Source organism: Podarcis melisellensis (genome assembly GCF_964234715.1).
Source record: "Podarcis melisellensis genome assembly, chromosome: 3".
In the NCBI taxonomy this organism is placed as follows: Eukaryota; Metazoa; Chordata; class Lepidosauria; order Squamata; family Lacertidae; genus Podarcis; species Podarcis melisellensis.
In genome coordinates, this window is record NC_138530.1 from 97,707,892 (window position 1) to 97,946,649 (window position 238,758).

The 238,758-nt window shown below is 43.1% G+C and overlaps 4 protein-coding genes and 1 long non-coding RNA gene across 11 annotated transcripts in view; all 5 read left to right on the forward strand.

The window, feature by feature from the left end:
• The first annotated feature begins 2,485 nt into the window (after positions 1–2,485).
• On the forward strand, positions 2,486–16,779 carry CLN8 (CLN8 transmembrane ER and ERGIC protein). The gene is made up of 3 exons (XM_081906552.1): positions 2,486–2,679; positions 5,488–6,172; positions 11,369–16,779. Exons 2-3 carry the CDS (start codon positions 5,630–5,632, stop codon positions 11,690–11,692), a joined length of 867 nt encoding a protein of 288 aa, XP_081762678.1. The 5' UTR covers positions 2,486–2,679; positions 5,488–5,629; the 3' UTR covers positions 11,693–16,779.
• Positions 16,780–23,369: 6,590 nt separating this feature from the next.
• On the forward strand, positions 23,370–123,287 carry ARHGEF10 (Rho guanine nucleotide exchange factor 10). 6 transcript variants are annotated; one of them, XM_081905965.1, is made up of 29 exons: positions 23,370–23,572; positions 34,349–34,443; positions 45,198–45,377; positions 46,578–46,868; positions 49,761–49,824; positions 52,218–52,297; positions 54,078–54,134; positions 56,549–56,712; positions 57,632–57,748; positions 58,986–59,100; positions 60,720–60,826; positions 62,945–63,022; positions 63,202–63,381; positions 68,246–68,362; positions 69,704–69,796; positions 71,469–71,639; positions 73,444–73,589; positions 77,078–77,250; positions 88,433–88,548; positions 89,595–89,722; positions 90,233–90,333; positions 91,545–91,666; positions 92,751–92,837; positions 94,416–94,639; positions 95,057–95,214; positions 98,973–99,115; positions 106,735–106,909; positions 118,503–118,625; positions 122,280–123,287. In XM_081905965.1, the coding sequence occupies exons 2-29, from the start codon at positions 34,404–34,406 to the stop codon at positions 122,798–122,800; spliced, it is 4,071 nt and encodes a 1,356-aa protein (XP_081762091.1). In that variant the 5' UTR covers positions 23,370–23,572; positions 34,349–34,403; the 3' UTR covers positions 122,801–123,287. The 6 variants fall into 6 exon arrangements, with proteins under 6 accessions (XP_081762091.1, XP_081762090.1, XP_081762094.1 ...); XM_081905964.1 differs by having other exon boundaries at positions 23,370–23,493; XM_081905966.1 differs by lacking the exon at positions 23,370–23,572 and adding an exon at positions 23,623–23,740.
• Positions 123,288–147,302: 24,015 nt separating this feature from the next.
• KBTBD11 (kelch repeat and BTB domain containing 11) lies at positions 147,303–156,858 on the forward strand. Of its 2 annotated transcripts, none has more exons than XM_081906229.1 (2): positions 147,303–147,745; positions 152,802–156,858. In XM_081906229.1, the coding sequence occupies exons 1-2, from the start codon at positions 147,721–147,723 to the stop codon at positions 154,832–154,834; spliced, it is 2,058 nt and encodes a 685-aa protein (XP_081762355.1). In that variant the 5' UTR covers positions 147,303–147,720; the 3' UTR covers positions 154,835–156,858. The 2 variants fall into 2 exon arrangements, with proteins under 2 accessions (XP_081762355.1, XP_081762356.1); XM_081906230.1 differs by having other exon boundaries at positions 147,304–147,574.
• Positions 156,859–157,151: 293 nt separating this feature from the next.
• On the forward strand, positions 157,152–158,601 carry LOC309366412. The gene is made up of 2 exons (XR_014166700.1): positions 157,152–157,278; positions 157,760–158,601. It is a non-coding gene; the product is annotated as an uncharacterized lncRNA (long non-coding RNA).
• Positions 158,602–200,223: 41,622 nt separating this feature from the next.
• Positions 200,224–238,758, forward strand: part of MYOM2 (myomesin 2) — an 81,973-nt gene continuing 43,438 nt past the window's right edge. Inside the window, exons 1-12 of the mRNA XM_081906699.1 lie at positions 200,224–200,351; positions 211,572–211,705; positions 213,492–213,635; positions 218,713–218,854; positions 218,988–219,145; positions 221,261–221,353; positions 228,943–229,031; positions 229,121–229,171; positions 230,813–230,977; positions 233,243–233,404; positions 236,838–236,979; positions 237,703–237,906. Of these exons, the coding sequence (XP_081762825.1) occupies positions 211,599–211,705; positions 213,492–213,635; positions 218,713–218,854; positions 218,988–219,145; positions 221,261–221,353; positions 228,943–229,031; positions 229,121–229,171; positions 230,813–230,977; positions 233,243–233,404; positions 236,838–236,979; positions 237,703–237,906 (1,457 nt within the window). The 5' untranslated portion in view covers positions 200,224–200,351; positions 211,572–211,598. The remainder of the gene's footprint in view (positions 200,352–211,571; positions 211,706–213,491; positions 213,636–218,712; positions 218,855–218,987; positions 219,146–221,260; positions 221,354–228,942; positions 229,032–229,120; positions 229,172–230,812; positions 230,978–233,242; positions 233,405–236,837; positions 236,980–237,702; positions 237,907–238,758) is intronic.

The window sequence follows — 238,758 nt, forward strand, 5'->3', positions numbered from 1 at the left end:
CAAGCAATTCTATTCGGTTTACTGTTTGATAATAGTAGTGGCTACTGTTTTCCATACCTTTGACAGCTTATCAGTTTTGTATGCTGCTTGTACAATAATAAAAGCATCCTTAATTTAAAAAACAAAACAAAAAGCATTGAAAGTACTCAATTATCTGAGGTTCTGTCGCCCAGTAGTAGCCTGCCTCCCACAATGTTCTATTTAGAAAAACTGGATTTCCTTTTTTAAAAAAAGCTCCGCAACTTTGGCTGTCCGCTCAACAGAAATCCTGGCCATACCCATGCCCAAGGGAGACCATTCCACTGTCAAACTGCTCTTACTGTCAGAAAGTGCTTCCTGATGTTTAGTGGGAATCTCATTTAACTTGAAGCCATTGGTTCATATCCCACCTCTGGAGCAAGAAAAACCACACTTGCGCTATCTTCCATGCGACAGCCCTTTAGCTATCTGAAGACGGCTATCGTATCTCCTCTCAGTCTCCTCTTTTCTAGGCTAAACATACAGTGGTACCTCTGGTTACGTACTTAATTCGTTCTGGAGGTCCGTTCTTAACCTGAAACTGTTCTTAACCTGAGGTACCACTTTAGCTAATGGGGCCTCCTGCTGCTGCTGCATGATTTCTCTTCTCATCCTGAAGCAAAGTTCTTAACCCGAGGTACTATTTCTGGGTTAGCGGGGTCTGTAACATAAGGTGTGTGTAACCCGAGGTACCACTGTACTCAGCTCCTTCAACCCTTCCTCATAAGGCTTGGTTTCCAGACCCCTGGTGATAATCTTGGTTGCCCTCTCATCTTAATGGTCCATTGATTTCCCACCACTGAATCTCCATAGTGGGAAAAGGCTAACCCTGTTGTTGTTGCTGAGATAGGAGCCTCTTAAGAAACCAAAAGGGACAGCGCCACAACTACCTATTCTTAACTACAAGGATCAGAAAATAAGAACAGATGTAGCGTGGCCACCCTGAGCACCCCACAGAACAAAGCAGGCAGGAGGACCATTTTTACTTCCCCACAATAATTATATGGTGAAAAATGAGTTACACAAAACACGTTGGCTGTTGTGCAATTGGCACACCCGTCTCAAGATTTCAGCTAGCAGAACTGCCGCAGACACATAACATGCCATAATTTTTTTAGCATCTCTGAGGCGCAGTTACTTTCCTCTTCAAGTGGCATTTTAAACTGTATTATTCCCGTGCTGGTTATTAGAAATAATGTACTAATTGTCAATTTGTTTTTGATTGCCTGTTTTTCACTGTCACTGCAACGTCAACGTTGTTAATGGAGTAGTTAATACTTGGGGTTTTCCCCCTGGTATGCGTGTTTGGATTGTAGGGCAAGCGCTGCTCAACCTCTGCATGAGTAATTCAGTAGGGCTTACTCGCATGTAAGAGGCATGCTTGTAAATAAAACCACACTAAACACAGCAGAGCTTCACTCTAAAACAGGCAGTGAATTGCAGCTGGTACTTACTACCCTAACAACCGGACTCCCAAGTAAATGTACTCGGGCTGCTGTCCAATCCTGTGCTCGCTTTCTGTGGAGTAAGTCCCATGAAACGTAAGTGATATTTATTTCCTGGGATAGCTCAGCAGGTAGAGCATGAGACCCTTAAACTCAGAATTGTTAGAGGCCCATGTTAAGCAAAAGACTAGATAACCCTTGTGATCCATTCGAACTCTGTGATTCTATGACATATATGGCCCGGCAGCCATCCTACACATGCTTCCCAAAAATAAAAACAAATGGCCTTTATTTCCAAGTACCTACACACAAGATTACAGATATTTGCAGGGGCTCCCCGTTTGTGGAACAAGTTTGCCTGGTGCCTTCATTATACATTTTAGGAGCCCAGCAAAAAGGTTCCTCTGTAGCCAATGCCCTCTTATAATGTGCTGGGGAGAGGGGTTTATTGGGTTATTTTCGTTTTACCGCCCTGTGATTTCTGTAACCGCCCTGAGACCTGCGGCTACAGGGCAGTCTAATCATCATCATCATCATTATCATTATTATAGCCGTGCTGAATCTGATCCTGCAACTATTTACTTGGAAGTGAATTCTGCTGCATCCACACCAAGCGCTCATTCTAGCACTTTTTCAAAAAGGCTTATTTGCCTCGTGAAACTCGTCACGTGAGTGGGAGTCAGGCGCCGCTTGCGAAGCGATCTCTTTATTTAGCGGCTAACATCACAAGGGGGGACCTTTTTGCTTGGTTCAACAAACGGCGTCTCCTCCGATTTTGCAACGCGGCCTCTCCCTGCAAGCTCGTCTAAAATGCTTTTCCTACGCTTTGCGGCCGAGGAGGCCAGGATCCCTCCCACCCAAGGGCGGAGAGGCTGGTTGCTCCTGCTCGGTGCGCTCCTCCTCCTCCTCGATCCTCTCCACCCCCTGTCGGTGGAACAAAATGGTTTGCTCCAAATTTCAGGGCTCCACCCCCCACCCCAAGAAAAAAACACGCACACACAGACACACACACAGAAAGAGGACCGGGGGAAGCAGTTGCGTGCTTGTTTATGTGTCTCCTTTGCGTGCGCCTCGTTTCCTCCTTGCGCTTCCTGGCGCACCGGGGTTTCGCCGTTCGCCGAGAGGCGCATGACGGGAAGCCCGGGGTAGGGCAGTTGCGAGGAGCAGCAACAAGATCAAGTGACTGGAGGCCTCTGTCCCTGCAACATCGGATCCAGTAAGTAGCACAACATGCGTTTTATTTTACTTTATTTCCACGGAGGCCAAAATCGGGGGGTTGGAACGGCGAAGTTTCCAGAGCTACCCGGCGCTTCTTGGGGTGCGTTTCATCGTCTGGGCTGTTGTGTCAGTTGCGGTGAACTTCAGCGATCCGGTGGGGCTGACATAGGTGCCACATCTCCCTGGGGCCCTGGGTGCCTGAGCACCCACAAAATCCCCCACGGAGGAGCTGGGCACCCACAAAGTTCGGTGCCAGAGCCATGCGCTCTGCATGGCGCCCACTTCCCCGGGCGCGCACGGTCGCGGAGCCAAGCTGGCATTCCGGGGGGCTGGTTGGTAGGTGGGGGCGGAGAGGGAGAGGAGGTTGTTATTGGGGTCCCCCCCTATTCCTTGCTGTTTTATAATATCTTCCTCCTAAGGGTGAATTTGGATCAGTAGGTTTGGAAGCCAGGATGCGATTAACCGTTATTGGCCGGCCCTGCTCTGGAAAGCAGATCTCATGGAGAACTTTGTTCTGTTTGCTTTCTCCCCGAAGGACGGTTTGGGAGGGTGAGAGGCGATTTAAACCACAGCACCTCGCATGACCTCTCAGATCGATGAGCTAGCGTGTTTTAGAAAGAGTAGTGGAACAACCAGAAACTGCGGTAATGTTGTCTTTAGCTGATCATTCTTTCCTTTATAATTGTTCATTTGCATGACAAAATAACATGGCCTGGTCTAATTTTGGCTTGTTAGACAGGCGGTTCTCATGTATTAACAGGAACCTGATGAAAAGTAAACTGCTCTTAGTTTATCATGTGCGTGTTACAGCCTGAAATGCAGCTGATCCTTTTTCTCAATTCAATGCTCAATGCTTGTTGGGGGGGGGGGTATATCAAAAACACAATAGAAATGACAGGCTAGACACAGCATGAAGATGGATTGTGATTAGTGTTGTCCGCTGTGTGTGGTTAAAACTTTCTGAAGTTATCTCCTCTTCCTTAACTTGCTCTCTCTTCTCTTCCCTTCTCTGAAATCAATAAGGGTCCCTAAACTCAACAAGGCTTCCTTATGAGTAAAGTGCTCAATAGTTAAGGGACTACAGTGGTACCTCTAGTTATGAACTTAATTTGTTCCAGAGGTCCGTTCTTAACTTGAAACTGTTCTTAACTAGAGGCGTGCTTTCGCTAATGAGGCCTCTTGCTGCTGCTGCGCTGCCGGCACATAATTTTTGTTCTCATCCTGGGACAAAGTTCTCAACTCGAGGTAACTCTTCCAGGTTAGCGGAGTTTGTAAGCTGAGGCATTTGTAACTCGAAGTACCACTGTAATTGAGCTGAAAGTGTAGAACATGAAAGCAAGACACTTAGGTAGAGTATTTCAATATACGTCTCCTGAAATAAGTAAGGCTGGAACCATTTTTTTTAAAAAAACCAAATAAACTGCCAGCTCAACAAAACAAAACAAAACCATGTCAAAGCAATCTAAGGGCAAATGCATCATCATGAAACCGTAAAATCATGGTCGTAAAACACTAAAATGCTGAACAAGTGACCATTTGTTGGCATGGGATTCTTTGCCCATGATTCAGAGGCATGCAGTAGTTACATGGGGCCTGAGGAGGGTGGAGTATTTGTTGACAGGATTGTGCGCTTTTGTCATATTATATTATAGGAAATGGGTCACTGCTCAGTGACCCACTTGCATGTAGACATCCCCACCTTTGATCCCTGGGATCTCCAGGTTAAAAGGAACAGGTAGCAGCTGATGTGTGGAACTTCTGCCACTCAGAGGAGATGTTTCTGGGCTGAGTGGACAAATAGTCTGAAACTTTGTGGTGTGTGTGTGTGTGTGTGGTGGAGAGGGACTTTTCAGCCGAACTGTTCAAGATATTTCCTGCTTGGTTGTATTCATAGCTGCTCTTGCTTGTTCATCAGATAACTACTTTGTTTTGTTTCTGCCAGACTTGGTAACTATTGTTTTCTATATGGTAGTTAAACAAACACAGTAAAAGTTGTTTACAAATGCAGAAATCACAATTGAAAGCACGACAACTGGTTAAAAAGAATTCCCCAGAATGGTTACAAACAGCGCTTAGAGCTTTTATACAGATGCGTTTTAAGCTATATTCAATTAAGACCATAATCTGAATCACGCTTGTGTGGATGTATGTAATAGCTTGCTAAATGAGGCCCTACACACCAAGGACTGGTAAAAAGCCCTTGCGGAAGAACACTTTAGTGCCCTTTACCTGTCAGTGACAAGTAATAATAATAATAATTTTATTTTTTTATATGCCACCCATCTGACTGGGTTGCCAGCAAAATACAAAAAACACAATAAAACATTTGGGGCCATGTGGGTGGGGCCTGATGATGGGTGACAAGGAACCCCATCACCGGCCCTGCCCTCAATGGATCAGATGTTACCTGGAAGGAAGTGGGCAGAGAACGTGGGAAAGCAGTTAATTGTGCTGCTATTGCTAATGTGTGGATCATCACTTGATTGCATGTTGTTAGAGCTACTAGTGGGGCATGAGTGTGCCCACATGCCTTGGCACACAAACATGCATATAGCTTTCTACAGTGGTACCTCTGGTTACGAACTTAATTCGTTCTGGAGGTCCGTTCTTAACCTGAAACCATTCTTAACCTGAGGTACCACTTTAGTCAATGGGGCCTCCCGCTGCCACCACACAATTTCTGTTCTCATCCTGAGGTAAAGTTCTTAACCCAAGGTACTACTTCCGGGTTAGCAGAGTCTGTAACCCGAAGTGTTTGTAACCTGAGGTACCACTGTATAGCTTTCCTCTTTGTTTTCCTCTGCAGATGGCAGCGTGTATTGGGCCACAGCTAAATATAACCGCAGAAGTTCGAGATCCTTAAGCAGGCCCGGCACGTGGGCGAGGACTTCCTGCGTGTGGGGAAACACACTCTCACAAGTTCAGCTTTTGCAGCGTGAACTGAAGAAATGAATCTTGAAACTGCTGGGCCGACATCCTCGTCCCTGTTTTCGTGGAATTACGTTCTGTGGGAAGTCCGTCTGAAGCTAGTGGCGGCCGGCTTCTTCCTTTACTTGGGAGTGTTCTGCCTCTCACACTGCCTGTCTTCGTGGCTGGTAGCCACTTACCGCTCGTTGCCGGCGAAGGAGAAAGTCTTCTGGAACCTGGCTGCTACGCGAGGCGTGTTTGGCATCCAGAGTTGTGTCGCCGGCTTGTGGGCCTTGCTTTTCGATCCGGTTTTTCAAGCCAACAAGGTGTACTCCCAGCAGGAGTGGAGCTGGTTCAACTGCCTCATAGCCTCTGGCTTCTTCCTGCTCGAAAATGTAGCTGTTCACGTTTCCAACGTTGTCTTCAGGACATTTGACTTGTTCTTAGTCGTTCACCATTTCCTTGCCTTCGGTGGCTTTTTCGGTCTGGTCACCAACATAAAGTCCGGGCACTACATCCCCTTGATGGGAATGTTGCTGGAGATGAGTACGCCTTTCACTTGCATATCGTGGATGCTTTTAAAGGTGAGATGTTGGGTGAGCAAAGGTCTAAAACATGGGTAGGCAAACTAAGGCCCGGGGGCCGGATTCGGCCCAGTCGCCTTCTAAATCCAATCCACGGACGGTCCAGGAATCAGCGTATTTTTACATGAGTAGAATGTGTCCTTTTATTTAAAATGCATTTCTGCGTTATTTGTGGGGCATATGAATTTGTTCTTTCCCCCGCCCCCTTCAAAATATATTCCGGCCCCCAACAAGGTCTGAGGGACATTGGACCGGCCCCCTGCTGAAAAAGTTTGCCAACCCCTGGTCTAAAACCACTGTCCTATTAATACCACCATCACAAACTGTGTTGCCCTGTCTTCTGAGTGGAAGCCTTTGGGGCAAGGCAGGCCAGAGCTGTGGTGCCTCAAAAGAGTTCCGTCTGAGAAGCTTGGTCTGCCAATGCCTGGAGGGGACAAATGAGGCCTTTAATACCTTGCTCAGATGAACACTGTCAGGTTTGCATCTTTTCTGGAGTGTGGTGATCTTCAAAGGTCCAGTCTCCTGGCCATGGGTATTTAGACAACCAACCTTTGTATTATAAAGGTCTAGTATGGCGCCCAAGCTTCTAACTTAAAGCTTATGGCCTTCCTAGAAGTCTTCCCAGAAAGTGTATTTTTTATAAAACAGCAACAAAAACCTAGATTTTTGAATTTGTAATGGTGATCTGTTGGTTGCTCATCTCTTGACTCTCAGGAGTTTCTTTATATATAATTTGTTCTCAGGCTTTTCAAAACATTTGCACAATAACCTTCCAGTCAAAATAATTGCATTGTTTCATAAGCTGACATCCCACCCTCACCTCCACAGCGTTTTTACTCAAACGTTTTCTACTGCATTATATCATTATCGATTACAGAAAGTTTCTCTGTTACTATTATTTTTTGTCATTTTTCGTCCGCTGCTTTTATCTCGAATCCTGCCCACGATTTCATTTGACTGCAATATATTTTTTAAATAGTCCATGAAAGGCGTCCAGTACTCTATATAAAGTTTAGCATTTTTATCTCTTTAATTTCGCTGTCAGCTTTGCCATATCTGCATAGTCCATTACTTTCAAAAGCTCTTCCTCCTTTGTCTAAAACTTCTCTTCCTTCCAGTTCTGTGCAAATAATATTCTAGCTGTTATTGCCAAATACAACAGCCGGGAGTTTCTTGCCTTCCTTTTCCAAAGACCGTAGCCTTGGTTTCTGAGTAATTCATCTCTAGATATTCCATATTTACAATATTCACCAAGCTCCCACTGTTATGTTTTTAGACCTACACATGCAGGAGAACCCCATCGGCTGCACATAAAAGAACAGAAACCACCCTTGATAAAGTTGATGTTAGACTTTTCAGGCATCCGTTCTGGATGGAATTAGCTATAAACAGTGGAAAGTGACCATCGTTCAAAACCAATATGTGTTGTTGTTGTTAGTGTAGTGCCCTCGGCTTACGAAGATAGCAAATTCAAACTCTATTCTCGACTTCGCTTGCGAAAATTCTGAACATTCTCACAAACTGAACAGCTGTTGGGAGAGAGCCAGTGTGGTGTAGTGGTTAAGAGCGGTAGTCTCGTAATCTGGGGAACCGGGTTCGCGTCTCCGCTCCTCCACATGCAGCTGCTGGGTGACCTTGGGCCAGTCACACTTCTCTGAAGTCTGTCAGCCCCACTCACCTCACAGAGTGTTTGTTGTGGGGGAGGAAGGGAAAGGAGAATGTTAGCCACTTTGAGACTCCTTAGGGTAGTGATAAAGCAGGATATCAAAATCCAAACTACTACTACTACTACTACTACTACTACTACTACTACTATTCTTCTTCTTCTTCTTCTTCTTCTTCTTCTTCTTCTTCTTCTTCTTCTTCTTCTTCTTCTTCTGTGTTTCATTGGGATTAATTCCATTTGGGGCATTAATCTTGAGGGAAAGGCACTCTGCACCTGCTCAGGAGTACTCTCACCTATTAATCTTGTATTCCTTGCTCTACTTTTCAACTAGCACTTCTGATATTGGGTAGCTTGAGCATACTCGGGAATTAGAGGTTTGTGTCTCTTTTGCAGGAAATGCATGAGGTCTTTTGATAAAGGGTGGTGTACAATTTGAATAAACAATAATAATAATACTGTTTTGTGTGTTACCACCCATCAAAAATTAGAGGGAATGGCATGCTGATCACAGGGTGCTATTTACAAACAAAGAAACCACGCCAGCATTCGAGTCAAAGGAACAATTAAACATTTATCTTTCTCTTGCATACTCTTTAAAGTGGTCAGGTTGTCCCCTGCTTAGAAACTGTGGCATGATCTTCTTACCATATAAAGAGGATGTTTGTACTAACAACCTATTTTGCTTTGTTGGAAATAGACATAGTCTGCAGTTTTGAAACCTGCAGCCCTGTGGAATCCAGTTTTAGCCAGGATTTATCTAGCGATCCTAAGATAAGTTAGCTTTAGGCCAGACATAGGCAAACTCGGCCCTCCAGATGTTTTGGGACTACAACTCCCATCATCCCTAGCTAACAGGACCAGTGGTCAAGGATGATGGGAATTGTAGTCCCAAAACATCTGGAGGGCCGAGTTTGCCTATGCCTGCTTTAGGCAGTTCATGGAAGGCAAGTTTTCCTTCCTTCTCTCTTCCATCCACCTGCAGCCTCTGAAAAGGCATTTTGGATAGTGTTTTCATTTAGTTTTTTTAGGGGGCCTTAATGATGGGAGAGCATTCTTTTCTGGTCCTGGAAAGAAAGGCTAGATGCAATTTGAGTCAAACAATCCAACATGCATCTTGGACAACAGCCTGTTAACAAGATAGAAAGATGCTGAGTCAAAATACAAAATGCACGTGAGGACTTTGGATACATTTCCCCAAAGACGTTGGTTCAAAATATTTCCCCCCAAGGACTTTCGATAATTGTGACACATTTTGAAAAAGGCTTATTGGTTGAAATTGATTTGTAACTTGATTGTTTCCTTTTTGTGCGTTTCTCAGATACATCACTGCTTGTGAGTCTTTCTGCTGGTTGTGTTTTGATGTAGAGAGATTGCCATCCGTGACAGAGAACAAGAAACCTTCCTTCTGTAAAGTTCTAGAGATAAACTTGTCTTCAGTTTCAAGCCTTTTTTTTTGGGACTTGGTTTAATGGAACCTGCTTATTCCATATTCAGGGAATTCCATAGCCAGGGACAATCTGGTAGCAGCTTTTTCTTTAACTCACATTAAAGAGTTTAATTAAGGCAGACTCGCCCAAATGCTGACTCTGTGTTTTTGAGTAAACATTAAATTAACAGGCCCTGCTGTTCACTATAAGCACTCAAACTTCACTGCTGTGTTAGGTCTTCATGCAAAGATTTCTCCTGTGTTCTTTTCTAATACTATGGGTTATCCTTAAGATCTGTAATGTAATGAGAATGGCTTCTAATTTAATGAGAATACTTTTTCTGTGCAGCCTGAGCAGGAGCAGTGAACAGTGTGAATCGCTGCAGCTTGTTTTCACTTACCTCACAGTTGTGAAGAGTATTCTCAGGTGATGAGACAATTGAGAAAAAGAGGAAGGAACAGGACACATACATATATTAGAAGAAGAAGAAGATGATATTATTTATACCCTGCCCATCTGGCTGAGTTTCCCCAGCCACTCTGGGCGACTCGCAATCAAATGTTAAAAACAGTACAGCATTAAATATTAAAAACTTCCCTAAACAGGGCTGCCTTCAGATGTCTTTTAAAGATAGGATAGCTGCTTATTTCCTTCACATCTGAAGAGAGGGTGTTCCACAGGGCGGGCACCACCACCGAGAAGGCCCTCTGTCTTGTTCCCTGTAACCTCACTTCTCGCAATGAGGGAACCGCCAGAAGGCCCTCAGCGCTGGACCTCAGTGTTTGTGTGTGTGTGTATGTGTGTGTGTGTATATATATATATATATGGACAGTCCCTGGATCAAGTGTCTTTTCTTCTTTAAGTTCTCAAAGCTCTTAACTTGAGCTCAAGGTTGTCATCTGAACTGGCCAGACGTTTAACTGAGAATCCATTACAGTCCATCCTTTGAAAAATAAGATTTTAGAGCCGGCTTTCCCCCAAATGGGCAACTAGACATTCCATTCTGGCTACTGTATCCTTGGCTTAAGGAGCCATTTGGCTCCTAGCTTATAGATCAGAGTTTCTAAGACGCTGAGGAGGAACTCTTGTTGGTCCTCAGAAGCACCACACCCCCTGATTGAGAAAGGTGCATGTCTTAGTATCAGCTCTTGGGAATGACCAGTATTGCTGTTCTGAGATGCCTGTCATCTTCACATTCCAGTCATCAGTCATTGCCCAAACTTATTGCTTTCAATGCCAGCGTGTTTCTTCCTCTTGGAAGATGGCTGTTTAAAAGCCTCCTGGCATTTTAAAACAATTGACTTCCAGAAAGTTTGGTGTGTAAATATCTATACAGTAGTACCTTGGTTCTCAAACTTTTAATCCGTTCTGGAATTCCACTCCGAAACCAAAGCGTTCCAAAACCGAGGCGTGCTTTCCCATGGAAAGTAATGCCATTCCAGACTCTTAAAAACAACCCCTAAAACAGCAAATTAATTTGAATTTTACTATCTAACGAGACCATTGATCCATAAAATGAAAGCAATAATCAATGTACTGTATAATAAAATATTGTATAATAAAGTTGAAAAAAAACCTATAAAATAAATAAGACAGTATTTGTAGATGATAAAACTTTAAATTAGGGGGTTTTTTTCTTACCTGCACTGATGATAGTCATTGTTTGGATGGGGGGCTTTTATCCATTTCCGCAGTCACACAATCAGTCAATCAGTAGCTGAACTGGGTTCCACACAGTCACAAAAATAAATTAACCAAAATAAGCCTCGAAAACAAAAAAACACAAAATAAATAGCAAAAACAAAAGCGCCAAACTTAATCCATTCCCGAAGTCCGTTCGACTTCCAAAATGTTCAAAAACCAAGGCACAGCTTCTGATTGGTGCAGGTGCCTTGGAAACAATAGCCAACAGCCTCATCGGCTGTTCAGCTTCCGAAAACACTTCCGGTTTTTTGGTGTTTGGGAACCAAGGCACCACTGTACTGGAAACTTTGCACGTGTTCTTGGTGGTGTTATTTGAGGTGAAATGTGTTCTGAATATAACTCCCATGGAAAATATGCATTCTATATAGAGTCTTAACTTTTGAATATCTTCTCTTCCAGGTCGGCTTGGCAAACACTTCCTTTTGGAAGGCAAACCAGTGGCTGATGATCCACATGTTCCATTGCCGCATGATTCTTACCTACCACATGTGGTGGGTGTGTATTTCTAACTGGAATGCTGTTGTGGAGAACCTGGGCCTCCTGCATTTTGCTGTCGTCTTCACAGGGATGAGCGCCGTCACCGTAATACTTAACCCCTACTGGACATACAAAAAGACTCAGCAGCTCCTCTGCCCCGTGGACTGGAACTTTGCCAATAGAGCAATGGAAAACGGCTCGTCCCCAAAACCCAACGGGGACGTGTTGCAGAAGAAAGGGTTGTGACGGCGACATTATTAGGCCTCTTCGGGAACCGATATTAAAAAAAAAAGGCCAGGTGGAGGTAGCTCGGGTAGGCAGGATCGCGAAGCTTCAGTTTTTTTGAGTTAAGGGATCTGAAACATATTTATTACTAGCCCGCAGTTTTCTTATCAGTATTCTTAATCAAATAACTGTGACGTTGCAAATTTGGTTTAAATATCTGTGTTGCACATCTGCATACTTTAAGAAATGTAGAAGAGAGAACTGAATACGAGAAAAAGCAGGAGATGAGTTGGCTGTGATCTAGTTTTGGGTACCAGCCTTCCATTTCTTAGAGCTGCCGCAAACACATTCACCAGATCACTGTCCAGAATACTATTCTGGTTGTCTCCAGAATGTCACCAGGGACAGATGGTGTTTCCAGATGGACCCCCATCTTTCTAGACTCACTCTCAGTTTTACAGACATGCTGAGCTCTTCATTAGTCGGTGCTCATAGCCTTAAACCTCCGCTTGCAAATAGTGTTGAACGTTAACCTAGTGTATTTTTTAAAAAAATTATAATAGAGGTGTAGAGCAGGTGGAGCAATGTGATTTGCACGCAGTCGACACCAGAAAAGTACAAGAGGCAACACTAGTGCAAAGAGCACTGCTGGGCAACTCTAGAATAGCCAGATCATCAAAACAGAGGTAGTTTGATGATTCAGAATGCCAGGGTTGGTCTTACAGGTTTCGTTCCTTATGGCACCGTACATGCACAAACATGCCCCTTTTGCCTCTTGCAGGCTGTGAGTTTAATTTCCTCTGAGATGCACAATCACCTTTATGTAGCATGAGCCAGCCTCCCCCCCCCCCCAACCTGGAGATTTCCAGGTCTTTTGGGTTCCCAGCTCCGAAAGGATGGTGAGAGTTTTAGTCTAAAATATCTGAGGATAGGCGGCTGCAAGCCTTTGGCACCTCTTTCATAACAGTCCTGACCCCTGTTTTACACTGCACTTTGGGGGCGGTATGTGTGTATCCGGAGTGGAGACCCCTCTGCGCTCAGGCCACAAGGCTGCTGGCACCCCTGCCCGTGGAAAGCCCCCCTACTGGAACAGGGCTGAGCCAGTCCTTCTGAGCTGGTCTTGCTGCCATTTGGACAACCGCGTCACACCCAATCTGTGTCCTTGCTGCTGTCCCAGCCTGGAGCTGATGCAGGGATTGGCCTGATCTTTGTGCCTCTGCTTCTGTTGCTGCCATGACCAGCTGGGCTCAGAGGGATCAGTAGCTCCAGTGCACCCCAGAGAGGTTTTAGATTTCATCTTTTAAAACTTGTGTCGCATTTAACAGACAGGGGCATAGAGCAGATTTTGGATCTCTTGAGCAGTTTCCAGTAGCTCCCCAACTGGTTGCTAGGAATTTAGCAATGAATACTATAGTGCAGGCATCCCCAGACTCGGCCCTCCAGATGTTTTGGGACTACAGTTCCCATCATCCCTGACCACTGGTTCTGTTAGCTAGGGATGATGGGAGTTGTAGTCCCCAAAACATCTGGAGGGCCGAGTTTGGGGGTGCGTGCTCTAGTGGGCAGGGCTCACTTAATTAGTACTGCCTTAACTGCTAAAAGACCCTGAGTGTTTGCCCTTTGCTTCGTAAATTTAAACTATAGTTAAAAGACTCTATATTTTAAAAATCCTATTTATAACATCAGACCTCTATCCTTCTCAGCCCTATCCCCTTCAAGTGTCAGGTATTAAGGTGCTTCTGAAAAGGTACCAACGGTTTTTGAAAGGTCCTAGAGGAAAGTCGTCCTTTCCCAGTGTAAATGTTGTAAATCGTTTTTTAAAGAAGTTGCAGGAAACTTGTTCAAAAAAATCCATATTCCAGCAGAAAGTTGTGGAACGCTGACACCTGGTGGCCATTGCGATGTATAGTTCGCTTGTTTTGACAAGCAGAATATATGCAATCAGCAAAGGATATTATTGCATGGAGGCAGTTTACCTAAGCTTGCCTGTGAGTTACGTCTGACTGAACTCAGTGGGACTTACGTCTGAGTAGACAGGATTGCACTGAAGGCATGATTGTTCGTTTGTTTTTATTTATTTTGAGTGCATAATTCTTCCTGCTGTGTAGCTCTGCATTCCAACCTGTGGCGCAGAGGTGCAAGGGAAACGAGGTTTTTCCATTCACTAATGCATACTGATGGAACTGCTGGTGGAAAATTAGCATGATGAAGGACATGTTAAATACAGGGTTTTTTCCTCCCTCTCCTCTGCTCCCTCTGCCCTTGGTAAATAGACATTAATGTACAGTTGTGAAGGTCCAGTACAGAGGAAGGACACCCAGGGTAATGTGCATTTCTCCTGGCATGGACTTGGGTGGAGTAATAGCAGTGAGGGAGCACATTTTGGTAGCATAAATGCAACTATAGAAAATTAGCATTGGAAACTCAAAGCATGGTGATTAATAGCAATATTCTATCCATTGATAGATGGGAATATCTGTTCACAGAAGTCTTCCCAGGGTTGAAAAGGTCCTTTCGTGATCAGAGCAGAAGCTTTGGATCCAATGCACAATATATTGTTCTTGTTTAAAGGTACCTGTTACCTTCTACTGTTTCAGTGTAACAGCAAGATATGAAACCCCAGGACGTATGCCGATGGAACTGAATAATTTTGTCGGTGGTTCTCTTTGAGCTCTGTGAGGCAAAGCGAACATAAGTCAAAATTGTTCTGTTTGTAGGCCGCCTTTCCGTAGTTAAAACCGTACTCAAGGTGGCTTACAAAACTGGGAGAGGTTTACATAACTGTATGACGAAAACAGGCATAAATAATAAATGAAACACATTCAAAAGTACACAACCAAATGGAACAATTTCCCCATGAACCGTAGCACAGTGAAACCTTGGTTCTCAAACGCCTTGGTACTCGAACATTTCGGCTCGCGAACGCTGAAAACCCAGAAGTATTGTAACTCCTTCGAAATATTCTGATGCAAACAGATGAGGATCGGTGTGTCCTTTGTGTAACCTTGTTTTTATTTGTGTGTGAAAGGTTATACAAAAGGGCTGTTCCAGTGGAGAGGGAGGTTGGTCTAAGTCAATGTGACCCACTTCTGAAACCTTGTGGGGATGAACATTCCTCCCTCCCCCTTCATTCAGTGGTCTAGTGCTGAGGTTTTCAACCTTTTTGAGTCCACAGTTCCCTTGACCAACTACATTTTTTCTCTGGCACCCCTGTGGGGGCCCAGTTGTGTCACCCCTTGCAGGGCTGGCAACCCCTCAACCCTCTTTGAACACCCTCCCTTGTGGAGTGTTTCCTCGGCCTCCTCTCCTCTCACCTCTCCTTGGGAGTCCTCCGGGCAGCCACAGCTACTGCCCCCGGTCTCTGAGCTGCCCCCCACCACCTCACAACGGTCCCACAGGGGTCTGGGATTTGTTTGTCCATTCCCAACAGCAAGGGCTGGCAGACCGGCTGGTTGGGCTCCCTCACCCACTTGCTTGCTTACTCTGAGGCCGCCTCAACTCCTGGCGACCAGCACCCCTTGGCCAGCACCAGGGACGCCATTCGCCTGGGGAAGTTGTAGCCAGGGCTGCTGCAACAAACAGCTGCACGTGCCTTTGGAAGGCAGAGACTCCAGAGGGCCTCAAGAGGAAGGGAGGGAAGGACAGAGGCCAGTGTTGCCCGCAGCACCCCTGACCATCATTCAAGGCACCCCAGGGTGCCACAGCACACTGAAAACCACTGGTCTGGTGAACTAAGAAGTATATTTTGTCACAGAACCCTGGCCTAATTGTTTTTCTTAGAACTCCCAAGGTGGTTTTCAGCTGCAGCATTACACACACACACACACACACACACACACACACACACAGTCCGGAAGATGTGTAATGTTACATTTTGGAATATAATCCCCTTGCAGCTTTTGAAAATGAGTTAACAAGTTCGCTTTGCTAGTCTGCTTCTGATCAGAAGTTCGGTTTCTTGTTTCCCCCAGAGATCATCTTCTCTGCGTCTAAAAAGGGGAAGTAGGTGAAATACACCTGAAAGGGCTTATCTTCAGTATGAGCTTACCTCAGACAAGAGCTGATCTGAATTCAACTTGGCCCACAGCCTGTTTACACAGAGCTGGGCAGCTGGTGGGAAATCTGGGAAAAGGACGCTTCCATGGTTCAAGCTGTGCAGAATCAAAAGTCGGCAAAAGTTTTCATGGTGCAAAATACGTAGCAGCAGAAATCTTGAGTTTAACCCTGTACCTCTACCTGTACCTGTTGGCTGAGGTGGCTGCATTCACACGTCCTCATTCCCTCAATCCGTTCTGCCTGCTGCCGAAATGTTACCTTCAGCCCAAGCTGAGCCCATTTACTCTCTAGTTTAATAGCATTTTCCCTTGGTGCAGTTTTGCAAACTTGCAACAGCCGTCTCTGCAGAACTCTGCATTTTTTTCCTCAAAGGTCTTAAATTACTGAAAAGTGAGTGTGGGGAGAAAAAAACACAGTCTGAGGCCAGAGATCCTTCTGGAAGCTAGCTGCCTATTGTGCATATACAGGTTTCAATTCTGATTCTCGTTTTAGCAGAACCAGGTTCCGCGTGGCTTCGTGCTTTAAGGGGAGCAAATCCTTTCTTTTCCTCCATGCGTGTTCTTTTCAGTAAATGTTCCCTGGCAGTTCCGAATAGTTTTTTTCTCCCTGCAGGAGGGGGCTGCAAAATGGGAAGGCCATTTGTTACAGAGGACAAAATTGCTGTAAGAAGGCATTTGGCAGGAGGAAATAGGGCGGTTCAGGAGAGGCTAAGTGCCACCCATCTGTTCAATTCTTCCTAGGATTTCTGTTCTGTTAGCAGGTTTGTTTCTCAGTATAATGTCAGTGCTGCAGAGATGGGACCAAGACATGTAAGCCAACACCATGCCTACTTGCACTTTTGTAGTTTAACATGAGTCTTGAATTTGGGAGGAGGCGGTAGGACTGAATAGAGGCAACTGTTCTGTCTTATGTCCTCGAACTGTAATAAAGAGGGGGGCTTAGTCTCTGTTCCCCAGCCCCATCAGTTACTATCTGCCACATGCAACTGGTGTGTGATCCCTATTTTAAAAAATTGTTTCTAATTGTATAATAAAGAGTGTTTTATATACTAAGCTGTGTGATTCCTCCTTCCCCCACCCCCCTCTCTGCACTAGTGGTGTATTTGGGGGCTTTTGGAAACATTATTCTTCCTTCCTTTAAATCACAGCGGCTTCGCAAGCCTTGCAATACATTGTTTGCTGCTGAAATGCTTTGCATATCCATGTTGTCATGCTAAGCTCCCTTTTAGTGCACTAATGAAAAAGGGGTTCTCCCCTCTGGGCTTGCCAGTTAGATCGCTTTCTTCTTAATGAAGTTGATATTAAAATGTTGTGCTTTGAAAGCAGTAGATTTGCCGGTCCGTCTAGCATCCTGCTTTCCACAGTGGCTAGATAACTTCCAGGAAGCCCAGATGCAGGATATGATGAGAAAATAGACCTCCCCTCACAACCGGTGTTCAGTGACGTGTGACCTCAGACTGGAAATTCTGTTTCATTTATTTACATATGTACTTCTCCTGCCTTTCCTCCCAAAGGAAGCCGGGCCAGCAAATGACAAAATATAAAGATAATACAACTGACAAAGCAGCCTCTTTTTGAAGAGGCTGAAAAAGAGAGGTACCGTATTTTTTGCTCTATAAGACTCACTTTTTCCCTCCTAAAAAGTAAGGGGAAATGTGTGTGCGTCTTATGGAGCGAATGCAGGCTGCGCAGCTATCCCAGAAGCCAGAACAGCAAGAGGGATCGCTGCTTTCACTGCGCAGTGATCCCTCTTGATGTTCTGGCTTCTGAGATTCAGAATATTTTTTTTCTTGTTTTCCTCTTCCAAAAACTAGGTGTGTCTTGTGGTCTGGTGCGTCTTATGGAGCGAAAAATATGGTACTTGGTGCAGATGGGGCATGTTGGTCTGGAAAGGGAGCATGTCTAGGATAATGAAAACTATTATTCTAAATCTCCGCTACCTTGTGGGAGAAGAAAATGCTGAGGATTAAACCCTACACAAATTCAGAGACAGTAGGATGGTGTCTTGAATGCCTCCTTCCAGCAACTCCTGCAGCCAAGCCGGTGCCAAACGCTTTGGACCACATAGGCTGAGAGGGGGGTCTTATTGTCCGGACAGCCCAGGACCTCCATATATACACTGCCCAGCCTTCCACCCCAGGAATGTCACAGCAGTTTGACTTCACTCCCAGAGGTGCACTCCATTGTCTCTCGAGGCAGATGGCTGCCACCAATGGACTGGTGGCACATGGTCCCATCAGATTGCCCCACCTGCCAATCTTAGGCACAGCTGCATTCTGCACTAGTGGCAGCTTTTGGAGTGTCTTCAAGGGCAGGTCTGTGCAGAGCGCCTTGTAGCAGTCAAGCAAGGAGGTCACTAGAGCAACGCAACTAAAGCCAGGCTAGCAGGACTGGTGGTCAGGGATGATGGGAGTTTTAGTCCAACAACAGCCGGAGACCTAGATTTGAGAAACCAACCAATATTTCAAATGAAGTATGCTTTTAAATATGTATAATATGTGGGGATGAGGGTTAATTATCAGGTATAATAGGGCATATTATATGTAATTTACTGAAAAGTGGCCTGATGGTGGGGATCTTCCTTCCCGTTGTCAACCAGTTGGTTTAGATTTGTACTTGGCTATGTCCAATTACGGGATGCGGGTGGCACTGTGGGTTAAACCGCAGAGCCTAGGGCTTGCTGATCAGAAGATCGGTGGTTTGAATCCCTGTGATGGGGTGAGCTCCCGTTGCTCAGTCCCTGCTGCTGCCAACCTAGCAGTTCGAAAGCACATCAAAGTGCAAGTAGATAAATAGGTACTGCTCTGGTGGGAAGGTAAACGGCGTTTCTGTGCACTGCTCTGGTTTGTCAGAAACGGCTTAGTCATGCTGGCCACATGACCCAGAAGCTGTACGCCGGCTCCCTCGGCCAGTAAAGCGAGATGAGCACTGCAACCCCAGAGTCGGCCACGGCTGGAACTAATGGTCAGGGGTCCCTTTACCTTTGCCTTTATGTCCAATTACGTTGCATCTCCCCAAACTCTTCCTATGGTGCAAACAGAAAAAGTCCCTACATTTTGGAATGCACACACACGTATCTCAATGCCAGAGGGGTGGGAAAATGGTGAACTGATTCTGCTAACAGTGATTTTAGAATGGCCCATTCTGGAGGTGGAGGGGAGGAGAAATCCCATCTTAATGGATAAAAAGCTGAGAAAGAAATATTAAGGAATGAATCAATACTGCAGGCTCTGAAATTGTTCTGTTCCTACTGGGGAAGGGGGATCCCTGGAACGGAGCCTAATATTGATTGAGAAGCCATGTATAATTTATAGAATTTTATATAAATAGAGTGTATCTGAAGGTCGCCTGCAATCTGACTCTCTCCGGTTGAATGAAAGTTATTCCTCTGGTACACACACACACACACACACACACACACACACACACACTCATTTTAGCTACAGTTTTGCATGTGTCTTGGGTAAATTTGTAGGGTGACAAAACAACTTTAAAGAATTCAGACCCTCCCAGTGTCCCTATTTTCCAGGGACAGTCCTGGATTTACAGAAGACATCCCTGTTCCTGATTTCATCGTAGAATGTCCCACTTTTTCTTAGGATGTCCCTATTTTTATCAGAGAAATGTTGAGTGGTATGGAGTTATGCAACCCCCGAGCCAAGGAGATAAGTAACTATGCAACCTTTAGAAGACATCTGAAGGCAGCCCTGTAAAGGGACATTTTTAAATGTTTCATGTTTTATTACCTATTTATATATGTTGGACTCCACCCAGAGTGGCTGGAGCAACACAGTCAAATGATGAGGATGAGGATGATGATGATGATGATGATGATGATGATGATGATTTATGGAATAGGATGTCCCTCCTTTAGTCAGAGAAATGTTGGAGGGTATAAGAGTTACCTGTCCTATGAGAGTTTTATGGGGCGGTTAGAACATATTTTTAGGAATGTGGGAGCCTAAAAAAGGGACATGATGGGAGCACAATTCTGAAAGTGCCCTAATTGGTGCTTCTAAGCCATGCTTACTCCTAAACCTGAATTGGTTCCCTATGGGGCACCAAATGCTTCCCATAAGTTCTGATTGCCCTGTCAATAAAAAATGAATGGGACTATGGCTTCACTGAAATGCCTTAAGTGGGGGAACGACTTACTATTTGAACCAGTGGTAGGTCTGAAGTATTGTCAGCTTCAGTTAATCTTCCCCACTGACCGTTAAGTCCAGTTGTGGCCGACTCTGGGGTTGCGGCGCTCATCTCGCTTTATTGGCCGAGGGAGCCGGCGTACAGCTTCTGGGTCATGTGGCCAGCATGACTAAGCCGCTTCTGGCAAACCAGAGCAGCGCACGGAAACACCGTTTATCTTCCCACCAGAGTGGTACCTATTTATCTACTTGCACTTTGACGTGCTTTTGAACTGCTAGGTTCTCCACTTACCAGCAAACAAGGACAGAGAACACGGAGCAAGACCTTGTTCTATAAAATGACTAAGGAAAAGTCACTACTTCATGAGTTTGCCTCTGGATTCAGAGCTTTGCGTTTCCCTCCACCATTCCTAAGATTTTTGCTAAGGATCTCATGTGGACTTCAGAGCATGGAATTAACAAAAGGAATTCCACATCAAAGCTTCATGAACTGTGTGTAACCTAGTAGCAGTTCCCTTGCTTCTAGTCTTGTGCAACCTCCATTGTACTCAACTAGTGTGGAGGAAAGATGCTGATCACCAAAGGATTTTGAGGGGATTTATTGATGACTTCTAGTACTATGGAGATGTCTTGTTAGCACTGTGAATTGGTGCCTGAAAGTAATATCGGGCTACATGATGGCTAAAAAAGTACATCTTAATTCATAGATGAGCTCCTGGTCCAGAAGGAGATTTACCACTGATTCAATCTGTTTTGAATGGGGGATGTATTTTCCTTGAAGAATTGGGGTGCCCCTGGATTTGACTTTATACCTGGATAAACAGGTGATGGCCAGGAGTGCCTTTGGCCAGTTAAGCCTGATGCAGTAGCCGTTCCTGAGAAGGTTGGATCTGACCAATGGACCCAGGGAGGATTATGGCAAAGCATTCTACCGGGGGGATTATATTTGAAGAGTCTTGAGGAGTTTATAGGAGCTGCAGTCTGGACCAAAATGGATGAATGCTTGCCTTTGGGGTGATGTTGCAGCGATCCGGCAACAGCCGCACTGGTTACCAGTTTGCTTGGGGCACAATTCAAAGTGTTGGTGATTTACCTTTTCAACTAAAGCTTTCAATAGCTTGGGCCCAGAATCAGAGGGAGTCCTGTCGTAGGGTGGAGGCACAGCCTCTGGGTGGGACAAGAGAGGCCTCAGCAGCTGTGCCCATATAATAGAAGTACTGTTGGCACTCTTACCCCGTTTTTGGACAGAGGCTCTGTGCCCTTAACAGCTGTGGCATGCAAAAATTCAGCAGACACAGCTTTTCTAGCATGGAGGTGTATAACAATAGGAAAAGCACTGCTGCACCTGCCAGGTATTTATTGTGTGTCTGAAAGGCAGAGAACCTGCCAACATAATGGAGGGTGGGAGAGAGATATGTCAATCTGTTATTATTTTAATATCACACAGCACCCCAAAACAGCATAGGAAGCAGTCTTCAATTTCCCTTTGGGCTTTTAGGATTTGGCACAGCAATTATTTTTAACCTAGTTAGCTTCTGCAGCTTTACCACAAGTAAAACATGATTATTTCTGTGCCATCTTTAAAGAGCCAGTGTAGAAACTTTTTTTTTTTAAGTCCAAAACATGTTGCTTCTGAGGCAAACTGATGGAATGTGTAGATGACGTGAGGCATTTTCAGAAGGAGCAGCCCCAAGGAGCCACAATTTAAGAAGGATGTTGACAAGCTGGATCATGTGCAGAGGAGGGCAACCAAGAAGATCAAGGGTCTGGAAAGCCATCCTTACAAGGAGCCCTTGAAGGAGCTGGGTATGTTTAGCCTGGAAAAGCGGAGATATGATAACCATCTTCAATAACCTCAGTGGCATATGAAAGAGGGAACTAGCTTGTTTTCTCCTGCTCCAGAGGGTAGGGCTCAAACCAATGGTTTCAAGTTATAAGAAAGGGGATTCCAACTAAACATACAGAAAAACCTTCTGGCAGTAAGAGCTGTTTGACAGTGGAACAGTCTCCCTTGGGAGGCTGTGGATTCTCCTTCCTTGGGAGGTTTTTACACAGAGGCTGGATGCCCATCTGTGTCCTGGATGCTTTAGCTGAGGTTCCTGCATTGCAGGGGGTTGGACTAGATGACCCTTGGTGTCCCTTTCAATGCTAAGATTCTGGAAAATGCAGCTGTCCCATATGGAGATTGAGCCTGCATCCTCAGCGTGATCAGCATCAGTCAGGGCCAGATTTAGGTTTGATGAGGCCCTAAGCTACTGAAGGTAATGGGGCCCTTTATATGTCCGGCTGTCCTTTGTCAACAACAAATTGTCACTGTTTTTTGTGTTGAATATATGCTATACGGTAATTTATGGACCTAATAGGTATCTAAAGCCATTTGCATGTAACAAAATACAGTGGCACCTCAGTTTACAAACTTAATCTGTTCCGGAAGTCCGTTCTTAAATTGAAACCATTCTTAAACCGGGGCACGCTTTCCCTAATGAGGCCTCCCACCGCCAGTGCCCTTCCACCATTTAGATTCTGTTCTTAGGCCGAGGTAAAGTTTGCAAACCGGGGCACTACTTCTGGTTTTGCAGAGTTCATAAACTGAATCGTTCGTAAACAGGACTGTTCTTAAACCGAGGTACCACTGTATGTATTTTATCAAAGTAATTGTTGAACTGAAATACAATTAAGAAGTATAATATTAATAGTGAAATACAATTAAGTAGTAGTATATTGGGGGGGGGCAAGAGAGTGGGGCCCTAAGCTATAGCTCAGGCATAGGCAAACTCTGACCCTTCAGATGTTTTGGAACTACAATTCCCATCATCCCTAGCTAACAGGACCAGTGGTCAGGGATGATGGGAATTGTAGTCTCAAAACATCTGGAGGGCCAGAGTTTGCCTATGCCTGAGCTATAGCTTGTTTAGCTTTTATACATAAATCCGGCACTGTCTCTAACCAACTGAGCCAAAGCTTCTCTGCTTAAATTTACCATCTTGTTTTTTAAAAAGTGCAACTCCACCTGCTAATAGGGGCTCCCCTAACTTTCCGCCCCACCCGTTGGAGAGGAAACTTGCTAGGAAGAAAACAGACCAGGGATGCTGCGGGGAGGGTTTCCACGCCTAAAATGGAGGCTTTTTAGTTTGTTTGTTTTTTGCTCCATCTGCCTTGCAGGAACAGCGGCCGAGTTGGCCGCGCAAGTGCGTGCGCGCGCCTGGCCTGTTCTCCTCCCCAGCTCCGTCTCTGGGCGACTCTTGACAGCTTCCCGACCCCGCACAGCTGTACAAAAGAGAGCAATTATAGGCGCGTCACGTGGGCAATGTAAGGAATGCGATGGGAGGGAGCGGAGGGCGGCTCTTCCCAACTCTCTCCCTGCGCGTTTGTGGCGCTTTCCCTCGCCAGCGACAAGGGAGGGTGGGGGGGGAAGGACAAAAAAGAAAGACTGGCAGCCGTGGGAGCCAACGGGAGAGCCGCGACTGCTGCCTGCTCCCTCCAATCACGGGGAAGCTGGGGCTCCCAGCTTTGAAGGCTGGGTATCCTGTGTGTGGATGGATGAGCTGGGAAATGCTGTATCCATATTCCGGGCGCGCGCGCCTCTGCGAAGGGGCGTCCGAGTTGGCACCCGCTAAGTGAGGTAAGGAGAAGGAGGCGGCAGGCAGCGCTTGGCTCCTTCTCTCCCCCCGGCCTGAGGCGCAGAAAGAAACGCTGGAAAGGTGAAAAAAAATTAAAAGGGGGTGTTTTTTTGTCGTCGAAGCAAAGCAGGAGTCGAAGGGGCAGGGCTTTGGGAGCTTTGCCTGAGTGGCTCTTTGTGTGCGCCTTTGGCATCTTGGCGGAGAGGGCTTCTTCGCGCGCCCTGGCGAGGAAGAAGAGAAAGGGCTCGTGTAAGCGCAGTGACGGGTCCGGACTCCGAAGCGCTGCTGCGGTGCAACTGCTGCCTCCTTGGCAGGCAGGTGCCCCCATGCCCCATCCCTCCAAAAACAGAACCCTGCATCTTGCTGCTGATTCCTTGCCAGCGAGAAAAGTTGGAAGGCTTGTTTTGTATTGGAGGAGAAGCCTCTCCACCCTGCTCCCTTTCCCTCCCTTTCCCTCCCTCCCTCCCTCTCTCTCTCACCCCACCCCTCTTTGGGATCCCCCCACGGAGAGTAGTGATTCATAAGCTGCGAGTGGGTGTGGAGCTTTCTTCTGGATTCAGAAACCGGTGGTGTCATGGCCAAAAAAAAAAAATCCCTCTTTGCGCACTGCACAGATGCAAAGCGCTTCGTGGCTTTTTTGTTGGCTCAGCAGGTCGGCGAAGAAATGGACTTGGAGGAGAGAGACGCTGTTCGCTAACTGTTGGGATTTTATTTATTTATTTTTAAGTATAAATGTTGGTTTGATGTTATGAAGCCTTAAATAAATGGAAGGGAATCGTGCAATATACTGAGAAAGAGCTTGGAATAATTTGGACTGGAATAGACTGTGCATAAGGAGCTTTTAGTAAATTAGGATGGTATTCAGTTACTCAGAGTAGACCCATTGAAATTAATGAACATGACTAAGCTAGGCCCATTAATTTCAGTGGGTCTACTCTGATCGAAACTTGAATACCACCCATAGGATTTTGTCATTTTTCTACGAGTACGCAGAATTGAATATTAATCTATGCCTAATACGTTAAAGTATATGAAAAAGATATGTGACTATTTCATATTTATAAGTATCTGGATTGCCTATATTACTCAGACAGGGAAGTTTTACAAGGCATGCATTAGAAATTTTAAAAGAGTTTTCTGAGGTTTGATACATGATAGATGACTTACAATGCTGTAAGATGTTTATGTAAACTGACACAAACAAAATAACTTATAAGTCAGGGAGAAAACAATTAATTCTGTTGAATTAAATCTCTGGATTTTAGTTTCATGCACACTTCTCTCTGGCTGCAATCCAGTCGAGAGTTAGGTGTACTGAAGTCCATTGAAATAAGTCAGTTTAAGCGTATTCAACTATGCCATATTGTGGCCCAAGTCTTACTAAACTCAAGACATGCATATAGCTTGTAGAATGTTTATATATAAGCAAGTCCCACTTAACAAAGTGTATCAGCATTGAGTAAACCTGCCTAAGATAGGATTGATGCACACCTAACTGGAATGCCTAGCAGTACCAACATAAGGTGCAAGAACTAAATCAAGACACTCTGTGTTTCTGTCAGTTGTGCAGCTTTAACCAGTTTGTTTCTGCAGAGATGATTAAAGATTGCTTTGTAGTCTGCAAAAAAAAGCTGCTGGCTATAGCATCCTGAAACATGAACTACAGGCATCACCTTAATGGTTGAATAACTTGGTACATGTTGAATTTTAATTTTTTTTTTATGATGGAAGCTGATTTAGAGAGTACTTCCTCTTAAAAGGCATCCTACAAATGCTATAAAATTAATTTATTTATTTCCGCTGGTCACTCACCTGTGTCTAGTATAAACTGCCGAGTCTGCATGAGAAAATCCTCACTTTGATTGCACAGAGAAAATGGGTCACCTCATTCATTCATTGGGCCTGTTTCATTAACTTACTATGTCTCCCTGAACTGTAAGGTAAAGGTAAAGGGACCCCTGACCATTAGGTCCAGTTGTGGCCGACTCTGGGGTTGCAGCGCTCATCTCGCTTTATTGGCTGAGGGAGTACAGCTTCCGGCGTACAGCTTCCAGGTCATGTGGCCAGCATGAATAAGTCGCTTCTGGCGAACCAGAGCAGCGCTCAGAAACGCCGTATATCTTCCTGCCGGAGCAGTACCTATTTATCTACTTGCACTTTGACGTGCTTTCGAACTGCTAGGTTGGCAGGAGCAGGGACCGAGCAACGGGAGCTCACCCCATTGTGGGGATTCGAACTTCCAACCTTCTGATCGGCAGGTCCTAGGCTCTGGCAGGAAGGTAAACAGCTCCCTCGGCCAATAAAGCGAGATGAGCGCCACAACCCCAGAGTTGGCCACGACTGGACCTAATGGTCAGGGGTCCCTTTACCTTTACCTTTACACTACAGTCAAAGTAAATATATTCATTAGCCTTGCTATGTTCCCCCCACTAAGACCTCCTTCTAACAGCCATAAATGACGTGTTCTTTACTGAATTGAGGCTAAGAGCACCAGGACTCTTATTTGCCCAGTGTACATTCTTTAACCTTTCGTGAAGCTAGCAGCTCGATCCTAGGTGTGCTTATTCAGTTGAGTTTGATATGTTGGCAGCTGACTTGCACTTAAAATACTCATGTGGGCAATTTATTCACATGAGCAGTAATGCCAGAGTTGCAGAAGTTGTGATTTTTCCTTTCACGGGAGCAAATAGAGTTACGATATGTGACATTGATGTTGCATTGCTCTCTACTTCTCTTTAACTGCTGGTATAGGATAAGAACCAACTTGCAGAAGTAATGTCTCTGATTTTAATGAATTTACTATGAAGTGTGTGCCGTACTATAGCCATAGCTGACGGGAGCCAGTTGCATCACCTTTGAGTACGATCAGAAAAAAGATGCTTGAAAAGGTGACAAAGTGACAACTGATGAATAATCTGTTCGGCGACATTCCCCCCCCCCCTAATATTTACCCATCACTTGGCACACTAAGCAGTAACTGATGACCCTGAGACATAAAGATTTATATTCAGGGTGGGGAAGTCTGCTAGCCCTAACTATAGAGAAATGTGTTTTGATTACTTAGCCATTCCATTTGAAATCTTGATGCAAATAACTTTAGGAAATGAATGCATGCAAGGTCAATTTGAGAAGAACTACAAAAAACCACTCAGGCTTTTCTCCAGAATACAGTGGTACCTCGGGTTAAGTACTTAATTTGTTCCGGAGGCCCATTCTTAACCTGAAACTGTTCTTAACCTGAAGCACCACTTTAGCTAATGGGGCCTCCTGCTGCCGCCGCGCCGCCAAACCACAATTTCTGTTCTCATCCTGAAGCAAAGTTCTTAACCCGAAGTACTATTTCTGGGTTAGCGGAGTCTGTAACCTGAAGTGTATGTAACCTGAAGCATATGTAACCCGAGGTACCACTGTATAGCTGATCTAGTTGTTTCTTTCAAACTAATATGACCTACATTGCCTTAAAAAGAAGGTGCTGTACTGTCAACAGATACTATTAATAGGTACCTTGCCATATATTGTAATAATAATGCAACTGTAAAACACTGCTACAAATACATTGGCTGCATTAAGACTTCATGCTGAACCATAATTAAGCATTATGTGAATGAGTCTTTGGCATCCAAGCTACACACATGTGTGTGTGTGCGCGCACACACACACACACACCTGTGCTATGGTACAAGTGCAAGGAAGAGATCAGGAGCTTCAGCCTCTATTTTCAGTTTGTTGTGATTTGTAATGTGTAAATGTGAAGAGACTGTAGTTAATATTACCTGTGGTTTAGAGATTGCCCCCCCCCAACCTGGTGTCTTCCAGATCTTTTGGACAACAACTCCAGTCATCCCTAACCATTTTGTGTGTGTGTGTGTGTTGGCCAGATGGGACACATGGGAGTTGGGAGAGCACCAAACCTCCATCTAGAGAACACCAAGCTGGCTCTGTTCTGCTTCAGATAAATAAAATATTTCAGGAAGTCCCAATATGCTAATCCCATTTGCTTCCATAGTTCCTTTGGGGAACGGGATGTACCTGTCAGCGTCCATAATCTTTCCTACATAATTGCCTGTTATAATTTAGGAAAACCAGTCGTTTGTTTTGAGATAAAAAATTACAAACCTTGGATTTCATTATCTCAGTGAAATCCAAGGTTTGTAATACAAGCTGAGCTGAGTTAAAATGATGTATTCAGCATTCCCCTGTAAGCAGCAGAGAGAACCTTCCATCTGGGTCACTTGTCCCTCTGTTTAACTGCTTGGCTGAGTATACTGCCAATGGCATGTTGTGGGTAAAGCGTAGAGACTTGATATATATTTTTGGAGGCTAGATTTACCCGGATGGAGTAAATTAGTTGTGCACCATCCAACATGTTTGCTCAGTGTGATTTGGTCAGTGGCGTAGCGTGGGGGGTGCAGGGGGGGCGGCTGCATCGGGCGCAACATCTGGGGGTTAGGTTAGGGGGTGCAAATCCACGGGTTAGGGGGCGCAAATCCACGGGTTAGGGGGCGCAAATTACTTGCCTTGCCCCGGGTGCTGACAACCCACGCTACGCCACTGGATTTAGTAGAAGCCTGTAGACCTAGTGGTTTTGGAAAGGCAGCCAAGGTTGCTTAGAGGGCCATGAGGAGTTTGATAGAAGTGTAACTGAATCCCCTGGGCTCTTTGGGAAGCTACAGAAAGGCATATTCCAGTGTGTACAAGGAAGGTACAGAGTCTGAGGCAGCTGCAGGGCAGAGCCTGGGTTCGAGAACTTCCATGGCTCTTGAGAACTGTGGAAAGGGTTGCAGCTCAACAAGTGGCAATTTGTAAGTGGGCGGTGGGTGCTTTCAGACATGGGGAGGTTTTGGTGGGGAGTAATGTAAATGACTTGCAGGCTGAGATCTTTCGAGAGGCATTGCTAGAGTTACAGAGATGTTCGTGGCTAAACCTTAGACATGGCAACCGTGAATGATGATATCTACAGTATGGCTCTTGTGCCATAGAATATGTGAGGAGCTGAATTATATGGGCCCGAAGTCTGAGTTTGTGGGTTTGGGATATGTGCTAGATAATGGGTAGGCAAACTAAGGCCCGGGGGCCGGATCTGGCCCAGTCGCCTTCTCAATCCAGCCCACGGATGGTCTGGGAATCAGCATGTTTTTACATGACTAGAATGTGTCCTTTTATTTAAAATGCACGTCTGGGTTATTTGTGGGGCATAGGAATTCGTTCATCCCCTCCCCAAAAAATAATATAGTCCGGCCCCCACAAGGTCTGAGGGACAGTGGACCGGCCCCCTGCTGAAAAGGTTTGCTGACCCCTGTCTAGATCTATGCGACTACATGAATCTTAAGATGTATGTATGGGGGGGGGGGGGAAGCAGGTGGGAGGAACTTCCTTGTGCTGTAAGAATTTTTTTTTTAAAAAAAATTAATTATTGCACTGGGCTCACTGAAGTCCCTTTGTTGGGGCTCACAGTTTCCCTTATAACACACACTCTCTCCTGAATATTTTCACATAAGGGTCCCTTACAGTGCGCTATCTCTTGCCTGAATATTTCTACAATTTAAACAAAAGGCATATTGATTTTGAAAGGGATTAGTCATGTTACCAGAAAATGCTTTGCAGGGTTGGGCTGGAATAGTTGGGAATAAATGTCACAGCATACAGTTTCTGTGTGAAGACAGAGGGGTGATAACCATGGAAGCCAATGATCTTAATATCTTGTAAAGTTTAAAAAGAAATGGAGGTGGGAGGTGAAGGCCATATCACTGATAGTAGAAATACTGAAGTTCAAAGTACTTTGTGTAGGTTATTGATAACCCTTGATAGTACTCTGCAGTACCATCCACCCAGTGTGAGAAGAATAGAAATTTTCAAATAAGTAAACAGTAACCTTGTGTTTATGTGGTGGGGATGTTGCGACTGAACTGGGGATTTCACAGTCTATGCTGTGCCCATTAACAAGGATGCTTGATCAGTTCACACCGGATCAATATAAGAGCAGTGTTTGAGTAGCAAGAAACAGATTGAAGCATAGAGTTGGATTTTGTTGACCTGCTTTGCTAACAGCAGCTACCAAAATAACTCATGCTAGTGCAATGAGATAGTCCCCTCTCTTCTCCCCCCCCCATGTACCCCCCCACTTCACCTAAATCTGCTCTAGGAGGTTGGGAGAACCCCCAGAATAACACATGGGGGGTTGCTAATTTGACCGTTCCACCATCCTGCCTGGCAAGCAGGAATGTTTGCACTGATGGAACGGTCAAATCAGCACAACAAAATAATACTGGAGAGTATTAAATTGAATGACTATGTCAACCACTGCAGGTTTCCCCATTTTATTATTTTTTTAAAAAAATATGAGCTTATTTAAAACAAAGCTGACTTAAACCATGTGTGGGCTTGTAGCATGCCTTCCAGTGCATGTCATCTTGAAAACAATTCCTATTGACTTCAGCAGGATTTATTCTCATGTTGGCCCTGTATAGGACAACAGCCTTATTCAACGTATTCTTGGGGATTTGTAAGAAATACTTGCCTTTATAGAATGAACAAATGTGAATAATGCAAAGTTGAAGTACGCAGCCACAGAAATGTCTGTATATTAGCATAATGCTTTATCCTTTGTAGCATCGATAAAGGCTTTGGGAAGCAGTGAGTAGTTTCAACATAGTGGTTCAAACCTAGGGTGACTGCACAAGCAACACTGTCTTCCATAGAACAGAGGTTCTATGTTTAGAGAAAAATGTTGCAGTTATTTGGTGTATTGTACAAAGCCTTTGCTTCTTGAGGCAAACATCTGGGTATTATGGTAACGTTCAAGGTTATGTTCTGCTTTCTGTTTCTTACTTATGGTAGGAAAAAAGAGGCTTTGAACTATTTTCTAGAGTGATAAAGATTTTTCATGAGCAATTTGTAATAAATAGAAAAACCTTAGCAGAAATATAGCAATGTCCATTATAATTGGCATACGCTGAAGTTCAGGTGGTAACAGATATAAGATTCAAGTCTAATGTAGTATGAACTATGAAATGGCTGAGTTCATATCATTTACTTGCCATATTATGGATGGGATATTTAGGATATTTTTCATAACAGGAACTCCTTCAATTGCTGTATTTTTAAAAGTGGATTTGAAGTGCCCAGATCCATCTGAAGCAGTCATGCAATTTGTGTAAAATAGATATATATTCACAGGTTTGTCTTAAAATTGCACTAGACATTGTATAATCATTAAAATGCAGCAGTTCTGTTTCTAGCATGTAACTATTGAAATAATTGTGCTGCCATCTTTATTTGAACAGCTTGGTGCTTTTCCATGGTAAACCGTGCTCAAAACAGTTCACAACATCAAAAAAGTTTATGTAAGTTTGCAACAGAATTTAAATAGATCAATAGGGTAATGCAAGCATCTCATATTAATTACTTTATAATAAAATTAAACAGCCCACTGATAAGTCATTACATGATCTAACAATAAAAATGCAAGAACGTAATCAAGATAACAGCAAAAAGTTATGGATTTTCAAAACTAGACATTGACATTAGCACCAACCCGTAAACAATGCCCCATCTTGTTGGCTATAGGTACCTTAAAGAGCAGAAGCAGCCTCTGTAAAATAGGGTAAGGAGATGGAACTGAAGAAACTTGAAGCAATTGAAAATGGTGCATGTGCTGCGCCATAGGACTTTGACAGCTGGAAAGCTGTGACTGGTAGGATAAAAAGATGCCACAGAAATTTCAATCGGCAAGGCACACAATGGAAAGCAAGGAGGAAAAAGGATGTGTGCAGTTTTATATACAGTGGTACCTCGGGTTAAGTACTTAATTCGTTCCGGAGGTCCGTTCTTAACCTGAATCTGTTCTTAACCTGAAGCACCACTTTAGCTAATGGGGCCTCCTGCTGCTGCCACACCGCTGGAGCACGATTTCTGTTCTCATCCCTTAAGAAGCTAAGTTCTTAACCTGAGGTAATATTTCTGGGTTAGCAGAGTCTGTAACCTGAAGTGTATGTAACCTGAAGTGTATGTAACCCGAGGTAGCACTCTAGATTGCTTTAGATCCCTTTTTAAATTAAATTTTAAATTTTAAATTAAAGTGATTTTTTTAAAAAAAGATTGCTTAAATGAAATAAATATTATTAAACCCTTAACGCATCTCATTGTATGTTAAGTGGAACTTATTCCCAGGTAAGTATGTACAGTGGTGCCTCTGGTTAGGAACTTAATTCGTTCCGGAGGTCCGTTCTTAAGCTGAAACCGTTCTTATCCTGAGGCGCGCTTTCGCTAATGGCGCCTCTGGCACGCGACTTCCGCTCACATCCTGGGGCAAAGTGCGCAACCAGGAGAAACTACTTCCGGATTAGCGGAGCTCGTTATCCGAAGCGTGCGTAACCGGAAGTGTGCGTAACCAGAGATACCACTGGATAAGATTGCAGCATTAATAAAGGATCATGGCATGATATGTGGGAAAGGGGGGGGGGAGGGACAACCCAATGAATTCTCACAGTAGCAGCCAGCCAGATAGACAGAATGTAGACAAGCAAGTGACCGAGATTTGAGGATTAGCAAGTGGAATAGAATCTGAAGAATTTAACATCATGATCTTAAGCATATTTACAGTGCTATACAGGTAGGTGGGGCTTTGTCCCCAGTAAATACGTTTCCTACGGAGTAGCATTCACACACGCTACCTCCTTCCTGATTTTGTTGCATCTGTAGGATGCTTGTACAGTGGTACCTCAGGTTACAGATGCTTCAGGTTACAGATGCTTCAGGTTACAGACTCCGCTAACCCAGAAATAGTACCTTGGGTTAAGAACTTTGCTGCAGGATGAGAACAGAAATCACGTGGTGGCAGCACGGCGGCAGCGGGAGGCCCCATTAGCTAAAGTGGTGCTTCAGGTTAAGAACAGTTTCAGGTTAAGAACGGACCTCTGGAAAGAATTAAGTTCTTAACCCGAGGTACCACTGTAATGTGTATTGCCGGTGAAGTATCAAACCACACGAGCCACTGTGCCATTTTATGTGACTTTAAAAAAACAACTGGCGTCTGAGCATTTTTCTCTCCAGATTTGTAAGAGTGTTGCAAAAATTAGTGCGGTTGGATGGAACTTATTGTCTGCCTTTGCAGAGAGGCATCTGAACACCCTTGCAATATGGAACAAGTGGTTCTTTATTTTCAATGTATTCAACTTTGAAGATGTTTAATAAAAAAACCCCTCCGCTGTGAACTTCAGCTGTGCATATCCTATTAGAAAGAAATAATAGTCAAAAGGAAAACATTCAATATGAGCCATCTGTGGTGCAAATGCAAAAGTAAAACAGAGTTGCTCATTAGATCTTAATAATAATAATTAATAATGATTTTAATATTTATACCCCGCCCATCTGGCTGGGTTTCCCCAGCCACTCTGGGTGGCTTACAGCATATCTATAAATATAATAAGAACATCAAGCGTTAAAAGCCTCCTGATACAGGGTTGCCTTCAGTTGTTTTCTAAAGACATCAACACTTCAGTGAAGTTGCATTGTTGCATAAGAATTATGTATACATAATACTTCCCTCCACAAGATGGTCACTGCTGAGTAGGGTAATCTGTGTACACATAGGCCTGGTTTTCATGTAACATTAAATCATGGTTTAAATAAACCCTTAGTTAATAATAAATCAAGATTTAGTGTTGCATGTGAATCCAGGCCAGTGACTTAACCATGGTTTATTAACTATGGTTTTAGCAAAAATAAGCCATGGTTTGTTGTTGGCTTACTTGCCTTAACTATGGTTTAACATTGCTTGTGTTAATGTGCGAAGATCACACACATGAATTTGAAATGCCATCTGTTCTTGTAAGCAGGAAGCTGTAGAAAGCCATTATGGCTTTCTGACGTGAACATAAATACACCAAAACAGACTTCACAGTGCATACTTTTTCCTACATGAAAATAGTATGTGGTTTTAATGTGGCATCATGCTGTATGACTTGCTTTGAAAGGGAGGTTCTTTTTCTTACGTCCTATTCACATATGTGATTCTTAGCACACACAGTCAGAAAGAGCTTTTTTGGTAAAGTAATGAAAGAAGCGTTGACGCTACTCTGAAGGGTTCTTGTATGCTCTGGTCTTCTCCCTACAAGAAACTTGGAGAGAAATAATTGAAGACTTGCCCAGTCGTCTTGTTTATCATTGAAAACGGTCTGGTAGCAAGCTACACCACTAAAAGGATTTTACTACGAAAAGAACATGCAAATACAGAGCAAGCGAGCTATAGACTTATGGTAGACGTGTGGTACTTGTGAGTCCCCTCTTTTTTTAGAGAGAGAGAAAGAGGTGTATTTGCTAAAATGTGCAGATCACATTCTCTTAATTGCATATAAGCCCTAGCCATTCTTTGCACATGGAGGGTTAAGGGGAGGGTTCAGTGCTGATGGTGAGTGGTTGCCAATGAGCTGAGGTGGTATTGGGCACTACCATGCTGCATTGTGCAGAGGCCTCTAGTAAGTGGCGCCATGCAGTAACATCTATGCCAGCATAAACAACTGGAGGTCTCCCAGCAACTGCAGCCAACTTGTACCTGCACTATGAAAGCTTACTATCCAGTAGTATTGAGGCAGGAGAGCTGGAATCCCTTGCTCAACTTCAGCCGCTTAGAGTACAGATCTTTGTGTTAGCTTAGTGTTTCTCAACCTGTGCGTCCCCAGCTGTTTTTGGACTACAAGTCCCATCATTCCTAGCCAGTGGTCAGGGATGATGGGAGTTGTAGTCCAACAACATCCGGGGACCCACAGGTTGAGAACTGCTGTGTTGCATCTGACAAACAGGAAATTTCAATAATATTAATACCTGTTTGTTTGTTCTTTTAAAAATGTTTTTCTGCAGGATCATTTAGTGTGTGTTTTCAGAAGGAACCACAATAGAGAGAGTACACAAGAGCATGGACACAGAAGGATTCCCTCCGCCGCCACCACCCGAAGGTAAAAAGAAAGAGAGAAAATCACAATGTTTGCATTGTATTTTAAAAGCCATCTGCTTGTCCTGATTGCGTGCCTGCCTGTTCTTTTCACATTTTCACCTGCACTTACTTTCTGCTGCACAATCCCCTCAATGAATGCATAGGCATAAGGGCCTGCTCATAGCATGTGTTTTGAATATGATGAGATTCCACCAAGCGACTTCCTTCACTGACGCCAGCCTTTAGAGTTGAAGCACTTCTTCTAAAATGGTTTCCCCATTTGTTATGAATTATGCTGTGCTTGGAATTCAGTTCCTGTTATGGAATGTAACAGGGGATTGGGTGTGTGTGTGCGCGCTAAATGCCGAAAGGTTACATATATGAATGTGCAGTTTTGTGATGACAAGAATGCAGCCAACCTATTTTCTGAAATGGAGTTGATATCTTGCAAACACACCCATTCATACTGATTACTTAAGGTATTGCGGTTCAAACATATGTGCTGAGAGGGAATCAGAGAAAGGAATACATGTGTGATAGATGCAGAATTAAGTGAAACATTTTTTTTAAAAAAAAAAATCAGAATATTTGTAAACAGTCAACTCATTTAAAAATATTGAGGTAGTGCACAATTAGTGGCGCTGTGGGTTAAAGCACAGAGCTAGAGATCAGAAGGTCGGCGGTTCAAATCCCCACGATGGGGTGAGCTCCTGTTGCTCGGTCCCTGCTCCTTCCCAGCTAGCAGTTCAAAAGCACGTAAAAGTGCAAGTAGATAAATAGGTACCGCTCCTGCAGGAAGGTAAACGGTGTTTCCATGCGCTGCTCTGGTTCGCCAGAAGTGGCTTAGTCATGCTGGCCACATGACCCGGAAGCTGTACGCCGGCTCCCTCGGCCAATAAAGCGAGATGAGCACCGCAACCCCAGAGTCAGCCACGACTGGACCTAATGGTCAGGGGTCCCTTTACCTTTACCTTTATAACACCGTGTTAATTGGATGTTTCATTCTTGTTTCATTCCAATCCATTGTCTTGAAGTTGCTAGCCACTTCAAGGGCTTAGGAATGAAGCATACTAGATTACCTACCTCCCAGAATAATTGTGAAGATATGCACCTCCCTGACTCCATTGGAGAGAAGCAGGAAACGGGATGCAATAAAATTCTGAGACTCCTAGCTTCCAGTTTCCTAAAAGTGAAAGAGAGAGAGGCACTGACTTTCTTGTTTGTGCAAAGTGTAATCAAAACACCAGTGCTCAGAAGCAAGAAGACAAAGGGCACGATTGAAAAGAAACGATATTGTGTGCACCAAGAAGAACCATATGTGCAAGCCAGAGAACAGTTTCCAGGGCCGTACTGATAAGTCACTGCCCCCCCTTTTTTTTACAAAGCAGCTTTGATTCTCCAGTGATAGCAACTGTTGCTACTGCAACATCCAATAAAGGTACAGCTGCAGTCATGGCTCTTTAAAGTATAATGCATAGCGCTGCGCTGGATTGTAGTTTTAGGGCAAACAGCACAGGAAACCTGAAAAGTTACACTGGCGTTTTTTTCAAAGGGGTGGTATTGGGTTGGAGAGATGGAGGGAGAGATGTTCTGTATAAATGTGTTAGTTACGGTTTAATTAAACATAATTTTAAGAAAGATACACAAAGACCTATTTAACGTTTTTTTCCCCACAGCACATTAATTTACCATGTATCTGTGGAATGTGCCTTGTTCTTATTGTAATGTATGGTCTGTTTTTATGTTCTGCCTTGGCTCTTAATATTTGTAAGTTGCTTAGACTTTTGCCTTTTGGATTAAGTGATTAACAAGTGAAATAAATATAATAATAATAATAGAATCTGTATATCAGAAGGTGACTGCACTTGCAAATTTTCGTTTGTGTCATCTAGGAGCAGAGGTTTGCGTGACTAGCTGTGTTTTGAAAGTTGTAAGAATATTGCCTAAAGTGAGCAGACACAATAAAATGCGTTGTCTGTGCTGCATTTGTTTTGTGAGAAATGCCTGTTTGAGCATAGAGACAGGATGGTTACAAAGGATGATAAAAATGGAGCCAAGGTTTGAGATAAATGAGAACAGCATCTGAATTGTAATTATCAATAGTCTCTTGTTTGGGAAGCTGTTAATAGCTTGTTTGGTGTCTGAAATAGAGCGATGCCTTTCAGAAGAGAAAGTGAGGCAGATCCTGTGGCTTTCCTTTTGGAAAAGCAACAACCAGGGAAAAAAAATCTGTTGAAAGTAAATAATCAATACTGTATTTAAAATTTATAACAGAGAAGGAGAATGGAAAACTTTTTTTTCCTTCGTAGATAATTGCATTGCAATTTGTTCATAAAACTACATGTCTCCAAACTGCGCATTACATTAAATGCCCTTTCACATTTGTGTTTGAGCGTGCACATTTTAAAAAGTCTGCCTTGTGGTTTAGGGTGGAAGGGAATTTTGATCCCTACTCTGTGTCATAAGTCTGACAAAAGTTTCTTCACTAGAATCTATTTGCCCTTAAAACAAGGACAAGGCTTGTACTAGACCTTGACTTCTTCTCCAGGTTATTTCTACAATCTGGATGTAATCCATTCATAACAATATTGACTCGTGTAATTCCCCTTTTATCAGGCAGCCGTGATTATAAAAGATAACAAGCTACTGACAAGTGACAGCTTCAAGCTTAACCACATTGGGAAGGAAACCAAAGAAAACATAAGCATGGCCCAGACAGAGAAAAAGACAGAGAAAATGGATAAAACAAGCAGGGCAGTGAATATTGTTTGGATTAAGCGTGAAACACTGTCCAAGCTCGCACCCAAAGGAGGTCACTTCATTGCTGCTAATGTAGTAGTTTGACTTTACCCACAGAGGTGCACTCCATTGTCTTTTGGAACAGACAGATTCCAACAGTAGCAGGCATGAAGGATGTAAACTGGCCTGGTAAAATTAAGGACAGATTTCACATAAAGTTGCACTACTCCAAAAGTTTTCATTGAGTTGGCACAAAATTTGCAGTTGCTACTTGTGCTTTGTAAAAGCTGCTTTGGTGCAACAAAGCTTCATCTTTATAAATGAGGTCACGCACAAAATTACGCATGAACGATAAATGTGATAAGGGGGAGAGACGACAATGAGATTTCTGTAAACTTTGTTTCTGTGGCTGTGAGGAAAAATAATGGCCGCACTGCTTTCATGGTCTGAGGCTGCTTGACTGCCTTTCTGAATGTAATGCTTCTGAGAAATCCTTATAAAGCCCTAGGATTTAGTCCAAAGTATTGCAGAGCCAATGGGATGTGTTCAGCAAGAGAAAGAGTGAGCGACTTTCCTTCTGTGCGACAGAGCACTTCACTCTTGCTGCCTTCTTAATGCTCCAATTTCTCCTTTGCTGCATGACATTGTGGCCAGAGAAGGAGAATAGCTGAAGATTCACAATGCCAAATATGCTGACTGGTTATGAGATTAGGGTGTATTCTGTCTCTTCATTTATTAATTTTTTAAAAAAGACTAACTGTACAGTGGCAAGTACTCAGGATCACTAGTTTGAGAACACCATTTTGGGACCACTGTGTGGCGATCACACAGGGTCCCCGAACATTTAACGGTCTCTTGATCCCTGTGCCACCACTGTGCTCACTTCCCTGCTGCCACCAACCCGTTACTCTCTGGTAAAACACTGAGTCCAGACAGTTGCTAAAAGTGAACAAAAAAAGGAAGAAGTTTATTTTACAAACATTAACAAGTTTACGGTTTCTCAGATAATATTCCTGTCAGCATCTTAACTTTAGTTTCTTTACCAGCCTAGACCTTCCTAATACCTTCTGACTGATTATCTCAACTTGTTGACTGACTCCTCTTAACAAATTCTCTCCCTCTCTCACACCAGACTAGCCCAACCCACAGACTTATCTTCTCTTTCTCTTCTAATTCCAGACTATCTTCTCAACCACCCTAACTCTAACTCCTCCAAAAAACCTCTGTGCTTAACTTTATACACAGTTAACTTTGCCCCTTGGGTTCCCATTGGTTAGTCATTTTACAATTAGTTAACCCTTTCCTTATGGGCCCAGTATGATGTCACACACCTAGGAGGGCGAACGCCACACTTCTTTCTCAATTGCTCTGTGTGCTTGTTGCCATTTCTGAAGATAACTGCTAGTTCAACACTTTCTCCAGTGGTCTGACTTTGAGTGAGCTTTCTTCAGAAAGGGGCTTGGTATTACTCTCTCTGTTGTGGAAACAGAGCTGGCATCAAGGGTCTGCATAGTGGACATTTGCTGCAGGGAAATGGTGAAGAGCAGTGGCGGTGATTATCTTAATACATAGTGAAAAGGTGGACTCATAGGGGGAGGGGGCCCCTTTCCCCCGGGCCCTTGAAAACAAGGAACCAGTACCACAAGACATACCTTGTTACTGCATTACTCAATTGTGCCTGCATTCAGAAATTTGAGCCAATGGTATAATGGGCAGGGCCTTCAACCATTGCTGAAGAATTTTGAATTAGCTTGCATGTTAATACATGAATAGATGGGTAAACCTCCCACAGAAAAGCTGTCAAAGAGTTGCATGAGTGTTGAAATCCCCAGTATCTGCCTTAGCTTATTTCACAGGATTAGACTTTTGCAGGTTTGTTCCTGAGATAATGGAGCAGGTTTTTGTCTCTGCTGGGATATAAATGGACCTTAAGTTGAATTAAGATGGTTGATGGAACCTTTCAAAACTGCACTGATTTTCTTTCTTTCTTAGAATTCCCAAGCAGTGCCGGGTGTGAGGCTGTCAGTGTAAGGTATTTTGGGAAGAGTGAACAAAGATAACCTATCTTGTGCAAGCAGCAGAGAATTTCTATATTTGCTTGAGTGCTTGTAACACTTCTCCTTGGCAGTCTCTTGATGCTGATTTGCTCAGCTCTGTTACAGCGTATGAGCATTCTGTCAACAGCAAGTTTTGCTTTTGAGCTGTTTTGCTGTGGTTGTCGCCTCAACCCCTTAGGATGTGAATGATAGGATATTTAGCTTTGTGTTCAGAGACAAGTGAAAGAAGGAGCTTTTAAATGGTGCACACTTTAAAAAATCCCTGGAAGTCGAAGGCAAAAGGGCAGAAATTTATAGAGATATTCCTAAATATTTGTTGGACCTTAGAGCCACATACACAGACTTGGCCAAATTGTTAAGATACAACGCAATCCCTTATAGGTGGGAATTTCCTCAAGGTCTGTCATTCACCTATAAAGGAAAGAAGGTAAGAATTAAAACACCAGAAGACCACCAGAAGTTCCTACACGACAACGAGGAGGACCTCCAAAAGAGAGCCGTAGATTCTTGGCCTCCACCACCGGGATTACCACCAGGATCCATACCATCTGGAGGCGGCCCGGCACCACAGCTTCCGGAAAAGGACGATAAACTAGATACCCAACTGTGATACCCAAGAAGTAAACCGGGATGTCTCTACAGCTTCTTAGTTGGAATATAAATGGCGGGAATTCTCCAGAAAAACGCAGAAAAGTATTTCATATTTTGAAAAAAGAACAATTGGACATTATTTGCCTGCAAGAAACACATGTGACAAGACTCCATAGAAAAGTGCTAATCAACAAAAGGTTAGGCCAAGAATTTATTTCATCGGATAAAGTTAAGAAAAGAGGAGTGGTGATTTATGCAAAGGAGAGCTTGTCCCCAAAATTTGTATTTAAAGACGAACAGGGCAGAATTTTGGCAATTGAAATCCAGACACAAGGTGAAAAGTTTTTAATTCTAGGAATCTACGCCCCAAATGATGGAAAATCGGAATTTTTTAAGAAGCTGCACGAGACTATGCTGGACTATTTGGACTATAACAACATTATCATGTTGGGAGATATGAACGGTGTCGCCTCAGTGAATATGGATAAGTCACAAAGTGCTAATATAACGAAAGATGGCAGGCTTCCAAAAACCTTTTTTGAAATGACTGACAATTTGGATTTGATCGACATATGGAGGATCAAGAACCCTCTAGGGAAAGAAGGAACTTTCTTTTCTGAGGCCCATATGACATGGACGCGAATCGACCAAATATGGATAACTAGAGGGCTGGCACCTAAGACCAGAAAAGTGGAAATCTGCCCAAAAACCTGCTCCGACCACAACGCCTTGAGAACGGAATTGAGACTAAATACAACCGGATCGTTCAGATGGAGAATGAACGACGCCTTGTTAAGGGATCAGGAGATTGTTAAGAAGGCCCAAAAAGTTTTAAAGGACTATTTCGAAATAAACTTAAAGACAAATGTGGAAAAAAGAATAATTTGGGACGCAAGCAAAGCAGTGATAAGAGGGTTTCTAATACAACAGAACACGATTAAAAAAAGACTCTGGAATGAAAAGAAGGAGAAGATCTTGGAGAAAATAAGAGAAGGAGAGAGAAAACTGAGATCCAGGCCTAAATCAAAGGAAGTATTGAGAGAAGTGAAGTTTTTCCAGGCACAATACTCGAAACTGATAAATCAAGAGGTGGAATGGAAAATTAAACAAATGAAACAAAGATCCTTCGAATCTGCAAACAAATGTGGAAAATTGTTAGCCTGGCAGTTGAAAAAGAGACAAAAACTTAACACAGTCACAAATCTAGAGATTGAAGGGAGAATGGTTCAGAAACCCGATGAAATTAGAAGGTCCTTTCAGAGATATTTCAAAGAACTCTACTCTCAAAGGCCACAAAAAAGCTTAGAGGTGGACCAATTTGTTATAACTAATGGATTACAAAAAATACCCCAGGAAATGAGAGCAACCCTGAACTGTAATATTACAACCCAAGAAATTGAATGCGCCATTCAGAACCTCCAACTGGGCAAATCTCCGGGACCTGATGGGCTTACTTCCAAATATTATAAGGTACTGAAGGACTCATTGACACAACCATTGCTGGAAGTTTGTAACCAGATTATGGAGGGGAGGAAGGCACCGGAAACGTGGAAAGAAGCTTTCATCACGTTGATTCCAAAACTAGAATCTGAAAAAACTCAACTTAAAAACTACCGTCCTATCTCACTCCTAAATGTGGATTACAAAATTTTTGCAGACATTTTGGCAAGTAGGTTTAAGAAAGTCTTAAATGAAGTGATTCATAAGGACCAAGCAGGCTTTCTCCCTGGTAGGCATTTATTTGACAACACAAGAAACATCATTGACATTTTGGAGTTTTTACAGATTAATTCAAACACAAGAGCGGTGTTGATTTTTATTGATGCGGAGAAGGCCTTTGACAACATTTCTTGGCTGTTTATGAAGAAAAATTTGGAAAGGATGGGAGTAGGGCGGGGGTTTGAAAATGGAATAGAAGCAATTTATTCAGAACAAAAAGCCAAATTGATAGTAAACAACGTGGTGACAGAGGAGTTTAAAATTGAAAAAGGGACACGACAGGGGTGCCCTCTATCTCCTCTGTTGTTTATTTCAGTCCTGGAGGTGCTACTGAACATGATTAGAAATGACCGGTTGACACAGGGAATTGTGGTCGGAGAGAAACAATATAAACTGAAAGCTTTTGCAGACGACTTGGTATTAACATTACAGGAGCCAGCCTCTAGCACTAAAAGAGCGTTAGAATTAATTTCTGATTTTGGTCGGGTGGCGGGATTCAAGCTGAATAAACAAAAAACTAAAGTTCTAGCAAAAAACTTGACAACTACTGAAATAGAGGAGTTCAGAAAAGAAACAGAACTAAATGTGGTTAAAAAAGTAAAGTACCTAGGGGTGCACTTGACCTCCAAAAATTTGAATTTATTTAAGGATAACTATGAGAAATGTTGGTCAGAGATAAAAAGAGATCTGGAAACATGGTCAAGATTAAAACTTTCCTTGCTGGGCAGAATAGCTGCTATAAAGATGAATGTATTGCCGAAAATGCTATTTTTGTTTCAGTCCCTTCAGGTCGTGGATAAGGTGGAATGTTTTGGAAAATGGCAGAGGGATTTATCTAAATTTGTCTGGCAGGGCAAAAAGCCCCGAATAAAGTTTAAAATACTAACAGATGCGAAAGAAAGAGGGGGGTTTGTCCTGCCGGACTTGAGGTTATATTATGAAGCTGCAGCCCTCTGCTGGTTGAAGGATTGGATTCTATTGGAGAACACCGACGTCCTTGACCTGGAGGGATTTGATAATGCTTTTGGGTGGCATGCATATTTGTGGTATGACAAGGTTAAAGTTCATAAATTGTTCAAAAACCATATTGTCAGAAGGGCAATTTTCATGGTCTGGTCAAAATATAAAGACTTATTGGAGAGTAAAACTCCGAGGTGGCTCTCACCGATGGAGGCCAAAGCACGTAAAAGACTCAATATGGAGGCCCACTGGCCTAAATATTGGGAAATAATTGAAAAAATTGGAGATAAATGGAGGTTACAGAGTATGGAAAAGTTAAAAAACAAGGTGCGAGATTGGTTGCATTATGCTCAAATCCAGGAAGTTTTTAAAGCAGACAAAAAAGTGGGTTTCCAGGAGGAAAAATCGAAACTAGAAACAGAGTTGCTTGAGCCAAAATCTAAGCTAATTTCGAGAATGTATAACTTGCTGCTTAAATGGAACACACAGGATGAGATTGTCAAATCCTCTATGATAAAGTGGGCACAGGATTTGGGGCATAACATTATGTTTGAAGACTGGGAAAGGTTATGGAACACCGGAATGAAATTCACGGCATGTACTGCCTTGAAGGAAAACATTATGAAAATGATATACCGGTGGTACATGACCCCAGTCAAGCTTGCAAAGATATATCACCTGTCCGATAATAAATGTTGGAAATGTAAGGAAGAGGAAGGGACATTTTTACACCTCTGGTGGACCTGCCCGAAAGTGAAGGCCTTCTGGGAAATGATACATAATGAACTAAAAAAGGTGCTGAGATTCACCTTACCTAAGAAACCGGAGGCCTTCCTTCTGGGCATGGTAGACCAGAGGATGGTCAAGAAAGATAGAACTTTCTTTATGTACGCTACTACAGCAGCGAGGATTCTGTTGGCAAAGCACTGGAAGACACAAAATCTACCCACATTGGAAGAATGGCAGACGCAGCTGATGGACTATATGGAACTGGCTGAAATGACTGGCAGAATTCGAGACTCGGGAGAAGAAGAAACGGAGGAAGTTTGGGAAAAATTTAAGGACTATTTGAAAAAGCATTATAAGTTGTATGAATGTTAAAAAATGCTCCTCTCTAGGAAGGTATAGCTTCAGTATCGGCAAATTTCTGAATTGATAAATAAGACACTATAAGACAGAAGTGAGGTAACGAAATATTTTTATTGTGTGGAAATTAAAAATTAATGCAATTGTATTGAAATGTTCACATCAGATAACACGATAAAATGGAAGATATATTGTTATGTATAAAACAAGTTAACAAATTGCTGAGGTTTTGGTTACACAGGGAATGCAGTGCCCGGGAGATGGGGGGAGTCCATTGGATTCATGGAAGTATGTATTTGAAAGTGGAAATTTGTTTATTAAAAACCTAATAAAATATTTATTAAAAAAAAAAAAATGGTGCACATGAAAACTTAGCCATTTAACATGTCACACCAGCTAGATAATGAAAATTATTTTAGTATTTAAGTGGAAAAATAATGACCTTCCTTTCTTACAGTGTGTTAGAGGTGTCACTAACAGGCATGCTGAGTCAACGTGGTTCAGGAAACAGAATATATAGCAAGAAAGCTTATTGCTTTGACAGTCTGAACAGTTGAATAGTGTGAATTTTTGTACAGGAATTTTTCAGAGCGTGTCCAAGCTGGTAGAGTGTCTGAGAAAATCTTACATAATAATTAGATTTTCTAAGATTTATGTGGGTTTCCCTTGACCTCTTCTTACCTTCAAGTTAAATAATCTTGTTTCTAAATATATGCCTGGTTTCCTCCACTTCCCAAAGGAAAATATTTACATGGAAGTTTTTGAAGGAAAGAAAATAGATTTTTTTTGTCAAGGTTCAGAAGAAGAGAGAGCTGAAAGGATTGCTTTTGACAAACTTAAGAAACAGTTTGAAACACTTGAAGACAACACTAGCATTGATGAATCACAGAACCCAAAGTTTTGATAGTATGTTTATCTTCTGTTCTTCTCCTAAGATGTTGGGCTTTGGTGAAGTACAAAGCAGTCCTATGAGATGTGTATTTGTGTGGAACTTGGTAGCAGAGCTACCACCACTCCCAGCTGAGATGTTAAAAAATTCTTTGTTTAGTCCACATGTATGATCAAATACAATGGTTTCCAAACTTTCCCCACCATGGACCACTTGAAACAACAACACAAAACTAGGGTAATAATTCAAGTATTATTCAGAGCAGACCCACTACTCATTGATCTCACTTACTCCCGTTACTAATTCATTTCAGTGGGTCTACTAGGGGGAAAACTTAGATGAATACCACACTAATGATAATATCTATATACAATCATATTCAAAAGCTTTGCTAAAATACTGTTAAAAATTGTATAGTCATAATCATTGTCAAAAAGTGAAATTGATCTTCATCATGATAGTGACATTGGATCTTTTCCTCCTTTGGGCATTATGGCAATTAAAACATCTCTGTACGCTTCCTGTAATTTATTTCCAGACAATGTTTCACTGTTAGCTAGAAGTTCAGCAGTATATTTATAGAAGGATGAAGTTATCTCATCCATGTCCCAGAGTTGTATTGTCTTTTAATAATTATTTGTCCAATATTTCTTGTATTGACTCTGCAGCTAGAGCTGTCTAGTCTACCTAAATTAGCGGTGGTCATTGTTTTGTTTAAAAAGTCTGTTTTTTAAGTTTTAGAAAACGAACTAACAACCGGCACAGCTGCTGATGATGAAGAGGAGGAGGAGGAAGGAGAACAGTTCGACTTTGATAGCGGAGATGAAATTCCAGAAGCAGACAGGCAAAGTGCTTTGCCATCGAATTTAGAGTCTAAGAAGAATAACACAGAACAGGAAGAAGTGAATTCTACGGGTACGTGTGACCATGCCTAATAAAGCCATGAGAGCATTGCTGATACTTTATTTATTTACTTAGTGCATGTGAGATCTCTTTCAACATAATAATGAACTGCAAACGTTCATTCAAAACAGAAATAAGTACATGGAAAGAACATTGGGATAGTTTCTATGGGCAACTCTCCATGAGCTCATAGCTTCAAGGTGTCATTTACATAAGAGGCAACATGCAATAAGTGTGCTTGAAGAGCGCACAGATTGCGCACAGGCTTTCTAAGAACTAGATTCAGCTAATGGGTCCCACTAGTGGAAGCCCATGCAAGAACTGCTAATTCAACGGGACATTTTCCCCCTTACTTCCCCCTCCCGAAATTAGGTTTTTTTGGGGGGGAGGGACAGGAGAATCCTCAGAACAGCAAATGGTAGGAGGAGGAAGATTGTGCTGTTGTTCTTCTGAAATGCTTGCACAGGTGGAACGATCTCCTTAGCACTACATTCTACGCAGTCCCTATGGGTGTAGAGTCCTGTTTACATGAGGGTGGTGATGGGACCTGAGCCAGCGAGTGCAGTCTCAAGTCATTTCTATGCAGAATGAACACTTGTGCAGGCCGGCCTAAGGTGATATCAAAATATAAAGATATGCTGCTTAGGAAATAAAAAGAAGAAATTGCTTCATCTTCTTCCACTCCTCTTTGACATGTTTGCTTGATGTAACATATGCAAGATAATAGCTATATCATTTACTGCACAAGCTGGTTGAGTTTCTCTGTCAGCAGAGGCACTGGGTTGCAGCCAAAGTACCAATAATCTTACAGAAGGAGGAGCACAAATAAGGTCAAGTCCCCTCTCATGGTTTCCACCAAAGTCTCTCAGGTTGGGCATGGCAGGCTGCTGTAGGAAGACGGTCATTGGCTGAATATGGCTTTACAGGGGCCAGAACTGTCAAACTGAATCAAAACCCCCATGCCAAACCATAGTTTGTGCTCACTATAATTTATAACCCAAACCAAAGTTTGATCTTCCATCTGGCAGGCTGCAGTTTAGAGTTGCTCTCTTCCATTCTTCGTCTGCTCAGCACACTTGCCTCTGGAGGTTGCTACAGAATTATCTCCTTAAGAAGGGTTTTGAGGATTCATCCGAAGGGCAAGAGCATTGCAACAGGGTTCCTGCAAGGGAATTTGCGTTTTGACAACAACTTGTGTGGTTTTCATTCAAGGGAATGAAAATGTGGATGCGGCCGAGAAAATGGCGGGTGCTGAAGGCACAGCAGAGGTGGTCCCACCAAGAGTAAACCCATACTCTGTCATAACAATTTCACCAATGCAAGAAAAGGAACCATCATTGTCACCAGAGCCAAGCCCACAGGATGGAAGTATAAGCCCTACCCTCCCAAGTGGATATTCTGTTCCTGTGCCCTGCGGTTATGCTGTACCATCCAACTTACCATTGCTGTTGCCAGCATACTCCAGTCCTGTCATAATACGAACTGTGTCTGTGGATGAAGAAGGTAATGTAACTTTAGGAGGCACCGTTTATGAAGCAATAGCATAGTTCTGATACTTTACATACATACATACATACATACATACATACATATATACATACATAATTTTATTTGCATGCCTCCTTTCCATAGTTTAAAACCATGCTCAAGGAGGCTTATGACATGCAAAAAGTTATCTAATTACAAGCATAAGTAGTCCTAAGCAATAAATAAAACATCAAAGCACACAAATTGAACAATTTCAACATAAATCACAATAAGATCTAAAATAAAATACAAAAAAAAATCAATAACAGCAACAACACACACACTCAACAACCCCCACTGAAGTTACTGCAGCCCAAGAGTCTGTTCAGCTGCCTCAGCTTTTGTAGCTGGAGTCAGTCAGGGTCCTGCCTTCCCAGGCCAGGTGAGAAAAGGCCTGCAAGACAGGGAGCAAGTCCCCCAGAACTCACAGCCAAGATGATACTTTATGGGCGACTGCACCCAATAAGAGGGAAGGAACTTGCAGCCTTCTATCACTGTTCTTCTCTTTGCCTCTGTATGGTTATTTCACAATGGGTTATTTAGTGAATTGTTTGTTCCTCTCCGTAATCCAAGATGCAATTTGTCTGGATCGGTTCCATTGACAGGGAAGGGCTGTAGCTCAGTGATACATAGGGAATGGGTGAATCCACCAGTTTCTGTTTCAGTTTTTCCTTTTCCCAACCTTGTGTTCTCTACATTCTCACATTAGTTTACATTTTTTTTAAAAGTTCTCTTGCAAACTCATCAGCATCATAGTACGAATTTCTCCTAATGTGCACATTTTTGTAGGTGATTTTGCCCAATATACCCATTTTTGCAAAGCAATTTCCCCTATTAAAATGCATTTTTGAACGGTGTTTTTATTGAAATATGCACTTTTATATATACAGTGGTACCTCGGTTTATGAACTTAATCCATTCCGGAAGTCCGTTCTTAAACTGAAACTGTTCTTAAACCGTGGCGTGCTTTCCCTAATGAGGCCTCCCCCCATTGATGCCCTTCCACCGTTCAGATTCTGTTCTTAGACCGAGGTAAAGTTCACAAACCGGGACACTACTTCCGGTTTTGCAGAGTTTGTAAACCAAGTCATTTGTAAACAGGACTGTTGTGATTCAAGGTCCCACCACCCGCTTGGGGATAAGAAAGACACATGGACACAGTATATTAGGTTAAGGGGCTAGAAAAGGCCACAACTTTATTGATTACAGCATGTGAGAGGTATTGGCTTAGGCATTGGATAAAACAACAGAGCGTCACTCCACCCCCTCAGGGAGGGGTGAGTCTAACAAGGATTAACCACCAGTGGGAGGAGCCTGTTGATGCAAATACAACTGAAAGCTCTCCCTGATGTCACCAGGGGTCATGCCATGGCCCTAGCCACCAGCAAGGGCGTCGGACAGGATCCACGACCGCCGGATTCCTTTACCGGAATACCCATAAAGTGGAGGGGTAGGCGATGGCCACACCCTGCCCTCCAATACACAAACATATTCCAATGCCTAACCGCCAATACCTAAACGGCTCCTGCTCACAACTCCTCCTCTCTGTAAGGAGGAGAGTCTTTCTTAAAACGAGGTACCACTGTATATAAAAACTTCGTCCCAGTACATGCACTTCAGTACACATTACTTGGCTGGAGACCTGCAATGCAAAACACAGAGAAGTGCTGTGTTTTGGTTTGCATGCTGTTTTGGAAAAATGTGAATTGGGTAGGTTTGCCTTTAAATGTGAACTGAAATGAATTTCACCTGCATCTTTAGTGGCAGAGCATCAGTTTTGCATGCAAAAGGTCCTAGGTTTAAGCCCCTGCATCTCCAGGGAGAGAACCTTGTATGAAATCCTGGACAGCCACTGTCAACTTCTTTAGACGGTCCTGAGCAAGGTAGACCCATTGTTCTGGCTCAGTAGAAAGCAGGTTCCTATGTTCCTACAAGGATTATTTTGAACATTGAGAGTAATCTACAATAGCAGCAGGTAATTTGTAAATCTTTGACATGTATAACTGCTAATGCTCTGAAGAGTATTGGCTTTCATTCTAAAAACAACATTAAATCCTTATATTTCTAGTTTAAATATGTTGCCACAAACCTATCTGCCAGCCAGTGTATTTCTGAATGTGTTACCTATCCCTAGCCTGAAGTCAGATGACTTTCGTGTTTGTTCAAATATTTTGTTAACAAGAGGAGTAAAGTGAAAAGGTGAGAAAACTTATGCAAGGAAGATATAATATATAGGGTCTGGTTTGCAGCTCTACAGGTTTGTCTTTTCTATTTTTTTTATTTTCCTACCTTTTACTCCAAGCCAAGGTAGAGAATGCTGGTTGCGTTTAAGAGGACTAATTTTTATTTTGAAAAGTGCTGCATTTTTCACTCTATAAGACTCACTTTTCCCCTCCTAAAAAGAAAGGAGAAATGTGTGTGCGTCTTATGAAGCGAATGCAGGTTGCACAGCTATCCCTAAAGCCAGGAGAGCAAGAGGGATCGGTGCGCACCAATCTCTCATGCTCTCCTGGCTTCAGGGATAGCCACCTGAAGCCTCCTGAGCACAGCACTTGCTCTCCTGGCTTCGCTTCGCTGGAAAGGCGGTGCACAGCTTTCCCTCTCTGCACAGCGCCCCTTCAGCAAAGCGGCAGGAGAAGCAGAGCCCCTTCCGTTTCTCCTCCTGCTTTGCTGGAGAGGCGCTGAGCAGAGAGGGAGAGAATATTTTTTTTCTTGTTCTCCTCCTCCAAAACTAGCTGCGTCTTATGGTCGGGTGCGTCTTATAGCGCGAAAAATACGGTGATGTGAGTGTTTCAATCACAACTATTGTATTTTTTTTAACATGGCTGTTACTGAGAGAGATTCTATTACTACTTCTGTTTCCTTTAGCAAATGTTCATATAGTTGCTGAAGATTGCCATAATTCTCAGAGTTCAGAGGATCCCCAGAACGGGTAAGAAGAAAATACTGGAGTTTATTTTTTTTTTAAAAAAAAATATTCTGTAAAGAGTAAAGTGCATGTGTTGGATGCAAGAGCTGGTATCCATGCCCCTTGCTTTGTCTTGAGTTTGAGGGTCAAAATGTTTGTTTCATAACAGCCTCCTTCAGTAAGAACAGTTGATGAGGCAGATGCGATATTGAGTGGATTCCTTTGCTGCTCCTTCTCCTTGTTTTAGACACCTTTCCACATTCCTCCGTTTTGCAGGTTGTCTACTTCTCCAGCAGGGGTGGGAGTCCTTATCTTCCTCCCCTCCCCCACTGGCCAAGTTTGACTTTCCCACCTGTCAATCATGTGATGCCACAATGATGCCAGGTGGCCTCCTTTGTGGGTAGAGCAACAGCCTGGTGTGCAATGCTTCACCCAACAAGGCATGCTGAGGCCAGTTCATTGGCAAGGATCTGGGCTCGATAACCTTTGAGGTCCCTTCCAAGCCTGTAGTTCTGCAATCAGGTTGGCCGCTGTAAGAAATGGGATACTGCATGAGTGGACATTTGGGTCAGATCCACCAGAACTCTTACATTCTCTCTGTATGGTTTCTGTTGCAGTTCCTCTGCCTTCAACAACAGCTGTCTCTGTCAAGCCAGTTCCCTATGCTTCTGCAAACTTTCTCTGCTCTGCAGAGCCTTAACTCCCCTGCAGCTTTGCTTCTACTTGCCCGTCCCTGTGACTCATTTATTAAGTCATCCTTGGGCCATCTCCCTTTATGACATGTTTTTCTTCCTCGGCATGCAAGCATTCTGGGCGGTGGCTGTCCTGTCAGAGCCTCAGACAGTGATTTTCAAACCAAAGTATTTATTTTGGATAAATTAAGGGATAGCATTTCTTGAGCAACGCTGTCATTGCCAGATTGCTAAGTTTAGGCTTGTAGTGGAAACAAACTGCAGTGATCCATATAGCCATATTTGAACAAAGGGCAACTCAGTCCCTTGATATCTCTGATGCAATAGCTGCTTTGCCCAAGTGCGTGCGCACACACACACACGTCTAGCTACTGCCTAGGTAGAATGTTTCTTTCTCAGTTTCTGCCCTGAAGCACTGCAAACCATCTTCTTGCTACTCCATTGTGAGCAAACAGCACTGGTGGAACTGTACACAGACCCATCACCACCTGAAGCCCATTATATGGGAAAGCACCCATATCATAGGTGATGGCCATATCAAACTGCATCTCAATGGTGGGAAGAGAGAAACACTTACGGATATGGGAGGGTGCTGGGATAGGCAAGCTGTGAAATAGCTTCCTGGCCCCAGCAGACATTGTGATCAAGTACATGTGGTTTGCTAGAACCATTGGACCACTGCTGCATTGCTGCTCTGCCTCTGCTACGTAGCTGGATGCAGTTAACACCCTTCTCCTGCAAGAAGCATTGTACAATCTCTTCCACCTTCAGTGACTGTGTTTAACAGCATCTAGTTTGCTGGCATGTGTGCAGAGCCTCCCTGAGCACACTTGGAAAGGTAGATTTGTGGGGATTTTAGCACCAGTTGTATTTAGTAGGAGTAGTGCAGAAACTACAGCACAGGCTGGCATTATCCGCTATCTGTGCACGCAGATTAGGATCATGACAGGAGCCAATATTTGGTACATTTTGGGTTTGTTTGTTTTTTAACATCTCCTAGTTCTGTGTTGGTTTCCTCCCCTGCATTTTGTAATTAAAACCTCAAGCAAAGCCAGGCTCGCTTTCCAGTTCTCATTCTGCAGCAAACTGAAAGAATGTTAAGGAAGAGAACTACTTTATGGGTAGGGACGCAGGTGGCACTGTGGTCTAAACCACTGAGCCTCTTGGGTTTGCCAATCAGAAGGTCGACGGTTCGAATCCCCGCAAGGGGGTGAGCTCCTGTTGCTCTGTCCCAGCTCCTACCAACCTGGCAGTTCGAAAGCATGCCAGTGCAAGTAGATAAATAGGTACCGCTCCGGCGGGAAGGTAAATGTCATTTCTGTGCGCTCTGGTTTCTGTCACGGTGTTCCGTTGTGCCAGAAGCGGTTTAGTCATGATGGCCACATGACTCGGAAAGCGGAAAGCTGTCTGTGGACAAATGCTGGCTCCCTCAGCCTGAAAGCAAAATGAGCACCGCATCCCCATAGTCGCCTTTGACTGGACCTAACCATCCAGGGGGCCTTTAACTTTTACCTTTACTTTATGGGTGGTGGTGGGGAATGTGTTGGAAGCTTAAACTGCGTTCCAAGTCCCTGAATGTCAGGCATTACAGCTTCTATACACCCTTACTTATGAATAAGCTTCACAGAACTTCATTGAGATTACAAAGCAAACATACATAGTATTGCACTGTGAATAACTGAAATATTTATTATAATTAATAACTTGTACGTGCTTATTTTAAAGTGAAGATAATCGGGGGAATAAAGATGAGAATGCCTTGGCCAAATGGGCTGCTGATCCTGCAAACACAGACTGGATGGAGAGTAAGTACTGGTGATTATGGTTACTCTAGAAATCAAGGAATGGGAAACTGTGGTCCACCAATATTGTTGGATTACGACTCCCATTGGCGATGGTGGCTGGGGCTGATGGGTCTTTGGAGGACCACTGGGTTGAACTTCTCTGCTCTGTATAATGAGTTGGTGTGTTTCAGTTTATCGCTCAAATAGCTGTTTATATTGGAATGTTTTATTTAAGTCTGGAATGAATCCCTCCTTGTTTCTGGATACCTGGTCCGATTTCATTATTCAGGAATTCCACATACAATTACTCCTCTTCTAGGGATGTTGCTGGCTAGATTCCTCTGATACAATTGCTCTACAAGTATCCTAAACACTGCTTATGTCTGATTCGATCTCGTTTTATTTCCCTCATTATCAGCGACTGGGTATGCAAGCTCGCGCACATCTTGGCCAGGCAAAAAGAAAAAGATGGAATGAGCAGGATAAATCTATTCTGTAAACTCGGGGGAATTGAGCAAAATTGCAGCTTCTTTGACTTGCTTTTCTGGTGCAAGTCTGAAGAAGCCCCCTATATATGCTTGACGAATTCAATCTCTAATATCAACACACCTTATGTGCACTTCATGGAGTAATGAGTATAGTCGTACCTTGATTCTCGAATGTAATGTGTTCTGGAAGTCTGTTCGACTTCCGAAAACATTCAAAAACCAAGGCGCACCTTCCAATTGGCTGCAGGAGCTTCCTGTACTCAGTTTGAAGCCGTGTCACACGTTCAGCTTCCAAAAACGCTTGCAAACCGGAACACTTACTTCCGGGTTTGCGGCGTTCGGGTGCCAAAACGTACGAGTACCAAGGCGTTCGAGAACCAAGGTGCGATAGTACTTTAGTTGATCCCTCTGTATCTCCAGCAAGTCTCCTTCATCTTCTTGCTCATGCCTCTTCTCTTTCCTATATGATGTCGTCTGATGCTTCTTTTCTTTGGCCTTCAGCATGTCTGCAGAACAAGAGATTGTGAAGGGCAGAGATCGCCCAGTCTTCCACCATCTTGGGGAGTAGGCAGCGAGCCGCAAAATGCATGGACACCCTTGTTGAATTTATTTATTTATATTTATATACCACCTTTCCTCCCAGAACTGGGGCTCAAGGCAGCTAGAAACACCACTGGACTGTTAAAAGAACTACATGTGGGTCCTGGGACCTAGTTAGGCAACAGCTGGATTACATAATGGCTAATATTGCCACCCTGGGATCCTTTGGGAGAAAGGTTGGCAAATAAATAAATAAATAAATATGCAGTCCGTGCTGAAAATATAAAAGCATGTTGCAGATGATGATGATACTGTTATTATTTGTACCCCTGCCATCTATTATTTTTTCTTAACCTTTATAATAATAATATAATAATTATTTATTATTTATACCCCGCCCATCTGGCTGAGTTTCCCCAGCCACTCTGGGCGGCTTCCAATCGAGTGTTAAAAACAATACAGCATTAAATATTAAAAACTTCCCTAAACAGGGCTGCCTTCAGATGTCTTTTAAAGATAGGATAGCTGCTTATTTCCTTGACATCTGATGGGAGGGTGTTCCACAGGGTGGGCGCCACTACTGAGAAGGCCCTCTGTCTGGTTCCCTGTAACCTCACTTCTCACAATGAGGGAACTGCCAGAAGGCCCTCGGCGCTGGATCTCAGTGTCCGGGCTGAACAATGGGGGTTTTGCAAATATTTTAGTGTGTGTCTTGCTAAATGTCTACAGTGTTTGTCTAATATTGTGGTTTTCCCATCTTTTTTTGCTTTCAGATCCAGATGAGGTAATATATGACGATGTGCCAAGAGAAAATTCAGACTCGGAACCAGGTATGATTTTGAATTCAAAACCTAGGCTTAGACTTAGTGATTTTTCCCTGTACCATTTATCAGTAATTCTTTCTGAAGTTCCAATGGGAGCTGATGATCAATCCTTTCCCGTCCTGCCCTCCTCCCCAGCAAATCCTCCCTTGTTTGTTGTTTAGTCGTTTAGTCGTGTCTGACTCTTTGTGACCCCATGGACAAGAGCACGCCAGGCACTCCTATCTTCCACTGCCTCCCGCAGTTTGGTCAGACTCAGGTTTGTAGCTTCGAGAACACTGTCCAACCATCTTGTCCTCTGTCGTCCCCTTCTCCTTGTGCGCTCAATCTTTCCCAACATCAGGGTCTTTTCCAGGGAGTCTTCTCTTCTCATGAGGTGGCCAAAGTATTGGAGCCTCAGCTTCACGATCTGTCCTTCAAATCCTCCCTTACTTGCCTTGAACCTCACAGGGTTAGAATAGAATAGAATATTGCAGTGGAGGGCACAAGATTTAGCCTTATGGAAGGGAAATCCCATCAGCCTCCATGAAGAAACTCACTTGACTTACTCTGAAAAAGGGCTTCCATTTACAGATTTAAAGATCATCCTTATGAAGGGTGGAAAAGCCAGTTGGGGAAGTGAATTGGTACACAAAGAAGCGATTAAGAACTCCACTCATGCTTTACCATCCCCAATTGCCCCTTCTGGAAATGACATTTGTATGTAAAATATATGAGATGTTCCTGTTTTGTCAGTGCCATTTTAGGCTATGTGTGTAATAGGGTTGATGTAGAGCTCACATGTGAATTTATTCGGAGCAGGGGTGATATTCATGGAGGCAGCAGGGAATGTTCTACAAGAAAACCCATGAACCACCCCCTTTCCATTTATCTTCATGACGCTTTTTCGGCTCTCCTGAAATGCTGTATATAAGTACTGTGTCTTTGTTGTTATGTAATCCCAGCCAGTCGGGGATTATATAGTGAACATAATGACCTCCTAACCCTATGATTGCCCCAATGTAATCAGGAAGCTTTGCCTTCCATTTGAAGTGGATATATCTGCCTCCTGAGATATCACATAACCAAATATAGCTGGCTAAGTAATACAATGATGGAATGAGAATATATTTTCATCTCCCTTGATTCCCCCCCCCCCCAAAAAAAAAATTGCTGAAAGAGGGCTTATATGTGAAGTGTTTCTAGAAAATGACTCCCATTTTGTCTCAGCCTATTTTTCTGTGTGCCTCTGTATTCATGTACCATTTCTTGTTTTCCATGATTGTTTTCCAGAAATGTTATTGTGGATCTCACCTTCCTTCTATATCTCTTTATATCTATGAGCAGCACATTACATTTGTTCTGGGTCACTTTTAGTCAGGAAGTTTAGCCTGCTTTTTAGAGTACTTGCAATCCAAATGTTGTTGCATATCATGATATTAAAGGTGGCTGCTTCTAAAATTGCGTAATGCTTCTTATGTGATTTTATTTATTTATATATTTTTACTTTGGTTGTAACTTGCTTGAGAACCTTTTTAGTGCAAAGCTATAAATTTAATAAACCTATAATGTTATAAACCTTGCCAACCTCCCTGTGATCTTCGGATGAAGGGTGGTATATTATTATTATAATTATTATTATTATTATTATTATTATTATTATTATTATTATTATTATTATTATCAACAATAACAAAAACAGGAGGCCTAGGAAAAGGAGGTGCATATGCCAGTGAATAATTCCTTGGCACACTATGCAATGCCATAACTTGATTTTTGCATTTAAGCAAGGCTACGTTTCCCCCACTGAAGTCACAAATTATATGCATGGCCAAACGTATGACACCTGTACTTGCTAACTGTGGGAAAGGCACACTATTAAGTGTATTCAGCAATTGGACCAAAGTCAGCGGCTTTCTCACAATGATTATCTGGGCACCTCCAACCTTTACCATCTGATCTATCAAAGAAAGATGTAGACTTTCCTTTAGATAAGGAATTATTCGCTTAAAGTAATAGAAGTTAATTGTAAAGCCAGACTTTGCACAAGGAATTAAGTGTGTAAATAGGACAAGACAACATAAATTTATTCATTCCTGGGATATAGTTTAAATAAAGGGTATGAGCTTCCAGAACATGGAGTAATAGAATAATGTATCTCCTTTATGCCCAACACTATAGGACCTGAGGTCTCCCTTTGCTGCTCTAGAACCTATATTGTGAAAGATATTCCAAGACAGGATGCAAACTCTCTACCTTTTGTGGCGTGATAACAGACGTGTTGATTTCTTAACCTTTTACTAATTCCTTACTCCTGTACTGAAAAGTGCATTCTCTGAAATGCTTTACCTCTTCAACGTATTTAGCAGGCTCATAGAACTTGTAATGAATTTGAACTTCCCCATAGCTTAACAAAATTATATTTTGCGTATTAATGCATGCAGAGGAGATGATTTACGATGATGTTGAAAATGGAGATGAAGGTGGAAATAGCTCTCTAGAATATGGGTGGAGTTCGAGTGAGTTTGAAAGCTATGAAGAGCAAAGCGATTCAGAGTGTAAGAATGGAATGCCCAGTTCTTTCCTGCGTGGCAACCACAGAAGACAAGTATGTAACTTTCTTTGGCAGCATTTTTTCTAGCGCATTGTTGACATGCTTCCAAACACCGTAGTTCCCCCAAGCTTTATGATGTCCATTTTTTCTCATGCATTCGATTTCAAACCACATACGTAGTAATTTAAAAATGAGAGGTGAGAAATATCCCGGCATAGTAAGACAAGAAAGGAAGTTAATAAATGCATACAAATGGAATTTGTCTTTTATAGATACAAAGAACTCTACTAGCATTCATTAAGCAGTGTTGTTTAAGAGATGTGGCTTGTATTCCTAAGACATGTAAGGTGCACATGTTTCTTTCCACCCTACCATTGTAAAAATCTAAAACTAAGTTTTCTTGCCAAGCATATAGTAAGGGGAAACCTCACTTTATAAATGGTAGTTTCCAGGCCTAGACATGGAAGACTGGGGATTTCTTAAAAGTAAGGGTGATTTCCTAAAGCTTCACTTAAAATCATGAGACCTGCTTGGGTGTGCTTTTAAGTGCAAAACGTTTAAAAGAAGTGTGCATGCACACAAAAGCTTATACCCAGAACAAACTTGGTCTCTAAGGTGCTACTGGACAATTTTTAATTTTTTTAAAAAACCAATGATATTTATAGTCATCCTTTAAAATTACGGTATTCACAATAATGTACAAAGGACTGCTGTCGTTCTTTAACCTAGTGTCATTGTATTGGTTCAGATGATCTGACGATTCTGTGTTCTACCCAGTCAGAAAAGTTGTCTTGACAAACTTGGAAACAAACCCATTGCTGAGTTGTTGTTTTTAGTACGTACTGCTGAAAACAAAAGATAGATTTCCCTTCTACTGGTTGCAAATCCTTTTCTTATCTGGCCGCCAGCATGCATGCTACAGCTCAAGCGCTTTAGAGTAAAGTTTAAGATTGTATCTTTTTGTATGCTATAGCTTTCTCATGACCTAACCCGTTTAAAGGAGCACTATGAGAAAAAGATGAAAGATTTGATGGCAAACACGGTGGGAGCTGTAGAGATTCAACAACTAAAGCAAAAACATGAGCTGAAGGTAGCGTAGTTGATTTTCGTAACAAGCTAAAATGTTAAAATTATTGTTCTTCCAAACACAATGAACATGTGTTTTAATAAACAAAAGCTGATGGGGAAAACTGGACAGTATGTGTTCAGACTGTGCTGTCTGCATTGCCCACTGGCCTTAAAAGAACCTTGTCAAGGACTTTTATGCCAGCTAACTTGCCTTTGCCCTACTGCTTATAACACTTAAAAAGTGAAATGCAAAAGTTATTGCCCATATTGATTTTTGTTTAGCTTCTGCTGTTGCAGCCTGATCCATATGGATGTATTATTGTGTCTATAAAGACAGCTGTAGTGGTTGTTGCTTCCAACGAGATCATATAGGTCTTAGCCCTTTTGGATTTTTGAAGATGAAATAAATGGGATTGCTTGCTCTACCTTTTTTAGGTTACAATAATGTAACTGCTTATGTCAGCACTGCTACTATACAACATTATTTTATCCTTTTTATTGTGGGCAGGAAGAAAATAGTTTGCTACAAAGGGTGGGAAACCAGGTTGTATTCAGCTAACTTTTACTCAGAGTATGCCGGCTGCAATTAACAGCCATGACTAATATAGATCTTTTAATTTCAATGGGTCTGTTTTGAGAAAGTTAGATTGATACTGTGTGTAAATGCAACCAAGAAGGGAATTATCCACGCTCCCTCCCTTAATTCTCTGGAAATGGATCATATTAATTTATGCTTGCTTGTTCATCATGATGCCCTGCCTTTCCCCCTGACAGTATGGAGTTAATCATTAAAAGCATTTTAGGAACACAGTCTTACAATTCCGCAATACATTTATTTTGAGTGTGTCTTTCAATTTATGTTGGTAGATTTCGTGTCTTGATACCGAGGGAGCTGAGTGCTCAGAAAAAGGCATCACATTTTTAACTTATTAGATACTGTTTGGATTTACATATAAAATTTGGATGGAATTTGTTCAGGTTCTATTAAGTGATAAGCACCATACATATATTGTATGGATGAATATATGTATGCTTCCACAGCAAATCCATAAAGTATAGATTATCTGGGTTGTGCATTTTTTTATAAAAACAACAACACCACACATCTGGAAAGGGCTTTGGCCTCCACAACTTGACAGTGTTCTTTTTAAGAGCAACTATTTGCATGCCCTAGTACCTGCTGCAAATGTTAACAAGCCATTGAATTCCACACTTACTCTTCACTGAACTTGTAGAATGTGTTTAATACTGTCTTGCAGATGCAAAAGCTAATGAGGGCAGCTAGGGAAGGAACCAAAGATGGACTAGAAAAAACTAAAGCTGCTGTGAAGAAAGGCCGGTCGTTTATTAGAACAAAGTCATTTATTAGTCATGGTGCGTATTGACTCTTTCGTCTTTTTTTTTTTTTAAAGGTGTATGATCATCCTTTCTCATCCTGAGGGTTGCAGTTCATTGTGGGACCACTTCGTGCCACTGGTGGGCAGGGCAAGGGTTAAAGGGAACAAGCACAGAGTGAAGAGATGGGACAGACACATACAATATTCAGAAGTTCACACACACGAAGCCTAACTAGCTTTCTATTCTCCATCCAGACAAGCAAAAGGCATTATCAGAATACCACATTCCAGCCAAGCAAAAGTAGTCCAGGAGGACCAGGGTTGCAGGTCTGAGGTTCCCCATCCACATCTGTGCAAATAAATTGGATTCACTTGTAAGCCAAGTAATGTAGATATTGATCTGGTGTCACCTAAATAGCCCTATTGACTTTGAAGCCACGCTGCTTATATAACTTGCTACATCTTCTTACGCAGTTGTTCTTGTGTATTGAGAAAGAAGAAAGTACGAAACAAAGAGAGGTTACATATGAATAGTCAAGGAAAATGTTCTGCCTCCTTTTGTTGTTATTAGCGCTCCTCTTTTAGTAAAGGTAAAGGGACCCCTGACCATTAGGTCCAGTCGTGACCGACTCTGGGGTGGTGGAGTTCATCTCGCTTTACTGGCCGAGGGAGCCGGCGTACAGCTTCTGGGTCATGTGGCCAGCATGACTAAGCCGCTTCTGGCAAACCAGAGCAGCGCACAGAAACGCGTTTACCTTCCTGCCGGAGCAGTACCTATTTATCTACTTGCACTTTTTGGCGTGCTTTCGAACTGCTAGGTTGGCAGGAGCAGAGAACGAGCAACAGGAGCTCACCCCGTTGTGGGGATTCAAACTGCCGACCTTCTAATTGGCAAGTCCTAGGCTCTGTGGTTTAACCCACAGTGCTGGTAAGCGTTAAATCAGGGGACATGGGTGGCACTGTGGTCTAAACCACTGAGCCACTTGGGCTTGCCGATCAGAAGGCTGGCAGTTTGAATCCCCATGACGGAGTGAGCTCCAGTTGCTCGGTCCCAGCTCCTGCCAACCTAGCAATTCAAAAGCACGCCAAAAAGTGCAAGTAGATAAATAGGTGCCGCTCCGGTGGGAAGGTAAATGGTGTTTCCGTGTGCTGCTCTTGTTTCTCCAGAAGCAGCTTAGTCATGCTGGCCGCATGACCCGGAAAAACTGTCTGCGGACAAATGCCGGCTCCCTCGGCCTGTAAAGCGGGATGAGTGCCACAACCCCAGAGTTGTTTGCGACTGTACTTAACTATTAGCGGTCCTTTACCTTTACCTTTTTTAACATTCCTCTTTTAGGTAAGTGTTAAATCAGTCTCGAGTCCAGCTTGGTGCAAGGACCAGGATGTTACTTAACGACACTTACTGTGTAGTCGTGGGCGAATGGTTCTTCTGAATTCACACTGTGATGGACTTTCATCCTGGACATCCAGTGTCTTTTTGAGCTACAGGTCTTTCATTATGGATGGTTATTCAGAAGACATGTTCATTGCATGAAATAATACTAAAGCAAATGCAGAGATGTCACAGTTAATCTCATCCAAAGAATACATGTTTTTATTGCATGCATCTGTAATATATATGTGAAGGAAATCTAGCATATTAAAATATTTCTATAGACCATAGATCAACCTGCCTAGAAGAGGAGGAACTGTTTATTGATGTAGACTGTATGCATACAGAGGCAATCATGACACCGATGCCCGATGGATTATCGCAACAACAGGTTTGTGTGATGGCTGTTGAAACTGAACCCTCTTTCTGTGTCCTTTGTAGAATAAGTTGTGCAGTATTTGCTCATTATAAAACTTAGGGTGAAAACCAAGTTGGTTCAAATGCAAGGATGTTAGGGTTTTTTGGAGGAGAAAATGAAAAATGTACCTTCATTGCATAAATCATTACGATTGATCCTATTCAGTTATTTGCAGGCAGCATGTTAATATTCTGTATGCTGATTTCCTGTGATAGCACACTGCAAAACTGTGTTCAAAAAACAGGAAAGCCAAAATTGGTTTCATAAGTAACTCCCTAAACATCTCCCTATAAAGCTTTTGAGGCTCCACATATTGTAGAATTATTTGCCAAAACAACAAATCTTCGCTAGCCACCTTGCTTACCTACTCATATCTGTGTTAGGCATTTCTGGCTTAAAAAACTTTTGTGAAGCTTCAGTTGATTCAATGTATACTTACTATAGGTGAGCAAGGTAGTTGTGTATAAGCTTTTACTTTGGATGTGGCTAACCTTTGGTCTTCCAGATGATGCACCTCAATTCCCATCATCTCTGACTGTTTTCCATGCTGCCTGGGGCTGGTGGGAGTCTTGCAACATCTTTGGGGAACCAGATTTCCCATGATTGCTCTTCTGCTTGGTAGCAATTTGGGGGGGGGGGATGTATTTAAACCTGCACATGCTGCTGCTTGCCACAGGGTGGCATAATAGGATTCCTGTTTCCTTTTTTAACCACCAGTCTTTGCACTTTGCGGATTACCAAGGCTATAAATGCTAGATCACTTAATCATTTTGGTTCTTATCGTTTTTAGTCATCCTTTAATGAACCAATACTAGTTTTTTTGAACTTAAAAATAATGTGAGATGCCTTACTTGTTTCCCGTTAGTATTGGTCATGGTACATAGTAAAAGTATAATATTGGTCATGGTACGTAGTAAAAGTATAATCATAGTGACCTCAAAATATTGTACCCAGCTTAAGTCACTCTTGGAGAACACTCATTGAAATAAATGGAATTGAGGTAGTCATGTGTATTGATTTCAGAGTATGATTTAGTTGGTTAAAAAACTGATCAAGCAGCTCGGGCATTTGCCCCGGTTGTACTCTACAACCAAGGCAATAAGGGTTGCCATATTTTGAAGAGCAAAAAAGAGAACACATCTGCTGAGTTCAACTATGGGTCACTATGACGACTCTACCCATGAAAAAGAGGACATGTCCTGGAAAAAAAGAGGACATTTAGCAGCCTAAAGAATCCACAAAAACATTGCGGCAATGTTGGTTGCTGCTTCTCTTAAATAAAAATAAACAAAATAATTCAAGGAGCTTGAATAAAGAAATAAAGGATGCAGCCTGTTTCTGCAACTTTGGCACCCATTGCCTGTAAGTCAGGGAGGGGAACCTTTTAGCTCAGATATACGCCTGTTCTTCTGTCTATTGGAAAATGGACACAAATTTAGTAATAAACTCGGTTTCGATCTTCTGTACATTTAAACAGTTAAGAATATTTGGTCATGGTGATACAATTATACTTATGAGTGGAGTGTGTGTGTATTTTCTTTTCTTGATTTAGTTTTTGTACACAGAATATGAGGTTTGTTTTTGTTTTTGTTACCAGTCAGGTAAAGTGAGGTTTGTGCTCATATAACAGATCTGTACTTGGGGATACCTCATATACATCATTGTGTATACACAAGGAACCCATCCTTATGTATTCAAAAAGGAAATTAAAATAGGTACCGCCACCTGTTCTGAATCTTTGACGCCGCCATCTGCCCTCCTCCATGCAGAGAGAACAAGCTGTGATTCAGCAAAGGAGCAGATCTAGTTAGCTATGTTTGTGGGACTGCAGCAGTAGATTGCTTTTGGTTAAGGCTGCCATCAGGCGATTCTGACTGCAAGCAAGAAGGGAGCGGAAGATTGCGTGAAATATAGTGTTGTATCCAACTAAGTCATTGCACAGGTTCATCAACTTGTGCATGTGCAATGGACCTACTTCTCCTGAACTCCTCCAAATCTGGCCCCCCCAACCTTCCAGAGCAGATTTGAAAGTATTCCTTAACCCCACTTCTCAGTGTGTGATTCCTTGCGTGTGTGTTTTTTGTTGTGCAGGTGGTGAGAAGATATATTTTAGGAGCCGTGGTTGACAGTGAGAAAAATTACGTGGATGCTCTCAAAAGGATTCTAGAGGTATCTCAATGCCTTTTGCCCTTTTGTAACTTTGAAAGCAAATGGATGATCCGTTTGCTAGAAAAAAGTTGTCGCAAATGTGTAATTGACTGCTGCTGATGTGTTTACCTATAATGAAAAACCTTTATTTGAATTATGGCTGTAACTACTTTATCCTTTTTTAAAAAATAAAAAATCAGCAGTACGAGAAGCCTCTTTCAGAAATGGAACCCAAATTATTGAGCGAGAGGAAACTGAAGATGGTGTTTTACCGAATTAAGGAGATTCTTCAATGCCATTCCATGTTTCAAATAGCACTGGCCAGTCGTGTCTCTGAGTGGGATTCTGTTGAGATGATTGGAGATGTCTTCGTTGCATCGGTACGTAAACCATCACAGTTATATAAGTGGCCCTGCTGCTGCTGCCTGTTTGATTTAAGACTGAGCTTGGCAACAAAATTAGAAAACAGCTCTGGTTGTGCCAAGCTCAGTGCAGATCCCCATCGCCCCCGTAATAACCAGAGCATAAGAAGGTCAAAACATGTTGCCCACTAGCCCCTGCCTGTGTCCCCACATCGCCTTGCCTGTCACCTGCTTCTCAGTTGCTTAGCTGTGGCAACAGATGGAAAGTCCTTGCCTCGAACCTTCTGGTATGTAGCTGCAGTATGTCAGAGACACTAGGGCAGGGATATCCAATCTGGTGTCCTATTATTGGACTCCAGCTCCCATCAGCCCCTGCTAGCATAGCCAGTAGGAAGGGATGATGGGATTTGTAGACCAACAACTTCTAGAGTCTGACTACTGCAATGCGCTCTACGTGGGGCTACCTTTGAAGGTGACCCAGAAACTCAAATCTCCAGGACCAGATGGACTGACCTCCAAGTATTATAAGACAATGAGTGATTACTTGATCCAACCTTTGATGGAGGTCAGCAACGAAATTTTGGAGGGAAAGAAGGCGCCGGAATCGTGGAAGGAAGCTTTTATCACGTTGATACCAAAATCAGAAACTGAAAAAACACAACTTAAGAACTACCGCCCCATCTCCCTTTTAAATGTGGATTACAAAATATTTGCTGATGTTTTAGCATCCAGACTTAAAAGAGTTTTAAATGAAGTAATTCATAAAGACCAGGCCGGCTTTCTCCCGGGCAGACACATGTTTGCAAACACAAGGAACATTATTGACATTTTGGAACTTTTGCAAACAGACATAAACACTAAAGCAGTACTGATATTTATAGACGCGGAGAAGGCCTTTGACAACATCTCTTGGAAATTTATGAAGGGAAATCTAAAAGAAATGGGAGTGGGGCGGGGTTTTGAAAATGGGATTGAGGCAATATATTCAGAACAAAAAGCTAAATTGATAGTTAACAATGTGGTAACAGAAGAATTTAAAATTGAAAAAGGAACACGACAAGGCTGCCCGATTTCCCCTCTGTTATTTATCTCAGTTCTGGAGGTGCTCTTGAATTTGATTAGAGGAGACCGGCTGGTGCAGGGGATCCAGGTCGGAGCGAAACAATATAAACTAAAAGCCTTCGCAGATGACCTAGTATTGACATTGCAGGAGCCAGAATCTAGTACGAAAAGAGTATTACAATTGATAAATGATTTTGGTCAGGTGGCAGGATTTAAGTTAAATAAACAAAAAACGAAGGTGCTAGGGAAAAATATGACAGACACAGAGTCAGAACGGTTTCAGAGAGAAACAGAATTATCACTAGTGAAAAGGGTAAAGTACCTAGGGGTAAATATAACAGCTAAAAATCTGAGTCTATTTAAAGACAATTATGAAAAATGTTGGTCGGAAATTAAGAGAGACTTGGAAAGTTGGGCAAAGTTGAAGCTTTCTTTACTAGGCCGAATTGCTGCAATTAAGATGAATGTGCTGCCAAAGATGTTGTTTTTGTTTCAAACGTTGCAAATTGTGGACAAAGCAGAGTGTTTCCGGAGGTGGCAGAGAGATATTTCCAAATTTGTCTGGCAGGGCAAAAAGCCCAGAATTAAGTTCAAGATATTAACAGATGCAAAGGAAAGAGGGGGCTTTGCCCTGCCAGACCTAAGGTTGTACTATGAAGCCGCAGCCTTCTGCTGGCTAAAGGATTGGCTACTTCTTGAGGACACTGATGTGTTAGATCTTGAAGGTTACAACAATGCTTTTGGTTGGCATGCATATTTGTGGTATGATAAAGTTAAGATCAATAAGGCCTTTAAGAACCATATTGTCAGAAAAGCAGTGTTTAATGTCTGGACTAAATATAAAGACTTACTGGAAAATAAAACACCAAGGTGGCTTTCACCTTTGGAAGCTAAGGCCCGAAAAGGAACCAATATGGAGGCCTACTGGCCAAAATATTGGGAACTGCTAGAAAAAGACGGAGATAATTGGAAATTGCAGAGTATGGAGAAAATGAAGGACAAAGTGCGAGACTGGTTACACTACGCTCAGATTAAGGAAACTTTCAAAAGTGATAAAAAGTTAGGATTCCAAGTGGAGAAATCGAAGTTGGAAACAGAACTGTTAGAACCTAAGACTAAGGTACTATCAAGAATGTATAACTTGCTGTTGAAATGGAATACACAAGACGAAATGGTTAAATCGGCTATGATAAAATGGGCACAGGATATTGGGCATAATATTATGTTTGAGGATTGGGAAAGGTTGTGGACCACTGGGTTGAACTTTACTGCATGTAATGCTTTGAAAGAAAATGTAATGAAAATGATATACAGATGGTACATGACCCCAGTTAAACTTGCTAAAATATACCATTCGTCAGACAATAAATGCTGGAAATGTAAGGAAAATGAAGGAACATTCTACCACCTCTGGTGGACTTGCCCTAAGGTGAAGGCCTTCTGGGAAATGATATATAATGAGTTGAAAAAGGTGTTTAAGTATACCTTTACCAAGAAACCAGAGGCCTTTCTTCTGGGCATTGTCGACCAGAAGGTGTTAAAGAAAGATAGAACATTTTTCATGTATGCGACAACAGCAGCAAGGATACTACTCGCCAAGAATTGGAAAACTCAAGATCTACCCACACTGGAAGAATGGTAGACGCAACTGATGGACTATATGCAACTGGCGGAGATGACTGGCAGAATCCGAGACCTGGGAGAAGAGAGGATGGAAGAAGACTGGAAGAAATTCAAGATTTATTTACAAAAATATTATGATTTATCGGAATGTTTAAAAAGATGCTTAGTTATAAATAATTGGCCATCACTAAAATAGATCAGGAACTGATGAGAAGAGAGATTAAGAAAAACAAATTAGTAGGAGAATAATTTTATTGTAATTAAGCGGTTTTAAAATTTGGAAATAAGATGATAATTTGCTGGACAAAATTTTTTAATGATGTAAATGGGAGTGGGAGGCGTGAGGAAGTTCAAAGAGGATATGAAATTTTGTTAAACAAAGTAATATTGTATACTGTTATTGGATGTTTTCTTTTTTTTCTGTAAAAACCCTAATAAATATTTAAAAAAAAAAAAATGAAGGTGACCCAGAAACTGCAATTAATCCAGAATGCAGCAGCTAGACCACATAACACCGGTCCTGAGATATCTGCATTGGCTCCCAGTACGTTTCCAAGCACAATTCAAAGTGTTGGTGCTGACCTTTAAAGCCCTAAATGGCCTCGGTCCTGTATCCTGAAGGAGCGTCTCCACCCCCATCGTTCAGCCCGGACACTGAGATCCAGTGCAGAGGGCCTTCTGGCGGTTCCCTCATTGCGAGAAGTGAGGTTACAGGAAACCAGACAGAGGGCCTTCTCGGTAGTGGCGCCTGCCCTGTGGAATGCCCTCCCAGCAGATGTCAAGGCAATAAACAACTATTTTACTTTTAAAAGACAACTGAAGGCAGCCCTCTTTAGGGAAGTTTTTAATATTTAATGCTGTACTGTTTTTAACACTTGATTGGGAGCCGCCCAGAGTGGCTGGGGAAACACAGCCAGATGGGCGGGGTATAAATAATAAATTATTATAATATATATATTATATAGAGGGCATCATGCTAGCTATCCCTGCCCTAAGAAACACAGCTTTCCTGCATGTCCATACAAAGGACTCAGATACCTTAGAGGGGAGGGAAACAGATTAACCCAGCTCCATTATATTTGGGGTGCTGCTTTAGTAGTTATACCAGCAGGTGCCAGTTTAGTGGCTTGGGAAATCTCCAGAAAGATATAATTGCTGTCACAACTGCTGCTGTTGCCGCCAGTTAGGTAAGTGGGAAGTGAGTTATTCTTGGCATGGACTGAAATGTGATACGAAGAACCCACAGGGACATAAAGCTTACCTCCTTTTTCTGGCAAGGGGTGCACCCAGAAGTACCATGTATTCATGGCGTAGGTTTCTGCCTTTTGAAAGAACAATGTGACATGATGCTGGCTTGGTTATGTGCACAGAATGGAAGATGGCAGGATCTCCAAGGATGTGCTCTCCAGGGAGCTAGCTTCAGGCACCGGACCAATTGGCAGGCCAACTCTATATTACAAAGATGTCTGCAAACATATGACATGAAGACTGGCAACATGGACCCCACTGTGTGGGAATCTCTTGCAGATGACTGCAGTGCCTGGAGACAGACAGACAGGTTGTGCATCCATAGCAGTGATCAGAGGAGGAATGACCGCTGGGAGGAGCGCAGAAAGAGGATATGTCATGATACACCTACATGAGCCCACCTGGATGCTTTAATCTGCGCCAGCTGCAACAAAACATGTCTCCCCCATATCAGTCTCTACAGCCACAGCAGGCGCTGTAACCTTCCAACAGATTGACTTCATCCCCAAAGGCACACTCCTCCCATGGTCTCCTGAGACAAATGCCAACAGTATTTACATTTTCATCCCACTTTTTGTCATGGAACTCAAAAGTCATGTGCATAGTGGTCCCAGGCAGTTTCCCCTCCAGGCACTGTCCAGACCTCTTAGGCTTTTCAACACATTTGTTAGTTTTTGAGTTGCTGAAGATGGGTGGAATTTAGGAATGTTTGGACTGAGATCAAACTACTTCCTCCCCCCTCCCCAAAACTATGTTCTTGAATTGTCAAAGTCCTTAAGTACAGTATAATCTGGATTTAACTGCCATATAACTTCTGTGAGTCTTAAGTGTTGAATTAAGAGGGTGGTTGCTGAACTATGGCGAAGCGATTAAAGCTTGGTGCTCTGACGTAGATAATGCAAAGGAGCTAAGAGATTTCCGACTTTACTCTCTTTTTTATGTATTTCAGTTTTCTAAATCTATGGTGCTGGATGCTTACAGCGAGTATGTAAATAATTTTAGCACTGCTGTGGGGATTCTAAAGAAAACGTGTGCCACTAAACCTGCCTTCCTTGAATTTTTAAAGGTGAGTGTATTGGGCTTTTTAAATTCTGAAGTAGGTGGGGCAAATAGGAGATCACAAACTGAGGGAAGGATCTGACTCTGTGGCTTCGTTTTTAGTAGTTTGGTTTCATGGGTTGTCAAGGCAATTATGAATAACCAGTGTTCAGATTTTGGACTCAATTAATTTAATTCTATGGATACACGACCTTCTGGTCATAAATAATGGTAAAATATTTACAGCCATCTATGCAGTATCAGTGAACTATTATCCTTTCTATGTCTAAAGCTCAGACTGTAAGTACCATTGTTTGTGTAGCCAAAATTGTACTTTTCACATGCAAGAGGGAGTATGCCCAGGGGTGTTCCAAAGTTCGCAGAAAAACATAAAACTCCTTAAGAAAAGGCTTTCAGGGGGAACCTTCCAAACAGCCATGCAAGGCCTGAGCACACTCATAGGGTACAAATTGCTTGCTAACAGTGTGAGGCGAAACCATGGAGGGGGAATGGAATGGAATAGCTAGACTCTTGAACTTGAGAACTCCATGCTGCAACATTTTGTCGCGGGTCTCGACCTGTAAAAATCTACTTTTTGGCGAAGCACAATGTAAAAATGGGCACACAGTGGCCATATTAGCACATAATGCTGACCAAAAAAACATAGTTGGCTACATTGGACAGAGTATGGGTTGCATGCTAGTGCAGTCACTTTGAGCAGTCCTCCCCACCCCCCACCCCCGAGTTGAGAAACAAACCAGGGAATGGTTGGTTTAGCACTGCCTCCAAACAAACCACAATCAGAAGCTTTGCTTCCCAATCATGATTCGCTTGTGAGAAACAAATGGCAAGTGACACAAAATCACCCACTCCTTTATTTATTTCCCTACTCTAGGAAGAGAAGAGCAAAAGCTGTACATAGCTTATGCACTGGCTAATTTGCCTAATTGAGCCGCTTGGGCTTGCCGATCAGAAGGTTGGCGATTTGAATCCCCGCGACGGGGTGAGTTCCCATTGCTCCGTCGCAGCTGCTGCCAACCTAGCAGTTTGAAAGCACACCAGTACAAGTAGATAAATAGGTACTGCTGCGGTGGGAAGGCGAATGCCCTGTTTTCCGCCACAATGTTCCGCTGTGCCAGAAGTGATTTAGCTATGCTGGCCACATGACCTGGAAAAGCTGTCTGTGGACAAACACCAGGTCCCTCGGCCTGAAAGCAAGATGCGCACCGCAACCCCATAGTCGCCTTTGACTAGACTTAACCATCCAGAGGTCCTTTATCTTTATGTTATATGTGAATACAACTTTTACCTCTGTTATTAAAAAAAATGTGGTTGATACAAAGAAAGACTTGACCCTTTCTCATTACAGCAATGCCAAGAATCTAGTCCTGATAGAATTACACTCTATGGCTTAATGATGAAACCCATACAACGCTTTCCTCAGTTCATCCTACTGCTACAGGCAAGTGCAGTCTGATCATTCAAAGTACTTGCATGCACTGTTCATTGGTTACAGTTCAATGTTATTTGGCTAATTCTAAGTAAAAATTAAATGCACCATGTAATGTACTATGCAGTTGTATTTTTGAAGCCAGTGAGACTGTGTATGTTTTCATCAAGAAATGGTACAAGTATTACCCAATTTCATATACAAATAAGTGCAAATGGTTTTCATGAGCAGTTTGAATTTTCCATCTGCTTTGTTTTGTATGCTGTTCCATATCCAGTTGCGAGCTCGAGAAGCAATTATGCAATGTACCTATTCATAAGAATAATATTGCAATCTGACATGCAATATATCACCAGTGCCAAATGGATTCTTCAGGAAATTTGGAGGGAGCAGGGCAAGATGGGATGGAAGTCAAATGGCTGAACACCTCCTCAGTGCAACATACTGCTGCAGATCCTACTTGTAGTATATAGTTTCATAAGCTTGTCTTCCTCAGTCCTCCCCCGCTTCCAGTGCTGGCATTAATAGCCTCCTGATAGCCTCCTAAATGGGACGTGGGTGGTTCTGTGGGTTAAACCACAGAGCCTAGGACTTGCCGATCACAAGGTTGGTGGTTCAAATCCCTGCAACGGGGTGAGTGCCCGTTGCTCGGTCCCTGCTCCTGCCCACCTAGCAGTTCGAAAGCATGTCAAAGTGCTAGTAGATAAATAGGTACTGCTCCAGCGGGAAGGTAAACGGCGTTTCCGTGCATTGCTCTGGTTCGCCAGAAGCGGCTTAGTCATGCTGGCCACATGACCCGGAAGGTGTACGCCGGCTGCCTCAGCCAATAAAGCGAGATGAGCACTGCAACCTCAGAGTCGTCCACGACTGGACCTAATGGTCAGGGGTCCCTTTACCTTTACCTTTAGCCTCCTAATGCCTGAGCCATATGAACTCCATGTCTGTGAAAAAGATACTGCTTAGTTGGTCACCTTTTATTATAGAGCCATGACTACATGGAATTTAGTAGGGCCATGTTGCAAAATATCCTTTGGAACATAAAACTTTCCACGGAAATATAGAACTTGCCCAACAGTACAGAATCTATCAGGTGATGAGCTGATGGACTGGAACCATTGATAACACTTCCTCATTTTCCCCCTTATGCAATACATAGATGCTGATATTTTGCACCCAAAGTATCAGTATCAAAGTATCAGGAGGAGCATAGCAGCCACAATCTTTGCTCTGAGAAGCCTGCATGTTTGCTCATTTGCATGGCTTAGTGCTGCACATGCAACAGTGCCTGTATATTCGAATGTAATGTACAGCCCACAACATAGAAATAGGTTTAAATGGATTAATGAGCGATTGATAGGAAAGTATCATCCGGTTAAAATATGGCCCTTGCCTCACCCCTCCATGTGAAGAAGAGTTGTAAGGAGACATCCTAGGCTTTAACAACCTGGATGTGGATGGAAATTTGTCAAATCTGGGGTACTGGGAACATTTTTGTCTGTGCATCTTTCTTGACATGCCAACCATATTCTCAGGCACGTGCTATAGGTACACTTTAGAGATGATGATGGGACAAAAGGCTTGACATTACTGCTTGGGTATCCTGAGATCATAAAAAAAATAAATCTTGACTTGTGCTGAAATAGTAACCATAATAATTTGGGGTTTTATTGGGGGGTCTTTTAAGGATATGTTGAAGAACACGACTAAAGGCCACCCTGACAGACTGCCTCTACAGATGGCCCTCACAGAGCTTGAAACGTTGGCAGAGAAATTAAACGAAAGGAAAAGGGATGCAGATCAGCGCTGCGAAATAAAACAAATCGCAAAAGCCATGAATGAGCGTTATCTGAACAAGGTTGGAACAGCCATCCTTTTGCTCCTTCCTGATTTCTCTTGTAGAGGAAGTAGATATCAGACAAACCAGATGCCTTTCACATTGAGAGTGTGGGTGTCTATTTTTCCCCCCTTCCTGTGCTGGAAAATGGCATTTTGAGGTCATGTGTTTGGTTCAGTAGCACTGTAATGCTGACAAAGCCATCTTCTAAAATGTACCATGTGGTTTGGGGTAACAATTGTGGTGGAGATGTTTACCCACCAAGGTCAATAACTTTATTATATCTTTATCCTTCCCCATATCTTCAACACATACTTTGCACAAATGTATTTCTGTTTCAAGCAAACTGGAAAACACAACTCCAGCCAGTACCTTTTAATCTTTCCTCCACTAATGTTGTGTAGGATATATGTTTCAAAGGCAATTTTTCCTTTTTTTAAAAAATGGAGTTGGAAACTAGTATGAAATAAGTGGGCATGACATGAACACACCAAAAAAATAAGCACTTCTTCTAAGTCCCACTTACCCCATTGGGAAAGATTTAAACAAAGGCAAAAACATTCTTTTTTTAATCAGGCCTGTAGTTTTTTTTTGTTTTTGCTGGTTTAAATGTATGTGTTAGCTTTTTGCTTAAAATATTGAATGCTACTTTGAATTTCCATGGCAAAAAAGCGACTAATAATTTTAATTTTAAATTTATTTATTAAATTTATGTTGTTGTTGTTGTTGTTGTTGTTATATACTACTACTAATAATAATAAAAACAATAATGCTTCCATTAAGTAGAAAATAAGTGTGACCAAGGGAACAAGCAGGAGTCAGGCTGGTGGATTGGTTTGTGTTGATGAATATGCAGTGCTATGAGCCCTTCTTTTATACTATGTCTGTCTCCATTCAAATGCTAAATCATATTCTAAGGCTGGATTCAGCCAGCAGCAGAGCAAGCCGATTGGGTGCCTGGGGCGGTGCGTGTGCTCTGCGGCCAGGGGCGGGGCCAGCCGCCCGCGGGACAGGGCGAGCCAGGGCAGGATGCTCCGGGGGTCTCCGAGGAGTCTGCCTGCCTCCTCCCACTCAGCCGCCCTACAGCTGAGGAGGAGCCAGCGGGTGGACCTTTTGGGGCAGCGTGGAGCCTGCGGGCGCCCAAGCCACCGTGTCACTCTCAGGAGAGATGTGTAGCTCGGGCACACTGCAGGCCCCGTGGTGAGTGCCGCCTGGCATTTTGTCACTCCTTTCAGTTGTAACACCTGGGGCGGCCCACCCCCACCGCACCCCCTTCCTCCACCCCTGGATTGAGGCTGTATCATTTTTGCCTTAAGAACACCCCATCAGAGTAGGAATCAACAGCTGTGGCCTCTGGAGTTGGAGTTGCCAACCTAAAGGCAAAAGGAGGGTTTAGCCAGCGGTTCTCAACCTGTGGGTCTACAGATGTTGTTGGACTACAACTCCCATCATCCCTGAGCTCTGGCCTTGCTAGCTAGAGGTGATGGGAGTTGTAGTTCAACAACATCTGGGGACCCACAGGTTGAGAAAGGCTGGTTTAGACGGAGTGTCTGTAGCAAAACAAAATTCTTGTTACTCAGTAATAATTGCAACCACCACCCCTTGACCCCATTCTCAAAGTGATTATTCAAGGAAAGTTGTTGATGAACTTGCATTGACATAGCCAAGGTTTTAATAAAATTTACAAAAACTGTTGTGCGTGCCAGATCCTGATTCATAGAAGCTTTTAAAGCAAAAAATAAAAACCCCATTTCTAGGAGTGTTATGAATTAGTCACTTTGGGGTTCTCTCTCTCCCTCTCTCTCTCTCTCTTGCAAAACTTCAGTTACTTAGCAGTGGGAACAGGTGCCTCGTGCGAACTGATGATATGCTGGAAACTGTTTACAACGACAGAGGAGAAATCGTGAAAACCAAAGAGCGGCGACTCTTCATGTTAAATGATGTACTGATGTGTGCAACTGTGAATGTCCGGTAAGATTCTACCTGCGTTCTCTAAAACAGAGAGTGGGAGAGTTCCTGAAATTTGGCAGCACTGTTTTGTCTTTTTTTTTTTTAATTGTGCTGATCACTGTGATGTTGAGGTGTTCCATGGGTTTGAGGAGAGAAATAAAATACCTATGGGAGATATCAAAAAGCACCTCAAAAGCAATTGCAAGTCATTGCAGGCACTGCACCCCATAAGCAGGGTATCACTTCCTTATCCTGGTACTCTGAAATCTTTGTGCCTTCTGCTTCCTCTATGTTTGTGGTTCAGAGAGATACGATCCCTCATAACCTTTCTCAAGAGTAGCCAAAATATGTAACTACAGAGAGTGCAACAAGTCCTCCTCTAGGCAGGTGGGCAGGGAGAGTGGCTTGGTTGCTGCTCCTGTTGCAGCTTAGCTGTAGGGTACCCTGAAGAGTGTGGGACATGGGTGGTGCTGTGGGTTAAACCACAGAGCCTAGGACTTGTGATCAGTCCCTGCTCCTGCCAACCTAGCAGTTCGAAAGCACATCAAAGTACAAGTAGATAAATAGGTACCGCTCCAGCGGGAAGGTAAACGGCGTTTCCGTGTGCTGCTCTGGTTCGCCAGAAGCGGCTTAGTCATGCTGTCCACATAACCCAGAAGCTGTCCCGCAACCCCAGAGTTAGCCATGACTGGACCTAATGGTCAGGGGTCCCTTTACATTTTAAGAGATCTTTACAGCTGTGAATCTTAGGTACACTTGAGAGTAAGCCCCAACTTAATTCAGTGATACTTATGTCTGAGTAAACATTCATAAAACAGGCTGCAAAAGTGCCTGGCTTGTTTGGGAACCAGATTGTTAGTGTCAGATCTATGATTTTATAGTCAACTCAGAGCGGAGTTATAAACTATTAGTATACACTGCAGAAAAGGAGAGACTGTGTGTGTGCGCGCGCATCCATGCATGTGGGGGGCTGCATGATGTGCATGTTTGTTGTATGTGTGTGTGAATTTCTAAGTTTTGTGAAGTGGCTACACACCGCTTTTGCATGTGGTTCTTGGTGGACTGGCCAAGGAGCAATGCTGCCCTAAGGCTGAAAAGGATATCTGAGAATGTGGAGAGAGAGAGGATGCAGTTATGCTGAAGAGAAACTGTGTTGCTGTAACTGTTACACATGGCTTTTCTGTTCTGCTGATTCTGTGAATATGGGAAGGGACCCAGGTCAGTGAGAGTGCATGCTTTTTATGTAGAAGGTCTCTTGTTCAATATCCAACATCAAGGGATATCTGCTAGAACTATGGCACTGGGTTAGATGGCTTGAGAATCTGGCCTAAATCACCTTGATTTCTGTTGCCCTTCAGATTGTTGTTGTTATTATATTTATACCCTGCCCCAGCCACTCTGGGCAGCAACTAGCAGGATAGTAAAAATACGAAAAAAATATCGAACATTAAAAACTTCACAGGGCTGCCTTCAAATGTTTTCAATAAAAGTTAGATAGTTGTTTATTTCTCCCTGTGTTCCACAGGGTGGGTGCCACTACCGAGAAGGCCCTCTGCCTGGTTCCCTGTAACTTCGCTTCTCGCAGTGAGGGAACCAGCAGAAGACCCTCGGAGGAGGACCTCAGCGTCCAGGCTGAACAATGGGGGTGGAGACACTCCTTTAGGTATACTGTGCCAAGGCCACTTACTCTAACTCAAACTCTCATCACCCCTTGCAGACTGTTGGGAGATAATATGAGTTGCATTCCAGCAGCATTCTGAAGGATGCTGAGTTTGTTTAGACCTAACTCACTGTGAGCTGTTTGCTGGGTGCAGATTAGAAAGTACCTTTTTGTTTGTAGATATTAACACTGTAATCATTCGTGTTTTGAATGTGGGAGATGTGGGACAGCTCTGTTTCAAGCTCTGGCATAGATTTTCCTGACATATACACATTCCATCTTTTAAAATAGGTCACCAATGCCCATCCTACAAATCCGATCAAATGGAGTGAGGATTGCAGAAGCTATTTGCATAATATAATTAGGCCATGATGCAGCAAATCTTTTTGCTCCATGTTTTGCAGATCACAGTTGGGCTCCTTCCCCCTTTTGTTTCTCCCATTGTTCACAAACAAGTGGACAAGTCACAGTGCATTATTCAAGCCCCATCTAGTGCTGCTAGGAATCTCGAGAGAGAGAGGGTTGCATGAGGGCGTAGGTGGCACATATTTACAAATGTAGGCTGAGTTGGTCTCTCATCACAGAGAAGCTCTATTCAGCAGCATTCCTATGGCAACTGCAACATGTCCTCTGAATTTGACATATTGAAGAAAACAGGCCTACCCTGTTTCTGAGCACCAGTTTAAAAACGCTAGAAGGAAAAAGGAACCTTCTCAACTTAAGCAAGCAATTCTGATCCAAGATTTCTCTAGATATAGTCATATGTGTTGTTAACAACTTTTAAGCCTATTGAATCACATCCAGACTGCCCTTATGCAAATGGAAGGGGCTGAGGTTCAACAATATCTACTGGAGAGCAGTGTAGAAGAGATGATTGCCACGTCTAAGCTGCATTCTCATCGCCAAGTTGAATGTTGTTTGCAGGGTATGTCGTCCACCTCCAAGCATCTAGCACATTTTTTCCAGAAGCACAGGAGACTGTAGGAAGAAGGGGGAGCCAGCAAAAATTGCCTCCTTCCTACAGAGCGTCCAGTGGACAGAGTTCTGCCCACAGGTTGTTTAGATGCTGTTATCATTAATGGGGTTTATAATTTCTCCAACTTTCTCCTCTCCTTCCATCTGAAAATTTACGGTCTTGTTATGCGTTTGTGATTTAAAATGAAGGGTTGTTGTGGCTATTCTAATATTTCTCCTGTTCTACTGTGTGCCTGGTTTTTTTCCTCTTGTAGGATTTTTTATGAACATATATATTTAATCTATCAGCCTTCATTCATATGCTTGTTCTTAGGGCCAGCCCTATCATAAGGCAGAATGAAGGTTGCCGCCTCAGGCAGCTGATTTTGGGTGTCATTGAAGTGTAGCAAATAGTTAAGTTACTTATTATCATTGTTATTATCAGGGAAGAAGAGAATCACTTGTGAGAAACAAAAACTTGAGGTGGGGGTGGGATTCTAGTTGCTGGTTCGCCTCACACAGCATAACACCTTGGGCTGGTTCCGGCATATTCTAATGTAAAGCATAAAAGCAATATGTAACCAAGGTCTCAGAATAGCTATACAAGGTGTTTCCTCAGAGCACTGTGTCCTAGGGGGAGAGTGAAGGGAAGCCTGCAAAACTGCCTTTTCCTTTTGCATGATATCATTTTATCCTTTAATTAGGAAAATAACTTTTCCTTTGGAACCTCCCCCCCCCCCCAAGAAGCAGCTTAAAAATAGGAGAACACCTTTAGGAGGAAAAAAATAAAGAAAAGTATATCAAAACATTTGCAGTTGAAAGTGTATGCTGGAATTTAAATGTCTGCTAAAACATCTCTCATACTGTAAACTGTTCTCTTGTGGCCTTCTTTCAGTTCTTCCCATGAAAACAGTGGCATTGTGACTGGCGAAAGGTACTTACTAAAATGGAGTGTTCCCCTTGGGCATGTGGACGTTATAGAGTATGGGAGCAATGAAGGTCAAGATGAAAATTGCAGATTCCCTCCCCAACATTCCTCTGAGAATATTGCTGTTAATGCCAAGCCAAGTAAGTATCAGCTAGTATTTTCTTATGGCTACTCCTTTCTCATTGTTCATGAGTTGGTGGAGTGCTTTCCTTTATGTCATTACCATACCACAAGTTATGTTTTTATGTTAATATTTGGAAGCATGGCTCCCCAGCTCTAATGTTTAGAGAGTGTGATCATCTTGGCGTAATTTGATATTATGCAACACTCCTATTGTGAAAACTACAAATGCCCAGTCTGCCAAAGTTGAACTGGCAGCCACTGGTGAAGCTGATGTCTAGTGAGTAATATTGACATATTTTGAAATTTGTGTTCCAGTGTCAGTGGACTAAACAGTTTTCAGACAATGGATTATTTGGATAAATAAGCACTTGGTTTGGTCACATTGATCTCAGTTGACTAGAAGTTAGATGGGGTGGGGTATAGCGTCTCAAAAAATTACTGTGAGCTAAAAAAATGAGGGCATTTTCATGTTGAGCAGATCTAGAGGTCTGTAAGTACTTCACATCTGCCACAACAAACATGTGTTTTATGTTATACCAGGCACTTTGTATGAAATCCACTCTTCCTGGTGTAGTTTAAAGTAGTCTACATTGTGTGTGCACTGCTTCATAGAAGCATTTGACAATACTGAGTGTGCCCCGTGCCCTATGACTTCTCAGTTGCAACTGTAGCACCTGTATAATGTATTATTAACCTGTGAAACTTGCAGAGCTTCTGAAGCAGGTGCACATGTTGTCTGGGTAAGACTCAGTGTTGGAATACTTCCACCAGATATGAAGGATTGTATCAACTGACTTTCCTACCCACCCATATGCTGGAAGCAGGCTCTTACAGGCTTTCTCATTTTAGGACTAAAACTTGGAGAGCCAACATCTTCCTTTTAAAAACAACAAACCTTCTTATACAAAGTGAACTAGTTTCTGTTCATTCTGGAAGAAATAAAGAACAAGCATTTATTTGCCCAGGCAGGCAAATTATGTGACCCATGAGAGCAGCAAAATAACCAGACTGTGATGGGATGGTAAAGGTAAAGGTACCCCTGCCCGTGCGGGCCAGTCGTGTCTGACTCTAGGGTTGTGTGCTCATCTCACTTAAGAGGCCGGGAGCCAGCGCTGTCCGGAGACACTTCCGGGTCACGTGGCCAGCGTGACGAAGCTGCTCTGGCGAGCCAGCACCAGCGCAGCACACGGAAACGCCGTTTACCTTTCCGCTATAAAGCGGTACCTATTTATCTACTTGCACTTAGGGGTGCTTTCGAACTGCTAGGTGGGCAGGAGCTGGGACCGAAAGACGGGAGCTCACCCCGCCACGGGGATTCGAACCGCCGACCATACGATCAGCAAGTCCTAGGCACTGAGGTTTTACCCACAGCGTCACCCACGTCCCTTGTGATGGGATGAAATCAGGCCAATTTTTTTATTGACAGCAGCAGGCAGGGCAAGGGTGGGCATGGCATTGGATCCCAGGATCAGTTCACCATTCCACAAGCCCCATGTTGATGAAATGGATTAGCTGGGTTTGGATCGCTCCAAACTTATACTATGGGACTCGGCCAGTGTTAAACCTTGCAAGCCAAGCAAGCAAGGTCTCACTGGGGAACCAGGGTGCAGATTCCAACCAGATACCGAACCCACATTTAGGTTTGCCGTGGTCAATCCTCCCCTTGGGCCCCTTATGGGGGTTCCCTATACTATGCTGATCCTGCCCAATGCCATTTCTGCCATCATACAAAACAATGTTCTTCCGCCTAACAACGGAAAGCCATATTTTCACTGAGGGAAAACCAAGTGCCTATCAGGTTGAGGGGGGGGGGGAATCATTTCCAGCCCTGTCAACCAGTGACCCAAAATTGCACTAACCCAAGGGTGGGTGGGTGGGCAGGAAGCTCTCAAAGCAAAATGTCCGTGAGCTCCAGGGGAAGCAGCCTTATATAGGGTTTCCTCTCCCCTCTTCAGCAAGGGCTCACGGGACAGATTTTTCTCATGAGCCCATCACACAGAGAAGATATTGCGCAAAACCATGCCCAGTATTTTGCTGCAATCTATGGGCCACAGCGCAGGCGGGCAAAGGCATCCCATGCTTATTGGGCATGGAACAGGGCTTTCAATCCTTCAACCCATCTTGTACCACAGTTCTTTAAAGGTTGACCAGGTTTATTGACAAATGAGTACTAACTAATGTGGACAGCTTCTGGTTTCCATAGGAACACTGAGGATCAAACCAGATACTCCTTTGGTTTTCATCCCCCATAATGCATTGCTCACATTGAAAGTGCAAAATGTATAGAAAGGAAGTTATGCTGTTGACCCTGCCCTGGTGTTGCATGACTTTTCCTGCCCACAACATCCATGCATTTCTGTGGGTATCTGAGATAGGGGAACCTTCACACTTAAGTCTATGTCAGGCTTCCTCAAACTCGGCCTTCCAGATGTTTTGAGACTGCAATTCCCATTATCCCTGGCCACTGGTCCTGCTAGCTAGAGATTATGGGAGTTGTAGGCCAAAAACATCTGGAGGGCCCAGGTTGAGGAAGCCTGGTCTATGTGATCCTGGAACTCTGGTGAGACATTGTTTTCAGCTGTGATTAACTGGACACCAATGGAAGGTAACAAGCAGATATGAAGGAGTTGAAAAGGCACTCATAGGTCTATATAAATGGCTGTCTGCCTCCACAGATTTATCTAATCCTTTTTAAAAAGTTATTTGAAATTGTGGTGATGGTATTCCATCTTGTGATAGTCAGTTCCTTCAGTTAATTATAGACTGTGTGAAGAATTACTTTCTTTTGTCAGTCCCCAGTTTACTGCTGATCTGCTTCATTGGCTGACCCTAAATACCTGTTGCTACGAAAGAGAATTTTTCCTCCACTTTTGCCATCTTGTTAGGCTTAACTCTTAAGGAAGTAAACAGCTTCATCGTTTACTTGTCCTTTTTTGTACCGTCTCCAGCTTGAACTGAGAATGGGAGACAGGAAATTGTTCTAATTGCATTTAAGAGTATTAAGTTCTTAAGGATTACCTCGTCTAAGACAGCTCAGAAAAAATGTGTTTATATGTTTTATAAAGTAACCTTAGTATGTAACGAACAACCTTGTTGTGAATTGTTAATTGATGGTGATTTGTGTCCTTGGCTTGAATCACCCATACAGCATTTGTCTATTTTCTCTTCAATAATCTCAACCCTACAAAATCATTTCTTTGTAGGGAGAGAAGTTGTTGCAATACCGTCCTTACACTGTCTGGCTTCTACAACTTTACATTTCATTTTACCTTTGGTTAATTGTATCAAGTGATATGGCAAGATAATAGATTTTAGTTAGAACTGTGTTTTGAGGATTTTGAATCCCTCTTTATTCCTCCTGTAAATATCACATAAAGAATGAAAAATTAAGCTGTAAGCTATATAAGAGGCCAGCTGGATACCATTTTATTTATAACATTTTTTTGTTTTTGTTTTTAAATACAGCAACTTATGCATATTTAACTTCTGCACATTCAGCTTTACACACTTGGCAAGAAAAAAATTAAAAACAGGAAAGGGGTGTGGGCATGCAGGTAAAAAGACTTTGTCAATCTCACCCACCATTGAACCCAATGTGTTTTGACTATATGCAATTTTGGCTTCTGAAGCAATCCTCGGACTTACTATAATAACAACTTTCTTTACTTGAAATCCCACTGCTTCAGAAGGCTGTAGGAACTACTTCATACAGCTGTAACTGACCCTGTTGCTGTGCTTTGCAGTTTGTGTTCTGAGCCCCAGGCAGCTCTTTCGATGACATTTTCCTAAAGATCCTGGCCTAGGCATTTATAGATACCCTTCCATTCAGGTGGTACAGTGGCATCAGCCTCGCTTGTGGTACAAAACTGGTTGGCATACAGGGCGCTTGCTAGGCTTGGTCACATGGTTACTAGAGCACTGTAGTTTAGGGCATTTGCACTAAATAAAATCAATCAGCAGAGGCAGTATGTTACGTAATAGCCATCCAAATCCCAAACACTTTTTGGAAAAGTGAGCATCCCAAGGGTGGGAATTTCATAGTTTTGGTACCACCATGGGCAAAGGTCCTGCCCTTCAGAAGACGGGGTTAATTGAGGGCAAGCTCATGTGGTCCTATATTATCGTATTGTATCGATCATTCTATTCTATTCTATTATCTCATCTCTCATGTTTGGTTTATATTACAAGGATTATAAATTATATGTAAATGTCTATCGAGCAAGTAGAAAGCAAATATTTGGTTTCTATAGAGGTTTATCTAGCAGAGCCTCATTGCTTCATCTTAGATCATCCTTATTGCTGGGATGGTTTAGTAGCTTTTAAAGACATTGGTTTCACACTTAGGGCTCAGAAGTAGCTGGCTTGATTTCAGCAGAAAGTGAGTACAACTTAAAGCTGAGCTAGACAACATCCCTGTGAAGAGCAAGAGGAATGATTGTGACAAAATTAGCTTGGCTTGATTTTTAAAACACAAATCTGTAGGAACCATTAATACTGTCCTAACTAGCTGTGAAAAGGGCTTAATGTCTTAAATCCTCTTCTCCTGAAAGGAAAATAACTTGTTAACTCAAATATCTCCACTTTTTAACTGAAATAGGCTCTCTGTATGGAAATAACAAAAACGTATAACTCTTGTTTTGGTTGCGCTTCAGGAATAATATATTCACTCAAAGATGTGGCAAAGGTAGCAAGTGCTGCTGCTCTGAATTATTTAAACTTCCAATATAATTTGTGGCAATGATGCAGGCAGATGCTGTGATGAAGATTTTATTTTGGTTTGGTTTTCCACTGTGTATTTTTGGATTTCTTTGTGTTACGGAGATGACAGGCAATTATCAAACATTTAAGGCATATATAGTATGATGGAACCACCTTCTTTTTAATGGAAGCTCTACCATAGTCCTATTATAAGGGCTATAGTGGTTTGTTTCACTTTGCTTCTTAATACAACCCAACTGACCTTCTTAAAGCATGCCAGGATTTTACCACCAAACATATGGCTGCTTCTTTCCTGACCTCAGAACAGTTTGATATTTTTGTTGTACCGCAGTGCTTCTAGAGCAGTAGACTGGGATTTACCTGTGGGTCTTGGGCCATTTTCAGGTGGGATTCATTGCCACATCCTGCTCACTTGTCTGCCCACTTCCTAGCTCTGCCATAGCCTTTTATTGGACCAATGTTTTGCATACTGAGTAAAAGTAGCCGGGGCCGGTGTTATATGGTCTCGGCGGCCACTCCCAGCCACCGGTCTAGCTGCTGCATTCTGGATTAATTGCAGTTTCCGAGTCACATTCAAAGGTAGCCCCACGTAGAAAACATTGCAGTAGTCCAAGCGGGAGATAACTATAGCATGTACCACTCTGGCAAGACAGTCTGCGGGCAGGTAGGGTCTCAGCCTGCATACCAGATGGAGCTGGAAAGTGAAATAAAATATCTAATAATAAATACTTTAAAATGGGAATAGAAAGGGTAGGGATAATAGAGAGAACTTGCTGCAGGAGGAAGAAGTAAATGTAAAGAAAGTGGCAGGGTTTTTTGAGTGGGTAAATAAGGTGCAAGTTGAATGTGAAAGGAGAGCAGGAGAAGAAATTACAGGAGATAGGTAAAAATACCTTGGGGTCATAGTGGAGATGTCGACGCACTGTGCAACAGCCGTGTAAAAGGCAAATTCCATGTAGGATTAATTAGGAAAGGGGTTAAAATAAAAGTGCCATTATCATAATGCTACTGTACAAATAAATGATTATTATATTGTACACAACAGTTCTCATGATAAGATTGTATCTGCAGGAAACACTCTTCTGTAAAGCACAGTTGTGAGGTGATCTTTTTAGTATCCTGGTGCCAAGCTGCATATGGCTTGGTACACCAGAAACCAACACAGTGAACTTACCTTGACAGCTAAGTGGCTTCCAGTGCAATTCTTTAAGCAGCTGTATAACATGGTGGCAACTGTCTGCCCCGGTGTGTCTGCATTTTGCTCTGGCTGTAGCTTCTGGGCCAACCTCAAGGGCAGCCCCACATACTTCGCCATTACAGGGATAAAATAGAAGTTAAATGTCAAAAGCAGGGAAGAAGAAATTGCAGAAGGTAAGTAAAAACCGTTCAAGAGGCATTTTGGAGAGAGGGGCAAATATAGAATTAACATCCACTGCACCAGCAAATTACTTCTAAAATGGAGAGCTGAGCCAAAATACTACCAGAACTCATGCCTGCATTTAATGTGAGGAAAGCTGAACTATGGCATCTGTAAATTAATACGCCCTGATGCCCAGCTTGTTTTTTATATGTATCCCATGTATATGTTCAAATTGGAACCTCTTTGCATTGTGAAATCTGCTTTATAGGTTTATCTGGAACCGCTGTGCTAAGCAAACTCCAGTTCTTCTCTTCTTCCTGCACCCAGTTTGTTTGTTCAACTGTTGTCTTGGGGGTTTGGGGGGGGCGGTGTTGGGAAGCTTTTGGAGGTAGTCATGGAAACGGCAACCGTGCTAGTTCCAACTCAGAGTGAACGACAAGTGAAATGACTATTGTTGGGGGTGGTACAGATGTAAAGAGCTTTGCTTACATAACAGAAATGTGCAGGAAGTTTGTAGAGCAGCAGGAGCTATAAATAAAACTTGGCTGCTTTATCACTGGCTTTGACATTAATAATGAATCTGTAGAGCCAGGAGTTTGGTGATCAACATCTAAATCACCACCGAGGCTTTTTCTTTCTCATTTAGCTAAGCCTCTGGTGGATTTTTTGTTTGTTTCTTTTTCACAAACAGCACCAGGCTTTGTTTTTTAATTTTTTTTTTTAAGTGTATTTGAAGATACTTGATAAGGTGAAAAGCTGGAATTATCCTCTTCTTTGGCTGATTTGTGATATTGTACAATATAAGCCTTGATTTGGGGGAGGAGAAGGAAGAGAAGCATGCAAATTGACAAATCTGTATATACATTCGTAATAACTGTATTAATATTTTTTGACACTTGGAATGAAAATGAAATTAAAAAATTATCCAGAAAAACCCCTCCTTCCCCATATAAAACTTTTAAGAGAGGACCGAAAGCTTCACTTTGTTTAATTGTTCTGGAGTACAGTCAAGTTAGTTGGTTTCCTTCTCTCTCCTGCTCTTTCCCTTAGTCCCCTTTCTCCATCTCCATCTTTATTTTGTTTTGAGGCAGGATCTCAGGGAAACACAACCTTGTGTGTCCCTCTCCAAGTGTTCACTCAAACAACCTTCTGCAAGAAGTAGAGGTTTAATAAATAAATATGCACACAAAATATGCAGTGTCGCAGTTGCCCCCAGTTCCCAACCAGCTCCTGATCTACAATGCTCCTCTGGAGAAGAAAATATCTCTTTCTCTCTACCCCTCCACTTTGGGATGAGTGATATCTCTATATGGTACCTTTTCCTTCTCTAATTTTTCACTCCTTTCTCCTCTTTTGAAACACCCCGAGCAAGTTACCTGTGCTTGTCTGCCAATGAAGTTGACATATCTCCAGATTGTAAATAATTTTGGGTGGTGGGGTTTCAACCACTGCCTCTTTTAGCAGCTGTGAACCTATGTCAAACCTCTCATCTGGACATTTCATCACTATTTGGCTGCTTAAGCTTCTCATTTAGGCAAAATCGAGATCCGTATTTGGGCTTTAGTTGGGTTAAAGTTTGGGCCCAAATCTTATAGAAACATATAGTTGCTGTAGCTGCTGTTCCTTCTCTGTCGCACAGATTTAGAACAGCGGCATCTTCCCCCAAGACCCGCAACAGTAATTCCGTATTGTACTAAATTAGCTGTAGGCCTAATCTGGGTTTTTACAGCTTTTCCTCACCCTTGCAGCCCTTCGTTCTTGCGTGTTTTGTTCTGTTGCTTGATTACAGTACAAGCAGATGGCTCAGTAGGCAGAATCAAGACATGCACACTTGCCCGTGCAAGAACTGTAGCCGCCTTGTCGCATCATGCCCTACCATCCTTCACAGCATTATTCACGATTGACATCACCTTCAAGCACACAATTGACTTTGTGTTTCATTTCAAGAATACTGCATATTGTCAGGAAAGTCTTCTCTTCCTATGTTGTCTGTTGCATTGGGCGCCTGAGTGTACTGAATTGTCAGATTGATTCACAGGAAGGCTGTGGTCAGATCTGGGCAAAAGGTCAAGTGCTATCTACTGATATCAAATGCTCCTAGGTCCTCAAGCATTATTCTTTCTTTAAGGGGTTTTAGTACTTCTGTTTCCAAGTTGCTTAGTTAAGGGCTCTTGCAATTATTACATGTAGGTGCAGCTATTAAATAGAGCAAGTGCCCGACAACATCTTAAGGATAAAACAGGTGTTGTCACATAATTCTCCATGCAGAAGGGACACTAGTACCACCCCGCTGCTCACTGGAAACTTAAGGTAATATTTTTCCGACAGTCTCACCTTTTTGGAAAAAACGAGTTCTCACCCCCTCTCCCATCACATGCAAACACAAGGCTGTGTTATTATTTGACAGAACTGGAACATTGGAAAGGAAGTGAACTTTCACTTCTGACTTTATTCTTCTTCCTCCAAGGTTTCTGTTTTGTTCTGAGAGAAAAACTGCAAGTCCAGGGTTCAGGCATCAGGAGAAACCTGGGACTCAGCTACTTAGTCAAAATGCAGTGTTTTAAATGTGTTATGTCACCAGATGGTGCTGCAGAGTTTGATCCTTTGGCAGTGTGATTTTGCATTATGAGCGTTTCCTGAAAACAGTTTTGGCTGGCTTGTTACCTGCAATTGACACAAGATAAGCTAAAGAGCTTAGTAAACAAGCTTTGTAGTAAATAATATATAAGAGAGGACAGTATGTAAATGACTTAAAGCAGGGGTATATCTGTCCCCATCTGTATGTTTCCAGTGGGAGGAGCGTAGAAAGAGGATGATGTATTTCAGTTTGACAAACTACAAAGCTTGATGACTAAGCCTTTTAACAACGAAATGTTGGATTACCGGAACGACGTCCGAGCACGGAACCATTGGTATATCACAAGTGGATTCTTTATTACTGCATTTGTAATTGTTCAAGATAAAAAATTATTTTGTGAAGAGAAGAAATGAGCACTGAACCACTGATATATTACAAGTCAACTCTCTATTTACTGTGTTTGCTATTATTTCAGATAAAACCTATTTGGGAAAGTACTTTTGCCATTTTTATGGACGTTTGTTGTTTGTTTACAAAGAGTTGCCTTGGTGATATTATCTTGTGTCGATTGCAGTAGTCATTGTATCACCATCCTGTTCGTTGACTTCTTACCAGGCAGTGCAGCAGGAGCAGGGGAGGCGAGGTGCAGAGAGAGAACATTTCGAAAATGTGCACTATAGCATGCTGCATGTTCACATTAAACTACAGTGGACCCCCTGGTTATGAATTTAATTTGTTTCGGGGGTCTGTGTGTACCTCGAAAAATCTGCTTCTGCGCATGTGTGCAGCGCGATAGTGCGCTTCTGCAGATGCATGAGCGGCGAAACCCAGAAGAATATACTTCCGTGTTTGCCGCTTTCGCAACCCGAAGATTACGTATCCAGAGCGGTATGTAACCCGAGGGTCCACTGTATAGTTTGTAGCTGTGGTTTCATGTGACATGTGAACTAGGCCAATATCATCCTTCTGGGATAGCTGCTTCCACTTCTCATGCTCCACTCTCCTGCCTCAGGAGTCTTCATAAAGGAGCAACTGCCAGGGGACCTGCAAGACCTTTTTGTCAGGAGTTCAGCCTACACTCGAGTAGGACTCTCTGGCAGAGATACATGCCCGACTGGCATGTTCCCTCCCTCCTGGTCGATCATTCGGGAGCTTCATAAGCTTTCTTCAGCCCGAACATCACTGCAACCGATGCCACCCGACACCGGCACACTTAGGGATCTGCCGAGTCTTCGCAGCTTGTGTAACAGACCTCAGCAACTCAGCATTTTGGCTAATCTACTTTATTTACATATAAACACACATGGAGCACTGCAACATGGCTCCCTCTCTCTCTAGCATCAGACAGCACAGAGAAAAAGAACAAAGGACAATAGTCCCACTTCACGGAACACAGTAACACAAACATCCTGTCTTCGTCACTTCCCGCTCTGTGAAGTGAAAACATATACCATCATGTGAAAGACAACAACACCATGACTGCAAGCATGGAGCAGGAATTCTAACACTTGAGTCAAGCTTTCCTTCCCTCCTTTTTTTACTTCTAGCTTTTTGAGCTCATCAAACCTGGTGGGGTTTTTTGTGAGTGGATTCTGTAACATGCCATTGACACAATAATAGTACAGTGGTAGAGCAGTCATGCAGGACCTTCCGCACATCATTTCTACTCTTTTAGTTGTTCTGAAACACATACCCAATGTTACTGCATTATTCCTGCCTGGAAGGGCACTCCTACACAACAAAAACCATACCGCACATTTGTGGTATATAAAGCTACCAGGATTTCATCAGGAAGTTGCAAGACATGCACTGATAGGAAATGAAGCCGTATATCTGCCCTGCATCTTTTTCAGACGGAAGCAGGATGAGAAGTGAGATTGTGTATAACTGCCCCAACACCATCCTGAGCGTAATTCATCATGAAGGCACAATAAAAAGTATGGAAGGTAAAAGTTAGGGTGGATGTGCTAGATAATGCCATCAGCTCTGTGGCTACTTTGAGATACTGTGAATTGATATATTGGTTAAACGTCATGATAATTTTATTTTTATATATTTTGTGTGAACCCAGCGTTTTGCTTACTATTTTTGCAGTAGGCAGATGCCAAAGAAACAGGTCACCGTTTAGTTGAAAAAGCAGCATGTGATGGGAACTTAATCTGCAGGTCTCTTGCAATTACACAGTTTCTCCTCACATTTTAATGTTTCTGGTACTTTGATGCATTAAGAATTGGCAGGGTTGTTGTCTGTGAGTATCCATGTAGCCTGGTTCTTCCACTAATCCATTTATTTTCAAATGTGGTTTAATCAGTATGCTTGTTGATTTTCAGCGGAGAATATCACAAACAAAAGGTACCCAATTTAACTCAGACTGTTTTGCAGGGGAATTTCCAGCTTAAGAGGAAAGTCTGTATTTTGTTAACGTGAATGAACTACTGTAAACCATTCTTCTTTGTAGCTGAAATAAAGGATGCTGTTCTTGTGTCTTTGTCCATAAAGCTAGCTGTGGCAACTCATACTGCATGTTTTCAATGTGTTTCAGACAAGCTTTATATGGGACCAGGGCAACTGTACCACGATTTGCAGAATCTATTACACGATTTGAATGTAGTTGGCCAAATCAGTCAGCTAATAGGCAGTCTTAAAGGAAACTACCAGGTAATAATAACTCATAACAGATTGAGTTGATTCTCAGATATGCTTTCCTGTTAGCTAAAGAAGTTTTTGATCTGAAAGTGTGTGCCCAAGCACAAATACTCTGTTCATACCCTTAATTAATTGGTTTACCTTTAAATGTTTTAACTTCAGAGTTGTAAGTAGATTTTATATGCCTTACTGATCTAGTTTTACTTCGCTTGTCTGAAGTTTGAGTTGCAGCATATTCTCACCTTTTGGTCTGATGTGGAAGCACACCAAACTGCAAGTTGCAATTTATTTATTTTTAGGAAATATTGCCATACAATGACGGTGCATGTCAGTGGTGTTATTGATAGTTAAGTTGTTTTAATAAAAACACTGTACTGTCTCACCACTTAAGCACTTAACCAAGACTGTTAAAATTGTTATTTGGTTTTTCTTTTGGCTGTTTGTTATACTTTGTGTATTTGTGAAAGCTCCCCTCAGACACAAATCACACATGATGGTGCCAGGTCAATGCTATCCCATTCAGGTCTGCCCTAATCACTTCTAAAATGGAAGGTGTAGTTTCAGTGTGGTACAAGGGATTGTGGGTGGCTATACTGATTCAATCACCTTGCTGTCTCTCTTTCTCTGGAGACCCCACCCCCTAAATGCTTTGCTCTCAGCTTTTGCTACCTAGGTACTTGGGCGGTGGGTGGGTTATTTTTTCCATTGTAGATGCAGTTAGGATTGTTGCCTTGGGGAAATAACTAATTAAGAGCCCGATATGAGTGTCTCTTCAGAAGAGTTCCGTTTGGGAGCTGGAGAAGTTGAAGGCAGAAAAGCAGGGAAGGCTTGACTAAGACAGTTTCCTGCTCCAAACTGTGCTCCCTCCAAGTATATTTTCCTTAGGGGTGTTCATACTTAGGTTCTAACTACGCATTAACTCTTATTGCTTTTCTTGTGACTCAGGCTGCTAGTGTCTATCATGCTGAGCTAGGGGTGCTAGTGGTAGAGAGAAACCGGAACCATAAACTGAAAATAAACTTGGTGTTCGTCTTCTTTTCTTTTCCCCTTTCCGTCAGAATTTAAATCAATCAGTGGCACATGACTGGACCTCAGGTTTACAAAAGCTTATTTTGAAAAAAGAAGACGAAATCAGAGCTGCAGACCGCTGTAGGATTCAACTTCAGCTTCCAGGAAAGCAGGACAAGTTAGTAGTGATCTAGCGCTGTTTGCAAGGGTGTTGTTGCTAGCAATAGCTGCTGCCAAGCACCCAGACAGTGGGTTGTAGAGCCTCCACCCAGAACGGGCACCGTGGGAGAGGGAGAGTGTTCTCTTCCTTCTGAAGGCTGCTCCAGAGTTGTGATGGAAGAAGCAAGATACAGTTGGGTTGTGAAGGAAGTGCAGGTTCTGGTGGTAAGGGCGAGACCATGGCTGTGTACACGCATGACAGTTAAAGTGGACTCGATGCATCCTATGTGTGCATGTTCTTCATGTCATCCATGTGACTTTGTCCTCATCCGAATGGCAGCCTGCACTCCGATTTAATTCTGATTTTCCCTATCTGCGGGCAATGGGGTAGTGTTTAAAAATGGTCCACCATAAAATCTCATGTTACTCAACCGGGAGAATTATAACCCAGAAAGCCTTGTTTTCTTTCCACCAAGAGAATGGGTTGAAGCCCTTAGTTGTTGCTTTCTTTTTCTTTCCCCCCTAGCAGATCAGGACGGCCTACTTTCTTTACAGCGGTGTTCAATACATTTACACCTGCCATCAAACAATCCTGGATCAATAATTTACAAATGGCTAAACTTGCTCTCGGTAAGATTTAGTTTTAGCATGTTTCAAGCAGCTTTAGAATAAATAGTATATGCATGTTGGCTTCTGGTTAACTCCCAAATTAATATTTGCTAGAAGGTGGTAATTTGTGTCTTTTGAACTAGATATATATGCCCCTCTCCCCACATGTGCATGCACACAAACACACACAATTTTATGATTCCCACCCATTGTTCCCAATAGAAGGGAAATAAGCCATGCCAGGTCCAGGGCTTGGGTAGTTTGTCCCCCTTTCTGAGGACATGGTGGATGAACAGAAGAGTGGTTCCCCTTTGCCTCTGCCTATATTGTTAAGGCATGGGCTTCAGATGTTCCCATGGTAACTGAGGCCTTCACAAGCCTGAATCTGCCTCCTGAGGCTGGACTTTTCTACCCTCAGGAAGGGAGAGATCTGAAACATATGATAGGCGCTTGATAGCTTGCCATGAACCGCAGTATTTCAGCCCAAGTATTTTACCTTTTTAATGATTTTAACACATTCAGTTTGTCAAGCACTACAAAATTTTAGCCAAATACACATATGAAGCTAAAGATGACTGGAAAGTAGCTATTGCATTATTATTATTATTATTATTATTATTATTATTATTATTATACTAGTGAACTGCAACACTTTTGTAATTCAGTCCACCAATTCTTTTCAATTTTCCATGGCGTGGGGTAGTTATATGTTATATGTGATCGTGCGTGCTTCCTCACACAAGGCTAACCTGTCATTCTGTATTTGATCATTTCTGCCCGTTTAACTCCTACTGGTTGGACTCTCTGGCTTTACAGGTTTCTGAAAATATGTCCTGGTACCCTTGCTAACCCTTTAAACGAAGAGATGAGGGACATGTAGCTCCCTCCAGAAGGAGTTGAGTGATGAATCCCATCATCCCTGACATTGGCCATGTTGGCCTTCACTCCCATCAGCCCTGACCAGCAATTTCTGGAAGGCTACAGCTTCCCTACCCCTATTAAAAACCCTTTGTCATTTGGATAACTAGTGTCACCCTAATGAAACAATGCAACCTGGGACATTCCAGGTTGGACCTCCTGTCTGTCAGTATGTGTAAATCATTTTTTAAAAAACAAACCCTGATAGGTTTTTTTATCACCTTGTCCATAGACATTGGTTTTACATACCGGACTAGTTTACTAAATAAAAAGGTGTTGATCCCCCCCCCCCCAATCTTGTTTTGCCATTATAGCTGAGGAGAATCTGCTGGGCTGGTTCTGCATAGATGATGATGGGAATCAGATAAAAAAAGAGAAGCATCCACTGCTTGTGAAGCACATGCCTGTGATGATGGCCAAACAACAGGAGTTTAAGGTGAGTCATCTTTGTTTGCTAAGGAGATAACTATGTTGACTGAAGCATCCATAGGCATGATCTGCCTTTTGCTTTTATGGGCATGGGCTAACATGTTTCTCACTGAGGTGAAGTGAAAATAGCTCAGTTGAATTACCATGTGACATGTTCCATTTCTGAGCCTACCTAATGTTGTAGAGTTTATATGCCAAGAGCTTATGCTCTTAATTCTCACTCATTTACTCTTCTGTGTACGTTGCTCCTGTCTGTAACTATAACTATTTTATAGGCACCTGACATAGATATATGAAAAGATGAAATATGGACCATGCTTAGAAGAAATCCAAGGCTGTTTTTAGACAGCATTTTATGCTGTTTTCATGACATTTCCATGCTTTATATTATCTTTCATATGACATAAAAGCCGATTCTGGAAAACTAGTGGAATCTAGTGGAAGTTTAGCTCTCATTTCCATGTTATTTGCTTTCAGAAAAAAATCTGTTTGCAACCCTATAAACCTAAAAGGTCACAGAAAGTTCACATTGTAACTTCCCATGATGAAATTTCAGGTGTTATTCGAGCATGCAGTTCTTACCCAACCATTTAAAATTTAAGTGTGACATGGTGGTATATCGATGAAAAGGCCACTGTTCCATAATGCAGCAGGCAACACAGTGTAAAAGGAAGATTAACATCTGAGATAGAAGCATTGGCATTATAATCAGGAAAAGGAACACGATAATCCCCATGTCTGAATGCACCCCAGCTCATTTTAAGCCACCTCTGCTGATTCTTGCAGGTTATTTTAGAATGTTGTATTATTTTATTGTTGTTAGCTGCCCTGAGCCCGGCTTTGGCTGGGGAGGGCGGGATATAAATAAAAAATTATTATTATTATTATTATTATTATTATTATTATTATTATTATTATGTTCAAGTATCTTGAATGCTAAATGGGCCATGTCACATACAAATAAAATGTATTGTTCTACTGCTCTGCAAGAAGCCCATTGAATTGATGTGCTGCTGCCACCAAATTTCAGACTTATTTTGACACTAAGAAGATTAGGTGACTTGACTATCAAATTTTTAATGTGTTTTAAGGTGGAATGTGCTGCTTACAATCCTGAACCATACTCGGGGGAGGAAACTGATCCAGATTCTCTCGCTGTAGAGCATGGTTTTCTGTGGGTAAGTTCTTGAAAGGCCCAATGATGGGGGTTGTGGGGGGACAAGAATATTTGTTTATTTCAGTAGTTATGCCAGGTTTTGTAACTAAGGAAGTTGATCATAATTAGGCCAAGCTAGATGAGACGCTGGGAGTTTATTGATCAAATCTTCTGCTTTTTTAAGATCAAAGCAGTCGTGGAAAGAAGGACTAGTCTGTGAATTAGCTGGAGGAAGAGCTGTCTGATCCTGTTTGCCTGGGCTATTTTCCTGATTAACACACAAACACCTGAGTTTTTCCTGGTCCTGTGAGGCAGATCATACTATAAGTTTTTTACTTTGAGGAACAAGGCTGGGGGAAATGGCATATGGTGGGAAAGTTTTATACACCCGCTCCACCAGTCCAATTTTTATCTCTCCCACATACACCACTGCTGCTTTAAACTGAAAAAAGAAGCCTGTGATTTTTCAGCATCTTCTTGTCTACCTACTTGCTAATTAACAGCTCAATAAAACATTTAGTTATTGGGTTTTCTGGCTCTTTTAAACTCTGGCAGCAGAGTGGCTTGTGGCCTTGAGGAGCAGTGAATTCATGAAAGTCTCCATTTACTCTCAAAACTTTGTCCTCCAAAGTTTGTTCAAGTTTGAGCTTTTGGTGACTGGAAGGACTGAAGAGGAGCAACTTTCCAAAGCAGAAATGATCATGGGCACATGTCTTGGTCATTCAGTATGTATTTGTATGTTTTGGTAGGAAGATGCTTAAGGTACTGCTCTCAAAACCTGCTCATCCTTAGTGCTGTTTATTTGCAGTGACTAGAGATGGAGGAGAAATTTGGTTCAGTGCACCAAATTTGCGCTTTCTGAAACGGTATGCAAACTGAAAACACAGCTATCCTTCGAAATTCTCACTACTCTGAATTTTGCAATTCAGTTCTCCAGCTACAATTTACAAAATTGCACATATTGGGGATAAATTTGCATTAAAATGAAGATAGTGAAAATAACATACAAGTATGCATTATATTAGGGGAAGTCACTTGAAACAATGTGCACATTAGAAAAAACTGCATGTGAAATGTGGTAGAAGAAATTTGCACTAAAATGCTGATGAATTTCCTTGATGGCTTTTTTTTAAATAAACAAATAAATTTGCAGATTACTGCAGAATGTGGAGAACTGAATTTAAGATGGAAAAATGAGAACTGAAACTGCCAGATCCTTTCATCCCTAGCAGCGACTTATAGCCAACATAACTTATAATAACATTATTTTTAGATACAGAGACTAAAGGTTCTAAGTATCACTCAGGGCAGATTTATTTGTACAAACAAGATCTTAAAAGCCATATAGCACCCTTCAAGAACAACTGCAACAGACAATCTCAGCTCCCAATTCATCTGTTATGAATAAAACTGAATTCCCCCTTCCTGTCCTCAGTATTTTCTTTCTATCTCTCTCTTAAAGCCTTGAGTTGCCAGAAAAACTTCATTTCACTGCTGAAACCTTGATGAAGCTTTCTTTAATTAGTTTCGCCCTGCATGCATTTTTTGTTAACGGGGATCTTGCTTACAAAAGTACAATCATCTTTTCTTCCAAATTCAGATTGGCAGTTGTACTAACCAAATGGGCCAAATTGCCATCGTATCATTCCAAAACTCCAGTCCAAAAGTTATTGAATGTTTCAATGTGGAATCGCGGATTCTCTGCATGGTCTACATTCCAGAATACGAGAAACGCAAAGAATCAAATATGCCTTCTGAGCCAGAAGATACGCCGACGAAGCCCTCCAGTGTGCCTACCATTTGCCTTGGCATGGAAGAAGGAAGGTGGTTTTCAGTGTTTTTAGTTCATTGATTTGCATGCTTTATTCAATGTCATATTGTCTTACAGTAGAAGGTGTGTGTGTAGTTTGCGTTGTGTTTTGACTAATCTAAAGCCAAATGGTGTATTATAAAATTCACCAGCCTTCCTTGCTCTATGTCACTATAGTCTGTTCGTCTTGTAACATCTAATATAAACAACATGAGGCATGAGACTGTTGCACTGTTTTCCTGCCCACAAATGGCATGAAGTAGGATGGGGAGATGCATAGCCCAGTTGTGTCACGTCACATATTTATATTAGATGTCTAGTTTTGCTGTTCTATACATTTTTCTTTTTATTTCTCTAAGAGTTGCCAGGATACCTTAAAAATGAATATAAACCTGTATTAAAGCATGTTTTCTCCCCTTGTTTCTTAATAGCATCTCTGTTTACAAAAGTAGCCAAGGCTCAAAGAAGGTGCGACTTCAGCATTTCTTTGCTCCTGAGAAATCTACTGTCATGAGCCTCGTGTACAAGACTCACCATTTGTTTGCTGGCCTTGTCAATGGTAACATTGCCATCTACACAAAGCTGGAAGGTACAGAAATGATATATAACACCTAGAATGCCTTTGGAATCTTTTGCCAAAATCAGGATTTCATTGTTTTGTTTTTCCTTTTGCTGAATATGTACTTGGAGCAATTTGAGCTGTCATTAAAAATAAAAATAAGTGTGTGGCTATAGCCTATCAGCAGATTGGATGCTGTGATGTGCTGGAACCTCTAAGTGGCTTGTCAATTGCTGCCACATATTCTTGCTTCTGTTAAGGAACGAGAAGAGAGGCTGTTGCAGGATGGCAGGAGGAGGCAGTGGAAGCGGGAGCAAAGGGTCGGCACAGTGACCTGTGATGGTCCTTTCCTTGCCTGTTCTCTTGGCTTGCTTGCTTGCCCTGCACTGCCACTACCACCCTGCTTTTTATGGCTTAGTAGATAAATAGGTACCGCTCCGGTGGGAAGGTAAACGGCGTTTCCATGCGCTGCTCTGGTTCTCCAGAAGCGGCTTAGTCATGCTGGCCACATGACCCGGAAGCTGTACGCCGGCTCCCTCGGCCAGTAAAGCAAGATGAGCGCCGCAACCCCAGATTTGGTCACGACTGGACCTAACAGTCAGGGGTCCCTTTACCTTTACCTTTACTGGAAAGGAAGCACCCCACAGCCCAGCTTCAGGCCAGATTTAGGTTTGATGAGGCCCTAAGCTACTGAAGGTAATGGGGCCCTTTATATGTCCAGTAGTCCTTTGTCAACAACAAATTGTCACTGTTTTTCGTGTTGAATACATGCTATATGGTAATTTATGGACCTAATAGGTATTGAAAGCCATTTGCACATGCAGAATGTAGGCACCCTGTATACAGAAATGAGCAAACCAGTGATATTTTAGGGAACAGGCTAGCAGGCAGGGTCCATTACTTACATCACAGGAACCTACACAACACAAAACACTGTTGCTGTATGTAGGTTTTATTTTATTTGTTTTTTATCTTACATTTTGGAAATGTACATCCTGGATTTTTTTCCTTTAAATTTTCGGGGGGCCCCCGAGAGAGTGGGGCCCTGAGCTATAGCTTGTTTTGCTTATACATAAATCCGGCACTGCCCAGCATCAAATATAAAAGTTATGGCTGTAGAGTGCTCCATTGTCCAACAGGAAGAGTTGGCAGCAATAGAACTGCTGCCTCTGGCTGTAGCACATGCCCTAGAATGATTTGCTGGAATGCTACAGCTATGCATATATTAAGCAGAGAGCTCCAAGTGCACCCCTTGCAGTGGCAGCCTCTCTTTAATATTTGTAGGCCTCTCTAACTTAGGCTGCTCTTTCTTAATTTAAAATCTGCTGTGATTATGGCACTTCTCTGTACCTAATAAAAAAGCATGCCCAGTCATATCAAGGTCCCGTTCCCCCCAGCAAGCATTTGTTTTCTTTCCCTTTTTGTAACCATGATCTTCGTACAAAGCTGTTTTTCCAATGATCCATTTTTGAAGTGCTGACCTATTTCGCTGGACATATAAATCAAGGCTGAAGAGTAATAGGACAGAGAATTTGAACCAGTAATGATTGGCACGAGTTGTTTATTAACAAGGAATCCGGAATGTACCACTTGAATAGTAAAACTTGAACTGTTCATTCAATTCGGCAAGAGTTCATGGTGTTGCAAATATAAATGAGGTAGAAAATGAAATGAAGCTACTTCGTTGGGTATATAATGTAGGGTAGTGTTCTTTCTTGAAAAACTATAGAGGAATCTGTGCGATTATGCTGTATGATCATCTGTTTTTATGTTTCCTGAAGAAATAATTTATCTGGGCTTTAGCCAAACATTAACTCTCTGCCCAGCTATCTTGACAAGAACAAGCAACAAATTTTCCATGTTCAATGCAGAAATTACAGTGAGGGGGAAAGTATTTGATCCCCTGCTAACAACAGGAAACCCCCCCAAAAAACCTAGAAGACAAAAGTCAGAGATTGATGTGCATGTTTTATTCTGTCTCTCACAGCTACAATAAACCTACCATTAAAATTATGGACTGGTCATTTCTTCGTCAGAGGGCAAACGGGCAAAGTTAGCAAGGGATCAAATACTTTCCCCCCTCACTGTATGTTTCTTATGCCACTGACACTCAGAAGTTAAGTCTAAAAGTAAAGGAGCCCCTATGTTTGATCCTGGAGTATTGATCCCACCATCTTTCTAAAGCCCTACTTCTGTTCATCAGAGGCTTTGGCACTCAACATAGGGAGAAAATTCTGCCCCAAGTTGAAAAATTAAATCTATGGAACCTTTTCAAAGGCAAACATTTTCTTTCATTGAAACCTCATTTTATATACCAAAAAAAATCATGTCTCTTTTCCAGCACAGAGTTTTCTAGAATGTTCCTACTAAAGGGTTATGATCCCAAAAAGTGTAGATGTGAACACATGCAGCCAAACATCCTTTGATAACTATTAAGCAGCTAAGCCTATTCAAGAGACAAGTCGCTAAATAGTGGATTGTTTCTTCTGTAGTGGGAACTTAGTGAAAAGCTCGTGGAAAGTTTTAGCTATACAACTGCTCCATAGGTGAAAACACAAGTCTGTACCAACCATGGGTGCATGTTTTAAATCTCACTGCCCTGGCATTTAAAAAAATGTGGTCAGTAGTCACTATTCATGACAATGCGATGTACAAATGTTTATGCTTCACTGCACAACTCAATTAACAAGCCCTATTTATGTGGTTGTTTTGGCAGTTCCTTTGAAACACCAGTGGTGGAGCTTGCGAGGAAAAGAGGGAAGCTATCATACCAAAAGATGAATGTTAGTTTTAGCTAAATCAAAGCAGAAGCGAGGCAAACTGGCAAGGGAAGGGGACGCATCATATTTAATTAAACCAAGTATATGACAAAAAAATCATGAATGAATGTCAAAGAATTAACCTATATATTATTCGAGCCCCTTTTTTCCCCTTGCCAACTGTGAGTGTTTCGCAAAAAGAGCTGCCAAATGTTCAAAGGAAGGAAGGCCAATTAGTGGAGCAGTGCCATTCTCTAGAAAACCGAACATTAGGATTAGAGCACAGCAACAATTGGGTATTTTCTTTTAATGCAAAGGCCCTTCTTTCTTCCACCCCTAATGATTTCCGGGAGGAAATGCTCTCATGTTGCTTCCATCTTGACGTGCGTCCTACAATAGTCCTTTTCCCCCCAGAATTCAAAGACCAGTATTGCAGTGGTTCCCAAACTCCACCCCGCTGTTGGTGCAGTTGAAAACTGCTGAGAGTCTTAGTGAACCACTTAATAATGATCTTTTCGGCCTGTTGTACCAATTGCAGTGTGTTGTATGTAGACCACTGTTTGAGAGGATTATAACACAGCTGGTTTGCATGCAAATGGTTCAATCCTCAGCATCTCCCAAGTATGGGGGGAGAGATTGTCTGCCTGAAACCCTGGAGAGCCACTGCCAGAGTCCAGACAATGTTAAGCTAGATGAAGCAATGATCTGACTTAGAATAAGGGAGCTTCCTGTGTTCCTTGCATGGTATTGCCATTGTTGTCTGTGGCTCGATGCCTTCGAGTTTTTGGTTTTTTCCCCCCTGCCCAGCTGTGGTCTTTGGTCAAAGAGGTTTTTGAAGCAGTACAAAAACCTCACAAAACTCATTTGAATAGAGGCTACAGCAGGACAGGGGAAAGAAAAGAATAGAATGCATTCTGGGCAAGGAGGACTGCATCATATTAGATATGAAAATAGATTGTCTCATGATCTCCCTGGGCATCCATTGACAGCTGTTTTTGTCTCTCTCTCTCTTGTCTCTTCTTGCTAAAGATGGAAGTTGGAACTCAGAACCTCAGAAAGTAGTCAAGTTGGGTGTCCTTCCAGTAAGAAGTCTCCTTGTCATGGAAGAAACCATCTGGGCTGCTTCTGGCGGACAAATTTTTATAATCAGTACCGAAACTCATACTGTAGAGGTAAACAAAACAAAGCAAAACCCTTCCAATTATGCCTTTTTTAAAAAAAAAATGTTTCATATAGCCCTGTTTTTTACATGAACTGTGGACATTTCATTTCAGCTTAACACCTGCAGAAAATATGGTGATCTGGTTTGTTCTCACCTCATCATAGCTCAGGCTAGAAATGAGTCATTGCGCTTTAAGGGTGTCCAAGCCGAAAGCTTATTATGCTTGCTTTTCCTCCTGACAACAGTATAAACACTTAGGGAACAGAGACATGAACAATCCATGATTAAAGTACAGCTCCCATGTCTATCCTTCTTTGAATTTTGCACTTCTCACCTGCTGAGTGTGGATGAAGCACTAGCCATTAACTTTTTGTTAGTGGCCTCTCCACAGTTTGTCACCTTTGTATTTGGTACCTCTGTTGTCTTTGCCAAACCATAGCCCTGCTTTGGAGAACTCACCCTCTACCCCGGCCATCAGATACCTCAGGGCTTTTTTTAAAGCAAAGCTATGGCCTGTTTTTCAAACAACTTCAAATCCAGTCGAAATCTCTACTCTTCCTCCCCCCTGCCAGTTTTAGATACAGCTCTTTTGGCATTAAAACTACTTGACATGTGTATGCTGTCCCTTCTGTCTTAAAATTAAAAAAATCAAGCTTCAATTATACTTGCAGGGTGTTGGGAAGAACAGGAGGACAATATTATTAATATACAAAGAGTATCGTGGCTAGAGGTCCGGAACCCAACTGTGGCCTCAGCCCAGCACTCTTGAGAATAGCGAAGAGAATTACATATTTTTCACTCTATAAGACGCACCCGACCATAAGACGCACCTAGTTTTAGAGGAGGAGAACAAGGGAAAAAAATATTCTCTCCCTCTCTGTGCAGTGCCTCTCCAGCAAAGAGGGAGGAGAAATGAAAGGGGCTCCGTTTCTCCTCCTGCTTCGCTGAAGGGGCGCTGCGCAGAGAGGGAAAGCTGTGCAGCGCTTCTGCAGCAAAGCGAAGTCAGAACAGCAAGAGGGATCGGTGCGCAGCAAAAGCAGCGATCCCTCTTGCTGTTCTGGCTTCTAGGATAGCCGTGCCAAGCCTTTTCAGGGCAGGGGGAGCGTTCCTCCCGTTGCCCTGAAGAGGCTTCGTGCGGCTTTCACTGAAGCCAGGAGAGCGAGAGGAATCAGTGCACACCGATCCCTCTTGCTCTCCTGGCTTCAGTGATAGCTGCACAGCCTGCATTCGCTCCATAAGACGCACACACATTTCCCCTTACTTTTTAGGAGGGGGAAAGTGCATCTTATAGAGCAAAAAATACGGTATGTAAAGCAGAAGTCGATTGAGACTGACAACTGCTGTCCTCGGCTGCCTACCTCTCTGTGAGCTGCTAACCCTTTCCATTCACCAGACCACTTCAGGTGCCAGCATCCTTGCCTGATGCCAAAACACCCATCAAACAAATATGGCACGCATTGCCCTTAACAACATGCACACTCAAGATCAATTGCCACTCTCGTGTCTCAGCCACTCTCGTGTCCATAATCAATGCTGCTTAATGTCCATAATCAATGCTGCTTAATGTCTTTCTCACATGTTAAATATTTTCAAGGCAAAAGAATAAGCCGAGATGCAGAGCCATCTCTGTGGCTTCCTGTCCATTGTTTGTTCCTTGCTGTGCGTTTAGGACACTTGGAAGCCTCCTTTTGGAAGCCTTATCACAAGCAGAACTTAAATGAAGCTTTTTGGTCTAAGCTCTCTTGGAAGTGCATGCCAGTCTATAACATTGTGGTTATAATGTGTGTGTCTATGTGTTTTATTTAGCAATTGCAGTTCTGGCCACCCTACCTCGCCCCAGTATGTTGTAGCTCTCAGAAGGGTATGTAAGTTATCGGGAATCTACAAGAGAGGGAATCCTCATTTTTCTTTTCTGCAAACAAAGACACTGTAATTCAAATGAGCTTGCAAGGGTGTCTCATAAGAATGCATGGACACAAATATTCTGGCTGGAGTAGGAAGAAGCAAGCCCAGCTGCCCTGAACATGATAACACTTTGCTGTTTCTTGGACAGGGCAAACATCCACCTCCATTTTTGTGATTGCTGCAGAACCTTCACCAGTACCAGCTCCCAATGTCAATCTAGAAGTTATGGTAGTGCCCCAGCCAGAACGCGAGTCCAGGACTTATTCCTAGATGTTGCTATGCAAGCAGAGCAGTGCATAGAATTAGCATGCTAATACTGTTGCATTATTGAAATTCTATCAATTGTGAAGTGTTTGCCCTTCCAAAAGATGATGATGATGATGATGATGATGATGATACCCCACCCATCTGGCTGGGTTTTCCCAGCCACTCTGGGGGGCTCCCAACAGAATATTAAAAACACAATAAAACATCAAACATAAAAAAACTTCCCTTCAGATGTCTTCTAAAAGTCAGATAGTTGTTTATTTCCTTGACATCTGATGGGAGGGCATTCCACAGGCACCACTACTGAGAAGACCCTCTGCCTGGTTCCCTGCAACCTCACTTCTTGCAGTGAGGGAACTGCCAGAAGGCCCTCGGCTCTGGACCTCAGTGTCTGGGCTGAACGATGCGGGTGGAGTCTCTCATTCAGTTATACTGGACCGAGGCCATTTAGGGCTTTAAAGGTCAGCACCAACACTTTGAATTGTGTTCAGAAACATACTGGGAGCCAATGAAGGTCTTTCAGGACGGGTGTTATATGTTCTTGATGGCCACTCCCAGTCACCAGGCTAGCTGCCGCAAAAGAGAGTTGCTTAATAACTAGCGGATTTCACAAAACCATTATTGGGTTTTAGGGTGCCTTTGATTACTTGCCTCTCATGCATGTTTGGCAAGGCTGCTTTCCAGCTTAACAAGCTGCTACTTCAGAATTGTCTCAGGTCCCATCTCGTAGGTGTCTGGTGCACAGAAAGCTCAGTGTTCGTGAAACGAAAGGATCTTCCTTTCAGTGTTCAGGGGAGAAAAGTGCCTCGGCGGAGATGTAAAACAATTCTACTGTTCAGTGTTTTTGTGTGTGGATGAAATACATGACAACTTCATTTTAAAAACAAACAAAGCCATCTGAAACGCGCTAGATAAACAAGAAATACCCTGTGTTCCTTGGTAGGCTGCCTAAATGCTGCTCTTTCTCTCTTTCTCCCGAGTAGTTAAAAGTCAGTCACTTCTCCTGAACAATGGTGCCCATTATACAGAACTTGCTATGCCTGAGAAAGCACAGTTCAGTTTTTGGCACAGCTCTTTGGGCCTGAATCACAAAAGAGTTTGTACTGGGTGTAAGTGTGTGTGTGGGAGAGAGAGAGAGATGCAAACTATGTGATGTGCTGTTGTAACAGTGGTCGGCCATCGCAGGCACCACTATGTTGAAAGATTTGGCTGTGACTCCAAAAAATGTGTGATGGAGATCTAGCGTTGCCATAGAGTTGCAGCTTGAGAAAAGAAATACAGGCCTCCTTTGGAGAGGAGGAAATTGAAGATGCAGTGGCTTGCTGAGGCCACCGGAAGAATGCTAGGGTGGATTCATTTTGCTGAGAGTAGCAACAACTGCAATGCATTTTATTTTTGCGTGGCAAGTTTCCTCCCCAGTTGAAATGAAGACACAGACACGTTGGGGCAAGGGGAAAAGAGGGCGGTCCCTGGGCGTGCCTGGCCTTAAGTAGCCCAGGCCGCGCCTCCCCTCGCCCGCCGATTGGCGGGCTGGGTTGCAGGCACGCCCAGGGATTCCCCAACTCTCGCGGGGGGCGAGGGAAGCCCCCCGCGAATGTGGGAGGGGCCTGCCCGCAACTCCCTCTCCTCTTCAGGCTTGGAAAGGGCTTTCCCCCATTAGAGAAATGGGAAAATGGTTGGAGGGCAATTGCTAGACATGTGCATGTTCTCTTCTTTCTCTTCTGGAAGAGGACCATCAGTAGAGCATGAGACTCATAATCTCAATCTCAGGGTAGTGGATTTGAGCCCAATGCTTGGCAAAAGATTTGTGCAATACAGGGGACTGGGCTGGGTAGCTCTCAGGATCTCTCCCAGATCTATGATTCTACGAATCCCAATGGGTAGCAAACCATAGTACAGTGGTACCTTGGTTTACAACCATAATCCATTCTGGAGGTCCGGTTGTAAACCAAAACAGGTTGTAACCCAAGGCGAGCTTTTGCCAGTGGGGCCTCCAAAAAAAAAAATTAGGAAATCGGTTCTAAGTGCTCAATCTGAGTGCTCACTGGAAGGACAGATCCTGAAGCTGAGGCTCCAATACTTTGGCCACCTCATGAAAAGAGAAGACTCCCTGGAAAAGACCCTGATGTTGGGAAAGATGGAGGGCACAAGGAGAAGGGGACGACAGAGGACGAGATGGCTGGACAGTGTTCTTGAAGCTACCAGCATGAGTTTGACCAAACTGCAGGAGGCAGTGGAAGACAGGAGTGCCTGGCGTGCTCTGGTTCATGGGGTCACAAAGAGTCAGACATGACTAAATGACTAAACAACAACAACAATCCAAAAAAAGGGGCACGCACTTCCGGGTTTGACGTGGTTGTAATCCAAAACAGTTGCAAACCAAGGTACCACTGTACTGAATTACACTTGTTGTTGTTTCTCCCCTGGCAGAGGAAACAGTAGGGCACTATGGTAGCTTTGGGTGTCTTTGCTTTGAAAGGAGAAAGAGAGCGCAACTTCACACGCAGAAGTAATGGCAAAATGGAAGAGAGAGAGAGACTGGGAAGAGGTTGGGTGACTGACATTAATTTGCAAGGCTGGCGTTCAAGGGGATACCCATTGTTTCTCCAGTCGGTGCTTTTGGCACAGCTTCTAGTTAGTTGCTGTTTTGTTTTGTTTTTTGTTTTTAAATGACTACTATTTGGTAATGTAGTAATGATACTCTTTAGGTATAAATCCTGGAAACTGGCTGTTAGTTTCTGCGGCCGCTTGGATTCAAGAATGGTACCAACTGAGAGATGGTGTTCAGCACTGTCTCTTTCTGCCTTAGTAGCACTATTTGTTGATGTGCATGTGCTATTTTTTATGTTGTACTATATGAAATGGTGAATTGCTTTTAAAAGGTCTTTGGAACTCTGGTCTGAATGGTATGCATTGCTGAAATGGTGCACGTCATCCTATACTATTTGGGAAAGGGTAACTTCTTTTTTAAAATATTGACATCTTTTTTTCCAAATAGCACAGTTCCTTTCAATAAACGTGTGCTAGGAAATAGGTTAATATTCCCACAGTTATCTGCCTCCTGAGAGATACTGTGAGGTAGGAATGCATTAAACCTACTTTGCAGCAATTGCACTAGCTGCCTGTCAGCTTCTGGGCCACATAGAAGCAATTGGTGCTTAATTTCTTAAACACCTCAAGGCCTGAAACATGCACACACCTTGGAGACCCATGTTCTCTGTATGATCAATCACTGTTTAATTGACGGTCTTGCTCTGCAACAGGAGGGCACCAGGTGCAAGGAACAGGGCTTAGCTCTACAGTATTGGAGCAATAACAGTACTCTTCTCGGTGAGCCCACAGCTGCTTCCTTTTGCGTACAATATAAAATCTTCCCATTTCTAAGGGCGCTTGATTGTTGGGTTTTAATTCTTTGGTTTGCATTTGCAGGTTTTTCATTGCTTATTTTGCGTTAATACGTCTTATCTTGAGTTAATGTTTTGAAGGAATCTGCTCTGAGTATAGGAAAAGTACATCGCACCCTTTAAAATAAATATATTTTCAATGCCTACTTTCAATGTCTACTTTAAGCTGCTTTCATAGTTAGTGTTTTGTGTGTGTACTTTTGAGTTTGTCAGTACTTATTTCTCAGTAGATATGCGTAGGGAATGCACTCTAAATAGCACTGAGTTCAGTGGGACTTCCAAGTGTGTAAGATTGCAGATCTAATGTGTTAGTAAAAACAGCCTACTTGGCTTTGAGTTTTATTTATGCGTTCCCATTTTATTTTGATCAGTTTCACGGCTGTTACTTTTTAAAAACCTACGAAGCACAGCATGCAAGTGATATAAAACTTTTAAATTAGTGTTGCATTTACTTGATTCTCTTCTGAGTATTTTTATCTTCTTTTCAAAGAGGCACCTAGCAACTTCTTTCCTCCTCCTCCCACTGGAGAATCAGCTTTGAAATTACTAATATTCATAATGTTCTCTAATATATCTTAATCATAAAGAAAGCAATAGTGCTGCATGGTGTCACATAATGATATGTATCACAGCAACCAATGATCCTCAAATAACCCACTTGGAAAGATTTGATTTATTCCTAATATCATTTGTATTTTTTCCTGTACAGCTCAATTTTTCACCCACCTTTTAACTCAGAGTTCAGTTTTAAAAAATGCTGTTAATAATTGCCTTTCGTAACTTTAGATTTTAAAACAGAATATTGTGGATCCTGGCTGAACTGAACTTTCTCATGATTGATGTGAGTCAATTGATTTGACAAAATTAACACAATCTTTCTTGGCCATATATTCCCTCCCCCCCCCCTCCCCGGTCTTGTTCTTTCCTTGAGTAATGCCATCTGTTCCCATATATTTAAAGGAGAGGATTCAGAACTGTGTTTTGCAGAATAATATAACTGGAACTGTCACAATTTATCCTTTTATCAAGAGGCATCTGCAACATAAGCTATTTTGCTTATCCGAATGAGTATAGAACATATTACATGCAGATATTTGAACCGATATGTCAACATTCCTTGTCTAGGGTGGGCTGAAATCTGTGAAGTTTAATGGAACAAGACTATTCTCGCTATAACTTGTTAAAATCCCTAGGGTGAACAGAGTTCAGATCCATCATTGTTCCAGGATTCTGTCATCCAATTGGTTCCACTCTGGTTAAATTTTGAGGAAATCTGGATTTTCGAATGCCAGGGTGAGCAACAGTCAGTTGTTGTGGGTGTAAAGGAGAAGACCTATTCGGTAAAGGCCCCATCGCTCTGGGACACATTACCAACTATTCTCTGACAAGACCCACTCCTTGAAGACCTACTTTTTTTCCCTTGATTACTCTTTTCCTTCTATTGTTGAGTTTGGTGATTGATATGTTCTGTGGGTTGTAGCTGTGTCGCTCAGCTGGTGACAAGGCTTCTGCCAATGGAACAGGGAGGCAAGCAGTTTTTGGCACCTCTCTCAAATCTGCTGCCCCCTACTGCCCAAAAAATCCTGCTCCAGTGCATATTTAAGGAACTTGCAAAGACTCCAAGAAGAAGGAGGAGGTTTTGAAATTTGTTTCTCTTCCTGCTCTGCTGACAGTAGCCTTACCATCAACAGAGTGACACCTCAGGACACACCCTTGTATTTTGGAGTTGGATGCTGTTGTTGAACATCTGTATCCCAGTGTTAAAATACAGTTTCAATAAAATACAGCATTTGGAGTTTCCTGATCATCATGAGTTTTCCATCCATACATGTATGTTGTGGGAACAAGAGAGAGAGTTTAATTCTTGACACAGCTTACAGTGGGTACCTGGTTTGCCCTGAGAAAACAACCAACCTTTAATTGTTTTCATTATGGTAACCTGCCCTGGAACCTTAGGGTGAAGAGCAGGCTAATCATCATCAATGAGAACTGCAGATTGCAGGTGTTTTTTGTTCTGCTATGTTATTTTGAGTTACTTCTGTCTATTACTCAGTGCCACTTTGAAGCCCATCAAGAGGAAGGGATGGTGATTTCTCATATGGCTGTCGCAGGAGTTGGAATCTGGATTGCCTTCACATCGGGATCTACGCTTCGCCTTTTCCACACCGAAACCCTTAAGCATCTCCAAGATGTGAATGTCGCTACCCTGGTTCACAATATGTTATCAGGTACCAGCGTTATATACATTTATTTAAGGGTGTCCGCTTTGTTCAGGTTGTGGAACTTTTTGAGTGTTCCAGTGCTTCACAGGCATGTCAGCTAAAAAGAAAATTTGCATAATCACAAAAACTTTTTTTGGGGGGGGGGTAAACATAATTGCATAGTATTCCAGCTTTCTTTCCATACAGTGGTACCTCGGGTTAAGAACTTAATTCATTCTGGAGGTCCGTTCTTAACCTGAAACTGTTCTTAACCTGAAGCACCACTTTAGCTAATGGGGCCTCTCGCTGCTGCCGCGCCACTGCCGTGCAATTTCTGTTCTCATCCTGAAGCAAAGTTCTTAACCCGAGGTACTATTTCTGGGTTAGCGGAGTCTGTAACCTGAAGCATCTGTAACCCGAGGTACCACTGTATCTTGCATAGCTTTTTAAAAAAAAAAAAAAATTGTGCACAGCTTCAAAGTTGGTATTTGAAGATGAAAAGCCAGTTTTTATGTCTGCCTGGACACTGTTATACTTGTTTTTAAGCAATTGCTTATATTTAAGATGTGCCTATGACTATGAAGCAAGCTGTAGAAGAAGTCACCCCAATATCTTTGCCCAAAATGTGGTTACTAAGCACTTTAAGGTAAAGGTAAAGGATCCCTTGACAGTTAAGTCCAGCCAAATTCAACTTTGGGTTGCATTTCCGCTTTCAGGCTGAGGGAGCCAGTGTTTGTCCATAGACAGCTTTCCGGGTCATGTGGCCAGCATGACTAAACCACTTCTGGCACAATGGAACACCGGGATGGAAGCCAGAGCGCACGGAAATGCCGTTTACCTTCCCAGCCACACCAGTACAGTGGTACCTCAGGTTAAGAACTTAATTCGTTCTGGAGGTCTGTTTCTTAACCTGAGGCACCACTTTAGCTAATGGGGCTTTCCGCTGCCGCTGTGCCACTGCACGATTTCTGTTCTCATCCTGAAGCAAAGTTCTTAACCTGAGGTACTATTTCTGGGTTAGCGGAGTCTGTAACCTGAAGCGTCTGTAACCTGAAGCATCTGTGACCCGAGGTACCATTGTACCTATTTATCTGCTCGCACTGGCATGCTTTCGGACTGCTAGGTTGGCAGAAGCTGGGAGCAGAGCAACGGGAGCTCACTCCATCGTAGGGATTCTAACTGCCAACCTTCCAATCGGCAAGCTCAAGAGGCTCAGTAGTTTAAACCACAGTGCCACCCACGTCCCTACCACGCCCTTATTGTTAGATGGTTATGGCCCTTCCCCCTACCCCTTTTAGCAAAACTCAATCTTTAGGGGAATTTACATTCAGTTGTTCATTAAATTCAAATTTGCACAGCTTGATTACAGTGAGAAGCCTGCAATTGGTTTATTTTTTGTTTTTATATTTAAGAGTATTTAATGTTGTTTTTAATAGGGTTGCTTGTTTAATTTCTTTTTTAATATTTCTATTTATATTGTGTGTTTTAGTTGTATCCATTTTAATTTATGTTGTGAGACACCCTGAGTCCTGCCATAGGATGCAGGTGGGAGATAAATAAATAGAATGACCTGGAAACAGACAGACATTTTCAAAGCAATTCCTGAGTGTGTCCTTTACCTGTAAACGTGAGAGTAGGTAGTAGGGAGTTGGGTGTGGATTTTGCTCTTAACTAGTCTCAAATATAGTAAAATATCCCTATCCACTGCCAGCCCTTCTGTCTCACCGACAGCTTTATTAGGTCCAAAATGCCCTGTGTTTTGACTTTAATAAAGCTATGTTTGGGGTCCCCCCAGTTTTTCTAATAGCCATGTCTAACTTTGTTTCATACTCACACATAAACTTGTCCTGAATTCAGAAAGGGTTTCCATTCAGTTTTCTACCATTGTGGAAAAAGAATCAATGTTTTGTAGTGTTAGGGGCAAACTGTATTCCCCCTCTCCCCCTCAACCTTCTATGCTTGGTAGTAACTATTTTGTGTGTTTTTAATGGAGGGAGAAAAAGCTAACTGGAAAATATTCAGTCTTAGCTGCAATTGCCATGGAAATAAAACAAGATGATGTAAACTGTGCTTTTCTGTTGAAGAGCTTGAGTTAATTATATATATGTGTGTGTGCCCTGGTGTCATTACCATAACATTTCAGCTGCTTTTATTTTATCTCAAGAATTTTTCTTCTCCTTAAAAGCGAACAGCCGAAGTTTCAATAGAGTTCTTAGAATCGCGATTGATCCTTGAAACAAATGTGTTACACTTGAGAAAAGGAATCATTTTAACATTTAAAATGAGTACACTGGGTATCACTTTTTTGCATCGCTGTTTATTGCTCTGTCAGGGATCCTATGTACATGATATTTTTGTACATATTTTATTTGCTAATGCTGAGTTATGGCTGGGACTACTTTAGCAGAAGGTCAATTTCATAAAGCAACAGGATAATGATGTACATGTATGCACAAACACACAGAGAGTTTCAATGACAGTGCGGAAGGAAAACTTCTGAGAATTAAATCCTTTTAAAGAATTTACAGAAAATATTTTGGGGGTGGGGGCACAAAACTGATGTCAGGATAAATCAATACTTTGAGTCAAAATGTAGCAACACTGTAAACCCAAAATAACCAGCTGCCTGGTGATTCCTTTTCATATTCCTTCCCTTTCACTTTAGACTATTTATATCTGAAATAATCATTGTGCCGTTAATGGGCTTGTTGGTTATAACTTACCTTGAGGAAAGGGGGCAAAGAAAGAAACGGGCTGAAAACAAGGCCTCTTAATTGTGCCCCTCCAGCTTTCTGAACTGAAATGGTTTTCCTGGTAACACACCTTTTTTTGTTTTTAATTAAAAAAAACACCTCCTATATTGCAGGTCGATATTCCATTTTTCTTTTATGGGTCCCACATCCCCTTATATTACGACCATCATATTAAAGTCTGCCTGAAAGGCTTCTAAATTAAAACTCTTGTTCCTTCAATACTCTCTTGCTGTACTGAACACCCAGAGGGGAGGGAAGCTGTTGCTAGGTAGCAGCAGGTGGGCACCGCTTGACATGCATGTGTCATGGACCGCACTTTTAAAATCCCTGCGCTAGAACAGTGCAGAAATCAGACCTCTCCTATAGCCTCATCTTGCAGGGATGGGGAGGAAAAAACCTACCCATCCTATTAACAGGCTAGTGTTGTAAATGTATGTTGCTCACTTTGAGAAATAGATGGCTGCTATGTGTCGGAATGGTAAAATTTAGTGGTGATACTCATCTTCTAGGCCAAAATGAAATGGTCAAAGGCCTAGAAACGATGCCTTATGAGGAACAGCTAAGGGAGCTGGGCATGTTTAGCCTGGAGAAGAGGAGGTTAAGGGGTGATATGATAGCCATGTTCAAATATATAAAAGGATGTCACATAGAGGAGGGAGAAAGGTTGTTTTCTGCTGCTCCAGAGAAGCGGACACGGAGCAATGGATCCAAACTACAAGAAAGAAGATTCCACCTAAACATTAGGAAGAACTTCCTGACAGTAAGAGCTGTTCGACAGTGGAATTTGCTGCCAAGGAGTGTGGTGGAGTCTCCTTCTTTGGAGGTCTTTAAGCAGAGGCTTGACAGCCATATGTCAGGAGTGCTCTGATGGTGTTTCCTGCTTGGCAGGGGGTTGGACTCGATGGCCCTTGTGGTCTCTTCCAACTCTATGATTCTATGATCTTTTTAGTTGTAGTCTGTATTAAAAAGCAGCAAGATTTCCCTCGATTCTTCCAACGAGTTTAAGCCACCTATAAAGGGGTGCAGGAAACCCTTTGCATTATTCTCTTCTGGGGATCTTCATACCACTGGTGGGCATGTCTAGAAGCAAAAGTTGGAAGAGCAGTCAATGTGATTCTTGCCTTTTGTATACGAAACCTCATTCCTCCATAGGTTCCTACACATCACCGCAGAAAACCCAGTTTTTCTGCCTGGACACTGAAGTCCAGTGCCAAGGGCCTTCTGGTGGTTCCCTCACTGTGAGAAGTGAAGTTACAGGGAATCAGGCAGAGGGCCTTTTTGGTAGTGGCTCCTGCCCTGTTGAACGCCTTCCCATCAGATGTCAAAGAAATAAACAACTATCTGACTTTTAGAAGACATCTGGCAGCCCTGTTTAGGCAGCCCTGTTTAGGGAAGCTTTTAATATTTGTTGAATTATTGTATTTTAATATATTTTGCTGGAAGCCATCCAGAGTGGCTGGGGAAACCCAGCCAGATGGGAGGGGTATAAATTATTGTTGTTGTTGTTGTTGTTATTATTATTATTATTATTATTATTATTATTATTATTATTATTATTATTTCTTTCATTCAGTCAAACAAAAGCCATTAGTGCAGTTCAAGGCCATGCTCCAGCCAGGCAAAAACACTCCCAGAAGGGAACAAAGGAGAGCTGGTGAGGGCAGTGTGGTGTGTGGCCTGGGGAAGAGTCCCAAAAGCCAAGATGGAGAGGCCTTGCGCCTGGCACTCCTACTCTATAGGGGATGTTTGATAGGATTAAGAAGATCCAGCTTTGTATTTTTAGGTGAGAAACCATGTTAAAATAAACTTAGTCCTTCCGGTTTGGTCAGTCGTTTCTCCCTCTGAACGCTGAGAAGGGTCAATAATGCAAAACAGGTGCTTCGAAGTAATCTTAAGTACGCGCGTTGCTCCTAATGTGATACTTGCATTCATTTTATCCACATGCCTTTCCTGTTCATATAGAAAGGAGATTTGATTTTTGCATTCAAAGGAGCACTAGGGAAAGGAGAGCAAACTCTTCTTCCCTCTCCCACTTTGCTCTGCTTTGCTCTGTTGCTTTAACCACTTTCCTCTGAACTGGACTCCTTTCCAGTATCTGAACTGGGTTGAGAAAGAACTGTTTGAAGCAAGGGGTGGCTAATCTTGAGGCCCTCCGGATGTTGTTGAACTTACAATTCCCATCAGCAACAGGTGGTAGCAGTTAATCCAACAACATCTGGAGGGCCTCAGAATAAGCCACCCTTGACCTAAAGCAACAAGGCTACTGCAGGGCGGTTGGGAGAGATGGGAGATTTTGCTCTCTCCTACTGGCATGTTCATTTTCACTGAAAATTTGAGAACCCGCTCCGTCCCTATGTTTATATGTGAGCAGGGCAAACAGTTGCCTCGTTAGGTTAGTTTAACTCTCTGTGCAAGTAACGGCATGCTCTGTTTCACTAGCACAGTGTTTCACATATTTGGGTCTCCAGCTGTTTTTGGACTACAATGCCTATCATCCCTGACCTCTGATTTTGCTAGCTAGGGATGAAGGGAATTGTAGTCCAAAAGCAGCTGGAGACCCAAGTTTGGGAGACACTGCGCTCATCAGATTATCTGTTTGGTAATATATTTGTAAACCTCCAGCTAGTGTAGCCAACAGGCTAAAAATTATAGCTGTAAACGTGTCACCAATATCTTCCTATATTGTGAGAGAAACATGCAGTGGCAGTGTCTGTGAGCTTAGTTTTTTATTGTCGTAAATGCTTGTTGCTCTGCAGGGGGAGAATATTTCATTGAGGTAACATCTGGCAAAAGCAAACCTGTGCCCAGGGGTGGAGTGTGATGGCTTTTAGCATCTAAATGAATGAATGGAAAATTTTAAAATAACCTATACAGCTTCGTTTTGCTTTTGTGCAACAGGGTGAATGGTGGGTTAGAACCTCCTTTCTGCCTAATTTCCTTTAAACTAAAGCTCTAAAGCAAGAGATCCTTAAACTGTAACAGATTCTTACTACTCTCTTGGGGAAACACCAAAGGAAGGGGGCACGCAGTCACGTAAACCTGGCCGTGGTATACTTGAGTTTCTTTATTCATCACACCTGTGCCCTTGCTCTTCCTTCAAATAATTACACACTGGTTTACAAATGGATTCCAGGTGACTTCTCAGCCAGGCAATTTACAGGGTGAGACCTGCTTAACTCCAGCCATACCACAGAACCATCACTTACTTTTGGACAATTCCTTGGGCTCTAATGCTCTTGAGTTGACATAATTTTACATATAACTCGGCAACTCTACCCCATTTCTCCTTGAATAACTGGAGCAATTTCATGAATTTTAGTTTGAGCTGCCATTTATCCTCAGCTGAGCTGCAGATAGCAAGGTGCACCAGTGTGGAGTTTTAAGATATTTGGAAGAATCAGGGATGCTTAACTATAGCTTTCGGAACAGTAAATCTTAACTCCTTTTCACTCATGCCTGTTGCACTGATCTGAACAGCCCAAGCTTAATCATAGGAATTTTGTTATAAAGCCCATGTTGCCATGAACTCTGGGCTTTTTACATTTCAATGTAATTTTTTATTATTCAGTAAATGGTATTTTTATTCATTATGAAGCTAACATTTCCCCCAGTGCTTACATGGGATTTCATAAAACATAATCCTTTCAGAACAATTCCGCTGACTGAAGAAATTCTTGATTTGTTCCTTTAACAACTGATGACAGCTTAGCTATGTAACAAAGCAATTTCCATTATTTACCTTGTTGTGTGACATGTGTTTCCTGCAAACTGAAGGGGGACAGGAAAGGGTACCATTTCCTCAGTAGAGGGAGAGTAGTGCAACAAAAACATCATTGCAATAGGCCCTAACTCTGCCAGAAGATAAAAATGCCTTCATTAATGGAAGAATGACTAAATAGGAGGGTGGATTTTGGACAGTTATAAAATGTACAGACATGTAGGCTAGGTGATTTGCAAAGTCCAAGAGTTTTATTCAGCGAGAAGAATCAAACAGCAAGAACAGACAATTTGGAAGTGCCCTAAGATTCTCCTTCAAATACTTTTTGGAACTAGGCTGATACTGTGCAGTTCACTCTCTAAGATTATCACTGAAGGAAAAGGTCAACTTTAAACCTTTGTTGTTGTTGTTTAGTCATTTAGTCGTGTCTGACTTTTCGTGACCCCATGGACCAGAGCACGACAGGCACTTCTGTCTTCCACTGCCTCCCGCAATTTGGTCAAACTCATGCTGGTAGCTTCAAGAACACTATCCAACCATCTCGTCGTCTGTTGTCCCCTTCTTCTTGTGCCCTCAATCTTTCCCAACATCAGGGTCTTTTCCAGGGAGTCTTCTCTTTCCACCAGGTGGCCAAAGTACTGGAGCCTCAGCTTCAGGACCTGTCCTTCCAGTGAGCACTCAGGGCTGATTTCCTTAAGAATGGATAGGTTTGATCTTCTTGCAGTCCATGGGACTCTCAAGCGTCTCCTTCAGCACCATAATTCAAAAGCATCAATTCTTCAGCGATCAGCCTTCTTTAGGGTCCAGCTCTCACTTCCATATATCACTACTGGGAAAACCATAGCTTTAACTGTACACGACAAGGCAGTAATCCACAAAGGAGACTTTAAACCTAGGTGTCAATAAATGGCATGCCAGCTGATGCAGCACAGTAGCTTACGCAGTGTGTTGGGCAGAAGCGCCTGATTCAGATTTTTGTCAATTTCATTGCTGACATTTCCGCAGTTCTGGTTGTCTGTAAGGATTCTTGTTGCAGATCTGGTATTGTAAAGGGTTACTGAGATGATGCATGTGAAGCACTTTGAATAATTGATTAGCGTTCAGTTTATTTGTATAAATTATAGTAACAAAGAGTCTCATTTGGAAAGTGTGCTTTTTATATAGATCTAAGTGACAGAATGGCCCAGTTTTTCAAAAATTCAAAATTGAGATCATGTAAGTGCATAGTTGTGCCCCTGTCCACCTTTATGTCAATGGACCTGCTGAGTTAAAAATTACATTCTTATCTTCTTGATATCAGCTCCATTATTTGATGCAATGTAACATGAATAAGACGTATCCATTCTTAAGGAAATCAGCCCTGAGTGCTCACTGGAAGGACAGATCGTGAAGCTGAGGCTCCAGTACTTTGGCCACCTCATGAGAAGAGAAGACTCCCTGGAAAAGATCCTGATGTTGGGAAAGATGGAGGGCACAAGGAGAAGGGGACGACAGAGGACGAGATGGTTAGACAGTGTTCTCGAAGCTACAAACATGAGTCTGACCAAACTGTGGGAGGCAGTGGAAGACAGAAGTGCCTGGCGTGCTCTGGTCCATGGGGTCACGAAGAGTCGGACACGACTAAACGACTAAACAACAACAACATGAATAATTTGTTGTAGGGTTGAGTTTTACAACAATTATTAATTGTCCAAGTCCTGTGTGGGATAAATTTATCCCAAAGTGAGCTCATTATGAGCTGTTGATGATCATAAACTGAATTGATCAGGAACCATTTTTGAGAAATGCAAACAGAACGATAATTTGAAAAGCTTCTCACTCTCTGACCATGTGCACTTAATATGGAGAAGTACAGACAAATCATGTTGCACATCTACCATCCTATGATGATTTTATATTGTGTTAGACGTTCACATCCCCAAACAGGTGTTTCCTCATTTCCCAGTTGTTCCATTGCTTCAAGAGCAGAGGATTTCCGTTTGACCTCACCTCCGATTGTTTATTTCCTTCTGCATTCAAGATGTTAGATTCCTGGATAATCACTTGCAATCTTCACATGTGGAAACAATGTTTTTTCAGTGGTGCAAGCCAGCACTTAGACATTTCTGAAGCACTGCTGTGCCATGCTGGGACTCTATTCTTGCCCTGTCGCCATCATGTTAATGCTGTCAAAGTGCTGAAGATTAGCAATAGCAACATATTAGCAACATATCCACACAAGATTAGCAACATATCCACACATATTTTCAAAACCCTGTAGGCAGATGACAAACAACCAAAGATGAAGTTTTGTATAACTGGTTTCTGTGTGTGTGTGTGTTTTGTTACTGGAAGCTGGTAAAGCACACCTTTCACACTTCTCTGTGTAGATACAGGTAGGTAGCCATGCTGGTCTGCCGTAGTCGAAACAAATGCACACGAAAGCTCATACCAATAACAAACTTAGTTGGTCTCTAAGGTGTTACTGTAATGATTTTTTGATTTTTTTAAAAAAATTACTTCTCTGTGTAGCTGTTGCAGCCTCATTCCCACCAAAAACGTTCTGCAAGGATTTCTTGTAGCCACCACATCCTCTGCCCCATTTTGTAAGGGAGACATTTGCCATGTCAACCCTAATAAGTCATAAAAAGGTAAAGGTAAAGGGACCCCTGACCATTAGGTTCAGTCATGGCTGACTCTGGGATTGCAGTGCTCATCTCACTTTATTGGCCGAGGGAGCCGGCGTACAGCTTTTGAGTCATGTGGCCAGCATGACTAAGCCGCTTCTGGAGAACCAGAGCAGCGCACGGAAACGCCGTTTACCTTCCCGCTGGAGCGGTACCTATTTATTTACTTGTATTTTGACGTGCTTTCGAACTGCTGGGTGGGTAGGAGCTGGGACCGAGCAACGGGAGCTCACCCCGTTGCGGGGATTCAAACCGCCAACCTTCTGATTGGCAAGTCCTAGGCTCTGTGGTTTAACCCACAGCACCACCTGCGTCCCTAATAAGTCGTAAGAAGAGCCCAGTAGCATGAAACCAAAGGCCCATGCAGTCCAGCATTCTTTTCTCAAAGTGGCTGGTCAGAAGCCTATGAGAAGCCTATAAGCAGAATCCCCAGCAATCGGTACTTGGCAATGATGGTAGAACATAGCCATCATAGGTAGTGGCCATTGAGAACCTTGTCCTCCATGAGTCTTTCCCATCCTATCATGCAATACAACCAGATTCAGCACTTTGGCCATGGCTCAGGCTGAAAAATTCTGTGACCAGGTTATTTATTTTCTAGTATCACTTGTATTATCGTTTGGCTTCCTTGAAGTGGTCAAAAAGGTTATGCAGTAGCATTAAATTTTATAACAAAGCAGCTCACTGGCAGTAAAAGTAGGAGCTGCTTTGTTATAAGTTTGCTTTGAAACTGAACAGTTTGGCATCCTAGCTACCATCGCTATGTCGGGGCAGGTAGAGGGAGCAAGTCACCAGTAACTGACAAGCTGTCAGTGATGTTAACTCCTTATTCAGAAAAACAGAGCAGTTTAGGCCTAGTGAGCACAGCAACTGTTCCCAGTAGATCTTGCCCCATGAGGCAGTTGCAAGGACTAAAATTCCCCGCCTTCCCCCAGCTTTCTTCCTCCTCCAATTTCTTTCCAAGCAATCTGAGGTTCCTTCATCTCACCTGTCTCTGCCCCACCCACTGAGAGCCAGTGTGGTGTGGTGGTTAAGAGTGGTAGACTCGTAATCTGGTGAACCAGGTTCGCATCTCTGCTCCTCCACATGCAGCTGCTGGGTGACCTTGGGCTAGTCACACTTATTTGAAGTCTCTCAGCCCCACTCACCTCACAGAGTGTTTGTTGTGGGGGAGGAAGGGAAAGGAGAATGTTAGCTGCTTTGAGACTCCTTAGGGTAGTGATAAAGCGGGATATCAAAACCAAACTACTACTACTACTACTACTACTACTACTACTCCTCCTCCTCCTCCTCCTCTTCTTCTTCTTCTTCTTCTTCTTCTTCTTCTTCCTCCTCCTCTTCTTCATACCTCTTTGAGTGATTAGATAAGCATTTACATGCCAAGAAAACAATGGCATGGCTCCATTCAGTGTGGTTTGGGGAGTTTTTTTAGTGGTGAGGGGGGGTGGGGAACAGGTTGTACCAGGCATTAACACTGCAAGTATTTTGTTTCTTAAGAATTATATATAATATATTATAATTTGTGTTTGTTTATTTTGACATTTAAAAACAACTCTAGGCTGGAGCTTCTGGCAATATTTGGGAGGTCTAATGACTTCAACCTGACAGATGCCATCCCCTTTTGTCTTCTTTCCAGCTGTGATCAACTTAGTGTCATTCACCTTTTGGCTAGAAGGGCAGACTTTTCAGATTCATCCAAGGCTACCCCCTCTGATATGTTCTGATGGAGCATTCAGGCATTCTGTGCCAGAGAGAGCCAGCATTATCCCTTTCATTAATATTTTACTGTTTTGATATCCATCCTTAAGCGATGCACCAGTAATTTCCCTTTAAATACAATATGAAATGTGTGGTTCTACGTTTAAAAAAGATTCGAGACTCAAATATGTACATTCACACAAATCATTTTGCACAATATCGTGCAAAGCAGGTTCACTGCTTCACATTTGCAGGTTGAGGAAGGAAAGGCTTAAAAATACATCTTCTAAAGTAGCTGAATATGCATGGGTAAGGATATGTCTCCTTTTTAAAAAAGGACTTCAGAATTATACAACTGTGAACTACACATTTACACAATTGCTTCATTGTGCAATGAATAAACCCTATGAGTCTGATGTTAAAAAAAATGGATTGCTTGGGTTGGGATAGTCTTAGTCTGAACTAGAAGTTCTGGACAAAGAGAAGAGACTTGCTAGGTCTTCATTTGTGACAAAGTTTGAAAGTTAGTATAAGGTAGGTCTACAACACTTAAAGCAGGTTTTTAAAAAATGTTTTGTTTACAGCAAGCTCAGTTTTATAATAGATTGTTTTCTTGTTTGTTTTATTCATTTTTAAGGTGTTCTTCTATGTAATCTTTATCTTCTCACCCACCTTAGAAGGGCTGTTGTCCTTAAAGATGGCCTAAATATATTTTAATTAAAAGATAACTAAATAAATGCAATATCTTGCTTTTGGAGTAACTTTGTACCTTCTCAATCTTATAGGGCAGCAGCGTGTTTCTGTGACCAGCCTCCTGGTTTGCCATGGCTTGTTATTGGTTGGGACAAATCTTGGGATAATAGTAGCACTCCCAGTTCCTCGTTTGCAAGGAATTCCCAAAGTAACTGGTAAGTAAAATGACTATTATTATTACCTTTATATCCTGTGTTTTCCTGCAAGAAGCTCAAGGTGGCAAGCATAGTTCTGTTGAGATTTCCATTCCACCTTAAGGAGCAGATGTGTGGAACTGTTGCATGTCACATGTCTGTTTACACTCCAGCACAGCTTGCTGGGAACTTCCTTTGTGTATAGCTTTTGCTTTTCCCATTCTCTCTGTGAACACGAGAGAGAGAGAGAGAGACGACATGTTTCTTTGTCCTGATTTATGATTAATAAATCTGTAGTTGTAGTATGCTTCCACAAGCCTCACGCCTATTCTATGTGCACAGTTCGATCTGCTGATAGTGTGCCCTGGCTTTGAAGCCCGGGTCATTGATTTACGTTGGAGCAGAGGTGATGGGTCTTCACAGCAGGATGGCTGGAAGGAGACGGCCCAGCCGGGGCTAGCCAGCTGGCCTCCCGGCCCTCTGCATGTCAACAAGTTCTCCCCTATTTTACCCTCACAACAACCCTGTGAGGTTGGCTAAACTGAGGGAAGGTGATCAGCCCCAGGTCAACCAATGACCTTCATGACTGAATGGAGATTAGATCTGAAATGCTGGATAACTGTGCTTTGGAAGCTGTTCTCACACACAAGCATGACTTACACTGAAGCACTAGAGAACATTGTGTGGCTCCTGCAGCAGCTTTTGAACTGAGTATATGGCATAAAAATAAACTATACATCTACAGTATATGAAACTCCAAGAACCTATTGGTAATTGCACATGAGTAGGTAAAGGTAAAGGTAAAGAACCCCTGGATGGTTAAGTCCAGTCAAAGGCGACTATGGGGTTGTGGCGCTCATCTCACTTTCAGGCTGAGGGAGCCAGCGTTTGTCCACAGACAGTTTTCCAGGTCATGTAGCCAGCATGACGAAACTGCTACTGGTGCACGGAGGACCGTGACAAGTGCCAGAGCACACGGAAATGCAGTTTACTTTCCCACCACAGCAGTACCTATTTATCTACTTGCACTGGTATGCTTTTGAACTGGTAGGTTGGCAGGAGCTGGGACAGAGCAACGGGAACTCACCCTGCCATGCAGATTCAAACCGCTGACCTTCCGATCAGCAAGCCCAAGACGCTCAGTGGTTTAGACCACAGCACCACCCGTGTCCCTGCACATGAGTAAGATGTACTGAATTTGAAGGCTGCACTTAATAGCCATTGTATTCTTTGAAATCCAAATAAAACTCTGAACCCTAATGCATTGATACTTTATGTTTTGCAGTTTGCTTCCCCCCCCCCCACTGTTATAACTGGTCAGCTACTTTTAGCAGCCAGTCCATATGCTAACAAGTAAAGAAAAATGCCCTGTGGTTTAAAACCCCCTCTTCTTAGTCCAGTAAACTATAACAGCTGAACACTCTACAGAATAAATGCCACTGCACTTAAGGATCCTGCATGTTTGAAGCTTTCATCTGGCCTCCCCAGTAAAATATGTTATCTATTTCAGCAAGGCCAGCAGCAATATGTATATGGGCAACAAGAGCGGAGTATTAAGCTTAATTGGAAAAAAGGTCTTGGCAGCAGATTGTGGAGAAAGCTAGTAATGTTAAGATAGTGCAAATGCCAACCAAAACATGTCAGCTGATTCCCTTACTCATGCTGTTGTGAAAACAGAGAACAAAGCATGAACTGTACATCAACTTTGATCTGCATGTCCTCAATTTTGCTGATTTGTTCTAGATTCATAAGGTAACTCCGGTATATATAATAGGCTGCTTCTGAAAACATTTCGTGCAGCAACAAAAAAAAGCAAAACTGCTGGCATATTCATAAAGCCAAGCAGGGTCTGGTACGGTTTCAAACTGGATGGGGGGGGGGACGGGACAGTGTGTTGAGATTCTTGCATTCCAGGGGGTTGAACTAGATGAGCCTTAGGGGATCCCTTCCAACTCTACCATTATGTGATTCTGTGAGGGTTTAGTCTTGCTCACCTGTCTTAACCTTGAGAGAGAGTCAGGGCAAGGCTTTGGAGAACAATCAAAAGACTGCAGGAAACCCCTGTCCTGTATATGTAGCAGAATGGACTGTGCCATTTCAGACTGCAGCGGATGATCAATTGTTTATGTTTCCCTACACTAAAACCTCCCAGAAAATGGAAAATGACCACAGCAGTCAAAGGTATTTGTCCATTATGGTGTGCTGGTTTTTTGTTTCCCAGGGCGGGGTGTGTGTGTAAATGGAGGGGTACTCAAAACTGGTATTGCTCACCCTCAGTCTGAAATGGTATTGTGCATTTGTTTGCTTTACTATTTTTTTTGCATGTGTAGATCCAGGCCTAGGTAATCAGGCAGGAAGGGTAACATCAGGGGGGAAACAATAGAAGGGAGAAGGTACTTGGGAGCACAAGGTCATCATATTGCTCAGCAAGATGGATAGAGACCTGCAAGTATCTATTTATAGGCAGCTTGAATCAATGAGTAGAGGTGGACCCAACAGAAGGTAGCAAAGACCAGCAGTGGTATAGCATGGGTTGCCAGTGCCTGAGGCCATGCAGAGAGGGTAGATGGGCGGGAGGGAAAAGGATAAAGTATGCATGCACATTCAGAAAAGAAGAGCTGCTCTGTTGTCTGGAGAGGTCACTTCCTGGTTCGCATGGAGAAGCCATTTTCAGTGGAGCCCAGTGACAGAAGTACACAACTGTATTGAGGCAGCACCAGATGTTGAATTTTTGCACCCCTAATGATTCACCCCTGGGGCAACCGCCCCTATGCCCCTCACACTACGTCATTGGCAAGCAGCTGTATCTTCCCTGTAGTAAGGTCTCTCCCATAACATTTTAGGTAAGTTTATCATGTGATATGGGACATGGATGGCGCTGTGGGTCAAACCACAGAGCCTAGGGCTTGCCGATCAGAAGGTTGGCGATTCAAATTCCCGTGACGGGGTGAGCCCCCATTGCTTGGTCCCTGCTCCTGCCAACCTAGCAGTTCAAAAGCACGTCAAAGTGCAAGTAGATAAATAGGGAAGGTAAACGGCGTTTCCGTGCGCTGCTCTGGTTCGCCAGAAGTGGCTTAGTCATGCTGGCCATATGACCCAGAAGCTGTATGCCGGCTCCCTCGGCCAATAAAGTGAGATGAGCGCCACAACCCCAGAGTCGGTCACGACTGTACCTAATGATCAGGGGTCCCTTTACCTTTACCATGTGATACAGTAGCATCGTATTGAGTTCACCGCAGTAAATGTTGCGCAATTGCAAAGTAAGTAGTCACCAAACTCATGTTGACTTAACAATATGCAAATATTATGAGTTACAGATAGATAGCCGTGTTGGTCTGCCATAGTCAAAACAAAAAAAATTCTTTCCAGTAGCACCTTAAAGACCAACTAAGTTAGTTCTTGGTATGAGCTTTCGTGTGCATGCACACTTAAGAAGTGTGCATGCACACGAAAGCTCATACCAAGAACTAACTTACTTGGTCTTTAAGGTGCTACTGGAAAGAATTTTTTTTGTTTCAAATATTATGACTTGGCAAGGTTTTTGTTCTGTAATGTGCAGAGAACCATTTAAAAAATTGTTCCGAGGACTGAATGGCTGGTGAAATTAAGGTCAAGATAATGAGAATTGCTCTTTTTTTAAATGATAGTGTTGTTGTTTTTCTCCCCCGGCTGCAGGAAGAGGAATGGTTTCTTACCATGCACATAACGGCCCAGTTAAGTTCCTTGTAATGGCCTCTGTGACCAACAAGCGAAGCAAAAGCAAAAACAAATCAAGGCACAGCCTGAGTCGTCCTCGTTCGGGATTGAAAGATGAGGACCAAAAGAACATTGTTCACAATGAGAGACCTAGTTCTTCTCTGAGCAACCCCAATGACAGTGCTGTTTGGCTGGGAGGCTCAGTAGGCTCCATCGCTCAGAAAAGTGACTTGTCTTCATCTTCTGGGTCCCTGACGTTGTCTCATGGATCAAACACAACTGAGCACAGGCCCGAGGAGAGTGCCGTCTATGAGCTTTTGAAAGAAGTCTCTCTTAGCCAGAGTAGAAAATGTCGATCCAAAGAAGGAAAAGCAGTATCTGTACTGGTCATCTCTGGAGGACAAGGGCACAGAAGAGTGAACAAGAAGTGTAAGCAGCAGCGGCCAGATGAACTGGTTTCGTCTGTGATGGTTTGGCAGATTCCACTATTAAAGATCTAACGGTACATTGTGATTTTGTGAAAGACGTCTGCTTTAGACCCAAATGTGTCTTCATCATGATGAACCTTCATCCAAATAGATTTCTGGTGTCAGGTGAAAATGAGTTCTGGGACCAAGTGTCAGTCTTTGCAGAGGTGTGCACACATATGACTAGCTGCATTGAAATCAGTGAGATTGCTTGCTTGAATAAGGTCCTAAAAAATATCATAAGGTGTGCTTGGGTTGAAAATGCTTAGTTCTTAATGGAAATAGGGGGTCTAAGCTACTTCTTTTTTAAAAACAACAACAGTTTTGCCATTATTTATATTCAAAAGTTATATCCTAGAATACTAAATGAAATGCAAGGATCAAATAGAATTCCACCAGTGGGTCTCCCTTAACAACTTCTTACAAAGCAATATAAATCTTCCATTTTGTCTACTAGCTTAATTCCAGAGGGCATAGGTAAACTTGTAATATATTTCTTCAGACCAAAAGAAAAGAAAAGTGTATTGAGTCAAAAAGTAATTTAGATTTATATCCTTTGAAGCAAACAGCTAATACTATTTTTAATGCTCAGTATTAAAAAAAAAATTGCAGAAAATGTTGAGACATAAAACTACGTGGTTTACCCTTTTTACTTATTTAAGTGTGGGGTTTTTGTTTGCTTTTTTAAAAAACTGTTTAGTCATTGCCAATAGGTAGAAGAATATAACATGAATACAGATGTTAGTAGGTACAAATCGTAGATCATGTTTTGGTGCTCTTTTGTTTATAGCATATTCTGTTGCTGGCAGTAGAATGTGCTCCATTTTATTGTACATGAATAATTGGGGGGGGGGGTAAATAGCAAAACAAATTATGAGATTATGTATCCATAAAGTAGCAGAGTTCAGCACTATCCAAATACATGAATGTTTGCTAGAAGTGCACATTATTAATGCAGGCTTTGACCTGAAATCAATTGAAGTGTACATTTGCCATGTCTACAGGCCAAGCCCGGTGCCTAATATCTATGGAAAGAAGCATTCTATTTACAAGCAATAGGGGTGGGAGGTCATTTTGTTTAGAGCAAGTTTCACAATCCTGTTTTGCTTTATAACTTACGTTCCCATTTAGCCATAATAATCAGTGGCGTAGCGTAGGGGGTGCAGGCGGGCCGGCCGCACCGGGCGCAACATCTGGGAGTTAGGGTTAGGGGGCGCAAATTACTTGCCTTGCCCTGGGTGCTGACAACCCACGCTATGCCACTGATAATAATGCACACTTGGGATTCAGGTATAGGCAACCCAGCAGTCTCCGATGTTGCTATGACTGTTGAGAAATGGTAACAACTTGCAGCCAGCCAACTACAAGACCAGGGCTATCAACCTCTAGTCCAGAAGTCATGACAGCTGTATGCATTCCTGCAAGTCATTTCACAAGCGGTGGGCCTCTGTGATGTCTTGAAACCCTCCTGATACTTGACTGTTGCATAATGGAGCCACTTTACGGGTCATGTTTGACCAAGCCTCTTAAAACTTCCCAGACAGGTTTATTTGATCAATGATAGCAACCCTTTTCACAGCGTGGGATGGAATAGCAACTGGTGTTGGTGTAACTTGCTGTACCCATGTACTCGGATCTCAGCAGGAATGTTGTATCACTCTGAGGTCACTCCTTGATGCAGGGAGAAGTCCAGTGGGGAAAGCTTGCACTGTATATATATAATGACCATTTACTGTAAGTGAAGATTTAGAATGGCCTTAAGATCATCAGATGATAGGCCCAGGCACTTAACCAAATGGGCAAAATAGGAATGTGGTTTAGGTTTACTTGAGATTGAGCAGAGCTGGATAGAAGGTACTTTGTGATCTACTGCTATATTGCTGGTTGATTTGCAGTGGATGGGCAACCATTTCTGAATCCCAGATGTTTTAACAATTGAAAAGCCCCCTGCCCTCTTTTCTTTCTATATTCGTGGGCGGCTGGCTTCATCCCCGAGCCACTGTTTTGCACATGCTTCCCCAGCTAGTATACCTTGAGCTGTAACAGAAAATAAATGTAGATCCCGCGAGTGTGAAGTCTGCTGCTCACACTTGGCAAAGAGGATGTGAAAGTGGTTCACGCTTCTACCTCTGCCAGTAGTGTAACATTTGAATTATTGGTGCCTGGGGAGATACGTCACAGCAAAACCTGTGTGTTCCATTTGTGGACAAGGAACTAACCACAGACAAGATGCAGGTGCCAATAGCTGGAGCATGGAACTAGATATTCAGAGATTCAATTGACTCTCACCCCTGCTGTACCTGACAGCAAATAATATCCTAGTGACCCCTTGTATCCTTTACTGGAGCAATGGGCTGAGATCAACAAAAAGTGCTGATGCCATCTATGAAAGCTGGAAATATTAATCAGTGTCCCAGCTTGCCAAATCAATTCCTAATAAAAACCCAACCCAGTCTTCCAAATGTACTAGAAGAACTGTTTTTAGGCTTGTGTGCTGCTTTTGGTTTCAAGACACGTTTGAGCACAATGGCTGGTCATTCCTAAAACCAACGTATTTCCATGGAACTTGTGTACGCCTTTTCCTTGGACCCACTGTGTGCACCATTCCTTTGGAAAAACCAAAGGAATAACTTCCACTATCATAAACAAGAGCAGGATCGACCTTCTTTCTCATGACGTATGCACCGAATTTACCTGCGTGCATAAATACGTATGCACCGAATTTATGTAGCTGGTTCAGTTTCCTGCCCTGAATAGCCTTGCTGACTTTTGGTTCCATTCATCCAAAGAGATGTTTAAAAATTCTCTGATCCCTTTGAACTTGCCTTTCTTGAACAACACCCCATCCCCGTGTGTGCAGCACATGCAGAATTGCTTTTGAAACTGAAGGGACTTTTAAAAATAAGTTTGTGCTGTGGCCTTGGGCTCACCTGCTCAAAGGATAAAAAGTTGCAGATTCCGCTAGGCTGTCTCTCTGGATCCCAGCCGCTGACTGCTGCCAAACACAGACTTCTGCAAATCTTCTGAAAGACATTTGCGCTGCTAGGTAGTATGGCAAAGAGCAGCTTTAAAGTATCTTATGTAATTGTATATAGATAAAAATGCTAACAAGTAACCAAGTGCAAGATACATTTGCTTTGCGATATATTACAAACTTTGTGCTATATTGCTTCAGTGTTGGGTGCACACCAGTGGTAATGTACTTCTAGAGTAAACGGGCATATATAAAAATAAACGTGTTGCTAGGTGGGCCAGATTTTGCTTCGGCTTCCACTTGCAAGTGCAAAAATCCTAAGAAAAAAATAGGAGGAAGGGAAGAGTGTGCAACCACTATACCGCATTAAATATTTTCTAACATCTAACAGTATGTGTTATAACCTGAGCCATAAGATTTGTATTTATGTCTACAATAAACTCAGAAAAAAATATTTCATAAAGAAAACTGTGAATAAACCATTCCTCAAAACTATATTAACCTTTCTTCTTTTATGAGTTAAAAGCCTACCAAAGGGTAGTTCTGGCTGACAGTGTCCACAAAAAATATATATGTAGCCAGATATTCCAAGCCATTTATTTTAATGCATTGATGCTTCAATTGCTTATTGTTTACAGTGCACATCATTACTTGGGAAGCATGGAGGTGCTGTGATTCTCCCTGATAACAGTGTGGCACTTTTGCAATAATATTTTGCCACATGGTTCCCAAATAGCCCATCCTGGTTTTGGATAGCAGCCCTAACAAATGCATAATAAATGCACCCTCCCTTTTTTTCAAAGCATTTACACAGCCGGGAAGATAAACAAGCCTCTTGAGGATTCTTTGAGCCTGGGGCTGCAAACATGGAATTGGTCAAGTAACCTGGTAGGCTGGATCCATGGCTGATGGGCTGTGTAAAATTGTGCTAATAAGCCAGGAGAGGAGAGATGTCGTATATTGGGATGCCAGCATGATACCCATATTCTATGGTGCACATCAAATGTCTCAGTAAATGCCTTTGGCTTAGACTCACTCTGACCCCTTAAATGGGATTTGGTATATAAATTTTCCCTTGGCTTTTTTGCTGGCCTATGTAGGACCAGCATAGATAGCTGGCACAAGTGTTTCCTCCCTTTATGGTCTTGATTTGTGGGCTACTACTAAAATGAGACTGCATTTTAAGCCATATTTTAATTAACCTTTTTGTTTTTTCCCCTATTACATTTTATTGTAATTTATATTTGGTGTTAACCACCCTGAGCCCGGCCCTAGGCAGGGTATAAATAGGAATTTATTATTATTGTTATTATTACCTCAAAAATCCACAGTGCAGAAGACGTTGTTCTTTTGGCTCAGTTCCTGATTGTGCAGACCTAGCATCTCCTCCACTGAAAACACACACCCTGCCAATATGCCCACATTTTGATAGATGCCAGGACTGGGCTCCCTCCCATTCTGAAGTGCAAAGAGCCTTCTTTCTCTGAGCGGCAGTGGCTGTTGTAGGCGCCTTTCCCCTCCATTGTTGGGTTAGCTGTGAGGACCACATGATTTTCTGGTCCTGTTTCTTTCCCTACTCTTTTAGGTGTGGCCGCCATTTTGTGCTGCTCCATGTCCCCATGCATTTTCTTTCAGAATAATTTCATAGGCTATGCTGGTGGCGGGAGGGGGGTGTCGCTAACCGTTTTGGGACAGTGTGCAGATTCGGAATTTTTAGGGACTGCTGTGAGACACCTCCAGGTGTGAGTATGTGAACCAGAATATTCAGAATTAGGTTTCTATTATGCTGTTGTGTTTTTTTTTTTTTTGGGAGGGACGGGCAGGCTGTATGCCTGAGCCCCCCCCCCCCTTCAAATTCCTGGATCCAGCATGGATTTAATTCCTGGAATAGCCAGGCTAGCTTCCTGTGGGGTAATGGCCCTCTAAGTATGGGCCATTAAGGTAACAAAGGAAGTGGTTCTGAGCCAGATATAAAATGGGTGGGCGCCCCTCCCTCAACTTGCTGGTAGTTGGAAAGGCAAAGGCCAGAGTGGAGGGGTGAGGTAGAAGCTAAAAGCAAGGTTGTAGGCTGGGCAGCTGGGAGACAGAGCATTGCCTGATTTCTGCTGGGAGAAGCAAGGCCCTCTTGGGGTGTTGATGCCATGAGCCCTTCCATCATAGGTCCAGGTTGTATATATGTGTAAATGAACCCTATATCATAAAGACAGCACAGTCTCTACTGTCCCTCATTCTAAGGAAACCAAACCCTGGGTAAGCTCCTTGAACCCTGGGGATCTTGCACCGCACAGAGTTTGGGCTGGCATGCAACAATACATTCTATCCACATCCTATGGAAGGGCTACAGGTGACGGCCTTCAGATCACATGCTGACATAAGGTTTCATTGTTGTTTATAGATAGTGTATAGTGGAATATATTAATAGTATAGAGCACAATTCCATTTGCCTTCAAGTCACACTGATGTCCGCAGAATGAAATATGGGCTTAGTCTTTTCCTATTGAAATCAAAAGGATTATAGTCACAATTAATGTACAGTCATACCTCAGAAGTCGAATGGAATTAAAACGTGGCTCCTGCAGCCAATCAGAAGCCACAGAAGTCGCATCAGACGTTCGGGTTCCAAAGAACATTCACAAACCAGAACACTCATTTCTGGGTTTGCGGTGTTTGGGAGGCAAAACGTTCAACTCACAAGGTATTCGGAATCCAAGGTATGACTGTATACTAGCTTCATTCTAATTATATCAGATACTAGCTACTGTATGTCCATTTTCTTACACTAAAAACTTTCTCCCAAACTACTTCAGTTGGCTCTACTTCAAATGGCGGCATTGAAAATTAATGGCATACAATCCTGTGCATGGGTAAAGGTAAAGGGACCGCTGACCATTAGGTCCAGTCGTGGCCGACTCTGGGGTTGTGGGCTCATCTCGCTTTATTGGCTGAGGGCGTACAGCTTCCAGGTCATGTGGCCAGCATGACTGAGCCGCTTCTGGCAAACCAGAGCAGTGCACAGAATTGCCGTTTACCTTCCCGCCGGAGTGGTACCTATTTATCTACTTGCACTTCATGTTTTCAAACTGCTAGGTTGGCAGGAGCAGGGACCGAGCAACAGGAGCTCACCCCGTCATGGGGATTTGAACCGCCAGTCTTCTGATCGGAATGGAATGGATTGCAACCTTTAACGAATGCAAATAATTTTCAATAGACAATACAACAAACTCCCCTCCTTCTGAATAGTGGGGGAGGGTTAAACGAAAAAAAATAAAGGCAAGGGATGCAGAATAGGAAAAGAACCAGGGCATTGGGAAGGAAAGGGGTTAAAGGGTGTTGAGCTGAAGGATAGCTGGAAGAGGTTGTGGAAAGCTTTGAGGAATGTTGGCTGCAAAGAGAAGACAAACAAGCCAACCCACGGCCACTTTGCAATGATAATCGAGCATCCCTGCACTCACTGAAATTCTGTAACACCGTGAGAATGAGTCAGGAAAATGAAAGCCTCTCTTCCCAGAGGAAAAAAAACTGGAGGGCAGATTTCAGCACAGCACTACTGTATATAAAAAGACCTGTGGCTCTTCTCATCTCTCCCTCCACCCCTGAACACTACTCCTTCCAGCTTGGGTTGGAAGGCTCCACAAGTCAGATGGGTCAATGTGAGTTCACCAAAGCTAAAAATCAGGTTGTAGAACAGATGTTGATGTCTCATCCGAATGCATGTTTCGTGCTTCCCATCACCCAGTATTTTATTGTAGGGTGACTTGGGGGAAATGGAGAAAATCAGGTGTGTAAACTCCAAATGTTTTATATAATGTGAGTGGGTGTTTGTGAACGTGTGTGCTATCTTGACTACTTGGTTTAAAAATAAATAAATGCTGGCTAATGTTTTACTTTAGACTGAGCTTCTGCTCTATAGAAGATCAAGCAAGAGGACTGAATGGTCTGACTTTAAAATGATATCAAGGCATGACCCACTAGAACTGATCATACTGGCTGGTCCCTGGTCATATTGCTGGGGCTGATGTAAGTTGGAATCCAGCCACATCTGAAGGGCTTCACAGGCTCATCCCCCAAGTGTTAAATCTATACATGGAGAAGGAAGACCAAGATTTAAGTAGCATGTGGGATGCTTAACATATGACATGCAACCAGAAATGACAGGGGCATAATGGAAAGAACTGTGGGTGGGAAGAATGCACAGAGGTGGCTTTGTTGATAAAGTTCAAGTTCTATTTCTCCTTGTTTTCATAACCTCCCTATACCCACTTACAAGGAATGTCTTCTGGAATATCATCTGTTGTTTGCTGCTTTTTGCCTGAGAACCTACTAAGCAAACTGACGACCAATCTGTGTACAGTGGATGAATGAGGAAAGGCAATTGATAGTGATGGGAATGACATGCCATGGTTGGGCATGGTCTTGTAGGTAGGCACCGATTCACATGACAACAACAGGCCTGCTACAAGGTAGCAAGAGACCGGAAAGGAGAATGTGGAAGGCATCCATCACTTTATACAGCCCTAATATTGGAGCACTCTCCGGTTCTTCGGTTGATATCATTTTAAAGTCATGTGGCATGGATAGTAATAATAATAATAATAATTTATTATTTATACCCCGCCCATCTGGCTGGGCCTCCCCAGCCACTCTGGGCGGCTCCATAAAAACCAAAAATACAGTAAAATATCACACGTTAAAAACTTCCCTGAACAGGGCTGCCTTAAGATGTCTTCTGAATGTCAGGTAGTTGTTTATCTCTTTGACATCTGGTGGGAGGGCGTTCCACAGGGCGGGCGCCACTACCGAGAAGGCCCTCTGCCTGATTCCCTGTAGCTTTGCTTCTCGCAATGAGGGAACCGCCAGAAGGCCCTTGGCGCTGGACCTCAGCGTCCGGGCAGAATGATGGGGGTGGAGACGCTCCTTCAGGTATACTGGACCAAGGCCGTTTAGGGCTTTAAAGGTCAACACCAACACTTTGAATTGTGCTTGCAAACGTACTGGGATAGTCCAATAACATCTACAATGCCTCCAGTGCCCCTGTTTCAATACTATATAATATTATGGAGAGTGTGTGTTCTTATTGTCTCTGGTCTGCTTGTTCAGCATTTCTCCTGCCTATTGGCTATTGCACCAAGTCTTTCTTAGTTGTTTCCATTCCAGTCCATAGACTGCCACAGAGGAATGCAGACTCCTTTATGCATGCACACCTATTGTCACTTGAGGACTGTATTTGTGAATGAGCCCTCATACATCAAACACAAACAAGAACTTTCATATGTCAACATGTCCTCTGGGTAGCTCAGTTGGTTAGAACATGGTGCTGAAAGTGCCAAGGCTGCAGGTTCGATCCCTGAATGGGACAGCAGCATATTCCTGCATTGCAGTGAGGTTGCACTAGATGATCCCCAGGGTCCCTTCCAACTCTACAATTCTATGACGTCTCCCAAATGCAAGGCTTTTTAGTGGCATCAGTACATTTAGCTGCAGTTTGCTATGTGCTCCTAAGTGTTGTGCAGGCATGTGTAAATGGGCTTTCTCTTGCCATTTGGTTTGTATTAAGCTTTTATCTTTGAAAAGAAAAAGAAGCATAGAATAAAAATATAATTCCTTGTATGCCTACCCACACTTCCCCCCAAATTCACCTGTTATTCCCCGTTGTGAGTGGTAATTCGATTTGCCTTTCCTTGATGGGTTGCCGCTCTGCATGATAGACTCCAGGAGCAAAGATGCCCGGCTAGCATTTGTGGCAATGCTCAGTGATGAGCGGCATGCTTTGATCTGCTGCGACGTTTCCTATTTCCTCCCTACCTATTGTCGTTCCATGTCAAACAATGCCAATCACTTCCCCTTGGCGGGGTTTGCTTTTGATTTGCCTTCCTAGCGCACGGAGCCACCCTGTATATGTAGCCAGTATGGAAGCTGTCTCAGAGTTTGTCCTCTTCGCTCAGAACAAAAGAAGCTGCTCCAAATTAATGGGATTTGCCACGAAGCGCAGAGGCGCGTTAGGCCAGCAAACAGCAGGGGCTGTAAACCCTCCACCCCACCCTATACTTTCTGTCCTGTTAAAAGGTTAAGAGTGCCAGCCACAGGTTTAAAGCCAAAGAGCTTCGGATTGTGTCACTGTGTGACAAGTACTGTAGCTGCTATTTTGCAGCGTGGGCAGCAACAAGTTTGCAATATTTGCTTTTCTCAAGTACTAAAGCAAAAAGGGTGTGGGCGAGGAGGCCAGTTTTACTTGAGGCTGATTTCTTGCTTTCTTTTTTAAAAGCTACTGAACAAATATTTAAGGGTGCACCCAGTTCTATGTAGATTTACACGGGCGTAAGCCCCATTGAACCCTGTGACACTTTCTCAGCAAACCCAAAGGGCGACGGCGGGCGGGGATAAACAAAGGGTCATCCGCCCGGCGCGCAACGTTACGTGACCCAGGCCAGGGCCGCGCATGGCGAGGCTCCGGCGCCCTTGACAGGCTGCTCTGCGTGCGCGCCGCGGAGACGAGCGCGGTAAAGAGAAACGGCCTCAAAACAAAGGAATTCTTCCTCCAACCCTTGGTGCAGGATCCCAGCCTCCGACCTGCAACGCGCCAGCCAAGGAGCCTGCAGAGCGCCGCGCGGGTTGCAGACCCTAGCGCGGGAGTGCGCGCTCCGCCTGCCCAAACTCCGCCTGCCCGCGGTGCGCGGAGACGACGGCGCGATGCGGCTCCTCGCCACGCGGGAAGCAGCGAGGACACTCCCCTTTCCCGGCGCCCAGAAGTGGCGGAGGTAGTGGCGGTGACGACGCCGACGACCACTAGGGAGCCTTGCCCGTTTAAATCCCCCAAGCGGCTCAGTCTGAACGAGGGATGTTTCCCGCAGTAGCGGCGCTGCTCTGCACGGCTCGGCCAGACGTGTTCCTGGCTGCGCTGGAGTGAAGAAGGCGCGATTTGGCGGCGCTTGGCACCGACCGAGGCTTCCTTCTTGTGCTCTAGGGGAGGTGGCGCCGAGGATAAAGGTTGGAACGGACTGAGATTTGTCCTCGCTCCTGCGAGGGAAATCTGCTTTGGAGAAGCCTGCCTGCCAAGCTGAGGTTAGTGGCTTTGGAGCCCTCCGTTCCCACTGCTCTTTCTCCTGCGGTTCTTTGGCGTGCGTAATTGCGAGCGGCCTGTGCACTCCTACAGCTATGCGCAGCGTTTCCCTTCTCCCTTTTCGCCCCCCCCTTTTTTGCACTAGGCATGGTTGCCTGCTGAGTGGGAAACGGGGGAACATGAACGCCCCTCTCGAAGGCCGGCGGCGAGGTTTGCAACGAAACAGACGCAGCAGCAGGCATGATGAACTTAATGTTCATCGTGGTTTTGGAAACATGCCTGTTATTACGCACTTTGCGCGAAAGATCTCGCCTCGCGGGCGGGTGGCGTGGAGAGAGATGCAGAAAAGGCGCGCGCGCTTGACATTTCCTGGCTCCCTCCGGAGGAATTGCTTCTCCGGTGTCTCTCCTCGCACATAATGCAACAGTTAATTCAGCAGCAGGGTTGTTACATGTGTCGAAGGGGGTGGGGAACGGGAGAGAAAGAGATGCAGCCAGGACAACAAGCGGAATGTGTGTGGCAATGGAGATGTGGAATTATGTCAGTTCTCATCATGCTCCCCCATCCCCGCCCGCTTTCCCACAATCCCGATTAATCCACTTCGCTGCTTAGCCTGTACAGTGAGACACCGCGGCTGCACTGAGCATGCTCTTCGTCATATGCACAGGCATATTATCTTGTCCTCTCTTCTGAGCTTAAACCCAGGCTGGGAGCTTCAACTTCATATCTGCAGGTCCCGTCCATCCCCAATATTTCTGCTTTTTTTCTTAGAGGCCTGTTGGAATACTCAGGGATTTGTCAGCATTGTTCCAAAGCTGAGATCTTCAGCTGCTGGGTGGGCATTTGCAAGAGAGAAGACCTATTCATATTGAAGTCCTTTCCTTCTGACTTAGAATGTACAAAGCAACCCAGTGCATATTTCACCATAACTAAAACCAATGGGGCTTATTCTTTAGCAAGTGTGTGCAGGATTGCAACCTTACAAAAGGGAACACTTTTATTCCCGACCCTGCTCTCCCCAAGTTTGTACTAAACATGGTGCTGTAGCCAACTAAAGCATCACCCATTCAAATCAGGTCCAGTGATTTCAGTGGGTCTGCTCTGTGTTTGATTTAGTTGGCTTCAGCTCATGCTCTCCTTGCTCCTTATACATTACACTTACATGGTTCTGCTTCTTTTTCTTTCAACTCGAAATTCCTCCTCAAAAATGCATTTGCCAAGTTAGTCCAACCCCCTGCAATGCAGGAATCTTTTTCTCAATGTCCCACGACTCAGAGGAGTCTCATGTTGTACTGACAGAAAGCCTAACAGTGCATAATCTTATGCATCTCTATTCTGAAGCAAGCCCCATATAATTCAATGGAATTTCCATCCAGGGAAGCAGGTAGGATTGTAGCCTACATACATATGACAGTATCTGCACCTCTCCTGTTACTCTCCTTTCCCCCTACTGTATGTTCCGCGGGGCAGAGATCTATAAATTGGTGCTAGATCTATGGTCAGAAACCAAATACATCAACATCTTTAGCATTTTTATTCCTGGAGAAGAAAACATACAAGAGTAGGAACTATTTCCAGATCTTGATGTAGTAATCAATAATATAATTTCTTAATGCTCTGTATAATTCCCAGTGATTCATTGGGCAGTATAAACCAGTACTATCTGAATGACGAAGTGCCAACTTCATTCAAGGAAGATGGGGCGTATTGATTGATATGTTGCAAATAAACAATGCCATCCAATCAAACCCTTTTTACACTGCAGCCAGGAGGAAGTCCTATTGAGTTAAAAGTGCCCTGTGTTGACTGAATTGGACCCATAAATGTTTAGTATCAGTTCCGCCATGTTTCTACATTCTAGGGCCTACCTCTTCCTAAGTGGAACTGATTACTGAGCAATACAAACCAGCAACAGTACCCTTGTGCAGGAGAGCAATCGAGTTGCTTACTTGAAAACTCCTCAGATTTAAGCTCTCTCTGACTATGCAAAGCTTTGCCATGTCTGGGAGATGTAGTCCTAGGAGCAGAGAAGGCTGCCTTGTAGCAAGTCAGTAGCTTGCAGGGATTTCAGACAGGAGACACTTTCAGCTCCAGCTGAAGATGCTGGGGATTGAATGTGGGACTATATCAGCGTGCAAGGAAGTTGCTACCACCCACCCTCACCCCCATAAAGATTCTACCTTAGCTTTCTTCCTGACATGGCAGCTTTGCATGCCATGAGAACTTGAAATGTCTTTCAAGTAGTGGCACCAGTAGAGTTCTTTGGTACTGCTGTATCATAGGCAGCTTGGAATGTCTGGTTTGCTTTCAGATTCATTGCCTGTGTGCAGAATGGCTGTGTGTGTGTCTATATATAAAGGCACACAAACTCAGCACAGTACAGGATATGATCTCACCCTTCTTCTTCTTCTTCTTCTTCTTCTTCTTCTTCCTCTTCCTCTTCCTCTTCTTCCTCTTCTTCCTCTTCTTCCTCTTCTTCCTCTTCTTCCTCAGCAATCACTTGTAGCTGAGTAAGGTTGTCTTCCATGGAGCATGGTCTTAACAGTGAGTCTGTGATTATGGAGGCCAATTCTGGATCCACACGTCCTTCCACAGTGGAGACATAGGTTTCTGGGTGGGAGTTTTTCACAGTGAGGGTTTGCCAAATATGCCTTCCTCGTAGCACATTTCCCCCTTTTGTCCTGAGTTCAAGTGTCTTCAAAGCCCATGACACCTTTGGTAAAGGCTGTTCTCTAACTGGAGCACTCGCATGCCAGTGTTTCACAGTTGTCAGTGTTTATACTACATTTTTTTTTTTAGATTTCTCTTGAGAGAGTCTTTAAACCTCTTTTGTTGACCGCCAGCATTCCGCTTTCCATTTTTAAGTTCAGAATCAAGTAGTTGCTTTGGAAGATGATCATCAGCCATCAGCACAACATGACCAGTCCAACAAAGTTGATGTTGAGGAATCAATTGCTTCAATACTGGTGATCTTTGCTTCTTCCATTACACTGTCATTTGTTCCCCAGTCTTCCCAAGTGATGTATAACATTTTTCAGAGACACCATTGATGGAATCTTTTGAGGAGTTGGAGATGGCGTTTAAAGTGGTCCATGACCTCAGTGTAGTGCATATAAAACTGCAGATTGATTTTCCTTGAGTGTTTTATACTGGGCCTGTGCACCATTTGGCCACACAAAAGGAGGTGGCCTTTTCTGTACTTGTCCAATCAGCTCTCAGGAGACGTGCATGGCTGTATTTTACACACTGTCTTCGCCAGGGCTAACCAACATGGTGCCCTGCGGATGTTGTTGGATTCTGACTCCCACATCAGCCTCATTCAACATGGCTGGTGGTCCAAGATTATAGGAGTTGTAGTCCAGTGACATTTGGGGTGTGCCATGTTGACCCCCCCCCCGGTTTAGATAGTTTCAGCTGCCTTCGAGTGAATTTACAAGCTATAAATAAAAAAAAGTAATTTCCTCTACATAAAGAACCCTGGAAACCTCTAGGTACCTTTTTCTAGCAGGGTTTCCCCTTGCTAACCACCCCCCCCCTGCTGCAATTATTAGATTCTTTGGCAGAAAGAAATGATAGTTGTGTACAAAATACATTTGAACCAAATGATATTCCTTAAAAAAAAAAAAAGCTTTGGAAACAGCTGGTGCTGTCTGTACCTAATCCCAAAGTGAAAACCAAATGAGGGATTTATTTATTTATTTATTTATTTATTTATTTATTTAATAATAATAATAATAATAATAATAATAATAATAATAATAATAATTAGTTTAAATGAAGCAAGTGCTCCTCTAGTGTGTTATGCATCTGCCCCTTCATGCCATGAGCTGCAGCTTCCCTCCACCCCAGGGGATCCATTTGAAAGGAAAGGTCATAATGCAGCAAGCTAAAGGCTTTCCGTCCCGAGCATGCGAGTTAAGTGCCCCACTGGGGTGGTTGCTCACATGTTAAGTCCTGCTTTGCATTTTGGGGTTGTGAACCCTGCACTCCTAACGAAGGGCAACAGAGATATTTGACCATACTTTCCCCCTTCATTCCAGCAACAGTCAGGATATAGCCCTAACCTTGTTGATAACTAATGCATTGTGGATCTGGGCTACATATCTTTCCAGCAGGAAATTCCTTTTCCTACTCTTTCTCTAGAGGATTTCACCTTTTCGTTCTGAGTTAAGCTGTGTAATGTCTACCCTGCTCCCCCTTCCCATGATAAACCATTTCTCAGGCACTTTCCCCCTTAGGTCTTTATCGATGGAGAAGTGGGAGATGTTGCCTTATGTCTAGCCTAATGCAAAATGGCATAAGTCACTGGAGAGGAGGAATCCTGCTAAATTCACTCCCCCGCCCTTGCCACCTCCACAGCAAAGAAGGGGGAAATGCTGGATGAGTGACTGTACCAATGCCTAAACAGGAGACTCCATTTCGCCTCAGGGACAAAAGCAGTGAAGTGAATGAACACATTGTGTGGCTGGCTGGCTGGCTCCTGCAACATCTGATGTTATGTTACATTGCATGCACAAAGATGACCTCATGGTGTACAGTATTTCTCCATCTCTGATTATATGAAGCAGGTCCAAGTCACAGGCATTTCATAGCTCTGTAGTAAAGGCCATTATCCACCGCATTCTCCATGAAGGCCAAATTATACAGTATTTGGGACTGTCCTAGGTTTACCTCTGAGTAAAGAATCTAGTGCAAGCAGAGGACATGTGTCCATGGTAACATTCTAATTTAAATAATTCTAAAGATAAGTTTTCAGTGAAAGAATCTCATAGTGATCTCAGAAGGTTGCAGATTTTACATCTATATCATCTATCTATCTATCATCTATCATCTATCATCTACCTATTAGGATTAAATAACAGCAATTTATTGCTGTTACTCAGCAATACTGCACATTTACTCAGAATGTAGTCCTACTGAGTTGGTGGCCCTTACTCAAGTGTATACAGGATTGCAGCATAAGGCTGCCCTCCTCTTGGGAGTAAACCCTATTGAACTCAGTAGGACTTAGTTCTGGGTGAATGTGCTTAGGGTCACACTGTAACAGAGCACATCAACCCTACTTTTTCCTTTGCCGCTGCGTTAGAGATGGATCCTACAGCCATCATACTGTTTCACAGCTATGAACTCTCTGTTGCAGTTGAAGAATCCATTCCCTTCAATGGAACAGAAAACCAGACATTCTTCTTGTTAGCTCCCTCTGAGCTCTTGAATTATGAACGTAATTCTACATGTAATTCTATTTTTAGTATATAATAAGGTGGTGGAAGAAAAGCACTTTTTGGTTTATTTAAGAGAATATCTGAAGTAACTTTTCTTTTAGCATGTGACACGTGTTTCCCACACGTGTTTTCAGATGAGCAGGGTATAAATAATAAAAAGGTAAAGGTAAAGGTACCCCTGTCCGTATGGGCCAGTCGTGTCCGACTCTAGGGTTGTGCGCCCATCTCACTTAAGAGGCCGGGGGCCAGCGCTATCCGGAGACACTTCCGGGTCACGTGGCCAGCGTGACAAAGCTGCTCTGGTGAACCGGCACCAGCGCCGCACACGTAAACGCTGTTTACCTTCCTGCTGTAAAGCGGCACCTATTTATCTACTTGCACTTACGGGTGCTTTTGAACTGCTAGGTGGGCAGGAGCTGGGACCGAATGATGGGAGCTCACCCCGCCATGGGGATTTGAACCGCCTACCTTGCGATCAGCAAGTCCTAGGCACTGAGGTTTTACCCACAGTGCCACCCGCGTCCCTGTATAAATAAATAAATAAATAATAGATTCTTATTCTTATTCTTATTCTTATTACTGAAATATTGCAAAGCACTGTAAAAATATGATACTTTTCTAGACAAATTAACTTGACAAAATTAACTGATTTTAATTATTCACACGTTGAATTTCCAGTGGCAAATAGTATTTTGTGGTTGGCATAGGTGTCCCAGCCAAAAGGCCCAATCAGGATGAGGATGTTTATTTCTGGGTGCTGAGCAAACTGCTCTTAAGGTATGGCTGCATAACTATTTGTTATTCTTGGTAGGCACCTCCTCCAGTGTGCAAATTATAGTGTTAAATAGAGTCTCTATTCCTCAAGTCAAATGGAGGCTTCCATTAGTCTATTTTTAGACACACACACACACACACACACACACACACACACACACACACACGGTCTCCAAGTTAAATGACAAGGGCTGCATTTTCCAGATTGTTTATTCAGAAGGAACCTTCCTTAAAACAGCAGCCTCATGCTGAGCATGTAATTTGACAAGTGATGCCCGGAGCTCTGTCTGTTACATAAACTCTCTTGGAAGTGGGACACAAGTTCAGTGGAGCTCTGTGGGGGTTAGGGAGAAGCCACTTGGCAGCTTGGAAGAGAGGCACATGCCTGTCCATCAAACCTCTGAGACCCTACAACCTGTGCAATGCTAGTATAAAGCAAGTAGGGTGGATAACAAGGGGTTGCTTATGTTGGACTGGGTGGGAAGAAATGACTTGTTTCCCAATCCCACGATCCCCTGCACACTGTTGTCTGTCTGTATCAGGGATGAGGAGCCTGATGCTCTCCATTAATTTGGGGGTCCGGCTCCCATCAGCCACTTTAGCGTAAAGGTCAGGGGTGATATGCTCTATAGTCCAGTATCTTGAGGGCCACAGGTTCTCTATTCCTGGCCCTCAGAGTAAACCATGGCCTCTAAAAAGGAGTTGAGAACATGGCACTCATGGGCACCTGTGTGACTGTGGATACCTTCTATAGCACACACAGAGTTCTCTTTTACTATAAACCAAAAATTAGGCTTGAAAGAAGCTTTCCATTGTTCCCAATATATAGGTTGTGATGTTTGTGTGTGTGAGGCTCACAGCAGGTTTTTGGTTTTTATTATTTGCAAATGTGCCCAAGCCCCAGAAGTGGGGAACAAACTGTTACAGCTCAACAAGTGCTGCTCCTAGATCAGGGGTGTTGTTGGACTACAACTCCCATCAGTCTCAGCAAACATGGCCAGTGGTTGGACATTATGGGAGTTGTAGTCCAATAATATTTGGTAGGCTGAAAGTTCCCATCCTAGACAGTGCTTGTTGAATGCAAATAATGCCTTAGGCTCCTTCAGTCCCTGCTATCCTTTTCTTTGGAGGAAATCCTCAGGGAACAGGCTGCTGTTGTCTGCTCAACCTGGGGTTGCATAGACCTGGGCAGAGTGATGTCACTGTCTATGGAGCACAATGTGCTGTGATACATGGTGACCTGTTTGCTATATGAATGGGCAGTGGAGCAGTTTGGTCTGCATCGCCATTAAGGTAGCATGGATAGGGAACCACAGGAATGTGTGAATGCGTGTGTCAAAGGAATGGAGAAATCTCTTCCTCTTTGTGACTACCTCCCCCCCCCACCCTTGTATCTCAAATCAATGTGGATGTCCATATAGTCATTTCGAATCGAGCTTCCAGATGGCATGGTTACTCCTATATTCATTTCTTCTTATAAGGTGGTGAACAGGAGGGCACAGATTATGAGAATGAATTTAACTCATCTCCTTGCTGAAGTCGTCCCTCCAAACTGGAACTGACATTTGATCATCAGTTTTGCAGAACTGAAGGGACACGGGTGGTGCTGTGGGTTAAACCACAGAGCCTAGGACTTGCCGATCAGAAGGTTGGCGGTTCGAATCCCTACAACGAGGTGAGTTCCCGTTGCTCAGTCCCTGCTCCTGCCAACCTAACAGTTTGAAAGCACAAAGTGCAAGTAGATAAATAGGTACCGCTCCAGCGGGAAGGTAAATGGCATTTCCATGCGATGCTCTGGTTCGCCAGAAGCGGCTTAGTCATGCTGGCCACATGACTCGGAAGCTGTACGCCGGCTCCCTTGGCCGTGAGCTGTTTAGAGGATAAGGTTTCACACTGAGAAATCCTGCTGCATCATGCTAGGGTAATTGATTGCTAAGTTAAAGGATACTGAAGCACCTGCAGTGGTGGGTGCAGTGAGATGAGCGCCCAAACCCCAGAGTCGGTCACGACTGGACCTAATGGTCAGGGGTCCCTTTACCTTTACCTTTGCAGAACTGATAAGTACTAACAAGGTTCCACTGAAAAGTCCAGCATCTACTATGGCCCAGCTGGGTCAGAGAGTGGCTAGTAGTCATCATTGCCTCGCTGAGCTTCTCGAGGAGAAAGGATGGGTTATGAATTTAATAAATAAATGACTTCCTCTAGTTTGATGCAAAAAATTAGAATTTATTCAGGGAAATCTCCACAATCCTGGCTGAGGGCATCTATCTATCTATTCATTCTACCTCTAACCTGAATTCATTGACCAACCATGACAAATACCCCAAATCCCTATTTTTGCCTGTTTAGTTCCTCCCTGGGAACAAAAGAAATGGACATTACTACTGACTGCATTCCTCAGCAGATGGGCTGTTCAGTACAGTTTTTGCAGACAAGTATATTTTAAACCATTGCTTTGAATTCTCTTTCTGATTGCTATGACATCCCCAAGGTCAGCCTTTCTCTGATAATCCATGATAAATTTGTTTGCTTTTTTTGGGCCCAGTACCTGGCTAGAGTTGTGCCAAGATTACATCATGTTAAGTCACTCGCCACAAGATTTCTAGGTCTGTTTCTTGCAGACCTCACTTTTCTATGGAAAGTGATGTGGGAATAAAACTGCTAGCACATTTGTAATGCTAAGCAGGGTCCTCTATGGTTTCAAATTGGATGGGAGACCGCTTGTTGAGATTCCTGTATTGCAGGGGTTGGACCAGATGAGTCTCCAGGGTCTCTTCCAACTATGCAATTCTATGATTCTAAACAACAACAAAGAACGGCAAATTAGCAAGGTAAATCTGGGCAGTCATAAAGGAGAAAGGGAGAATTGAAAGGGAGACTCTTGGCTCTGCCTTCATTTTTCAAAATCCTTGAATTATTATTAAGGTCAGCTGATAAAATCTCCTGATCTGCAATGTTGATAGAACATAATAAAAATTATGCCTGCTCATGTTGGCTAGGTTTTGTAGTCAGTGCTGAGCTGTTTAGTGGATAAGGTTTCGCACTGTGAAATCCTGCTGCATCATGCTAGAGTAATTGACTGCTAAGTTAAAGGATACTGAAGCACCTTCAGTGGTGGTTAGCTGACTGGAAAATGCCAGTGTTCAAACAGCACCTTTATTATGACCAGTTCCAAGATGCAAGGTTCAGGGAGAGGGAGGTGATGTATGTTTCTGTTCAGCACACTAGAAGCAAACATTTGGACAGTGTGTGGGCTGGATGCATGGGCTCTCTGAGGCTCACCAACACTTTTGAACACTTCCCCTGGTGCTTGTGTAGCCTCTGGTCACCCCTCTGTCTCCTTTGTCACGAGATGGCGAGGGTTGTTTACCTTGTCCGCCCTTGAAACACATAGAGATGAAGCAGCATAGAGATGAAGTTGGAAAAGTGGTGTTTTATCTCACTTTCAGCTCTGGGTGTTCTTCAAGGCTCAGGTTGGTACCTGAGCAGCTGAACAGAAAGCTGAGTGACCAAGAGGGTAGAGAGGGAAGTAGGGAGGATAGGAGCAGAAGGGAGAGAGGGGGAAATGACACAGCCAGTGAGGAGAACAGTGAGGTGCCACAGGAATCACAAGAGAAAGAAAAAGAAAATGGAGAGAGAAGGGTTTTTTCCCTCCTAAGTCCTTCTACGCATCCAAAGATGCTCCCATCACCACCATCCAAAGATGCTCCCGAGTCTGAATCATGGAGACTTCTTTATTTCTATGCAATTTACGGTAGCTGTTTTAAATCACCTGAGGAGACTTATTGGTTAGAGGAGGCTCACTGCATCAAACTGTTGCCCTCAAACTAATGGAAGGGATGGAACTAATGTAAATGGGATGGAAGTGATGTGCTGCGCAGGGCTGGGCTGGGCAGCCCTCTCCTTCATGTGAATGTTTGTGCAAAAGTAATTTGAATGCCTGCTTAAGGCTGAAGTGTTAAACTCATGCTTCAAAATGAGAGTTCTCCAGAAGGAAACAAAGACACACAGCTTGACCTGCCTTTCGAGAGAGGTTTGTTCCATAGCGTTTTCAGAAAGAAGAAAGAAGGACCTGATCAGGGGTTGAATTAAATTCTCACCTTACAAACAATGATAGGCTGGCATTACTTTGTAATAAAATGCCTTGTTGAGATGGCTCAGGACTCAGGAGGTTTGGGGGCTATGCAGCTTGTTTGTTCTCTGAACACACACACACACACACACACACCGGAACTTATTCTCTGTGTAGTTATGCATGTGTGGTCCTAATCAGGGAAATTTATTCCTGGGAGCTTAGTTTTTGTTGTCATAGAGATTGTTTGGAGAAATTCATACTTACGAGATGGAATAAATGTACTTTTCTCAAGCACTCTGGGAGTATAATAATACAACCAGTTATGGATAATGAAGAAGTTTAATAAGCACTTTGAGAGTAGATGTAATGACACAATCTCTTTAAGACACATCCTGTAGTTAAGTCAAATTGCTCAAAGTGCAGTTTTGACCGCTACTTTACTTAAACCAAATAAAAAACCCTTCCTTCCTAAAATTTCCCATGAGGCAGTTTCTCAAAAATGTTTGGTGATGGGACAGTTTTAAAAAACAAAGCAAAATACAGCTTTTCATTTTCATGTTGACTCAGCTAAAACATCTTTTTCGGGTACGAAACACCCTCAGTTTCATTGGGAGTTCAGCACATGCTTTAACTTGTTCATGTTGACATTAGCAGGACTAAAAATTGTTTCTGTTGGCTCTAAAGTTAGTCCTGCTTAGAGTAGACCCTCAAATTATTAACATCATTTACTCTAAGCATGACTATGTCTGGATTCAGCCTGAGTCAGTGCCTTTATGCTGTAAAAGGTCTTCTCAATTTTGTTTTATTTGACATTGTTTGCTTGTTTTATTCTATGTTTATATGAAGGACAGTTTGCTATATCCAATAATTTAAAAACATTTCTGGAAATGTAAGATCTTAGCAAATATTAGTCTTACAAACCTGTATCCACAGTCTTGTTGACAAGAGCATTTGAGAGCCACTGCTTTGTAAAGTTAAAGGTTTTTAATGGGCCACACTATTGAGACTTGGAGAATAAACCTTCTGTAAGTCAGCCTGGATAGCTCAGTTCGTGACAGCGTGGTGCTGATAATGCCAAGGTTGCAGGTCTGATCAAACATGGAACAGTTGCATGTTCCTGCATTGATCCCTTCCAGCTCTTATGTGTCCAGTTCTCATTATGGGACTAAACTATTGGTAGTGCTTCCATAAGCAAAACAGAAAAACCCATTGCTTCATACCTGGATAGCTTTAAATTCCATTTGGGGAGGACCAATAGCTCTGTGGTGGAACACATGCTTCTCACAAAGAAGATCCCATGTCCAATCTCAGACATCTCCAGTTTTAAAAAGGATAGAAGGTAATGGGAGTGACATTTATCAGAGTAGACAGTGAGCCACATGGATAGCTTGATCTGGTATAAGGCAGATTCCTATATAAAAAGTTCCATTAAAACCAAGGAGACACAAACGTCTCTCCTGGTATGCCCCGCAGAGGACCTTAAGGTCCATAGTTTAGAGGTCCCGAGCCCTAAGGAAGTCAGACTATCCTCCACCGGGGCCGGGGCCTTTTCAGTGATGGCTCCAACTTGGTGGAATGCTCTGTCCCATGAGACCAGGGCCCTGCAGGATTTAACCTCCTTTTGCCGGGCCTGTAAGACAGAGCCTGGCTTTTAATTTGAACTTAGCCTGATCTTTTATTCCCCTTCCTTCCCTCCCCCTTCCCCTTTTTATGAAGATTACCCACTTTGAGATCCCACAGCTAATTCTCCCCTGGTCTCCTCGCTGGCCCAAATAGGACTAATTTAGCCAGCTAGCTCTGGTGATCATCTAATGTTTATTGGATGGATTTCCCCCCTAAATTGATTTTTGAATTCTGAATTTATTGTTATTCATGTTTTATACTGTATTTTATGCCCTTTTTTTGTTGCATCAATTAAGTGTTTTAAATTTGTTGCTAGCTGCCCTGAGCCCAGTTTTCTGAACCGGGAAGGGCAGGGTATAAATAAAATTATTATTATTATTATTATTATTAGAGAAGGTTATACACCTTTTGATTCTAATGAGTTGTGCCTGTCACATTCACATCTAAGTGTGGCTGGGCAACGTGGAATCTCCGTCCAGCAATGAGACTGATGTTTGGTGAAAGGGCCGTGCTGTTTTAACAGGAAAAAGCAAAACTGGGGAACATGTGGCGAAGAAATGCATAGGTAGGCAAGTGCTTAGGAAATATGACCTTCCGTATGTATATTAACAACACTTCTCTTGCTCAAAATGCAATCTCAGAAGGCTGCTTATGTTTGCCAAGACTTTCTTTGCCAATTTTAAGTCTCTGTTTGCTCGTTGAGGGGGCACGGGTCCAGGATATTGCTAGTGACTCACCGCCAAGACTGTCAGCACAATTCAGGGTTGCTGGAGGTTCCATGTCCGCTGTCTTCTTACATTTCCATTCATCCCGGACTAAATCAACAGCAGTAACAACAACAAAAATCTACAAATTCGTTAAGTCTTATTTAATAAATGAAATGTTTCACAGATGACAGGCTAGGCTCTCCATCTTTAACAGAAATGTACCACAAGCTTTCCCCCGCGTATGTAGTAAGATTCTGTGGGCACATCATGCAAACTAATCATTAAAGCTGGATTTGATTTGGTTGGTGTGTGCATGCATGTGCATGCTCAGGTTTTGCTCTATATTTAAGAAGCTTTAGGAGTCCTGCATGTACTTGCTTAAGAGTTTTTTTCTCATTTTTGCAAAGCTTCGATGAAGAGGACTTTGCAGGATCGGCTTGTTTCGTAAGCACAGCCTAGACTGGAAACTGAGTTTGGAAATTAAAAATGAAAGCGACTTTTTGGAAAGTAAAGCATCTGCCAAACCTGGACCACAAACTTTCCAAGGAAAATGATTTTCTTTCTGGTGAGGAAGGCAAACTGAGTAAATCCTGAAAAATGAACTGTGGATGCAAGAAAAGAAAACAAAACCATGGGACCAAAACCACCTGAAATGAAATTCACTGCTGGCAAAAGATAACTGACTTGCATGTTTTACATGTCAAATAAAAATGAGAATGGAAAACAAAATATAGATAAAATTGGTGAATGTGAGTTACAACCTCTGCTATGAAGTTATTGGGTATTCTATAAAAAAAAAAAACCCTGCAAGGTGCCGTGATTTTTGGACAATTGGTAAAACCATGATAAAGAATACCCTGAACTGCTACTTTAAACTAACCAGATTTGTAAGTCAGTTGAATAACTTGGGATCCTTATGGCTCAAATGCTGAAATTAGCTGCTTTTGCAAATACAGTGGTACCTCGGGTTACATACGCTTCAGGTTACAGACTCCGCTAACCCAGAAATAGTGCTTCAGGTTAAGAACTTTGCTTCAGGATGAGAACAGAAATTGCGCTAAAGTGGTGCTTCAGGTTATGAACAGTTTCAGGTTAAGTACAGAGCTCCGGAACGAATTAAGTACTTAACCCAAGGTACCACTGTACATGCTTGGGATACCATTCGAGGCAAACTATCAATATGCGTATTTTAATGCTGGGCTATAATTTTAGATAACAGATTTGAGTATCCAACTTAACTGTTGGTCTCAGCTCAGCACCAAACCATTATTTATTTTCTTACATCGATATCCTTCCTTTCACTTCTCATGGAACCTTTCCTCCCATTGCATAAATGGGGGAGATTCTGATGGAGGGGGATACAGGGTTATCTCCCCTCTCCTGCCAGGCCATAATCGCAGTCCAACTTGGGGTCCAGCCATGTCAGCTTCTTCTTTTAAACAACTATGAAAGGGCAAATGATGTGAAAAATGCCATGTCTAGTTTGACCCTTAATTTTATAAAATCAGTCAGTCTCCTCCAGGGAAAGTGAGCAGAGGATCACAGTGTTATTATGTGATATTTCAAAGAATGGCTGTATTTAGGTTTACAGGTTTGAATGCAGTATTCATTTTGGTCCCATTGCATGGGCTGGATGCATCTTTTGATGTGGGTGGAAATGTAAACTTCACATCCATGCCTGCTGGATTAATTGCCCAGTAGATGTGTTTCACCAAATATGTAGGATGGAACACTCCTAATTAGCGGATAGGAGCATTATAATCTTCTATTCCAGTAAGTAGTAGGCAAACTCTAAAACAAACAGCAGTTTTGGGTCCTATACTGTATTAGAGGAACACCTAGAAAAAGAAAGTTGGTTTAGCTTATGGGATACAGAATCCACTATTAAAGGAAACTAAACTACAGTACAGTGGTACCTCAGGTTAAATACTTAATTCGTTCTGGAGGTCCGTTCTTAACCTGAAAGTGTTCTTAACCTGAAGCACCACTTTAGCTAATGGGGCCTCCTGCTGCTGCCGCGCCGCCGGAGCACAATTTATGTTCTCATCCTAAAGCAAAGTTCTTAACCTGAGGTACTATTTCTGGGTTAGCAGAGACTGTAACCTGAAGTGTATGTAACCCGAGGTACCACTGTAATGATATAAAAGTGTACTTTGGGGAAATCAGTTCAGACAAAATACATGTAGAATTGTTTCATTTTTAAAACTGAACGATAACCAAAACTGTTTTTATCATATAGGTGGGTCGGAAGATGCACAGTGAATCGGTGAGAAATGGAATACCTTTTTGACACTGACTGAAGGAAATTCCCGTGCCAGCTTGCTGACCCAAGGGGGAGATTGATGCAGAACCTCCCCTTAAAATGTTCTGAAAATGTACAGTATTGCCATTAATTTATTCCACTGAAATAACTGCAGAAATATATTCTGGAATGACGATATTCAATGCTCACTGATAGTCAATAATTATTATTACTATAATAAAGGACCACATTCTCAAGTCCATTGAAGGAGCACTGAGGATGCCATCGATCACAAGAGCTTCAGGTAGCAGAACCATCCATTAACTTCTTCTTATAAGTTTCAGCTGTCAACCAATTAGCAAATATTAACTGATCAATAGTTCCAACTAAACATTTGTATCACCAGGCCATCATGAGGTCCAGCTTTTCCCATTGCATTAATGCAGTGTCTGTAAAAGCTGCACTCTGCAGAATTATCCTTCCTTTGCATGTGTTTGTGTGTGTGTATGTACGTGTGTATACAAGGATCCTGCACCATTGCAGGGGGGAAGTCAGAGTCCCTTGATCACAAGTAGATGATTTAATGAGTTAACCACTTAGCTGACCTGTTGGATCCACTAGCCTTAGATAGCATTATTCTGCCTTTATAGACCCATCTTTCTTTTTTTTTAAATTAATTTTTATTAAAGTTTCCACCACATTTTCAACACAAACAAATACAAAACAATTAAACGTAAAACAGATATACTTCTGAATCTTAGTTTCATGTGCCTTACTTTCTCGACTTCCTCATACCTCCCCTTGCTGCATTCTCCTGTCAATAAATTTTAAGCAAATCCCCAGCTTGTTTCAACTTAATCTTAATAACTCTCATTTTCATTCTCTTATCTATTACCGCAGTTAACCCCTATCTTCCCATTCAGCACCAACCTATCTTTCACCAATTTTTGCATATTTCTTTAAATAGTCCTTAAATTTTTCCCAGTCCTCTTCCGCGGTTTCTCTTCCCTGGTCTCGAATTCTACTCGTCATCTCCGCCAGGCTCATATAGTCAATCACCTTCATCTGCCATTCTTCCACGGTGGGTAACTCCTGTGTCTTCCAGTATTTTGCGATGAGTATTCTTGCTGCTGCTGTGGCGTACATAAAAAAAGTTCTATCTTTCTTTAACACCAATTGGCCAACCATGCCCAGGAGAAAGGCCTCTGGTTTTTTAGTAAAGGTGTACTTAAGTACCTTCTTCAGTTCATTATAGATCTTTTCCCAGAAGACCTTAATCCTAGGGCACGTCCACCAAAGGTGGTAAAACGATCCTTCCATTTCCTTACATTTCCAACATTTGTTATCGGGCAAATGGTATATTTTAGCCAGTTTGACTGGGGTCATGTACCACCTATAGATCATTTTCATAATATTTTCTCTCAAGGCATTACATGCCGTGAACTTCATCCCGGTGGTCCATAACTTTTCCCAGTCAGCAAACATAATGTTATGACCAATGTCCTGTGCCCATTTAATCATTGCCGATTTGACCATTTCATCTTGTGTATTCCATTTCAACAGCAGGTTGTACATTCTTGACAAATTCTTAGTACTGGGTTCTAACAGTTCAGTTTCTAATTTTGATTTTTCCACCTGGAAGCCAATTTTCCTGTCCATTTTAAAGACTTCCATTATCTGGTGATAGTGAAGCCAATCTCTTACTTTCCCTTTTAACATCTCAAAGCTTTTCAATTTCAATCTGTCCCCCTCTTGCTCCAACATTTCCCAATATCTCGGCCAATTAGCCTCCATATTAAGTTTTTTAACGGCTTTTGCTTCCATTGGCGACAACCACCTCGGAGTTTTACTTTCCAACAGATCTTTGTATCTAATCCAGACATTATATAATGCTTTCCTGACAATATGATTTTTAAATCCTTTATGAACTTTAACCTTGTCATACCACAAATATGCATGCCACCCAAAGAAATTATTAAAGCCTTCCAAGTCCAATATATCAGTATTCTCAAGGAGTAGCCAATCTTTCAACCAGCAGAAAGCCGCTGATTCATAATACAGTTTAAGGTCTGGCAGGGCAAATCCACCCCTTTCTTTCACATCAGTTAGTATCTTAAATTTTATTCTTGGCTTTTTGCCCTGCCAGACAAATTTGGAAATATCTTTCTGCCACTTCTTGAAACAATCCATTTTGTCCAATATTTGTAATGTTTGGAACAAAAACAACATTCTGGGCAATACATTCATTTTTATAACAGCAATACGACCTAACAAGGAAAGCTTCATATTTGACCAAATTTCTAGATCTTTTTTTTACTTCCGTCCAAGTTTTCTCATAATTATCTTTAAATAAGTTCAGATTTTTAGATGTCATATTTATACCCAGATATTTCACTTTCTTAACCACCATTAACCCTGTCTCGTTCTGAAACTTTTCTTTTTCCGTTATTGTTAAATTTTTCTCCAAAACCTTCGTTTTACACTTATTCAGTTTAAATCCTGCCACTTGACCGAATTCTTGAATTAATTCTAAAACTCTTTTAGTACTGGATTCAGGCTCTTGTAATGTAAGTACCAAATCATCTGCAAATGCTCTCAGTTTATAATGTTTCGCTCCGACCTGTATTCCTTTAACCAACTGGTCCTTTCTGATCATATTCAGCAAGACCTCCAGGACCGATATAAAAAGTAATGGAGAGATTGGGCATCCCTGTCGTGTTCCTTTTTCAATGGTAAACTCTTCTGTAACCACATTATTTACAATTAATTTTGCCTTTTGTTCAGAATATATCGCACTTATACCGTTTTCAAACCCTTGACCTACCCCCATCCCCTGTAGATTTTTTATCATAAAACTCCAAGAAATATTATCAAAGGCTTTCTCCGCGTCCACAAATATCAGAACTGCTTTAGTGCTAATGTTCTCTTCCAACTGTTCCAAAATATCGACTAAGTTCCTTACATTGTCTGATAAATGTCTTCTCGGGGAGAAAGCCTGCTTGATCCCCATGAATCTCCTCCATCAAAACTACTTTCAGTCTTTTTGCTAAAATGTCAGCAAAAATTTTATAATTTTATAATATAGACCCATCTTTCCATAGGCTTATACTATGGGCAAACCACAGTTTAAATAGGAGACTGATAACCCAGGGCTAAATCGGTTCCTGCTTAAAGGCTGTGCAGTCTTGCCATCAGAGATAGACGGTAACTTTAGAAGTCCAACTCTGCTTGATGTAGGGTCTGCTCGATGCAGCAGAGCAACTACAGCATCCCTGATGGATGGCTGCCCACTCTGGCATCACCTTTGAAAAATACTCAAGGTCAGACTGATGTGAATTGGTGCCCAACAATATGTGTGGTGCCATAGGGTCCTCTGAATGCCTTGCTCTCTTTCCATTCACAACTGATGCACATACAGCAGTATCGAGAGGATAGTAGTGGCTGATCATATACAGCACTACAATGTCAACATTTATTTTATTTATTCATTTGCTGCATTTATATCCCACCTTTTTTGCTCCATGGAGCCTGGTGGCTTCCATAGTTCTCCCACCCCTCATCCCCCCAACAATCCTGGGAGGTAGATTAGGCTGAGAGGCAGTTGCTGGTCCAAGGCCACCGAGTGAGCTTCATGGACAAGTGGGGATTTGAACCCTAGTCTCCCAGGTCCTAGTCCTCTAACCACTACACCACCAATGGTTCCTGTTTGGTGTTGTTTGCTACTGGTCATCCTTCAAAAAGCAGGGCCACGTACAAGAGTGATTGGAAGATGCAGTCTTAGGTGAGCTGAATTTTATTTGCATAATAGCTTTGCTGGGCACTCAAGTTACCAGTTCTCAGAAGTCTTTCCAAACTGCAAATTGTATAGTCAAGTCTCCCCCCACACAGATTGGAGTCTTAGTTATGCATCAAAGCATTTAAAGAGGTACTACTGTTTCAGTGTGTGACCAAACTCATTCCACAGGCTCCGAACTGAACTTTGTGCTCTACTGATATTGTATGAATTGGCTGCTGGACTCATTGCTTTCCTGCTTAAGTCTGCAGTTTTCTCGGTGCAATTGAGGCTGCAAAATAATGTGTGCTCATATGGAAGCCAGATCCCATCAAAAAACTCATGGAACTTACTTCTCAGTAAGAACAGATAGGATCTGGCGAAGAAGCTATCTCACCGCAAACCAATGCACCTTTAGTTGGAAGTAAATGCTGGTGAACTCAGGCTACTTCTGAGTAGGCCCATGACCATCAGATCATTACTGTACTTTTGTGCAGAAATAGCCCTTATAAATATTAAAGGTAGGATGGTGTAGATTTTTTTAACCAGAGCATCAATTGACAATAGGTATACTGCTTCCATTTCTAAAGCGGCAAGTTTTCAGTTCTCAAGACTATACAGTTCAGTTTGAAAGTAAGGTGAAATCTAAAAGCTGGCTCAGAGCATGGAGTGTAGGAACTCGGAGGAAGAAATCATGTAAACACACTAAGCTCTGCTTAGATTGTATAATCGCCAGAGGTTAAATTTGCCTTGGTGCAGAATGTTAAGTTTGATTTGACAGGGTGAGAACAAGACTTTGCTAATAGGGTAGACAGGCTTACAGAAATATTCAGGTTGGAAATGAGGAAAGTGGATAACCACTTCCGATCCACTGCAGAACCATGTGATTTACTGAGAAGATATAAAGCCATCTTGAGGGTGCCATAAAATGACTTTGGAAGAATAGGGGCTGGGTACAGTGGCGTAGCGTGGGGGGTGCAGGGGCCGGGCTGGGCGCAACATCTGGGGGTTAGGGTTAGGGGGCGCAAATCCACGGTTAGGGGGCACAAATTACTTGCCTTGCCCCGGGTGCTGACAACCCACGCTACGGCACTGGCTGGGTATCAGGAAATCCCCTGCACAGATCTTCCGGCCCCACCTCCCTAGGACCTGCGATAATTTACTATATTATATGTAGGCTTTGCAATGCCACTCCGTGATATTGTGACCGCGAACAGCGCGAGCTGAACTACATACACCCTTCGGCAGTTCAAAAGTTCAGCGGTGAGCGGCTCTCTAGCTGCTGAGAGAAGCCCGACGGCTGGGAAACTAGTGCGGAAATTGAACAAGCGCCAAGGGGAAGGGAAAAAACCAACAAAAACCCAACCCAAGCTAAGAGCTGAGCAAAAGCGAGCGTCCGCAGTTGCCTCCAGAGCTGCCAGGCAGCACGAGGGGAGGCAGTGGGAGGAAAAGGAGGTGCCTGCGAGGGAGGGCAAGAGAAGCAGGAGACAGAGAAAGAGAGAGAGGGCTGGCTGGCTGGCTAGCAGGCAGGCGAGAGCCCTCCGAGGGCCGATGGAGAACTCAGCGCTGTCTTGTGTCCTTCCCCCAGGTGAGAATGGGACTGTCGGCGAGGTCGAGGCGCGCTGCGGGGAGATGGAGATGGCGCAGCCGGCGGCGCAGCTAGCGTCCCCGAAGAAAGCTGCCGGCGGCGAGCAAGCGGCGGCGAGGAGCAGCCCGCCGTCCGCCCCGATGGAGCGGCGCGCTGCGGCAGACGGCGAGGACGGCATCCTCGGCAGCGGCGGAACCAGCGCCGAATCGCCCGCGCCCTGTGGCTTCAGCTCCTCGCTGTGCTTCAGCTCTCCCGGAGACAAAGCCCCGGCGCCCGAGCGCGACGCAGCCTCCTCGCCGTCGTCGGCGGGCAGCGGCGGAGGCAGCCGCGTGGTGCAAAGCCAGTGGGAGATCAACAACGCGGCGTCCGAGTCGGAGGAGGAGGAAGGTGGAGGGGAAGGCAGCAGCAGCAGTAGCAGCAGCCAGCCGTCGTCGTCGTCGCAGCAGCCGCCGTCGTCCCCTCCGGCTGCCGCGCAGGCCGTCGGCGAAGGGCTCCTTCAGGACCCATGCGCCTCTCCGCCGGGGGGGACGCAGCCGGAGGAAGAGCCCGACCTGGTGATCGAGGTGTCGGGCCGTCGAATCCGCGCGCACAAGGCGGTGCTGGCGGCCAAGAGCGACTACTTCCGCGCGCGCTCGTCCAGGGACATCCTGCGCGTCAAGGGCGTGAGCTACGCGGCGCTGCGCCTGCTGCTCGACTACGTGTACACGGCGCGCATGGGCGACGTGCGCCACGACAACCTGGCCGAGGTGGTGAGCGGCGCGCGGGTGCTGCAGATGCCGTGCGCCCTGCACTGCGCCGCCGAGGCCATGAGGGCGCAGCTGCGCCTCGACAACTGCCTGCAGCTGCTGGCCCTGGCCAAGAAGCAGCGGCTGGCCGAGCTGCGCGAAGCCGCCTACCGCTTCATGAGCGATCATTACCTTCAGGTGCTGCGCGAGCCGGCCGTCTACGGGCGCCTCAGCGGCGCCGAGAGGGACCTGATTCTGCAGCGCCGCCTCGACGCTGGCAAGCCCTGCCTGCTGGTGGCCGAGGTGAGCGACGCCTTCGAGAGGCTCAACGCCGGGAGCAGGCCGCAGAGCCGAGAGAGCAGCAGGCCGCAGAGCCCCTCCTCCGTGGTGTCCCTGGACGACGGCGGCTACCTGCTCTACAGCTACCACGAGGCGGCCAAGGAGTGGAGGGTGCTGACCCGGCTGCCCGACGAGGCCAACGCCAAGGGGTGCGCCATGTGCGTGCTCTACAACTACCTCTTCCTGGCCGGGGGCATCTCCACAGGGCCGGGGGAACCCCGCGCCAGGCTCTCCGACAAGGTCTTTTGCTACAACCCCTTGACGGACACCTGGAGCCAGGTGAAGCCCATGGGGCAGCCTCGCTCACAGCTGAAGTTGCTGGCCCTCGACGGCTATCTCTACGCGGTGGGCGGCGAGTGTCTCTTCACAGTGGAGAAATACGACCCCCGGGCGGATCGGTGGAGCCCGGTGGCTCCTCTGCCGAAAGGGGCTTTTGCCGTGGCTCACGAAGCCACCACCTGCAACGGGGAGATCTACGTGTCGGGCGGGTCTCTCTTCTACCGCCTGCTCAAGTACGACCCCAAGCGGGATGAGTGGCAGGAGTGCCCGTACAACAGCAGCCGGCGACGCTCCGCCGACATGGTGTCCTACAAGAACTTCATCTACCGCTTCGACGTGAGCAGCAGCCGTGGGGAGCCGGGGCAGGCCGGTGGGGTGGAGGTCTTCCGGTACAATTCAGTGGCCAAGCACTGGAGTCAGTGTGCTTCCTTGCGCCCCAGTGGCAACCCGGTGCAGCCATTCCGCTGTGCCGCCTTGGGCAGCGCCATCTACTGTGTCAACCGGACTGGAATGCTGTGCTTTGCCCTGTCCCAGAATGGCGAGGTGGAAGCAGATGGTGGACTCAAGGGGAGCTTTGAGCCAGAACTTCTCAAAGCCCCATTTGATACTAAAGGGGTCCTTCTCCCGTTTGTACTTACCCTGCCGGAGAAAGAGAAAACGGGGGAGCCAGAAAGTCCTCTGACGTTATGAGAACTGACCTAGCTCTGGGAAGGCCGGCTGGAGTTTCTCTCAGTGCTTTGCTCTGATGAATATTGGCAGGACCAGGCCTCTGCCAAGGGAAGGGTCAGAGCAGGTGCATGGTCTCCAGCCTTCATTGGTGGTGGTAGTGGTTGGGGCTGCAGTTTAACTTGCAGAGGCTAATCCAAGGCGAAAAGTGTGTAACAGCCCCTTTGCACCGAAAGAAACAAACAGAAAGCCACTGTCAGAAGTTTACCAAATTAACACGTGCATGCACCACTATGGATGGAGAATTGGGATGGTGTCCCACCTAAAGCGTTGGCTAGCTGGCTGTAGCCTCTCAGAGCTCTCTAGCATAGTTCACATAGGAAATGGCTCACCTCTCAGCACAGATACAAAGCAGTCATTGCAAAGCTGCTAAAATAGATTAATTGTTGTGCAATGCCCGTGCCACTTTCCAGTCTAGAAGTATTTTGGAGATACATATATATAAAATTCAGGAAAGCAGCAACTTTCAAAGGAATTTCAGCTATGAAATGGTCCTTTTTGTAAATATGCATCTTTGGAAAAGGGGGATATTTCTTTTCTTTTTTTGCCTCCCTGACCTCTTGGCTTTCTTTTCTTGGATGCTCATAGTAATTACCAGAAGAAAAGCTGCTGGCAGTCCCCATTCAGAGAGTATACCTTTTAGGAAGATTAACAGGGGAAAGAAACAATGCTTCTTGTGTTGGAAGCAGTGGACTATAGAGCCAGGTCACAGTATCCTCCCTCCTTTCCCCCTTTTTAACATTTAATGGAGTCTTTATTGAAGACATGGCATTGTACAGCCTTAGGAAGTTGCATCCACAGTGTGTGATTTAACAGAATCCAGATTTCAAGGTTTTAAAAAAAGTTAAATGTCTCCCATATGTACATAGTGGGAGTAGAAAGCCTCCTATATGTACATTTTGGGTTTAGAGGTTAACTAAAACAAACAAATCAATGCATCAATTCAAATCTGAATTTTGCTTCTTTTTTTGTAAAGTTGTGCATATATATATATATATATATATATATATATATATATATGACACATCATAATTATCAATTTTGGTTTTAACATAACTGCTGACTTTCAATCATGGTTTTGTATTGTAACTCATTCATTCAAATCTTGGCAAATTGGCATGAATGAACATACCTGTGAATTCTTTGTAGGGGAGATTTCAGTTCGTTTCAGATCACTGCTGTTAACTGCAAATCAAGTCACTGAAAAGCCAAATGTGGTTTACTTGAAGCTTCTTGCACACAATTGAGATATTTCGCTTTGATGTCCGGAATCCTTCTGCAAGAAATAGCTCTTCCATTCTTCGCATAAGGAAACGAGAAGTTTGCTTAGACAAGGTGATTTCCATTCTGCCCAGGCAGCACCCTAGGTTGCAAACGAGACTGATTTATTGTAGTTAATAATTCACCTGTCAAGTTCCTTTTGTACAGAGAGGCCATATACTTTTGGTTTGTTTGTTTTCATTCTAAATCTTATGCTGAGTAATTGCTTGCCAGGCAGAATGTTCTCAGAAGAATATCAGCCTTCAGGCTTGCAGGCAGTCCCAGCATATTGGCTTCCAATATGGATTGCATCAAAACAATTATTTTCAGTCAATTTAAAATTTGACTAAGCTTTGTAAGCTTGCCTAAAAAACAACAACCCACTTGGGCTTACACAAGAGGCTTACACTAGCCCAGCAAATGTTTTCCTTCTGTCCTTTGAAGAGCTAACCACTACTGTTGAAAGCCCCTTCAGTTCCAAACACAAGTTTGCCCTGATAACACGTGGAAGGGGGAGAGGTTGCTTTTGGAGGAAAGCAAACCCCAAGCATCTCCCTGCTGGGAGAACTATTTTCTTGGTTTTTTGGATCCTAGCCATTGAGTTTTATGGAGCATATTCCAGCACGTGTTCTTGCCAAATAGATGAAGCTCATGCATGCTTATGTGGAAATAAATCCCAATGGAAATTAATCCCAAATTAAAAGTGAATCACTTACTTTTGCAATCTATCTGATTTTTATCCCATTCTTTCTTCATGAAGCAGCCCACCCGTTCCATCTTCCAACAACACTGAGATAGGTTACACCAGTGGTTTTCAACTATTGCGCCGTGGCACCCTGGGATGCCTTGAATGATGCTCGGGTACCGCAGGCAACACTGGCCTCTGTCCCTCTTTCTTTCCTTCCCTCCTTCCTCTGATGCCCTCTCATGTCTCTGCCTCTCAAAGGCTTCCCCAGCTGTTTGTTGCAGCAGCCCTGGCTACATGCTTTGCAGGTGAATGGTGCTTCAGGTGCTGGCCAGGGGAGAGGAGAGGAGGGTGTTCAAAAAGAGGTGAGGGCTTGCTGGCTCTGCAGGCAAGGGTTGACATAACTGGGCTTCTGAGGCTTGGAGCACGTTTCCCCACAGGGGAGCCACAGAAAGAATGTACCGTATTTTTCACTCTATAGGATGCACCAGACCATAGGACGCGCCTTGTTTTAGAGGGGGAGAACAAGAAAAAAATTTCTCCCCCTCTCTGCTCAGCGCCCCTTCAGCGAAGCAGCAGGAGAAACGGAGCCCCTTCCATTTCTCCTCCCTCTTAGCTGAAGGGGCGCTGCACAGCTCTCCCTCTCTGCTGAAGCCAGGAGAGTCTTGCTCTCCTGGCTTCAGTGAAAGGAACCTGAAGCCTTGAGAGCGAGAGGGGTCGGTGCACACCGACCCCTTTCGCTCTCCAGGTTTCAGCGAAAGCAACGCGAAGCCTCCGGAGCGCGGAGGGAGCGCTCCCTCTGTGCTTCGGAGGCTTTGCGTTGCTATCGCTAAAGCCAGGGAGCCTGCATTTGCTCCATAGGACGCACACACATTTCCCCTTAATTTTTGGAGGGGGAAAAGTGTGTCCTATAGAGCGAAAAATACGGTACTTGGTCAAGGGAGCTGTGGATTCAGAAAGGTTGAAAACCTCTGGGTTGGACAGTGGCTGATCCAATAGCATTCAGTAACACTCTTTGTAGCTACCCGGGTTTTCTGCTCAAATCTCCACCCTGCAGATGCCACAATTGCTCTCAGATGCTCTGAAATGCATTTTGTCTTTCATCTTCTAAGTGAAGCCTTCCAACCATGAAATATTTAAAAGGTGCATTTATTTTATAAACACATGCAGATTAATTTACTGCACTGATGTGTTTCATATTAGCTCGGAGAAACATACAAACAGATCCTGTATTATGGTGTACATTGACTTCAGGCAGCACATCCACCCATGGAAATTTCCAATGGACCCAGTGGGGCTCTGTTTTCCCACCTTCCACTCCCCATAAATGTTCACACAACAAGTGGGCGTTACAGTTTCTAGCACCCATCCCATGTACCCTTCCCATGTTTCCCCTCTGCCCAATTCAAGTGACTTGGGCATAGAAGCAGCTTGTATGAATGCAGGAGGGATGGATGAGGAATTGGGAGGCTTGCAGAGACATTTCATTCCTGCTGATGCCCTCTCATGCTGCCGGAAGGAGGTTGTGTGTGAAACAGGGCTCCGTTGGAATCTTCACCATGTGCTTAATATATATTTTTTAAGGATTATCATTCAGCGAATATTTGACCTTTATCCCAGGGACAGCTGCTTAAAGCAAGTAACAACTTTACTTCAGAAAAGGCCCATAGAGTCTTAAAATGCGTGATCATTCCTTACAAAATGTTAATGTTAAAATTTACTGTTTCCAACGAAAGCAGAAGATCCTATAATAAAAGGCATCATTTAAGTGGTGTGAAATATCGCATCATTATAAAACATCACTTAAAAATGGTCATGGTTGTGAAATGTTTAGCTATATGGGTTTTTCTTTAAAATTGGTAGGAACTGCAGGGTTGGTGTCTCTTAAAACTGATAAAGATTTTTATTTTTGAAAAACTGCACTTATTTCTAATCTGGAATTATCTTGATTTGGTCCTATACTTTTTGGCAATGGAAGGACTGAGCAGTTACCGTATTTTTCGCTCTATAAGACGCACCAGACCATAAGATGCACCTACTTTTTGGAGGAGGAAAACAAGAAAAAAAATATTCTGAATCTCAGAAGCCAGGACAGCAAGAGGGATCGCTGCGCAGTGAAAGCAGCAATCCCTCTTGCTGTTCTGGCTTCTGGGATAGCTGCGCAGCCTGCATTCGCTCCATAAGACGCACACACACATTTCCCCTTACTTTTTAGGAGGGAAAAAGTGAGTCTTATAGAGCAAAAAATACGGTAAGTTTGCTGTTGTTTGCTGGTCAGATTACACTTTTCCTCTTTGTCCCAAAAGTCCCTGCGGTGCCTCCCCCCCCCCCACTTATTAATTAAAAAGAAAAGTGAAGACTAAATATAAAAAAGGTCTTAGGAACTGTTTTGATGAAAGGGACAAATTATTGGCTAGGTATAAGAATAATAGATGGCATCTTTCTGTCTTGGGAGACAAGGGATGAGGTCAAATGGTTGGCAGGTTGCAATGCTTGCTGTGGTTGTAGAAACCAATACGGGAGAGACATGTTTCGTTGCCACTGGGGCAGATGAAGGCAGCCAGTTGTTCTGCTACAGATGCACCATGACGTTTCTTCTCTCTGCGCTCCTCCCGGCAGTCATTCCTCCTCTGGCCACTACTGTAGATGATATTTGGAGGCAATTCAGTCCAGTTCAGGAGTCCCTTATCACCTAATCCAATTTCCCTTAAATAATAATAATTAAAAAAATTTATTTATACCCTGCTCTTCCTGGTTCAGAAAACTGGGCTCAGGGCAGCTAACAACAAATTTAAAACACTTAATTGATGCAACAAAAAACAGCATAAAGTACAGTATAAAACATGAATACAGTGGTACCTCGGGTTACATACGCTTCAGGTTACAGACTCCACTAACTCAGAAATAGTACCTCAGGTTAAGAACTTTGCTTCAGGATGAAAACAGAATTTGTGCTCCGGCAGCAGCAGGAGGCCCCATTAGCTAAAGTGGTGCTTCAGGTTAAGAACAGTTTCGGGTTAGGAACGGACCTCCGGAACGAATTAAGTACTTAATCCGAGGTACCACTGTAAGAATAAATTCAGAATTCAAAAATCAATTTGGGGGAAAATCCATCCATTAGATGGTCTTCTTGTGCTCTGAATTGCTACATGCTGTGGGGCAGAGAGGGGTGGGCTACCTGTATAAGGGCACGTGTAGAGGACTGGCTGGATGGTCCCCACCCCCCAAAAGTTTCCCAGTGTCAAGCATGAGATCCAAAGAAAGGTTGAATCTGTATCATAAAAATAGCTATAGCTGACCTTACCTGCTGTCCTTGGGTCTAGGCTTTTGGAGGGGTCAGAAATAGCTAGTATGGGACACTACTGTGGCTAGACTGGGACACTACTGTGGGAGGTAAGGTGGATTTAACCTTCCATCCTTTGCTGCAGTTATGATTTGGACCAGACCCTCCACACTGGTCAAAGCCCTGAATCTCAAAGGCAGAACTACCCTGTTGAGGTCATGTGTAGTTAGGCTGTAATGTATGTACTTGAAGTATACAGTGGTACCTCGGGTTACATACGCTTCAGGTTACATACGCTTCAGGTTTCAGACTCCAATAACCCAGAAATAGTGCTTCAGGTTAAGAACTTTGCTTCAGGATGAGAACAGAAATCATGCTCCGGTGGTGCAGCAGCAGCGGGAGGCCCCATTAGCTAAAGTGGTGCTTCAGGTTAAGAACAGTTTCAGGTTAAGAACGGACCTCCGGAATGAATTAAGTACTTAACCCGAGGTACCACTGTATTGGATAAGCTTAAAACATATTGGTAACAGTCAGCCGCACCCTGTTGCACACTTCAGTGGAACAAATGATGAAACGTGATTTCCGGAACATCGCCCAGCCTCATGCAGCGTTATTATAAAGGTTTAGTAAAGAATAAGCTAACCCATACCATTTCTGCCTGTCTTCCGGGGCAGTTTCTTTTAATTGGGCAGCTGGATAAAAAATCAGGAAGTCGGTGCAATCATTTCATCTGCAGAATTCTTTTCTCTTCAGCATTTCATAACACGGCTCCTTTCCTGCCATGTAAAGTATTTCCTGTATGTCTTCACAAAGCATTTGTGCATAACTCCCACACACACGTACAAAAAAAAAAAAAAAGAAAAAAAGCATTATTAAGCATCTTGGATGAAAACGTTTACAAGCAAAGTTTCCATTTCCACAATTTCATGGAGCTCCAAAACATATGTAAGGCTCTAATCCTGCAACCGGGGTAAAACTGCAGCCTCCTTGAATTCAAAGCTAAGTGCATGAGTGTTTTCAGAGCCATAATCTGGACTTAATTACTAGCCATTTAATGCAGTTTCCTTTATGTGATGCCTGCGTAATCATACCCAGATGATTGACTTTGCCGGTAACATATGGGACACTTCTAAACTGATTTCCTGCTTGGTCATTTTCTCATGCGCAGACCCCCAATCAGTCCTGCGGTGCTTTTAATTTCAACACTATGTTGGTTAAATGGATATACAGTCGGGTTTTCTGTCACACATTAGCAGTAACTGGGAGTCTGGCTGAACAATTATACTAAATCCATTTACAGCCTCGGCACCATTGTATACAAATCCTGTTTACTCCATGAAGACTTTCACAAGAATAGCTGGGAAAGGAACGACCCAATATTTGAAATACAAAAGCTCTCATTAAATAGAATGGAAATGATACTAATCGTACCTGTTTAATGAACAAAAGCCCTGTGCAATCCCTAATGAGCATTTTATGCACAATGAGCTCCCTTGTAAGTAAACACCTGATACAATTTCAACTCTTCTAAACAAATACTCTCCTTATTCCCAAGAAAAGGGTGTCTCTCGTGTTTTTTGGTTAGCAGGCAGAGGAATTGCTCTCAGTACCAATGGGTCTTCAGCTCATGAGTGGCTTATTTTCAGTGTCTCCCCTGTCAATTTGATACAGCTACAAAAGCACGTCAGAGAACTGTGTCTCACTCGCAGGACACTTAGTGCAAAGTCATATGAAAGAGAAGTTGTGCCACAGGTCCATGTACTGACACAAACGTTAAGAAATGAGTTGAAAATGAGGTGCTCTTTGCATGTTACAGCAATGCCTGGCTTGATATGAGTGGATCACCGATACATTTATTATTATTATTATTATTATTATTATTATTATTATTATTATTAGGTGATCATGTAGTTCATTGCAGGTTAGGCTCCTTCAGGGAATCTAGACAAGCCCTTTCAACAATTCTGCCAGACGAACGCTGTGTGTTAGACCACTTCAAGCTCTTTATCAGGCAGCTATGTAATGACTGTGAATATTACTGTGGGATAGGAAGAGAAAAGCAATTTAAATCCCCCCTCCCCCACCACTTTCAGTCCTAGGAGACTGTTAACAAAAAGACTGTTAACACATGACTAATTGGATGCAGGACTGCCGCCAAATTGTGCCATCACGAGTCCGACTACTTTTGAACACTTGACCTGTTTTCCAGCACATTCCGTCCCGTTTTCAACACTTGACCAATATACTTAAAATAATATTTTTGTAACTGTTAGGTCTCTCTCCCACCACCCCGCAGGCTTACATTATTTTCCGTAGCAGGGACAGCATCTAGGACATTGTACGGTGTTTCCATAAGCTGGTTTGGTGCTATGTAAGCCTTGGCATCCCCATTGGAAAAGGCTGGATGAATTTCTTCCGTGATCTTGTTGCCGCTGCCAGTTTTCACAGATTAACTAATGCAAACGCTTCTGACACAGTGCACAACTCCAACAAACTACATGCAGAGCAAGTGTGATTCGTTAGCAGCTTGTTTCTCAAATACGAAACAAGAATTTCCATAAAAGCTTTTTCTGTACTACCTTGGCATATGCTGTACTGGAATAAATACAAGCAGAAAGAAAAGGCTCCCCCCCCCCGGAGGTTTGCAGTTGGCCAGTGTTGTTCTTTTTCATTCTTTCTTTTAAAAAGTATGTCATACATTGTTTTTGTGTTTTCTCATTAGAAAGTTGTGCTCAATGTCAAGACTTCATTATGTTCCTATGAATTTTAAGGTAAAACCATTATTCTGGGAAGACAACTGCTAGTCTTGCCTGAACCTGAACATTTTGCAAGGATAGAAGTCATTCTCACCCACCCACCCACCCCATACAACACTAGGTAATCTCCAGCCCATAGACCTAAATAGGCCTGGCAGATGTCTTCATTTGGTCCACACTAGGGCTGGGCAATATTCACCGAAAACTGGTTTGAAGTCCATATTGTGATGCTGGTTTCATAATTTTTGACCTGGCAGTATATTGTGAATCATGGTGTGTGCATGTATGTGCTATGCAAAAATCACAATACGGGAAAAACCGTGAAGCCAGCCAATGCCTCTATCCATCCTTAGTTCAAATATTGTGATATACCGGTATCGTGATATATCCGTATATCACAGTGTTTAGCTGATGATATATTGTGATGTTGAAAACCAGATACTGCCCAGCCCTAGTCTACAAGGAGGCATTTGGGCCAAACCACATCTACCTGACACTGTATGTTTCATCAGTCATGGGGCAGGTAAGGACACAGCTCTCTGCTGAAAAGGCTTTGCAAGCACTGGCGATCAGTTGATTTTCCAGCACTTGGAAAGCACTATGCCTTTGCACACACAGTTCAATTTCAAACCATGCAGGCAAAGGGAAATGTTTTACATCGGGTGATTGCCAAGCCTGCCAACCTGTCAGAAAGACCCACGGGGCTGGGGCTAGGACCAAGGCATCTTGCCCACCAGCTGGAAGCAGTTCACTACCCCTACTCTAAAAGCAAACGCAGATGGTGAGTGGTGACAGGTTTGGAGCCGAAAAAGCGCCAAGGAGAAATAAGAACAAACATATTCTCACACATAGGATTCTCTGGTCAAGCTGCATGTTTCTCACCTCTGAGGTGTAAAGCTTAAAAGAAGAAGGAGGATGTGAACCTAAGTCCATTGTCTTTTTGGTTGTTGATGCCTACAATGTGATATTAAAGAGTGGCTGGTAAATGTTATTTGTTATTATTATTATTATTTATTAAATTCATATACAGTGGTACCTTGGGTTAAGTACTTAATTCGTTCCGGAGGTCCGTTCTTAACCTGAAACTGTTCTTAACCTGAAGTACCACTTTAGCTAATGGTGCCTCCTGCTGCCACTGCGCCGCTGGAGCACAATTTCTGTTCTCATCCTGAAGCAAAGTTCTTAACCCGAGGTAATATTTCTGGGTTAGCAGAATCTGTAACCTGAAGCGTATGTAACCCGAGGTACCACTGTACCGCCCTTCATCCAAAGGTCACAGGGAGGTTTACAGGTCCAGTGCATCATGAATTCTAGTCTATTAGGTGTTACATTCTCATCTTTTTAGGACAGCGAGATACAGCTCAGGAACACCTGGTTGGGAAGACTGAAAGAGCTTTGCTGTTCAGCTGGAAGATAGCTAGGATGATTTGAGCTGACGAGCTGAAATTGAATATGTGTGCTATCTTTACAAATGCTTTTGAGTGTGCTCACAAACCAACAATTCCGATTTCAGACTCTCTTTCGGCTAGGATGTGAGAGTCAGTTTTTCAATTGTGCCCGCTTTATCCTTTGCAGCAAGATTGTATTACTCTTCCTGTGCGATTCTTCCAAAAGGGCAGAGCAAATCCAAGGCAGCTGCCAAGCTGGTGAAATTCTCCCTGTGCCTCTGAATGTTAGAAAACGTTCCTTCCCTGCTTGGATTTCTCTTTTTGTGCTGCAGAAAAGAAAGAGGGGAGCGTTGAGATTTCAAGCCATGCAACCTTAAAAACTCTCCAACAGTATGAAGCAGATGGAAAATAACTTCTGGGCTTATACACTCAAATGACATGAACCTTTACTGCTGTTAATCCTGAAGGGTGTTTGGTCTCATAGCTGTAAATCCAACTTTTATCAATAGCATGCCAAGAAAGATACATACATTCAGCTGAGAGGGCACAAACTGTTTTGCCATTTTGGTTACGGCCAGGGCCGGCCCTGTCATTAGGCAGAGTGAAGTGGCCACCTCAAGCAGAGGAATATGGGTGAGGGGAGCAGCAGTAAGGTGTTGGAGGGCAGCTGCATGTCTGCTCTGCACCCCACCCCACCCGTTATTCTACTGCCTCCAGATATTGGGGGAGAATGTTACTCCACCATCAGTGTTGAAGTAAGGTTCGTCTGCCACTTTGGTCAACTTCTGAATGTGAGGAGGGGTGCTATCTTATCTTTTTCCTCAGGTATAACAACAACAACAACAACAACAACAACAACAACAACAACAACAACAACAACAATTTACTATTTATACTCTGCCCATATGGCTGGGTTTCCCCAGCCACTCTGGCCAGCTCCCAACCAAATATTAAAAACACAATATAGCATTAAACATTAAAAACTTCCCTAAACAGGACTGCTTTCAGATGTCTTTTAAAAGTAAGATAGTTGCTTATTTCTTTGACATCTGATGGGGGGGCATTCCACAAGTAGCAAAATGTCTTGGGCCTGTTCTCACTTGGGTGCTCTTCAGATGCTTTGGACTACAACTCCAATAAATCCTGAATGTTGACCATGTTAACTGGGGTTGATGGAAGTAGATTTAAGGGGTAGGGGGGAAAAGGCACAGTTGCATGAGTGAACCTCACTCTGCACTAGCAACAACTGATGCTGATGAACTGTGCATGATGATGGGTTCTTCTAACAGCACCACCACCATTTCCTGCCTTCTTATTTGCTTAGGGTGGTTTTTAAGAAGAGAAATGGAGAAAAACAGAAGACAAGACCGTCTAATATAGACGGTTAAAAATGACTATAACTGGGTTACACATCACCAGCTGAGGGTGAAAAAATCCAGGTATGAAAAGGTTGAAGACCTGTGACTTAGGCTTCAGTCTTATATAAATTTACCTGGAAGTCAAGTAAGTTTGAATCCCTGCGACGGGGTGAGCTCCCGTTGCTTGGTCCCAGCTCCTGCCATCCTAGCAGTTCGAAAGCACAAAGTGCAAGTAGATAAATAGGTACCGCTCCGGTGGGAAGGTAAACGGTGTTTCCGTGCGCTGCTCTAGTTCACCAGAAGCGGCTTAGTCATGCTGGCCACATAACCCGGAAGCTGTATGCCAGCTCCCCCGGCCAATAAAGCGAGATGAGCGCCACAACCCCAGAGTCTGTCACGACTGGACCTAATGGTCAGGGGTCCCTTTACCTTTACCTTTAAGCACCAATGAAGTTGGGATGCAGGTGGCACTGTGGTCTAAACCACTGAGCCTAGGACTTGCCGATCGGAAGGTTGGCGGTTTGAAGCCCTGCGACGGGGTGAGCTCCCATTCCTTGGTCCCAGCTCCTGCCAACCTAGCAGTTTGAAAGCATGCCAGTGCAAGTAGATAAATAGGTACCACTGTGGCGGGAAGGTAAGCAGCATTTTCGTGCGCTGCTCTGGTTTCACCAGAAGCAGCTTAGTCATGCTGGTCACATGACCCAGAAAAACTGTCTGCGGACAAACGCCGGCTCCCTCAGCCAGTAAAGCAAGATGATTGCTGCAACCCCAGAGTTGTCCGCAACTGGACTTAATGGTCAGGGGCCCCTTTACCTTTAAGCGCTAACAAACTCAGTGGGGCTTACTTTGGAGTGGATATGTACAGGTTTGCACTGTCAGGCATACAACATACTTTCTTGTACTCAACAACAGCCACTGACACAAATACACTGGAAATGGCAACACTACATTTATACAAGAGGTGAATCTTGTTGCCTATATCCTAGAACATTAGTTTATTGCCATTAATATTTCACTAGTTGGGGAAGAGTAATTTTTTGGGAGGTGGGTGGGTGGGACAAGAACTCCAGCTGACATCCCACACTCATTTTGCTTCTCTCATATTCCCTCCTGCATCCTTTAACCCTGTCTCTTTTCTGATGGCCCAGCTGTCACCTTGCCTTCCTGTCTACTTGCATTCCTCCACCTCCAATAGCCAAGCCTGACAGAAAGAGAAAAGGATATGGCAGGACTGGACTGCTCTGAGGGAATCTGCAGGAAGTCCAAGCGGCTCTGGGGGACGGCTGGAAGGTTGTGCCAGCAGCCTGCTGTGGCCTGAGGAGGGTATCTTGAGTCACCTCTCTGCTGCGGTCCCACTTCAGAGTGACAAAGCTGGAAACATGTACTTATTTGAACTACCCTGCTAAATCTCTGGCTGCACGTCTCTCTTGTTTCCTTCTGCGCATTGCTATGGAGCTTTTAGAACTTGAAACTTAATTGCTTGTCAGGGCCTGACAACGTATCTATTACTACAAGAGCTAGTAAGTGGATTGAGATCTTACATGTGGCTTTTGTTTCCTTTAAATACCACTAGGTAAGGTCACAAGTTCCGCAAAGCAGTGGGGGAGCTTTACATTGCCTGTTCTGCACAGGAGGGGTCCCCCTAGCAACGGTTTCATGTATCTGACATCATCAGCAGAGGGGGAGAGACAGGTTGGCAGAGCAAACCAGAGAAAAGGGGGAGGTTAAGAATTGGGCGAAGGCAGCAAGCTGAAGCTGTTTTCTTTGCAAAAGCAGAGCTACTTGTGTGTCTGTCGCTCCCACACATGCCTTTATGTTGCTTTAATTAAGCGGAAGCAACAACAAAATGAGCTTTGGAAATTTTTGAGCAAATATTAATTCTGTGATTGTAATTTTCCCCCTGGGCAGTTGCATGCTTGTATTTTATTCCCGTTTACATCAAACGCTTCCATTTTAAACTATCAACTTCCCTCTTATTTTCTCATTTATAAAGGGAAGACACTGCATCCTGATATTAATGGATCCCCCTCCCCTTTGACCACAATTCAAATACATTTTGTAACACAGGGTAAAATAGAAAGTACCTTAGCAGTTTCCCATAGTTCCATTTTAGTTTTCTTATTAGCTATTTCCCGTTAATTCCTGTTAGTGTTGCATGATACTTTCCACCTACATTTTTCAAAGAATGTGTTTTAAACAATATGAGACAGAAAGGAGTCCTGATCATTTTCAAGCAGTTTGTGACTCTTTCCCCATTCAGATTTTGTACATACTGTCTACAGTTACCAGGTTTGGTTTTTTTTGCCTCATTCCTGGCCACATATTTTCCTGTTTTCTCACAATTTCTTGTTTGAGTGTTTGGTTTTGTTCGCACCCTGCTTGAACTCAAAAAGCTGTGATGTTTTATTTTAAAAGAATTGTGCTGTTGCTTTTTGGATTCACGCAATCCTAAGGTTACCAGATTTTTTCAATGAATCCAGGGACACTGTTCAACTTCAATGGATTTTTGTATGGGGGCTGATTTGTAAATCCGGGGACGTCTGGTAACCTTACGCAATCCTGCCATGCTCCCCTAAACCAGCATGGGGGCCTGGCTTTATGGAGAATAATGGATTCCATCATTCAGAAAGTGAATCCTCAATCTAGCAGCTAGAGAAAGATAAGGTTTTATCACCTAATGGGGCTTTGTTGACAGCGGGGCAACAGCATGCTCTCCAGCCACAAGGTAATAAATAACAACAACAACAACAACAACAACAATAATAATAATTTTATTTATATCCCGCCCTCCCCAGCCGAAGCCAGGCTCAAGGACCACCATGTTCTTCATTCCTTCTGCTCTCTGTGTTAGGGGGGACCACCAACATTTTTCAATTCATGTAAGATGCAAATCTGAATCATTTCTGCCTCTTGTATTTTCAGAGACAGAGCAGCCATTTCTCCTTCATCCCACAATGCTTTGCTGCAATTTGAGATCCTTTCACATCGGGCATGGATTAACCTAATTACATGTGTATTAGCATCCCCGTTGCCTCATCTTAAGGCTGTTGTAAACTGCACTCTTGGGTTTTCATCTTACCGAAGCAACATAATTTTGTCCTCTTTTTGGCTCAACATCTAACCTGGTGAACAGAGCTGAGAGTGGGTGAGGCAGTTGCCAACAACCCCTACCCAAGGTGTAGCACCCTGTTCTGTCCCCCAGCTTTGCTGCTGATCTCGCCAGCCTCTAAGAGCAGAGAGGGACTAGTGGCAAAACTCTGCAGAACACCTCCCATCTTGTTGAGTTGGTGGTGGGAATCTGGGAAGGATTAAAAAAATCATGCTCACAACTTTGTGGCTTTTTTTTTGTTGGTTCTCATAATGCCCCCCGCCTTTAGTCTATATAATAATATATAATAATAATAAGTTATTATTTATACCCCGCCCATCTGGCTGAGTTTCCCCAGCCACTCTAGGCGGCTTCCAACTGAATATTAAAAACAGTACAGCATCAAACATTAAAACTTCCCTAAACAGGACTGCCTTCAGTTGTCTTTTAAAAGTAAAATAGTTGCTTATTGCCTTGACATCTGCTGGGAGGGCATTCCACAGCGCAGGTGCCACTACTGAGAAGGCCCTCTGCCTGGTTCCCTGTAACCTCACTTCTTGCAGTGGGAAACTGCCAGAAGGCCCCGAGTGCTGGACCTCAGCGTCTGGGCTGGACCATGGCGGTGGAGACGCTCCTTCAGGTATACTGAGGCCATCTAGTGAGAAGAAGTCCTTTTTTCTGCCCATTGGAACTTGCAGAGGTTTTTCTTAAATAGAAACACATATAAATTATTGATGTATGGAAGTGAGAGCTGGACTATAAAGAAGACTAACCGCCGAAGAATTGATGCTTTTGAATTATGGTGCTGGAGGAGACCCTTGAGAGTCCCATGGACTGCAAGAAGATCAAACCTCTCCATTCTGAAGGAAATCAGCCCTGAGTGCTCACTGGAAGGACAGATCGTGAAGCTGAGGCTCCAATACTTTGGCCACCTCATGAGAAGAGAAGACTCCCTGGAAAAGACCCTGATGTTGGGATAGATTGAGGGCACAAGGAGAAGGGGACGACAGAGGACAAGATGGTTGGACAGTGTTCTCGAAGCTACCAGCATGAGTCTGACCAAACTGCGGGAGGCAGTGGAGGACAGAGGTGCCTGGCGTGCTCTGGTCCATGGGGTCATGAAGAGTCGGACACGACTAAGCGACTAAACAACAACAACAAAAATCTAAATGCAACCACAAACACATAAGTATGGAAGCAGCACTCTTCCCCAGTGGCGTAGCATGGGTTGTCAGCACCCAGAGCAAGGCAAGTAATTTGCGCCCCTAACCTGGGGCAAGGCAAGTAATTTGCACCCCCTAACCCCTAACCTGCCGCCGCTGCCAGCTTCTTCTTGCTGCTGCCTGGTCTGGTCTGGTGTGGTTCTCTCCCGCACTCAGCGCTGTGCTGGGCAGCCACTGCACTGTCCCTCCCTCAGATAGTCCCTTGCTCTCTCTCCGCACCTCACGCCTGGCACCCACCCCCTCCACAGTGGGCGGCGACCCGGCGGCTCGGATTGGATTTGCACAGCCAGCACTGCAGTTAGAGAGAGTGAGTGAGCCAGGTAGGGGCAGAGAGCTGCAAGTGCGAGCGCACCCCCCCAGATGCTGCGCCCGGTGCGGCCAGCCCCCCCTGCACCCCCACACTATGCCACTGCTCTCCCCCTCCATGGATCAAAGCTACAAAGCAAAATGTTTTCAAAAAGGCTTTTCTCTAGCTACACCCCCTCACACTCGAGCATCTCCCAGGTAACAGAGGCTTCATTAGGATTCATCTGTTTCACATTGTGACTCTGAGTTATCTTGCAATAGTACAATGAGGCTCTGGGGTGGGAAAGACAGCAAGCAGTTTTTAACCATCTGTTTAATTGCACTCAGTGGATCTTCGTGAAAAGGCATATTCACATGCAATGAAACTTATGCAGACTTATGCTGACGCCAGCTTTCATTTCCAGTTTTATTAGGGTATGCATAAAGGGAAGATGATAACCATTAGGGTTGATAGGTACCTGATTTCGCTGTCAGAAGCTCTTCTTTCACCATGCCTCCAAGACCCTGTTTGTTTAAGGCAGTAGACTAGTTCTCAACCTACCATAATAAACAGTTAATAACTTTTAGATACATGTGGAACATATGTAGGCCATACATCTGATAATATCCATGTTTGCTCATAACCTAGGGCAGGACAGTCACAGAAAAGATGTAGCAGCTGAAGGTCAAATAAGCCAGAAGCAAGTTACTTTGGGCTAAGGACCCTGGTGGACCAAAAAGCTTTATGAATTGAAAGTTGCCTTGCTGATCCTCTATAACTGATGGCAAGCAAAAAGGTAGGAGAACATAGCCTAGCCTTGCAAGGCTGGCCTACCTTGAAGCAGAGTGAGGAGGCAACCACAAGCAATTGACCTGGATGTCATGAAAGGGTAGCAAGTTGTTTGGATTTTTTCATTGGCTGGGGTCAGAGGTGCCAGCTCCCTGGGGCCCTGGGTGCCAAAGCACCCACAAAATTCACCATGAAGGGGTCAGGGCACCCACACATTTTGGTGCCATGGCCCTGGGCACCCACAGTCGCAGGGCCAACTTGGCACTCCTGGCAGAGATGGGGAGAAAGAGATGCTTCTGGGAGGTGCTAAACTTGGATGGCCTCGGTCACTATGCACTTTGACATGTTCGGTGCCTATGTGTTGTCTGCCTCGGACAGCAAAATGTCTAGGGTTCCCGGGCCATGTGGCCTCATGTGCATAGTCTTCAGCTGTGCCTATTTTTTTGTGATCTGTACATGCATTTTTTAAAAAGGATGTTACCTTATATCATAATTTTACTTGCCAGCTCCACCTGCTTAAGCTACACGAGAAAATTGTATTTCGCCATCATGTTGGTATTCGCCTTGAATTTTAGTTTTTTGAACCTGACAGTATTTGTGTTGATGCTCTCACAATGGAGAATTTTATCATCTATAAATGTAATTAAATTTCAGTCAATCTGGCTTGTAAGAAACAACGTTACTAACCTTCACTAAGGTTAGTATCTCACCTGGATCTCAGAAGACTGTCTTGCTCTGCATTACACTGTGACTCAATGTCATGTTCGCCTTTGTTACATGTTTGCTGTTATCATGGTTTAAGATGAGCAGGCAACACTTTCTTTCATTATTCACACATACAAGCAGGGCTTTCTTTCAGCCGGGACTCAGTTCTGGCCCCTCTCAGGTAGGTGCCATTGCCATTCTAAGAGAACATGGTTCATGGTAAGTCCCAGCACCTCTTTTTGCAGGACCAGACGTCGGGTTCCCATACCCTATGCAAATAAGAGACCAATGAGGCTGGGTTCTTTGGGTCAAAACAGGCCACAACTTTATTGAATACAAATGAAAGAGGTCTGGCTTGGGCATGGGGCAGTCAGAATATTTCTGGCCCACCCACCGGAAGTGATGGGTGGTCAATCCAGATGGGGGTTCCTAGGGCTTACATCAAATAGGGCGACCCCACAGGGACCGCTGTCTGGGGGAGTGCCTTCGGCCTGGCCCCACCTGGGCACACATAATAATAACAACAACAATAACAATAACAATAATAATAATAATATTTTATTATTCATACCCCGCCCATCTGGCTGGGCCTCCCCAGCCACTCTGGGCGGCTTCCAACAGAACACTAAAATACAATAACCTGTTAACATTAAAAGCTTCCCTAAACAGGGCTGCCTTTAGATGTCTTCCAAATGTCAGGTAGTTGTTTATCTCTTCGACATCTGATGGGAGGGCGTTCCACAGGGTTTGTGCCACTACTGAGAAGGCCCTCTGCCTGGTTCCCTGTAACTTGGCTTCTCGTAGTGAGGAAACCGCCAGAAAGCCCTCGGCGCTGGACCTCAGTGTCCGGACAGAATGATGGAGGTGGAGACGCTCCTTCAGATGTCCTACACAGACATGGCCACTCCCCCCGGATCCCTTTAATGGTATACCCCTCCATCCAAAACAAAGGATTGCTCCAATGTCCAACCAGTTGTGACAATTGCTATGAGGCAAAACCACCTGGTCAGTGCTAATTAGCCCAGTGGGCAAATTCCTACCCTGCCCGTTAGAGAACGGTGACCACCGTAGCCACAGGAAAGTCACTGACTTTCAGCTTAAACCGAGGGTGGGCAGGCGGGGGAAAAACCCAACAAAGGAACAAACAGGTAGTGCCCCAGGTGTGGGCTGCTTAAATGGGCAAGGGGCGGATCCGAGGGAAGCCTACCTGCTCCACTGGCTCGGCTCCCTGGCACAGCCTAAGTCCCCAGCCTGCATCCCCATTAGCCAAAGCCAGGTGCAGACTAGGATCCAGTTCCTGATAGGCAGAGGGGGCTTAAGCTAATTTCAGCTCCCTCTTTGGGGCCCCAGTGAAGAAGAGGAGTTTGGATTTGATATCCCGCTTTATCACTACCCAAAGGAGTCTCAAAGCGGCTAACATCCTCCTTTCCCTTCCTCCCCCACAACAAACACTCTGTGAGGTGAGTGGAGCTGAGAGACTTCAGAGAAGTGTGACTGGCCCAAGGTCGCCCAGCAGCTGGATGTGGAGGAGCGGAGACGCGAACCCAGTTCACCAGATTATGAGTCTACCGCTCTTAACCACTACACCACGCTGGCTCTGTGAATCCTCTGCTGTCCTGCAACACCGCCACACCAAAAGGGCTTCTAGAGTGGACTTCTAGAAAAATAGCACAGCATACAAGGATATATCCCCACTACTGTACCCCCTCCCTATGAATGTGATGCATAGACGTCACTGTGCAGAAGATATGCTTTATGTAAATGAGTGATCAAATAGACAAACCTGAGGCAAAATGTTTGTTTGGGTGACAATAGAGATAATGTGGAGGATTTAGGAAGCTTTGGATCTCGTCTCTCTCCATTTCAGTCAAAGTGATTCCTCTTCAAAATACTTTTAATTTGAATAGGGAAATATTGATTTCTGAAGCTTGCCCAAATGTAATTAGACTGCATGTCTTTTCTGCATGTCTACAAGGTGCAAGAAATGTTAGTTATATGAGTAGAGAAGAAATAAGCACGGCTGCTCGCCAGCGCACAGCAATGACATGAGCTACTGGGCAGCAAGAAAAGGCATCTCCTCACTCAAAAAATGTGGGACTTTCCCACATTTTGTGTTCAATTTTCTTTTAGCAGCACTGCTAACTGCTGTGTCAACAGATTCTGCTCCCCCCATTCTTATTCTTTTTAGAAGCAGATCTAAGCAAAGCAACGTGAGCACTTTGGCAGACATAGCGGAGGTCACAGGCCACTCTATGTTGTACTTGAAAGCACCACTAAGCGCTCGGCTCATGTTTGAAGGCGAAAATGCATCCTCATTTTTGTTGGAAAACAAAGCATCTTTATTTATAGTTACTTTGAAATTCTTCTAAAAACCACTGAGGCTGGTTGGCTGGAACAAAATTAAGCAGCTGAAGACCTTGGAAATGTGCTGGGACACAATGGACGACAGCAGCAAGCTTTAGACCTCACCTTTTTTCTGTCTAGAGCACTAGTCTGTCTAAGAGAAACTGCAAATGGTCAAGAGCTTAAATATACCGTATGTAGCTGAAATTTTGACTTATTGGATCATTTCCTATATACAATTTTAAACATATCATTTAAAAATAACACATAATAACATTTGAAGAGCTTGCTGGCTCAGGCCCAAGGCCCATATAGTTCAGCATCCTATTCTCACATTGGTGACCCAGATGTCCATGGAAAACTTGCAGGCCAGGAGCATTATTGCCTCTGACCATGGAAGCAGAATATAGCCGTCATGACTAGTAGCCATTAATAGACTTATGCTCCAAGGATGTATCCAAACCAACAAATGTACACGACGTTCTGCTTCCATATATGACCTCTGCATATTCACCCATATATTCTAAAATAACAAAGTCTAAAAACCTATTTGTGTTTGTGTATTTATTTATACTTTTCAAGTTTATACATTTCACTAATTTTACAATCATTTTGATATTTCAAAACTTGGCTTCCTTCCCCCTCTTTCTGCGGTTCCTTAAATTTATTTTTAATATCTTCTGCATTTCCAAATTAACTTAATTTGCTCACCTATTCATCTTTTTATAATATATACTCTTATAAAACTTGCAGGTTATTATAACAATCCTGTCAATGTTTTTATCTGTTTATACTTTATCGGTAAATATTCAATAAACCATTTCCATTCTTTTATTTAAATAACTGTTATTTTGATTTCTTATTCTTCTGGTAAGTTTTGCATATTCCATAGGTTTTTGGATCCTTTTTTCCTTTGCTGGGACTTCTGCTTCTTTCCATTTTGGGGCAAGTAACATTCTTGCTGCTGTAGTAGCATACGTGAATAAGTTTCTATACAGTTTAGGTAGTTCTGTCCCTATAAGTCTAAAAACCAATTTGAAACATGTAAAGGTCCCGGTGGATGCAAGTTATCCCACTGAAATAAACCCATCAAAATCGATGGACTTATGTCTATGGATTTTAGTGGGGCTGCTTGGGGGATGGCTAACAATGGATGTCATACTTGGGGCTCTAAGTGGGTGTCCTGCAGCCTTACCCTCTAGCCTATGGCATTGTAGCACTTGAAAGCCTCCGGTCTGCAGCTTGCTGGGCTCAAGTGTTTGTTTATTTATTCTCCCCACTTATCCATATGCAGGAGTGCCTTGATGTATCACAGATGTGGTGGATCAACGTGCTGTTCTCCGATTTTGTACTTTGCATAAAAATCTTTGCTCTTCACATACGTCTTGTTTGGGACAGATTTTGTGCTTCAGGCTTTGGAAAAACAGAAGGGAGGCGAGATCGTGGGCCTCCTTTGTGGATGCATAGAATTCTTCCTATGTCGTTTGACAATAGGCACTTTCTCTTTGCTTATCCTTTGTTTTTCTTTTTTCCTTGCTGTCCCCACTGTTTCCACCTACCCACCCCATGCCTTTCAAGGAATGAAATATTTATTTAGGCTGTTTATATACCACTTTAAAAATAATAATAAAAACAACTCTCCAAGTAGTTTGCCTCATACCTTAAAACATCATAAATCAGAATCACATACAAGAAATACCAGGGGGGAAATCCATGTTGTAGAACGCCACAATGAGCAGCGAAGCAGGATGCCCTCTCAAATATCTGAATAAAATGATACACATCAGAATCAATCACAAAATTACAATGAAAGTCCCACGTGTTAAAAAAAAGTACAATTAACAGCTACACAAAATATCCTCTAGAACATTACAAACAAAACATTATAAATCAAAGTAAACTACAAATATTTTATTATTACATTAATGAAGTGGTGCCTGGTTTCTCTTCAGCGCAGGCAGCAGGGTGGCAAATTATCACCAGCAGGCCAAGAAGACAAGGGTTGCCTCGTAATTGGTGCTGAAAAGCTGCGCACAGGATCAGACTTGCAGCTTTTGCATCTGCCTGATGCCTGTTGATCAGTTATTCTGGGAAATCAAACCCAAACTTAGTTTGACCTCTTATTTGTTTACAGTGTGTGAGAGAGTGGCTGAATAAGAGTTTGGAAGCAAATTGATCCAAAACCAACATTTCCTGGCAAGATAAGGAGATGGAGGACTCTCCTCTCCTGCATGTAACAGGAACAGAGCTGTTATCTTTACAGAGCGGAGTCCATACCCGCAGAGTAACATGGTGACCTGCATATAACCCAAAATAAGCCTGAAAAAGAGTACACGTCTGGCGTGCCCTGGAATAACCTTGTTCACCATTCTAGAATCAGGAGCTGATCTGGATTTTAACCATGGCTGTAAAGGGACCCCTGATCATTAAGTCCAGTCATGGCCGACTCTGGGGGTGCGGCGCTCATCTCACTTTATTGGCCGAGGGAGCCGGTGTACAGCTTCTAGGTCATGTGGCCAGCATGACTTAGCTATTTCTGGCAAACCAGAGCAGTGCACGGAAACGCCATTTACCTTCCTGCCGGAGCGGTACCTATTTATCTACTTGTACTTTGACGTGCTTTCAAACTGCTAGGTTGGCAGGAGCAGGGACCGAGCAACGGGAGCTCACCCTGTCGCGGGGATTTGAACCACCAACCTTCTGATCGGGAAGTCCTAGGCTCTGTGGTTTAACCCACAGCGCCACCCGTGTCCCTACCACGGCTGTTACTTGATGGTATTAAGCTTTTAGCCTCTGCAGTTCGGTTGAGTATTTGTCTCCATAGCATGGCCCATATGAGCAGCTGCATCTGTGCAATGCCATAAATCTGGCAATGAACCTCAGGCCCAGGGATTAAAAAATGCCCCTCCACCCTTTCTCAGGTACTCCCTCTCCCCAGGCTACAGCTTTAACTGGTCTCCTTTCCCCCACTTATTGAATAAGAACAGGATATTTTAATTCCACCACCATCACAGAGGTGTCTGTGGAGGGGATATATTAATTGAAAATGTCTAGTAAATCAGATTGGTATTGAGTTCCTATTGAGGGTATCTTGTGAGCCAATATGACAGTGATGAGGGATTGAGGATGTGTCTGGAATGTGTCTTGAATTCTAATGATGTTTCTTCCTTGCCTGGAAGGATAGTTAGGGCTGTCAGAGTGTTTGTAGAAACCAGCCTACTATACAAATGTATAATTTATGCAAGTTCCTCCACAAGTGTTTGCCTCTAGAATGTGGCCTCCAGAAGAATGCATAGAAAGGACAGTCACCCTTCAGCTGAGAAAATTTCTCCACTCATGCCATAAACCATCCAACTAAGTTGCCGTCCCAACCCGATAAAGGACGTGTCTGTATTTTGGATTGGGGGCAAAGAGTGAATGGATCAGAGATCCTGCTCTGTCAGGTTCCACAGGAAATCGGACAACTTCCTCTTGAAGTACCAAATTAATGTTATCTTCTTGTATTTTGTGAGGTTCTTCTCTGAGTCTGCTGGGAAGGGGATGCCAGGGAAGAGAGAGAGAGTCCGATTGCTGGTGAAATTGAGTTTTCTACCTTCGGCACACAATGCCTTTGTTCTCTTGCTTGCCTCTGGCTTCTTCTGTTTTGAACAAGAGATAGTGAGAACAGAGCATCCTTCAGTAAATAGAAGAAGGGTCTTCTGAGAGGAGGCCTAGTGTCTATGGAAGTGTCCCAGAAGAGGATGCTGCTTTCCTCTGGAAAGATTAGCGAGAAAGGCTTGGGAAATCCACTTCTAAGCATGCTGAAAGGCTCGTTGGAGGCCATGCACAAGCCACGGCTTGCTCCCATGCACAGTGCGAACTGGGGAAAGGGCCACAGCTCAGTGGCTAAGCATACAGATGGTCTCAGGTTTAGCCCCTGGTACCTGCAGGTAGGGCTGTCAGGGTCCTGTGCCCAAAATCCTGGAGGGCTGCCGCCAGTTGGTGTAGACAACACTGGTCAGACAGCTTACTATGCTCCAATGTAGTGACCATTTGTGGTGATGATAGTTCACTCTACGGAGGCCTTCTTTGTAATACAATTTGATTCTGGGGTCCTGAGGCTCTTTGCCATTGCTGTGGGCCATAGAGGCATCACTCAGGAAAATGAACCATGCTGTTCTGTTTTAGTGCTGACCGCAATTCCACATTTGCCCATGGGTGCAGAAAATGGGAATGAGTGGCTGAGCTGACAAAGCATTCCTCCCTCCCCCCTCCCTCCCTTCCTCCCTTCTGGGAGCTGTTATAAACTCCAGGATCTTGACTGGGCTTGAGCCATGGGGAGGGAGCAGCCCCCCTGCCTCCCCATAGTCTTCAACTTCTGCATCTTGCTATTGGATTCTGCTCTGCCAAACACTCTAGTAGTAACCGAAGCTGCTCCAAACACCTACACAAATTTAAGCACCCTTGACACCACCTTCTGCTCCTCTGCCGGCTTCAGCTCAGCAGCAGCTGCTCCCATCATAGCTGGCCTCCCAAAGCTCTGCAATGGTGACCTTGATCCCACCTCCAGTGCTGTTTGCACCCCCCAACCAGTGCTGCCAAGGCCGGCTCTGCTGTAGGCCGCACTCCACACCTGCCTATTTTCTGTGTTGCGGCACACCCCGCCAGCCCTCCTGCAAGATGGGCGTGCTGGTCTAGGGGGCGGCTGTGGCTGTGGCCCCCATGCCACACATACTCTCTGGGCTCTTTTTGCTCCTGCTGTGGGGGTGTTGGCATAGGGCAGGCACAGAGGCTGGGCTGGCGGGTAGGGGTGGGCTCCGGCACACAGGCTCAGCCCCACCACTCCAGCCTCATTGTGTCTGAGCAGCAACAATAATCGCCCTCCTTCTGCTTCCGGGTTTGGAAGAGAAGGAAATGCAGCCTTGCTACCCCAGAGCCAGGCATTCCCTTGGGAAGAGCCTTTTCCCACTTCCCAGCTGGCAGGTAATTTTGCTGCCCCTTATCCTGCCAATCCAAGGCACATGTCCTCTTTTGCACCCCCTTGCCCTCTTTCTGGCTCTGCATCTGCTTCTGCATAAAATACATCATTCTCATACAGCTGCACTTCAATTACTGAAAGCTCTATTTAGAACATTGATTCTTCTTATGTGGTTTTGTCCTTGCACTAGCTGTCAGTCTTCTTGATAATGGAGCAGCGTGTTTCTCTGCAACCAGCTCCTATCTGCCCACCCTCCCCTTACAGATTCAAGAGCAGCTTGAATCTTTGGCGTTTTATGGCACCATCTAGTGGACAAAAAAATGAAATGAAAATAGACATGATCATGGTAAATAAAAAATGTCAAATATATTTTTTTTTCTTATGAAGTTAAAATGAGAAATATGAAACAAAGTAAACAAAATCTCATTGATTTATTTTATTTCATATTTCTTAATGGATTGTCATTTTAACTTCATAATAAAGTCTTGAATTTTTTTAAAAAATATATTTTCCATTTCTTGTTTGCTTGACAGGTAATTGATAAGGTCAGCTTCAAGCACAAAGTGGAAGTTTAGGTTTGCAATTAAAGTGGATTAAAGCACTCTGCTCCCCACCCCATCCCACAAACATTTCACAGTTAGGAAAGTGATGGGAAATGCACTGAAAAGTGCAGGATGAACAAATGATTCATGGGATGATGCAAAAACATACCTCAAGCAAATCTGGATAAATGCCCATTGCAGTGGCGTAGCGTGGGTTGTCAGCACCCGGGGCAAGGCAAGTAATTTGTGCCCCCTAACCCGTGGATTTGCACCCCCTAACCCATGGATTTGCACCCCCTAACCCTAACCCCCAGATGTTTCGCCCGGTGCGGCCGGCCCCCCCTGCACCCCCCACACTACGCCACTGGTCCATTGTCATATAACTGCCCCACAAACAAATCTGAACAAACGCTCAGTAAAGACCAGGCACAGTCTCACTTTTGCATAAGTTTTGTGCAAGCAAATTGGGATAAATAAACAGGTCATCAGGAGGAACCAAGAGCTGAAATAATTTTAAATAACTTTTTCTGCTACTGACACTTCCCTGGGACCATAATAATTAGGTCATTTGGGGAAATGATATTTTAAGTGATTGCGGGACAAGCTTTCCTTCTTCTTACTGTCTCCCAACAACAATCACTCTCCTTTCATGGAATATATTCATTGCTGAAGAATCCTTGGTTTAAAAATAAAAAACCCCTAGATTGATGTGCATGATACTTTTAAACACTTATATCAGATTTATTAGTTGATTCAGAGATTCATAACAATGGCCAAGTGGACTAACTGAGTACAGGAGACAGATATTTTCCTGGCGTCTCCTCCATGCAATTTAATATTGATTACACTGAAGTACAGGGGCAGATTGGCAATGCCAATGAGGTCTTTAAAAGCTTTATAATGAATATCTTTGATGACATAATTGAACGTTTGCCTGATAAGAAGTGCTTCCAATCAGACATAACCTAAATGAACCTGAAATTTCAATTAAGTTCTTAGAATGCTGTCCATTTCGCATTCTTCTAGCACAGCTGTATGTTTATAGTTACTCTGGGAGTCTGTGACATTTGTGTTGAAAGTTAGATGGATGGGGCTCCAGCTTAATTAAGTAATTAATTAATTATTTGTTTAAAGGGCTGGCTGTGGGTGGTAGGGATGCCAGGGAATTCTGATGGGAATGGGAGCAGAAATCACCAATGTCCATTTATTCACTCCGTGTCTGGAATACAGTCACTATTTGCGGCTGTTGCTTTCATTCTGCAAACAATATGTAATGGATGACTCCCCACTGGGGAAATTGCAAATTGGGGAAATTTGCAAGTTGTGTTTCCTTTACATTGATGTGATTGGCCTTTGCAATAAATAAGCACTAATAACATACTACTAAATAGCATACTAATAATGTACCAAATTATGTAATTATTTATGTAAAACTTCATCACAATGGACAACAAGAGGACTAATGCAGTTTTCATCAGCCGAACTGCAGCAGAATAGAAACAATTCTGCATGTGACAAATATGAGTCAGAACGGAAATCGATGCCTTCTGACTTCCTTAATGGGTGGCACACCCTCAGTTTTTGGACAGGGCTAGAGAAGGGGTGGCTAACCCCTAGTTTGGAGGCCAGACCTGGCCCCAGCAAGTTTTTCAGTTCTTCAGAGACCCAACTGATTTTGCTGGTAGTGATGGAAAAGGAGAAAATAGACATAGTCCTCGATTGAGTGAAGCATAGGACCCTGATGGGAATATGATCGCCCCTGCTCCATCCTCAATCACCAGATCAAAGATTTGATGAGTGGAGAGGGCTGTCTTTGCATTTGTGTTGGTTGGGAGGCTACATCTAGTCTCTGGATACAATTTATTTCTTTTTGTTAACAAATCATTTATTGATACTTACTCAAAGATATACAAAAATACATGCCCATTACAAAGTATATATTTATAACATACAGAGATAAAACAGCTACTTAGTTTAAAAGAGAACAATGTCAGAAGGAAGAAAAGACAAGCAAAGGAGAAACCTAAAGGAAGAGCAAGAGAAAATGGAGAGAAAGAGAAAAAGTAAAGAAGAAGAAAGAAGAAAAACAAAACAAAAGGACTTCCGGCTCTCTGTCCTGCAGCTACATATGATATACATTCCTTAAGATTCAACCATTCCATCCTTTATAAAGAAGTATTTTTCAATCTTCAAATCCAGCTATTACAAGTTCATTTTCTCTTTCACGCAAAAAGTCCACATGAAATTCCCAATCCTTAACAGATGTCAGTAATGATTTTTCTCTAATGCAACCTGTTAACATTGCCGTCTTAGCCAAGTCCAACAGTTTTACCAGTCATTCTTCTACAGTGGGCTGGGCTGTGTCCTCCTGGATACAATTTCTGATATATAGTGGTACCTCGGGTTAAGAACTTAATTCGTTCTGGAGGTCCGTTCTTAACCTGAAACTGTTCTTAACCTGAGGTACCACTTTAGTTAAAGGGGTCTGCTGCGCCTCCGCCACGCGATTTCTGTTCTCATTCTGAAGCAAAGTTCTTAACCTGAGGTACTATTTCTGGGTTAGCGGAGTCTGTAACCTGAAGCGTCTGTAACCTGAAGCATCTGTAACCCGAGGTACCACTGTACATACTTACTTGGCAGTAAGAAAGCAAGCTCATCCTTCATGGGCTGGGGGGGGGGGGAGAATGGTCTTGGAAGTGGCATGAGTGCTGTTCTACTGGCAGAGACAGATATGTCTGCAGGATGATAAGCCAGCAGAAAGTTCTACCAGCAAAGACAGTCCACCAGTGCAGTGAGGTGAATACAGGGTGTGTGTGAACATGCCATGTTCACAGCCCCTGTGTTTCCTTGACATGCCCACTGAATTGACATTGTAGTCAGTGGGAGAGAAGAAAAGGAGAAGAAACCCTCTCTCCCACCTATAGCTCATGTCTCTGCAGGGCAATGGATCTGGAGGTGGTTCTGTTAACAGATCTCCCACCCCAAAGTCAAGCAAGGATTGTTCTGCAAGTTCCACTAAGCTCAGAAATCCACATTCCTGAAAATGACATCTCAGTCTTCTCCAGATCTCCCCAATAATGCTTAGGTTCACTTACCTAAATGGGCATCTTTTGATTGATAAGCGGGATACAAATCTTAAAAATGAATCCAAAATATCACCTTGTTTCATTTCACCACATTGACTGAGGGGAAAGGGCTCGTAAATTCAGCATCATATCATGATGACACAAGACAAGTGGTCCTCAATGTTCTGGTTGCAAGGGGGATGCTATAGGATGCTGAGGATTTTGTTCTGTTTTCTTTGCAGTATCTGCAGATTTCTGAAGATCTCTCACTGGGCTCAGCAATGCTGCTCTAGTATGTGTGGCACTTGTGGAAAACTGCCATCAAATGTAACCAGATCAGCTAGTCAGCATAGGGTGGGGTAACAGCTGCCCCAAGCGTTCAGGGCTTTACATTCTCTGTGATCAAGGCTTCAAGACATTTATTAAACTGGAAGGAAGCCTTTTTTGGTCCTCCAACTCTCCAGACTGGATTGGGTGATGCCTTTACATCTCTTGAATCCCTATGAAAGGTGGGGAATGAGAGTGCACCTTACTGTTTCACCTCTGACTTCACAGAATGTCTGTACATGGGCATAACATTTAGATAAGACACAAGCACAAACATGTGTTGTTGTTGTTTAGTCATGTCCGACTAAACAACTAAACAACAACAACAAGTCGTGTCCGACTCTTTGTGACCCCATGGACCAGAGCATGCCAGGCACTCCTGTCTTCCACTGCCTCCCGCAGTTTGTTCAAACTCATGCTGGTAGCTTCGAGAACACTGTCCAACCATCTCGTCCTCTGTCGTCCCCTTCTCCGTGTGCCCTCAATCTTTCCCAACATCAGGGTCTTTTCCAGGGAGTCTTCTCTTCTCATAAGATGGCCAAAGGATTGGAGCCTCAGCTTCACGAACTGTCCTTCCAGTGAGCACTCAGGGCTGATTTCCTTCAGAATGGAGAGGTTTGATCTTCTTGCAGTCCATGGGACTCTTAAGAGTTTCCTCCAGCACCATAATTTTAAAGCATCAATTCTTTGGCGATCAGCCTTCTTTATGGTCCAGCTCTCACTTCCATACATCACTACTGGGAAAACCATAGCTAACTAATATCCCAGACTACATCTGGGAAGCAGTCACAAAATTTTGGCCAAGAAATGTTGGGTTTTATTTTCATAGTACCCTTTTAAGAACATCATGGGCAAGTATAGACATGTGTGATGACAAAGGCGGGTCTACAAGGCATGGTGTTTCTCTATGCTATGTATAAGAACATAAAAAGAGCCTGCTAGGTCAGATAAATGGCCCATCTAGTCCAATATTCTGGTCTCACTGTATCCTGAAAATACAGCTTGAGCAAAACAGCATTTGCTCCAGTTGCAATTCCCAGTCACTGGCAGTGGAGGTCAAACACAGCCACCATGCCCAATAGCCATTGAGAACCTAGTTGTCCATGAATCTGTCTAATCCTCTTTCAAAGTTTTCCTGGCTGATGTCTGTCATCACTTCTTGGGGGAAGAATTCCTGAAAGACCTACATTGGCTCCCAGAACATTGCTGAGCACAATTCAAAATGTTGGTGCTGACCTTTAAAGCCCTAAATGGCCTCAGCCCAGTATACCTGAAGGAGTGTCTCCACCCCCATCGTTCAGCCTGGACAGTGAGTTCCAGTGCCGAGGGGCCTTCTGGCGGTTCCCTCACTGTGAGAATTGAGGTTACAGGGAGCCAGGCAGAGGGCTTTCTTGGTAGTGGCGCCTGCCCTATGGAACGCCCTCTCATCAGATGTCAAGGAAATAAACAACTATCTGACTTTTAGAAGACATCTTCTTAAGTTTTTAATGTTTGATGTTTTATCGTGTTTGTAATATTCTGTTGGGAGCCGCCCAGAGTGGCTGGGGAAATAATAATAATAATAATAATAATAATAATAATAATAATAATAATAGTTTAACCATGTTCTGTGTGAATAAGTACTTTATTTTGTCTGCCTGAATCTTCCAACATTCAGCTTCATTGGATGACCCTGAGTTAAGAGGGATGAATCTGAGTAATTGTATCACCCAATTCAGGCCTTACTTTATTATTTAGCAGTGTTTTCATAGCATGTTCTGTGAAGGGAGGGCAGTTGACGTTTCTGAGGGACGTACTTGCATGTCTATATTTGAGAGTACTTTTGTGCTCCTTCACATCTGGTTGCTGATGTGGATACCAATGAGAATTCCTTCTGGACTTACCTCCACGAGGAATAAATGTGGAATCCATACTGATGGAGGTGCGGTGCTGACATGGTAAGCATCCAAATGAGGAACAGGCAACCTATGGGATGCGTGTATTTAATTGATTTACATATTTTACATTCTGTGCTTTGTTGTCAAGCAATCCCCGGGGTGAGCCACCGCAATAAAAAACACACCATAACATAAAACCAGTGAGAATTAAAAACAGCAGCATTATGCAAAACATTATGCAGATCACTCCATGTCTCTCCACCCCACCCCCAGTGTAGGCTCCATGTAACAGCATCTCCCAAGGCCTGGAGAAAGAGAAAGGTTTCCAGCTCACGCCTGCCGAAGACTGTTTTGTTTCACCAAGCATTTCTAGGCAGTTAATTTATTTCAGGGCTGGTCATATTTTCTGCATTTTATAATTTTTTGATGGTTTTATTGTGCTCTGCCATGATGTTTTTTAATGACTTGTCAGTTTATTAAGACTCCTATATGTAAATAAAGTAGCATATTCGTACAAGAACCAGCCGCAGAATGTGTTATGCTCTTCTCCTTCCTGCCTGCTTCTGCTGTCTGTAAAGGGTAAAGGGACCCCTGACCATTAGGTTCAGTCACGGACGACTCTGGGGTTGCAGCACTCATCTTGCTTTATTGACCGAGGGAGCCGGCATACAGTTTCTGGGCCATGTGGCCAGCATGACTAAGCCGCTTCTGGCGAACCACAACAGTGCACGGAAACGTCGTTTACCTTCTTGCCGGAACGGTACCTATTTATCTACTTGCACTTTGACGTGCTTTCGAACTGCTAGGTTGGCAGGAGCAGAGACCGAGCAATGGAAGCTCACCCCATCGTGGGGATTCGAACCACCGACCTGATCAGCAAGTCCTAGGTTCTGTGGTTTAACCCATAGCGCCACCCGTGTCCCTCTGCTGCCTGTAGCCAGCCATAAAGATAAACTTTTGGAAACATTTTGCCACTCCAGGCAACCCTGTGATCTGAGAATGCACTAATCCCACATAAACTGTATAATAATAATCATAATAATACCATACTTTTCTGTGTACAAGATGAGGTTTTTTAAATTTAAAAATTATGTTAAAATTTGGGGGTCATCTTATACATGGATAGTGCCTAGGGCAGGGTCGGCAAGCTTACCGGTTGATGGACCGGTCCACGCTCCGTCCGCCAGAGAATGGGCCGGAGCATGTGCGCACACGCACTCTTCTGGGTCAGAGGAGTGCCTGTGCATGTGTGTACACACTATTTTCAGTGCTCCTCTGACTTGGATGTGCTGAAGAAATAGAGTGTGTGCATGCACATGGGCGTGTCTCCATCCCGCACACGTGCACACACATTATTTCTGTGGTGTGCCGGTAAGAGTGGGAGGGGGGGCCGGCAGGGGTCACCATGGGCCGGTTAGACGAGCCTCGTGGGCCACTACCGGCCCATGGGCCTTAGTTTGCTGATCCCTGGCCTAGGGTGTGATTAGTTGCTGCCACGAGCCGGAGATTGTCAGTGGCTATTGAGCGTGTTATTGGTAGCTGAGGCAAGGGCTGGTGTTGATAGGCTGTTGCTGCGTCAATTGGGTGGGCTTTTGGCGTCTTCTGTCGGTGAGGGGACAGACGATAGGTGGCCTTTGTGGCACATGCAAGTGGCAGCATAGATCAGGCGGGTGAGCGATTTTCCGCAATCCTCCTTAAATAAAGCTCAATGTTTCTGTGCCACCCCCCCCAAGAAAGCTCAGCAACTCTGGGCAATCTCTCCCCACTTTCTTAATTTGGAGTCCCCCAAAATAGGGGGCATCTTATACATGGGGGCATGTTATACATGGAAAAATACAGTAACCTAACCCATACATTGTTTTATAAGTTTGGTATTATTATCCTAATACATATGTAAATGTAAATAGCCTGCTACATTTTGTACTCGATCCATTTCAATTCATAAGTTGCGAGTGTTATCATATTGTCGATCCATTTATTAAAGGGGATCCTATATTTATTCTTCCAGTTCATCAATATGAGTCTCCTGGCTACCATTAGAGCACACAGAATCCATTTTCGTTGTCCCGTTGTAAACTTCCATACAATAGGTACATAGTTCAAAAGAATGTTCTCCGCTGAGAGTGTGGCCCGGAAGACATGTGTCCTGGTTTTGAGCTGCGACATGTTGGAGGGTATGCATGATGGAATGCTCCACCATAAAGAATGTAGAGAAACATCACAAAGAAGGCTTGGCCACAGCCTTTCTTCATCAAATGATAATATACTGCATGGACCATGCCGTCATTTGAGCTCCCCCTCCTTCTCATCTGATATGGCACAGTCCACATTCCTCAGTTTGACTGCTTTAGTGAGAACTAAGCCACTGTGGTGGAGGGCAACTTCTTCTTCACTTGGCACTAGGTGGCCCAGGCTATGATTACCAGGGACTCCATTGGGTGTGAGATGTTTCTCTGTCCATGGGCATTCTCCACAGCCTAATGATGGGCATTTTAGTTATTTGTTGAAATAAGAAGTGGAAGAGAATAGATGGCAGAAAGGTTGCTTCCAAGTCAGGACAGATGGATGGAGAATTTTGGTGACTTAAACTGCACGGCAGGCAGAAGGATTCCCAACCAGTGGTAGTCTTCTACTCATTAGGCACCAGGTATGTCATTCAAACCATGTCATCTCTCTCCTCCAGTTAGATAATCTTTATAGATAGTTGAGGCTTAACAGATGCCAACTGTATATCTCAGAGAAATATGTCAGGGAGAGGGAGCGTGACAGACATACCAGAAGATCATCAGACCTAGGAGATGCTGGAGTAATTAAAAGCATTCCCTGTTCTCTTTTGAGCAAGAAGGAACACACTTGAACACACATGATTACTCTGATCCGAAGCGCTGTTTGCATGAGACTGCAAAGACTAAACATAGTGCTTTTTTCGGGGGTTATTCAAGGGTACGCAGTACCGGCATTTCTGTTTTGTTATTGTTAAAAAGTGTGGCACTTACTATAACAACTTTATGGTGAGTACAGTGGTACCTCGGGTTAAGAACTTAATTTGGTCTGGAGGTCTGTTATTAACCTGAAACTGTTTGCAACCTGAAGCACCACTTTAGCTAATGGGGCTTCTTGCTGCTGCCGTGTCACCGCCGCGCGATTTCTGGCTAAATGCACTGACTAAACATATTATATTTACTAAAGCTGATGGAGCAGTGAGGGAATTAGACTGTGAACCAGATGAAGTGAAATTAAATTCTTTCACTAATCGCAGTATAGGATGCTTATAGACCATCTGCCGTATTTTGCATTATTTCATATTACATTTCAAGAGATTTATATACTTTTACTAAGGGGGGAAATTTAAAAGTACTATAAGGAAGTATGCTTTGAATAAGACATTCAAACCTTATATGCCTCATTTGCTAGCTAACACAATCATTTCTTTGGCAAATAACTAAATCCTTAAAATCTAATCAAATATATATCAGAAAGACATCAGGAAAATCTCACAAGGGACTAGAACCCGAGTCAACAGAATTGCTCATTAAAAATAAATAAAGCTAGTGAGATGATAAAGACTCAGTGCTTTTTTCTGGAGGGACGCAGGGGTAGGGCATACCCCTAAACATTTTGTGAATTTTGTACTTTTGTCAATTTACTGTATTTAGTTTCCCTGATTTGAACAATAAAATGCTGATTTTCTTGAGTCAAAATGAGGGTACCCCTAAACATTTTTTAAAGAAAAAAAAGCACTGTAAAGACTAATGCAAAATGGCTAACATGGCATATTAATTACTGTAACAGCTACATAGGTTTAAAGAACCTATATTTGAAGCACCCACAGCTATGTTGTTGTTGTTGTTTAGTCGTTTAGTCATGTCCGACTCTTTGTGACCCCATGGACCAGAGCGCGCCAGGCACTCCTGTCTTCCACTGCCTCCCGCAGTTTGGTCAAACTCATGCTGGTAGCTTCGAGAACACTGTCCAACCATCTCGTCCTCTGTCATCCCCTTCTCCTTGTGCCCTCCATCTTTCCCAACATCAAGGTATTTTCCAATGAGTCTTCTCTTCTCATTAGGTGGCCAAAGTATTGGAGCTTCAGGATCTGTCCTTCCAGTGAGCACCCAGGGCTGATTTCCTTAAGAATGGATCAATTTGATCTTCTTGCAGTCCATGGGACTCTCAAGAGTCTCCTCCAGCACCATAATTCAAAAGCATCAATTCTTCGGCGATCAGCCTTCTTTATGGTCCAGCTCTCACTTCCATACATCACTACTGGGAAAACCTTATGGCAAAATATTGGAAAACAGAAAAAGTACCACAAATGACAGAATGGCAAGTTAAGATTTATGAGATTGCCGAGCTGGCAAAAATGACTGCATCAATCAGCGGCTGCTCCAATCAAAAAATCTATACAGAAAAGGAATGCATAGGGGAATACATGAAGAAATATGGTGTTAAAGCAGAACTCTTAATAGGCAATTGTTAAGCATGTAAGGACAAAATAAGTAATTATAATTTAACAGTTTTCATGTTATTCTATTTTATTAAAGCAACTGGAAAAAAAATATTATGATGGGAAGATTTCACACAGGAGAAGGGAAGCAGTGCTGAGGAAGGGAGGGTTAGGTTGAATCTGGGAAATAAAATAATATATGGGACAGCAAAGGATATAATAGATTCTTATAGAATAGTAATATATTGTAACCAGAATAGAAGTTCAAAAGGAGAAGTAAATGTATTTTTAGTATTTTCATTATTATAATAGTTATTATTATTTCTTATCGGTAGAAGGCAATGTTAATTTAGGCTTCTTCATTTTTAGGTCTGTATAATTTTCTTAAGTCAATAATAATAATAATAATAAAAGAGTTGTTAGTATTATCCATTGAGCTTCAAGGCTGAAGCAAAGTAGTGGGAAATTGTGTCAAAGCAGTAAAACTTTTGGAATTGCAGATACTAATGGAACAATACATTGTTTCCCATTCTGCTCAGTGTTCGTCACACAAAGCACTGTTTCCATTCTTTTTTTAAAAAAAATTTTTTTATTGATTTTTCCAACACATAATAAAAGACAAACACGTTACAAAACAGAAACATACACCACATTAAACATATACCGACTTCCCCGTACCTCCCTTTCGCTGCATCCTTTTCCCAAAGTTCTTTAGCAACCCTTCAATCAATTTATCTATTGGTTCCCTTTCATTAAATTTCTTTAAACTTAATATTTACAGCTGTATTTCTCTACTTCTTACCCCTTGACATCTCAACACTCCTCAATTTTACAACAATTTTTAAGATATAGTTTAAATTTCTTCCAGTCCTCTTCCACTGTCTCTTTCCCCTGGTCTTGGATTCTGCCGGTCATCTCTGCTAGTCCCATGAAGTCTGTCACCTTCGTCTGCCATTCTTCCAGAGTAGGTAGTTCTTGCATCTTCCAATACTTTGCCAGAAGAATTCTTGCTGCTGTGGTAGCATACATAAAAAAGGTTCTATCCTTCTTTGGCACCAGTTGGCCAACCATGCCCAGGAGAAAAGCCTCAGGTTTCTTAGAAAAAGTCCATTTAAGGACCTTCTTAATTTCATTATAGATCATTTCCCAGAAGGCTTTAATCTTTGGGCAGGTCCACCAAAGGTGGTAAAAGGTACCTTCAGTCTCATTACATTTCCAACATTTATTATTGGGCAAATGGTATATTTTTGCTAGTTTGACTGGGGTCATGTACCACCTGTAAATCATTTTCATTATGTTCTCTTTTAAGGCATTACATGCCGTGAATTTAACACCGGTGGTCCATAACTGTTCCCAGTCAGCAAACATAATGTCATGACCGATATCCTGTGCCCATTTAATCATAGCTGATTTCACTGTTTCATCCTGTGTATTCCATTTCAACAGCAAATTGTACATTCTAGAGAGGTTCTTAGTATTGGGTTCTAACAGTTCTGTTTCTAACTTTGACCTCTCCTTCTGAAATCCTATTTTCCTGTCCTGCTTAAATGTCTCATTTATCTGACGGTAATGTAACCAATCTCGAACTTTGAACTTTAGTCTCTCATAACTCTGAAGTTTAAACTTCTCACCATCTTGTTCTAGGATTTCACAGTATTTTGGCCAATTAGAGTCCATATTAAGTTTTTTCACCGCCTTAGCTTCCATTGGTGACAACCACCTGGGGGTTTTACTTTCCAACAAGTCTTTATATCGAATCCAAACATTGTATAATGCTTTCCTAACAATATGGTTTTTGAAACTTTTATACACCTTTGCCTTGTCATACCATAAATATGCATGCCAACCGAAGTTATTATCATACCCTTCCAAATCCAAAATGTCTGTATCTTCAAGAAGCAGCCAATGTTTCAACCAGCAAAAAGCTGCTGATTCATAATAGAGTCTTAAGTCCGGCAGGGCAAAGCCCCCTCTATCTTTTGCATCAGTTAAAATCTTAAATTTTATTCTGGGCTTTTTGCCCTGCCAGACAAATTTGGATATGTCTTTCTGCCACTTCTTGAAGCAGTCCATCTTGTCTAGGATCTGTAACGTCTGAAACAAAAATAACATTCTAGGCAATACATTCATCTTAATAACAGCAATTCGACCTAACAAGGAAAGTCTCAATCTTGACCATATTTCTAAATCTTTCTTTACTTCTGTCCAACATTTTTCATAATTGTCTTTAAATAGATTCACATTCTTAGATGTTAAGTTCACCCCCAGATATTTCACTTTTTTTGTTATTTCCAACCCTGTTTCACTCTGAAATCTCTCTCTTTCTTCCATTGTTAAGTTTTTTCCCCAGCACTTTCGTTTTCTGTTTATTCAGTTTGAATCCTGCTACTTGACCAAATGTCTCAATTAATTCTAATACTCTTTTAGTACTAGTATCTGGCTGTTGCAAAGTTAAAACTAGATCATCTGCAAATGCCCTTAACTTGTAATTTTTACAAGCACTGTTTCCATTCTGATGCAGTGCATTTTCCTTCAAAAGCTATGTTATTTGTAGGGCACCATCTGTCCCTGCCTACAATATACCAGTTGTGACTGAGCGCAGGACTCCGGTGAGTCTTCTCCGTTAAGAATATAACCTAATTTAAGTGAGTGAATAGTGCAGCAGCAAATCACACACTCCTGAATAGCCACAATAAAAATTACCTGGTAATGTGAACATTGTGAATGTTAATGTGAACGTTGCTGAAGTAATAAAAGAGGGGAACCCCCCCACCTCCTATAAGAAGAAGAAATATGGCTTATGATAAAAACAAATTCTGTAAGAGAGAGTGCTCAATCTTCTGAATTGGTAAATAATACCTCCAGTCAAGTTGAAGTTCTATTCTAGTCTGATTCTATTTCATCCACCTTGTTTCACTTTTTGTTCATAAGGGGGGGGGGGGGAGGGAAGAAAGCAAGGGAAAAGAAATTGGAAAGATTGCCAGAACTGAGATATGCTTTAATATAGTATCACTGTTATTTGAAAGCTTTAACCAGTTGTGAAATCAGGTGGCAGATATAGGTTGTGCTGAAGAGAGGGAAAATATTGTTTTTATTAAATGTAATTGCTGCCTTTCCACGGGTTTCAAAAAGCATTTAGACACAGTCAAATGCAATATTTATTGCCAAGAAAACTAAACCAGGTTAGGGCAATATTGGGAGTTGGCATGTGGTATGTAGGTAGGTTTGTGATGGGGAAAAAAATTGCATAATAACTTCTTCCCTATAAAAAGAGAAGATGGCAACTTTACGGCTTAGTGGAGTCACAGCCTTCCCCATCATTCGTTTTGCTCCCTAAGGAGGGAGCCTGCGAAATCAGGCCAATGGCCCATATAGCTCTGCATCTTGTTCTCATAGTAGCCAAACAGATGCCCATTGGAAGCTCTCAAGACTGGGGGAATCCCAGCCGTGTCGCCCACCCAGCCAGCCAATCGGGTGGCTGGGGGGCGTGGCCTGCCCTATTTAGGGCCGGCGCGGCCGGGGCTCGCCCTCTTTTCGCTGCGCCAGCCAGCTGATTTTCCCACCCTCCCTCCCTTTAGGTAGGCTCCTGGCTTTGCTATGGGCTTCGGCTGGTTGCCGCAAGGGTCTTGGTAGGAATTTTTCCCAATTGGCAATTTCAGCCAATTTCCGCCTACCTTGTAGCAACTCATCACAACTCCTCGGTATTTGGCAGTTAGGCATAGATAAGAAGGGGTTAAGAGGGTGTGTGTGTGTGTGTGTGTGTGTGTGTGTGTGGAGGAAACGCCATCGTCTCCCCCCAAAAGCTAAGGGTAGTCCGTTAAAGGATTCCGGGGGGGGGCGTGGCCCTGTCCTATGGAGGTATGGGCCTAAGGCGCGCCCCCGAGTGGTGACCTGGGGGAGTTCCTAGTTGACGTGCCTCAGCAGGACTCCCCCTTTTGGTGTTAACCCATGCAATCGGACTGGAGCCGGTTAATCGATAGGACCAGTGCCTAAGCCAATACCTCTCATTCCTGAAATCAATAAAGTTGTGGCCTAATTTGCCCATTTAGCCTTAATATTTGGTGTCCTGTGTCATTATTTCTCCTTGCTGGGGGTGGGGCAGGAACTCGCCACACAATGGCCCATCTAGCTCTGCATCTTTTTCTCATAGTAGCCAAACAGATGCCCATTGAAAGCTCTCAAGAAAATTTATTAGCTTTTTAGTCTGAGTTACTCCTAATGCAATTTTTTGTCTGTAAATTTGTCTATTATACACATTTTTGTAAAGCAATTCCACTTAATATAATGCATTTTTGTACGGTGTTTTCTATAGTAAATGTATACACACACACAGTTGATCCTGATGCATGCATTTTTGTACACATTACTTGGGTGACAAACCTCTTTGCAAAAGAGTGTGACTCTTGGAAGATGGCTGTATTTCAGTTCACATATTGTTTTGGAGACCACAAGTGTAGTAAGCTAGCCTTTAAATGTTAACTCAGTCACATTCCTCCCCTCCTCATCCTTACCTGTACATGCACATACCTGACATTATGCCCCATTGACCTCGACAAGACTTCTGAGTTTTCTTTGCATGATTAGACACTGAGCAGCGGCCTACAAGCACGGTACCTCTCAGCCTGTCCCTGCACACCCATCAGACTTGATTTATATAATCGCGCTGTCTTTACATTCAGGAATGGAGGAAGGGTAAACTTGCCACTCTGCCTTCATCTGGGAATGAAGTGATTGCCTTCTCAGATGTGCCACATGAACTGGCTGTTGTGGGTTGGAGGGCTGAGACTGAAATGACCTTTCTGAAAATATTGGCACACTGCCCTTCATACGAAGAGACGGCTGGGATAACCCTGTCGTCCAGATGGAGGGTTTTTATTTGTTCTGCCTTCTTGGGCCAGTAGGTGCACCCAGCCTGTAGTTTTGAAATCTCTCTTATCCTCACTGGAGTACAAAGTATTAAAAGGGATGGAGATGCAAATATGAAACAAAGTGAGTGTGAGGCATTAAATGAAATGTTGGGTTTGGATATTGAATCCCTAATCAGACCCAAAACACGCTGGGTAGCCTTGGGGAAAATGCCCTGTCTGTCAACCACACTTAGTGGTTGTAAACGGATATGAATATAGACTGCAATTTGCACTCAGGTATTTGAACTGACTCAGGGGAGAAGGAAATTAATGCTTGCTTGTTTTTTTTTTGGCAATTGACCATATCTGCTAGTAACTGCCAGTAACTAGCAGTGACTGCTAGTAAAAATCTGTGGAAAAAGATTTGTGGCATAGGCCACATTGAATTTACAACCATTTTTTTTAAAGAACAACACCAGCAATGAAAGCATATGTATTGCAAAATTTACAATTGCTTCCCTTCCATCATCTTTGAAAACCAAGTTTAATAAAACGGTGCTTCAGCCTTTCCTCACATGTTTTGTATTCTAGGACCTATGTCACCCTGATTTTCTTGCTTTAGAAGCTGCTCTAATATGTCAACACACATAAAGCTGACCTAACAACACTGGAGGGAGAACATGCTGTACTACCCAAAAGAGAAATGCAGAGTGTGAGCTATCTAGAAGCTTGGAGCAGGACAGAGCTTCAAGGCATACTGTTCCTTACATGTCTCTGTTGCTTTGACCTAAACGAAATCATTAAGACACTCTTGGGCACGCACTTGTTTTTCTAGAGCAAACCCATTGCTATGGGTTGTGGAAAACATTATGTACTTGAAAGCGAGCCATAAAAGCTTATATCATGTAGGGCAGGCAGCCTATATGCTAAAGCTGCACAATGAGTTACCCTCTTGTTGATCGAAAAATTACTTTGAGCATATATAATCAGTGAATCAGAGAACATCATCGGCACTAAATGTGCTCCGTTCTCATTTTGAAGTCAACTGACTTGATCTGAACTTCCCAGTCTAATGTGTGCGTTGTAATGCAATTATTCTTTGGGTGTTGGACTTCTTTGAATTTTGCAGTACCGTTCTTGGCTCAAAGAAATAAAAAAGTACCAAAGTGTGCATGGAAATGCATGTTTTAGGGGGGAATATATTTAGAAATACACACTGTGCACCAGTAATAAATGGCCTTGGCCCAGTATACCTGAAGGAGCGTCTCCACCCCCATTGTTCAACCCGGACACTGAGGTCCAGCTCTGAGGGCCTTCTGGCAGTTCCCTCACTGCGAGAAGTGAGGTTACAGGAAACCAGGCAGAGGGCCTTCTCAGTAGCGGTGCCCGCCCTGTGGAATGCCCTCCCATCAGATGTCAAGGAAATAAACCACTATCTGACTTTTAGAAGACATCTGAAGGGAAGTTTTAAATGTTTGATGTTTTATCATGTTTTTAATGTTCTGTTGGGAGCTGCCCAGGGTGGCTGGGCAGGGTATATTATAGTAGCGGGTGGCAGGGTGATGTGGGCAGACCGCTGTTGCTTACCTGACTTCTCAATGCTGCACATTGCTGCTGGTTACATCGGGGCAAGGCTGTGGGGTGCTTGAGGTGGTGTGTGCACAGCGGCAGAGATTTCAGATCAGATCTTCCACTATGCCTGCACTGCACATATTAAGTTAAAATGTATATTTAAGTATTAATTTTTATATGTATTTTCTTCAAAACCAAAACTATTTTTCCTTTCCCAATTCCCTCTTCACTCCAAAGAGCTGGTGTGCATTTGCAGATATGGTTCATAGTCAGTTAAGCAGGCAACTGACAGCCAATATTCAGAAAGCTATTTAATTACCTCAAGTCTCAAAGTGCTCTTCTGGCACAGATCCTATTCTATTTCTAGCAATATATAGAATATTTAACTGACTAGCATGATGGAAATAGTGTATGAAGACTATGTGGGAAAAGAGGGGAGATCTCATTTGTGCACCAAATCAGACCATTTCTCTCCCTTGCTAAGTTCTCACCCACCATTCATCTTTTGCCTGTATCCTTCCCTAAAATCACATTATTTAGCTGACCATGTGATGCCTTTATATAGAAATTCAGCTCCACATGAAAATAGACTGCAGAGAAATTGTTTCTTTGCTGCAATGGTGACACATATGGATTGAGCCGGAAGGTCTGATCCTGCTTACATATGGTGTTGGTGATGATCAGTAGATGTTTTACTCTGTCCCCTGATGCAAGAATGTTCATATTTATCTGAACAGTCACCATCGGATTCACCATGGTGACATTTGTGATTAAAGAGAGCACTTTTTCACGCAGTGCATAGTTAGACTAGAGAACTTGCTCCCACAGGAGGCACTGATGGTCACCAATCTAGTTGGCTTTAAAAGAGGGTTAGACAAATTCATAGAGAACAAGGCTATGGAGGGCTACAAGCCACAATGGCTATGTTCTGCATCCATAGTTGGAGGCAGCAATGCTTCTGAATACCAGTTTCTGGAAACCACAGGAGAGGAGGGGACTCTTGTGCTCTGGTCTCACTTGCAGGCTTCCCACAGGCCACTGTGAGAAAAGGATGTGGACTAGAGAGGCGTTGGCATGATCCTGCAGGCTTCTCTTGTGTCCCCATGATGATATTAACACTCTTTATTGTGCTGCCATCAGGGGTGGCCTTTGGTAATCTTTCATAATACAGTGGTACCTTGGTTCTCAAACTTAATCCGTTCTGGAAGCCCATTCCAAAACCAAAGCGTTCCAAAACCAAGGCACACTTTCCCATAGAAAGTAATGCAAAATTGATTAATCCGTTCCATACTTTTAAAAACAACCCCTAAAACAACAATTTATCCCGAATTTTACTATCTAACGAGAAGGCAATAAATAATGTACTGTAGTCACACAATCAATCAATCAATTGCTGAACTGGGCTCCACACAGTCAGAAAAACAAACCGTTTAGGTTTTCTGTTGTTTCTTGTTCTTGTTTTTGTTTTCTTTTTTTCTCTTTTTTATGTACGGTTGTTTTGTTTTTCTGTTTGCTTATGAAAATTAATAAAAAGAATTAAAAGAAAAGAAAAGAAAGAAAAACAAAACAAAAAGAGCTGCAAAAACAAAAATGCAAAATAAATAGCAAAAACAGACAGACCTCAGCGTAACACTCAAAACAGAGCACATTTGGCTTCCAAAAAAGATTTACAAACTGGAACTCTTACTTCTGGGTTTGCAGTGTTTGGGTTCCAAGTTGTTTGAGTACCAAGACGTTTGAGAACCAAGGTACCACTGTATGGTGGCCTGTGTGATTTGGCATCCCAAAATGGATCTGCTCCATTATAGATCGTCTCAATTTGGTGTCTCCTTGACTGGGTGTGCTGGGTGGTGGAACCACCCATGCCACCCTAAATCTAGTGCTGCTACCATGAGCAAAAGCTGTATGGGAGTTGCCTGGGCCAACTCGCATGGCATCTGGGGGTTGGGGGAGCTCACAGTATATATGGTAATGCACTTGTGCTTTCAGGAGCAATCAGTGATGTGCAGAACTTTCTGGGCTGGGACCAAAGAAGCTGTTTCTTTGGTTGAGGGACCACTGCCATTATTTCTCCCAATGATCCCCTGTTTTTGTTTGGGAGGGAAGCAAACAGCCTTCAATAAGCAGGCTTCAGAAGCTCTGCTGCATGCATTGTATTGTTGTTTGGGTTATGACCTTTGATTCCACCCAGAGCTGCTTGTGATGATACCACTCAGCTGTGCATCATGTGCTCTGTGCCTCGATTAAACGGCGTGCCCGCATATTTGGTGCCTCTTGGTGGTGTTTGTTCATAGTGTGAGGCACATTATCACAATCCTAAAAGGGTGAGAAGTCTCAGAAAATGCCATGCATTGACAGACCCAAAATTACACCTATCCAAGGATGTAATCGGATAGAGCATTCATTTTGATTTTCAAGGGAGGCATCATTTTGTTTACTTGTATGCTAGGTACCACAAAGGATATTTATATCCTTAATGGCTGCTTCTAACCTGTCTATGGACCATTGTGTATTACTTCTGAAATGATAGTATCTTGTTACCTTGAAATCAAGTGTGAAAGGCTAAATGTGCATTTATTTTTGCCCTTTTTCCACTGCCAAGCTATCCCAGGGCACAGTCCAGCCAAAGACTTGCAAATGACTTAAATAAGGGAGTCTGCAGCCCAAACCTAGCTAGGTTTATGCAGAAGTAAACCTCCCTGACTCAATTCTGAATAGCAGTTTAGCACTGCAGCTTTAAGCTTCTGCTTCACAGCAGTACATTTTCAAAGTAGTGGGGCTTCATAACCTGAGCATTGTATCTAATGTTGTTGTTCAGCTGACAGTAAGGCTTCCATCTGTGGAACAGGGAAGAAAACCATTTCCTTCACTTCCCCCTTGCCACTGAAGGCTCCACTCCATCTAACTCTGTTCCAGATAGGTGAGGGACCTTCCAGAACAGATTGCGTGTGTTTGTGTGTGTTGGGGAAATAGTAGAAAATTGCTTCTCGTCCACTTATGGAAGCTTCTCAGTCAGCTGAGTGACACCATTGGTCGTCCATTGTAAGCACTGTTTCCTGGGTCTTTCCTTGTTTCTTTCTTCAATTGCACAATCTTTTCTTCTTTTCTGTAATGTTCTCCAAAAATTACACATAAAATTCCAATACATATGTATTTAAAAAATCTTTTCTATTTTTGACTTCCCAACCCATTTTCCGTGATGTTATTCTTATCCCCCAACCCATTTTCCAGGATGTTATTCTTATCCAGAGCCAGTGTGGTGTAGTGGTTAAGAGTGGTGGACTCGTAATCTGGTGAATCGGGTTCGTTTTCCCGCTCCTCCACATGCAGCTGCTGGGTGACCTTGGGCTAGTCACACTTCTCTGAAGTCTCTCAGCCTCACTAACCTCACAGAGTGTTTGTTGTGGGGGAGGAAGGGAAAGGAGATTGTTAGCCACTTTGAGACTCCTTAAGGGGAGTGAAAGGCGGGATATCAAGTCCAAATTCCTCCTCCTCCTCCTTCTCTTCTTCTTTTTCCTCTTCTTCCCCCTTCACTGCACCATATCTTTATTCCTTTTTTATCATAATCATAACACAAAAATCTCAAATTATTTCTGTCGCTCATAGTTCAAAACCTGGTCATGGGTTCTTCATATTGTAATATTTCTTCAAATAATCCGAAAAGGGTTTCCATTCTTCAAAAGAACAGTCATCATTAAATTGTCTTACGTTAGCTGTTAGCTTTGCTGATTCAACATAGCTGATTTCTTTACTTATCCATTTCCAATTGCAGAATCTTTTGTTGTTGTTGTTGTTGTGTATTACACACAGTATGGATGGTATCCCACGACAGTCCTACTCTATTGAAATGAATGGACTTGCCTAAGGTGGGTCCATTAATTTCATTGAATCTGTTCTGAGTCTAACTGAGTTGCATGCAACTTTATATATATATTTCCTAGGAAGTTTTGTGTAGCAGACAGACGCTCTTTGGGACTTCAAGCAAGTTAGCTATACTGAAGGCCTGGCAGCTGACCCAGGAGGCAGGACGAAGCAGTGCTGGAGCTGGCATGGATTTCTTCCCATGTTAACAAGCTTTTTTTAAACGTAGATGATATGGCTTAACATATGGCAACAATGTTTTTTTATAATCCAGGCAGCCCTTAAGGAGACTTTGGGGAGGATCAATTTACAGCTCAGGGCACCAGGGAAGATCTCATGTCGGCACTAAAAAGATTTTAAAACCTAATGACTGTTCGTTGGTCTTTTTAACCACTATCTGTGCAAAGTAACTACCTGCTGGCTATTAAGTGGGTGTTTATTTTTTTACAAAATCATTTTTCTTTAGTTCTGCCTTATTACCTTTTTTGCATATAATAAATAATAAAAACTTTAAATGTATGTCAACAATTAATTTTCACGTTTAAGGATCATACAACCGTACCGAAAAGCTTCCAAAATATGGCCACTTGTAAATGCTCATTTGTCTTAAATCATAGTTTTAATGCTTATTAGACACATCACTGGTTTGTGAGAGCAACTAAATTGATTCTATATATAGCATCCTAGCTGCCCATAAATGGGAGGGAAGGGGGCAGTAGCCTTCCCTTAGACTTAGACATTATTTTTGTTTTCCTCAGCCTAGGGCTTGGTAAGCTGGGTAAGACTGTCCTTCCTCTCTGCATTGCCATTTTGACATCTCTCTAGGTAAGTCTGTGCTCATTTTTTAAAAAAATTATATGCATTATTCAGATTTGGAGAAAATATATTTCCTCCCCCACCTTCTATGTGAAAGTAATGACTTTAAGAAATGGAAAAAAATAATGGGCTATTTTTTTAAAAAAAACAACAACATTCTTTTCAACTTCCTTTTGCCTCCTCTAAGGCCACAATCCTGCACACAGGCTGCTTAAACTTCATTGAAGCCAATAAGTCTTAAGCAGCCACGAACTGCAGCCTTAGAGTCCAACCCCTGAATAGGGGTTTAACATGCACATCAGTGAAAGGAATGCAGGACTCTTGGTCATGAATAGAATAGATACTTCCCTTGAGCTAAACACAGGCAACTGTATTCATATTTATTTATTTCTGTGTAATGATTTATTCATATTTATTTCCTTCAGTTTGAAGACATTAGATGCTGGGCAAAAGATGTAGCACGTATTTGTCTAGGAGTAACAAACTGAACAAAAAAAGCAAGGGAAACGATGTTGGCAGAAAACATCCATTAAATTAGAGTTTACCATATATTTCAAATCCTACTTCTTAAAAGATGGAATTCTGGCTGTTGATTCTGTCGAGTATTTACTGTTTGGTTTTTCTTTCTGAATTTTGGCAAGCCCCTCTGCATGACTGGTGAGAGAGTGAGAGTGGAAGGAAAGGCTTTTGGAAATCTTTTTTTTTTTACTCTGGAAATGATGCCTGCTAGAAAGCAACAGTGGAATTGGGCGAAGGAGCCGCATGAGTCAATGGAGGCGCCGTAGGATGGGATAATAGAAATTGAATTGTTTGGAACGGACTCCCTTTCACTATCTCGCTTGTTTCACATTCTTTACTATCCAATGAAAATGTCAGGGTGTCTTCAAAGTGCGTCTTGGATCTTCAGGCTTAACAGGGCATCTGCTACAAGTCCCTTTTCTATGCAGAGAGTTGGCAGAGCATTCCTATGGGGCGAGGGAGAAACCAGTGCAGAAGGGCCACCTTTTCCTATGCCATGCTGGAAAGGAAGGGGGGTTGGCAACTCCCCCCCTTGTGATTTGGCCTTTTGTTGCTTCTTGCTGTTCCAGAAACCTTTCCTTCCCATTTCTCCCAATGGCATAATCCCCACCACCACCATTCCAGGTCATGTTGTGAGAAAGAAAGCGGCCATGAATCCACAGCCTCTTCTGTCATTGTTAGGTCTACTTTTCCGAATGAGACGTACACCTCAGGCAGCAGATTTTGGGTGTCATGAAAGGGGCAATGACGTGTTTATTATTTAGTTTGTCATTGCAGTTTTACTGCCAGGGAAAGGAAGATGTCTGTATGGGGTTTTCAGGTGTCAAAATAACTCAGGTGTCAAAATAACTGTTTGCTGATCCACCATGGGCAGCAAAATGCCCTGGAAGGCCCTGCACATCACTGTCCCCTCCGATGTTAGAGCTTGACGTTGGAGAAGCACCAGCGGAGGTCTTTTCTGCAGCCACAAGTAGGAAGCTGGCAAAAGCAGATTTCCCCCTCTCTTTTTGAGGGCAGCCCACTCCTTCCATCCATGGAGAAGGAGACCTGAAATGTCCTCAGTCCCCTGGGACTTTAGAGGGCTGCGACCTAAGTGATAAAACTTTCAGGTGCCCCCGTATCAAGTTGCCATTGATTTGTGGGACCAAGATGGCCATGATTTGCAGCAGTTTGTCAGCACACTTGATTGTAGTTAACTGACTTTTGTGAGCAACCATAAGGGTAAAAGGTTACAGAATGTAAAATACATAAGATTGTTAAAAGGGGGTAGATTGGAATGTAACAGTAACTAGCTGCAATTTCTAAAGGTTTTGCTAGGTACTTCAAAAATCAGAGCCTTCCAATAAAATGATCCTATGCATTATTCAGATTAGGGTAAGAAAAATATATATATGAAGTTCTACAGGTAAGGCAGGGGTGGATAAATTTAGGGTCTCCTGTTGTTGCTGGGCTACAATTTGCCTCACCCCATCTATTGTCCATCCTGGCAGGGACTGATGAGAGCTGGAGTTCAACAGCATCTTGGGGAGTGGGCATAGGTTATCCACCCCTGAGATAATGAATGTGTTCCTGAGCAACTGCTTCCCAACATATGTAACTTATAACCATTTATATACTCTTAACTGATTTGTTCTGTATAAGTACAGCTAGCCAAAATGGTTGCTGAGTTTTGGAACATATGTGGGTGTGTCAACCCAACTCCTGTGCTCACCAAAATAAAAAAAGGCAGATGGACACACATGGACTGCGTGTAGGAGGTTTGATCAGTTTCCAGCAAATGATGCGCAAGGCTACGCAAGGCAACTCCCTTTGCTTAGCCAATCCCTGCGGGCAGTGGGATGCACTGGTGGGAGGTAAGCAGAAGGATGGGGCAAGGAGCCACACCAAATCCCAGGTGCTGTTGTCAGCTGCCTCCATGGCTTCCAGGAACTCTGTTTCCAAGTTCATGGCAAAGAGGAGAGAGGACTTTATCCTTTGAGGCTATGGTCTTGGGGAGGCATTTGCTTGTGCAAGAGAAGGGAGGAAAAAGGGCGAGAGAAGGTTTCCTTCTGCTTTGTTTTTCTCTATCGAGTCTGTAAAGGTAAAGGTAAAGAGACCCCTGACCATTAGGTCCAGTCGCAGACGACTCTGGGGTTGCAGTGCTCATCTCGCTTTATTGGCCAAGGGAGCCGGTGTCCAGCTCCGGGTCATGTGGCCAGCATGACAAAGCCGCTTCTGGCCAACCAGAGCAGTGCACGGAAACGCCGTTTACCTTTCCGCCGGAGTGGTACTTATTTATCTACTTGTACTTTGACATGCTTTCGAACTGCTAGATTGTAGGTAATGATGGACGTGTGCACACACTTCTGTCCCATTCCTGTAACTTGAATGTGCACTGTGTGAAAGCATCTCTGTGCAGGTATCTCATTAAGGTGAGAGAGAAAGGCAAAAAGATGTTTTCCACCTGCCAGCTGCATCCCCTCACTGTGCATGTGTAATTCATGGTGTGTATACCATGTTTGTATGTTTCTTTCAGTCCGTGCCTGTGTGCATTCTCAGGATGGGTGGAGTAGCTGGTTGCAGATTCATCTGGTGAGGCAGAGCTGGAGCAATAGCTCCCTAGCTGCAGTGTTGCCACTGGTTACCGGAAGGTTGAAGTGGCAGCAAGGACAGGACCGTGTTCTCTCAGTGCATCTGAATAGCTCCAACCTCACTGCCACCTGGCTCCTTCCCCTCCCAACATGCAATAGCGCTGCAGCCGCTGCCAGGATGCTATTGCTGCGGTTTCGCTTACCTCACCCTGGATGATCCATGGCTTAATTTCTCCACCCATTCCCCAGCACTGCCAATTATTGCAGTCCTGTATTATAATATTTCTAGGCCAGTCTTTTAGACAAGATCCCCACTGAGCTTTGTATTGGGAGGGTGGGTTCGTATATATTGCTTTTGAGAGCATTAAAAACAAAAAAAGAGTTTGAAGCCATTCAAATGTGTCTGCATCTTTTGTTTGAGGTTGTCTGTTGCTCTTGGAACATAATGAAGTAGTAAATTTATGAATTATAACTTTTGTTAAGGGTTTGGTACTTGTACAGAGGAACATGTTTTTTTAGAATTGAAAATTCCTGAGCCATTGGATTCTGTATTAAAATTCTGGACAGAATCAGGTTCTGATGCAGCATTCATAAACAACTTCAAGATTGGCTTGGCATCAATGCAGAGATCAGGGAACTGGAGTGATTTCCCCCCATTTGGTTGGATGCATTGATCCATTGTATTTCCATAAAGGGATCATGGACTTGTTCACATTATTCATAAAATAATGTGGAGGAACTTGTGGTTCCCCCACATTCCTTAGTATATTGGAAAAGCTTGCAGAATGGGTTCAGTGGTAGAGAATCTGCATTGCATGTAGAAGCTTCCAGGTTCTATCCATGACATTTCAAGTTAGGGCCAGGACTCGGCGATACCCATGCCTGAAACTCTCCCTATGTACCTGAAGACAATTGCAAGACTGGTTACTTACAATGTCCTTGCCTTGAAGGGTTCCCTGTTTGCTTGGAATAGATCTAAGCATTACAGCACCATGGTCTGCTCTATCAGTACATGCTTGGCATGGGTATAGTGCAGAAGGAGGTCTTCACTGGGGATATTGGTGCAAGCAGCACTGTACACTCGTCATTGAGCTATATTTGCATCATGTGTAAGAATACAAGACGTAAGACAAGCCAACTGGATCAGGCCCATCTAATCCAGGATCCTGTACTCACACAGACCAACCAGATGCAAGAAAGACCTGAGTGCAACCACACTCTCTGCTCCTGTGATTCTCAGCATGAAGGAAGAACATAGCCATCATGTATAGAAGCTTTTATATTATACCCTGAGCAAGCATTTGATTTAAGAATATAATGATTATATGGGGGGCAGCAGGAAGGCCTGTGTTTTGTCCCCCCTTTAAAATTTAAAGAAAACATTTATTACACATGATTTCTATTCCATCAGGGTTTGTCCTGTAACAATAGTATGGATTTGAAGTAAATGTTTATCTTGTGCCCATTCTCTCCAGTCTGCCAGCTGGGCTGCAATCATGGACAAGTTCTGCATTTTACAAACAACTTAAAAAACATGTCCATGTTCTGTATTTTAACCAAAGCTGAGGATCAAACTTTTTCTGCGATTAAATTAGATTTGTTTACATTGTGGCAATGGAAATCTCATGAAGCATCATCAGGTCAAAAGGTTAAGGGGGAAATGACCTCATGGTAAGTTTCTTTCATTGGCTGGTGGAAACATGGACAATTTCTAAGGCATATACCGTATTTTTCACTCTATAAGACGCACCAGGCCACAAGACACCCCTAGTTTTTGGAGGAGGAAAAGAAGAAAAAATATATATTCTGAATCTCAGAAGCCAGAACAGCAAGAGGGATCGCTGCGCAGTGAAAGCAGCAATCCCTCTTGCTGTTCTGGCTTCTGGGATAGCTGCGCAGCCTGCATTAGCTCCATAAGATGCCTTACTTTTTAGAAGGGAAAAAGCGAGTCTTATAGAGCAAAATATACGGTACTTCCATGCGAATTGTTTAGGAATTGACTTTAGGGGTTCTTAGAAGCATCCTTAGGAATCAACAGAATACATATTAGGCTACATCAGCAACTAAAATTCACAACTTGTGTTGTGGCATTGCACGAGTAATACTAGAGAGTTGCATTGAACTGAACTGACTGTGTTCAAAGACTTCCAGAATGTTTAATATGACCATAGTCTTACTTTATAGAAAGTTTACATGCTACAGACATTATTGGTAACAAGATATGTATTTATAAGAATATTTTTATATATAAATATTTAAAAGAATATGTCAGGCCCCTCTTCCTTCTGAACTGAAACCCTTGTTTGTGTACAACAAAATAGTAGCCTTAACCATGTCTACGTAGAAATACACCCCACTGAATTCAAGGTGGCTTCCTCCCAGATATGCGGGGTTGGGATTGCAGCCTATTTATATCTGCTTATGCTAGGCAGGAGTCTGAATATGTGAGCTATTTTGAGGTTCCAGCTATATTTTATTGGGCTCCTGAAAATTCTGCTCATTTCATTGCCCTTCTGTATGTGGCCCCCACAAAAGAATCAAGGGAAGCAGCGGATCTTCTCTGTTTCTCAGAGGACCTTGCAGTATCTCCTCTTGCAGCAGTCTGAGGCTTATACCCACCATACACTTAAAGCATTTGACTTCCCCAAAAGATCGTGGGAAGTGCAGCTTACCTTTCACAGAGCTGCGATTCCCAGTTGCGTGGCAAGTCCCCTCCCCCAAGGTGGAAATAATGATACATGACACAATTATTAAGGTTAATGGGCTTATAAAGGCCACAACTTTATTGGTTACAGGTGCTGAGCGGTATTGGCTTAGGCATTGGTCCTAACCAACTATATCCGACTTCAGTCCATCTGCTTGAAGTCTGGGAAGGGTTAACCACCAGTAGGGAGAGTCCTGCTGATGCACTTCATATAGGAACTGCCCTGGGGTCACCGATAGGGGGCGTGCCTTAGGCCCTCACCTCCCTAGGCATTGGACAGGGCCATGCCTCCTGGAATCCTTTATCGGACTACCCTTCAATATTCAGGGCAGGTGATGGCGCTACGTCCCCTCTTCCATCTACAGAACTATACCAATGCCTAACCGCCAATACCCAGAAAGTTGTGATGATTTGCTACGAGGTAGGCGAAAACCATGTGGCTGGTGCCAATTTGCCAAGCAGAAAAATTCCTACCAGGCCCCTCAACGGCGACCAACCAAACTCCATAGCAAGGTCAAAGAACGAGAACCTTATAGGGCGGCAGGGTGGGAAAACAGAATAGCTGATGAGTGGCAAAGAGGGAGATCCCCGGCTGCACCTTGCCTTTCTAGGGCAGGCCACACCCCCTGAACCAGCCGATTGGCCGGCCAGGGGGTGACACGGCTGGGAATACTCCCAATTGCATGGGGGCTGGGTCGTGAAGCCTGCAACCCCACCTCCTCCATAGGGCAGAAGTGGATTATTTGGGGGAAGCCATGTGCTTTAAATGTAGAGTATGCATGCTGCCTGAGAAATGCAGCCCAGGATCCTGTCCCTCACAGAGAGTCAAGTACCTATCAAGTTCCTCGTTTAGTGAGAGTAAGACTCAGATGTGGTATCCCTGTGGATGCTGACTTAAGTAAGATCTTGAAGTTCTGGCCCTGGGTTCTTTTCAGACTTTGGCCACCTTCTGTAACCCAATCACCTCTAGTGGGGAATGCTATGTATGTCCCGCTCCTTATAGCAGCGCGACCCACATGCTTAGGACAGGAAGTGAGGACCTCTTCCATCCAATTACAATTTCAGTTGGACTTTGGACAGGCAGGATGCAACCATGCGCACTAGGGTTTGGCCAGGACACTACACCCTCACAAAAAGCAGTCAGCTGGATTTTGACTAAGCAGAAATAGACAGGGTTTGTACTAGCACAGGGGATTCTTTTAATGCCTGGGAATGAGCTTAATGCTAATTCAGTAGGAAGTCTCCCACAGTCAGAAAGCGATGGGCGACGTTGCTTCCAGAAGTTTTCCCATATCACTCATGCCCAAACCCAACCAGGCATTATGACGACGGTGATTTAAACAGCACTTAAAAGAAGTCGAGTGCTTTTTGCAGGGAATTAAAAACGACAAGCCCCCTTTCCTGAAGACTCATCATCTGAACACAGATGAGACTTAAGAGGGAAGGGGGTGACGGAAAGGTGAGGCGAATATGTGAAATAATGCATCATTTATAAAGCATGGGGTTTTCGTGAGTGAGCTATCGTTCCGACTTAATAGAATTTCCCTTCCTTTGTAAAAAGAAAGAAAAAAAGAAAGAAAGAAAGAAAGAAAGAAAGAAAGAAAGAAAGAAAGAAAGAAAGAAAGAAAGAAAGAGGGCTGGCTTCTGACAGATGGCAACTGGAAGGCGCATTTCCTTTAGTGGCTCTGCAGACACCATTTTATTGCACATTCAGAATGAGTTGTGCTTGTGGTGCTATCTGGGTGGGCACAAATGATCCGGTTAGTACTGTTTGCACCTGCAAATGTCTTGGGACAGCCATACTGCTTCATTCCCAACTAGTCCTTATCCCATAGCCTCCAGCTGAAATTCCATAATGCTTTATATGGAATTGTTCAGGTTTATTTTCATCCCAATTTTGTTGCACCCTTAGCTCTCTGAATAGAAATTCAGATGTAGCAAACTGAATCAGAACAAATCCACCACTAAGGCACTATTATTGTGAGTCGAGGCCCTGTCCCCCGCTTTATGATGAAATAAGACACATGGACACCAGTATTTTAGGTTAATGGGCTAAAAATGGCCATAACTTTATAGGTTACAGAATGTGAGTGGTATTGGCTTAGGCACTGGATCTGAACAGACTATACTTCAACAGGCTGAGCCATGGTCCTGCGTTCGCTTAAGAATGGCAAATCACATTCCCCAGCCAACTGCTGGATTGGTTGGCTGAGGGCATGATGCGGGCCTAGGTCTTCCTGTGACGCAGTGGGCCATCCACACCCTCTTGTGAAGCACAGGAAGCGAGACCCATTCACAATCCCTCCCCTCGGGGAAGAGGAGAGGCTTTGTGTCAATAACTTGCCGTAGAAAACAACCTCAACAAAATACCAGTGTGGAAGGACCTGCAAGTGTCCTTTCCTTTGACACTCAGCAGTTTTTCCAAATCCAGGTCCTCCAGCAGCACAAAGTAGACAAAGCTATGGGTGGGTTCAGGCTAGCTGACGACTGAGCATTTTTCTGTACTGAGAAAGATGAAGCAATAATCTCCTGAGATGGGTGACCCTTGCTGCAAACAGAATATTTCAATGAAGTTGAAGCTTGTGGAAATTAGAATATTGTTCCTTATGACAAGGAGTGTGGACGAATGTAACCTCAACACTCATGGAACTCTGAGGCATCTGAAGGGGTTGTGGCAATAGATAGAAGACTAGTATGCATTTATTGCAATGGTTTATATTCTAGCTCTCAGAAAACTAATTGATCCAAAGTGGCCTATGAGTGGCATTTTTTTAAAAAACAACAACCCCACAATAAACAATATCAAGACAGAAGAAATCATCAGGATCCTGCTCATAGAGGAGTTGAAGTTAGGTGACCTTGGTGGTGATGGTGGGGTAGAGAGAAAGTCCAGCTAGAGGAGACTTTGAGGAGGCTATTGCTGGTATCTTTTCTTCCTCCTGGAAAACTTTCCATAAGACTACTGAAGGGGGAGGACTGTAGCTCAGTAGCAGAACATCTATTTTGAATGCAGAAGGTCCCTGCATCTTCAGGTAGGACTGGGAAGAAAACCTTGCCTGAGATCCTGGAGGCTCTGTCAGTCAGTTCAGATGATACTGAGGTAGTTTGGCCAATGGTCTGGCTGTTCTATGATGGTAAGAACATCCCTGTATGGGAGGGAGGAGGCAGTCCAGCTGAGACAGGCTCTGATATGGTTTGCCTTCATAATGTCCCTTCTGTGACCTGCTGCTTAATAGAGAACAATGGATCATTTCAGTGCTTGATAAGATGTAGTGATGGTGTTTCTGGAGAAGAGTTCAACAACAGAGAATGGTCAATCATATCAAAATATGACATTACTGAAACAGCAAAGTTATACCGCTCCTCTCAATTGCTATGAGAAGAAAAGCAAATAATATTCCTAAAAGGTTCCCAAATGCTCTATGTAATTAAAATGTCTTATTCACCCCACAGAACTGGTGGGATTATATTAACTAGATCCTGCGCCTTTCAATGCTATAAGGGCCACTAAAATGTAATACATTTCTTGGGTGGAAAGTACTTCACTGTTGGAAAAAGCATGAAACTTGTGCAGGCAAACCAGAACTGATATTATTTTGTCACATTAATTGTAGCCTGAGCTGCAATTATTCAGACTTGGCTGTTATATAGGGTGTGTGTGTGTATTGGATTGCTTTTGATTTTTGCTCTTCTTTTATTATGTATTTGTGTCCTCATTTTGTATTTTATGCCGTGAACCACCCTGTGATATAAATTGTAACAACCACAGAACCAATATATGGAAAAACACTGAACGCCCCACCCTGAGATGAAAACTTTGGGGCTAAAACCCTGTGAACATAAAACAATTAATTTAATCAGAAATATGGGCCTCTTGGGCAAGCAAGAGTTAATTGATCTGTCTAAGCAGAAAGAGACACCCACGAGGAGGCTGTACCTCTTTCTGACATATGTCGAATGGAGCAAAGTTATAATGTGCTAATCGAGCAATGACTCTGCCAGGATATAAATATGGTCAGTTTGGAAATGCATTTTACATTTTGGTTTGTTGCCAATGTCACTCTCTTAATAAACCTTGTCCCTTCTGGACCATGCAGCTGCCTTTGCAGGCTCTGTCTCTCTGAATGGTGCCTTGCATGCATGTTCATTATTAGGCAGCCCTGATCCAGCTAGATGGTAGCAGATGACCTTATGGTTCTATTGCTTTCAGTGGAACCTGTAGCCCAATTCTGTGCCTATTCATTGTAGTCAGTGAGGATTATTCCCAGGTAAGTGTCCATAAGCTTCCAGTCTTTAGGTGGATTGGGGCTACTGATTATAGTAGTGGGTGGCTAGCCTGCAGGCTTTAATCCATCCTTCCCGCACAAAAAGATCTGCTGTAGCCCCAGTCATCATTTTTAATTTCTGCTAAAAATACTGATTCCTGGTGTAATACCGTGATACCAAACAATTTTCTCAGTTTTCATTTTTTAAAAATAAGAATGCCATTTATGTTGTGAACTGCCCTGTGATCTTTGGATCAAGGATGGTATACAAATTTAAATAAATAAATAACATTAAGCACATTTTAACTCAATTTAATAATGGATAAATGATTCGAAAGAGTATAAAACAGCTGATGGGGGAAGCCATTAGGAAGTCAGCCTTAAGAACTGCACTTCTCATCACATCCACTTTGACATGTGGTCTCTGGAGGGTGGACAACAGTTCATTGCAGCCCTTGACTAAAAAGGAGAGCTAAGCTCCCTGGACTATAGCATTGTAACATGCACATGTGAATGCTCTTTCCAAGATGGCTTGCTGTCGTGAAAATTTTGTATCGGCTGCTGTCAGTTCAAATGTCATATTTTTCATTGTAGACGCTAAGTGTTGAGAACTCAAGTGATGTGAGATTGAGGCCAGGTCCAAAGTGGCCCACGTGCATTCATCCCGATAATTCAATTCCATATGAGAGGGATGAGGTACCAAGGGTTCTCCAAACCTTCTCTATCAGCCTCAGCCAGCTGGGACAAATATCAAGGAAAACAGAAGTTGCAGTCCAACAATATCCAGAGGGTTATACATTCCCCATCCCAGCTGTACATTTTATGTGGTAGTACATCTCACTGAATGCAGTGGGGCTTACTTGCAAGTAAACCTGCATAGGGCTTGTCTGCATGTCTCCCATAGCTGTCAACGTTTTCCTTTTTTTGAGGGAGATTCGCTTATTCCGAATAGGATTCCTTGCAAGAAAAGGGAAAAGTTGACAGCTATGATGTCTCCTAGCACATGATCCTAAATATTCAGTTCATATATTTGTTACTATCTTCCATCATGTTATTTGGCATAGTAGTCTAACACGGTCTGTTGTTGCTCATTCAAGCTCCAGAATTTAAGAGAAACAATGAAGGTTCTGAAAGCCCCAGGTAAATATGTTTGTCACTGTTTAATTCACAGGAGCAGTGAGTGGTAGCAGATTCCAAGATGTCGTCTACAGTGGTGCCTTTCTACCAAAGGAGGCACAAACACTTTGACCAGTCCTATCGCAATATTCAGACGAGGTATTTGCTTCAGGAATATTCAGCAAGAAGGTAAGTGCCATACTTCTGGGTCTGGGTGAAGCCCAGGCTGGTGGGGCCAAAGCATGATAAATTCGCAATAAACACAGGACAACTACTCGAGATTTAAAGAGGCCACAACTTTATTACAGGTGTTAAGCAGGTTTTGGCACAGGCATTGGGTATGTATCCTGAATCAACCAACCTGTCTGCTGGTTGATTAATTAGCAGGGTTAACCAAAGGTAAGGATTATGACGTACATCAAATCAGGGCACAAGTTGTGCATGGCGGGCCTAATGGCTCAGTCCTAAGATGTGCATCTGAGCCAACAGATTTTATTTTATTTATTTTACAAGAACATGTATACACACACACACACACACACACACACACACACACACACACAAACAAATGCACACTCGCAAAAACAGATGACAGAGGAAAAGTAATACAGAGTTTTGCAATAAAATAATAATAGCAAACCGGTGTACCAAATGACAATCATGCTTCACTGAACAGCAAATGGTTTTTAAAGTAGCCCTGCCATAACAAAGAATGAGAAGCTGGAGGGTTATGGGATCTGCCTCACTCTCCTGGCGTTGACTGGAAATATTGGTGTCATATTGGATATATGAGAAGCTTGACTTCTCCCTGTGCAAATAGTCAAGAGAGGTGAATGGAAAAGCTGTGACCTTCAGGTCATGCTGAAGAACCGGGAGAAGTATAATGATACATTTTTGCAGTGCACAACCTCACCATGACAGTCCATATAGCTGTGTTTTGAGAAGAGTCCAAAACGGAGGCAGCTATGTTTATCCATTATTATATACATGTGCAAACAATGCGTTACATTGTAGTATATCCATTTTATTAGGAGTAGCATGACTGTGATTCTGTGCATAGTTTTCTGGGAGCAAACTCTGTGAGTGTTTGCTATTTACTGCTTAGGCTCAGCTTGTAAAACACCTTGAGCTTCAACCAAAGAATTTCAGCCAGCTAAAATGCAATATTTAGCTTTTGAAAAGAAATACAAATGTTTACCATTTAAACTGATAGTAGGAAGTAGGAACCACATCAAAGAAACAGAAAGAAGTATCGTATTTTTTGCTCACTTTTTTCCTCCTAAAAAGTAAAGGGAAATGTGTGTGCATCTTATGGAGCGAATGCAGGCTGCGCAGCTATCCCAGAAGCCAGAACAGCAAGAGGGATCGCTGCGCAGTGAAAGCAGCAATCCCTCTTGCTGTTCTGGCTTCTGAGATTCAGAATATTTTTTTTCTTGTTTTCCTCCTCCAAAAACTAGGTGCGTCTTGTGGTCTGGTGCATCTTATAGAGCGAAAAATACGGTATCCAGCCTTTGCTGGATTATTTTCCTCCTTCTCCAACTTCTTTTATGCTAAGCTGTCACAAAAGCAATGTGAAAACCTCATTATCACTTTGCTCACTTGCTGGTGTAAGCCAGGTCCACTCAAGTTACTTTTTCCTCCAGCAGATGCCATCATTGTTCCTGTTCTGAAAAAAAGTCACGGAGCTGCATTCATCTGTGTTTTCCCTTCACCATAGTACTGGAGCATCTGTCTTAAGGCTTCTGTTAGTGAAGAGGAGCTTGTTAGGTTCTCAGTTCAAATTCAGTTACCTCTCTAGTCTGAAACAACCATGACTTTTTAATTGCCATTTGGATAGCTTCTCCTTCCTCCATTTTAGCAACTGGGCAAAAGAAAATCTGAAACATATTTCATTTATACAAGTCAATCAATGACTAGTTTTTTGATCTTAACACTGCATTATCGTAAAAGTTGTTATCATTGTCTTGCATATAAGGGCTGCTTCCAGACAAGCTGCTTCTAGACACGCTGTTTCCTATTCTGCATCTGCTGACGTGGGAAGGACAACGTGTCGCTTGTGTGCCAGAAGACTTCATCATGTCTCATCTGAAGAGGAGTCACACGAATCCCAGGCAATGAGGTAAAGCTTTCTTCAGCAGGGAGATATAAAAGTAAGGAAAGTGATGGTGGAAAAGACTCTAGTGATTCATAGGAAGCTGCCTTATATTCATCCATCTAGCCCAGTATTGGCTCCTTTTAATTGCTGATGCCCAAGATTGAACCTTGGAGCTTCTACAAACAAAGCATGCCGTCTAGGTAAAGGGGCCCCTGACCATTAGGTCCAATCATGGCTGACTCTGGGGTTGTGGCGCTCATCTCGTTTTATTGGCCAAGGGAGCTGGCATACAGCTTCCAAGTCATGTGGCCAGCATGATTAAGCCACTTCTGGCGAACCAGAGCAGGGCACGGAAATGCCGTTTACCTTCCCGTTGGAGCAGTACCTATTTATCTACTTGCACTTTGATGTGCTTTCAAACTGCTAGGTTGGCAGGAGCAGGGACCGAGCAACAGGAGCTCACCCCGTCACGGGGATTCAAACTGCTGACCTTCTGATTGGCAAGTTCTAGGCTCTGTAATTTAACCCACAGCGCCACCCACCTCCCAAGCATGTCGTCTACCCTCCCTTAATCACTACCCTATTGATTGGCTCAGCTGTCTAAGAATGATGCAAATGCCATTGGCTAAGGTTCGCAGACCACCAATGGGAAACCTGGGGCCTGAAGGCCAGATGCAGACCTCTCTGTCTGTCCCTTGGAGCTCACTGTGGGCCACACCCCCTCTTCAGGCCACACCCCTTATGAGCTCTGCTTTGCACCCCCTTTGAGTATTTTGCCTTCATTGTGTCCAACTCTTTTCTTCCTTGGATGGAGGATAGAGAAGGCTGCATGTGTGTGTTTGTGTAGAGACTAGCCTAATGTTCAAAGATTATTTTTTTAAAAAAAATTCATTGGTTGCTTTGCCAGCTTTTGCTTGTGGGCCCCAAAAAAGTTTGCCTAGCCCTACCACAGAGAGAGGTGGAGAAGCAGAAGGAAATAGGTAAAGGGGAGGAGAAGGAACCAGAGTCTGAGAAGGCAGAAGACCAGGAGAAAGGGCAAGATAAGAGGGGAGTGTTGGAGGAGGAAAAAATTGATCCAAATGAATAAGGAGGAGAAGGGCAACAGGAGGAATATGAGAGGACCAGCAGAAGGGAAGATAGGTATAGAAGAGAAATGTTTACATGGCCAAGAGCTGCAGTAGCAAGGAAGGGTGAAGTTCTCGTTTTGATTTGAGATTCCAATCCAGATCATTGACAGGGAGTTCCTAGTTTTCCTTTCAATTTTCATATGTGTTGCCTTTGGGTCTCTGGCACCCAAGAATTGTGTTTTGTCAGGCACATCAGTAAATGTGCCTTGGGGCATATTTATAATGGCCGACTACAGCATCCTCCCTACTTCCCCACTGAAGTCCTCAAACAGGAAAGGAAATTATTTCCTACGTTAAGAACTCTCAAAACCTCCTGAAACACCCATGAGGAGCAGTTTCGTTGGCAGAACTGTCAACATGACAAGATGCTTGTAGTGTCCTGGGCTCCTCATTAATTTATTAGGCCTGGAATACTGAAGCATTGAGTGTCTCATAAATCTCATAGCTGACATATGCCCGTACTGAAAATAGACTTTAAAAATTGGATTAAGTATGAATCTGCACTGAAGTGTGTGTGTGTGTGTGTGTGTGTGTGTGTGTGTGTGTGGAGTGTAAGCAACTGTACTAAGTTCTTGCTAAAGGCCAAAACTATATGTTTGGGCAACTTACTCATAATATAGTTATCTTCCTCCCTTCCTATTTATCATTGGGGGAGCTTAAGGTGACATCTCAGTTTCAGCCGAGAGATGTACTCCTGTAATAAATATGCTGACAGCCCTGTTCCTGTTTTGTGTGAGTGGCTGTACGGCCACTGACGTATTGCACAACAAATACTCCCCAGGGACATGGACATGGCATGTCATGAAAGGTAGAGTTATAGAGAGATTGCAATCCCTCTTCCTTTCAGACAAGTTAAGGGTCCCCAAGTGACCTGTTGGCAGCCCCTTGACATCACAGCGGGTGGAATAGGAATGCTGATCTGGTTTAAATAATAAATCTAAATTTGAAGATGTAGTCTATTCTGCTGCAAGGGATTAAGGGTGGTTTCCAACTATGTGGCTACTCAGAACAGACCCAGTGAAATTAATGGAAGGAAGTTAGGCAACTTCATTAATTTCAGTGGGTTTACTTAATTTCTAAGTAAGTCCAGCGTTGGATGCAGAATGTAAAAAACCCCAGTACGTGATTGCATATTACACCTTTGCAGAACGGTTGCCATTATTGTGCTACTCTGCTGTGATCAGCTCTCATGATGCATTAGAATTGGAATGCTTTAGATCACACAGAGAGGCTGCATCAGATAGGTACTTCCCACCTTCGAATCAGCGGCCCCAATGGAGAAGGGATGGAAGTACCCATAGGATTTGACCTACCAATGCCATATTAACAAACTAGTTGTCTATTCTTGGGGCAACCACACCACAGGAGTCCGATCAGTGATTTTAAAAAAGATGAACAATGGGGAGAATAATCTTATGTTAGGGATGAGAGAGAACGCCACCCATGGTGGAAGCTGAAGGTGGGAAGAAAAGACAACTTTTACCCCAATGGTTCTGGTGTTAACTCATTTTCCATCCTTTTTCAGTTTCCCTCCTCTTGGTTCTTATGGGAGGGAAATTCAATATGCTTCCTGGATTAAAGATTAAGACCTCCTGTAGGACCATGGCCTGGTATTGCTTTATCCCCCCCCCCCCACTTTAGGATGCATTTATTTTTTTAAAAAATGACCACGGGAGATTGTGGTGTTGGATCTCCCATGGCACATCTACTTGGGTATATAAAACTGTTCAGGCAGAAAAATAACAAAAGTCTAAGATGGGCTGCTCAAATCCCATTTTATTATCTCTCCAAGCACCCACCCTCAGCCCAGTTTCAACATATGAATCTAAGAAGAGGTCAGCTGGACCATAGTCTCATGTAGTTCAGCACCCCATTTTCACAGTGGCCAAGCAAATGAGGAGCTCATAAGCAGGACCTAAGAGAAACACAACTCTCCCCACTTGTGATCTGCATCGGCTGGTATTCAGAGGCCTCCTGCCCCTGCCCTGGCTTGCTTCAGATTCAGTTAAAGGGACTGAGGCTTGCTAGCAATGACCTCATTCTCTGTAACTGGGCAAAGTAACTGGGCTTTTTCAAGGCCTAAAGTAATGACATGAGTGTTTTTGACAGCTATTGGCTAAGGGTCAATGAAGGCCAAAGAAATAAAAGAGCACTTCTTTGTACAAAATCCATGGACTTATTTAAGATACTTTTAGATCTCCTTTTAGGACCATGACCTCACAAGGGAACTCCATAAACAGCAATAAAGTCTGACAACAATACAATTACCAATAACAACCCACATTTAAAGTGCAATCCTACACAAGGCTACTAGGAAGGAAGTCCGATGGACTTCAGCAGGGCTTGATTATCTTTCAGCAGTGTTGCTAACTGCATTATCAACTTGTCTTCTCCCCCCTCCACTTTCGGAAGCAGAACTAAGCAAAACAATGTGTATGAGCAATTTGGCAGATATGATGGAAGTCACAGGACACTCTGTGTCATTCTTAAAAGCACTCCACTCATGTTTGAAGGCTGAAAAACAGCTTGAAGGACATATTATTGGAGAACCATCCTTGGCAGTGGCCTCCTTGAAATCCTTTTTTCCACTCAACATTTGAAACTAGGGCAACTGAGGGCATGGTGGGGAAAGTATGAGAGTGGCCGCAGGTATATGCTCTAGATGCCCTCAGTATAATGTGTGAGCAGGTCTCAAGGGGCTGTACACTATACACGTGTTAAGTGACCTGTGTGATTGGGCACCCGCCACCAAGGATCTGAGACAGAACCAGATTAAGACCTTGAGAGGCATTTCCAAAAGTTTTGTGCCGCCATATACATCTAATTCAAAATATAGGCACTAATAAACTGTAGAATAAAATTTTATTTTTTGAAATGAAATGAAACCTACAGTAAGATGGAAAAAGATGTTTCTTTTTGTATACTTCCACTTGATTTGTATTTATTATGCTTATAATTGTGTACAGTGGTACCTCAGGTTACATATGCTTCAGGTTACATATGCTTCAGGTTACAGACTCCGCTAACCCAGAAATAGTACCTCGGGTTAAGAACTTTGCTTCAGGATGAGAACAGAAATCATGCTCTGGAGGCGTGGCGGCAGCAGGAGGTCCCATTAGTTAAAGTGGTGCTTCAGGTTAAGAACAGTTTCCGGTTAAGAACGGATCTCCAGAATGAATTAAGTACTTAACCCGAGGTACCACTGTGTGTGTGTGTGTGTGTGTGTGTATTCCCATTTATTGTGGGAACCTTTTTTGTGGAACCTGGTTCAACTGCGCCATATGGTCCATGGTAATCCCAGCAATGCAACATTTCTGTGGTGTGCCCCCCTTCCCTTGAAGCCCTAAGCACATGATTATTTTGCTTAATGGTTAATCCATCCTTTATCTGAGAGCTGGTGTGAGTGCAGTGGTTAGAACTGGAAAGACCCAGGTTCAAATCCGTACTTAGCTCACTGGTTACTCTTGAGCCCTGTGGTTGAGGTGTGTGTTTTACTGCAAATGTACATGCTCTTCAAAGGAAAGGAGGGGTGCAAGTGTAATTGCATTACACGGTATATTAAATGTGAGTGGGTTATGCCACCATGACCCTACTCTTTTGCCAGAACCCTTTCAACCATCTTAGGTTGTGTGGAAAGGTTCAGCTAAGGCCCACATAAAGAAATGTCTCAGTGACATTGGTGGAGCCACTCCAGCCCAGCACCAATTAAGGTCTAATTAGATCTAATTAGGTGAGCCACTCACAGCAAAGGAAGACGAGGAAGAAGAAGATGCTGGAATGCTTGTGCATCTGTGATTCTTGCATTATCATGGGAAGGGAAATAGTTCAGAGTACAGAATCTGCATCTCCTTAATGCCACTAATGAAACTTCATAGCCTTTATTTGCCTGCTGTAGAGTTTCAGTAACAAAGTGGAGGCTTTGATGCTGGGTTCTTCTCATGCCGTTTCCCCCCACCCCTCCTCTGGTCATGCAGGGTTCAGGAGCAAAAGTCTCAGCACTGGAGCGAACAGAGAAGGATCCGGTTTGTCACCAGCTTGTCTGCTTTGGAGGAGGAGATGCGCACAGCCAGGCTCCTTGCCAGAGAACAACTGGACAGAATTGCCATACAGAGGATGGTACTGTAGGAGGGTCTTTGTCCCTTCCTTAGTTTGTGGGCGTGCTCAAGCTCCTTCCTTGCTAAGAGCCTCCGGACTGCCTAGTTCTCCCCTCTTCCTATTTATTTAATTTGTTTCCCCTCTTGCACTGCAGGTAGAAGAGAAGATGGCTTTGGAAAGGTATACCGTTGAAGAGAATATCAGCCGGGCCCCTGAAATTTTGGTGCGGCTCCGGTCTCACACTGTCTGGGAGAAGATGTCTGTCAGGCTTTACTTCACTGTCCAGGGATTTCCCACTCCTGTTGTACAATGGTAAGGCTTTGACCCCTTTCCAGGAATCTCAAAATGGCGTGAGGCTTTACTCATTTGGGAGCTTCAGCTCAGCTATTAAGTGTCACATACATAATGGCTATGTTAAAAATGCTTTGTAATCCTCAAAGACATGCTGGATGGGTGCTGTTGACATTGCAGTTAAAGGAACCGAAGGCCCTTTGTACTGCAGACATACACACAGTAGCTATTTTGGAGCACACCGCTCTACAAGTTTAAAACTCCTGCTGATTTTAATGGAGCAGCATAGCAGCCTAGGACTACCATTATTGCTTTACAATAAGAGTTAAATGCTACGAAAATGTGAATCAACTGGAATGACTGGCGTGAGAGGTGGGGCAGGGAGCAGTGGAGCAAGGCGATCATTGTAGTAATCTAAATGAGGGTGGGCAGACTTTAGGCTTGTGGAATCTTTTTATTTTTAGGGGGGGGGGTTATACTAAAACTCTTAAGGTCCACAAACTGGAACCTGGTGCAGAAGACATACACTTTAATTCAAATAATTCTGAGCTCAAGACATTTTCAAGTACCAGAACTGGCTACACATCTGAAGCTCTCTCCCATTTCCACAGTAGAATTTGGGAACGGGGGAGTCATTGTGTTGCTGCCATTGTCAAGCAGTTGGAAGCTAGGAATCCTTGCCAATCCACTGCCAATATACCAGTAGATGCTGCTGTAGCTTCTCCCCCAGCCTTCTTCTAAACCTTCTGTAAGCTGCAAGTGAGTTGTCTAGGGTTCCCTCAAGAGATGCACATCTTAACAAGAAGTAACTGTGAATCACTCTCAGTGAGTCTGCACATGCATGCTCATTGACAGCTCAGACATGATAATGTACATGTGTGAAACAGCCTTCACAGATCAAACACTGTGGAATTTTCACATAATACAATCTTGGATCTCTTTTCATCTGAGGACGTTCATGTATTCAGCTCATAATCATCCAGTGATAAGTCAAAGAGTGAAGAGGCATTGGCAGCGTATCCACATGCCTGAATGTGCCTGTAGTCTAACCTCCATTTTGTTAACTGAGTGCCTTGATTTCTCTTTTGTAACCATCTGTTTCCTGAGAAACCTATTTTCTGTTTCATTATTTTAGTCATGACCTGCCTGTGGCTTAATATTATGTCTATCTTCAACTTTATATGAAGTAATTAGGTCTGTGAGCAGTATTAGGGATGTATAAGTAATGTATTTCCACTGTGTTTCACAGTAGCTAAAATGTTGCCTCCCCACTGTCCAGGGTTGCTAACCTGCCAGTTGATATGTATGTGAATGGTTCCTTTTACCCAATGCCACCTGTTATAGGATCATAGTAAGCTGTCTTACACTAAGACAATTGGTCTACCAGTATTGTCTATACTGACTTGTGGAAGCTCCAGGATTTCAGCAGAAATCTTCTCTATCAGCTCTTGGAGCTAAACCTGAGGCCTTATGCATGCAACACAGATGCTCTACCAATGAGTTACTGTCCTCCTCCTTTCCCTGCCATTCTAAAGACAGATTTGGTAAGGGCTGGTGATGGAGAAAGACAGATGCTAGCATAAAGCCAAACAGGGAGGCACACAGTTAGTCATGCTCTTCCAGATGTTTCAGGGAGAAATAGGATGTGTTATTGCACCGTAAGGAAGCTTACTGCATGATGGCTGTAATTCAATGGTGCAATAATCACATGCAGTCTCCCATGTGACTATTAGCATGACTATTTGCTTAAGAAGTTCTCCTGTGCCTTTAATAAGTGTGCAGAAAAAGGAATGATTGCAGGATAGCTTATAAAGTTTCTAGGGGAGCTGGACTTAGTGAGATTCTCTGTTATGCAGCCTTTAAAGTGACAGAAATCCTGTCTTCCTGTGTGCTTAGCCATCGTAGCTGGATTGAGCAGTGAGCCTAACTAAATGAGATTATGGACATCTATGTTCAATACCCATAGTTTGTACATTTCCCCTACACCATACGTTCTATATACTGGCAGAAGGTCATTGAAACAGGGCAAACAGCTGGTGTTCTTACCGTTGTTATGTCCTAAATGCCATCGAATTGCTCCTTACTTACTGTTGCAATTTGTTTATTGGTGCGATCTGTCCTCTTTTCATGTGTTAGGTATAAAAATGAAGAACTGATTACTCCTGCAAGTGAGCCTGGGAAGTACACAATCGAAAGCAAATATGGGGTGCATGTCTTGGATATAAACCGGTAAGGATATATTCTTCTTCTTTTTTGGGGAAGTACGTTTATGTGAATAAACGACCTCTATAAATATAGCGTACTATGCCACAGCAACTATAGGGGGAGTCAGATGACCACCCCATGGATTCAGAAAACATGGACTGTGCGTGGCAGCCCCACGCCCTTTGCAACCTAAACCTTGGCTACTTATGTGATTGGTGAACGTGCAGGGACTGTACATGAGAAGAATCCTGATAGGGCTTGAATCCCCCATGTGGATGAGCTCTATGTGTGCATATCTACATGTGCATTGAGCATCAAACATATGGCATACCTGTCAACTGGCCTGGAAAGAAATTGACATTTTGTTTCCCCCCACGATAGCATGGCGGCTATTTGGTCTTGCCCAAATTTGGGCCAATATCTCACTCCAAGAAAGTATGTTTTCCAGGTCCGTGATCTTGCACGGCAGTTTTTCTGGGTCCATCATCTTGCGCAGGTCATGTGATTCACATGGGATTTCGGACCCGGAAGATGGTGTCCTGGATTTGGGCTGCATCACTTGGGAGGGTATGGCCACTATGATCATAGGGGAGAAAGAAGATAATCAGAACCTTCTAATATGTTACACAAACCATTGGTCCTCTTAGACCTCTTAGACTAAGAAGGGAGGGAGTCTATTGCATTGGTAGGCACTGTAAAGTTCACAGTCTGCTTGGACCATGACTTACCTGTAGTTAGTTGTTTCAAAGAAAAGCGGGCAAAATATTTTCTTGTGGGTGTGTGTGAGCCCAGGTGGAGACTTGCTTCAGGCAGAGCCTTGTGAAGGAGGGAGATGAATACAGGAATGGCTGTCTGAATACTGTAGCACAACTTTTGGAAGTATTGACTCAGGCTGGTGGCAGCACCATTTGAACTCCAGAGCAAAACAGGCTGCAAAATAACCAGATAAATTTGTGGCTCTTACGTTTCTTGCCCCTGATCTAATGGAAATTGATGAAACAAATCCTCAATTCTACCAAGTGCAGGGAAAAACCTGCCGTAAACAGACAACACAAATGATTGTTTGGCCAGTCAGATAATTACAAATCGATCAGACTGCTGTCTTTGGCGGTCAGCAGCAAATGCTGGCTGGAGTTTAAGTAGCCATAAGCCAATTTAAGGAAAGAGAATGCTAAAGAAGCCAAAAGAAGAAGAAGAAGAAGAAGCTAAAATTGACTTTTATGATCATGGGAAATACAAGCAAAGGCTAATGCTTCATTGTCTCATATCCACTTTCCATAGGAAGGATGGGGGGGGGGGGAATGTTATTTTTTCTCTCCTAGAAATTAGGCAGAAACCTGTCTAATAACAGCTTGGAATCTGCCTGATTTAATGTTTGTATCTTTTTCTAGAACGGGTGATGGTCTTCTGTCCTTTTCCATTCAGGGAGATGATTTCTCCCTCTCCCCAGTATCTTTCCATGTTATAATTTCTTCTGACTTCTTAGGCGTCTTGGGGTCAAATTGTAGATGTGATGGCATTTATGTCTTTAAGCTCTTGTGTAAAGAAGAAGAAGAAGAGTTTGGATTTGATATACCACCTTTCACTCCCTTTAAGGAGTCTCAAAGCGGCTAACATTCTCCTTTCCCTTCCTCCCCCACAACAAACACTCTGTGAGGTGAGTGGGGCTGAGAGACTTCAAAGAAGTGTGACTGGCCCAAGGTCACCCAGCAGCTGCATGTGGAGGAGCGGAGACGCAAACCCGGTTCCCCAGATTAGGAGACTACTGCTCTTAACAACTACACCACACTGTGGTGGGAGGGGTAGCCAGCCCGGGGCTGTGACATGGGGAGAGAAGGCTTTCACCCTTTGATTCCAAGCTGGACCATGGATTAAAGCCCTCTCCTCATACCATAGTTCCAGTCTGGATATACCCTCTCTCCATGCCAGTGGTTTATAAGCAAAGGCTAAAGGTGCGAATCCCATCACACTTAGTTTGCACCTGGAAAGGACAATAATCCCTGGAAAAGCCAGTGAATGAAGTCTAGATGCATTTGGCTGAAAGGGTCTTCTTCTAAGTGTCTCTATATTTGTGTGATTGAAGGTGTGCTTGTGTGAATTTGGACATGTCTTGAGATTGGATGTTTTTGGTGCCTATGCTTGTTTGCTTGGATGAAGAAGAGATTGAGGAGCAGGGAGTGGATGCATTTGGTGGTGCTAATGGAAAAGATGCTGCGCTAATGAATCACTAAGAAACTTGCTGAATATATATATATATTCAGGTGTGCTCATTACTTATTACTTTATATAATTAGCTGGGATAAATTAATGGGTACCAATGAGCAACTGTGCTGTCCGGTGGAGGCGCTCTCTTTCTTTTATGGTTTTCTGAGGGCTTTTGTTCTCTTTCCACGCCCATTTTCCTCTGTCTTACACACACCCTAATAAAACCGCCCACTGAAACCAAATCCGATAGCTCAATTGGTAGAGAATGAGATTCTTGATCACAGGTCCATGGGTTCAAATCCTACATTGGGCAAAAAGATTCCTGAATTGCAGGGGGGGGGGGGTTGGACTGGATGATGCTTGGTTTTTTTTTGAAATGTTTTTATTGTTTTTTTCACAAATATTTAAGCAGACAAACAGATAAACAAAGACATAAACAAATAAACAACCATAAATCATAACCTTTTTGAGCCTTAATCTAATTAACATTGTTAAGTGACTTCCTCATATCCCCATGGTTGGGTTTCAATGGATATCATTTTAACGGTTTTCCAATTCAGTATTCTTATAAAGTTTACTTAATCCTTAACATCTTTCTTTCTAACCAATTCAGTATTCAACATATTGAATCATCACAAACTACATATATAAATCCTAAGCCTATCTGGTATTTGCAAGTCCCCCCCCCCCATTAATTTAACTTAACATATTTAACTAAATATTCGTTGAATTATGTGTCCACCACATAATTAGTAATACATCATTAACTATGTGCATATGTTTCTTTTTTCTTTTTTACATTCATTTACTTGCCCCTCCTTTTCTACAGTGAGCTCAAGGTGCTGTACAATGTTCTTTTTTATCCATTTTTATCCTCACAACAACCCATTGAAGCTGGTTAGGCTCAGAGTGTGACTGGTTCATTCAGCGACCTTCATTGCCAAAGGGGCATCTGAATCTGGGCATCCACATTTCTAGAATAAAACTCTTAAATATCACTCCAGACTGCTGCTTCTTGCAGATTATGGTACGTAATTAATTGAATTAATTAACAGAGTCATACTGTTGCACCCAGAAAGGCACCTACAGCAACTTCTTCTACAGCTGATATTTAATGCCCCTTCCCAAGTCTTTTGCGATGTAGTAATTTGGACATCAGCCCTTATAATCCCCATATTACAGAAAGGGGGAATATTTGGTGACAGCCAAGAAAAATAAGCCCGAGATCAGAAAAAGCTGAAAGGAGTGCTTTGGGCGTTCCCTCTTGATATTCATTAACAATCTTTGGAATGGAAGGAGAATGAATTTTTTAGTGTTGCATCAAGGTGTGTATCTGTGCTTTGCACAATGCAGTTTGTACTCACTAGTATTCATGTATACTCTTGAATTATGATGTCCAGCCACAAATTTTATTCCACAGTTTAACCCACTCCATCTTTCAGAAAGCCAGGCATTTGCATTCAGGTGAAGCTTACTGTCTATCATTCTTGTCCTGGACAAAAAAGAAAAGAAAAACTGATCATGGATTTCCAGATGTTTTGGGACTAAAACTCCCATCATCCCTAGCTAACAGGACCAGTGGTCAGGGATGATGTGAATTGTAGTTCCAAAACATCTGGAGGGCCAAGTTTGGCCATGCCTGATTTAAAACCTTTGGGATTTTTGGGGAAAAATAACAACCCTACATAATTGGTGAATGAAGACCATAGTTATGAAGGCGATTCATGGACTGATCTTGAATCTGTTTACATTTTTTGCAAAGTAGTCCAGAGGAGATGAAGTCTTATTAAGATTTGAAGATATATCATGGAAAGTTGCAGACATCTCTAGTGTCATTTTTGGGTGGTGGTGGAGCTATAGAACAGCTAAGATTCTCCGCCTATTTCAGTATTCTTCTCAGCTGTTCATGCCAATATGCTGAGCTTCTAGTCATCCGATACTTGGCCACTTCAAGCAGCTTAGGAATTTCTTGGCTGCCATCTTAGTGGTTCTCTGAAGCTTATGCAGTGAACTTTTCCTTCTGATGCAAGTGTGACATTTATTCCTATGAATATACTGGGTGCTCCTTGGCTCCAGTGGAAAAATTCTTGAAGAGCCAAAGATGTGGCATCACCCTACCATTTTTTGAAAAGTTGCAATTGGACACTCTTCCATCTGTCCATTTGCCTGTCTCAGAAGACTCTGACATCTGCACCATAATCTAGTCCCGTCGCCCCCCCCATTTTGGATCCATTAGCTCACTCTGTGTGTGTGTTTGTTTCAACAGCCAGGTGTTGCAGCGTTTATTTTCATATACTGTGGCCTTTCATATTCCTTTTCCTGCAACAAGCAGCAAAACAAAATGGCTTCTCAATTGGTCAGTGTTTCTACTTCCTATTGAAATCAGCAGCTGAGATCCCAATTTATTAAATTGTGCACCATATGTGAGATTTCACTTATGCGTAGCATTTATCCAGATATGAAGAACCTGTGACTGTGCAAGATTTTTCTTCTGCCTGAGGCAAAAGAGCAAATGGTGCCCAGTACCAAGTGTACTCAGTATATGTAGTACCAAAAGCTGGTCAAATTATTTTGGTACCTGAGGCAAAACATCTCGTAAGGACAACTCTCCTTCCCTGGGAATCAAAATACAACCAAAAAATTTGAATAACTAGTCGTTTACTGCCCTTTCATGACACTCCAAGCCACAGACCAGAAGTGGCAATATCACTCTGCCTAACAGTAAGATGAGGCTTGGTTGTTGTACTCCTGTTCCCATCAGCTCCAACTAGAATGACCATCATGGATGATGGGAGTTATAGTCCAATACACTATGGAGGATATAAGTTCCCCATTCCTGAAGTATGATTTCATATCCTCTACCTTTGAATTCATAAAATTAATCGATTTCAGATCTCCCCTGCATATTATTCTGTGGTTTCTGCTGTATCATCTACTGTGGCAATACCTTCATTGACTGCTTAAGACCCCAGTTCCTCATGAACTGCTGCCACCCAGATGAACCCGCCTGGGGAGATGAGGGAGCTGGCCAGGAACCCAGACAGCTGGTGTGGGGTCCTCTAATCCTGGTGGAGGGAGGTCCCAACTCATTGGTTCCTCAGAATCATTGGCAATGTAGAGATCAGATGGGGGAGGGGTCCTGCTCCTTTGCTCCTCATTGGAGGAGGCCTCATGTTTGAGGACCAGGCAAATGAATACGAGGGTACAATCAGTGCCAGATTTACGTATAAGCTAAACAAGCTATAACTTAGGGCCCCACTCTCTTGCCCCCCCCAAAAAAAAATTAAAGGGGAAAAACTGGGTGTACATTTCCAAAATATAAGATAAAAAACAAATAAAATAAAACAAAACCTATGTACAGTAACAGTGTTGTGTAGGCTCCTATGATATAAGTAATGGGCGCCGCATATAGCATATTTTCAACACAAAAAACAATGACAGTTTGTTGCTGACAAAGGACAGCTGGACATATAAAGGGCCCCATTACCTCCAGTAGCTTAGGGCCTCATCGAACCTGGGTACGATTCACCTTCCCTTCCATTTGCTAACCTCTCAGGCAAAGTGCTAATGCCCAAATAGGAACTGTCAGTAAATATTTTCCCAACAAAGTTGTGCTCATAAAAGATAACTCACATTTCTTTACTATTTGTCATGCGAAGACAGCATCAACAACCTTGTTGTCTAGGTACAGTCAGTGCATGATCTGTGTTTCCTTTATTAGCAAGGCGGTTGCTATTTCCACAGAGATTTTCCACAGGTGTGCAAAATATAGATAAGGATCTACTGGTGATGATGAAGATAGGGATCTAGTGGTGACAGCAACAGTAAAAAGGCTTCCCTTCACTCTTCAGAAATAGACTGTTATCAGGCACCTTTTGATCCAATCTATAGGTACTGAATTTTGGCTGTTCATTTCAACTTTACAGAAGTCCAGAAACAATTCTGAGTATAGTTTGCCCTTTCAAAAATTATTTGAAGGCATAGACGTTTATCAGAAGTGAGCAGAAATTTCATTTTAGATTAGCTGCTTTGAGTTCCCTTAGAAAGAAAAGTAGGATAATAAAATAAATAGTATCCATTGTATCCACAGTACAGTCTTGTTTTTCTTTTGGTTTGTTTTTTGCTAATGACTATAATTCATTTTTTGCAATATAACACACAATTTTCAAGTCTCTGTGACTATTAAATTCCACTGATTCGCCTCTAGTTTTTGCAATGCATGAGCAATGATCTGCCTCTAGGAGGAGCTACAACCCTTAGATATGACTACTGTAAAGTGATTCCAGAGTTTACTGTCATTCATTAGCGAGTTATCAAAATGAAGTAATGAACATTTCACCTTTCAGTGATGTCATAGACCAAAGGAAGTGCTCTGATTGCAGATCGTCACTTTATTTTTCCTCCTCGTTGCCTCCTCTCCCTTCTCTTCATGCAAAGCAAGGCTGTGAAATTGTTTCTTTTGCGAAAAGGTCCACTTCACACCACAAAAGCTAACCGGGCATCCCAACTCTCTGTGTCGGTTATCATCTGTCATATCAGAAGCAAATGTGAAAGCGATAGTTATATCCTCTTTTTTCACCTTTCCTTATCTATAATATATCTATCTAATCTCAATATGATCTTTGGAGAGGAAATCTGAAACTTCATCTTTAAAGGCACAGGCGTTCAGAATGTGGTCTCCTGACACTTAGGAGGAAATTTGTCTAGTGAACATGTTAGGATATATCTGGATTTTACACAGAAGCATCCAAGCACATATTCTCAAGTGTATCACAAACCTATTGCAGTGGAAGTTCAAATTTAAAACATGTTCCGAAGAGTTTGATTCCTTCTGTGCTCATCCTTATGGCATTGTTGTTGTTGTTTAGTCGTGTCCGACTCTTTGTGACCCCATGGACCAGAGCACGCCAGGCACTCCTGTCTTCCACTGCCTCCAGCAGTTTGGTCAAACTCATGCTGGTAGCTTTGAGAACACTTTATGGCATTACTTGGGTCAAATTCATCTGTGGAAGTAGAAAGTCTTGTTTCTGCTAAATGAGCAATATCAGACTTCTTGCTGCTGTTTTGAACCTGAACCTGTATTTCAGGGGTGGGGGGTTGTTTTTCAACCTGAGGGCAGCATCCCTTTGTGGAAAAGCTTTTGGGGACCATATCCCAGTGGTGGGCGGTACTGGAACCCACATTGGGTGGGTCCAATACCAAAAGTGTGCAGAGCCACCCCCACTCTATTTCTCTGATAGACACGCACAGGGGTGGTGTGTCTCATTTTGCCTTGTGAGTTGAAACAGGAAGTGTCTGTGGAAAAGGGGCTGAGCCAGTTCTCCCTCCTCTGGCAATCTCTGGCAGTAGTAAAAAGGTTTTGTAAGTACTGTGATCTTGTATGCATCTTTCCCTCTGACCTTTTTTAGAGCTCACTATGATGACACCGCTACCTACACCGCCGTGGCGACAAATGTGCATGGTCAGGCATCCACCAATGCTGCTGTCGTCGTGAGGAGTAAGTAAGCTACAGAGACAGTCCAAAGAGAAATACCCACAACGATGCTTAAGTTGCTCATGTCAGAACTGTTTGTCCCTTTCTTTCAGGGTTCAGAGGCGATGAGGAGCCTTATCCTGCTGGAGTCCTTCCTATTACCTGTAAGTCCACTTAGTAATTTGATGTAGTCGTATGGGTGTCAGGAGTTTCCGTAATACATTTCCCCAGAATCATAATAAATTTTGCTTCAAGTCTGCTGTTGGGCACAATTTAAGATGGCAGTTTTAACCTATAAAACTCTGAACAGCCTGGAGCCTGCATATCTAAGAAACACCTCAATCTCAACGAGCTCTTTGCACTGTTAGGAGAGGACTTCTTGTGGGTGCCAAATAACATCTGCTGGGGCTGTTGCATGTCGAGGTCCCCAAGTGGTATAGTGGTTAAGAGCGGTAGTCTCGTAATCTGGTGAACCGGGTTCGCATCTCCGCTCCTCCACATGCAGCTGTTGGGTGACCTTGGGCCAGTCACACTTCTCTGAAGTCTCCCAGCCCCACTCACCTGACAGAGTGTTTGTTGTGGGGGAGGAAGGGAAAGGAGAATGTTAGCCGCTTTGAGACTCCTTCGGGTAGTGATAAAGCGGGATATCAAATCCAAATCCAAACCCCAAATAAAACACAATTCACACATAATTTTAGTTTAAGGTTTTTGGCATAATTTTGGCCACAACTTTATTAAAATACAAAAAATGTGAGTGGTTGCTTAGGCATTGGTTAGACTATCTGACCCCGCATGGGGACAGACTGACATTTTGCATGACCGCAAAAGTCAGAAAGGGAGAACATTTTGGGGAGAGAAATGGAGAAGGGGACCTTCCCTCACCTCTCCCCAAATGCTCCCAGGGGCTCTTGCGTGGCCCTAGTCCCTTGTCAGGGGTTCGGACAAAAGCATGGCAAGCCCCTGGATTCCTTTAATGGAATATCCTTGCAGTAGCAGCATTAGAGGGGCAGGCAGAGTTAATCCATGCCCATCTACCAACCAAATCCTAACACCAATGCCTAACCGCAACATTACAAGTTGTGACTATTTGCTATGCAGTAGGCAAAAACCAAATGGCCCCAGCCAATCAGCCAAATGGAAAAAATTCCTACCAGGCCCCTGCCCCCAAAGCAGACGACCCCATGACAGGCATAGCAAGGTCAACCCAAACAACCCTAAATATAGGGAGGGTGGACGGGCAATCCGATGCGTGCAGCAAAAAGAGGAAGCTCAATGCTGCGCGCAGGGGTTTTAACATTTCTAGCTGTCAATCAGAAAATGGCAACATCAAAACCTCCCCCACAACAAGGGGAGCCCAATCACAACGGTGGCCAACTCAATTTTACCCGCCCAGCAACAGTGGGGTGTCCTGTTAGCTCCCACCGCAACACGTGCTCTCCATTAAGGAGAACACACTATAGCCAAGGTTCTAAGCCTTCTAAGCCAAGGTTTCCCAAACTTGGGTCTCCAGCTGTTTTTGGACTGCATTTCCCATCATCCCTGACCACTGGTCCTGCTAGCTAGGGATGATAGGAGTTGTAGTCCAAAAACAGTTGGAGACCCAAGTTTGGGAAACCCTGTTCTAAGCAGTGCTCCTGGTCTGTGGAACTCCTTCCCAAAACAAGCTCACCAAATAATCAACTCCTGAGGGAAAGGCTAAACTGTCCTATGTTTGATGTCTTGCTGGGGTTATGCATCTCTCTATCTTGTTTTTTCTCCCTATATTACCATAATTCATGCTAGATTCATTCTTGTTTTGCTTACAGTGCCCATGCCCCTGGACATCTGCTTCTCCCATTTTGATGTTCAGTTCTTGGAGAGGTTTGGTGTCACCTTTGGTGTGGAAGGGGAAACGTTGACCCTCAGGTGTGATCTGCTGATCACACCAGAGCTGAATCGCCTTCGACCTCGGGCTGAGTGGTACAGAGATGGTAAGTTTTTCTTTCTTCAGGTGAAACATGTGGCTGTTCTTAAATGACCGCTCACCTTTTTCTCAGGTGGGCGGTGGTTGCAGCCTTAAAGTTGTGGCCATTTTAAAATCCACATTGCTATCTGCTTGAGTTATTTTATCCCATTTCACTTTAGTCGCTGCCAGGGGAGGGGGCACTGCAACTGGGAACACAGTTTTATTTTGAATTTTTCAAGGGTTATAGTATTGTGTGATGTCAGTCAGAAGCGTACTCTGTGGGTGTCCTTGGGTAGATTCCTCAAGAGCACCAGACATGTTGATAGTGACTGCCATCTCTCTGCAAATCTTCAGTGTACTCTGAATTAATAGCAATAGTCTAGAAAGCCAGTTGTAAAAGCCCTCTTGGGTAAGGGCGTTACTAATGGACTGATGATTATTTTTCTTCAAAAAGTACTGATTTTAGCACACTCAGCATAGATAAGTCTGGGTTTGCGTTCACTGTCTTGTACAAGTTGTTTCATTTTTCTCAGTATTAAAATCTTTCCCTCCTCATCTTTTTTTTCTGAATTAATTATACGAATGGATAAGGTGGACTTCCGCAGTTTACTTCCCCTAATTGGACCCAGGGGAATTTTCTGCTTGCACCAAATTACTATAGTTTATTTGCTATTAAACTCTGGGGAATGCAGTTTGTATAAAAATCAGTTAAGTCAGATCCTGTTTATGGTTCACACATTCTGGAAGTACAAAGAGACACATTTCAGATTTCTGCTGCTGATTAACATTACAGGATTTCCATTCTAAAATACTTGGCAAAAGTAGGCTTGCCATACAACAGGAAAATTCACGACATGTCCTGATTTTGAGGTGTAAAATTGGCATCATGATTTTAATACAGTATATGTTGGAAGCTGCCCAGAGTGGCTGGGGCAAACCAGTCCGATGAGTGGGATGTAATAATAATAATAATAATAATAATAATAATAATAATGGAATAGGACATCCCTATTTTCATTGGAGAAATGTTGGAGGGTATGGATACAGGATATGACCTACAACATGCTTTCAGCCAATGATATATTGAGATGGCCACTGGTTGTCATGGAGGCCATGAAGTCCTCAACTGGGACACTCAAGGTAGTCTTGGTATGAAAGTTTAGTTTCCCAACACTACTATGTGGGAGTTCTCCAACACCACCTTCTGGCCCCAGCACAAGGCACCAATGACATTACAATCACTTAATTGCATAGGTGTTAATTGCACAGTTAATTGCACAGTCTAAAATATTCTGACTTTTGAAAGTTGTCTGTGTATTTCCAGACACAACTCGTGCAGAGATCTGAACTTAAGTGCTCATTGTCACAAGACCTTATTGATTAGACTATATCTGTATAGAACAGTTCTCAGGAAGCTAAACGCACCCCCTTGCCCTAAAAGTAGCCAAATCAATTATTAAGGTAAGAGGTAAGAAATGGAATCGGTGGGATCTTCTTTAGCCATGATAAAATATTCTACACATTTCATTGCATCAATTGCACTAGTCATACTGATTAATTTACATTAATTTTGAGTCACAACCTCTCACCTGTGAGAAATTCAAACTTAATTTGATTCACTGCTCAGCAGGAATGCCCACAAGATTTTAAATTAAGTGTGTATTTATAGCAGACTTCAGATTAAACTGAAATCTGGCCTTAAGTCATCCCCCCCCCCTTCCAATTTAATCTGACACATGCCTTGGATAGAGAAGTTTATTTAAAAGGATCAAAAGTGCATACACAGAGTGATAACTCTTGATTAGGTGTGTGCAATCCAGCCAAAGTTAAGCATATTTAAATCCCATTGATTTATGTGGGAGAGCAAAGCCTGTGCTTAACTCGCTGCTGTTGAAATCAATAGGTCTTAAAATACTTAACTTTGACTTGATCGTTCTCTAGATTATGTTTTCATGACACTGCTTCAAAGGGGTTTGTGGGTGTTTTGGTGGGGGGAATGGGGTCCAGGTGAGCTGATTTGTTTAAAATGGCAGTGTTGAGACATCTAGTCACCAGGTCTCTGAGGGACAGTCTTGAGTAGTGCAAAAATAGAATACACATATCTTTATATAATTGGAGGTGGCATGAATTTGAAGGTTGACAGTTTGGTTCTTTAAAGATAGAACTTTAAAAGATACGCTGTAAAGTTTCTCCTGAATACATTTGCCCTAAAATGATTCAGCACAGGTCAGAATAGGATCAGGGTCAGTCAGTCACTGCTAACCTGATGATATGTGCAAATCTGTTCCAGATGTGCTCGTGAAAGATTCCAAGTGGACAAAAACATTCTTTGGAGATGGCCGGGCAGCACTGTCCTTTACCCACCTGAACAAGGATGACGAAGGCTTATATACGTTGCGTTTAGTTTCGAAAGGAGGAGTGAGTGAATACAGTGCATTTCTGTTTGTGAGAGGTATGGTGTTCTTTGGTATTGTTGCTGTTGTTGTTTAGTCGTTTAGTCGTGTCTGACTCTTCATGACCCCATGGACCAGAGCACGCCAGGCACTCCTGTCTTCCACTGCTTCCCGCAGTTTGGTCAAACTCATGCTGGTAGCTTCGAGAACACTGTCAAATCATCTCGTCCTCTGTCGTCCCCTTCTCCTTGTGCCCTCCATCTTTCCCAACATCAGGGTCTTTTCCAGGGCGCCTTCTCTTCTCATGAGGTGGCCAAAGTATTGGAGCCTCAGGTTCAGGATCTGTCCTTCCAGTGAGCACTCAGGGCTGATTTCGTTAAGAATGGAGAGGTTTGATCTTCTTGCAGTCCATGGGACTCTCAAGAGACTCCTCCAGCACCATAATTCAAAAGCATCAATTCTTCTGCAATCAGCCTTCTATATGGTCCAGCTCTCACTTCCGTACATCACTACTGGGAAAACCAGAGCTTTAACTATACGGACCTTTGTTGGCAAGGTGTTATTTGGTATATGGAACCAAATACTGTATTTTTTGCTCTATAAGACTCACTTTTTCCCTCCTAAAAGGTAAAGGGAAATGTGTGTGCGTCTTATGGAGCGAATGCAGGCTGCACAGCTATCACAGAAGCCAGAACAGCAAGAGGGATTGCTGCTTTCACTGCGCAGCGATCCCTCTTGCTGTTCTGGCTTCTGAGATTCAGAATATTTTTTTTCTTGTTTTCCTCCTCCAAAAACTAGGTGCGTCTTGTGGTCTGGTGCGTCTTATAGAGCGAAAAATACGGTAACTGCTTTGTTTTGCATGTCTGATCATCAGAACTGGGAGTGGGGGAGGTAGGCCACAACAGTCTATCTTTGCCAGATGTCATCACCATGGGAAATTAGGAAACATGTCCCTTAGAGACACTCCCTTTCAGGGGTTATGCTTGTTGTGGCTGACTATCATGCAAGAGTGTGGATGCAACACTTGTGTGTCCACACCATGGTGCTCGCATGTACAGGAGAATTCAATTCAATTCTTGTAATGCCTGAGGGAGAAAAGAAAAAGGGGTTGACTAAATCAGATGTGTAAATGAAAAGGAGAGGAATACATTAAGATAGAATGAAGGTCACTATTTGACCTCACATTTGCGTTCACAATTCCCCCTGGCAAGTCAGAATAAGATTATATGAGTCCATAGGGGAAGGGGCTCCATTTTAAATTCCTTCTTTTAAATGAGCACAATTCTGTGATGTGTAGCATTTTAGATTCCATTAAATACTTCGGGAGCAATCCTCTGCTATAAGCAGGCGAGCTACGCTGCATTATACTCTGTGACAGAATAGCTCTGATAATAAACTTATTTTCTTGCAAGTATAAACGATTTCAGTAGAATTTACTTCCAATGAAGTTCACTCTGACTCCCAGCCTTAGAAATACTGTGGGTTTTTGGGTTTTTTTACATACAAATTTTCTGTGCCGTTTAGTGCTGGGGGCAGGGCAAAGATTTACCATTTCCTCTTTTTGAAACAAGTACCAATGTCATCTCAGAAAACTTCCTAGCTCTCTGTTTTTCTGTTCTTGTTTTTCCCTTCACTGGAGCCATACTTTTGTTTCTCCAGTATACTCTTTGGTATGGAAGAGTATACTGGAAAATTCTACCTCAGAGAAGACAAGATGGCAGAAGGTGAAAGTTGAATGTTCATAGTGGCCAGCTCTGATACAGGGAGATGGAACCTGCCCCCCCCCAGACTCCAACTCCCATCATGCCTTGGTATTGGCTATACTGAGACTGATGGGAGTTGGAGTCCAACAAGATCTGGAGGTCAGATTCTTGTTCTAATACATGCTCCCCAATGAACGAATCTCTGAACTAAGGTGGCTTCAGGGCAATGTGGGTGTTGAAGATGTTTATTTTCATTTTAAAAATAATAATTCCCAAAGAAAAGTGAACATTATTGAAAGTAAGACAGTTATGAAAGGGGAGCCAATCCACATTTTGGGTAAGAAGCCCAACATTGGTAAGATATAAAACAATCTTGAGAGGAAAATATTCTCAAAGAGCCAGTATTTCAACAGATTAGCTATAACATCCAGAATGAGCACTCACACTTTACATTGTGGGTGTCCTTTGGGGGATCGCACACAGTGCTACAGTTCCCAGGGAACTTACTGGCAAACAAGGGCTGGTCTGCCAATCAGTGTTATTATTTGGAGGTTCACGCCCAGCCTCTGTAGTCAATTTTCATTGCTGGGAGGTGGAGCCAGTCCCATTTACATAGGGGGTTGAGTTGACAATAGCCAGGCAGTCGGCTCTGGAGATTCACCCACCCTCCCCTCCCTTAGTTTAATGTTTTCTTGTTTGCAGGTTAACTTTTTCTTCCTGTTTAGCAGGCGCTGCTACAGTCTTTGACTGGTTGCTGTTGAAGGACCAGAAAGAAATTTTCCTGCATTGGCAGGTTTTGTCTTCCCCATAGCAATCGCCACAACTTTGGTGGTTTATGGCCTTGGGTGGAATCCTTTAGCCTTTCCTTCCCTATGGGGTGTGTGTGAAGTGGTGACTCACCCCCCTGTGGTGACGATTCCAGGATCGCCTCTTAAAAGGGGTTATATATATGGGTGTCACTGGCCATACACCGAAAGTCAACTACCCTGCATGTGGCGATATGGACTAGGCTGCCTGCATACACATACATCTTGCAGTGCATCCCCATATCCCATTTACCCTGAGGAGCCCCAGTTTCCCCAGCTGGGGGGCTGGGAGGGATACACGCCCAAGGCCTAAGCCAAGGTCTTCCTACATTCGGAGGTTTAATAAAGTTGTGGCCTAATTTTAATTCCATAGCACATCACAGTCTTTAGTCCTTCCTTATGATACCTGAGGGCTGGGGCTGTTGTGGCCTGGTCACACAAACTGGATATTCTTTAAGGCCCAACCGTAGTGCCATGTCGTTGTTTTTTGCATACTCTTTCCTCAATGCACGCACAATGTATGTTCTGGAGGGACATATTTTCCTTTATATAAAATCCCTTTATACAGCTGGATCTATCATGGCATGAAATGCCACTTCTTCCTTTTTTGCACGAGTGATTTATGACACATAGCTTATTGTCGCAATGTCAGTTCCTCAGGTTTAGAGCTGAACTTCTTTTTAAAGCCACCAAATTTATGCCTCCCACCCCCCGGTTTAGTTTAATTGAAACCCAGAATCATCATCATCAAGTTTATTTTCCAAACAATGCTCAAAGCAATTCACAAGAATAGGAAACAAAGCAATAGGTATAACATAGTCATAAATATCGCAAACACATTTCATAAATATGGTAATTTATATCCACATTAGCAAACTAACAGAAACATTGCTCATGGGTTTCATATACACGCACCCGCTGAGAATATCAACTGAATTATGGCTCAGATGTCATTAAATCTACATTTTTTTGCTTGGTTTCAGATGCTGATGCACTGGTAATGGGGGCACCAGGAGCACCAATGGATGTGAAATGTTACGATGCCAACAGAGATTATGTTATTGTTACTTGGAAACCACCCAATACAACCCATGAAGCTCCAGTTATTGGCTATTTTGTGGACAGGTATATGTCTGGTGGGGTTGCTGTTTCTTTTGCACATCAAACCCATAAACAATGATTAAGGAGTGTAACACTGGTTTTTACTTGCTATGGTGAATTAAGAGCAGTATCATTCGGGTCTCTTTTATTGCTCCTGTTTCTGTGTGGGGTTTACGATTTTGTCACCAAGTCTCCAGCCTCAGTTCCAGCCTTATTTGAGCTGGGTCACACAAGCAGATACATGGGATAGCCATCTGGGAAAGCTCAGCATGAAACTCTTAATCTTAGGGTGGTAGTTCAAGCCCCACCTTGGGCAAAATATTCCTTCATTGGACTAGTTGACCCGTGTGGTCTCTTCTAACTCTACAATGCTATGATGAATCACATCTGAATGTGTGTCAGCTCCATGGACTCTTATAAGTATTTTACCACTACACTCCATTAGTACCTTAACCTACAGCAGAACCCTGCTTTGCCACCCAATGTTTCTAAAGTCACTGACCAGACTCCACATTCAGCATGGATGTGTATGGCAAGAAATAACATACATGTCTTCAACAACCCTAATAAACCACATAAGAGGAATTTTATGCATGGTTTTGCCATTCCACTTCGTTACACGTTCCTGGAGCAGTGTAGGGTCCTGTCACAGAGAAGTATCTCGTCTTCGGCATTATTAGCTGGCTGTTAAGAAATGTTGGCAAGCTTTTTCTCCCCCTTGTCTTTTTGTCCCTTTCCAAAACCCAGATGTGAAGTGGGTACTGAAAACTGGGTTCAGTGCAACGATGCTCCTGTTAAAATCTGCAAATATCCAGTGACTGGGCTGTTTGAAGGGCGTTCCTACACATTCCGTGTGAGGGCAGTGAACCAGGCTGGCATCAGCAGGCCATCTAGAATCTCTGAAGCAGTGGCAGCTCTTGACCCAGTTGACTTGGAAAGATTGCAAAGTAAGTAACATGTGAACGAAAGAACTCTCCAGCATTTATTCAAGCTGCAACCTTACACATATTTACTAAGAGGTATGTCCCACTGATTTCAGAGGGACTTCTGCTTGTATAAAAATGTTGAGAATTGCATTGTAACTTAATATTTGAAAGGATTTTTTTTAAAAAAAGAAGAAGAAGGAGATTTTTTTGTGGGGGGGAGTGGAGAGGTCTGTTCCCCCTATTATCTTCACTAGCTAAGAATAACACAAGGGAGCACCAACCTTGATATGCTTGGCTTTCTTGCTGTCATAATTAAAAGGTGCACTCTATGATCCAAATGGGTTCCTTTTATTTGTATTATTTCAACATTCAAAATTGATTTTTCAGATATAGTACTCAACCTGTACATCAGAATAGTTTTCTGCAACCAGTAAGCTCTTTCTCCTGCTTCTTCCCTCTGCATCTTTAAAAGCCTTTGAAACTCCTCTTGATTATTTCAAGTAAAGATATAACTAATCTGATATCATTTGTAGATTCCTCTATGGATGATGCTTAACTCTTGCCCAGACAGCAAGGAGTGATTTTCATTTGTCTGGGGTTCTTAAAACAGCTTTTGTTCTGTTTTGTTTCTATTTAACTTATAACAAAGCAATAACTAACAGGACATGTTTAATTTTGAAGAACTTTACCTCTGTTATAAATTGCTAGCTTCAATCCATTTTACCATGATTGCTTTCATCAGTTAGACAAAGCTGAGGTCCTTATAAAAATGATTTTTGCAACAATCTAATTCATCTTCATCTTGCAATTTATGTAAGCTATCTAAGGAGGTGCTCTTGAGTTCAAACCTGAGAACATAAGAATTGCCTAAATCAGG

Excerpts from the sequence above, each read along its gene's own strand:
- CLN8 (XM_081906552.1), top strand. The coding sequence starts at position 5,630 with ATGAATCTTGAAACTGCTGGGCCGACATCCTCGTCCCTGTTTTCGTGG. Across the intron at positions 6,173-11,368 it reads TATCGTGGATGCTTTTAAAG|GTCGGCTTGGCAAACACTTC; the intron begins GTGAGATGTTGG and ends CTTCTCTTCCAG.
- ARHGEF10 (XM_081905965.1), top strand. The coding sequence starts at position 34,404 with ATGGACACAGAAGGATTCCCTCCGCCGCCACCACCCGAAG. Across the intron at positions 56,713-57,631 it reads GTGGCAACCACAGAAGACAA|CTTTCTCATGACCTAACCCG; the intron begins GTATGTAACTTT and ends TGTATGCTATAG. Across the intron at positions 63,382-68,245 it reads GAGATGTCTTCGTTGCATCG|TTTTCTAAATCTATGGTGCT; the intron begins GTACGTAAACCA and ends TATGTATTTCAG.
- KBTBD11 (XM_081906229.1), top strand. The coding sequence starts at position 147,721 with ATGCCATCGATCACAAGAGCTTCAG. Across the intron at positions 147,746-152,801 it reads ATCGATCACAAGAGCTTCAG|GTGAGAATGGGACTGTCGGC; the intron begins GTAGCAGAACCA and ends TCCTTCCCCCAG.